A 288358-nucleotide genomic window follows, 5' to 3' on the forward strand; every position below is an offset into this window, starting at 1 on the left:
TGCACAAAATTCTATGTCTCTTTCCTGCCCTATTTTCAGGGGGGTGTCTTATCACTGTGGTTTACAAATGAATCCATGTAGTTGTCATTTCTTGATTCATGTTACCGAACAGGAAGACCCATAAAGTTTTGTCACTCAGCTGCAACAAGATGCAAATTGCCTCCTTTATTTTTCACATTTAAGTGCAGTGGATAAGAGCAGTGAGGTGGTCACCTTTCAGTATGTTCTGCAGAGAGCTCTAATTCTCCAGGCAACCAGTGAAATCTAAAAGTTTATTTGAGATGCCATGTCTTCACACTGATCCAATTTTTGCTGTTTGCTTGATTTAATGGATGGTGCAGTTTCTTGTCTGGATTTTGTGCCTAAAACAAAAATTCAGGCATGTACAAAGGTTTGCCTGTTCCTTAATGTGTTCCCAAGCAAAGCAGCAACTACAGGAAGAAGTTAGCATCTGAGTGCAACCTGCTGGAAGGCAGAATACAAACACACAAGTACTAAAGATGAAATTAATTTCATCATTGCAGTCAGCAGCGGATTTTGTGTGAACGGGTTGTACAGGCAAAGAGTCAATTTGCAGTGGCAGAGATTTTATTCAAAACTTTTTTTCAAACACTTCAACATGAAAAAATAATGGAGAAAATTTCACGTTTCCCAAATTGTTTGGATAAAAATGCATTTATAGAAAATAGAACTGTTTAAAATTCACCAAAATTTAGGTTTAAACCAAAATTCTTACTGTCCTTGATTGCTGTTCTTTCAAAGTAGAATTTTTAATATTTCATTTGAAATATGGGCTTAAAAAAAATAAATACTAAGACCTCAGAGTCATTCTGGACAAAAAAAGAAACCTTAAAAACCCAGAAGATTTTTAAAAAACAGTAAATAAGAATTTGACAATGAACATTCTAGGGAAGAAAAATTGAGAAAGGAAATGAGACTAGAACACACAGCTTGCATAATATCTTAACTGTGCACACCTCCCAGGAAAGGTGCTTGGGAGGCCTCCAGTCTTCAAAATCCTGGGGAGCAGAGGGAAAAATTAACCTCAAGCCTGTAGTTAGGGCTTCAACTCACACATACATACACACTTCTATGTCATACTTTTACCTGTGTTCCTGGTTTCTCATATTACTCTCATGTGTTTATAGTCATATATATGTGTGTATTTACCTTGGTGGTTAGCCTTCATGTAGACTTTTAAATATTTCCTGAACAAAACTTGCTTCCATTGTTCCTATGAGCCAGTTTAATATCAGCACAGTTGGAAGGTGAGGGCAGGGAGAATATTTTTAGTGTACTTCTAGGCTGAAACTTTGAATCTGGCTCAAATGAATAAAATGAACAATTCTAATTTAAACTTTTGGTAATGCCACTCTGGTCCTTAAACATTTAGATCTTGCTGAAAATACTACTCTGAACCAAGGAAGGTGGTTTTCTTTTGTTTGTGGGTTTTGGTCTTTTTTTTTTCATCTTCGGTTATTTTAAATACTACACAGTTTCTGTTGCTTGATTTTGTAGGTAATATTAGGGAGAGAAATCATGCATGCAGGCACTCCAGCAACTGCATTTTGAGAACCTGTGTGAAGGCAGGGTGGCTGAGGCAAACTCTCCATCCAGCCACAGAGAAAGGCTCCCAGCTGGCTGAGAGAGCAGGCTCCTCTCCCTGTGCCTTTCCTCCTCTGCCGGCACCATCCCCAGCCTCGCTGCGCTTCAAAGCAGCAGCCACGTGGCTCCGACGTTGTGTTGCAAAAGGGTGATGGAAATTTTACTGTGCCAAACTCACAGGGCCAAACTTTGGCATCCTTCGTGGAAACTTTGTTTCCATCCTTCATAGAAACAGCTGCAGCCACAGCCCCACACAAGATTGGTGTGAAGTGTTAGTGAGAGAAAAATGCCAGTGGCTTTGCAATCCCAATACTTATTAATAACATGCAGTAACACACAAAAGATTGAACAACAGAAATATTACTAATTTATTATTATATTATTTATATTTCTAATTATAATCTAATAAATAATTAAATTATAGTATATTATATCTATACAAATACTATATATTATATAATATATCTAATACATTCTATATATAATATATTATAGAAATTATAATTAAAATTAAAATTATATTTACAATACATTATTATTATTACTAATAATAATAATAATAATAATAATTTATTGGTGAAAATGGCAAATCCTCTCCTTGAAGCAACCTGGAAGCTTGAGCTGTGACAGGAAGGAAGTATTCTTCATTCTGCACCTATCTTAAGAGAAAAAGCACCCTGCTTTAAATTTCTGTGCCACCTTATTTCTTTTTTTTTTTTTAAGGTGTGAACAGGAAGGAATGCTTACTTATATTTTCTCTTTGCTTTGCATTCTGTATCTTCATGATAGTGCATTAAGGTAACAGTGTAATCTGCAGCAATCCCAGGAGCAGCACTAATGTTACTAGAAATAAAGTGTTCTAAGGATATTATCAAGACAATTTCTGCAGGGGCAATTAATATCCTTTAGCACACCAGCTCATATAACAGGGAAAATCATGTACAGATTGAGAACAAAACTGCTACAATGAGTTTAACACCATCGTGTTAATTGATTATTCAGTTTGAGGGGAAATGGTGCCTGTTGCCAGTCACACCAGGAGAGGAGACCTTAGCAATGGAAAATGCAGAATTTTCCCTATTTGTTATGGGACAAGGACATCTTTATTACCATAGAAGGTCGAGGTGGGTGTGGAAGTGTTCCTCAGGATGTTTCCCAGCAGATAAAGGGGCAACCAGAGGAACATGGCCACAGTTTGTTACCTACTGCAAGGAAGTGTGAATAGAAAACAGAGTACATGTGCCTCATATGAGCCATAATGTGAAGGACTACTGACTTGTTTAGGAGGAGAGAGAAAGTGCATGAAAATTCCCCAGTGTCATGCAGGGCCCTGACAAAATCTGATCCTTGGGAGGCAAGTGGAGGTGATGACACTGCTTGAATATAGATGAAACACACTCCTGCTCCCCAGGACCTGGCTGGAGGAATTATTCCTCTCATTTCTTCTACCATTGTAATACCACAAAACTGAGTGAGTAGGAGGTTTCCCAGATTACCGAGGGTTTAACTCCAAGAAAAACTGGTTGGTTGGCTGGTTGGTTGGGAGTTTTTAATGGCATTTTAAACCAAATCAAACAACTTGGTCCATAGTTAGCATTCACTGATCTTCCTGGATTGAATGGCTGCTTTGGGAAGTAGCTTGGCAGAGCTTTGTCTGTAAGCCCCTTAAAGAACAAGTCTGAGTGGGACCTTTTATACAGTCCATCACCACTCTGAATATATGGACTAAAGTGTGTAAAAACCAGGGTATAAAGCTAACTGTCCACATTTCCACTTTCCTCCACAGAAAAAACATTTGACACTGATCAAGTAAATTGCTGGTTTTCAGTCTTATGCATTTTATTATTTTTAGATGAACACAGCACAAGAGGTACTTGTTTGTTTCTGTTTTGACAAGTACTAATTATCATGGCTAAGGTTAAAAGATTTAGACAACTTCCTTCCTTCTTTTCTGCAGTCAATACTATTTAAGAAAGAAGAAACAGTGACTGAAAAGAAAAATATTTTGATTCATCTTAAAGACACAAATCAATATCAAAGGTCTTGTTTAGATTTGATTTAATGAAACTCTAAGTATTTTAATAATGTTGTTTTTTAAATCAGAAAATCCAGCAATTACAATTGTTCTTCCATAGTGAAAAAAGTATAGGCAAGAAGCAGCTGGGCTTCACAAAAAGAGATACTGTACATAATGTGAAGATCCAACTTTTCTTTCCAAACTCAGTCATTTTATACAAAATCAGAATCAAATTTCACCAGTTCCAGGAAGTATTTCAGAGATCCTTCCATATTCCAACTTATTACCACAAGATGCCTCAAGGCAATCCTTTCCTCTTTACTATATCCTGTAACTGTCTTGAAGCATGCAGAAACAGAATTGCTGTAAAACTGCATTACCCTGTCACGGGCTTGAAATCCTTAGGAAAATTGTGATTGCTTTACACCTTAAATTATTTAAAGTATTTAAAGTTTAAAAGGTCTTTTTTTTTTTACAATATAAAGAAATCCCATACCAAATTACTCATAAAACTGTAACAATGACTATAAAAATGTCAGCATTAACAAACAATTAGTATATACACACAATTATATATACATGATTTATGTCTCATTTAAAGATAAGGAAATTCTGTATGTTACAACACAGGCTACTGGACTTCTACGTGGGTTTCTTAATGTAGTTCAGTGTCTTACAGGGAGTTCTCTAAAACACACATACTCTATAATAGGGCAGCCAATATCTATAACTGAGGGTGGGTTAAAATTAATTGCTTGACACATGAACCACACTGACTGAACAGTGATGCAAATCCTTCCGTGTTCCACTGCGCTGCAGTGAACTACACTCCTGCCAGAATCCATAAAAGATGGACTTAATGCTGAATATGGAACCATGAATCTTGACTCTCTTGACCCTTCCCCAGCATATTTTTTCCTCAGCTCTCTTCCCATCCATATTTTTTCTTCAATTCTCTTCCCTTCCCCAGCAGAAAGCAGAAATTGTATGCAGCCAGAAGCGCTGCACTTAGCGGCTGTGCTGGCTACAGGAACAGCAGCTACCCAGAAAGTTTCTTGGTGCCATTTTACATTAAAGCCGGAGCCACCAAGCCGGGGGACCGCCAAAAGGAACGCTGCAGGAAGGCGGAGAAGCCGGAACGTTGGTGCATGCTGTGAAAAATGTGAATTTTATGACTGGCTTTTCGCAAGTATTAAAATGAATATTGTATGTGTGTGTTAGAAAGCTATGCTGTATTAATTTTCTTAAATACAGTTATAACATAATGTTAAAATAGAAACTATGCTATGTAAGATGTTTGTTTAAGAAAGGACTCGCACCAGATAGGAGCCACAGGACACCTAAATCTTTCAGAGAAAGGGAATTTATTGCTCCCTTATCAGCAGAAAACTAACTTCTTCCCACCTCGCTCAGACTGGTAGATGGCATGAGGATTAAGAAGAAGAAGTTGACAGTGACCAGACAGGATCCTGTGTTTGAATGGAATTTATGCATCATGTATGAGATGTATGAATATGCAACAGGTGATTGTTTTTAAGGGTTAATCCTCTGTTAACGGGGGTCCTTTTTCGGGCTTGTGTTGCCCTGAAAAAGGTACCCGGACGTCCGTATCTCTTTGTTTTTATTGTCTCATAGTGTCCTAATCTCAAATGTTCAAATCTTATTATTCTAATTACATCATTATTTTTTATAACTATTTCATTACTATTAAACTTTTAAAATGTCAAAAACAAGTGACTGGCGTTTTTCACAAATGCTTTGCGTGGAACGCAGGCCGAGCAGAAGGAGCGGAGGGCCCGCCGAGGCCGGGCCGCAGCCGCGGTGCGGTGCCCGCCCACCCGGGCGGAGCGGCCTGAGGCGCCCGGGCCCGGCTCGGCCCGCACGGCTGCCAGGGAACGGCGTGGGGGCCAGCGGCAGCAAAGCTCATCCAGCTCCAGCCCCTCCACCACGGGCACACACAGCTCCCACTACAGCAGCTTGCTCTGTCCAACCTGGCTTCCAACACTTCCAGGGATGGGGCATCCACAGCTTCTCTGGGCAACCTGTTCCAGTGCCTCACCAACTTCACAGTAAAGAATTTAATCTTAATGTCTAACATAACCCTACACTCTTTCAGTTTGAAGCCGTTGCCCCTTGTCCTGTCACCCCAGGCTCTTGGAAAAGGTCCCTCTCCAGCTCTGAACCACCGCCGAGCTCAAACCACCGCGCACTCGGCACACCCAGCCCCTGTGGGGGTCGGTGTCCGATCCGTGCCGGGGCTGCCCAGAGCCCGCCGGACCGAGAGCCCCGAGCGGCCGCCAGCGCTGGGCAGGGCACCGCCGACAGCGCCCACAGCGGAAGCGGCTGCACCGCCGGAGCCGGCGGACGTGACCTCACGGCACGGCCCCTCCCCTGCCCGCCTCGCCGGGTCTGGCGGCTCCCGGTCGGCGGCAGAGGAGGAGGAGGAGGAGGAGGAAGGCGGGCGGGATCCGGGATGCTGCCGGCGCAGCTCGGGCGCGCGCCGCGGCACCTGCTGGTGTGCGAGCGCGGCCACGCGCGCCACCCGCGCTCGCGGCACGCGGCGCACGTGCGGGACCACGCCTACAGCTGCCGCGTGAGTGGCGCGAGCGCCGGGCCCCGGCGGGACCCCCTCAGGGAGACGGGAAGGGAAGGGAAGGGAAGGGAAGGGAAGGGAAGGGAAGGGAAGGGAAGGGAAGGGAAGGGAAGGGAAGGCTCGGAGCTGCCCACGCCGCCCGACCCGGCGTTCTGCCCGTCCGCCGCTCCAGGGGCGCGTTGCCGGTGCCCCGCTCGCGCCAAGCTGGGTGTTCTGTGGGGGCTCATCCGTCCTTGCCAGAGGATGCGCGCCTCGGTTTTGGGGAGGGAAAAAAAAAACCACCAAAAACAACCAACAAAAAAACCCAAAATTAGCCCCTTTGCGTTTGTGGTCTCGCGCAGCATGGGAGAAACAAACTCTTTCCTTTCTCCAGGAGCAGAGGGGTGGTGGTGCCGATTTTAGGAGCTCTCTAAACACAGGCGCAGGGTCCAGTTTAGAAAGGGGACAGCGTTTATTCCATGCAAGGTGCAAGGCGGGGTTTCCACAAGTCAAGCACACCACCTATCAAAGCTTTTCACTATTTATACATTTTAACAAACAAAGGAATTAGTGTTCATTGGCTACAAGTTACATAGTTCTCTTTTTAATTAGTATTCTATCTTCTGTTGGTTAATGAGTCTCCCATGCTGATTAATCCACATGCTCAGTGTTTCTCTGCTTAGGAGTCAGGGAGTTTCTGGGGTCCGGGGCCGTGTTCTCCACCTGTCGAAACTGCCTTTTATCCACTTAGAGCTGATTCAGCAGAGTTGCTGGGTTTATTAAGTTTCTTACTTCTTTTGGGAGTTCTGCCGAATGTCTTTGTGGCCTGTAAATTCTGTCTTCTTTCTGTCCAGTATCAGTGGTACATCCTTCTCCCCAGGCTTTGTTAACCTCACCCTAGGTGTGAGATCACTGAAACATCTCCAGCCCTAAATGTTAACAAAGAGACCTGGACTTCACTTAAAGCTTGATGGCTGTGCTCTTGTTTCATGGATTAAATCTCCCTTCTTGTTGATTAGGCTTGAAAGTGTACAAGGGCCAAACATCAAAGAACATCCTTAAGAACATTTGTAGGTGTTCCACATTTTGCAGCAATCAGGCAGGACCCTGTTTCATAACCCTCTTCTCATACCCTGTAAGTAAGTTTCTGGGCTAATTGTTAACTGTTTCTGACTTCTGAGACGTTTTTAGCAAGTAATCAGAAAAGTTTCTACTGGTGTGGAAGGCAGCTCGTTTGTCAGTCCTCACTTCCCTTGAACAGGTGTGCCAAGGGAGATACACACCTGTTCTCCAAGAGCTTTGGGAAAGAAGTTTTTTTTGGGGATGGAAGGGGGAGCAAGGAGACAGGAAGCTTCATACTTGCCCATCTATTACTTAGCAGATATTACCTTGTTTTCCCTGGTCTGCCAGACTTCAGGGTTCTCTTGGTCTATGGAACATGTACAGGGAAGCTTTTAAGTGAAAGGTAAATTGAAGATTCTACTTTGGTCTTTGCTTTTCCACTAAGATTACAGAAATGTTTAGCCTACATTTTTAGTTACAGCTGCTTCATCAAGTACTCCAGCAAGAGCTGAAGGAGGTGTCCCAGTGCGACATCAAGCTAAATGTATAATGATGTGAAACGAGATCTTCTGTTAACTCCTGCTGTGTAAGATCATGTCTTTACACAATACATCAAATGCTATTGTATAGCAATAAAAAAAAAGAAAGAAAAAAACCCCAAAAACCAAACAAAACTCAAACCACCAAATAATGTATTTAGTGTACCTAGAGACTATGAAAATTGATACATTTTGAAGACAGTAGCCTGATACTACTTTTTCCCCCCCGCATCTCATTTTGACATAATACACTGATACATCTTTGGAAAGTAGAGGTGTTCTTTTGTATTTCTTGTTGTTTTGTTTGGTTGGGGTTTTTTCAGAACAGGTTTTAGGATAGGTTTTATATTACAAATATGTTCCTAATAGGTGTCTTTTTTGATCCCGGAATGTGGCGTGCTACCTGAAGTGCTGAAAAGCACAATTGCAGATATTGGAGAGTACTACCTGGTGAGGAATTTACCCGTTCATGAATTGGTCGCTCATGAATTCATTGATGCTTTCGTGAAGAAAGGTAAGGAGGAAATCAGAGCTGAACAAATGCAGTCATAATGTACTTTGTTATAGCACAGCAAAATTTTTAATAGTCTTATTCTTATTTATTCTGGAAAGTGTTTTAAAGGAAGGAAAGGAAAAGTATTAAGCAAATTCTGAATGATTTGTTTATATGCTTTTTTCTGCTTTGTCACATGTGACAATCTTTGTTTACACTCACTGGATCCAAAACTCCTGTGATTCTTCCTTATAAATTTCTCTCTATTCCACCTCAATTCTGAAAGCCAGCTATCAAGAGGGCTTCCATGTATCATCACACCTGTTTCTTCTACACCTCACTTTTATGCAGAATCTTGTAGAAATCTTCCTTCTCCCTTTTTTGTTCCTTCATACTTCAACACAGAGCTATGCTGAGCTGTGTTCCACAGCAGGCAAGAGAAAAATATGATTCCTTATTTTTTATATTTCACTAAGAGAGCTGTGACATCTCATCCTTACCCAGTAAGAGCAAAGAGGATGCAAAGAAAGATAGAGCCTCTGCCCAGCCTCTTGTCTTTGGGTGAACGAGTAATAAAAATGTCTGGGGAAAAAATTGGGTTTTCCTTTTGATGACTGGGGAGAGTCACAGGTGGAAGGAAAGAAAATGTTTTCATACCAGGGCGTATTATTAGTATTATCCCTATTATAGGTCCTTTAAAATATTGTAAGAACGGGGTTTATAAAAGTAATCACAATGCCATTTTGCTTGAGAAGGTGGAAGAAAGTTAGTCAATGAAAACACGAGTGATTCAGACGGTATTTGTCAAGTTTGGTTGTCTTGAAGTGAGTTGTTTATCTTGTGGTGTCTGACTTTACAGACTGTGTAATCTCATGTTTTTCTGCTTTACTGTTAAAGGTTCATGCTACGCACTTACCTATAAGACAAAAATTGATCAAGATAATACTGCAGCTCTGCTACCAAATGGTATGGAGGATTTGTTTTGGTTTCAGTAATACGTGTCAATTGTGGTCTGGGTTTTTTTCATTTTTTCTGTTTTTTTTTTTTTAATTTGGAATGATGTAAACTGGATAATAATGCTTACTGTACTTGCCAGCTTTGTTAGAAATACGTGTGAATTCTAAAAATACTAATTTTAGCTCTCTTTTTTCATTCATGCTGTTAAATTTTTTATCTCATCTAAAGGAAATTAAAAACCAATAAAAATCAGCTTCGTTTATGTATAGTCAGATTGTCAGTGCTTCAACCATAATTACAATTGCTACATAATTGCTTTGGCATCTTTACAAGGACTGCAATCTTCGTAAAAACATTGCATTCCAACTTCGTGTTTCCTACTGGTCTTTAAGACAGAATTTGTACCAAAATGGAAAGTTATCAGCACTGCTTAGGATCACTTTTAAAATACTAAGTGTTTATTCTCATGAGACCCCACCTTGGGTACTTCATTCAGCTCTGGGTCCCCAGCACAGGAAGGACACAGACCTGCTGGAACAAGTCCAGAGGAGGACACAAAGATGCTCACAGAGCTGGATCACCTCTCCTGTAAGGACAGGCTGAGAGAGCTGGGGTTGTTTAGCTTGGAGACGAGAAGGCTCTGGGGAGAATCACAGTGCCTGCCTGTACCTAAAGGGGGCCTGAAAGCAAACCACAGAGGAAAGTTTTAACAGGTCGTGTAGTAGTAGGATGTGGGGGAATGGATTCAAACTGGAGAAGGGTAGGTTTAGATTGGATATTAGGAAAAAAGTCCTTACTGTGAGGGTGGTGAGGCCCTGGAACAGGTTGCCCATAGAAATTTTGGTGCCCCATCCCTGGAAGTGTTCAAGACCAGGCTGTATGGGGCTTTGAGCAACCTGGTCCTGAGCAACCTGGAAGGTGTGTCTGCCCATGGGATGGAATTGGATCATCTTTACTGTCCCTTCCAACCCAAACTGTTTGATGATTCTGTGATTCCCTGAGGACTATGTAACACGTTAAAAGTCTATTTCAAATGCACCAAGTTTTATGAGAAGACATCATAAAATGTCCCGCATCTCAGGTGAGAAAATGAAGCTATTTTGAGCTTTAATTACATTGTCTTATTTCAGTAACAGTATATAAGATATAATAGAAATGCAAACTGGTCTATCTGCCCTCCAGTCTAAGAAGCTGTAATATGACAGGTGCCCATGAGGGCATGAGTAAATTCAGATTGTTCAGAAGAAGAATTATTTTATATGTCTGTTAGCACAGTCCTGGCAAAACAGATACTTGATAGCGATGGAGTTTGTGTGATACAAGTGTTACAAGCTGTGCACAATTATTGCAGAGGCACTGGTACAGCGCCTGGTGATGTCACTGTCTGAACTCTTCCTCTGCAGTCTTATTTGTTTGTGTTCTGTGCTGTGCTGTTAGTTGTGCAGTGGAACCCAAGGACTGTGTTAGAGAGGGAGCTGCTGTGTGAAGCTCTGTACCAAGCAGCAGCAGCCAGATCTGGTTTATGAGCACAGAAGCAGCGTTGTTCCAGCATGCATCAGCTCATCGCTAGCAGGCGTAGTTTACTCAGAGTGAGTAGTCCCACTGGACTTGGGGGAACTGCTTTTGTTTATTTAGTTGAGCAGTGCATGTTGAGCATGAATGTTTACTAAATCAGGCCCTTGTGCAATGTAGTGCTCAGCTAATGACACAGCAAGTGCTAGAGGATGAGTGGAGGAAAGATGGAGACAATGAACTGAGTAGTAGAGTCAAAAAGCTATGATTATCTCAGGAATAATATTATGCTTTTCTTACTCTAGTTCACAAGACCTCTGATAAAAAAAGAATAATTGAGTTGTAACCTTTTTTATTTAAGGATTAATCCATTTAACTGGAACTAAGGAGTCTGCATTACATTAGTAATACCATTGATCCAAAGGTAACATTGTAAAAGGTGTACAGTTCTCAAAAAACTTCAAAGGGAACCACGTAGAAGATTATTTCTATTAAAAATTGGTTTGTTTATAGGTAAACTGATTCTGTCAGTGGATAAGGATACTTATGAGGAACTTGGACTGCAAGGTCGCCCTTCTCGGTATTCAGGCAAAAAAGTAATGCGATATAGTAAGTATTTATATAAACAGGAGTTATTAAACAAGCACCTTGTTGGGCTGTTGAAACTTCCCTTTCACTATAATTAGTTGTTGTCTAGGTTATGTTTTTCCAGATGCAGATACAAGGACTGTCTGAAGAAAGAAAGTACTTTTTCTCCAAGTAGTAAAGCAGCTTTAAGGACACAGATACATCACCTTTTCAGTACTCTATAAATTTTTTAATTTCAAGGGTTCTCATTGTGTTGTTTCTACTGAGTGATGTAGTACTTAAGAATTTTTGCATACTCTGCACAGTGTCTATACCTGCTGATTAAAGTCAGAAAATTTTAAACTGATTAAGGAGGTGTTTAAAATGTATGCACTGTGAAGAGCCTCACCCAAGGCTGCATGCTTGAAAGACAGAATTGTTCTATGTTTCACACATCTAAAATGGTAATCTCTATGTACCAAGTACTTGAAAATCATAATTTTTTAACAGCTGCAGAGGAGACATCTTGAGTGTGAATTTTATTAATTTGTCTTTTTAGGACATAAAAAAACCCAAACACATACACTGTGCCATCTCAAATGTATTGGAACTTGTGGCAGTTGATAGGTGTAGTTACAAAACACTTTAGAAGGGGAAAGTTGTTATCTCTAGTAAGTATTGTGGCAAAATGGGACATCATTTTACCATTCTGATCATGAAAATGTATCATCATGTTTCCATTTGAAAAATAAATATAACTTATGCATCAACAATTCACCTAGGAAAAAACCAACCTATTGAAAAAGTGTCATTGCTGCATACATGACTTTTGTTGTTAGAAATTCTAGTTGTTTTTTTTTTTTACTGCTAATAGCTTGCTTAATTACCAAGATACTTTTAAGGCACTGTTAAGGGACTTCTGTCAGTGGCATTTCAAGGGGATTCTGTCCCTCTAGTCACGAGGAAGCAGTTCCAGGTTATATCAAAATAAGGACAGCAGGAGATGAATATGTATTTACATAATGGGGAGTCATATTTGCATAACCAAATACTTTGTAAAGATTCTGTAGATGTAAAGAGGAAGCTTCATGTTCTTTGGTTTCTTTGTGCTTTTCTAATTTAATAATCAATTTTAATTAGGTGCCAATAGCTATTGTGTATTTTCTGCAGTTATCACTATTGATTTGACTGATGCTGGCTTTCACCCTGAGAGCAAGAAACATAACAGAGTGCTTTGGGCCTTGAAAGAAAAGAAACCTTTAGAATTTGACTTTCTACTGGCTTGGTATAATACAGGTAAATAAGAACTAAAAGTAAAACTAAAATGCAACTGACATGAAGTCCAAATATTTTTTGTTTACTGTTTTTTTTCTAGTGATTGTCCAAATGCATTTTCAGTGGAGGGAAAAGTTAGATTAAAATGTGTACGGGTGGGATTTTTTGTTTGGTTGGTTTGTTTGTTTGGGGTGGGGAGCGTGTTACTTCCTGTGCACAGAACATCTCAGTTCAGGAGCACAACAGTGATTCATAGGAGATAGATTAGTTGCTTCATTTCCTTTCTCTATGTTGCCCAGGCTTTCTGGCAAAACTTTGCCTGTTGGATGGTGCTGCCTCTTCTTTATAAATTTGTGACATATGTAACCATGATCAATACTCTTTTTTTGGATTGTATTTTTTTAATTAAAACACATAAGTTATGTGTCTAGTTACATACTTAGGATGGGGAACTCTGGTTTCCTCAGTAGTTACAGGACATGTACAGATTCCCTGTTTACATCATGTGCCCAGATACACAGACTGCTGTTTGATCACTTTATTCTCAAGCACTTGTTTGAGATTGGAGCCAAGTAAAAGAAATTGTACTGTTTCAAGTGATCTTCTATTATTTGTTTATCTACTGTTTTCTAATTACACTTATTTTTTCTTCTGGACTTAAGGGTATTTCCTCCTCTGAGGGAAACTTTTTAAGTCCCCAGTTGTTTTTATTACCTCAGAACAGGCTTTATGTAGGGTTATGTAGCATTTGCATAGAACTCATGAAAACTGCAAGTGTCTGTACTGAAAAACATGGTTTTCTTCATCACAGATTTGTAACTTTTGGTGTTGTTTTGCTTTGAGTCTTCACACTAGGGAGAAAGGATATTAGAAAGGTCCCTGAGAATGCTTTCCCATCTCCTCTTTGTAGTGTTCATTTTTCCTGGCTCTTTAAGGCCAAGTGTGAAGAGGAGTTAACTCATGAGAAATGGAAGCTGTTTACAAGCTGCTTTAGGAGTGTCCCATGTTTCACTTTATTCCTTCATGCTTCCCCTCCCCCTTTCTAAGTACTAATCACATGACAAGGATGCTTCCTTGTTTGTCACGCAGAAATTGTTTAAAGGCTTGCAATTCCCGTCCTTGTAATCTTCAGGAAAGAGTCACAGTGAAGGCTGTTGCTACCATAAATGGTGACATAAATCCAACTGAGGTGGCAGATCTTCACGCTCAGCTTGCTTGGATTTATTGACCCTGGACAGAGAGCAAAATGCCTCTAGGGCCACTATTTGTCATATGTTTGCTGCTGACCATGCTAACAGCATTCAGGAAGAATAGCATTTTTTTCCTCAATTTCTTACATCCCCAAAACAGGTCAGGTCAATCATTTCCTGAATATGGAGTTAAATCTGAATGCCTTTCTGTGCAAGAATCTTGTGCTCATAACACACAAAAGACTATTAGTTCCTTAGTACTGACAAAAATAAAACATTTATAGGTTTTTATTAATAGATATGAGACATTGTGTAGATTCTGCTGGAAGGGAAAAAGTGGGCTGTGTTTTGTCGAGAGAATCTTTGTCCTCTGTGAACATTCTGCTTTCAGCCTTCCTGCTGATATCTGGTGTTTCTTGCTATGGCCAGCACTGCAGGATTTTTGGTTTTCATACTCAGTTTTCCCACACTGTGGTTTTGGCACCAAGAAGAACAGGAAAAGCATCTCATGTCTTTAATGACAGAGGCAATACAATTTTTTTTTCCATTGTTGTAATTTCTATCACAATTTTACGTGTTTATTGGATGAAATTCGGTGGTTTCTGAAGAGCTTTGATGATGTGCCTGGTTCCTGTTAACATAGAAAGCTGTCCTGGAGCTAGAGGAATTGTTCTGTTAGGGTCTGACTGTAATCTTTGAGATTTCCTGCATTTAGGGTCATAGCTGAGACTCCCACATGCAGCAGACTTGTAAAATGTATGATTTTCTATATTTCACTAGGAATTCTAGGGCAAAATGATACATTATTTGAACCTGTTAGGCTAACAAATGCCAATAGAATGTAAGGAAGATCATCTCTTCTGGCACTTTTCATACTTAAATACATCTATATAAAAATACTAAATTAAGAAGAATTCAATGACTGCCTGTCTTTGTCACTATGCCCTTTGGAACAACCTCTTTTTGAAGAATGACTGAAAAAATGAGCTTAACTCTCCTTTTTCTACTCCCCCAAATGATTGTCCTTGATGACATAAATATGATTGATAGACTTTAGGCAGTCCATATTTTCTGATAGGAAATTTTAGATATGGTATTCCACAGTGAACTCTACCCTGTTCTTGAATTTCTGCTGTTTATACGTGCCTTTTCTGTGGTATTTGTGTGTTCATCTGCACATCAGACTTTTTATGAGTAAGGCATTATTTCTTGGTCCTAGGCACCCATTGTTGCTTTTTGAAAATAGCACACATTATCTGGGATTTGAAATTTCAGAGAATTTATTCCATGTCAATTACCTTCCTGCTTCAAAAGCAAGTTGGTAATATCTCTGAATTTAAAATATGCCTGCTTAAGTTAATTTTTTAGTCTAGGTACCTACTGTTTTGGGTCTCCTACTAGTGCTTTCCCACAAGTCCATCAAGGTACATTTAATTCTTACAGCCATACTGCATTGAAGAGGTATTGGAGAGAGGAGAGTAGGGGTGAGTTTATTCTTCTAGTAAAGTGACATTGGTGATGTATTTTGATTTCTTTACCCTCTCTTTTTTCTTCTGTCTTCAGTCCTTATACTCCAGATTATTCTGGAATTTCTCTTGGCATCATTGATAAATCTGTTCTTAAACCTCTAATCACATGTTCACTTCTCCATTATTCAGGGGAAATGCTGTTCTGATGACATCCCTGCTTCATTTTATCTGTTCCTTTTCAAGAACACTCTGAGTTCATCTTTTTAACAGGCTCATTTTATTACTTATGCAGTTAATTCTGCTTGAATTTTCTATTGGCAAATCTACACTTTGTAGTTAGATAGCAAATTTACTGAGCTGTGTTAAGTTGCTGAATCTTGCACTAACTTTTATTTCCAAGAAGACAAGGGAGCTGAAGATTTTGAGGTTCTGCCATGGATTAAAAGCACACAAGCAGTTTCACACTGCATTTTTTTGTTTATATACAAATGTTTCATGTATTTACTGCTTCTTTTGTTTAGTAGTTTTGTAACAGCTGTTTGTGGTACTGTGTTGTTAAGGTGCAGAGGGATCAACATTGATGTCATACTTTTCAAAAAACCAAATACAGGCCCTGAAGCCAAAAATAACATTCAGCACCTTAAGGGACTTGCAGTGTCCAGTGCTACAAAGTAATGATCTGCAAGGAAAACCGGAGGAGTCCTGCAGTACAGAGGAGCTCTTTGAATGGCTGGGTGCTGTCTTGAATCAAGTTAGCTTGTAAGTATTGGAATTTGTTTGATCTTTGAAAATGTTTTAAGTAAGGAAAGCCACAATTTATTTTAAGAAATAGTTGAATAAAAATTAAGACAGACACTGTTTTGTAAGTGAGAGTCTTTTGTGCAGTTAAGTGTTTATTTAAGTCTTGAATGACTTTCTTGGTGTTTTAGGGGTACCCATATGTACTGGATTGGGCTGGGATAGAGTTAATTTTCTTTGCAGTAACTGGTGTGGTGCTGTGCTTTGGATTTGTGACTAAGTGTTGGTAACAGGGGATATTTTGGCTATTGATGGGTAGGGCTTGCACAGTCTGAAGGCCTCTTTCTGTCTCTCCTACGGCCTGGCCAGTGAGGAGGCTGGGGGGTGGGCAGGAGCCAGCCAGGACAGCAGAGCCCAGCTGAGCAGAGGGATGTCCCACACCATGGGATGTGGTGACACACTCAGCAGCAAAAGCTGGGACGAGGATGGGTGGGAAATGTTCCGAGTTCCAGTGTTTGTCTTCCCAAGTCAGTTAGAAGCTCTGCCTTCCTGAGGATGGCTGCACATCTGCCTGCCCATGGGAAGTACTAAATTAATTCCTTTGCATGCTTTGCTTTCATGTGGAACTTTTCCTCTGCTTATTAAATTGTCTTTATCTCAATCCATGCATTTTCTCCCATTACCCTTTTGGTTCCAGGGGGGAGTGAGTGAGGGAGCAGCTGTGTGGTGTTTGGGTGCTTACAGGGTTAACCCACAGCACCATGAGATCTTTGGTATTGATTTCTTGGTCATTAGTTACTTGGCATTAATTTAGATGATATACATGGATCCTACTTGTTTGGTACAAGTTCTGATTACTAAGACATCCTATAGCATATTTAAAGCATATTTATTTCAGTTACTTCATTGTTTTGTCTTCCAGAGACAACAAATCCTCCAGCTTCTTATCAACCTATTGCTGCCCTGAGCCCAACACAGTGGTGGAAAAAGCTTTTTTGTGCACAATCACAGGCTTTATAATTCCTGAGAAGATTATTCAGTTACTGGAGCAGCTGTGGTAAGGACTGACAGGAGCACATTACTATAGCACTTGTACTCAAACACTTCTTATTTGAAATCACATTTAAATACTTTTCAGTTGGAAAGAAATAGCAAAATATATAAATGCAGACTTTTGTTTTAATTAGGAAATGAGCTGGAAGCTTGACGTCAGTATAAAATGTAATAGAAAATTTTGAATGCCTTGAATTTGAAAAAACCTGCCCTGTATTGTAGGCATGACTTTGGTTTTTATCTGAATTTCTAAGAAACTGGCTGTATGGTACTCCTGGCTGTATGTGGACTGGATGGTATCTGGCTTTCATTATTCATAATCTATTTCCTCTCTGATCGTAAAAGTATTTTTGTCAAGCATAGCCCTAAACTACTTTACTTCCTCCAATGTCTTTTTTCTTCCCTGATAGCAATTGTTCTCATTAAATTTTCAATTTTCTGAAAGACAGTGCATGCTGTAGGAAAGTCAGAACTGCTACTTTATAACTTAGAACTTTTTCTAATTGCTACAGCTGGCAGATTTGCCATATATAAAACTATGATAGGAATAATAGTTAATCTTATTTTGTTCCCTAATGTATTCTGAATATTTTCTTTCAAGTGTATTTATTATGGACTAAATTTTTTAACTGTTAATAAATTTTCACTGAAGTGTGTCTTTGATTGTTTTACTTTATACTGTAGACTTGAATGTGCTGCCTATTCCATTATGATCACTGATTATCTCGTCTTCTTGCTTGCAGTTGCTATTTTGGTGAACCAAAACTGGCATATTGGCTGACCTTAACTGTGCATGGCTTTGCAGACAGCCCTGTTTCCTGGAGAGAAAGTGAACATGGTTTCCACAAAGGAGGAGAGAACTTGTACAACTTTGTCATTTTTAGAAATCTGGACTACTGGCTTCAGATGGCTGTAGGAGCTCATGATGATTGTCCTCCATAAAGCTGTGTCCACAGAAGAAGTTCTCTAGTTATTCTATGTTACTGACAGAAAATTAATAAAATATTTTTATACAAGTAGTTATGTAACAGATTTAAGTACTGAGAGTCTGTTCATAGTTTTGTTATTTGTAGCCAATTGCAGGAATGGATTTGTGTTTCTTTACTGTCATACAATGCCTTCTGAAAAACTTCACAAAACTTCACAGCTTTTAGGAAAAGTTTAATTTTTTGAGTTATTATCAGGAATTGACTGTAGGTTGTCCTCTTTTCCAGGAGCAAATTTGGAATTTGAAAGTTAGCTTTACAGATTGCTAGCTAAAATATTTTTCAGGAAAGCTCATTTTGGGCTTAAGTGTTTTATTTCTTTACATTAAAAACCTTTATATCCCTGTTAAAGATATTTCTGCCTACATGCTAACAAAAAAACCAAAGGTGTGGATGTGTTCTTGATTTGGTAGGGGTAGGAGAATAAAGGTGAGGAGAAGGTGTGTGGCTCTGGAAGGAGCACCCATTAAACCTGGAAAAAGTGAAGGCTTACTGACCTGTCCCCCTGCTTTTGCAGATCACAGTTGGTTATCAGAAGTGTGTTTCTGACAGCGATGCAAAAGTCTGCTGCTGTCTTTCTTAACTGACCACACACACACACAAAAAATCTCTACTTTAAAAGGAAGGGTGTGGGTCTTGCTTGCAGGGCAACTTATGGAGCTGAGTCCCACCGCGATATTATTGCAGACACGTTTCTGGGAAGGAAGCTGTGGATGTGCCCTCACACAATGCACTAGGTGTGAAACAGGTTTTGTTAACAGTAAATAATGCTGGGAGCATAGGCAGCTATAAAGAATCCATTCTATTCCTGTTGCAATCCATGGAAAGGTGGATGGATGGTGTTTGGGGAAGGTGGGATTTGGGGTTTGTTTCGAGGTGTGGGTACATATCATTACAGTACCAATGCAGTGCTAAAATTGAAGTTGGTCACTTGATGGAGTGAGAGATGAGTACTGGAAACTGGGGAAAAGCTGTAGTGGGAATGTCAGGGTGAGCGGCACAGATAAGTGGACTGTGGGAAGCAGCTAAGCTCTATTTTTATCTGTTTATTTTTTCTCTTCAGTGAGGACAGTCATGCTGGATGATTTACCAGGTGGTATTTGTCTAGCACTCCCCTCCACTAACCGTGACCCCCTTTTGCTCAAGTTCTGCTACATGTCCTACAAACACAACTCCAATGAATCAGCAAACAGTGTTCTAAATCATGACGTCGTCTGGTTTCTAGTAGGCTGCCAGGAGCAGAAGTTACATGTACAGACACAGACTCACACAGTCACAAGCTGAATAGACAATGGTACAAGAGTCTGGGAAAATTCTTCCCTTGGCACACGACTAGGGAATACTTAACATGATTGTGTTTCATTGCTGTGCATCAGTGTGAAGGGCTTGAGTTGTTGACTGAAGTCTGCTTTTGAAAGTGTCTGTTGAGGCATTATGGACTTACATAACAGAAACTAGTAACAAGAAGTATCTTCCTTTTTCCTCTTGACCAGAAGGTTGAGTTTTTGCTTGAGCCTTCCTGGAAGGTATACCTGTAGCAAAAATTCTAATACAAAGTTTAAAATCCTAAATTTTTATGAAAAATTTAAGCTTGTAGTTTCAGAGCTAGTAACTGTAAGCCCTGTGAATGTGATCATCTTTCTACCAGATTCTAGTAAAACCTTTTCCTCAGCAGTGTACATGGACATAAAACCACTGTATATTGCTTGAGGGGAAAAAAAAAACACGCAGAAGTAAGAATCTGTTATGGATGGGTTTGCTTCCCATAGTGGTTCCAGAAGCAGCTGTGGGACTTGACTCTGAAGTGGCAGCAGTAGGACCAGGTGAAGTGATTTTTGTAATGAAAATCAGGTGAAGTGATTTTTCTAAAGGCTGCAAGAGCAGGTTGGGCTCCTTGGTGGAGAAGGAGCTGCAGAAGTGCTGGTGGGTGCACAGCAATTGCCTCAGTGAGACCATTCTGGAAGGCAAGCTGAGAAAAAGGCTTTCAGCTCCCAGTCCTCTTCAGCATGTAAGTATTAAGGTTATTTTTTTTTTTGGTGGATATTTAGGGAAATCTTAGCAGATTGGTCAGCCCCTTCCCCTCCTGTGTACACAGGCAATGGACTGCAAGCATTTCTCAAAGCTCAGTGTTGTGATGGCTGTGCTGCATCCTACAGTCTGTAGTTATCTGCTGATGGTGGCTTCAAATGGCTTTTCCAGCTAGGGAAGGGATTAAAATACAGTCTGTGAATCCTGTAACTTGAGATGCTGGGCTGGTTTCTAGCTTTCTCCTGCTTTCTTTAAACAGATATAAAGTAAAATTGAAAAAACTTCTGCTGTTAATAGGCACTGCAGTTGGTCTAATCTTAGGCTCTATGAGGTGATACTGTGCTAACCAGATCCATGCTTCCTAGCAAGGTCCAGTGTTGCACTCACCTCTAAGGAGAGAGGCTCTCCTGTGCTTGCTGAATTTTGTAGTTGCAGAGAAGAAAAACTGGGGTGGAATTTACTCCTATCTTACCTCCTGAAAAAAAACCCCAAAAATTAACCCAGGGGAATATTTTTTTCCTGGGATGAGGTACAGCAGGTCTGTAAGGAGTACTGTGTCTCTCCAGAAGACTCCCAGGCATGGAGGAGAGCCTTGCTGAGAAAAGGAATAGGCAGGCATTGCTCACATGTTTGGGGATCCCGTTAGGAGAGAAGATCTGAGACTGAGCCAGGTGGGCAGTAGTTCAAGGAGGGATTGGCCAGGGCATGTGAGGTGAAAATAAAAGTTTTTTCTCTTGAGAAAGAAAAATGGTTGCTGGTGATGTTCTTGCCCTTTGTGCCTGCCTGTTAGGGAGAACAGGAAAATGCAAAAGGTTCCTGAGAGCCGCAAAAGTAATGGGGAGCAGCTGTGCACCAGCTGCTTCTGAGATCAAAGGCGACTAAGTGCTTACTAAAAAATTTTGCCTCAGGGGAGTGTTTTATCTAGCATGGGGAAGGAGAGCCAAATATCTGAATGCAGAGACAAGCCTGAGGCAAGCTGGTTGTGTGAGAAGTAGAGGTTTTCTTGTCCTGGAATGTGGACAGACAGTGATAAGCCACTCCTTGAGAGCTAGGGAATTGCTCTGCTTTAACCTCAGCCTCTCTGATAAACTGTGCAGTCCTGCCTCTGTGCTGGTGGATGGAGAGGGAATTTTGTTGAGAGGTTACTGGGGAGTAGCAGAACCCTCTGGAAATGGGCCGCAGAGACCACGTGCTTTTCCAGGCACACTGTCTTTGACTAAGTGTTTATGGGTGTTCATAGATTGGTTGGCGTAGAACAAATGGAGGACAAACTTCCATGTTGACAGAGGAAGATGAAAGCTGAGGTAGTTGGATAGCATCTGTTGCATAGAATCACTCTAAATAGAACATATCTGCCTTTTTGGTTTGCAAATGCTGCCTGAATCAGAAACCTCTCTGGAGAAATAAAGGTGTATATCCCATTAAGGTGTGCATCCCTTTAGGAAGAGTGGGAGACTAATGATGGTGATGGTACTACCATTGATGGTTGTGTGAGAAAAGGAATACTGGCATGAGGGGACTCCGGCAAAAGTTACAGATAAGGATGTGAAAGAGAAATTTTTTTTTCAGATTCCAGAGATGCAGGGGGAAAACAGGGAGACTTGGCACAGGCAGAGTTCAGGGAATGCGGGAGAGACAAGAACCTGTGCTAATCTAAGGCAGCTTGAAAGAGAAGTGACAGAGCCTAATGAAAAAGAAACATCAGCTCTCTTCTGGTTGCATCATGCTCTCATTTACTGGGAGATATCCATTTTGGAGAGGCTAGTCAATAGGTAAAGCTGGATGACTGGAAAAAAAGCCAAGTTCATATCTCATCAGCCTGGGATTTGAATAGCAATTGTGGGAGCAAGGAAGGTTTCACAAAGATGGACCATAATGTTCTTGTTGGAAGCAAATTGTGTGCTTTTATTATTCCTTGGTACAAGCTGCCTCTCTTTGGTTTATAGAGAAGTTATAGAAATGCCAAAAATTCACAACCGTCTTGGGATAGGTCAGATTCTGTAGATGTTGCTGTTAATTGCAATTAGCAGCTGGGCTGCTCACCCAGTGCTGCAGAGACACGGTGGAGTTTTGCTCATGCAGGGAGTGTCCCTGCTACAGCTACTACAAAAAGAAATGGTAAGGCAGACAAGAAATATAAAGGAAAAGGAGAACTTAGAGGAGTGTTTCTCTTCCCCCTCTCATGGGAGGTGCATAGCAAATCTGTGGCTGATCTGGGATTAGAATGAAGCCTTTTTGTAGCTAGTCCAGTACTCTAGCTGCTAGATTATAGTTCCTCTGATGCTGTTAATTAAAGATTAATGCCTGCAATTGACTCTGTCTTAATGTGGCAGCTATGCTGGAACATGTTTGAACTGTTTCTCTTTATCATTTTTATTCACAGTGTGGAGTTTAAAGACCAAAACTGGAGAATAATTGAATTAGCGGGCTATTAAATAACCACCACCTTCTGAATAGTAACAAGAACTTCAGAAATATCTGCCATAAACTAAGGCAACTTCTTACAAAGCAGTGGCCTCTGTTTCACCCTTGGAAGTAGCTTCCAGCACTACTGAACAGAACTTGTTTTAATGCAGCTGAATACAGGAGCAAAAAGGGGGAGCTAAAGTGACTTTGAGCAGTTTTCAGCTTTCCAGAAAGCAAAGAGCAGGGAGCCTTGGCTAGGGCAAGTTTCTTTTAGTTGGCTTTCTTAGCACAATTTAGTTATTAGCATATGGATGTGTTTGACAGGGAAATTGAAGAATATCCTAAGCACTGGAATAGGCTCTTCTGCACCCTCCCCACCCCACTGTAAAATAGAGATAAATATTGTTATTAATATTATTGCTGTTAATGCCTAAGGCAGATGTCCAGGTTCTGTAGATGCTGACAGCCTTTCTGCATCATCTATCAGTAGTGGTACAGAGAATGCACAGGGACTAAGATTTATTGTGTGGTTGCAGTTGGATAATGGCATATTTATTGATTTATCATGCAGACAAATATTTCTAATTTTGTCACTGTTGAAGTTTTTAGCCCTATTCAGTGCAGCCAGAAGGAGTATGCATTTTTAAAGGCTTTATCAAGATAAAGAGAGACTCTACAGGAAGCTAGTGCTATTACATGGCGATTTTCACAAGTTTTTGTAGTTTGGCATGGAATAAAATCCTTAACGAACTGGGCACTACTCTGTCATTTGGACAAGGCTGATTCCTATTTATGAAGAGAGTTTCCTTCTTTGTTATTGATGGGAATGAAGAATTTAAATGGTCTGCTTTTGCAGAGCAGATGCAAAACCCAGTAGTGATACATTGGTCTTTATGCCTGTTTTTTGGTCAGATACAAAATTCATCTTTACCTTTCCCAGTGTCAGAACAAGGTGTTGTAACCCCATAAAATTATTTAAATGTGCTCACATATTTTTGAGCTTTGTGATCATTTGGTATAATTTGCTTTCCTATAATTGACTTAAATGCCATATCAGGTACTTGTGACTGATCTGACAGGAAGGTGGTGGTGTGTTCTGTTCCTGGTGTCACTGACGTCTGTGCTGCTGTTCAGGATGGCATGACTTGCATCTCTTATGTTAAATACTTCAGAATCACAGTCTGAGACTCGTGCAACCTCTGTGCCTGCACTGATCTTAAAGGTCAGTAGGAATAGCTGGCATTTAGCAATTCAGTGTATGAGTTTGCAAGCTCCATGAATTAAGTATTTAAAATTATATAAGCACCTTCAGATTATATCTGTAAAAAGCAGCAGTCTCTACAGAGTTTTGAAAACTTTAAAGAAGCAGACCATTGTGGTGTTTATTTGTGACAATTAACTCCCCAAGGCATTGACAGCCTTCAGGCTGGACACCCAGCCCCACAAAGTGCATTTCCTTTTCTTCTCAGAGCAGAGGTGCAGAAAAGTGGGTGTGCTGAGAAGTATCCACCTACACTGGCTGGGAGACAGCGTGAAGGATTACAGTGCTCTTTTGGCTTCAGCTGCGCTCTGCCCTGGTGGCAGTGCAAATTTGGTGGAGGGGTTTTGGTTGTGTTTTTCGGTTTGGTTTTTGTTTGTTTTTTTTTTTTTTTTCTTTTTTTTTTTTCTTTTGTTTGGAAGGGTGGGGTGTCTGTCATGAGGACAGACAGTTTGAGATGGAAAGTGAATAGGAAGTGCCTGGTGTGCGGTGATGGAGACCTCCAGGTTTTATTTGTAGCCCTGGTAACAAATTGCTGGCTGACCTTCTACAAATAGCTCAGCAGTTCTGAGCTGCTCTGGCACTTTCCCATTCAATGCAACAGCCTCAGAGATGCTCCTTGCTTTGCAAAGCTCTCGGAGAGAGCCACAGGTTACCATTTAGTGTTCAGAGAATTTACCTCAGAACCTGGAACTGGTGCTTGGCACATTCATTTTCCTCTGAAGACTGCTAATCAGAGCCGGGGTGATTCTGGCCAGGGCTTCAGGGCAAAACAAGTCCTATCTTTCCTCTACCTGCCTGGAGGGTGATGTAAGTGAAGGAAGTGGGATGGGATTTACTCTGCTTCAGGCAAGTCTGTAATGTGCTGGAAAAACATGGCTCCATTTAGTCAGCAGCATCGCAGAGAGCAGAGGGATGAAGGGTAACTAAGGGTAACATGGAGCATTTGGGATATTTATAAAAATGTGAAATGGCTTTTCTTATTAAAAGAATGGTTGTGCATCATTAAAGGCATCAAAAGCAAAGTGGGAGCATGCTTTGTGAATCGGGAGGAAGAGCAGTCCTTAGCAGTTGCTAATCTATTTATGTTCCAGTCATGCTCAGAGTGTGGCTTTGAGGTCTGCAGCTCTTGTAATTGCCTGGAATATGTCACTCTGCAGCAAGATTCATTGTTCTGCTCTCCCTGAGAGGAAGGCTGGGATTTTTAGCTGTAGGACTTTGCTTTCAGTTGAGCAGAGAGACATTCCCGTGCATTGTTTTGCTGAAACACTATTAATTATGGCTCCCATTATAAGCATGTCAGTTCTGTGTGATCTAGGCAAAAATTGATGCATTTGGTGGGAAGCAGCCAGACCTTTATTTTGGGGATTATACATGAGGTTTAGGAGCCAAGTTTTGATCCCTGTTGATAGAAGTCCCTTAAACTTTGCAGAATCAGTAGGATGCTTTTTTGGTTCCCTGATTTCTCAAAGGGTCAGAGACTTAATTTTTTTCTTTCCTTTTTCTCTGCTTCTGGCTGCCAGGCTTTCTTTGCCATTCCCCAAGCAACGCTCAAAACATTTAGACATTAAGCTTCTCATTAAATTAGAGTGAAATCAGAGCTCCGTGCCTTGCAACAAAGATTTAGAGGGGCAAGATTCAGCAGGGATTGAACACGTTTTCGGGAAGCGATATAAGATGTGGCTTCAAAAGGGCTTCCAGCCCAGCCTCACCCCTGTTACTTTGCATGGGAACCTCTCTCCTCTCTGCCTTCCCTTGCAGAGAAGTGAGTGGTTTTTTAAATAATGAAGGATTCCTGTAGCTTTCTTTCAAGTCCCCAAGGTATTGTTGGCTGTGGGAACCTCTCATAGAGCTCCTATGGAAGTGGGGTCTTGGAGTGTAGCCATGACACCTCCATGTAAGAAAGCACACGAGCTCAAGGCAAAGCTCTTCACTGTTATTGGCAGACCAGGTGGAAAAGCCAATGTTTTATTCTACAGATTTTTCTTTTGTGAAAGACTTTTCCTCTCTGGGGGCTCAGAGTGGAGTTGCTGCTCAGTTTCAAATAACTCTGAGATTTTTTATTTTTTTTTTAGATTCAGATGCTCTTCCCTCTGCTTCTTCTCTAATGCGTGGCTGGATCAAATGAATTAATGAATTATATGCTGAAGGACCTCTTGAGTGGTGAGCTGTGAAGAAAATTGTTAACATGACTGTCAGAAGGTAGGCTTGCCCCATGCAGGGCTGCTTTGGTGCTTCATAACCTGAAACAGTTCTTTCTTGTTTTACTCCAGTGTATGCACTGCTGAGTTGGCTCAGGAAGTTCAAGTCCTCCTGGATTCACTGACATCTGTTTCTAAAAGCTGAAAACTGCAGCGGTAACATACAATAGATGTTTGACTGAAGCTTTTTCAATAACACAGAAATGGCTTCATGAACCAGACTTTGTGCAAAATGTCATAGATGCTTGTCCCTGTAACTTGTGAGGACATGGTAGAAGCACCATGGCATTTTAAGGTGTGCAGCTCCTGCAGCTACTACTCTAAAAGTGTTGTGGTTGGCCCTTTTTTACCTCCAAATTCAATTTCAGCAAAGAACCCCTAAAAGGATAAAGATGAAAATGGATTTAGAAATTGGTCTTGGAACAGACTAAATATGAATAATTTTGCCTTGAATATTTTTGATAATAATCTAGAAAGATATACAGTATTTTCCAGACAAAAGATGAGGTTCTGATGTGTTTCTCTCCAAACAATCTGTGAGTCTCGTGGTCACAAGAGAACAGAATGTTTAGATAGTTGATTGCAGCGTGCATAAAGAACTCACAGGTTCTTTTACAGTGTCCTGGATTTGGTGAGAACCTGTCTTTTTTTCTTCCTAATAAATGAATAGGTTACAATGCCAAATACCTCTGAGTATGGTAAGTCTATTCCATTCACAATCAAATGAGATGAGATGCTGCCCTGTTCTAAGAGAAAATCTACAAATACAAGAATCTGTGGAAAAAAAAAAAATCAAGAAGCTGATCAGTGTTGTGCAAACTCTTTTGGTTTCTTGACCTTGTAAAACTCTGGCAAGAAAAAAAGCCTCTTGATAATTGCCCATGAAAGGCATTTAAATGTTTTTGTTGATCCACCTGCAAGCATGCAGGCTTATTTATAAGTACTGCTGTGAGTGACATCATCTGGTGACAGCGGGCCCTAGAGCTGAGTCCTCTCATCAGCTCTGAGTTCTTCTGTGTGACCCTGAGTTGGGGCAGGTTTTCCTGGAATCAGTTTTGTCAAAGAATCCTATTTCCATTCAGAAATAGAAATAAGTAGCAGCTTCTTGTGGACTTCAGTTTCTCTTGACTTCACTCATCTTCAGCTTGGTTGTCAATGTTTTTTGACCTCCACAGATTTTTCCCTGTGTCTGTAATTTGAAATTACTCAGTTGGTTTTATTGCAGAGGCTATAAACTTTATTCCTGCTGTGTAAACCCTTCCTGCATGAACTTCCTAGATGTTCTCAATGAGGGATTCACTATGGGTAGCAGCACATTAAGAGCAAAAGAGTGAAACTTCTGAGCACTGTGCCCAATTTCTCATCAATTCTCATGCTGAACATGAAATGCCTGCTAGCAGCATCATGTCAAGTGCAGTACTGATGTGTAAAAACAGACAATCTTTGCCTTCTGGTACTTCCTTAAAAACCAAAAAAAGTCATGGAGAAGAGTAGCAAAGATGCACAAAAGATTTTGCCCTTACTAGAAAAGGGAGACAGCAGAAGAGGGAAGTGCACTGCAGAGTGTTTCACCCAACACAATGCTTTTAAACCTGACTGGCCTTTTTAAGGAGGGATCAGAGATGTCCTTGCCTCATGGTGCTGCAGTTGGACATGGTGCTGCTGTTGAGTTGTGTCCCTGTAGCTGTTCCGAGGGTGTTGCTGCCAGCAGGACAATGCCCTCTTTCCCAGGTTCTGGGGAATTACTGAGGGGATCCATCACTCCTGGTTCTCCTTCTCTTTCAATGGCATCTGGCTTGCCTTGGTGATGGAAAAGGTTAGTACATGGGAAAATCCTGAAACAGGCTGTCAAGAGCAGTAACAGTGTGAGACAGTGAAAACCAGTTTCAAGATACTCTCAAGAGCCTGGGGAAGTTTTCTGGGAAAGGAATTGAAGCTGACCCAAGAGAAGTCTGGACTATTAAGTTAATTATCCTGTCATGAGGTTTTTGAAAGCAAAGATGGAGCTCTATTAGCATGTTGGCTTCATGGCAAGTGAGAGCTGACCGGAGCCTGTTCATCTGAATGTATTTTTGGGACAAATTAGAGTCTAAAAGCCTGTGGGTTTTGTTGAAAAATGGCATTTTGAAAGAAGCAAGTTGGCTGCTAGGATTCAGAATCACAACAGAGCCAAAATAAGCTTCATATTTCTTAACCTCCATGTCACTGTGAGGTCCAAATTATCCCAGGTGATATGCAAATGCACAAGGATGGAGCACTGTGAGCTACCAGATTTTCCTGGGAAGGGGGCAAAGGAAAATAAACCCCAGTTGTCCATTATGTAAATATATGGCAGGTATGAAAAAGACCGAGCTATTCAAACCTGATAACATTTGTGAGGAAAGGCAATAAGAATAGGAAAAAGAGGTAGGGATATGAGTTAACTGAAAACTCAGACTGTGACTTCAACATTTGGCACAAGTCAGCAGAATAAATAAAGCACAGAGATGCTGGGGGGCAGGGAAAGAGACGTGTCCAGAGCAGCATAAACAGCGAGTCCTGAGCCAGGGTACTGTGCATTGTGTTAGCAGGCATCAAGTTGGGTTTGTGGGAAAGCTGGATAACAGCAAAACAGACTAAAGGATTTGAATAAAGGCAACCAAAAGATTGTGCTCCAGTCATTTTTGTACTCTGGTAGGAATCGGATGCAGCTCCAGGGGACTACAAGGATGAATAGTGACATAATGCTAGGAGAGAAATGGGCTTTCTTTCTATTAGAAAAGATGCAGATCAGATGAAATGGTGATTTATGTCATTCTGAGCATGTGGGGAGCTGGCATCAAGGGTTGAGAAACCAGTCTATTACAAAGGCTCAAGGAAAAAGGAACTGGATCCTGAGGGGCTGCTTATTCTCTCCTGGTACGAAATTATCATTAGGAAAGATAAACTTATTAAAATTAGGTAGTATTTGTAATTTAGGGCAGATTGTAGCCAACAGCGCTCAAGGCCTACTTCATGCCAGTGTGAATGGGCAATTAAGAGCCTAAATGTCTCAGTTTCTCTAATGTTATACAGCAGCAGCTGCGGGTAGCTCAAACCAGAAAAGTGCCAGCACCCATGTTCCTTTTCCTGCTGTTGCTGCCTCTTCAGCTGGGAAAGGTTTTACATGTCCTTGTCAAAAGCTGCTCTGAGTGTTGGTGAAGTTCTCCTTCAAGGGTGGTTGAAGGAAGGCAAGGCAGCAGAGAGGGATGAAGGGGGTTAAACAATGGGCACATTCCGTCCTGATCCAAAGGATGAGAGAGAGAGAACACAGTGCCCAGCCTTGCAGGGCTCCTCTTTCATGTGCCTCCTGGCCCTTCCCTCAGTAAACCTGAGGGACACCATTTCTTATCATTCTTTATTTGGTATGATTCAGTCAGGGGAGGTGTAGTTCCTGCTAAAGAAAGAAAACTACTTTATGGATTAACTCTTTCTAGGCAGGAAAACCCCATGCAGATCAAATAACTGTCCAAAATAATTTCATTGCTCCACTTTGTGTTTAAAAAGAAATTAAGTTTTTTCTTTACCACAGAGGACATCAAGGAGGATGCCTGATATCCACCTCTAGAGTGGAATTCCTTGTGAAAATTTCCCCATCCTGTATAATCTTGTACCTGTAAAGTAAAGCTTCGGAAGCTGTGCCAGGATGCCTTGGCCTGCAGTTTTGTGAACAGTTCTTATTTTCACAAGTGTTGAATTCAGAAATTGTACTGCTACAATGGTAGGTGATTGTGGCAGGGGGATGAAACTGAGTTTGAAGTTGTCATGATGCAAAGGTAACTGGGTGACTTGTTAGTGTTTCACTAAAAAAGAACATTAATGTTCTAAAAAAGAAGATTAGAGACAAAAATGTAGCTAAAATTCTTATGATGGGTAAACCCTGTAAAATTATTGAGTAAGTTATCCATGCAGGATATATATTTGACTACTGAATATTATGCATTGGGTGTGTGTAGGTGGCTCATTATGTATCATAAACATATTTTTAAAAAGGGATTTTAAAAATTTAAGCAGGACTTATTTCCTCTTTGTTTTTACTGACAGTTGTGTGTCTAACTCTCATGGTTTCTGTCGGAAATATAAAACTTCACTACTGTTTTAAAGCCTAGGTTCATTAATTTGCTCAAATAAAAAAAAGTAGATATGAGGAGCTGCAGAGGATTCCCTCAAAATCTATAACTGAGATTTTTGAGAAGTTGGAGGTGGTTTTGCTTTGCTGCAGGGCTGTGCAAATGGTTATATGCTTGTCAGTTAAACTGGTTTGGGATTTTTTTTACCCATTCTGGGCAGCCAGCCAGCCCAACTTACAAAACTGCAATTATCATGATTGTTAGGAACAGTTCCACTTCTTCCCTTAGATTTCTTCTGCCTTGCTTCTTTTCTTCTTTGAGGAAGTCTTAAATTTTCCTGTCAGTTCTGAGGAGACCCTGATTTTCTCCTTAGGGGTTCCCACAGAGACGCAGAGGCCCTCCAGCTCCCTGATAAATGTAATCCTGTCAGAGGCAGCAACAAGCCAGAGTGCCACTCCACAGGATCAAATCCCCAACCTCCAAAGCCAGGTCTTGCTGCTGGGAAGCCCACAGTGCTCTGGATTTTTTTAAATTTATCATTCAAAACAGAATTTCTAAATGTATTTTGAATTTGAAGGCTGAGAGGCTTTGGCATTTGCACCATTCCTCATTTACAACTGCTCTGTTTCTGTGGTAGTTGGTCAGTGAAAGCTTCCAAGGTGTTTTGATGCCTCTCCACAGAACATGAATTGTTGGTGTTGTTTGTGATGATGAAGGAAGAAGGTAAATTTGACTCCATATTTCTTAGAAGGCTGGTTTATTATGATATTATATTATATTAAAGGAAATGATGTCTTAAAACCATACGAAAAGAATAGAGAGAAAGGATACATCAGAAAGGTAGAAAAGAATGAATAATAAAAACCCTTGACAGACCAGAGAGTCTGACACAGCTGGACTGGGATTGGTATTTAAATAAAAACAATTCACATGGAACCAACCAAAGATGCACCTGCCACATTCCAAAGCAGCAAAACACAGGCAGAAGAGATCAGGATAATATTGTTGACATTTCTTTCCTGAGGCTTCTCAGGAGAAAAATCCTGGCGAAGGGATTTTTCATCAAACATCACAGCGACAATGAACCGAAGAGGAAGAGCTGGCAGCAGACGCTGGAGGGCACCTGGGGTAGGGCAGCACTTTCTGCACTCTTGCCTCTGGCCCCACACTCTCCAGAAGGAATAAGCCACTTCTGTCAGGCTCCTGGATAGCTCCTTTCCTCCTTTCTGGAGTGCAGGTGTGGATGGCTTTAGCCGCCAGGCAGAGCACACTGCCGGGGCAGTTTCGTGCTGCTGCTGCGGGCCGGGATGAAGCCTGCGAGGTGCTGACAGCGCCTTTGTCTGGCGGGGAAAGCGGGCAGGGCTGAACCTGAGCGGTGCCCCTGCCTCTGGGCTGGGGTGTTCTGGTTCTCCCTCTTCCTCCAGTGCTCTCCATTTGAGGTGGGGCCTGGAGGGAAAATCCCACGCTCGCCTCACGGGTGCCGTGCCCTGCCGGGCCGCTGGGCCCCAGGGATAATGCACCTCTGGCTGTGGGGGCTGCGGCTCTTCTCGGGTCACAGGATGCTCTCCTGCACCAGGATGAGCTCTAGGAAAGTCAGAGATGGGGGACAATGAAGGTGGGTCAGGTTGTTGGGCAGTGCTGGCCAGGTACTGTCCCTCACGGAACTTCCCGTCTTCAAAGCACCTTCCTGGGATACAAAACCCTGCCGAGGATTTCTGAAGCCACATTTATTTTCAGCCAACCAAAGCCCCTCACGAACTTCTGGGCAATTTTTATATCACTTATTTAATTATTTTATATATGTTAGTGAAATGAATGGGCAGGAGATCTTTCTCCTTTTTTAATGCCTTTATTAAGAAGAATCAGCTCAGGTGGGGAGAAATCGACGGGTGACGCCCACGCCGTCGCTGCTCCCAGGCGTGGCACGGAGGAGGAGGATGATGATGCAGCTTTGTCCGCTGGTCTGCAGACAGAGCTGGGGATTCCGTCCTCACGGGAGATTAGCAGATTCCTTGCTTGTTTGTCTAACACCCCGGGGCGTCTCTTTAATCAACATCTTTTCAGGTTAGGGTGAGAAGCAAAAAGGATCCAAGCAGGTACGGGACTACGCTCCCATCCTTAGACGTCACTTAAGTCACTTGTTGGCTCGTGATTCTAGGGGGTTTTCTTGTAAAAACTGTAAAAATTCGGGGCGCAATGCATTTCTCATCTGCATACGGGCTCTGATGTCACTCCTGTTCTGGGTCTGTCCCCATGTCCGTCCCTGGCAAGCAGCTAGCATCAGGGGAACAATGGTTAATCACCGGCCATTAATGGGTAATTGAGGAGCTCCTCTCCCGCAGGGAAACCAAAGAGGTCTGACTGGTCTGACTTGTTTCTAACTCTGAAACTCAAAAAAAAAAAAAAACAACTTTCTATTCATAACAGCTAGCACTACGGAGTGCTGTATTGCTTAGCATCACAGAGCATCCTGAGTTGGAAGGATCACAAAGTCCAGCTCCTGGCCTTGCGTAGCACATCCCAGAGTCACACCATGTGCCTGAGAGCATTGTCCAAGGGCTTCTTGAGCTCTGTCAGGCTTGGTGCTGTGACCACTGCCCTGGGCAGTGCCCAACCACCCTCTGGGGAAAGAATATTTTTCTAAAATCCAACCTAAACCCACAACTGCAGGCTGTTCCCTCCCATCCTGTCCCAGCTCAGTGGCAAACTCTGGATTTAATGGCTGTGTGTCCAGAACTGTCTAGAAGGAGATGTGGCATTAACTCACCATGTGAGCGTTGGGTGGAAGCATCCTGCTGTTAGGAAGTGCAGTGAGGGAGCTGAATGGCATTTTAAATGTAGGCTAACCGCAGATTTCCAGAAATGCCTCACTTATTTTCAGGTTTTCAGGTACCTCATTAATATCATTCTTAGACACCTACTGCTTTTTCTTTTCCTCACTGAAAACTGTTTTCAACCAATTATGTTTAAAATGTTTAATGTCTGTGAAAAATCTGTTTGCTGATCTAACCTGCTAAACCTGTAACAGAATGTAAAAGAATTGAATGAATGTGAAAGGTAGATTTGCCTTCATCTGGCTGTGACCATGGGGGTATCTATTGTAGGGGAACCTGAACTGCAGACCTTGGGGCTGTATTTCTTTCAGGCATTAAATGCAGTAGCCTATTTTCCTGTGCCAGGACCTTTCAGAATGATCAGGGATCTGAATTATTTTTAAGAGTTTGTTCTGAGAGAGGGCTGTGAGAGATTTCCAAATTTCCTGCTTTACATCATTAGGATTAACAATTTGCAAAGAGCTTTTGAAGGCATTGGAACCAATTCTCCTACCCCACAGACTAATATTGATTACTTCACATGTTTATGATTCTAGGGCAAACTAAAGCTGTTCTTATGAGCTGAAAGAAGTATCCAAAATGTCCAAAAGACTATGGAATTGTTGCCTCTGGTTCCTCCACCAGAATGGCTGGTGTGTTTTATTTTTCTTCAAGAAAATTCATGTCAAGACCTGACCTTTTTCTTTCTCTTCCCCTGGATGTGTGGACTTGATTAATCTCCATCCGGAATGCAATTTTCTGCCAACATGTAATTCCTTCAGAAACATTAACAAACAAAAGTGTGACTTCAATTATTCTTAGATATGGCATAATACTGTCTTCAGAAATCCTTCTGTGGGTGTTACAGCCCAGCTCTTGAGATAACAAAGTTAAAATTGCAGAGCCTGATTTTCACATGATTGGCTCTGAGAAGCCTACCAAAAACCAAGCAGCAAAACTTCTAGTGGCCACGGTGGCTTCCCTTTGTTTTCTTATTTTGATCCCCTTGATACAAGGAAGGGGTCATTCAGTTTAAGATTCACACAGTTTTAATTTTGTTAACTGCTATTTAGCATCCAAAATAATGCTTCCAGCATGTCCATTCTGGGTTTATCAAATTTCCAGCTTAAATCCCTACCCATCTTTCTGAGTATAAGGGCAGGAGAGGTAGGTGTGGGTGTGTGTGTACAGTGGTGAGAAACAAAGAAATACGGGGCCATTACATTTTTTGACATTTGAACATGGAAAGAAAATGATACCATTTTGTAATTTTTACTTTCCATCACATAGTGCAAGCATGAATGTTGTAGAAGTGTTTGTTTCAGTTATTCCTGGCATAGCAGGTGGTTTTAGGTTTGTTTTGATTTTTTTAGTAGTATTGTTTGGTTAAAGATCCCAGCCCACCTTGGCAAGCTCAGTGATTTTCAAGAACTTTGTATTTGTAAGGAGAAGCATCTTATTTCACAAAAGTTGCTGCTGTCAGCAGCCAGTTTACTGACTTTGGGGTGGCCTCAGTGAGTGCCCTTTCCTACTGAAACAAATCATACAGTTTTGTCTGGCAGTCAGAATATTTTGCTGGAGAGGGTTATGAGTCTTGGAAAGCAGCATCTAGGAAATACTGGTTTATTAGAACATTATGAGATGACTTCTCACCCTGCAGAGGTGCTGCTCTATAGTGAGTGTTTAGTTGGTTATACCCAGACCATGTGGTACAGACGCGTTACAGTGGCTCTAAAGGCTCACACTGCCCACTCTTGGGTAATCCATGGGGTTCTGCTTCAGCATGACTGCCATGGCTGGGTAACTGTTCACCTTCATTGAGGCAGAATGTGGAACAAAATGCAAAATTTCAAGGAGTTGCTGAGGCCAAAGCAATGTTTCAGGTGTAAAGCATGGATTTATTTTGGTTAAGTATTGCAATCCTTTTATCCTAGAGGAAATAAATTTGTTTTTCTTTGCATTAATAACTTTATGTTTTTTCAAGGCAGGGTAAAAGATGACCCCTGTTTTAGTGAAATGAGTTGAGCTCACTCCTGTGAGTTGAGCTGTACTTATGTGTGCTTTGGGTCATTTGGTATCATCCAGCAGAAGCTGGGTTCTCAAAGACTGAAGCCTGCAGTGATCCAGAGCTTGGTGACCCTGCAGTCCAAGCTGGAGAGGAAGTTTGTGATCCTGACTGGAGACTCAAAATCTGAGTTTAGACACAGGTACTGATAATGTCCTCCAGAGTGTGTGGAACAGGTATACGTCCACCTGATGTTCTTGTCAACTCCAGCTCTCCCAAAACTGAGCATAGTAAGAATGATGACTTCAGGGAGAATAGCTGCCACTCCTCTACTTCTTTCTGTAGTTCCTTTTACTTCCTACACACTGTTTTTTCCTGTGGTTTCCAATTCTGCTTATTTGTTGTATTTTCCCCTGTGCAGGAGGGATGAGGAGGACCAGAATTCTATCACCAACTTCTCATTTTGCATCACACTTCAGTATCTTTGCCCATCAAACTGCTTTTCATCCTGTGAGTACCTCAAGAGATAATTATATTTAGGATTTGTTTGTTAGGAAGCTTGATGCATGGCTTCAGTCATATCCCCCCTGAGTACGAAAAGAAAATGCAGAGGGCTGTGATGTATTTTCTAGAAAAATCTAAGGGGCAGTACAAGGCAGGAACATGGTGTACCATACAGCTGCTCTCCTTCCAGATATTTCTTTCCTCGGAAAGGCAAACCCAGCAGGGTTCCATTGCCAGTAGACCTGAGTTGCATGACTGAAGGCTGCCAACTCTGTTACAGAGCTCGCAACACTGTGTTGACAGCTAGTGGCAGCTCCTTAGGATGGAAAATCATGTGGCAAAGTGAAATCGAGGCCTTTCCTCCCTCCTACTTTCCTCGTACTCTGAGTAGTACATTTGTCATGTCCTAGATGAATTTGAAAGCACCTTAACTTCCAGCAACAAACCCCGGCAGAGCACTGGCTCCATTTACTGAAGTAAGTTTTACCTGTCCACTTGGCCAGAAATGCTTTGTTTGCTGCCTCATTTCCTAACTGCTTAAAGTCCTATTTTATCCACTATTTGGGTAAAGTTCTTATTCTTCTCAAGTACCCCTGACTTTAGGAAATTAATCCCACCTAAACAGATAATTAAATTCACCTGAACATTCTTCCATAATAATAATGGTACAGCTTCTGAATTACAGGGAAGTGTCTCTCAGCAATGTTGTCAATCCAGCAGAGGACTTACTCAGAGGAACAGCTTCAAATCCCAGACTTGTGCAAATTAGGGAGTGTGAACAAGAAAAAAATCAACAGGCAGGTTTAGATCTGCAGATTACCCCAGAATGTTGTAGGTTAGTTTACCCAGAGTTAAGACCTTGCTCTGACGTCATGCATCAGCAGAAGGTGGGATTAAGTGCACATAGGGGCTTTCAAACAGCTCCAAGTACCTTCAGCCCATGGGTCTCTGCTCCTACTTGCTCATCAGGAGAAAAGTTCTCTTATTTACTTCCAAAAATAAATTTGAATATGATAGAACTTCTGTGGGGAAAGCCTTAGTAGTGCAGTCCAGTGGCCAATGCTCGTCAGTTTGCTGTTTTGGGTACTGCCTGGGCTGCTGCCTATTTCAGAAAGAGAACTCAAACTCCTACACTGCATTATCAAGGCTCCTTGTGCTCCTGTTAAATTTCAGCACCAACACAGCCAGCTGCCTCACAGATTGTCTCTATGTTCCATAACTAATTAAGCAAATCGTGTAGTAGTGATTACAGTCAGGATATTGGATAGTCTTGACAGGAGATGCAGGGGTCAGGAATGAGCAAGGCTATAAAACTAGCTGAATTTCATATTCCAGTACCATTATTCCTAATTCTGCTAGCTCTTGACTAGACACTAGCACCCAAACAGGAGATTTGCCTTCATGCCTGAAGAAGGAAAACCAGGAAACTTTTTTTTTTTTTTAACAAAGAAAAGCCTGATGGATGTTCTCTCCACAGTAATTTAGAAAGATGCTGTTTCTAAATTCTTGCATTACATGTGGTTTTAACAATTTGTGCTGCTCCAAACTCCCCCAAATTCACACTAGAATTAACACAAAAGACCCATTTTGAAGTACCACTACATCTGGGAGGCCATGACCCCAAATCTGGAACCGTAGAAGAAATGCTGGTTGCAGAGACTGCACGTACCTGGGAGAACATCTGTAACTATGGTTGGATTCAGCCATCAAAGCCTAAATCTGATGCATTAGGTTAGGTAATCTATGCAGTACTGCAAATTTATGTAAAACAGTACAAGCAGCAGCAATGAATTAGGCTCAACAAAGACTTGTCTCTTCTGTGAAGAAAAGCCTTGAAAACACTCTTTAAAAAATGTCTTTAGTCAGTTTTTATGATCTCTCAGGTTTTCTTGCTTGTTATTAGAGGTCATTAATGTTCCTGTCTTTGTTCTATTATGGCTTTGCAGAGACTGAACTAGACTTGACTGTAACCTTCACACACACCAAAAGATACTGAAAAGAATGGGAAGGATTTTCCTGAAGAAACATTATTCCTGTAGTCCAGTGCATGGACAAAAGGTGTGCACTATTTGTGCATGAGAAGATTACAGTGTCAAGTGAGTTACTGACAGTGCATAGGAAGTAGCTTGAGTGACTTTTTCCAGTCAGACAGGAATTTAAACAGTCAATCAATTATTCACATTTTATCATGCAAACTGTAGGCAGCATAACAGCCTGACTGATAGCAACATAAAAAATATGAGTTAAGTAGAATTATTTTTTCAGGTGAACTGCCTGTGCCTTCAACTGATTTAATTCTAAATGTCTTCACTGTAACAATTCTTTCACGTTTAAAGAAAGCACAAATAATCCCCCCAGCTGATACACATATATATGAGCACTATGGCCTTAGAGGTGCTAGAAAAGCAAACCTTACACAAATGTGAGTTGAACTCAAAAGGTTTGAAATTACAGAACTCGTAGGTAAAGGTATCTTTTATTCTCCTTTTCACTAAAATCAAATTCAACCAAGGAATGCTAACTTAACCTCCGCTATTGTAAGGAAAACAGTCTTTTTTAAGAGATTGCAAAAAAAACATTTACTGAACATTAGTTTGAACTCTAACAAAATAATTAAGAGCAGAATGACTCCCTATGTCTTCTTTCCCCATCTTTCCTCCTGTTAGAGAAAACTTATATAAAATTTACATCAATAAATTAATATTCAAGTTTTAATCTGAAGGAAATGAAGAGCGTTTTAAACAAAATAAAACAAATATTAAAGCCTCTAAGTTACAAGATTTGTTTCAGCAACTTCCAAATTAGAATGGAAGTGTCTTTGAAAAAGACAACTCTGTGAGAGAGCCACATTTAAAATGTGTTAAGAAATATTAGTTTTATTTAACCAGTTTTCACAGCTGAATATTTATTCTATAAAAACTTTACAGATTGTACAGTTTATATATAGTTCAAACTACTAGAACAAAGAAGTAGGTCCCACAGATGCAAAAATACTGTACCAATCCAAGGTAAAGGCAGATTTACACACTGTACAGCTCTCCACTGGGAAGGGGAGGTGGGTCAGTTCCAAGTAAAAAGTTCAAAACTGTACAAAAATAAGGTTTGATTTAATTTTCATTCTTCATAATACATTCAATAAGATTGCAAGCACAGATACCCAAGTAATAATAGATATCTGCAGTCAGGAATCAATAACCACTCCTGAAAGGAATGCAAAATAGGTCTATTTACACAGGGCACTCTTTTACACCATACTGCATATAGTGTATATTTCAAATAATAAAAAAGCATAGACAAAGAACATTAAACATCTAATATAAGGTAGTTTTTTTTTTAAGGATTTTTTTTTACTTAATAGTGTGCCAAAAGAATTTTAACTTATTAAATAATATATTCTAAGTGAACCTAAAATTTATGAACATAAAATGCATTTTTGGTGTAATACATCAATTAAACCAGCAAATAGGAAAAAAGAACCAAAAACAAAACCCAAACTGTATATAAAGTAGTATTTTCACCCAGCAACAGGAGCACTTATGTAGTTATTTAAAAAACCAAAATAAACAAACAAAAACCCCCAAACAAACAAACAAAAAAACCCCAGAGAGGCTTTTTAAAAACCCACTAAAACTAAGTTATAACTTAGGATATTCATACATAAGATATTCAGTGATTCACTAATACTGCAAAACAAGCTTTTTTGTGTTGGTTTTTTTTTTTCTTCCTTCCCCCTTCCACTTCCCTCTGGCTCTCCCTCATTCCCTTTCCCTAAGAGACAGTGGTTTCTTCATGCTGTCTGGGTAAGAATCAGACATACTCCTGCCCCTTCCTCCCCCCTGTATACCTCCCCCCCAAAAATAACAGAGTGTTTCCTTAGCTTTAATCCTGAGCACACTCTCTTTTTGGGGATATGTGTGACTTAAGCCTAACAGGGCTTTTTTACCCCAAAGTTTTAGAATGTTCCATTGCTTGAGGTATTTCAACCTTCTTCTGAGACAATGCCTTTTCTCTAAGCTGACTCACTGGGCAGAGAAAGCAAGGGCTGGCTAATACCCGTTTCAATTCTGTATTCTCATGAAAAAGAAAAGCATTACTCCAGACTTCCCTGCCACACAGAAAATAATGCAACACCATTCACTTTTTAATTAATTCTCTATTTGATACAGTACTAGCCAAAGATAACAAAAACTAGAGCTTTTAAAGAGATGTTTGGTAGTGCACTCTATAGTTTTTTATCTTGTGTGTGTGTGTCTACATACACACTCTCACACATATTACATTTATATCTATATATATATATATAAATATATATATATAAAAGACATATATAGATATATGCACACACATAGACTTGTGTGTGTATACATCTGCATGTAACAATCAGGGAGAAAGGAGTTTTGTTCAAATTTAAGAGATACAGTACTTTTAAACCCCTTGACAATAAAAGGGGAGGGGGGTGTGTGTCCACTCCTGTTCCCAAGCTGAGCAAGGGGTTAGTTTATATAAGGGTTTTTTAAATGGGCATATTTTGCTTGCCCTGATGTCCAAGAAATACAATTCCAGTGTCACGGGCATCTTCTCAGAATTCATCAATTCTGTTCTGCAGATATTTTAACATAGAGTCCATCCCTTGTGCTGAGCCCCAGATTTTCTTCAAAACTTCACACTCCTTTTCATTTGCTTGCTCCAAGTCCACCTTCATGATGTTACGTACTAAAGCTTTGGATTCTTCAAGTACCTGGGCCAAAATTAAAGAAGGGGGAATTGGGTTAGTATTGCCTGAGAACTGAGCACTCCAGGTGCTTCTATGGGCATATAACAGGTTTATGTGGAAAAATGCTGGAGCAGATTATCAACTTAAGCTTATCAATTCATTACTATGACTGTAAGAAATGTTTCTCATAGTCATCTTCCTTGTGGCATCTCACAAAATTTCCATTACCTTATGCCAGCACAATTTCAAAGTGCACCAAAGTGTGAAAATAATGAAAATCATAAAATAACTATGAAAAAATATATATGGTTTTGAAACCACATGAAAGTGCAAGTCCATAGTAGTGAAGGCTAATCGTGACACTTTTATCCCAAACTGCTCTAATAACTGGCCAGATCTTGATTTCTTGAGCACTTAAAATACACTGGAAAAAAAATCTCATTTGTTTTTTCTGTTGAGAAATTGAATAATTTGCTTTTAAAAACCAAAATTTCTCATGCACGGAACAGTTAATTGGTACTGCACTTTCCTTATAAGAAAGTTAAAATTACCACTATTTGATGCTCTCTTGTGCAACTGCCAGTAGCACACACCACCACTACGTGTTATTCATAAAACAAAAGTCCAGCACAACATCAAAGACTGTATTTATTTCCTTGGTAATTTAAATTAGAACTCAACCTAACTCAAGATTTCTGTGTTTCTGTGCAGATATTAGGGCAACTGTTTATACTGTTGATTAGAGTAGGTTGGACTTCAGCAACTATGTTAAGATGAGATTAAATTATAAAAATCCAATGCTGGTTTATGTTCCTTATCAAATGCCACAGTACACTGTAGTTAAGAAGAATCAGATAGAAACTTTAAAACGAAACCTAAAAACCCCCAAACCAGAAAGATACATAAAAATCCATCAAAAAACACTGCTGTACTATAATGCAGTTCTTGTTTCACGAAAAGCCTTTTTTTTTTTTCAGGAAAACAAGATGCAGCCCAGTACTACTTAGATTAATTCTTATTCATCTGATCATAAAAATACAAGAAGATAAAGAAAACTTACAACTGAATTACATGTGACAAGTTCTTTAATTCGAACCATTACTTCCTGTGTGAATGTTCCTGGCCAGAACACTTGGGAGACGAGTCCTTTGGCACAAGCTTCCTGCGCCGTCAACTTCCTTCCACTGAACAACATTTCATTGGCCTGAAGGGATAAAAAGTTACTTCTGGTATGAAATGTAATGAGACAAAACTCATCAAAGGAAAAATGTTGAAAACAAATAAGAAAAATGCCTGCACTGTTTCAAATAGTTTTAGGACAGCTCTTCCAAGTTTTAATTAAAAAAAGAAAAATATTGGCCTACAGCTGGCTGGTCCATATTGTTGACCAGTACTAGATCAGTAGTTATTGAAATGTGGACGTCTGTGATCAATGGTTACATGTGAAAATGGCTTTAGTCATTTCCCAGCTGTGAATGTTTGTTAGCTCTGGCTTTCTTGCAGCATTGCTGACTTGGTTGTCTGCGTATGTGAGAATAGGTTATAATGCCTGGCAAATCTGTGAAACAGCAATGAATACATCAGCTTGCCCTTTATAATGATGTATTTCAATTTCTGACCAAATTAATAGAAAATAAACATTCACATTTTCTTCAAGAGTCCCATACTGAACTGATAAATCCTTTAAGAATTTGATATAGCAGTCTTATTAAAAACCCACAGTACTTAAAAGATCTTGCCCATGGTTTAAGGTACAGAATTGAGTACTACCTTCCATGCAAGAAGATGCTCTCTCTAGTTCTGTAAATGTCTTTGATTTGTAATTATCATACATTTTACTATTTACCAATTTCCCCATTAAAGTTTTGTCCTACAGCCACTTCAATTCTAGTTTTAGTGCAGCTTTTTATACAGTTTGCAGTGGCATTTACATGGAAACAGGCAGTGGAAATTAAGAAGTCAGAGTAATAATCACCCTCAAAAAAAAAAAATCAGTGTTATTGTTTCATAATGACTTGTTTCCACTGAAAAATATGACAAACCCATTACTGGATTCTTGAAATATAAGAAATAAGGCTGTTCTAAAACACAAAACTGACAGGTGTAACACTTCTGAGGGAAAAATACTGAGGTTTTTAATGTTTTCTAATACTGGAACTTTTGGTAATTATTTTAGCAACTTTCAGTTAAGGATTTTAAATAATAATTATTAACTTAATAAATATTTATTTGCTATGCTACCATGTTCCTACTATTGCATTTTACATATCAAGCAATTTGGAAACTCTGCAGTCTCTTATGTGTTCCTTTGTAATGAAATACAAAGACTGGGCTCTACTGGCAGTTTACTTCCTGACTGCCGGTCCATTAGGAATGCAAGAAAAAAACCCAAACAGTTTCCTAACATATTTTATTTCAATTTTACCATCAGCACATCTCTCACAGTTACTATGGAAAGCTGTGATTCACCAGTATTAGTTGATAAAAACCCAAATCTCTTGCACTGTGATCAAGATCTATATCCTATAATTCTACCTTCGGAGAACACAGTATCAAATATTCAAGGTTCATTTACCATTCCTTCTCATTTTCCAGAATGTATGTCAGTAATAATAACCTGAAATACTAGATAAAAATCAGAGATGTATGCATGGTTGTCTAAAAAAGGAATCCTTTTTCCTACACAGTTGGGGAAAAATTAGTGTTCCAAAATAATTTAAAAACCACTTAACATTTCTATGAAAGATCAACATGTGAAGTCAATCTAATAGTTAGGACATGCAAGCATTTAAGCCAGGTGGTCAGGTCTACATATTCTTGACATGTATCTTTGCAAGGATAAAAACAAATGCCAGAAAGTCTTTTTTCCCCCTAAAACTTAGTTGCAACTGCTGAGTTCTCCTGAACATGAAACACCGTAAGTGAGAATGGCGCAGTTATCTTATTTCTGCCAGCAGTAACAGAGTATTAGCATAAAATCTCACAAGAAGTGAGCACTCCAATTGATGTTCTCACTTGACAGGTTTTGAAGGGAAACCTCTTGCTCTGGCACCTTCACTTTTGATCTATACACAACATCTGCTGGAGACCAACTGCTAAACAAGCTTTAATCATAACCGTGCCTTGTACCTGCTGTAAAAATTAACTCACTTGGTGGGTACTTTCCAAGAAATATACTACAGCAGTAGAAATGAGTGTGATAAAAATATTCCACTAAGATTCTCATTAGCAACTTTTATTTTCTACTCTGAGTAAAAAATGTCTTCTTCTACAGTGGAACTTCACTTGGACCTCAAATTTCCTGGAATAAGCCCACGCTTGAAAATAGGAACAAAAGTAACTCCATCCACAACAGACCAGCTCACCCACAGAAGGTGACTGACCCCACATGGAAGATTTTCCAGGAATCTTGCAATGGAACATTTTTACATAGCTGCAGCTAACAACATTGCATTTTAAGACTGACTTACTCCTGCTGAATTGATATATTTGTAGAAAATGTTATGATGCATACAGAGGCCTTAATTCTTTGCTTTGTATATTTTTTCCCCTGAATGTTTTGCATTATTAACATCTGAATGTTATTCATTAATAACATCTTCCTGCTGACTTCTCTTTTACAGAAAAAACCCATGATTCTTTATCAAAGCCTTCAGTATGGATTCTGAACGTATTTCATGAAATGTGCTGAGTAAAGTTCAGCTTTGTCCCACAGAGACATTGCTTTGCTGCAGAGAGTCAAGGATAGTACAAAAACAGTGGATTTTTTCCCCCTTTTGCACTAATAATTTTGGAATTGTTACCACTAGAAGCTTTGAATTAAAATATTTATATTTAAGAATGAGAGCATTCACAAACACAGATGAAAGAGTACACTAGGGAAGAGCTTGTGTTTTTTGTACAACTTCTAAAGAAATAAAAAGTAACAACCACAAGTCTTTAAAGGACGAGGATGTATGGAATGGATGGATGAATGGATGGATGGCCAAATAAAAAGGGAAAGGAACAATCAGTAATTTGAAACATGCTAAGATATTAAAGATACTCTTATTCAGTTTCAGTTACTTTTTCTGTTCTTTTCTAATAACTAAATCCAAATATGACACATTAGCTATTAGATCTTTTAGAAGTGGTGTGTTTTAATATATATTTTTAAAATCAATAAATACCTACAGGGAAAAAAATGGCTTTTATAACAAACAGCAATTTTGGAAAACAGGTGTAGCCACAAGCACTTGTTTCATACTGTCCAAATTGGAATAGGATGTAGGTCTAAGTTTTCAAAGAACATAGCATGAAAAAACACTAAGCAACATGAAAATAACATAGGTAGGAGATTCTTAAATAGCTTTTTGTTAGGAGTGCATGGAACCTGAAATAGTTATTTTACATAGTGGCCTAAGACTGCTCCTGGGTGGTGTCACAGTGCTCTGCTGTGCAGTGACACCGAGTGCCACACTGGTCCTGTGCTGAATGCAACACACCCGTGGCTGGTCCCCACGAGGCAGCAGCAGGGGAGATTTGTCTTGGTACACAGGACATGACCCTTCTGACACCATCAGGGTCAAAGGTGGGATTAAATCCCGTGCCTGCTTTCTGTTTTGTGCATGCAGGTGAAGAGTAAGTTGTAGGAGCATGGAGCAGAAAAGCTATAAAGGGTGGCTTCTCATGAAAGGTTTTCATGAGAGAAAGAAAAAAAATTAAGGAAAAGAAAACACAGGAAGGCAAAAAGTCTTGAAATCACACTGGGTAAATTATCCCAAATGAATCGTGAAGCTGTCAGCCCCTACCCTGCAAGCTACTTACAGAAGCCAGGCCCATTATCCGAGGGAATGTAAGGGATGAACATCCATCTGGACTTTGTCCAAAAGTAGTGTATGGTGTCTGAAACCAGGCCTTCTCGTTGGCCCAGACCACGTCACACAGAGGCAATATAGATGCTCCAAGTCCAATGGCTGGGCCATTTACTGCTACAATGATAGGCTTCTTAAACTGAATAAAAGTATTCACAAAATTCCTGAAGAGAAACAGAAACATGTGCTCACTACACATATAGAGAGTGTAAAATATACCAGCCCTTGAAAACTCCGTAATAATTCATCTTCCCAGTAACATCACTTTCAAACCCAACCTGATAACCTTCCACAATGAGGTGGTTATTTGGTGGATGAGGGGAGAGAGGTGGATACACAGAGCTCAGAGTGAGGATTTCAGCACTCTCTCGTAAGAGTTTCACAGTCACGCTGTTGATGTACGAGCTGGATGAGCAGACAGTGAGGCGGACTGGAAAATGTCAGAATGGCTGGCCCAGAGGGTGGGGACTCATGGCACAGGCCAGTGATTTAAGTGTTGCACCCCACGGGGTCAGTGATGGGCCCAGCACTGTTCAACAGCGTCGCTGATGATTTGGTTGATGGGGAAGAGCTTATCTGAGTGAGTTTGCTCAGGATACAAAACCAGGCTGATACACCAGAGGATTGTGCTGCCATCCAGAGGGACCTCGACAGCCTGGAGAAATGAGCTGACAGGAACTTCCTAAAGCTCAACAAGGGAAGTGCAAAGCATTGTGCCTGGGGAGGAACAACCCCAGGCATCAAGTGTATGCTGGAAGACAAGCTGGAAAGCAGCTTTGCAGAGATTGAGCTAGGGTTCCCAGTGGACATCAGCCAGCAGCGTGCCAGTGCTATCCTGCACTGCTTCAGGAGGAATGTTGTCTGGAGTGTGCAGGAGTTGATCCTGCCCCTCTGCTCAGCCCTAGTGTCATTGTGGACACCTCAGTGGAAGGGAGACTCCAGATGATCGAGCAAAGGGGCATCGAGGTGACCCAGGGGCTCAGTGAGCTGGGCCTATTCAGGCTGGAGAAGAGAAGGCTCAGGGAATGTCATCAAAGTGTAAAAGTACCTGAAAGGGGATGCAAAGAGAACAGACCCAGGCTCTTTTCAGTGGTACCCATTGAGGCAGTGGGCACAAACAAACATGGGAGGTTCCCTCTCAACAGCAGGAAACACTTTCTTACTGTGAGGGTAACCTAACAGGCAGCCAACAAGGTCATGGACTCTCAGTCTCGGGAGATTAAAAACAAACCCAGGAAATGGTCCTGGCCAACCTGTTCTAGGTGACCTTGCTCGAGCAGGTAGAACAAGATGCCCTACAATGTCCCATCCAACCTCAACCATTTTCTGATTCTGTAAAAACCTACCACTGCTCCCAGCCCAAGCCACCACAGTAGCTGGTGAGGTGCAGATTTAACACCCTACTAAAAGTATCAGCTGATACAGCACTTTGGTACATCCATGTGTCCCACAGCTCCCAGATAAAGCTGCAGCCTTTCCACACCTCTGGGCACCACAGCTGTGGCACAGCCCTGCTTGGTCCTCACTGTATTTACGTATGGCACCAGCACAAATGTGTTTTTAAGTGACAATAATAAGGTATAAATGAAGATCGCCAAAGCATCATTGATCTTCCTTGAGGAGCTTTTCTTAACAAATAAATCTGCTTTTTAAAGCTATGAACATAAATGGTAGAGCTCTGTTATCCCATATCACACACCTGTAAACCTCTCCATCTCATCTCCCCTCTTTTGGTTGCTAATAATGCTCTGGGTACTACGCTATTAGGTGACATGGATATTCTCATCCCCACTGAGAACAAAAAATGACAATTCATTCCAGTACCTACAAAATATGGTTGCTTCTCTGCTCTCAAACAGTAATGACTCCAAGAGCTTCTTAGGAAAAAACCAGTCATATGTATGAATATATACATAGGTAATTTAAAGTTTTCTCCCTATCTGTGTTACATATTTTTGTATTTCTACAAAACAGAACAATTTTATTATATTGCATTCAACACTAAACCTTATCACAGTCCTTCTTAACTCATGCTAACAAATTCAAACAGCTAAATGCAAAAAAAACCCCAAATCCAAACCTGGAACCATCTCATCATACAAATATCCCATTCAGAGACATAAGCTAATTTTAATCATGTCTGAATATTCCAGAAAGGACCATGTCTAGAACATACATGAAAAATACCTTCTTTGAAAGGGAGGGTGTGTGTTCATAAGTCATTTAAGTCACCTTTGCCCATTTTATTAACAATGAACATAAGGTGAAGAAACAGGTTTCTGAAAGGGCCCAAATTAAAACAGTGATAGAAGCTCAGTGCTAAGAGCTTCTGGCCACATCTGAAGTCACTGCATAAGCAACTTTTACATGAAATGACTGCAGAATTTCCTTTGATAAAAATAACTAGAATCAACTTTACAAACTAACTGTGCCTCCAATGAAACAGACTTTACCAGTCCATGGCCTTTTTTGAGAAACATGACCATTGATAACAACAACAGAAGAAGGGCTCTGAAAGAATACAGATACTCTAGAAGAATGCAAGAGACCAGGCTCTCAAAACCAGTGCTCAAATGTACTTCTTTGTATTGTCAAAATGTGTGTCCAAGATCCATACTTTTTTTCCATATATTTTCTTCTCCTTGGTAATAGTTCAGATCAATTTGTTTAAATGTTAGGTTAGGTACTTGGCATTGGGATGATCACCAGTATTAATCTACTCCTCTAAAATACCCATCATTCTACTTCTCTGAATGTACTTATATCAATTTACTCATTCAATACATGTCTTGAATTTTTGGTGTATTAAATTTGTTTTCTGGAAACCCTATGGCTATTGAAATATTTTAATACTGGTTTTAACTGGAGGAGTATTACAATACTCCCAGTTTTCACAGTTAAAATTTAAAATGAAAAATGCATGAAATGACAACCCAAATAGAAAAGGACAGGAAGCATGAAGAAGTGCTGCACGCTATAATGTACCAGGTGAATGTCTGAGATCTTTTTGAATAAGAGGCTTTTGAAATAAAGATAGAACAAGCCAGGCCATATGATGAACAATATCCATCAAATGACTGAAGATAGCCATACATACCTAATAGCTTCTGCCATCTTAGTGCTTTCCTTTTTTCTATCATCCGTTAAACGTCGTATAAAATAAATAAAATCAAGACCACAGCAGAAAATGCTACCAACTGCACTGAACAGCACCAGTTTACTGTCATCTGCAGCTGCTGTGTTCAGTGCACTTTGGACTTCCTTCATTACCTGGAAAATAAAAATTTCATAAGAATCATTTTAATCCATCATTGCAAAGTAGCATGTTGTTCTCTTCCCTTCCTCCCCCTAAGACACCCTTCAACATCTTTAATTTTTCCTTAGGATCCACTCAAGCATCTTATTACAAAAGTTAACTTTCTTCATTATCCAAAAAAAGTGTAGTTAATGTATTAGAAACTTTGCATTTCAAAAATGTAATTAGACAAAGATAATTAAATCATTAAGGAAAGATCTATTAGGTGTTATCTGTAACTAAAACACTCATTCAGCATTTCTGTAATTTGGACAGCAGATGGCATATGCAACCAGTACAGAAAAAAAAAGAACCTTAATTGAGGCTAAAGCTTTTTTCAAGGTGCACTTTGTAAATCACTGCACAGCTCATAAAAGACAGTACACATCAACATGGTCAGGTAACAAAGTTTTTAAATGGAAGTGAGTTACACACAGAATCAACTGTACATATAACATCTTGCAAGTAAGAACCTGTATCATGTTTTGTGTACATTTGTGCCTGAATAACAAGCAGAAACAAGGCAAGGACTTCAAATTCCCTTCCCCTCCCCTCCCAAAAATCAGAATTGTTCTGACCTCTGGATTTAATGAATTATTTTCAGATGATTTTGTTGATAGCAAAATGTGTGTGAATCCATCTTGTTTCCTGACAACAATGTCTCTGTACCGGTACGCGCTCTCCGTTTGTCTCACGCTGAAACGTAGCCTTTTATCAAAGGGTTGGTCTCTCCTGTCATCAATAAACCTTCGTTTGCTGGCTGTCACTCCTGTTACAGACGTCTGGATGTTGGTTGTACCATTGGCTGCTAATGCTTCCATAAAGGTGGGTGTACCTGGAAAGAGTTTAAACAAGTACAATTACATTTGAGTAGCTCACCCACCTCAAAATCCCTATTAGCATGAAAACACACAACTCATATTAAGAACACACAGTAAACATGAAACTCAGTCTCCTGGAAGTGATTGAAAGAGACACTGTGCACAGAGCAAAACTGAAATGACGAAAGGATTCAAGAAATTAATTTGGCTGTTTTAGGAACATACAATTAGAAAAAGGCAAACAGACCAATTGTCATGCAATTAGAAGGGAAGAAATGTGTATTTAACATTATTTTTAGAAGGGAAGAAATGCGTATTTAACATTCCTAATACCAATGCACGTCAGGAGGTTACTGGTCTGCTTTCTCCCTTTCCAACATTCTATAGTCATTTAACAGCATCAACATTGCTAAGAGAAAGCAAAAGCCTTTTGTTTCAATCAGAAATCATAAAGAAGACAGAATAAAACAAAGAATGTGATTGACAAGATCATAAAAAGCATAGTAGTTTTTAAAGAAAAACAGAAATTAAGAAATGCAGACTATACTTTGAGAGGAGCACAAAGCCCATGAAATGATGGATATTCTAATGGATTCATATACAACAAGATCTTCCTCATGTTAAACATTTTTTGCTGTTGGAATTGGCAAATAGACAATTAAGTTTTGCTGGTCTTGTTTCCAATCCCTTACACAGAGGGAGTTTGAAGGCATGCAAGTAAACAGGCCATTCCTCGTGTCACAGAAGGAACAGGTTTTTCTGCAGTGCCCATCAGAAACATCACACCAAATAATTACCATTTGTTAAAGAAAATGAGAGAACATACTGGATCTAGAATGATTCTGTATGTTTAGGTCTCCATGCAAAAACCCCCCAAATTTTTCATACTGAAGTAATGGAGTGTGCATAGGACAGGGGGGTTAAAAATACTGGGAAAGTGTGTTAGAGTTCAAGACAGTAAAGTTTTGAAAGACTTTTCCTGAGAATTGAGCTCTGAGACTAAAATCTTCTGGAAAGCCACTGCCCTTCTCTCACTAACAGGTACTTCACAACATAATGCATGTCTTAAGAAGTAGAGTTAGACCACATACACGTAAATTATTAATTAAATGTTATTGTAATTTGTCATCTTTCTGAATAAATCATATTTTAAAATGAAATTATTTCAAATGTTGTTTTTCAAAGTTTTTTTTTTTTTAATTTCAAGTTTTGTTTGTTTACAACAAACTTCAAACACTTGTGGGTCCAATGAAGACATTAAAGAGGCTCACTTAAGTAACTGGAATGTCCAACATCTCGATATTTCCACTGTATTCAAGTGCTGCTTACCTTGATTCATATGAAGTATGAGAGAGATAATAAGAAAAGAGACTAAATTTAATTAAAATTTAGAATATTATACATTTTTCTACTTATATTGCAGAAATTGTCAATGGATATAAATAAAGTTTGTATATCAAATATTTTAAAATAAATATTTTATTATAAATACTTTATGATTAATTAGGCAAGTTGTCTGTTTAAGTATTTATACAATAACAAGATTTTGTTATTATATTTATTTTTTAAGGTCTTTCTTGTTGTATTAGTGATTTAATCCTCTTACTACCTCACTTTTTGTGAAGAAGTTAAAGGCAATTCAGAATTTTTTAGTTGTTTAAAGTGAAGAGTAAGAGATTGGATTCAGTTTGAGATCAGTTTCAGAGACAGAAATGAACAAAATGAAATATTAGTATTTGTATTGACACAAAATTTTCACATTTATTCCCAAATTTTCCATGGCTTATAAAATTCCTTTCGATTTCATTTCAGCAGAATAAATAAAAATTTGGTGTATACTAAATATGAATTTGATGAGGAAGACTTTCAACTTTTTTTGAAACCATATTATGGCAATTACATTCCTTTAAAAGAAATCTCTTGAAAAGGAATTTGCAAGAAGACCAATGTTGCCCCATATTTCATTAGGAACTAAAGATTAAATGGTATCACTGGCTTGCTTTTCCATAGGAAACGTAAATTGAAACAACTGAAATCACTTCTGATTTTTAAACCCCGACCAAAGTTTTTTAAGTCTTTTGTCCTAGCCATAGTGAAAATCACGGAGAATTGGGAGAGCAGGACAGACTAGACTAAGCCAAAACAAGGAGTCAGTAAACTTGTGCAAGACCTCTGAGCCTGTATTTTTCCACTACTCAATTCTTCCAAAGACATACTCAAACACCAGAAAATTACTTTTGAGATGCAAGAGACAATGATTATATACTTTGAGAGACAAAACTTCTGGCAAGAAAGATCAAGATGTAAACACCACAGGGCAATTTTCATGCTTATTGAACTGGCAAGAGACCTCCTGATTTTTTATATAAACCCTGTCTACACTTATCAATAGTTAGGAGTTTCAAACCACAAGCAAGGGACAGCTGCAATTCTGGAAGAGGAAGAAGTCTCCTCTTTCCAATCATGTAAACACACTTCCAGGATACTTGGACTGGAATAAAAAAATCTTGTCAGCTTTAGAAACAGTAATTCTGCACATGGAGACTCAGCCAGCCAGTACAGATCAGAATATAGCACAGAAAAGTTTAAAACACGTTTGTTAATGTTTGTCATTAATGATGGAAGTTTGGGACCCTGTATACCTGACAGCACAGGGGGCTCTTTCTCCTGCCATTTGGTCCTTGGAAGCAAAGGGACAACTCAGAGACATAAGGCAGTGTTTCACTTTGTCAGTACACAGGCAAAAGTTGTTTTGCTGCTCAGTCCTGAACACACGGTACAGCAAATGGGGATGAAAATAAAAGTTCAATTGAGAGTTAACTTTTCTGCCAGAGATTTCCTCACATGAGAACTTTACATAAGGTTACTTATCTTCAGGATAATTACAGCCGTATTTTATTATTTTAAAACAGAGTTTTGTAACAAACCAAAAGCAGTTCTGTATTTTAAGACATGAATGGAGATAGCATAACAAAGACAAAACACCACAGCCATCTCCTTTCAAAGTGAGCTTCCAAAAATAAGTAAGGACTTGGAATAAAAGGCAGTTTACCCTGGATATTGTCAACTAATGAAGAACTGTTTGTTAAAGGTGTAAACAGATAGCTTATAGTTATATAAAAACCTTTCCACCTGCAAATTATTAACAATGTGATGTCAGAGCTGAAGACAGTAGTACTACTGGACAAAGCCAACGCTTCACTATAGAGATGTAAAAGGAAGTTAAAACGACTACTTTGTTCTGCAGCTGTTGACCAAAAGCTGGTAGCAGTCAGCAATTTCATGCAACTGCCCTTGGAGGGGAAAAAAAACCTAAAGCTAAGAGCAACAGATAAGACAGGAACTGGTCTTATCCAAAGGAAGATAGACACAAAATACCAGTTTTGGGAAAGGGGCAGAACAAAGGTGTTTTTGTTAAAAATACAAGTTACGCTCACTTCACAACAATCCAAAATTAAAATCCCAAGCACCTCTCTAAGATATTCATGCCTCACTGCTATAGAGAAGTTCAGTTTAGCTTACATATCAAACCTTGAATACAAATACTCCCCCCTCCCTGCAACAATACTTTCGGGATACGTACAAAGAGATGGTCTAAAACCAGCCAAGCTACTGTTGCACACTTTTTGGGTACATATGTGTTGGTGCTCTTAATTCAAGTTTGACTGACAGAGTATGCTGTCTCTGTAAGTTTAGCAGAGATGCCTAAGGAACAAGCACAAAAACATGAGAGGTGTGAACAATACTGTCTGAGTATTTTCTTTAACTCCAGCTACCAGAAACTTGGCAATTACAAAAATTTGCATGCCCAGAACCATAGGCTGCACCAAACCCCATGTAATTAAATTCCTCTTCTCCGTGGGATTGTTCAATTTACTTCTGAAACCACTACAGATCTGTCTTCCAAAGTATCTCTTGGCAGCAAGTTCTGGAACATACATGTTAAATTTCTTGATTCCTTTCATCAGAGCCCTTCTCCAGATTGACTAGCCCCAGTCTTATTTCCCCTTTCTTCTTCCAGAAGCCAGTCCAAGCCTGCCATTCTTCTCCATGCTTCTTCCTCTTCTACTAACTCTTGGAACAGGGCCAAAAATGGGACACAATATTCAATATGGGTTTTGTTGTTTTTTTTTATTTTAAACAGATGCTTGCAGAAAACTATCCAAAACAAACCCAATGCTCTTTCCCTGAGCAGCAACACATAGCCAGGAACCAGTCACTGTTTTATGTTTTGCTATAGGCACAGTTTGGTATGTAAGCCTGTTTTGTCCCCTCCTCAATGCCTGGCATTCATCTGCACTGAAAGTCAGCTCTCATTTTACTCATGAAATCACTCAGTATTTTCAGAGAAGCCTGATGTGTTCACAAGGAGCTTTTGGACTCCCATGTCTTTCCTGTACCCTCCTGGCACCACTTATGTCCTTTCCTACACTAAGTGATGAAGGGGTTAATGAGAAGCATCCCACTTGAATAAGCAAATGAACAAACACCACCAGCAGGAATGTCTTAAAGTGTTAAGTGCAGAAATAAAACTGCAACTGTAACTGATTACAACTCAACTACCAGACAGGGAACAATATGATCTGGAAAACTGATTGGTAAAAACAACTTGAATTTTCAGTGAAGAAAAGAAATTAAAATCCGGTGCTACAAATAAGTTACATTTTTTCCTTAAGTCTTTTCTGTACTTCTACTTCTTCATTGTACCCTGAATATATAATCCACAAGAGTTCAAAATTAGTTGTCCAGTGCAGGTTGCCTCACATTTACTTTTCTGCCTACAGAGGTGTTTTGTTACACGTTCATATGTATTAGCAATCTCTAACTGTAAACACTGTTAAGCTTTTCCAGTCTTAACTCTGCACTACATCAAATATTTCACAGGAGACAGGAATTCCAGACAGTGATACCACAATGCAAACATAATACAGAAGAGTTTCCAGTATTTTTTTCCACTTCTTCTTCAGTGATTACACAGAGAACATCTTAGAATTGTAGTGTATTAGCACAGACTAGAGAAACTGAAAATGAGGGTTCTAAACCTCCTATGTACGTGCTTATTTTTTGTCTGAGTATGCATATTAATAGCACTTACATTTTTTAATTAAACAAAAGTTCCACTTACTTTGAAACGTCACAATAAATATTTACAAGAAAAAGAACTCTCAATTTATTTCACCTAAAAAACTGATTTGCTCTATGTTTCTGAAAAGTGTTCAAAATGTGCTGATCACTTATGTCAGAAAGATGCTAGTTAATTCCTTCCAGAATATGGTGTTCCATTGACACAGAGCACAAATCAACAGTGCAACCAGCAATAAGTTGTGCATACTCCAGCATCAGAACAAGCATCCCCAAAGATGCCTTGGAGGAGAGGGGGTGGGAAAAGGACAATATTCCTTCAATACCCTCCTGAAAACCCTTATTGTGGGGAGGGAGTGTTTGTGCCCTGTAACACTATCCTTGCTAAATGAAGTTAACCACTTCTGATTCTCTTTCAAGGGAACAGTTAGACACCATCAGATGTTCTTCTGTTGTTTTTGCAAATGTGCCACATTTCAACACAAGGACTACAGGTTTCAAGAACAGATTAACTGGCAAATTATGATAGAACTTGGTGGAACATCAGCAACAGGAAACTACAACTCAGCAGCAAGAAGTCATGCAATGGCTGGCAGGCTTGATAGTCAATGTCTACCTTCAACTCCTAAGCAGTCCTTTTCTTGTGCTGCTTTATTACAACTCTTTTCCATATATTTTGCATAGGTGATCATAAATGTAACTTGGAAACATTGCTCCTATTACACCTACATTTCTTACAGGACACTGCTGTTATGGACAAAATTAATATGGTAAGAGAAGAAGACACATTTGTCCCAGTAATATTTCTCTACTCAACTTCTGAAGTTTTTCTATCTTACATTAGCTTTTAATCTTGGCTGCCATGTCACATTCAGACTAATATTGTCTCCAGCAGCCTTTTCCCCCATTGTGTAGATATTTTTCTCTGTTTCTTAGATTACTCAGAGCATCAAATGCTATTTTAGTATTGTATGGAATAGGGTAGCATTACTGGTTGTATTGGACTTTTGTAGGTTATAGGCTATTAATTATTTTTGCTTTTGAATGTCTTTCCTTTTCAGAACATAAGCATCCATGTGAAGATAAACTCATAATGCCAACCAAAACTGCAACTAATCAGAACATAAAATTCTATTACTGAAAGTGAGCAACCAATACAAGAGAAAATGGCATTTCTTCACCCTTGAGTTAAATAGGTTTACATTAGCCTGACTGATTTATATTGTGTAAGTGGAAATAAATAAAAAACCCCCAAAACATATGTTAAAAGATGGGAATAACAAAACACTAGACCTAAGATTTGCTAAGACCATGCTCACAAAAGCAACAAGGATAACATTAATAATAGATAAATTGGCAACATATCTTTTAAGGAGTATGCTTAAGTTTTACTGTCTTTGAAGAGAAACTGTGCATCTTTATGCATAATGCATTAAGTAAACTTTCCACGCTCACAGTGAAAGAAAATGTATTGTTCCTAACAACTCCAGAATGTTTTCCAAATACATCTCCATTCTTATTATTTCACCAAAAATAGAGAAACAAACACTCCTCAGGTAGCAAAATTTTCTTCTCCTTTATCATGGACCAAAATAAATTAGAACTGTTTTCTATTCCCCTTCCACTGCACTTTTAGCCTGTTTTTGGAGTGATTTGTCTTCCACTGAATCTATAGTCAAGATGCTACTGACAAGTAGAAAACAGTACACGACTGTTCTCACTATTTTAGATGGCTGAAAGGAAAAAATATACATAAAAATTCCTAAGTGCCTTCAGTATTAGTCCAGTCAAGAAACCCCAGCCATATTTCACAGTAGCATGCACTAAAGTATTTGATGTGGGAAGCAAAGAGTTAGTTTCATTTCTTTTTTTCATGAGTAAGTCAAATCAGAAAAGCCTTTCCCAGGTTACAGACTGCTTTTTGAGATATTTTAATACTGGGAACATTTCATAAGGGAAAACTCTTCTATCTTGATATTTTTGGAGCTGCAGGTTATGATACCACAGTATTCATTCAAAATGCTCTAAAATTTGAGAGTTAAGCAAGGACATCTCTCGGGGCTCATCTAGAGAGGGAAGCTATTGCAAAATAGGCTAAGGTTTAAACTTGAAGTATACCCAGCTATTTCACACTAACTCCTGAGGTGAAGATATTCTATATTAAGAGCACTTCACTGCAATTTAATCCAATCCCCTGAGTGATGTGAAAAATGGCTCTCTTTTTGTAGGATATCAGGATATCAATGTAAGGCTTGTCTAAAACAGATAGTGTCAAAAGACTTCCCAGTAGTTTCACCTATAGACACAAACATACATGCCATAGTACACATTATATAATGCTTGTAAGGACATTAAAACATTCTAAAATACCTTAGTTAGATAATGAATTAAATTTAAATAGATGGCTATAATACTATACTGGCAGAACACTTACATTTACGTTCCTTTTGAAAACAAATGTGAATACTAATTGACAGTTTCATTCTTATCACATAGACAAGGCTTTCAATACCAGACTTTGCAAGATCTCCACTCACAACTGCTCCGAAAACCATTTGGCATTTCAATGCAGAAAAGTGGACAGGGAAGGCTCAGGACCTCAACAGGACAAAGACACTGACATGCATGTGTTAAACTTTCCAGGGAACCCTGAGATCAGAGTGCTAGAGTGAGCATCCCTGCTGGAAAAAGGCACCTCTATTTTTATGTATCTACCTCAAAAAGATAATGTCTTTACAGCCACTATCTGATGTCAGCTATTCATAGAAGCTGTCTCGACCTCCTGTGGGATATTCAACAAGAGGTTCATTAAGGGGTGGCAAATGAACCTGAAGCAATCTTCCAGTACACCAAGCTGTGTGCCCTAACACCACCAGCTACACTTTATGCTTGAGATACATAATGCAATACATAATGTATACACAGACAAACTGTTCTGCAGCAGCACCTTCTTATCAGAAATTACTGATCTTGGAAGAAATAACTGGCTGGGGTGGGAAGAGGAAGGGTAAAAGAGGAGTCTCTGACTTTTCTAAGGGGTTCGCAAAACCCTCAAGTGAAAAACTAAACATTGCAGTGTTTAGTCCTGATCTTTGCACTTATACAGGAGAGATGCCAGCTCCTTGACCACTTCTGCTGCCTGAAGGGGTGTGAAGCAAAAATCAAGAGCTGGGCATTGGCACCAGTGGGAGAAAACAGGATGAAAAGAAGATTACAGGTCTTAGGAAAGTATAAACACAGGGACCTCTGAGCAATGGGAGATGAAAAGTATCTTTGGGTATCCCATGCAACAGGTGCTGAATAGTCAGATGCTCTGAAAAATTTAATTCAGAACAGTATCACATTCACCTTTCCCGATCTGCCCTTTTATACTGTTGCAGAGGATACCATCTACTGGCAACAGTACCTAGGATCAGCACATGTATGAGGACCCACCTCAACTGGAGAACTTGTGAAGCATATCCAGTAGTACCCTAATAATAACAATCATCATCATCAAAAGAATACTCTGCCAAAACAATAAAATTTAAAAAAAAAACACTCAGAGAAGTCCTTAAGTCAACAGTAGAAGAGTACCAAGAGTAAGACTCAGATCAGATGATTTGCATGAAGAAAAATATGACATCCTCCCTCAATTAGGCTTTTTTCTGTATCACTGCAGGAAATTGCTAGAAAGCGCAGGAGGCATTTGCCTTCACAGCGTTTTGCCTTGACCACAGCACAAGTGGTGTAGCTGTCCACACCAGGCATTTGCAGAGACAGCAAAGATCTTGAACATGGCGCACAGCACAAGAAGGACACAGATCTGCTCTAGAGGCAAATCTAGAGGTACTGGAACAGGCTGCCCAGAGAAATTGTGGAAGCTCTGCCCCTGGAAGTGTTCAAGGCCAGGCTGGATGGGGCTTTGAACAATGTGGTCTAATGGAATGTGTCCCTGTCCCTGGCAGAGGGGCGGGAACTGGATGATCTCTAAGGTCCCTTCCACCCCAAACCATTCTACGGTGATGGCCACAAGTCTTGGGAAAATGCTCATCATAAGAAAAAGTCTTCATCACATTTTGCAACAAAAGTGGTAAATAAATAAATAAATAACCCTTCCTACCCACCAACTGCCCATGATACATCACAGGGAAATAACCACAGCTGCAAGCAGTGAGTAGAGAAGGCATCTCAGCCAGCAGCTGGAAGGGCTGGAGGCAGTGAGCTGCCCTTACACAGCAGGATGGATCACATGCATGGGTTCTATTTGGGTGCATGCTTTTCATATTGCTGAGGAAAGCAATAGGCGTCTGTGGAAGACCTTAGGCTTTCTACTGCATTGACTGTTGTCATATTCATGAACAAATTATCAAAGGAAAAATCTCACAAAAAACAAACCTGAACTGATAAGTCCATAAACCACCAATTAAGTAGTTAACACAGGCTGCCATACATAGAAAACGATTCAGAGCTGCCAAAGTGGTTTCCCTCAGGCTACAAAGCAAGGAATATAGAAGCCAGGATTATTAGTTACAGGTGGTCCCTATCCCCAAAAGCTATTTTTTCCTGTAAGAATCTGCTTTTATGAAGTACTGGATTTTTTTTTCTTTACAGAAATTACGAGTATCTAGATTAAAATACAAGTACCAACAAAGATACTACTGCTACACAGAATAGACAGCTAAAGAAGCAACAGAACTAGCATGGTGATATTTAAGTGGGACATATTTCAGCAGCACCAACGTATAAATATGAAACTACAGACTCTGAATTATTACAAAGACTAATACTAGGAGGTCAACACTTTGAAGGGGAAGAAGAAAAAAACAAAATCAAGAAATTAGGAAGTTACATCTGAGAAAGAGAAAACAATCAACCAACAGAAAAACATGTGGTTTAAAGCAAATTCCCAAACAAGTTTCATAAAAGACAAACTAGTTAAGGTCTGTCTCAGAGAGCAGGACACAGCACCTACCATCAACCCGACCAAAAACAAAGGAGATTTAGTTAAGTACCACATAATGGCTGCTGCTACACAAAAACCAAGAACAAAGTGTATCGTGTCTGATACTTTAAATCAGTGTCCAGTGAGAGAGAATATTATAGTTTGTGTAGCTGGCAATAGGAAAGTAAGGTTTATTCGACTATTTAGTGATGTGGGCAAGAGCACATCTTTCCATGGGACTCATTCTGATGTGTTCACAGTTCAAGAGCAAATTCATAGATTTTTGAATATATCATCACTGCAAATTCATGGAAGGACTTAGATCCACAACCTGTTAATTTGAAAAATCAGGGAAAAGGAAAAAAATGAATCTCCATTTGAAGTTTGGGCTTGCAGGTTGTTGCAACTCCCACTGCTGCAATTCCAAAGTCCAGTACTAAAGCCTCATGTTCAGCAGGAAGTTCATAAAGCTGTGCTCAGACTTGTATTTACTAAGAGGAGGTTCATGGGTGACAGGGTCTGAACATTTTTAGGTACAGTAGATGCTTACAATGCTAAATATTGCCTTAGGAAAAATCTATTAAGAACACACAGAGGAACCAAAAATATCAAGGGGATTCACTACACAAAAGACAGAAGAATTCTATTGAGTAAAGCAAAGATCATGTACACAAAAATAATGGGACTAGTACATAAGCAGCAACAATTGTGAGCTCAATTTCAACTTGGAAACCATTTAAACATGTCATAGATAAGACAGAATGATAGATGAATTACATGACTGGTTGTTTCCTGAAACCTGCCAAGGACCCACCTGTTCATGTCAGATTCCAACCACTAAACAAACAGAATGGAACTGAAATTTAATTTCTACTAAGATGAATGCTGTGCAATTTTAGATAGCTGTGTTATGTAAAAAGATATTGCATTAAATACTTTTCAGACAAATAACAAGATATCCCAGACATAACGAGAGGGTGTAAAAATGAAACTGAACTTATGTGGTAATTGAATTATTTTCTTCAGGAGTGAGATGTAGCTTCAATTAACGCCACATGGTTACACAGGTCAATAGAAACTGAGGGGAAAAAGAGAATATGCTATACTTACAAGAAAATAGGAAGTAAAGAACACTGGGAAGAATACAGGGAGATGCTAAAACAGATAAAGAACGGGTATTAGAAATGCAAAGTAAAACTCTGAAGTTCTCATAGTTACAGATGCTAAACACAAATTATTTTTCCAGTGATAAAGAAAAAAAGAGAGAGGAGAATGAGACCAAAATAAAAAGTGAAATGTAGTGTAAGCTACAAAGGCAATTAAAATACTAGTGGTGAAACCAGCATGCTATAGGAAATCAGAAAAGTATTTATAATGAGTATGAATATATTGTACATACAACAAATGACAGACTAGAAGGATTGACATAGCAAGACGGCTGACTGACAGTAAAAAAAGAGACAAATGTGATAGTTTATACAGGAAATGTATCATAAGTGAAATACCTCCAAGACTTGCTTGCTTAAAGACTAGCAAATTTGGACCTTTATTAACCTTGGTTAATAAAATTTGTAGTGATGTAGTTTCACATATATGTAGAAGAAACACTTTTAAAAAAAAGCAGCCTTAAACTGCTTTTTATTTCTGTTTATGAACAAGACAGCTCTCAAAGTCAAGTTTCAAAAGTGTCCTTCCATTTAAAACCTACTGGAGAGCCAAAGCAATACTCAGTAGAGCCATACTGGGTATGAAAAAAATGGAATCTTTTTATAAGAGGTCACTCCTTGCTTGGAATATATTTTACCAATATTTTGCATTTCACACTATTACAAATTATCAATCAGAAGTCTCTCTATAATATATACTTACACGTGAATGTCAAGATTTAAAAATAATAACCTCATGACAGCAGCAACCCTTTTTGCTCAGCATTGAAACTGTATACATGGAACTATTCTCAGTTCTTCCAAGTGGGAAATATGTTTAAAACTAAAAATTTTCTATCTAAAATTAATTTTGCTTCCTAAAAATCCTAAAATGGGACACTCAAAAGTGGAAATTTGTAGCAACAAATATTTCAGGGTTATTGTATAAGGATGTTCTGTGGATATTCTTTGTCACTGGCAGTTTGATATACAGAGTTACAAGAAACACTGCATCTCCATTTGATCTCAGAATATGCCTCCACATCACTAATGTGCTGCCCTAAGATTAACAGTTGACTGGAACAAAAGTTATTGCTTATAGTTTTCCATTTAGTTTTTATCTATACACCAACATATTTGTGTTTTGCAATCATAAACTCCTTGTCTTTTCTTAGTTACAATACCTGAAGAGTTTTCCACATCAGCTACCTCACAAAAGGTACCACACTATTAGATATTCTCCCCTGTAGCTCAGTTAAAATGCTCTCAAGCTTAAAGTATTTTTAAGCTGTTCTTTTGAATCATCACAATTAAGAAAAATGTTGCAGTGGGATCATCCTTAATTTTTAAACAAAATTATAAACTTACAGGAATTTCTAGAAGAATTAATGTGGGGTTTGTTTTTCAAAGAGGGATTACTCCCCTCCTGACCCTACGTCTCAGCCCACAAATCAGGTAAGAGACTACCAGCAAGAAGCAGCACAATCATATCCTTGCTCGTATCAGACCAACACTGCAAAAAGAGTAACCAAGTTCACTCCTGCTACAAGGAGGAAGTCTGCTGCATTTATGTCCTTGGGCTTGATTGCTCTTCCTGCAAACTGGCATTCTGTTTAGTTGGAAAATTCAGGAAGATCACTCCTTCCATAAGCCTCAGCATACTCCTGTGACCTGGGCAAGCAGCACATACCAAATAACTCTGAGGTACTTAAGTATCAATTTAGTTTATATAACATCAAAATTAAGATTTGTTTCCTTTCACTGCTCTGTTTCTGCCTCGTATAGCCTGCCACATCAGAAACAAGTCACTCATAGCAGGTATTTCTGCCTGACCCAGACACAAGGGTCAGCTGGGCTCCTTAATACCGTCCCTGCATCCACTGATGCATTTGCTGCACCATTCCAGAGTTTAACCAAACTCCAGTTTAAAATTATCACCTTACTTTTACCTCTGTTTTTCCCTTTCCCAGTCTCAAGTAAGATCAATGGAATCCTAAACCAAATTCACAAAAAACATTATATACAGTTCAACTATCTCCGAGTATTTGGGCAAAAGCATTAGTGTTTTCCTTCTCTCAGTTCATTATTTTGACGGCAGTATCAACTTCTGACTAAGTGTCAAGAAATGAGTAATAAACCGACATGAAGAAAGGAAGACATGCCAGAAGGGCTCAGAGGGTAAACCAGAAAGACAATAAAAACTGACAAAAATAATATTACAGCAGAAAGAAGCCAAACATTTTTCTGGGGTTTTCATTGGGTTAACTTTCATCCTGATCAATTCCCATGTGTAGCCATCTACCAGGAACTCACCTGGAAGAGGTAGGGGAAAAGAGGACAGGATAACAGAGTAAAGTAAAAAGCACCACATCTAAAGATAACATCAACACATTCTTCTCCAGTTTAATAACTAGCAAATAGCATTTTAAAACCCACTTCCTGCTGTGAATCTATCTTCTAATATTTCAGTTCCATGGCTACAAAACACACTGTGATTAGGAACTACTTTTGCAAACACAACACAACTTGTACTTTAGACCACACTCGTGGACTAGTTTATTTTCACTGTAGAAAACTACCTGTGATGTAAACTCCTCAAACTCTCCCAAAACAATAATGAGAAAAACCATTGCAGGCATCTGCAAGAGAAATACAGTCCATTTTATTGCTGCCATCAATTTGTAGTTTATCAATGCTTAGCTAGAGGAAAAAAAGGAATGAGAAAAGTTGTCCCGGGAAAGAACCTGCAAACAGGATGTCCTGCTGAGACACGAGGAACAGCGGGAGGTGGGAGGTAAAGCCACACATCTGCTGAGGCTGCCACAGTCTGCAGGGGATGAAGCATGAGCAGGGACAGTCAGAGAAGTGTGATTATTCATCATCTCCTCTTCACAAACAAACAGGGACTTCCATGCCTGCTAGGTCCAGGCAGCAAGAGTTTTGACTACAATACATGCTAGAGTAGACTACAGGGGAGAGGAAAAAGGACTGAAGTTCAAGCTGAGGCTTCACAAATCTGTCTAGCAAATGCTCCAGTAAGCCCCCAGAAAACCTTGTTAGAGAGCACCGTGACATCTCTGAGAATTATATTAGTGCAATACGTACTCAAAAAGCCGATTTGGGATTATTTAGTTGCCAACTTTGTCAGTCTTCTGAAGGACATAGAAAATAGTGCAAAGGATACAGACTCTAAAGCTGACAGGAAAGGTTTTATTCCTCAACTAATGGCTATTGTACATAGTAGATTTCACTGCAAAACACATCCCTTTCCCATGCCATCACACTGCCCATGCAGATGTGGTACTTAGGGACATGGCTAAATGGTGGACTTGGCCATGCTGGGTTAAGATGAACTTAAGGCCTTTTCCAACCTAAATGATTCTAAGATTACCAGCCCATCAAACAATTTTGTTTCCAGAGAGAGCCTCACACTGTTCCACCTTGGGTGGTTCTCTCACAAATACTTCTCCCCAAGAGAAGTCTTTCGCTGTGCATACTAGCCAGGAAGAAAAGCCTTTCCTTCCCTTTTAGGATAGAAGGTTTAAAGTTCAAAATTTCCCCTTCTTTTTCATCTAGCTTATATATATTCTTTGTAAAATATGAAAACCCAGTATGATGACCATGAAGTAGGAATTAGTCAAATGCAGAAGTGGGCAAATACTGGATTTTGGCTCAGAGGGTAAACCAGAAAGACAACAAACCTAAACAGGTGATTCTTTTGTTTTGAGATTTACTTCTTTTATGTATCAGTTTTCAAACTGTTCTGAAGTAAAAATACTGCTTCAAAACAAGATCAGATGTGTATTTAATAAACTGCAGTAATTTGTAAATAGGATTCTATGGTTGCCTGTTCAAACTTCTCCTGAAATTTCTATTGTTAAAAGGAATGTTACCTGTATCCATTCAGGAATAATATCATTTTAGCATTTACTACTGGAGTTAGTGTAGTAGTTTTCATTCTTTTGGTGTATGAACATGAATCCATAGTCTTCATATTACTTGTAGCAAAAAAAACCCCCAAAAAACAACAAAAAACCAAAAAAAAAAAACAAACCCCAGTAAAATTTTCAAACACTAATACAGCAGTTGAGGAAGATTAAAATTGAAGCAGAAGGAACCCAGCACTATATGCTACATTTAAAACTGATCGTAACTTTAGTCCCGCATATGCTTTGCTAAAAGACAGAAATTATTTAATTGGAAATATATTTTCTTTACGTGGTAAAGGGAAATCAGCGGCTTGAATTCAGGCCTGTGCTGTTTCCAGATCACCCTTTGAAAAGGTGTGTCAGTGATTTTGCTCTGCTTTGTTAACTTAAAAAACTACATGTCAGTGGTCACAAAGTAACTGGAAACAACAACTTATAACAATTATTTTCCTTCAAAAAACACCCCCTCTACTGGTAGGATTCCACTAAAAAGCCAAAGCATTCATCCCACACAGGCTCTCTAGTGAGCTAGCACTAGAGAGTGACTGCACTGTACAGTCACACTACACAACCAAGCAAATAACCAGGACTCATAAGCAAAGAAAGCAAAGTACAGTCCATTTAAAATAATGTATATCCACTGCTGTGTCTTGTAATATCACTTTACTATATGCCCAAGAGGCGCCTTATAATGTCCTGATACAATAAAACACTTAAACAAGTAAACTCAAGTCAAACACCGAAAATAAAAATTCCCCCATTTTGTAGTTCTCACAGACAAAAAACCATTCAACAAGAACCCAAGCACCTCCAGAGACATGCACATTATTTTTAATGAAAAATTTGCCAATAATACTCTTTTCCACTACATCCTTAACAAGCTAGAGTTATCAACACTTCTGATGTCTCCCAAGGGCATCTACAAAACCAGATGGCATTCCGACTCCATCACATTGCCTAAACCACCTTCTGTTCCACCAGATGACCCTCAGAGAAAATGCATCTCCATTTTGCAGTTCCTTGCTTTTATTCCTGCACACTGACACAAGAGTTAGTAGCTGGCACATTCTGTAGCCCTGAGCTACAGGTGTTTCTCAGTGACCCTGATGGATTCCTCTGCATGTGAAAACAGTTTGATTGAATCAACAACGGCATCTGCAGAGCAGTCTGCGGGGAAGGAGGATGGATTAGATGACAAAGGTCTTTTCCAACCCTATTTCCTAGTATTCTGTGATGCATATGTGACCACACTGTGTAACACTTCTGCCTTTCCTTCCCTGATATCTAAAGGCAGTTGCCTTTCAACAGTCTGGAATACAAAGACAAGGTACCTGGATCCATGGTGTCAGGTGCAGATTAGCACACTGTGGACAGTGACAACTGGATTCTCAGTTAACTGCTGCTTTCAGTCATGATGCACAGTTCTGCCTGTGTCCCTGAATCAACCCTGGAGGGAAAGAATCCTCTTCTGTGGAGAGGCCTGAACACTTATCTGGGAAGCCACAACCACAGCTCTAACATATGTATCTGTACCTCTGCCATAAAGCTTAGGGTCTTTCTGAAAATGTTCCTATGGCTTACAGTCTCCACTCTGAAATAAGTTCTGCAATCATTTCAGTGCTGTAAAAATTACTCTTGGTTTACACATTATTTGAAAAATACTTCCAAATCAGAAGACTGGATCTATGACTGGGTACAAGAAATGATAGCCTTCTAACAGTTTCAAAATAATGATGAGAAAGATAGCCTGGGGTAAGAGGAAACTTCCAGATGATCAGATTAAATATGACAATTCCATTTTTCTTCAAGGGTAAGGAACAAGAACAGCCATTCATCAAGGGAAACTGCTAATCTCCTTAGTTTCAGCACAACCAAAATAGTGTCTAAATTAAATATGGGTGATGTTATTGGATAAACTTTGTGCAATACCTTTTGGACTGCCCAAGGGAGTTTATGGCTAACTCTAGGAATCATTCTCTGAGATGACCTTCTGCAATGCTTGGTGTTAAACTAGAATTTGGCAAGGTTACAGATAGGAAAGTAAAGCCAGTCTGATTCCCCTAATATATTGGCATTTAAGTGTGGACCATGATAAAATCACTTTCCCCCTGACACTTGGGGAGCCCATACTATCTAACAAAACAATAGCAAGAGTAGACATATATTAGTTCAAGAGTGCCATGCTTCCCTGGCTTACTGCATTTATCAAGGTGGGATGACAACAGTTAATTTCTGAGGGGCATTTTTCCCGTTTTTTTGACTTGTAGTGGTTCTGCTACTGCCTGCTTTGTCCAGCATTGCCCAGTGTTACTAGCTACTCATGAATGCTGGAAGTTAGCTAATAAACAAAGCATATGGGGGAGGGAAGGGGGAAATTAGTTTTCCGTGAGTCTCGGCCAAAGCAGAGGCAGTTCTCTCTTGAGGCGCCTTCAGGTTCCTCCTTTTTTTTGTGCACTAAATCAAGGAATACTTTGTCAGGGAAACACTCTCATGAGCCACAAGAGTGTTCAGTAGCTGAACTGGAGTTGCAGGAGGGTGTTCTAGGCTGGCGGTGCTTCTGCCAGCACGCAGCTGCTGTCCCAGGCTGGCAGGCAGGAGGTGATGGGCTCCCAGCAGGACAGGCATGGAAAGGACACAGCAAGGGCACACAGACACCTCTGCACAGGGTCATGTTAGAGAGAGATAAAAAATCCTGATGAAACTAATCAAGGAGGAAGGAGGTGGATGGGAAAGGAGCTGAAGCAGAAAGCACTTAGCTGTCTGCCAGCAGAGGCAGCCACAGCTGGCTGCAATTTGGTGAGCAGCCCCTTCCCCACCTGGTCTGCCCAGAGAGCCTCAGCTACCCCAGCTCCAAGCACCCCACAGCAAAGGGAGCTGGTTACAGAACTCTGTCACTCCAAAGCCAAACAAAATCCACCCACAAACCAAACAGAACCAGTATCTTTTTAAGGACAACTATTTTGATGCTGAGGAGATCTGTGTGCTGAAAAGGAGACTGCTTCCTCTGCTGTTAGCATCATGTTGGTAGGAAACATCTGCAGGCATCGTTACATTCATTTCCAAGCCAGACTGTGCTCAGTGTAGGCGATCTTCAGGCAACGTAATGGATAAAAAACAAAGAGGGTTTTGCTGAGTGTGCACACAGCCAAACATTTTTAGAAAGTCTAAAAGGTGGCCAAGTCTGAATGGGTTATAAGTGATAATGATAGCAAAAGCACATCTCTGATACACAGGCCAAAGCTCTGTTAAATTGCAAATTGCAAATCATTGCACAAAGGTTTGTGTGAGGAAGAGATTATCAGCTCCACCGCCTTTGACAGCAAAGATAGTCAGAAAGGAAACTGCAGAGCAACACATGGCATTCTCAGGATATGGGAATTCCTGACATCCCATACATTTCTACTACATAATTCCCTCTGATGCAAGCCCAGTACTCACTGCTATTGGCATTTTCCTTTCCTTTATTCTCTAGTAATTTTAGTTTGGATAAAAGGTAAAGACCCTGAGGTTTTTGCCCCTCCTCTTCTTAGAGGACTAAAATCTCAAGCCATTAAAGTTTCATCACTTTCACAAAGTTTAAATACTGCAAGTAAGATGGCTAAAAACAAATCCAGCCTCAAAAAATGTGACATATAGCAATGACTTCCTCTTACACTTTCAATGAAGAACTAACCATCAGACATTGCATTGGAAGTTTGCCTGTGTGAATATACACACACAAAGTTCTTTATAAACATTTTTTTTGTTTGTTTTAAAAATTTCTTCCTGGAAAACATATTCCTTAATCTCTAATACCAAGAGATATTAATTTGTAGTGAAATGTGTTCCTTCTCATCTGCTTAGCAAAGCTGCATTTATGATTCAAAAGAATCAACTATTGTTAAATTCAGTTTGTGTAAAGGCTTTTTTTTTTGCCAGTGTAATTGATTCTTTTACTATGTGGATTTTAGTATTAAACTTCATTAAAGTAATTTAACATTGCATCATGTAATTTACATTTATAACCTATATTTCAAAAATAGCTCCTTATCTCTTAGCAAATACTCATTTCTTAATTAAACAATGTGACCACTTAAAGATGTATTTTCTTCACAAAATATGACAAAGTACGTATCTATAAGTATTACTATAAAAAAGCAAAAGTGACATATCAACAAATATAAACAATCAGAAGCACACAGACATTTTTCAGTGTGTGTATATATATATATTCATCCCAAGCTTGATACATTTTGGAAATTAGTCATTCAAATTGAGTATTCACATCCCTATTGAAAGTTCCAAATGCTGAAGCTTCATAAATAAATAAAACAATTAAGAGTAGTCCATTAGCACATGCATGAGATTTAGAGCGAAGGAGGCCAATGCAACTTGAAACACTTGCCAGACCATAACCTCAAGAAATGGTAAGAATAGCAACAGTAGGGCATAGCAACAGTGAGGAAATTCCTAACCACTAAGGCATTGATGGATAGAATATTACTTCTATTGTGCTATTAACAACTGCAATGAAATAAATGTAACAGAATCCTGGGTATTTCAGGCAAACCCATCTGGTAAAACAGAGTGTTTGCCTATCGAATTCCTTTGGTCTGTAACAATGTACAATGTTTTGAGAGAAAGATACACAGACAAAGAAAATAAATACCCTCCAAACTTAAAAATATTTGTGTTTTAGCTGTTCATCTGTTTCTCAATTTAAAATGTCTAACAATGGTTGCAAGAGCAAAAAAACAAATATAGACCAACCACAAATACTGACATCCTACAGAAATCTAAATATTTTAAAGATGGAGCCATGACAAAACAAAGAACATCTTTCTGCAGGCCTTCACAATAAAATTGACTGGCAGAAAAAGGGGACTGTGGAACAGCAAGCATCAGATGAAGCAGTGTCTTCTGCTCAGGAAACTTAGTCCAGTTTGAGGGAATAAGCTTTCAAAGCAGGAAATGCTTTACAGAAATCTGCACTCTGTGAAGCCTGTGGTGCTCTTACATAGTGTTCCTTGCTGTCTTACAGATTTTTACTGCTTAAATCCTCTCAAGTAATCTGGAAATCAAAGAGTAATATTCTCTGCAGGTTTCATTTCTATCCCACTATCATTGCCAATGACTTTTCACTTCACAGCAAGTGAAAAACTGTTACACAGTATGGGCCAAAAACATGGACCAAAAAAAACCACCAACAACAGAACAAAAAAAAAAACCCAACCAAACAAAAAAAAAAAAAAAAAACCAAAAAAACCCCCAACAAAACCCAAAAAAACCAAAAAAAACAAAAAAAAACCCCACCAAAAAACTATTAGTATACTATTAGTATCAAAACACAAACCCATGCTATGGAGAATGTATTGAAAAGCCAAAACAGCAGGGCAGAAAAAGTGAAGGTAACATACAAAGAAATAATAAGCATAAATATGAACTTAGTTCCAAGTCTGAGGTATATATTTTTTTGATTGGGTAGCAAAAAGCATAGAATAGTGAGACAGTATTTGCCTCTACTGTAAAAGAACAAACTCACTTTGAAGGAAGAAAGAGACAGAGGTGTTCCAAGATCCCCCTAAAACACATCTGCAACATCACAAGTAAAATTCAACTTTTTATTAAAAATACAAAATAGAGCTTTGAAGAAACATCAGCTCTTTTATGGAAAGAGCAAAATAGGGTAAATTAACTCCATTATTATAAAGCAATTAACTATCAGAAGTATGCAACTATAATTATGAGAAAAATCACACATGCCAGTGACCTTAATGAAAATTGATACTGGAAATGAGCAAAGAATCTCTGTAAGAAAGAACATACCCATATGCTCCAAAACATAAGATAGTACTCTTTCAGCGCCAGATAGCCTATGTCTGTGGCACTTGCTTATTTTAAGCCAAAAACTGAAATCTCAGGAACACTACAATTACTTACCCATTACAGAAGGTTACCAGAAAAAGTTTGCAATATGTAAAATAAACAAGATGGCCTCTACATCCTACTTGGAGCCATTTATTTTATTTATATTATGCACTGAAACAAGGCTCAGAAAAGTAATTTCAGAAGCATAATGGGAAAGCACTGATGAGATGTTCTCAAAAAACAGTGGACAAAATCTTTTTCTCCTTTTTGAAACACTCCTAGTTTTGTAGGTCAAATAATTCAATGATTTGCTATTGAGCCTGAGTTTTTCAATAATCACCTGAGAAAAATTATGACAAGACCAAAAGAAACAGAAGAGGCAGCAAATGCCCTTCATTTTCATTACTGAAATTACAATTCACACAATATTAATTGTCTTCAGAAAATTTAGGGATTTAGATCAGCCTGATGCTTTTGTAGCACTTGTAATCAACCTAAAAAGCTTTCTTAGATACCTGGCATGACCAGGTAGCAGAATAGCTGAGAAGTAGGGATTTTCTATATACTTAACAGACACAGACTTAGGATATCCTATTTTCCTGACCTTTAGTAACATGCCAAAAAAAATCCCAAACAAAAAATCTCAACCAAACAATAAAATACCTCACAAAATTGATCAAATTATATAGCCTTAAATTTACAGTAGAGATATGGAGATTATTCCCATTTAGATTTACTTATGTTATTAACTCAGAGCAGCAGACCCAGGCAATGAAATCTACATTCTCCCCAAGTCCGGCAAAAAACCCCAAACACTTGATTCTATAGTCTGTCCAGCAAATTTTGTGGGCAAAAGCCTATCATACTGACAATAAAAACCAAAGTGTTGATTAAAGAGTAACTCATTTAACTGAGATATAATAACTCACACCCCCTTATTACTTGTTCAGAGTCATTACGTTTGGAAGGAACCTCTGGAGATCACAGAGTCTAACCCCCCTGCCAAAGCAGGGTGACCTGGAGCAGGTGACACAGGAACACATCAGGTGGGTTTGGAATGTCTCTAGAGAGGGAGACTCCACAGCCTCCCAGGGTAGCCTGTTCCAGCAAGTTCCTCATGTTGAGGTGGAACTTCTTGTGTTTGAAACGAGAGGGGCACCATCCTGTTGACACCCACCCACTTTTGAGATATTTATATGCATTACTGAGAACTCTGAATCTTCCTTTCTCCAGACTAAACAGGCACAGCTCCCACAATCTGCCTCACAAGAGATGCTCCAGACCCCAAATCACCCTTGTGGTCCTCAACTGGACCCCCTGCAGCAGCTCCTTGTCTTTCCTGCACTGAGGAGCCCAGAAATGCACACAGCACTCCAGATGTGGCTGCACCAGGACTGAGCAGAGCGGGAGGATCACCTCCCTTTTCCTGCTGGCCCCTCTCTTCCTGGTGCACCCCAGAATGCCATTGGCCCTCCTGGCCACAAGGACACACTGCTGGCTCATTGTCAACTTGTCACCCATTAAGACTCCAAGGTCCTTCTCTACAGAGCTGCTCTCTGGGGGTCAGCCCCCAGCCTGCACTTGGGGTTATTCCTCCCCAGGTACATGACCCCACACTTACCCTTGCTGAACCTCATGAGGTTCCTCTCTGCCCAACTCTCCAGGCTTTTAAGGTCCTGCTGAATGGTGGAACAGCCTTCAGGTGTGTCAGCCACTCCCCCCAGTTTTGTCAGGGAAGTTACTGAGGGTACATTCCATCCCTTCATCCAGGTCATTCACAAACAAGTTGGGTAAGACTGCAGCCAGTACAGCTCCCTGGGGAACACCACTGACCACAGACCTCCTGCTGGTTTCTTACCTATGTTATTACCTCTAGACCACAAAAGCTGCCAATTAGCTTGGATGTGTATTACATCAGTAGCCATCCTGTTCTGGGAATTTACAAGGCAGTCATTCCAGAACTGGGTATCAGTTTCTGGAATTTTATGGGGCAGGTAATATTAGACAAAGCGAATGTGAGACACAATTAAGTTCATTTTCCATGTAATCTCAAATATATTTCTATCGGTATGCGTACACATCACCACAAATTCCACTATCAAATAAATATACAAATATTTCACCTTAGAACATCCATGTTTAAGAATTCTGCTGTGCCACTTCCCTCTCAGGTGCACAAGAAGGAGGCTATCCCACTGCAGCTTTGACACAGCAGTAGTTACGATTTGCCAAAAGAAAAAGCAAATCTGCAATTGCATGCAAACACAAGAGGCCCTAAATTAAGTATTTCTGGTCAACCTGTAAATTAAGACAATTTTCTCATTTGCACAGTGAGGCAGGATACCTTTTCTGTCACTCTACACTCCAAACCCTCCGGTCTAGTACCTCTTAGGAAGAATACTGCTCTTGAGGGCATTTTGCCTCTTTCTTCTAGCAAACTGTTACCTCTTACAGAACTATAAAGATCTTTGTAAACATCCCATGGAACCCATAAACTGCAGACTCTATTTAAATGTTGAGACATGCATTTTTATTTGTCAAACTCTTGCACAAACACTTGAAATTAGGTGGTCTTTACTGGTATCTCCGAAAGAAAATATAAAGGACAAAACCTACCAATATTATTATTAAGCACAGAAAATTTTCCTTTAAATTTAACAATGAAGCATTCCAATCCATTTCAGTGGTGACCCCATGAAGTTGGTTCTTTAAAAGCCTGAGGTCATGTTTACCTTGCAAACAAGAAAGTCCCAACACAGGTTAGATTTGTCAACTTTCTAGGATATGTTTTAAACCAGAGAGAGTCAAAGGTTTTCAGGAAAGTCTAAGGTAATGCTTCACTGCTTATGTCATTAAACAGGTAAAAAAAAATAAACCCGAACAATCTTAAAGTGAAAAGCATGCATGGCACAAGGACAAATGGGTTATTAGAATATGCATGCTGTTTCTTTAAGCCTGAGACAGGAAGCCAGAGCCTGGACAGGAAACATTCTTAGCAGAATTCACTTAACTGAAGCTCTGCCAGTTTATAATTAGTGACCTCACTCATTATGTTTTGTTTTTTCTTTTTAAATCTTAACCAGACATTTGTGTGACCAAAAACATGTACAGCTAGCAAACAAAATGAAACTAGAAGATGACTTTCTTGCATGACGTCAAGCTAGAAGTGATAAGATTAATGTGAAAATTCATTATTTCAATACATATCCTAGTAGTATATAAATCTGTGAGATATTCTGAGAATGTGTATTTCCCTCCACCCTCTGAATAACAGCCTTAATACAAATGAGTTCAGGCCCAGTAACAGGCTACTAGTTCACATACCTAGAGCCCAAATGATCTCTAAATCATTTACCTTCACACAGAAAAAGAGATTAAAATAACCATGGCACCATTTTAAAAGAAAGGATGAGGATCACTGGGAAATATATGGGAAAAGAAAGGATTGACACTGTGGAATGAGAAGGAACAAGCATAGAACTCAGATTATTCAAACGTAATGCAGAATTTTTTGGAAAGTCTGGAGATAAAAATGAAACAGAAAGTGCAACTGATCCAGCAGTGTCAACTACAGAAACTGCAGGTCACTGTGCAATAAAAGAGTCAGTACACTACAAACACCGGGAATTCCATGTGTGGAGGAAAAAAAAAAAAAAGTAGAAGTAAGAAAGAAGTGAGTTTGCTGCATGCTGCAAATATCTGCAAACAACATCACCTGATCAGACTGAGCAAGCAATGCATAGCAAAGACAGCTACAGATCTTGGGCTCCTGATATTTAAAAGGGATGCAATCTTTAAAATCTCATAGGCAAAACATTTAGAATTTTCAACTGATTCAGGAAGAACACACACTTGATTTAAATTTAAACTTGACCAAAATTTGAGGCATGCATAAATTAAAGCAGCCCAAGGTTGCCCTTGACAGTGGGATGGACAAACCTCATGTGGGGCAGTTTGGGGGGCTGACATCAGCCAGAGGTCATGCAGAGGGAGAGGAGAGTGGCTCACAACTTCCTTCTACAGAGGAGGAAGGTAGGGCAGTGAGCACAGCCCAGTCCTGCATGGGGACAGCAAAATGCTGGGCCTTTCTGGTGCCAGTCAAAAAAACGTAACTACAATCTAGGACATTAAGTGAGGGAAAAGAAAAAAGGGGAAAACCAAAAAGAAAAAAGAAATACATTATCTCGCCGTAGTGGAATATATATTGGTGCAATGGAAGCAAATAAGGTATTAAGCTGTGCTGCGAACCATGTGAGTTGTCTTCAGCACCTTTTTAGCTTTACAAAGATAAAATTAGGAAGTCTTCAGACTCCAGAAAGTCTCACAGGTGCTAATGTCACCCATAAGTTTGAGAAACAACAAAACAAGGTTAGGAAATCTCAGAAGGTCATGGCTGCTGGATTAGACAAGCCTGGCCAAAAAGCTGTGTAGTGACAGATCAGGAGGGTCACTGGGACACTGTCTATAGGAATTGGGATGATGACACTGACATAACCCTCCCCAATGGAATTATTATGTTTCCCCCTGTAAATACACTTGGACCACTGCTATTATTTTTTCAATAAAATTTTGGCTCCTACTCTTGGACACCCAATTTTTAAGAGACACAATCTCCAGCCCCCGAAAAACCACAACACAAAGCCACCACCAGCACAACCACCCCACACATCTACAACCAGCCTCTACAGGTTGCTTGAAATCAAGTGAAGATAAGGGGTAATGAGGAAAGAAAAGAGAACATGTTTTTGAGACTGGTGGGAAAACAAGGAATTATTCACAAAGGGTAACAACCACTGGAAGATGAGAGAGGTATATTAATAATTCAAAAGTACATGCAGAAATTCACACACTATCAAACTAAAATTACTTTTCAAGTTAAAGGTCTGCCTTGGGCCCAGTTCTAGTCAGTACTTTTTAATCAAGACTTGGATAATGGAAGACAAACTATACTCATGAAATGAACAGATTACATCAAATGGGAAGGACTGCAAATGTTTAGAAGAGGAGTACCACATTCTAAATTATATTGCTGAATTTGAAAGGCAGCTTGAAAAGATTTTTTTATTTGTACAGAAGAAAAATAAATCATGAAGTCTACACCCATTAACATTGTCAGTATATAAAAGAAGGCAACACCCAATTCAGAGGCACATTGATAAGGAAACTTTACATGTGCAAATGATGATACATTCTGCTAATTACCTGCTGCAACAATCCAGTTTTGAGAAATGTATCTGAAAAGAGATACTTTAGACTGTTCATGGCTGATCAACAAAGTCAAGAGATTTAAAAACAATACATAAGAGGAAAGATTAACAGATTAGGGTCTTTTAAGTCTGTAAGGAGCAAGCATTGAGATCTGACACTGTTCTACAGCATGCGCAAGTCAGACATTAATTGTTTGTTGGAAGAATCACTACTGAATGGCATTGGCTGGACCTGTACTGATTAGAATATACTGAGGGAAGAAGTGGACTTTTCAAATAAAAACAGTATGAAAGGAGAGTAAGAAATGGTTTAATTCCCATTATGGATGTATTTTAGGAACCAATCATGCAACCTCTGTCAGCGAAAACAAATGCTCAATTCTGCCTTAGTACAAGAATGGACTAAGATGATCAGCATCTCCTTGAGTCCAAGCTGTAGCCCATACAAAATCCCTGAGGTTTAAAAATAAATTATGCTTTCCACATGCATAGTTCCAGTTTCAATGCTATCATATTTTGAACGAAGGCCAATATTTATTGCTTCAGTGACATGTTGTTCTACACAGCTCTCAAACTTAAGATGTTTGGTATTTCTAACTGGAGAAAACGTGTTGGAGTAACAGGCTTACTATAAACAGATACCATCTTGCTAGTTTGAAGCTATTGGTAGAAATCAGCACCACTAAAGACAGAGCCAATATGAGCATTAACTCCCTGAGAGATCTAAACCTACTCTAGAGCATACACCACAGAATTCCCATCTGGTAACAACACCTGCTTGAAAATTCCTAACTGACCTCTCCAATTCTCCAAATTTCTAACAAAGACTGGAAGGCTACATGTCCAAATAATAAAATGATTCAAGCATGACTAATAATACTTAACAAGGTCTGAATACAGTTTATGAGCTTGATTTGACTATTTGCTGAGGTAGATGGGAGATTCTCAGAACTAAGTCACTCTTTTCCCTCTGAAATCAGATTTCCAATGCTGAAACTTAACAAGTAAAAACTATTCTGATTTTGGATGGCATGAAAAAAAGAAAAAGCACTTAACAAGAGCTGATGATCATATTTTATTTAACTACCAAACACACATCACTGCAGAAGCACAACCAGATTATTCTTGGAGGTGCACATTAAGGTATGTGGGGCAATGGAGGGTTGTAACCAGTGAAATTCTGACATTACGTTTTAAAAAGAGTTCACAAAGAGGTTAAGTCAAGTACTGGAACAAGTGTCCTTGCAAATATTTTAAATAAGCCCTGAGCAACCTTCACAAGGACATCAAAATGTATGATGAAAAGCAAAACAAAAAAACCCAGAACTTTAGGCACAAGACTGAATCACATAATTTTTTTCAATAACCAAATACAACCCAATATATCCTGTTTATTGGACTAACTACTAGATCTTAGTAATTATTCTTATTATAGAGCTGAGTAAAGAATAGTGACATATAAACCTGTTAAATACTGTCTTTCAAAACTTATTTAGCCTCTATCTCGCTATGACTGCTATCACATTATTCAAAATTAAGTCAAAAGGCAACTTCCTTCATCAGTTCCAAAAGGTTACACAGACTAATGGCTCAGACCACATTTTGCTGGGTCTCAATTACAAACTTATCTGAAGCAAGGGTTTGAGTGAGGTACCTTTATTTTTATCATCCACAGGGACACAGCTGCCAATGCAAAGAATGAAAATGACTAAACAAAATTGTCATTTAAAAGGCCCTGTATTAGCTGAGTTGAGATATAAAGCAATCCTTCCACTGCTGTAAGAGTTCAGAGGTTTCTATATTCATATATTACATATTTCCAGTATTTGAAGAAGCTGCTTAGTGACAGTGATTGCATCTCTAGGGGGATGGCAGATTGGTCTATTGCATCAGGTTATGGGCAACTCAGAGATTGTTAATTAGGGGGCCTCAGAGTCATCTCTCTATCTCTACTCATTGTAATAAGGGCTTTTGCTCCATGAAGAAATCACCTTTGGTAACTCTCCCCACCACTTTACCAGCTATTTTTAGGAGGAAAAAAAGAAAAATGAAACCTTTTAAAATACACCTAGGGCATGCTTCAGTAAGCAGCACTGCCAGATTCAAGGTCCTGCTTTGCCCAGTTGCCTGCTGGTTTCAGCCCATGCTCAGTCCTTTTAAACAGGCTGTCACAAATTAAAGGATATGGACAAGAACAAGCAGCCAAAACCATGGAGTGATAAGCGGGACAGATAGAAGGAAAAAAGACATTGTGCAAGCAAACGTAGGGAAGCACTTCTACTTAATGTTTAACCACAGTACTTAACAGGGGGGAAAGTATGGCTTGGGCTAGGTTGCCTAATAGAAACCTGTGGCTGTATTTCTCCTTCGCTTCAAGAAAGCAGTACAGAATGAAGATTTTGAAGAGGCTGCATACAACAGACTAAATGCAACTGAAGAAGATACTTAAAATTTTCCTTGCTGTTGCAGAACTTTACAGCCTGCACACAATGCACAGGGTGGGAAAAAAAGCAGTGTGTTTGTGAGACCTTGTATCTTAAAATCTATTTGTAATGGATCTCCCTGCAGGTACCTTTCCAGCCTACAGCTCAGCCTGACACATTTAAAATTAAAAAGTCTCTCCAGTGATATGCTAGTCTATAGACAATTGCAACAAAAACAAATCACAAAAAGATCACAACAAAATAAAACAATCACAATCCTTTTTTGTTAAAGGGGAGAAGCAGCAATTTAAAAAATCCTCACTCTTTTCTTGTATTCATCAGAACCCTTATGCCAAATGAGCTTTCACATCCAAGACAAAGTCCAGAGTTTGAGCTGCAGAGGTCTACCAAGGTATCATGTAAGTCCACCTCTACTCTGGTCCTCAGCTGAGATGGAGGCTAAAGGAAGAAATTCCAAATGGCAAAGGCAAGCCCTTTATTAGGATGACCTCAGCCGAAGTTTTAATAACCAGCCCACACAGTTGCTCATTGTCAGCACACTCAGGCATTCAGGGAGGCGTAACAATCTGCACGGGTCTTGGTGGGAAGAGCAGAGGTTGCCAGAAGGAAGTGTTTGGAGGGCACATAACCAAAGCTGGGCTATGTGTACATGACTGAAACATAAGCTGCTTTTCTGCAAGCAAGCTCTTTTAATAGGAATCCAGTTTATTTATTTATTCAGAAGCAGATGGCATCCTCTCAAGATGTTATGCAGAACATGACACACAAAACAAGTATTTTCATGTGAGCATATTTTTTCTAATCAACTCCCTGCTATTCATCATTAAGTGACAAACAAAAATTTAGTCTCCAGAGTCTGATAATACTCTAGGCTAACTGAAGCTAACTCAGGATACAGCAGCAAGTGATGAAATGTAATGACTTGTAATGCACTGGAGCACAGACTAGATGATGTCAGTGTCTTTTGACTTAAAGTGTTCTATAAAAAAAAGCATTCCAACTGCAGGAAAAAAATTATTACAAATTGCAGCCTCTGTGCTGATGAGCACATTTGATAGACAAGCCCCATGACCCATAGTTACTCAGAAGTGCCTAGCACAATTTTTTTGTATTTACACAAAGGAGAACAAAAGGCAAGTAATCTTGTCAGAAAGTGTTAGTAATACTGCCATGCAATCACTGTATTGTAGGATTCTGTGTGACATTGCTGATAGCTTTTGTACAAAGTTTTTATGTAATTCCTGCTGAATCATGACCTTTAATCTCCATTCATTGCAAAGCCTAAGCAACCACCACAAAGACTTGTAGAAACATACCATGTTAAAGAAAATGTTATCCCTTTGTGCAGACAAAACGCAATTTGGAAGGAAGTCAAGTACTATCAAATACTCCCCTCTCCTAACCCTTCCTACTCCACACCTCAACGCTGAGTCCACTGTGTGCCACCTTTGACAGATATACCATGTTTTCCTTTTAATAGGGAAGTCATACATATCTAAGTGTATTGATGTATGGAGGTTAATTTGCCACACAATGGTACAGTGCAGTACACCAAAAGCGAGTCATCCTATCATTATGGCCTCGTACAACACATAATTAAAATATAAGGGACTCCTACAAACTAAAGTAATTTTAGAATTTTCTGCATGAAGAATGTGCACAGTCCTAATATTTTCTCATAATTTAACAATTTACTGGTTTTATTTTTAAATACGATCACATTGAAAGAACAGTAATATCAACTCAAGGAATTTTTAAGTTATGCACTTTACCAAGGTGGTTCAAAGTCAGCAGTCACTGAAATCACATTAAACTTCTAAGGTCCCTTTCTTTTCTTGCCAGCATTTTTCCAGTTTCTTTTCAAGGCCTCCCCTGCACTCCTACCTGGGATCATCAGCTTCCACTCTCTGTGAAAGGAAGTCCTTCCCACTCCTCTCTCCTATGCATTTCATTTCTTCCATTGGCAAGGCAGGGGAAGGGAAGGACTTGAGGATTTGGACTGCACTTGGTCCCATCTCTTCAGGAAAGGGCAGAAGACTCCAAGAATGGATCCTGTGGGACCAACTCAGCCTGTGACCTGACTGTTGGGATGAACTAATACACGGAGTTAAAGATGATAACAAAAAAAAGAAAAGGTTGTGTCTTTTCTCAAACATACTGCATCACAAGGTAACTTGTACCCAAAGTTCTCATGATCAAGAATGATAAAATTTACAAAACTGTAGTAGTATTATGAAGAAATTTTGTCACCCTCTTTCTCTTATATTTATATGGCTAATTTGAGTAAGTAATTCTAGGCTAGTTATTCTTACTAATTACTCTCACTTCACTTTGTTGTGCCTGAACATGGGTAAGAGACTAAAAGCTAGGTTTTATTTACATGTGTGTAATTCTTATTTTTAAGACTCTGGGCCCTTATTATTTGGATGATTTTGCCCAACTCAAGTGCCCTTCTGAAGATTAGCCTGTATAATTACTTTCCCCCTCTGCTATATTCAGAATGCTGAAGAGACTTAGCACATACCTCAATATCATTGGAGGTTGGAAAAGAACACTTAAAATTCAATTTTTCATACTTGTACAGTATTTCTTCTATAGTTTTTCATACTGAAGACTATTTTCAAGCATTGCCAGCTGGTCTGATTTTGTGTTCTTTGTCCCCTTTTGGGAAAGAGACAACAGTTGAGATGATGACTGAGCTCCAACAGCTCCATATGAAGGAGCTACCAAGCTTTAATTTCCCTCCATGGCATGGCTCTCCTGCAATTAATCCCACAAAAATGCAGCCAACTAGCAGCTCAACACTAGTGAAAACCTAGCAAACTAGCTGGTAAGAGCTATTCAAAGTTGTTTGTACTTCTTTACTTTTTCCTAAAAAAACCCCCAACCAACCAACCAACCAACAACCCCCCAACAAACCCCAATTTTTGAATGCTAATGTCATGAGATATTAAGATAAAAAGAAAATTAAGACTGGGGGTTCTGGGCCTCCTGCCCTTAAGTTAGTAGTAAAACCCACTTGCTGGGCCACAGATTTCCTGTGTTTTCCGAGATTAACCTGGTTACTGTACGTGTGAAAGAAGATACAGTGGGAGAAATGAACAGTTACAGCAAATTTAGTAACTTATATATAAATATGTAATGAATAAGAATATAATTCCTCCAGGGAACTGGAATGATGCTGCTGTTCTTTCCAGTACTGTAACTGAAAAAGACAATAATAAAAAGCATTTGCCCCTCATCTACTGTAACTGAGAAATACTGAAACTAAGGTACTAACTTTTTGACTTTAGTCTTTATTTGATTCCTGATGAGAATAAAAACTAGTTGGGATCCCTGTGCTAACTAGGGATATTACAATTTACTGTGATTAAAAATTCAGAAGTGAAGGAGGGCATTACATCCTCCATGAAGGGAAGACTAGAATACAATCCCATTTTCATCTGTTCCTTTAATGGGCTTTACCCTAACTTTAGATATTTTTTCCATCAATGTAGATACTCTATCAACAAAATTTCAATTGCATATTTTTCTTCATAAATCTTCTGCTTCCTACACCACATTTTAAATATAGAAAATGATTTTAAACAAATCAACTAAGTGCCTAAGTATTAAAAACAATCACTGAAACGGTACCACAGAGTCACAGAACACCAGGTTGGAAGGGACCTCAAGGATGTTCTGGTCCAACCTTTCTTGCAAAAGCATGGTCTAGACAAGAAGACCTAGCACCCTGTCCAGCTGACTCTTGAAAGTGTCCAATGCTGGGAAATTGACCACTTCCCTGGGGAGATTATTCCAGTGGCCAATTGTTTGCATGGTGAAAAATTTTCCTCCTCCCCATCTCCCCAGCAGCAACTTGTATCTACTCGCTACTCCTCATCTTTTCCATATGACTCCTTGTTAAAAGAAGTCTCCATCTTCTTTGTAGCCACCCTATAAATACTGGGACATGGTGATAAGGTCTTCTCTGATCCTTCTTTTCCCAAGGTTGAACAAATTCTTTTATCTCTCAGCCTTTCCTCATGCATCAACCTGCCCAGGCCTTTGATCATCTTTGTGGCCCTTCTCTGGACCCTCCCCAGCCTGTCCACACCATTCCAGGTACAGCCTGACAAGCAATGATTAGAGAGGGACAATGACTTCTCCTTGTTGCTGCATCACAGCATCCTGCAGCAGCAGCACACTGCTCATTCACATTGAGATGTTTGTCCACCAGGACCGGTCCCAAGTCCCTTTCCACAGAGCTGCCCCTCAGCTGGGTGGATGCCAGCCTACGACACACTCCTGGATTAAATCTTCCTTACACGGGATACCAGGCCAGACTGTCACACATTAGTTTCTTTAGGAGGAGGCTGTAGGACACCATTTTGGAAATCCTGGAGAGATCCAGGCATGCAGTGTCACCGCTCACCACCCACATCCACCACGCCAGTTACTTTGTCATAAAAGGTGGTCAGGTTTGTCAAGCAACGTTTGCCCTTTGTGAATCTGTGCTGGCTCTTCCAAATGACATGTTTCATCTGTGCTGTGATGGCTCCCAGCAGGACTTTCCCCATCACTTTCCCAGGGACTGAAGTTAGACTGATGGGCCTATAATTTCCTGGATTCTCCTCTAAGCCTTTCTCTTAGATGGGGGTGACATCAGCCTTCTTCCTATTTTCTGGGACATCCCTGATCTCCACAACTTCTTGACTTCTTTAAAATTATGGAGAGTGGCCTTGTGGTGATGTCAGCAGCCTTCTAACACCTCTGGTGGACAGTGACAGGGCCCATCAGTGTGTATGGGTCTAATTCCTGAGAGAGGTCACACACCAACTCTTCCTTCACTGATGGAGGGTCTGTGTTTGCATCCACCTGGATTTTTGCTCCCAAGGCCAGGGACCCAGCAGTGTGAGTAAAGACGGTGATGAAGGAAGTGTTGAGAACCTCTCCACCTTTCTATCACTGCTGGCGACTGTTCACTTCTCCTGTTTAATTTCCTTCTGTTTCTGCTTGTTGTTTTCTTACCTGAAGAGCCCTTTCTGGTAGTTTTTCACATCTCTGGCCACTTTCAATTTGAGCTGAGCTTTTGCTTGTCAAACTGCATCTCTGCACACCCTGGCAATGTTCTTGTAGTTCTCACTGGGTGTGTGTCTGCTTTTCCATCTATGGTGCACTTCTCCTGGCTTTGAGCAGACTCAAAAGCTTGCTCTTAACCAAGGAGGTCTCTCCCTACTTCCCTCACCTTTAAAAGGCATGAATGGTTTTTGAACTTCCAGGAGAGTGTTCTTGAAAGCCTCCCAGCACTTGCTGTCTCCTTTATCCTCCAGGGAAGCTTCCCACAGAATCATGCCCAACCAAGCTCTGAGCCAGCTGAAGTTTTCTAAAATTTAAAACAACTGTGTTAATATTAACCTTCAGTGTGTTCAGCAGGATTCCAAACTGCAATATTGTGACCAGTGCAGCCCAGGCTAGCAGTAGCAGAGATATTACAAAGCAGTACAGCATTTAATTTGTTGATTGGTTCAAAACAGTCATGTCACAGTATTAAACAGATGTAAACGAGGCTGATCAGAAGTAAAACAAACAGTGGGCAGAGCAGTTCTAGGATTTCACAGCAATTTCTAAAAAATCTAAATTAAAAGAAACTTAAATAATATAAGCCTATATTTGCCAATATAAGCCTATAAGCCAATTTGCCTACCTAATATCATCCACTACAAAAACATTTTACTCATAAATGAAGTCACAATATAATTAGAGCAGAATTACAAGAGTACCTGTGAGAGCTGGACACATACCAAGGAATTTACTGATCTATAAACATGGTCTGTATAAGCACACAAAGATCATGTAACAGTTCATATCACCCTGCAACCAACAGAAATCCTCCTGATCTGCTGAGGATTGCCAGGGATGCTGGAGTATCTCAGTTTTCCAAAGGTTTCAACAGCCCTCCCACGGCCCTTCGTAGCCTTGACACAGCACTGCCCAACTCACTTCTCTGCAGAAGAACCTAAAATTGCCTCAGAATACTGAATTTTTCTTTTAAGTCTTCAAAGAGTATGAGGCCTGTCCAAAGAGTATATGTAGTATTTACAGGATAAAGATAGGATAATATTTAAGTATGTTTAACAACCCCCAATATATAAAAGACTGAAATGTTTGAAAATGTGATCAATGAACTTGACTGAGTTGTTGGAAGATCACAGTATAGCTAATGCTGACACTAGTGGTCAGGTGGCCAGCTGACACTGGCTAAGTACTAAAACATGACACAAAATTATAAAAGGAGAGGTATAGAGATGTTAATACCAGGTCAACTACAGACCCATTGACTTTTACATAGGTTTATCCTGAAATAAGCCTATAAGGTTTGTAATTTATAATACACAATAGTATGGTGAAAATGTCTTCACATTACGTTTTAACTGAAAAGACTCTAGAGTTTATTACTGTTTTTTAAAATTGTGTATTACTGACATGCCTAAAACATTTAATAGAGAACGGACTGCTCCTTAACATGTCATGCACCGATCACTACTCTACTAATATACTTTATTTAACTACAAAATGACATTTCAAACTGGACTATGCCAACAAAACAGTAGCAGGGAACCCTTAACTATTACAAGATATAAGAGAGGAACAATGACTCCTTGAAGATGACCACTGTGCCAGAGTAAAACTTAATACTAGAAAAAAGAAAGGACTTCAGAGAAAAATATCTTAACATATTGTAACAAGTCCATTTTCTTCCTCAAAGCTTCATGGAGAGCTGAAAAATAAGGATCAGTGGGCAACACTAGTTGTTTTGGCTTGTATTACTTTTTCAGAACACTTAGTGCTCTTTAGTGCTTAGTGCTACTCAGTGCTTTAATGTTAGCTAGTTACATCTGTATTTAGAAATGCAAAAAGAAATCTGAATGCAAAGCATCAGCACTGTTCCATGAGGTCAATAAACATAACAGGGACCTAAACGCACCAATGTGAAGAATAAAAAAACCCACAGAATTTTTTTATGTGTCTTAAAGGTACTCATACCTGAATAATTTCACGCATTGCTTTCAAAGCTGATTACATATAATACACTTGTTACTTTTTACTTTTTCTTCAGAGCATCTAAAGGGTTGTGATATCTAGCACTCCAGAAAGAAAAAGAAAATCCTTGAAATAAATATTTCCTGTGATTCTTAAGAGCAGAAAATGAATGAAGTTTAGAAAACCCTGCTTTCAGAGTATTTTTTTCAGACGAGATCCTGGCTCCTGACCCATGGTTTGGGCAAGCCTCCACTTCCTAGCATTACTATCTGGTACTATATGATCACTCTCTTACTACAGAGTTATTACATAATACATACTAATATTATACATATTAATGGTAAGATTTTTAATTTGTTTACTTTTTACCATTTTTTAAATGGAAAACTTTCTATTTCCTACAAGGATGTGGAACAAGAAATGTTAAAATTTTTGGGTTTTTCTCCCTCTCACCTATTTAGAAAGGTCTTTTCCACTGCTCCATTGTCTGTGCTCAGAAAGATCATTTGTAAAAACCCCTCCCAAACCTGACTGACTATATAGGACTCAATAAAGCTAATGGAACAAAAAGCACTATCAATGTGAAAAGAAAAAAGAAAACAAAATGGCCCACTAGCTTTCAATAACAGCAAAGATGTAACTTGTGTTTTGTATAAACTGTTAAATATTTAAAACAGGTTTTCAAGCTAATTGCCTACCCATGCACAGAAAGTAAAAATAGATGATTCTTTAAAGAACACAGAATAATCTGTCAACCTTTCTACTCAGAAATTGAAACAGAAAATCACAAACCACATAGTAAATTGTTTGAATTACCCATTACGATCATATTGAGTTTGCCTGCTTGTACTAATGTAAGAAAAAACCCACTATCTTTGAATTCCTTGACAAAAGGGTGTTACCCTGCACTGCCACAAATACATCTTCACACACTTACCAACTCTGAGAGAAGCCCTGGCAGGATATTCTTTCTGTTTGCTGAAAATTTGCTTTTAAATCGGCTCTGTCAATAAAGTGTTATGTCTGGTAAAATAAGCTTTGCATTTACGGTTGCTTTCGACTCATTCCTGTATTTCTCAAAAGTGCCCACTGAATTTGAAATCCACCCAGAGGATGAGGTGAGAATGCAACACAGTAATTCTGTTTACACTGGATGGGATTTTTAGCTGACTATACCAAACAAATGACAATCAGTGCTTTTTACCTAAAACATCTGAACTTTGAAGCATTTTTTTTCTAATATGATTGTTTTATATATTTCTATAAGCAACTTTTGTAAAGAAAGGGTGCTTCACATAAGGACCTCAGCAGGAACCAGACCAGAGCTCTACCTTCTCACTGCTTTTCCAGTGGCTATCCTGATGCCCTACAGGGCAATGATTAGAATCTCTGGACATCTGTACAGTCCTAAACTAATTCTATGAATAATAGTTAAGAGAATAATTCCATAAATAATACTGGATAACAACACAGAAAAACATGTAAAAGATAACTGAATTACAATTTTCAGATGCATCACAAAAACTTCCTTACTTCTGAGGAAAGAGAACTTAGATTCTATGTAAAAGTATACCAGGCCTACAAACACGATATATTCCCATTATTCCCACAAATGACTATTTTTTAAAAACGGCCATTACCTCCTTCTCTTGGAATCAAACACGTTTTAGCAAAGAGCTCTCAGAACTAAATGGAAGCTACAACTAAAGCTATAACTAATCTTTCTCTTTTGAATTTGACACCCTTTAATTTCTCTAGATGTCCCCTTGTCTATTCAGTTCCAGAATAGAAATTTCCAACTACATCAATCATTATTTCATCATGCCTATAATTTGTTTCTTCTCCAAAATTATTTACTCTATTCCCTTTAGATATGGGATTTTAAATCAAATTACTTATTATCCTTTTTGTTCCCGTTGTACCAGCCTAATGGCTTGGCCTAGATTCTCCAGCTGTGTATGCACTGGAAGTACATCGGGACACCTCTCCTAAGGATCTTGTCAGCCACTTACTCTGCTCTCTCTCATTCCAGCCCATCTTTCAAACAACACAGGAATTCAAGCTGAAATCCAAGAGACAGCAGTGCTAAGGCATGGAAGACATTGTGCCAGCCAACGTGTTTTCTACAGATTCATTACACACCAGGTGTGCCTGAAAAGTAATAACAAATGTGTGTGACAAAGAGAGAAACCTTGAGAGCTTCTTTAGTCCAATATTGGGCCAAGTCTTCTTGGAGTTGCCCTTTGCAGCGCCTGGGCATTCCTATCTGCATCCCAAACAAAAAATTCTGTTTAGGAGCTAGCAAGAACAATGATCAGCTCAAGCTATCTTCCTGCTGTTCATCCCTTCATTTAGCCTGCTTCAGGTATGTCCCTCTGACATTTCTGTTTTCTCGCACCTTAAGTAGTAAAGTGTTTCTCTGCAAGTTTTGTACCTTTGCTGCTCACTGCAACATTTTCTTTAAAAAGAGATCACTAAATATAAATAAGCACAGATGCCACTGCCAACCTTGTGACACAACTACAACAAACCACTGAGCCTACTCTGTTTTCCTTTCTTCCAGTCAGTTTCAGAGCAGTCTTTTGAAGCACAACTTCTTACTTTCTTCGGTTGCCTCTTTCAAGGAATATTTTCAAAGAAAATAGATGACAGTCTGTATTTCTTTATCCATGCTTCAATAAGATGTTTAAAGAACTCTTAATACAATAGTACGATGCTTTCCTCCACTTCTTCCACATTAAATTTTAAGACTTCAGTTTTCAGATGCATTTAAATTTAGAATATTATAGCTCAAAGTGCCAATGTTTATGATTTGCCTTTGCTTCTTAAAGGAGTCTAAAACATAATAAACTTTAAAGCATTTTAAATTACACTTACTAAAGGCAAAAGCTTTTTTATGTGTTCTAAGACTGCAAAATTAAGAAAACAGTTACTAAAGAAGAATTAAATGTTTGATAATTTGTGGCCTAATGCATTTCAGTGTGTGTTCTTAAATAAGTTTACAATATAAGTGGTATGTAGAGCAGGTAATGTAGATATTTTTGTTTGAAAAAAATTGCATACAGTACTACAAACATACACCTTCTGCATTTATTCTCTTTTAAATAACAGTACTTCATTGTATTATTATCAGTAACTCACAGCAGCAGCTCTGGATCATGGTTATGCCACCTTGAGTACTGAAATTTCTCTGGTTGGTAGGAAGTAGAGTTATTCCAGGGCAATATAATATATATATATATATATGTGTGTGTGTGTGTGTGTATACATAAAAATAAAAAGTATTTTTATGAACACCTATAACATTCAAGACTGTATCCAGCTGTTATCCCAACAGCTAGCCTTAAAAAAAATTGGTTCTGAATCTTAGTTATTCATCTTCTTAAATCTACTTTCTCTCTTTCACAAGCATTGAAAGCATTTCACAGTTTTGTCTTAGTTGCATGATATTTTATCCCACCTGTAACAGTCGCAATGTCAAGATGTTCTGTTGACTTTATTTTATGTAGGCACTGTGATCTAGGCAAATCTCCTACAAACTACATTACAGTTGTTTTATTTTAGTTATTTTAATGGATTTTTGCACCAAAAATTAAGATTAATCTTCAAGAGAATGCAGATTCATAATGACAGTTTACTTAGCAAACATGTTCCATCCACTTCACAGCTTTAACAGAGATGGGAGATAAAACTTTTTCAAAAATTGAAACAGCGAGAGACAAAAAATATCTGGTTACTCTACCAGGCACAACTGCAAAAGGCACCACGTAAGTGTTTCTGATTGCACTTCACATTTCAAAAGCTGTTCTGAAGTTCTACAATTTTGATAATGTTGGATTAAAAAAAAAGTATCTAGCTCAACACTTTTGTTCTATCATTCAGTCTGATCTTCAAGACACTTTCTCTGTGCAGATGTATGCAAAGTAGGTCGAAAGGGTGTCTTGTAAACTGAGGCTCTGCTTCATTGTGCTTCATCTTTCCTAAGTTTTGGCACAGCAGGTGTGACAAACCTGTCCTCAGAATCTACTTTTGTCTCATGTTGGCACATGTGCTGTAGGAGAATGTAATGGCAGATCATTACTGACCCCACCTGATCTGTCAGTCAAGAGAGATGGAGACTCCAGCTCCTCAGCTCATGTAAACTGCTCTAAGATCAGAGGAACTGCACACCTCCTATGAGCTTTATGCTTACCAGGGGGCTACAGCTGTAATGCAAATGCCAGTGAGAACAACACAAGAGTTTTTCTAGCAACTTAGGCTGAGGTTTTTATGTCCGAACTGAGAATTCACAGGGAAATTTCTTACCCTTCTCTTAAAACAAAAAAGTTCAATTCAGAGTTTCCTTTAAGGGTTTTTCAGGAATGGAATTAAGAAAGGAAAAAATTATGTCTGTCTCCCTCCCCAGGGACACATCCTCTATCTCACTGTCACTTCCAGAAGGCTGATAAAAATAAACCTGCCCTTAAAGGAGCAGTTGGTTAGGCCACATATATATATGATTAATCACATATATAAATATATCTCCCATACCTGGGATTGAGGAAAGGAAAGGGATCATTCTTTTCAAAGTAACTACATTTTACACTAGCTCAGCTGCATTAAAAGTCTACACCAATGTAGCACCCAACTGAGACATCTCCATTTTAAGTACTGAAGAATGGCAGAAGGCAGAAAAGGAAAGAAACCAGTCACTTATGCCTTATGTTTCTCAAAAATGAAAGCAAACTGTGCACTTAGATCCTGATTACTATTATTATGATAATCTGTTGACATAAACCAATACGGTTCTAAAGATAAGAGATTTTCACAGCAAGTTCTCAACCCTGGAGCTCCATGTAAAGTAATAAAGTGTACTATAAACTGCAGAAGCAATAGTGCAGAGGGAATACAAAAAACCAGAACAGTAACAGATCAATTTTCCACATGACATAGACCATGCACTCTACCATACTACCATACCAAAACTTTTGCATTTATACTAAGCCAGAAAATATAGACAAAGAACAAATTGGCAACAATTCAGATTAATTTTAGTTAAAACAGCTGAAGAACTTGACTTTGTAAGACAGAAGGAAAAATTGATGTTAGGTTAAAATGTTGCAATATAGTGCATAAGGGACATAATAATGTGAATTCTTAAGAAATAAAATCAAAAGTCAACTTCCGGAGGAAAAAAACCCAAAAACCCAAAGGTGTCTTTCAGCTTGATTAAATGAAAACTGCTTTACTCTCTAATGATTTACTAAACAGATACACAACCAAAGATAGAAAATTACACACTTGTGCATTTGAAAAAGGAGTTTCACCAGTAATTTTAGAAGTTAAGAGGGCTTTGCAAAGGACTTTAACCCATTTAACAGGCTTTTGTTTGCACTAATAAAATATTTGGTTGCTTTCCAGATCACTCAGCAGAGATCAAGCCACCCATCCAAGTGCAACGTACGAAACATACTGAAAAAGGAAGTTCTTCTCTTAGGGCTTTTTTTTAAATCACAATTTACTACTTAACCAACAAAATCTCCCAACTAAGAACAGGACGGCTCAAATCTGCTTCTGTCCTTTCAGGATGCTAAAAGAAATTAAGAAAACCTGTAATACATCATCCCAAACTTTTGTTGTACTCTAAATTAACAGCAATGAACTTCTTCAACCCTTCTCTTAATTCTGCTTTCTCAGAGGATTTATATGCATGGCTTGTGGTTCATCTCGACAACTCTGTGGTTCACAGCTCTGTCAGCTGCTGTGCTCTTCCCATGGGACTCTGGAGCTTGGCCAGTTATGCTGGTGACACCATCCCTCCATGCAGAGTCCAACACCCAGGCACACACAGGCAGAGGTGAAAAAGTAACCAGGAGAATTTGGGAGGGAAGTGTGAGCAATTCCCTCACCCTACTGAACAGGGAGGGACTGAACTCCTTTCAGCTGGGCTTGGTACTGCATTGAGAACAGATGTTTCTCCTCAGTTCCACTGGTTTCCATAATCCCTTCCACGCTTGCTTGATTCCTTTTGAGACTAAACCTATCAGACACTTAACCAAACAGACACTATTTTCCTTTGGTGTTTGACTGGATTTTTATTTTTCCAAATCTGTGGGTTTTAATCCCATAAGCTGCTTTGGGGAAAAGAGAGAACAGGTAATAAACAAAACTTAAGTTCAGTCTTTTCTTCTTGTTTGTTTGGGTTTTTTTCTGATGCCACTTTTCTGATGCCACTTTTCATTTGCTGACAATATCATTGTTTTGAGACAAAAACACCTCCATTATCCAACTAAAAAATCAGCAGACACCCTCGTTTCCTTGGAGGTATCTTTGTATTGTCAGCCTGCTGCTCTTGCAAGTTGTTCATCTGATCTAATATGTGCAAGGAGGGAGATGCTAATGCCACTGTGCACACTGGTGGTGTCTGCCTGACTAACAAGTGCTGTAATTTGCTGCATTTCTTTTATTTCTTCTCTTCCCGTGTGCCAGCACGAGCCTGCCTTATTCGAATTTTGACAACACATGCAGCTAGATATGCTTTTCTTCCTTATTTTAGACTTTGAGCTTTGCATGCCTTTCTGCCTGAAATTTCCCTTCTTGTGGCATTTATTCTCAATTACATCCACAAGCTAGACATTGCTAGCTGAATAAAAACTATAGCAACTATAGGGTTATCTAGAATAAAAATATCAGATTTTGCCAAGAAATGGTATTCCCCTGACTTATGGTCCTTTCTAAAATTTCAAGACAACTCTCTAGCCCTGTGTGACTGACAGATCAGATTCCCTTTATGGCTTCTCTTCTTGTGCACAGATTCCCTTTATGGCTTCTCTTCTTGTGCACTCTATTAAATAGAATTTCTCTGGTTATTATGAAACCATTTGCAATAAGATTTCAAAGCTACTTTTTAATACCATTCTGATGAAGGAAACTTTCAGAAACTTTTAAGGTATCAGAACCTGTTGTTAGACACAAAGCCACTTTTTGTCTTGCTTAGTTTTGAGTAATATGCCTTACTTGTAGGTGCCACTAACACGTTCTCCACAACATTTCATTTCTTTGCTGTTGTGTTTCTACTTTGTTCATCCATTTCAGGATTGCTTTTATTAACTTTTAGTAACAGCTGATGATCACCACTTATTTCAAAATACCAGAACCACAGCAATGTCCAATTCAGTGATCTGTCCTCACTTTTTCCATACATCACCCTAATTCTTAGCCTTGTATATATATATTACTCCATTGACTCACTTTTCAAGGCCAAGCCTTTAAAATATGAACATTCAACACAATGCTCTTTTTGATAGAAGCTTGATTTCAGTGTGCTGAGACCACCAGCTCCCGGAGTAAACATGACCAGAACCCCTGTATATTTAAACAGATATTTGCCAATTGCCTTTTCTGAGACTGAAAGATTTTGGAACATGAACTGCACCATTGAAGTTTGTCTCAGGAAAACCAGGACTAGGTGCTACAATAACACTAATATTTCCTAGTAATTACTGTCATGGCATTTTCATATGCATACTCGTTTCTGGGATTTTTGGTTTGCACTTCTCTTATAGATTAAACAAACAAACAAACAAAAAAGTAAAATCAAGGCTGGGGAAAACAAGTTACAGACTAAACACGCAGTTTCACCATCCTGAGCAAGGACTTAAAGATTTACCTGAGTCACAGTACTAAGCAGTCATAGCAGCATACTCAAAATCAGGAACACTGTTTTCATATTAAACTTTATTTTATTTTTCCAGTATTACTTTAAAAAATGCAATTCAGTTTTAATTTTAAAAGTTGTCTAAATTTTTTTTGAAGTGTAATCTGTATTTTTCTAAAATCTTTCAAAATTATGCTTTATGGCTAGTGATTTCTGTTTTGACTAATTCAGTTTACCAAGAAAAACATCTCGATAAAAAATTCCTAAACCAGCTCAAGTAAGAAGTTATTTTTCAAAACATGCTTTTGTCTTCCTGACAGCATCCTCCAAGTGGTAGTAGGAACTCTTAAAATTAACAGAAGGTGTATGTGGAGGAGGTGGGAAGTTTGGAAAGAGTGCTCCAAATGCCAGATCTATCATCTGTATTATTAATATGTCAGATCTGGTGCACATGAAGACGCATTTCTGTGCAATGAATACCCCTCATGATATATGATTCCTGAGGTCGTGCTGAAAATGTGATGAGGTGTCCATTTAAGACTGAAGGAATGTCCTGAGTAAGAAGCAAAACAGGATCCTGAACTGCAGCAGCCTCATGCAGGGGAGGGAAGCACCTATTTACTACACTTTTAATGAGTTGCAGTGTGAAGTTAAAAATAAAAACAGCAAGGAAAAGAATGCATCTTCAAGGAGTGAAAAGACAGCAAATGTGTCAGCTCAGGAAGCTCCAAGGCAAGAGAGCTCTAGAAGACAGGGCTGTCTCTCTTTGCTTCTCCCTAAATAAATCGATTCAGGCCATGCATAATGGCTGAGTTAGAGCCTGAGCTCCTTCATGAGTAAGATACGTCAAAGAAGTCCTGAAAAGTCAGGAAGAGAGACTGGTGTCAGACATAAGTGCACAGTGTTTTTCTTTTACAACTTTTTTTTCCAAGTTTTATAATCACAGAAAGTCTGCATGATAGGAAGGTTACCCTCAAAAGTGTTGCAGGTGAACAAAATAAAACCCCAATAAATATGGATATTTAGCATCCATTTTGCAGCAGATATGCACAGCTCAGCTTGGGGATTGGCAGTGGTGTATCAGGGAAATGCACTGATATGCCTCCAGCAGCAGACAGAAGGTGGAACATATTGTGTATGTTTCATCAACCGCTTATTGTGACTATCTCCTTGGCTCTCCTTTTTTGATCTACACCTTTAGGATCTTGTGAACACATAAGTGTGAGAAAACTCTTGTATTGTCATCATCCCTTGAGTCAGTCAACAGCTTTCCTTGTTAGTTGCCCAGACAAATGCCTGGAAGAGGTGAGGGAGGTGGTGGCAGTTGAGGAAATTTTCACACAGTAGTGAAACAGGAATGAATCTTACCTAACATCTTCTGTGTCACTCCCTTTCCTCTGCAGGCCTTTCTGCTTCCATCTGATGCTCTGTAACTGGGCCCTTGCCCTACCACTGTTATCAAAGTGAGAGGCTGGTGGGAACAATTTAATCGGATCTACCCAAAAAGAGCCTTCATGCCCCAGGTATTTTTCCTGGATGTCACAAGGCAAAAAAAAAAAATGAGATGCCAAAGGCAGAACTTAGAATCACTACACTAAGAACTCCACCATACTCCAAAACGCCTATTATCCATCATAAAACCATCCCATGTGAAAACACACTCCTCTACCTCACCTACTCAGGAGAACTCTCATCCTGGCATCTCCTGCATCATCCCCTTAGCCTTGTTTATATCCTCTGAGATTTGCATTCCTCCTTGAGCCCATGCAAAGCAAGAGATATTCCTGGCATCTGTGTGTGCATTACCATGGTTACCTAGTTCATCTGCAGCAAAATGGGTTGGTCCATGACCTGACACTGCAGCTCCAGGAGCACATTCCTCCCTTGTCCACCACTTCTCAAGCTCTCTGGCTGCAGCTGTTCTTTTGGAAAATCTGAATGCAAGCAACAGTGGGGTACCCAACACAAACTCTCCCAAAGTCTCTAGCATGTTTTTTCCCTATCCAGTGTCTCTAAGTGTGTTTCTTGGCAAGTCCAATCCTCGAAAAATTCCAGACAATTTTTCCAGCAAGCCGTCATCAATAGCACACCTGCACATTTGACCTGCTGCATTTTATTTGAGGGCTCAGTCTTTACTTGAAAATTTAGACTGGGAAATTTAGCCTCAAAAGCCTGCTTAGGAGAACACTTGTGACCACACAGCTGCGTCTGTCAGACAAGAACAAAGGTTTGGGGCACAACAATAAGGACCAAGAAATCTTAAACAAGAGTCTCAGCTGGATGGGGGACAAACAGTTCCCTCCTAGAAGAGCAGTTTGGGTTACTTTGGTGTCACAAATTTTACAGTACAAATTGCATTAACTGTGACCTACTTAGATATTAGCAAGCCAACATCACTCCTAAGTAAGCGTTCAATATCAAATGAGGTATAAACAACAAAATATTGATAAAATATAATGAAAACAAATTTCAATCCAGGCAGAAGGCATATGTATTTCCACAACTGGCTCAAATTTTCACAGAAACAAAGCTAATTAACTTTGTTTTTTAAACAACATCACTCTCACTGTTTTTTTCTCCAAGCAACATATATAACAGATATATAAACTGTTATGAAGAATCCTTGCTCACACCATACATCTTTTCCCATAATTAATGTTTCTTATATTCATACCAAATTTGACCTATTTAAATCAACTTAAAGCAATGATGTAATATCTGGAAATGGTGTGTGTACCACACAATGTCAAGGCAAACACAGATGTATCTGATGGTGATTCTGAAAACACAAATACCAATAGCCTCTGCAAGGAAACCAAAAACTGTAAAATTCAAAATGGCTTTGTAGTTATATAGTTACGTAAAATAAAGTGAAGTTCTCCAGACTTGAGTTAGCATGGCTGAAGCAGAGTAGGTAATTTGTCTGCATCTCAATTGTAAAAAAACTTCAAATGAAAAATCACCACCAAAATGATGACTTGTACACCTACCTTTTCCATTTATTGTTAATGCTGATGCAATTGTGGCTTTTACTGGCACTGGCAATTGTGGCACTAATGGATGTATCCGTGGTCGGCTCCCCATCCTAGCACGCTCTGCGCCAGGTCCTAACAAAGCTCCCACAGGTTTTTCTGCTGCTACTTCTGGTGCTACAGAGTCATCTTGATCTTGCTCTATGTGGTCCATTTTGTCTGGGCTTTCATTCTGGAAGCCATCAACTGTTGTCCGGCTCTTAATTGGACTTTTGGGCACTAGGATTTTAATACCTGATTTTGCAAGGTCCATATTTTTACGTCCAGAAAGCGATGGTGAATTGTTTTTCCGGAACTTCTGTGTGGCAGAAAAAAGTTGACTATTTTTTGACTCGTGTTCTTTAGTCATAACTAAAGATTTAGAAGATGTCTTTGAGAAAGAACTATTGGTAGACCTAGAAATTTGTTTTCTGGCATTATTTGGAGAGGTCCTGTTTGTCCTGGTTAATGTGCTTTCTTTCTGCTTTTCATTGTGGCGTCTGTTAAATTCATGTATATATTCCTCACAGTTGACAAGGTGCTGTTCTGGCTCCCAAGTATCATCTTCACTGTCATATCCTTTCCATCGCACCAAATACTCTGTTTTTCCTTTCTTGTTTTTCCTCTTGTCAACAATTCTCTCTACCTGTTAAAAAGCAAAAATAAGCATTAGGCATGGGGAGGTATACAACTCAAAAAAGTGACCTGCATGTAAATAATTTATTAAGTGTAGATAAAATAGTCTTGTAGTTTTGTAATCTGTATTGTAGTTCTAGAGTGCTATAGTCTTTCACTGTTGACTGGATATCCCTCACTTTAAACTTAAGATTATTACTTTCATCTCAAAAACTGGAATACCAAAATTGTTCTTCAGTAACTCGGCTGCATGCACAAGAATCTGAATATAACATCTTAAAATTGACAATCAGCACTGCCTCAGAGAAGCTCTTGCACCAACTTCAACATGGACATGATTTCCCTCACTCAATACAGAAGTCATGTTTAAATATGCTGCATAAATACAGGGTGTTTACCTTACCAAACGTATCAATTTGATATTGTTTGAATAATTTGCTTGCTTAGCATAAAGCATATGTGAGAATCTCTTACTTACAGTGAGCTAACCTTTAGCGACCAGGAACAACACGAAACAGCTTAGGAACTGGGACAAATTCAGATGATTTTTTTTAGAGACTTCTTGTGAAAACAGAGAATTTGTTTTTGCCAGAGCCTTTGATACACATACTTGAACACATTACCATGCCTCACTTATCTGCAAACAGAGATGATATTTATGTCACAAGTATTAAGCATGCACATTCTACAACTGCATGTGGGACCCATGGGCTGGAGGAATTCAGGCACTGGGGTAAAGCAGGCAGGGCAGACAGCAGCAGCTGCAAAGACACAGGCTCATGCCTCAGACTAAAACTTATGCCAATCATGCTAATCCTGTGGAAAAGGAATTCTTTTACTGAAAAAGATATAAGTACAAAGCTAGTCTTAGGGTTTCCCCTTTTTATTTCATTTTGTCTACCCAGGCTGATTCTTCTGGTAAATCCTCCATCCCACTTCATTTCAGTTATGGGACTGATACAGCTTTCTTACTCATCTCTCTCTTCTTTTTGGTAATAAAAAAGGCAGGTGTTTGAGACCGTTATTTATTAATTTAACTCCCAGCCCTTCATGAAAAAAAAAAACATGCATAGAAGCCAAGATCACACCTACCTAGAAGAACTTCTAAAGAAAGAGTGACATTTACGGGAGTGGCATTAACCCAATGGAATGTCTACAGAACAGTTTAGAAGGATGGGAGGAAAATACAAGGACGTATGGTGCACATACAAACAGTGTACATATATGGTATATGATTCATTACCAAATCACATGACTGCTGACAATAGATTTTTCTTAAGAGTGCATCTCAATGTTACACGTGGCATGCTATCATAATGTACTCCCTGGTTTTCAACAGGAGGGTTAAATGATTACTATTATTATAATCTCAGCAGCAATATAGCTGAGATTATATAGCAGCAATACAGCAGCAAGGACATACCCTATGACTGCATGTGATACCCTGCAGGTGTTGTACTGTGTCATCAGGATGTTGCTCAGCTCTGTCTGCATAAGTCTTAAAAAAACTCAACCAAATCAACACCACCAAAATAAGAATCAAATACAAACAAGCTCCACCTTTGCCTTGTTAATCAGTTCAATGCATTCTATAGAGAGACATGCAATATAAATTGTCCAAATTTTACTTAAAATCTTAAAATTCATTAAAACTGTTTTTATTCTGATTATTTAACTTTCTAGTAGTTACTGGGTTTGAAAACCCATGCAGCTAGAAAAATGAAATTTATTTTCCCACAAAACTATTTAAAGACATCTTAAAAGAAAATGAAACTCCAAGAGTTGAAGAAAGTCATGGTAGAGAAACATGCCTTCAATTTTTTCTTAGTAAAGCCTGAGTAAAAAGACCTTCAAATATTAAGTCAGAAATGTTAAATTAAAAACTAAGAACAAAATCATGAATCAAACCTCCTATCTTGTCAAAAAAGCAGTTACTGCTAGTCTCGCTTATCCTCTCTGCCTCTCTTGACCTTCTAAAACAGACTTTAAGAGCACGATTCTCAGAGGAAGATCTCTACTACTACCAAGGTATTTTTATTCTCCAATACAAAATCTTTGTAATGAACAGCATCAATTACTGAGCACAAAGTTCTACCACTGTCTTACCATACTGAAAGGCCACCCTCTAAGGACATGCCCTTTTCAAGTAGGAAGCCATCCCTGTCATCCAAAAAAACAGATACCTTGCAGATATAATAGATGAACTCTAGAACAGGAGACACAAAAATCCATTCTTAACCTGATGATTTATGGAGCAAGCAGAAATGCATAAAGAAAACAGTTATATTTAGCTATATTGTCCAAGCCCGCAACAAAACCTACTTTGACATTGCTCTTTTTGATTAAAAGGGGGTTTTTTTGTAACCCTTCATTTTTTCTTGAATACATCTTTTATTTACAGCACAAAAATCACAACAATTAACCTGTGACACACAATTTATCATGCAGATTCAGAGCTTTAGCAAGGGACTTCTTTTTTTGTATTGACTCAATTTGGTTAGTCTGACTCTCCTAGAAGCACTTGAAAAACTGCTCAGGAATATTCTGCCTCAATACTTTTGCTGATGACAACAGCTACGTAAGTTTTTCTTACCCAGAGCTGGGAGCAAGATACATCCTTTGCCACAATCACACTTTGTGACAACTACCATTTTTACAGTGTCCTGTCCCATACCATGGGGTAGCACTTAGAGATTAAAAGGTTCTGTACAGCAGGATTTGCCATTAATGGTTAGGTTTTAAGTATTGTAGAAGAATTACAACAAAAGACAAAATAACATAAAAAAAGATAAAACAGGTGTGAGTGAAAGTTATCACGCAAACTACCCTGGGGGGCAAAAAAAAAAATATCTCCTAGTTTATTTTAGCATGCTAAGTTATCACTTTCCCCACCTGGGGGGTGCTGATCAATGACGCTCAAAAACTTAGGCAACTGAAGAACTGACAGAAAACCAATGAGCTGTTCAGAGGCATAATCCAACACTGAAATCCACAAAATATAATCCCACCCACCACAACTATATCTGAGATTTCCCATCTGTAAAATGGCAAATTTCCCTTCCTTCCATTAATGTGGTAAAATTGGTTCATGCTTGATCTCCCTCCCTGAGGATTTTAATTGCTTTTATTAGCAAATTATACAGAATTTACACTCAAAAAAAAATCCTGACAAACAAACAAACATAATATATGGTTGCAGGCTGAAGTGCTGTCTATCTATAGCTGCACCAGGTGAAAATGACAACACTGCAACTCCTCCCTGTCCTGTGCTCAGAGACAACAGCTCCTCCCCATCTGTCAGCACAACTTCTTCTGTAATTATTCCCTAATGCAGTTCTGTCAAAGTGACCTGGTTTAGATATTAAGAATACCTGAGTTAATGTAGGCATCCTGAAATAACTGGTTTGGAGAGCAGCCACATATGCAGTATTTTCTGACACATCTAAGAGGACTGCAACTTTCAACAGAGGACAACAAACACCTATAGGCTGGACTGGTCCAGTAACCTCATTGTCAGGAAAAGGACATGTATTCTTAATCCCTGATGAAAGCTCCTTAGTTCAGGTCAATAAAAGCATGAAATTCAAAAGAATATTCTCAATCTAGAGCATTATTATTTGGGCACCTTTGTAAACTCGATATAATGCATGCTCTCAGCCATTGTGTATATATATATATTAAAAAGATCATACTTTGAACATTTGAAGAAATTAAACTAAAGGTACATCTGTCGGGGGTGGGAAGGCAACAAAAAACAGAAAGACCAAAATGAACACATGTGGGCAGTTAAATATTCAATGAGTATCGCCTTGTTTATAATAAATGCATTGTACATTCCCATCATGTTCTTTTCTGTCCTCACACTCATGTCAGGCTAAATTAATTTAAAGTTTACAGAATTGAATCTATTTGACTTCATACCCTACCTGTTGTCTGTAAAATACAGGAGAAGGCCCTGTTCTGTTAGCTGAAGGCTATGTTTATATCACTGTTTTTGCTCAGAGCAGTAGTGCAATTTGGAAGCAAATCCCTCCCTCTGCACTATTCCTGCTTACTGTGGAATGGCTTGATTCACAGACCAGTTTTGGTACACAGGATGCGGATTCTTTATGGAGAAGTATAAACTGGAAATGGAAAAGTACCAATGCATCTGTCACGCTTCAACCCCTAAGGGGGCACACAGATCCAAACAAGTAACACCTCTGAACAGTTTCAATATATGTACTGGTATGGATATTTGATCCTGAGAGGCACCACTAAATCTAGTCCAAAATAAAAGTGCTGCACAGCAGATTGTATAGAGGTGGGGGCCACAGCACCAACTGCTTCACTCTACTGATTTTCTCCACTTGAGCCAAATTACTACTGGAGATATTCCCCAAGTCAAAGACAGAAAGCTGGAGTAAAATGCAAGTCTTACATGACATATGTATGCACTACAAGTGAACAGTCACCCTTCCTTAAATTGGAAACTAATTCATACACAAATGGGACCTAAATGATCCCCCATAAGCAATCAGCAATGTTTACAAGTGGTAGTATCTTCCATTTATTAAAATCTTGCAGAAGTCAACAGTAAACAGTATTTAAATACTTCTTATTGTAAATAAAATAAATGCATTCTACATTAAAGAAACAACTAATAAATAGCAGCATACCACAAAAAAACCCCAAACGCATTATGTGCCATGTTTTGCTTTAAGTAGTTTTGGGAAAACAGTTATTCAAAAAGCTATTTGATCAGGATGTCAAAACACACCTGAAGGTCAGTAAAATGTGCACTAAAATCTTATATGTGCATTAAATGTACACATTTTAATAGAAAAGACATAATTTCCCATAGGATGACTTAAGGCCAAGTCAGACTACTGCTCACTGCAGTTAGCACCAGCAGGGAAATGTGAAAAACATCTTAACGCATACATGTAGAATATCAAAATCTGTATCTGAAAGAATGTAAAAACACCAATATTGTATGGCTTAAGATCAAATAGCATCATTAAGAAATTACAGTAGGATATCATATAAATCCCAGAGTTCCCCTCCACTGCAGCTCCACGTTGCTCCATTGATGGGAGCCCGGGAGCATGCTCGGAGCTGACTGATTTGATTAGCAGAGCAGACTGATTGGATTAACAGCTGATGAATTGCTGTAAACTGAGCTGCTGCATCCTTACAGCCTGACTGACCAGAGTGTCTGTACAGTAGAGGACTGGCTATGGTGAGGGCTGTATTTCATATATATTGTTCTGGAAGCCAGAGCTGCACCAAATAAATGTGGATCAGATGTGGGCAGATTATTGCCTTTCTGTCAAATTAGCTTCAGCAGATGATGCAGCTTTTGTGCTGCTTTTGTGACAGCTCTGCAATGAGGGATGATACCTGATCTGGCCCAAGGCCTGACAATACAGAGTCCACCAACTCAACTGTCTTCAGGCAGTCAGTACCAGCAGGATGAGCTCATACAGGATCATCACTTCACAGCCCACAGCCACTCCCAACCTCCTCTGGAGGCAGCAGTGTGTGCAGTGAGGTTGGAACATATTTATGTCTGTGAGCAGGAGTCCCAGAAGTGACTAACGCACTTCCTGTGGTTCTTCATGCTAGCAGTGCAATGAAGAGAACTGCATAGCTCAACCCTCCTTTCAAAAATTTAACAGCTATGCTAAAACAAATATTAAGATTTCTCTTTTTCCCAAGCTCTATTTCAATCAAAGTCTGTCCATTCCTTTAGGATTCCTGGACACAAGTCATGCAAGAGCTAACTGAAGCTATCTGTAACATTCAATTAATATAGTGGCCTGCGGGTTATAATTCACATTTTAATTCACCCTGTATATAAATTTCTAATCAAGTTGCCTATAAAATTACAATTGTCCCAGTGAAGCTCATTATTTATCATCAGCTTTAAGTTTTACATCCTTTCATGGCCTTAGCAAAGACAATAGACGAAATAGTTTAATTACGGCATTCCCATCAATGCCAGTGATTCCAGGGAATCACAGCTATGGAGCATGCCATGCCTGGCTGCACAGCCACCTCCTGAAAAAGCATTTCAGGAAGTTTTATACCTTGTACCTACATTAAAGAAACTAATCACTGTATGTGCAACTCCTTTATGATGCATTCAAAAGTGCAGATCACAATCAGAAAGCACATCTTTGTGAGAAGCCTTTTCCGTACAGGACATCAGGGAAACAGGTGTGGAGGGAGGACCTGTGACAAAGTCACTTTGCTTTAGAGAATTAACTCCCTGGATAAACAGTTTGCCTGAGACTTACTTCCTCACAAGTCACCACTGAGATGATTGATGCTAAACTGTCAGCGTCACAGATATTTCCAGATATAATTTACAGAGATAGTTACAACAGTTGTGATGCAAGTTACAGCCTACTGCAGAATTCATCAACTGCTTTCCCCTAATTATAGTCACCTAGCTATTGCAAGAATGCTTAGAAAATCTTAATCTCATTTTATCAACTCACTGTTCACAACAGTTCTAACCTTTTATTTACACCAAGGTAAGACAGACATACATTTTCTACTTTGCACAAAGGCAGAATGAAAATCCATGCAAACCTGATAATATCTGTACAAACATAATATAAACAATGAGCTGCAACAATGAATTCTTACCAAACACACAGTTTTCCTTCTTTAGAAATAAGAACAAGTAGCATCAAATAGGCTTATCATCTTAAATGGAAAAGGTCCTAATCAGAAGAAACTATTAAAGACCACTAGCACTGAATTTAGGATACACATATTTGGCAGTCAAAACTATTACATAAGTATTACTATGTTTAATAAGTTACTAAAACTTTTATCATTACTAGAAGATTTCAGCATCACCCACAAATAGAACGCCAAAGGAAATTCTTCCTATCTTCAGTTTATTTGTAAAAACTACATGTTAGGAGGCAAATCCTGGATGTTTTTTTCCAAGAGGTTTGCACTTGCCAAATTCTCTTGGTTCTATCTCTCCACTGCAGTACAAAAAGTGAAGGTCCAAAACTTGGTGCTACCAACGTTTTGCTAAATAAAAAAAAATATAGACAACTGAAATGCATACTTATTATTGGCAACTCTGGCAACATGAAAGGAAAAACTCTCAACCAAAGATGCCCATATTTTCGGTGTGATAATTTGTGAAAATGTAGAAATAATCAAAAGCTACCTCACAGCTTCAGCAGCTTGACAACTATTTACTTAAAGGATAAGACCAACAGAAATATCGTCAGTTTGTCCTTCAGCGAGAATAATAAAGACTTTGTCAATATTAAGCATCAGGACTACAGACTTGCTCTCAAAGCAGGAGAAACTGGACCTTCAACAGTGCTCGAGTACAAATGACTAATAAAGATTCAAAATATTTTATCTAAAAAGAGTGTCTTAAGGAGAGAGTAGGTCACAGCAAAACTGCACTCCAAGTGTTAGAGAACACCTTGTCACAGCCAAGCAAACTGCAGAAATGGGAATTGTAATGAGAAGGAGGAGCAGAAAACAGAAAACCATAGGACAGTTGAAGAGTGAACTTGGTATGCTGCAGTCAATTCGTCAAATTTCATTTAATTCTACAACAGTTTCATCTTCCAACACCAAACAAGGCTTTTCAGCAGCCTACTGCTTCCAGAAGCACCACTGACAAGTCTGCTGCTGCAGAGCTGACCAAACCTCAGTAAGGAGGGACACGGACCTCAGCTCTTAGAAGCTTATTCAGTAGCAGTCTCTTCTTCCTTCTTCCTCTCAGAGGTCCTGGGATGCAGTTCTAAATATAGTAGCAGGAGCTTTCTCTGGAATCCAAGAAGGCACAATACATACTTAGAGCCTCCTACCTGGCTCCTTTCATTCTTGCATCAAAAGCTTATTTCCATAAGAAATAAAGCTCCTGGATAAAAGACCATGACTGAATTTGTTTTCAAATACAAAGATGCTAAAAAATTCTAAATCACACTTCAGAACACTATTTGCTGGCTCCTTCTGTATTCCTTATCTCAATGCCAACATGTCTTAGAGGAATGTGTGTCCCTGGTCACTCAACCTGCAATAGGACTTCTCTCAATACTTGATCTAGAAAAGCTACAGAACTTTCCCCTAATTAATCAAGCTCAGTGCTTGCACAGCAGCCTCTTAATTGTGACATTCTATTTCTTTAAGAGATTTATTACCAGATGAACTATTTTTTCCAGATGGAAAAAGGTACTTCTCTGTTTGGGTCTCAAGTCTCTTCATCTTTGGTCTGAACCTAAACTCATTTCTTATTTAACATCACTGCAGCTTCCATGACTACACTCTCCCATTCGCTTTTGTAACCAGGCTGTGGGGTACAAATAAAGCTGTGGGATTGCTGGTAACTGTGCTTGGCAAAGATTCTTCCACATTTCAAGGTTTTAAAGCTTATTCATAAAAACAGGTTCTACAGTGTTCGTCCACTGTGTACCTTCCTAACAACAACAAAGAAGAACCACAGTACATACAAATATGTCCATGATCTTCACACATAATTACTTGTTTACTAGGTCTGCACATTGCACATGAGTAGTACAAGTTCTGTATTCAAATGGTTTTCTTGTTTCACCATATTCCAAAGCTTTATTCTTCAAACACGTCAATCAGAAATAAAACTACCCTACACTGCATCACTGGTTTTAACACACATATAACACCTGCTAGTGTAATTTGCATGAAGATACATTCCAAATAATTACCATTTTCCTGAAATGCATCTAATGCTTACACACATTTCAACATCAAATCACTAATTACTCAACCTAACACATTACACTGATACTGAAACTCCTGAATCAAAGGGATTGATGATTAAGATTGGTTTTTGTTGTCTATTGAAAATGTGCACTGTCTTAAGCTCTGTTACTTACGGATCCTATGCACCATCAGTTCATATCTGCATACTAAAGTAACAGACACTAGGGATTAACCTGATTACTCTGAAGTTGGTCAAAAAAACACCTCCCATTTCAAAATCCCTCACGCTCTGCCAAGGAGAACAAAGGAAAAACAAAACGTTTTAGGCTTGGAAAATGTCAGCTTCATTAATAGCAGCTTTTGTTGAGGTAATTAAATTCATCTTTCAACAATTCAGATTTATTTTTTTATAAAAGCTGGGTAGCAGCAACTTCTCTACTACATGGTTAACATGAATTTCTGAAGCAATATACGTATAAAAACATTCTCTGTAAGCATCTTCTATTTCCTGTAATCTGGAATGAAGCAGGATAAGGAAAAACACATGTAGTTTCCTAGAACTGGGTAATAAAATATTTTAAAAGGTCATTTTTTACTCAAGCCACTTCTTCTTGAACATTATTTTTCTACAGAAAACATCATCTCAACAGTGGCTGTAGCATGAAGCAGCCATTGAACTCTTGATAAACACTTAAGAATTGTGCCCTTTAAGGTCACAACACACATACTAAAGCAACCTGAACTATTTGTACCACAGATTTTGCCACTGCTCTTTAAAGTCGGTGAATAAGCAGAGCTTCTTCCTAAAAAAGGACCACAACTGAAGTATCCACTTAGGCAGAAATGATACAACTTGCTCAAGTCCCTCCTCAAGAGCAAAGGAACCAAGAGTTATTACCTTCTACAAGCACAAATGTCGTTCTCTCTCTGCATTCCAGTCTTTCCCTCTGCACAGATGTCATATAAAATAATCTGCCAACTTTCTATTATAACTACAAAAATATGGTAAACAAACTATCACCTGCTTTTTGCAGAGGAAGAACATATTGTTCTGTATTTTCCTCCAGCTATGGATACTATATTGGTTTTTGGTGTATCCTTACCTACCTGTTGGACTTCTTTCGTTCTTTGGAAAACAATAAAATCATTTCTCATGTTGTCTCCTTCACTTTCAGTTGCTTTTTATTCCTTTCCCTCTGTCCCTGTGTGAATCTGATATTGCTATTTGCAGTGCTTTTCCTGATCTCACATCACAGTTTGCTCTCCAAAATATGCCTTGAGGATTACTTGCCTCATAATTTTTTATGGTAATGGTGTATTAAACCCTTACTCATTTCTCCAGATTCAACACTGAAGTAATTTGAAAAACACTCTGCAAAATAACACTTATTTTAAAAAAAAATTAAAAATCATCATGTTCACTTTAACCTATGCAGCTGTTTGTAGAACAGCAACTGATCACGAAACCCAGGTTTTATTAAATAGGAAGTATTTCAATTCAGAGCCAAACTTTTTGTCTTAGTTATTTCACTGATAAATCTCAAATTATTTCTATAGTGTAGAGAATAAACAACAGTCTCCCCTCCTTCTTTATGAAATAGACAAATTCACTAATTTGAGATGTGCACGGAGAATCAAAACTTAGGCATGTAATACACTGGTATCTATCTTCCCCTCCATATAATGTATTTTCATATCTAAAGTCAGTTTAAATAGGCACTGTAATAATGAACACTTTTTTACTTAAGAGCTGTTTTTTATATATAACACCCTAGCCATACTTTCTCCATCCAAAAAACCCTGATATCCAAAGTAATATCTCAGAGAACGTGCAAATTTATATATCATTATCTTCACATTGCAATATAAGCACTATTTACAGTTAATTGCACTGAGAGTCATTACAGGCCAGCGTCACCTGTGGGGAGCTACACTTCTGAGACAGCTACTGCCTCACAAAAGCTTTTTCCTACAGAAGCAATGCCACTTGGTTTCTTTGCACAAAGAAGTCCTCAAATTCACAGTACGCTCAGCCAAGGTTGAGCCGGTTGGCCTTCCAAACTTCTAACCTTGGCAATCCCTGCCTCCATAAAACAGAGATAATTCGTTTAAAAAAATATTCTAAATTACAGGAATATGGCATCATAGTTATTTTTTCATGACCCAGTTACAGTAACATTGAAATATAAAAGCATATTTTGCTTTCTTTAAAATTTTCCTGGAAGGACAGGTGAGAGCTCCTTTTCTTTTCTATACATTTGTCTTTATGCTTAGCATTATTAGTGTATCCAAAGAATTTGTGCTGCAAATTCCTTGTCAAGTGTTTGTCTGTTTATACAAATAGTCACATTTTAAAAACATTTGGAATTCAGAAGTGTCATTAAAACAGATACTTTCCCTTTTATCAGGTGCTGTTAATTAATCTAGCCATTTGTTGTCAATGCCCAGTACCATCTGTAAATTCAAAATAGCTAGTGATTAACTTTAATATATTTTAAAGAATAACTTTAAAAAACATGTTTGTATATAAGAGGTCTTTCTTCTGCGATCATTTTGGATAGCATTTTTACTACTTTAGCACCACTCAGCACAGGATTTCATCTTATCCCTATAGTTACTAAAAATTAAACTAAGTTAATACATATTAATACAGGAGAGGAAGGGATGGCATCCACAGGGACTGGACAGGCTGGAGAGCTGGGCCTGTGCAAACCTGCTGAGGTTTAACAAAGCCAAGTGCACGGTCCTGCACATGGGCCAGGGCAGTCCCAGGAACACCCACAGGTTGGGCAGAGAGGTGACTGGGAGCAGCCCTGAGGAGAAGAACTTGGTGGGGGGTGCCGACAAAAAACACAACATGAGCCGGCAGCGTGCGGTCACAGCCCAGAAAGAAAGTGGTGCCCTGGGCTGCATCCAAAGGAGTCTGGCTAAAAGGCTGATGGAGGTGATTCTTCCACTCTACGCTTCTCTCATGAGACACCACCTGGAACACTGTGTACAGTGCTGGGGCCCTCAACATAAGGAGATGGAACTGTTGGAACAAGTTCAGAGGAAGGCCATAAAGTTGATGAGAGGACGGGAGAAGGTCAGAGGTTATCATAGAATATCCTCAGCTGGAAGGGTCATTAGTTCCAATTCCTGGCTGTGCACAGCACCAACCCCAAGGCTCACACCATATGCCCGAGATCACTGTCAGTACACTTGAACTCTGCCAGGCTTGGGGCTGTGACTACTTCCCTGGGGAGCCTGCTCCAGTGCCCAACCAACTGCTGGGTAATGAAAATTTTTGTAATATCCAACCTAAACCTCCTCTGACAGAACTCCAGGCCATTCCAACACTAGGCAACACAGGGAAGATATCAGCGTCTGGCCCCTCTCTTCTCCTTGTAGGGAAGCTGTAGATTGCTGTGAGATCACCCCTCAGTTTCCTCTTCTCCAGGATGAACAGACCAAGTGGCTTCAGCCACTCTTCATATGGCTTTCCCTCTAGATCCTTTAAAAATCTTGATTGAGGAGAGTTCAGCCTGGAGAAGAGAAGGCTGCATGGAGATCTCACAGCAGCCTTCCAGTATCTGAAAAGGCTCCACAGGGAGGCCAGAGAGGGGCTCTTCATCAGGAACTGTAGACAGGAAAAGGAGTAATGGGTACAAACTGAAAGAAGAGAAATTTCGGTTAGATGTACAGAAAAGATTTTTTACTGTGAGGGTAGTGAGGCAATGAAACAGATTGCCCAGAGAAGCTGCAGATCCCCTGTCCCTGGTTCATGACTAGGCTGCACAGAGCTTTGAGCAGCCTGGTCTAGTGAAAGGAAGGAAGGAACCCCCACAGCCACAGGGTTAGAACTACATGATCTTTAAGGTTCCTCCAAAAGGAAATGATTCTATGATTTTACATATATCGCTGACCAATTTAAATTTTCATTTTAAAGCTATGTTGAGTGAGATTAATCATGCCATCAATGGGAAATAGATTTTTTTAGCTCAAATAAAACAGTTAACTGTTAGGTAAAGTTAAATACCCTTTAATAGCTCTTTCAACTTTTTTCTTTTAAAAAGTGCTTTTCTCGTAATTTTTTTCTTTCTTTTAAGACATGGTATTAATGTATCAACATAATTTCTGGAGGAATTTTATATTTATTTACAGCTTTTTCCCCTGAATAGACAAGGTCTTTAAAAACCCCACCTTCCTAATTTTCATAATTATAACCCATGAAAACAAACATCTTTGTTTCATATTCTGTTGAATCCGGAACAACTTGGCTCTGTTACAGCGAGGAATATAGCTGAATCCTTTCTTTTCCAAAAAGTAGCAATGTTACAAATTAAACTGGCGAATGAATCTTCCTGAAGTTGAATACATCCAAATTGTTTTGGCTTTTAGCTGGTTTATTGTGTAATCATCCCCTTATGTGATGTAAGTGAGACAGAGCAGAGAAAAAAGGAAGTGGAGATACAGAAGTGATAAGTTATCCTGGAATAATATAATGTGGAATTATGGTGAAACTGATGCAGTTCCATAGCAGCATAGTTTATATGGGTTTGTCATGAACAGCAAGGAAATTTAACCCCAGGTGCCTTAACCAGAAAAAAATCCCAGAGGTGAGGGAACTATCTGATGGAATGCATTATTTTTGGAGATCACTTTAAAGACGGAATACTGAGTTTATATGCATGAAAATAATTACAAATTGTATATAAGTATCATATATAATGAAATGCGTAATCAAGAATTTTCAAAGAGTAATTAATTACATTTTTAAAGTACTGGGAAGGTATGAATTAAAACCTCTCAATTTGTTGCCTGCATGTTTGTCTTTTACTTCTTGTTTTTAAAATGTCTTCAATTACATGAGGATATGAGAGTTTTGAAAAGTCACTCATCTTCAAAAATGTTTCTACCCAAAGTCTTTAATTATTTGTTTTATGATGTGAATCCTTCACAGTAATCAAGTACAATATGGTGTCAAAACAAAGGATTAGGACTTTATTTCTTCTTCTATTTATTTCTTCTGTATTCCTTATGCTGACTAAATGCATGTTTAAATAAACATGCATGTTTAAATAAACCTGGCTTTCTACAACTAAAGCAGAGAATAAGTAAAAATGAAAGCATTCCCATCCAGAAAACAAATAAACAAAAAAATTGCAAGGATCTTACATTAGTTTTTGCCATAAGCACAAGAAGGGTTAAGTAAAAGGGTTTATTTTTGATCAATAGACACAATGTCATTTTTAACTTGCCATCTCACATTTAGAAATAATTATTCAAGGGTCGAAGTGGAATCTTCATTCAGAGTTCTGTTTCACAAAGAAAAACAATGCATGACTGCTTCCAAACTATTAAAGCATTTAAGTCAAGCTTTTAAAAAAAACTTAAATCGAGATAGTCAGATGCTGATTTCTGAATTAAATTATTCTTCTGACAGTTCCATAAGTGTGTGACATCTCACAACAGGCAGGAAAAAGGGAAGTGAAACAGACAACTCTTTAAAGCTACTGATGGATGTGAAATTTCATTTCGGTTTCAACTATACATAAACACTCAGTGTCACTTTGAAGAAGAAATCTGGGGGGAAATGGTTTATTTCTACAGAGGATTCTGTATGCATTGGTATACAGAGATACTCTATAACTTAGAGACATCCTGCTACCAGCACCTAAACTCAACTAAACTCAAAACGGGTTGCTTTTTTTCCTGTACACTACTCCTGTACACAGGATGAGAAATACTGCTAAAGCACATTTATTTTGCCTTTTCTTTTTTTTTTTTTTAGCTCAAAATTTTGAGAGCCCTTTTGCTAAGTAAGGTGTGTATTAGAAGCAGTCTAAGCTTTCTTCTACTGCCAGCCATGAAGTTACTGTTTCAATCTGCCTCCTTAGACCCAAAATCACTGCTGCATAAGTCATGCTGGTTCTCTCTTACACCTTCACAGCTTTCCACATTAAAGTGCTGTGATTCTCTCTATCAAAGAATTTGGAGCTAGTTCTGAAGAATGAAAGTGGTGACATTAAGAATTAAAGTGCAAATCTTCAAGACTTTGCTAAACTGACAACTGAAATTAAGGTTCAGCTGACAGTATTTAAAACTGACATGTCTACGGGATGGAAATGACTACGACGTTTTGTACCGGTGAGACTGGACAGACATGACAAATTTACACTCTAAACTTCCTAGAACAGAGGGTACTCTGAGGGGCTTCTTTTAAAACTTCTGACATTTGCAAGGAATGGCAAGATGACCTAAACTACCCTATGTGTAAAACTGAATCCTCTACCAAAACAAGCTTGACATGTCAAAGCCTCTAAAAGATCTTTACGAGGACCAGTGGCCTTCTGGTTTTGTCCAAACTTATCTTAGTTCCCCCCATCTTCTCCTCAAAGAAACCTAATGTGCTATCTTTTTTGTACTACCTGTCTGCCACAGGGTTCGTCTTGTTTAAACCACTCATCACAAATATGAAAATGTTGAACTCTGGGGATCAGACCTTTTTCCAACTTGGAAAACCCCAAAGCACAGTTAAAGAAATTTTTGAAGTGTGCCTCAATTTCTCAAGAACTGAATGGTGTAAACTCAAATATCATCCACATCACACATGCAGTTGTCTTTCCATCTTTTTTTTTGAGAACAGATGATCTCAAGTAGCAAGAACAATCAGTTTCCAAAGAAGGAAAACCAAAACAAACTGACTCTTCAGTTGAGAGGTGTATGATATGATGAATAGGAAATGTTCCCTATACTTCCAGTAACAACAACAACAAAAAAGCAGGGAATACTTATTGGGGAAAAAAACCAATTAAAAACACAGCCAAGTCGCAGAATTTATTGTCTCATTGCATAGTGGAGCGACTAGACAAATTCAGGATCTACAGACCCATTACAGATTAGTAAACACTAAGTGCAGACCATAACTCAGGAAGCTCTTAAATTACTGCTCCCCAGTGACAAGAAGGGTATGCCAAAGGAAGACTCACTCTGTGCTGTTTTATTCTTCTTTATCCATTCATTACTACCTGGGTGGATTTTTGAGCTAGTCCAGCAGAGCATTTCTTATATCAAAAGCTACTTGGCATTTTTAAGAAGTAGAAAGATAAGGATTAACACTTCACTGACAGTAGGGTAAAGGAGCTTTATGGAAAAGCTAAGGCCACCAGCAGATTAATCAAATGCTTGAACTGGAGCAGTAGCCCTTCTTTTTGGTTTCATTCAGATCAGTGACATTTCAGAGTCTGAATTACAGAGGCAGACTGGAAACTGTAGGCATCATAAAGACAACTAGTTATTAAATTCAACTGGTTCAGGAATTTTTCTAATGAAATATTTTCTTATTAGTGAGGCCATTTTCATTAAATAATTTTTATCATGAGGAATTTAAATTCTTCTGCAAATTTTATTTTCTCTGATCAATAAAATCATAAGACATGTCTTCATTCTTTGTCTGATACAAGTTGTAACATCTCAACATGACACTTAAAGCAACTGAATGCACTCTTGCCTTAATGTAATTCAAAACCAATTTAACTTCCTTTTCCTAGAAAAGTTGACATGATGTCCTTTCTTTGGAACTCCCAAAGCCCCCACTTTTCATATAACCACAAGTCCTTCCTCAGAAAATTATGCATTTCCTCACATTATGAAGGCAATAATCCCCACCTGCCTGTCCAGGAAACACAAGAGAGACAAAACTCTCTGCACATTCTGGGAGAAATAACTTGGCTGAAGCTCTTAGTTCTTTTGGGTAAATAATACACTAAGGTTCCTAAACAACAGCACCTTGAAGATGATACACCACAGAGGCAAAATGCAGGTTGAAGGATCAAAAGCCAGCTCAATGTCAACATTCCCAAAAGATAAGAATTTCTACTGTTAAGAAGTTAATTTCAACTGACTTCCACAGAGAAAAACGCCCCAAACTGACCTCTGTGGTTCCTCCCAAACGCTTCAAAAAAACCAAATCATGTTTGTCAGAAATTCCACGTTGAAAATTCTAAGTATTAGCTAGCTCTTCATAGAAATGCTTTCATAATGCTTTGAAGCTTAATTAGCTTCCTATCAGGCAAATTAGAGGACCTGAAAACACAACATTTAGGAACAGAAAGCCACCACACAGATCCAGATTACCCAACCCCAAAAGTGAGGTGTTCCACCCAGGCTCAGCACTTCACACCCTCCATGGAATTCAATCATACCCTAACACAAGGTGATGTTCAGGCAATCACATACCTGGGATACCAATGCCAAACACCTGTAGCAAGACAAAAGCCTTGTCTTCTAAATTAAAATGCAACTCCCCTCCCCCCAACACTTTCATAAGAATATGTTAAAAGTACCAGGGTAACTGAGACAATGGTATCTAATACAATCTTCCTTTTGGAATGGGTGCTGGTGCTCTTTAGAGCATCCTCCAACACTGGCACAGGGCTTTTTAGCTACACAACAAACTATCCGGGGAAACAGATCCAGGTTTAAAATGTCACAACAGACCAAAAAAAAAAAAAATTAAACTTAACTTTGTTTCCAGTATCATGTTGCATCACTATTGATCAAAATCTCTGCCACACAGAGGGGCAGAAAGGAGCAGCCAGGTGCAGGAAAAGTGGCAACTGTGCTAACTTATGCCAACAAAACATTAATCTTGGCTGTTTCATTTAGGGCTGATAGAATAGAAAGAAGGTCTAAAGATGCTCACAGGTAAGCTGTTGTGTTGCAGGTAAATTATAAACAATAACCAAAACAGGCCGTCATAATTTCACTGGTACTTTTTCCCACCACTTATATAAATTATAAGGATATTACAGCTCCTGAAAAATCACTTTAATTACTTTAATCAGTGGAAAGCTAGTCATTATGAGGAATAACTGGGTTATTTTCCTTTAATTATTTTTTCTGCCAGCTAAGAGGCATCACAAAGTTTATTTGTTTTACTTTGAAACGAAGAACTTTACCAGTAACTAGAAGATGAAACCAAAACAGAGGAAAAGGTCTTTAAAAAGGATAGCTGAGTGCAGCTCAGAGACCTTGTTGTTGAGGTTGATGGCCTTTGCAGGCATCAGATATGGTTCCCACTGAAGGCAGCTCTTCCCTGGAATTGCAATTTCTCCCTTCTCCTTGATGTCACTTCACAGTGCTTATGACTCTTGAGAAACGGCAGCACTCGGTGATCAATTACAACTGTTCTTGTGCAAATGCCTTTGGAACATTTTGTCCCACTGTCCCAAAATGTCTTACAGTCTGGTTTTATCTTCCCTATTCCCTTTTCCTCCCTTCCCACAATCAACTGCCCTCTACTAACTGAGCCCATAGAATATTAAACGCATTTTTAAGTGTTGCAATGTTCCTACCGATTCAGCAAACCAAGTCAAAACCTTAAAGAAGGTCATTTCACCACACCACATCACTATTTCTCTGATTCTCCTGTAAGGGAAGTTTCCTGACAAGTAAACTATTACACAATCCTACTGTTCCCTCCCCGAGGGTGTCCCAGACCCTTCCCTTAGGAGTAGCATTGGAGTTCATCTGATCTCAGAGGGAGGACGTAGGAATTTTTTGTCCCCCCATACTCGCAAACTTCTTAAAAATGATATCAAACTCACCAGCTCTCCGAAGTTCCTCACGCCTTTACAGCAGCTCATACAAGGCAGGAAACCAGTGCTTGGGACGGGTCAAAAGGGAAACTTCAAAAAAATCCCCATTGAGCTCGGATTAAAAGCTGCAATTGAAATGCACCTGGAAGCCACTCAGCTCCATCCTCACTGTTTGGATCCCCAGGCCCAGCCCCCTGTAACTGAGGACATCTTCAATCCAAGTCTCCTGACTCATGAGTCAGCCTACACTTTGATGAGCAGTTAACGCCACATTTGCTTTCTCAATTAAGTTCGAATTGAGTTTGGTGGGGTTATTTTTAGTGTGGTTATCAGAAAAAAAAACCCCACCCCATAACCGAACAACTAGAATTAGAAATAAACTAAACCACACCAAATACAAAGCCAACTTCAAAGGAGAAAATAAAGTAGAATTTAGGTACTACAAATGGGCTAGAACAAAGTTCAGGTAGCTCTTGCTCAACCTGCCTTTTAAATTTACTTTTCCCACTCTACCCTTTTCTTCATCTAGCCACTAATCAAGTTTACTTTAACTCAATTTTGTTCCCACCTTCTTTCCCATTCCTTTTAACTCCCCAGAACACACACACACACACACACACACACACACACACACACACACACACACACACACACACACGATGGGAATGAATCAAATCAATTTAGCGAGAGCTGCTTCTCTGGTTCAGTTCAATAATTTTTTTACTCTTCTTCAACCATATCTGCAGCTTCCAAAGATTCGAGTTCCAGTTTTGTTTCTCTTTCATTACATTTTGGGAACAAATCCTTTATGATTCAGTTTGTTCAGTTCTTCTTTACAGGTATACCCTTCCCTGCTGCACCAGACAGGTGCTTTAATAAGAATGAATAAATTCAGAGGCATGGGAGCAGCAGAATAGATTCACTGGAATTAAAAAAATCCCAAACCAACACAAACAACCAATGTTTTACAACCACAGATGTAATCCTGGTTTCAATCAAGGTTTTATGCTAGTTTGAATCTTACATTTTAACAGCAGCTACATTTCAAGTAAAGGCCTACTTTCGATGATTGGTATGGTATGATCAAAATGATAAATAACATCTTTTAAGCAGAGTTGGCAGGTTTTTTCTGAACAGGACAACACAGTGTGAAATTAAAGGTGTGAAAATATTTAACTGCTTTTTTATTCAGTCAGAAAATGCATCATTATTAGTCCTTAAAGAATTAAGGAAACTCAGGGTTTTATTTTATTTATGTATCTCTTTAAAGGATATAAACTAAAATTTTGCTACAATGAATGAAGCTTACATTTCTGATAGTTTACTTGAGTACCATTTAACTAAATACATAGGTTATTTAACTAAAAATAGGTTATGCACTTAAATACTTGATTTTTTATTAACATTATTTTATTTAAAATAATTTTAAGAACATAATCAGTAGCAGGGAGCTAAACTTGGATTTGAGTCTATGCTTCAAGACTTTGGAAGTAAAATGTCTGAACTCATACCTATTCTTTTATTTAGATATGAATATATAAGACATTGATTTCTGCAATGAAAAATGTTTTCCAAGCTTTTAGTACGTTATTCTATTGACAGCTGAATAATCTGGAATGAAGAAGGTGTACATCTAGAAAAGGTTTGCCACTGCTGCTAAGAATGGATTAGGTACCTAAATTCACCTGCCCACAACTCATTCAGTGATGTAGGTTCAATGGTAGAAAAATACACAGTATTTTATATTTTTCTGCTGTTTCCTGCACCTTCGTAAGTTATAGAAAGTTCAGACTTTAATGAATGTATCATATTTTAAATAAGTTTTTCAATGAAGTTAAATACTTATTTAAAATACACCTAATAATATCATCACATATTCAGATTTTTATATTAATCTGCATAGTCTTGCTTATTTAGCATAATAACCTTACTTTACTCTTCTATCAAGAATAATTCTTTTTACTTCCTCAGATTCAGTTTTCTTACAGCTACATAAGAGTTACTATATCTGTTAAATGTTATTACTTCACTGCTTGAGCCTCTCTCCAGAGAAAGAGAAGTTATAGTAGTAAACATTGCCTAAATTAAACTCAGAACAAATTCTAAATTTAAAGAACAGTTTCAGCCAATTTTTTAGACTAGCAGTGAGGATCTGCTAATGCACAACAGCTGGGGACAGCTATTTAAACCTAGGAAATGAACAGGAAAGTATGTCAAGGAACATCAGGAGCCGCAAGCAGAGTATATAAGAATTTATGCAGATAACCATTTTCAGATCCATGAATCAACACAAGCTTCTTTTACATATTATTATGAACTGTATCCAATACATGTACACTTTTGTAACTTCTTCTGGCCTAAACATTAGGTACAGGTTTCACGCGTGAGAAAACAAACAATTTTTTAAACATATCTTAAAATTCTTTGGGAAAAAAATAAATGCCCAATCTAAACGATGGTTGGTTGGTTTGAGTATGCATTTTCCATATAAGTAAAATTGCAGGACTGCCTTTGTATTCTTTTAGAAAACAGAAATAGACATCCCTCTACTTAGCAAGACATCAGCATTTACTTTATTCTGAATTGTTTCAATTTTAAATACCTAGTTTTATACTTAGTGTTGTGGTTCAATCACACCAATGCAGTTTGAGAGAGATTTTGCTGACTACCAACAACACTAATGCATCAAACTCAGAAGAACCAGATCGTACTGTGACACCAGAGGGTATCTAAAAAAATGCTCAGCTTGGCACCTAACAAACAACTTGAAAACCTGCTGGTAAGCACTTAGTTACATCATTGATCCAAGAAGATTGAAAATACAGTAAAAGAAAGAAAAAAGTAAAGAATACAAGAGGGTCAACAGAAAGGAACAATACTGTAGACTCAGACAAAGAGCATTAAAGACATCTCCAAATCTCTTGCTGCGTTCAGTTCTTAAGGTGGAAGAATAGATGGTATGTTTTTTTAATAACAGCTTAAGGAAATATTGTTAGAGAATAAGGATTCAAGCAGAAGAGAAGAGGGAACAGTGTCTGTGAAAGAAGCCAAGAAAAAAGAAGGTGAGATTAGGATAATACAAAGGGTATGAAGGTTGCACGTAGACAGTACTGTACAGCAGTAGTGTCATCAGAGAGACAAGCAGGTGACTTTTTATCACAGCAAGGAATAACAGATTTACAAGTGATTTGGAGTAGAAGGTGGAAGCAAAATGGCCAAATGAAAAAGCAGGAAAAACACTGTGGATGAAGTGGGCTACAGCCCTGTGAGCGTAGCAGTTGCCTGGCTAATGCTCCACAGCACAGTGGTTTGAGACATGAGCTCCTGGCTACACTCACTACTCATAGAGGATCAAATATGTACTTAAGCTCCAGTGAAGACTATGGTCTACCAAATGGGCTCAGACTACAAGTCACACTCAAATTTCACTGAAGTCTACACAAAACTCATCTCCTCAAGATGTGTGTAAATATAATTTAACCAATTCTGAAAAAAAAAAAATAGGAAAAGGGCCATTTTGAGAAACAGAAAAACACCACTACTTAGGTTTTTTTTTTCCCTCAGGCTAAACAAGAACTATTTCTGCACAGTGAAACTGGACAGCATTGAAATTATCATCTTCTTTAACTATTGCCTTCCAGAAAGGTGGTGTTTTTTCTCAAGAAAAGCTTTTGCATATTTTGAGGTATCTCTACGGTTGTGCAATATATTTGGAACACTGCCTTCCCCCCAGCAGCCACTTAAGGTCTGAATTGCAATTCTCAACATAAAAGAATGGTTTTCATTATTTGTCTTGCAGTGCAGTTCTTACTGTGATTCCAAGTTTAAGGATCTAGTGCGGGTACAAACAGGTAGACGGACAATTACATTTCATCAAAATTTCCCATAATCTGGCACTGACAGAGATTTGGGTACATTCCATCAATCTTCTGTGCCTGATTTATTATGAAGTTTTTTTCAGCAATATTCCTTCACAGCACTGAGTATATTTTGAGAACACGGTATTCTACAGAGGGTTTCTCTGATTCCAAGAATCAGATAATCAAGCTTCCACTTTGGAAGCTTATAAACAAACAAATTCTTAAAGCAATTACTTGAAGAAATGAAGTTTTCTTGGGAAGGAAATGGAGGGGTAAGGTTCAAAAGCCCTATAAATTGTCTGAGCTGCCAGGACAAAACAATTATTTATAACACTGGAAAACTGAGAGCCTTCCAGGCAGTCTTTTGCCACCTCTCCATGTACATCTGCTACCACTGGAACACAGAGAGTATTTCTTTCCGAGGATGTTTAAACTCAAGGGCAGAATTTAAGGAGGTACTAAGTGCTAGCAGTGAGGATGTTATCTAGTACTCTGATTTGCTCTTAGAGAAGGTCACTGACCTGCCTTGGAGAACAACACAATTACAAAGCATTTTGAGGCCAATTTATTCCTTCTGAAAGCAGATGAAGAAAGTGTGAAAGACTTTCTTCAACACTTTGTTTTGTTTTCTATGAAAAAACTTTGTAAAATACGTGACAAGAGGACAAGACAAGGACCATTAACAGCCAGATGCTCAAGCTGAGAATTCATTCTACTGGGAATGAACAGAAGCCCTTTAATGGCAACTTGCAGAAAAGCATTCCCTGCTGGGTGACCTGCTACCTGGTCTTCCTTGCTTCCCTCCTTTTAGGGACAATTTTTTTAATTTTAAAAAAAGGGGGGAAAGGACACTGGCGTAGTGATTGAACAGATGCATGCTGTACTCATTCATAGAACTAATTCTGCTGAGAATGATAATATTTATATTTTAGCTGAATTTCTGGACCTGATTCACATCCAGCCATAAAAACAGATTAGCCAGCACAGTGGGAGCAGCACTGGAATAAAATCCCCAAAAAACAAATGTCGTCTCCTCCCTCCATTCCCACTGGAGTATTGACTTAATACATACAAAAACTATGGCCTAACAGTGAGAAACACTAGTTTTACATCAAGGGAGTAGAGAAATACAGGGAGACTAAAGGCTGACATCACCCAGCCCCCATACAAACCTCCAAAGAATCCGATCATCATCATCCCCTGCCGATTTCCAAAGAGCAAGTCAAAAGATCACCCGGCTACTTTCCAGGACTACCAGCTTGTCCCCCACATAGTCAGCAATCAACATCCCAAGAAGACTGGAGTCCCCAAATAAATCCTGTTCCACATGGCTCCTTGTCCCTCCGCTTTACACCTAAGCATCCCAAGCCAAGCAGGCTGTTGTGCTGGATCTTGTCCCCGGAGATACACCCAGGCAAGCCTCAAACGCAGGATTAGGCTGTGCTGTAAGACTGTATCAGACAGGTGACCTGATGGGGGGCTGCCTTCAGCTTATCATTTCTAAGCATCATCCTGACCTTGCTCATGCTGGGCTGTCCAAACTAGCTCTTTTATGTTGCTTTCTTTCTCACATCAGGGAAGGGTTTAAACACACGTTGGTTTACAACAAAGGACGAAAAAAAATCATGTGTCTGAAACATTAACCAGAATTCCTCCAGAACTGTATTCCTAAAAAATTGTTTGAGGCATTTTTAGAGCAGGCTTGTATCAGGAAATAGCAACTTGCTGGACTGAGTCATACACATCACTTGTGTTTGTTTGAGAAACCCCTGCTGATAGCAGGCGTTGTCAAAGTATCCTCTGTGTCAGCAAGGTAGAACTGAAAGGTACCAAGTCCAAATGGCATGGAGTTCTTTTGATGTATGGCATAAACAGGATATTTCTGAGAAACATTTGTGCTGTGTGTTCTTGGGAATATGAATGGGAAAATTTACACACAGATAGCCATGAGTGGTAGGACTGATAATGCAAAATGTGGTTCTCTGAAAGGGGCAGAGACCCTGAATTGGAAGGTGATGTAAATGAAAAATTCCTCCCACAGTGATGATGTCACTTGTTAGTATTTTGTTGGGGATGTGTGGTGGTGCTCCTTTCAATGTACTGATGTCTAAGCCTTTCCAACAGAAGGGTAAGTGTTTTAAATTAGATTAAAATCTATCAAAGCAGAAAATTCTGGTTGTATTAGAAAGATCAATGTTTGTATGGTCAACTAATTTCCAAAAATGAACAGCTAAAATGAACTGGTAAGAAAGTGAAAAAGGTTAGAAAGTGATGAAAATTTTCTGGTTTTATTTCCATATATGCATCTACATCCAGGTATCCATTACCCATATATTCACATACCAACAAACACATCTCCCAAACAGAAGATTTTAGCAGAGGTGCAGAGGATGAGCACTACTGCAGCTGACAGTGACTACACAGTTCTGAATGTATGTGCAGATTAGCACTATGTACCACAAGAAAAAAACCAGTCTACTGTCTAACGTTACTGTCAGTGCTCTCAGAACTGCCATTACCAGGACAACAAAGAGACCTTTCTCTTTTCATACAGTTGGTTTTCAATTGCTCAGCCCAATTATAAAATCTTGTGCTTTTACAAAGTAGGCACCAGAGGGAGACCTGCACTTTAGTTCAACTATGAAATAATGCTGGCAGGAGTCATTCAAAAGTGGACAATCAAAGCCTCTTGGCCAATATGCTCTAGGTGGCTCTGGGTGAAATTGTGGCTAATGAGAGCACTCAGAGAGGAACCAGCATAGGCAGACTTCTCCTTTTTAATGGCCCAAAAAACTACAGAGTGCTCCATGAAGAAAAGCCAGGTTCCCAAATTTCAGGCTGCAGATGAGTACACATCAACCAGTTCGAGCATAGCTGGGAAGGACTAGCTCTTTGCAACCCACTGCCCCAGCTTATCATCACATCCTGCTGATGGTTACCACTTCTCAAATCTTCTGGCTGAGCTGCATATATAAGAACTCCCTAAACATGTCAGTCAAAATAAGCTAGATCAGCTTAAGTAATTTAAATAACAAATCTTTCCTAACATGGCTCAATTTGACTGAATTGGATTAAGGAGAGCTCCCATGAGCAGGTCAGCCAGCAGACCAGAGAAGGCACTAACCCCACAGAGAGGACAGTGATGAATGCTCTGGGGTGGACTTGCTCTTCCATTGACAAAGCCACTGCTGAAGAAGGAAGTAAATATATATATTGTAGGCAGGTTGCTGCTGTTTTGTAAGCCTGGTAAGAGACACCAAGAGAAGCTATATGGACAGCAAATATATCTCTCTTAGGTACTTTTAAGTTCACGTGGTGAAAGGAAAGGCTTCTAGGAAGCACGTAAGACCCCACAAAATTGATCCCATGAAGTTGAGCACACTAACTGGAATCCATGTAGGCAAAGTAAAATAAAATAATTATTATGAATTACAGGCCTGATAGTATGGAAAAAACTCCCAACTCCTTACCAATACAGGTGGATCACAACATTGATTGTGTGAAATGTAGCAATGCTACTTAGAAGTAGTTCCTCAACTCCACAATTTTTCTCACTATGCAAAGGGAAAAAAAGTCAACCAAATCATCAGATCCTCATATGCTATCCAATTTAAGAAAATTAGTAAAACAATGAGTAAAGAGCAAATCCTGTAAGAGAAGCAAACTTCGACTCTGCTCTCTTGTGACAAAATGACAGTCTTAAGTCAAATTTCTAGGAAGTTTCCTTAACTCAAAAATTGAGAACTTATGCTTTGCATTTTTAAGTAGATACAACTCCAGTTTTTAATTAACAACTTTACTCTACATGCTTACAACCAATACAAAAAGTTGGTATTTCTACTACAAAGTTATTATACCTTCGATGTAATTCTCATGCCACTTTAAAGATATTTCGTTATGAGTGAGTAGGTAGTGAAATAATGGCAAATATTTAGTCTCTCTACAGTGGCAGTCTCGTTTATTATTAGTATCACCTTTTTATATTATCACGTTTTTTATATAATTTATATTATCACGTTTATATTAGTATCACCTCCAAAGTTGTCAGCAGAAACTCAGCAGATTAACAGCTTTTTCACAGCTGTTTAAAGTAATACCCATGGGATTGCCAAAATTTAAACTGAACCTGACTGTGGAAGAAAATCTGGCCTCAAACAAACTATTAAACAAAACAGGAGGGAAAAAAAAAGAAAAAATAATTGGGGGTTATGAGGGAGACTTTTCAGCTGGACAAACTCCCTAAGATGTCTCCTGACTACACATGTTGGTAGAGGGAATACCCAAGTGAGGAGATGGGGAAAGGGCAGGATATCAAAACATATTGTCTCAGAAATATGTGGGAATCTCTAGTCCTTGAGAATAGGGACAAACAGGTGAACTTAAGCATGGCAGGTTTTTGCTCATGGCTTATGCTTCTCCTCTGGGAGCACCAAAAGGGAAGAACCCCTTCCCACTGCATTCATCTGGAAGGGTAGATGAGCTGTGCATCTTTCTAGTTCTGTCAGTTATGACTGCAAATGGTCTTCTTCCCTGACCACAAGACCTATGATTCAGTCTGTGCATAAATTAGATATAAAGAGAATTAAGAGAACACAGGCAACCATTAATCTTGCATTTCCTCAATTCAAAGTGTTTCAATTTGTGCAATTTGTGACGTAAGTAACAGTATTTTTAAAATGCAGTACGAAAATCTATAAAGAAAAAAAAAGATGCTTAGGCATAGCTCAAGTTTTATTTGATTTATGTAGTATATATGAACAAGGGGCTAACCTAAATTTGGTTTGTTGGTATTGTCTTTATCAGGCAAGCAAGAACAATCATCTCATAATTTGGTGCAAGATAAATTTGATGTTTCTTTTTGTTTTGTTTTGTTTTTTTTTGTGGTAACACATATGCATTGCCAATTAACTGTGTATCACAGAGAAGACTCAGTACAATTTCACTTATATTGTATCACTTTTTTTGGTCAGTCAAATGGTCTTTGTAAAGTAGTTCTTTAAAAAGTTATGGTGAACTATTAAAATGTGCCCTAACATAAGGAACGTTTGTGTGTGTGGTTACACCTTCTAGTTCACTTCCATGAATAATATTCAAAGGTTGTCTGATCTATTCTCAGCCTGCCACCAAATCGTCAAGTTGTCACAAAATTTAGCACATCATACCTGCTTTCTATTGTCCCACAAACATGAGCATTGTAGTGGGGAAGTGGTGGAAAGAAGAAGAAAAAAATTAGGCCTGACCCAATTTCACTATTTTGGTAGATACAGTGAGTAAACTCACTAACTGCAAAAGTAAAAAGAAACAAAATCCACAGGGCTTTGCATTCTGTGGAATTCATAGTTGTTCTCCTGTTTGGGTCACGTTTTCTTTTATGTTTTCCATATTGCAAGGAATGATAATTAAAGAGGCAAGATGCTTGTTTTCTTCCCAAAAGTACACACACATGTACATACACAGATTGAGCATAAAATCTGCAACATGTCCCAAAAAATCATATAGAATCTAAATACACAATCTCAAGAGTTACATCACAAAATAACATTCAGAGATTACCACAAAAAACTACCTATATAGATACATAAGCCTGTCAGTGATGTCCATTAGTTTAGTTAAAGTATATTTACCTTGATGTATCATTTTCCATTCTAATGTCTTTGAAAAATGAGGTATCTTAAATCTACAATACATGTAGGTCTTGAAAACAGCATTTCATTATTACAAATATTTCTCAGTAAGATATTGATTATATTACAAACATATCTTGTGAAGAACCTTAACCTGCAGACATAATTTGGGCAACAACTTTACTGCTGGAAAGCACTGAAGTAATTCAGAGACCTTTATCATAGTAGAAAATAAAAATAAAAAAAAAAATCAGCATTTAAAACAGAAAAACCTAGAATTCAGGAAATCAAACTAAAGATTTTCTGATAAAGATTTTAGATGCTCAAGTCAAACATCCAAAAGACTCTAGGCAAGCTCAAAAGTTACATATCAAGCAAAACTGGAATAAAACTTTTTAAACCACAGAAGTGTTTAAGAACAAACTTTTGAAAAACTCAAGTGCCATTTGGAAGGAACTAGATTTTATAAAGAGCCTCCACTTTTGTCCCCCTAGACCATAACAACCTTCATTTCACATTCAACTTCATCTTTTGCCCACAGTTACTCCAGTGCAATAGTGTTTCCGGAGTTCAACAAAACAGAATGTAGCAGGTAGTGACAAGTGACAAAAATCTACATCCAAACCGTTAAAACCAAAGTAGAAATTGCACAAAATAAACAAAAACTGCAAAAAAGGCAAATTCTGACATACTCACCTCTACATTCATCAAAAAGAAAGACCTACTTAGTCTTTTTTACACTGTTTATGAACTAAATTGAAGATTAAGCTCAATAGCTGTGACATGGTTAAAAATAGCTGTATGGCTTTAGCACAGCAACTCATACCGCTCCACAGGAAGAATTATTCTCCTGGTCAAAATATTTGCCTTTTCAATGAGCTGAACTTTCAGGTCATCTGTTAACAATGTAGATTCTTTCCTGTCTAGAAGAACTTTATTGTCTCTCCTTTAACAAATAGCAGGGTATTGTTCCCAGCTGGTTGCTAATTCACACAATTAGCATGTAAAAATCTTTCTAAATGCTATATGGAAGATGTAAGTGCTGCCTGGATGATCACATATTTTGATTTAATAAATCTCATACTTAGTTCCTCTCTATGTGTAAAATAAAATTTAAACCCATCTTTATTATATCCTCTCATTACATCCCCAACGTTCTCCTTCCCCCTTTTTTCAGCCTTCCCAACAAAAACACAGGTGCACATTACAACGGAACACTGTGTGCCCTTGATGCCAAAAACACTTTTCAGATCAGATTTTGTAGATTACCTGTGTAAGTAACAATTACTTAGTCTGCCTTCCTTTATAAGAGATAATTTCACTCCAAAATTCCTGCATCAGATTATCATACTGTGCTAGAACTAAAAGCATCTTTTTGGAAAAATTTACAGGTTTGTTTTTTTTTTCCCCTGACATAAGAACATTCTTAAAAATAAGTTGTTCTGATAGATAACTGAATTAAATTCTAAATTTATTATATTTCTAGAAATAATACACCTGAGTTCAGCTCTGAGTTCCTGCATTTTGTCATCCAAAACCTAGTGTACCTAAAGGACTACTTTATCTGAAATCTTTGCCCCATATAAATACTTACAGGCCATCAGTCACCTTTGGTAAATACTACATAGAGTGAGCTTCTCCAGGCTCCTACTGTATGCCAGGGTTTATTGACATATTTGTTTTTAATATTTGCAATTGTCCTCGACATGTTTTTCTAAATCTTTTTAAGTTCACCTAGGTTTTGGGGCTTTTTTCACTTTCAGTTCAAACAAGATACAATTTTCTAACATCTCACTAAAAGCTACATAGCAAGGTAACAGCACACCTAACTCCACCTGAGATACCCAATATCCATACCAAGAGACTGCAATGTGCATTTTAGCTGGTGTATTGTATCACCAAATTACTCCTTCCCAAAGAACCACTGTCCATTCTGCAGGTATGACCCTGCTGTCAGGACAGCATCTTCAGCTACATTAACGTATGCTCGTGAATGATCTCCATTAACTCGGCACAGACCATCCCTCACACTTATGAATCCATCCATTTTTGCACATATGCATTTTACAAGAGATTACATTCTATTTTCCTCCAGATCATTATCTAAATCCTCCCACCAATGGGCTGTGAAAAACTTCTATAAAATCCAACATGAATGTCCTTAATCTATTACTGCTTTATCATCTGTCAACCAGTTTAAAATGGGTTTGATATGGACCATGTTGACTTAGGAAAGAGATAGATTTCAGAAATCAGAACACCATGCAGTACTGCAGCAGGTGCTTTACAAAAGGTTACTATACCTACATAGGTATCTTTGTCAATGAGAACTTTCAGCCTCAGAGTAAAGAAGTACAGATCAGTTCAAACTGTCACGAACATTTGGGCAAGCAGTGACTTTGCTTTCTTTAATTTTCCGCTAAGCAGTTCTCATTTCAACTTTTTACAGTTCTTTTTGCAATCAACATCAACCTGTCCATTCTAGTACTTATGTTACATCCTGGCCTATCCTATCTAATTTTCACTTCTAAACAATGAAAATTAGCACAAAACAAAATACAAACTACAATATCTTAGATATCGTCAGTTGGTTGGGGTTTTTTGTTTCTTTGTTTTAAATCCTGTCTCCTTTAGACTAAAGAAAAACTTAAATTTGTTTGCTTTTATCAGAATAAAGAAATATTTATCAGTAAGTCACAGTAAATTGAGAACAAAACACCCAGATTTTGGGCAGAAAACAACAGCAGTCTGACTCACAGCATGTATTTTAAAGAAATCATAGTATAATTTTTTTTTTTTTAGTATTTCTGTCTCAACTATAAGTGTTCCGATCTAGTACACACATGTCGTTACTGGCATTTTTTTGCTCTCAATAGATAAGAGAATTTTCATATTGTTCTTAACCCCATGGATAGAAGGTTTATGATTAAAGTCTACATAATCTACTGTGAATGGTCTTTTTGTTGTGACAGCTAATAGCCACTACTGTTAATGGCATTTTCTCTGAATCTTCATACATTTGAATATTCAACTCTGCCTTATTGTACGATGACAGTTTCATATCTATCCCTAATGACTTTTCATTTTAGGAATTAAAAAATACCTGAGTAACTTTTACTTGAAAGTAATATAACTTTGAGACAAAACAGCTTTCTTCATATTTTCAGTAAAATCTGTATGACTTTTTTTTTATTAAATATTTACATTTATTTTATTACATTATTCCCGTTAAGAGTGATTATGTATTATTGGCAAAGCCTGTATTGGTAGAACATTGAAATAAGCAATCATAACTATCAGTGCTGATTATTTTCAAGGAAGTGCTCTTATATATCATTTCACTTTTGTCAGAAGAGTAAAATTGAAGAGAACGTAATTGCTTTTCCTCAGAAAAATATGATGAATGACCTACACACATTAGTAATTCCAAGAAAATGTTAATAATCATCAGCTAATGTAATCACTGTGAAGTAACAGTGCATGGTTTCTTTGCATCTAGACATTTAGAGGAAGACTGCTCTGTCACATAAATCTACGGAAAACGTGCCTTGCTTCTAAAAATAGAAAATGTAGACCTTATAGAACTTTCTGAGGCAACTTTTTATCCTTAAGTGTATACTTTATTTATTTACTTTTATCTTGTGAAAAATCAAAACCAGAATGTTTTATTCCTTGTTTTCTGTTAGTAAAGAACCCAGTGTCTAGGCCAGGTTGGCTGTTAAAACTATGTTGGAACTGAGGAGGAGTGGAAGGGCCAATAATAATGGACAATTTTATAATCCGATTCTGCTCTTACCAAAGTGTGGCACTCAATAAAAATTGGCACGTTGAAAGTTTATTTGACTTAGTTATTTACACGTAAGCAGTCTAAAGTGTTCACTGTTTGTTTTCAATGATTTGTTGGCAAGCAAATAAATTTGAATATATTGGACTGAGTTTCTAGACAATGATCAATAGATTTTTTTTCCAACTGTAATCTTGTTTTCTACTTTTAAATTATTTATTTAATAATGTGTTGGTTTGGGTTTTTTTAACTAAATGATAGACCAATGTCAAGGGCTGGCAATACTATTAAATTGTACTGGTTTAGAAGCTAAGTATAGCTTTAACACTTATTGCTACATGCACCTGTTAAAACAATGAGTCATCTGAATGTACATTCAGGCAATTTTAATTTTTGTGTGCTACACCCCTGGATAACCAATATTTTAAGCTATTTTATGTTTTCAAACTGCACAGAAATGCAGAATTTGTAATAAGTATATTAAATCTTTCAATAAAATTGTCTTTAAAATGCTGAATAAATAGTCTAGTATTTTACAATAACATTTAACAAATAATAAATTTCTTAATTATTACCTATACTGAAATAATTGAGAGAGTATTTTTACTTAAGCAAAATAAGGGCTTACACACACACAAAGAACTGAGAACATTGGATTTGGGGCATTTAAAGCACTCAGCTACTTTCTAAAGTCTCACTCAATTACTACCTCTATATTCCCAAATACTTCCATAACACACCACTGGCCTTGAAGTCTTCAGTATTAAAAGATATTTTTCCTTCCTAACCATTTTTTATTTATATATTGGAAAGACTTAAGAGAGCGACGTAGTCAACTTTCCTTATCAGTTTTCCCACCTTCACGTAAACACACTCAAAACGAAAATAATTTTCTCCTGCTGGTGAAACTGAAACCAAAAGTAATTAAAGCCTAGGTTTTTCTACCCAAAAGATATTGACAGCACTTATAGTCTGAACTTTAATTCCATTGGAGGGGCTAAAAATAATCTTCATGAAAATCAGCATTTTAAATGAAATGCAGCTTAAAGCGAGCTCAACTACAAGGAGACATCCTGTCTCATCCCACTCCCTGCCCACTGCCCACTCAGTGAATAACCAGAACACTTAGAAATAAATTATACTTTTAACTACACTTGTACGTCACCTGCATCTTCAGACTGGGTTTGCACAACAGCCTCAGAGCAAGTTTCAGTATAATCAAGGTGCACAAGGAAAATACAACCTTACACTGCGGCAGAATTTTCATTACTTGCATAGCACACTAAATGCAGTAAGTTTCAATAAGCTTTGCAACTGCTGTGGTGAAAGTAAAATTCAGGGAATTGTACAAGTTTTGCAGCACTGAGAAGTAACTGGAATCCCAAATTCTTGCAAGCACGAGTTTGGCATTTTCACAAGAAATGGAAGGGTAACCAGCCACCAGAACACAGCACAGCATCTTGTGCTGCAGCCCTTTCCCCCGGGAGCGCCGCTCCTCAGCCCATCCCGCACGGGCTGCGTGACCTCAAGGTGGAGTCCGGGACACGGCTCTGAGTCAGCTCCAGCCACGGGCAAGAAGCCGTGCAGTCGCACTGCAAGTCTGTCCAGCGAGTTGATCCGGCTGAAAATTAAGCTTGCAGTTTGACAGATTCTTTTTTTTTTTTTTTTAAACAGAGCCAAGTCATTGCTGCAACCATCCCCCCACATCTAACCCATTTTCTCCTGTCTCTCTTCAAACATGCCATATATTCCTGCTTCTTCCCTTGAAGTGGCACCTCTTGGATTTCAACCTTGGCCAGTCAATAAATTGCCAGAAAACTATTTCTGTAAAAGCAATGGGCAACCTTCAGCTAGGCAAGTTTCCTTAATGATCATTCACCTCACCCAGCGACAGAAATCTGTGCGTGTGCAAAGGGAGGAGGAAGACAGGGGTGGCAGGAAGTGCTTGTGGCACTTAGATTTGTTTAAACTGTAGAGAAGAGAACCCTGGTACTCACAGCTGGGAGTGGACAGTCGCCTAAATGTTAAATATCACACCATTCAAACATTAAGGGAAAAACCAACACAAACACTGTCAGGATACACAGAGTTTTTCCCTGGTCTCAGGGCTTGCTCACTGAGGCTGTTTTTTTTTGTGGCCATCACTCAGAAGCTCAACAGCTCCAATAACCTTCCACACCTGCTTTGTCATCCTGGCAAGTACATGTACGGCCACGCACAGAAACAAGCTGAGAAACTGCTTCAACCAAACAAACATTTCTGAGCCACAGTTTTTTGTTTGGTTGTTTTTAATGATGCCAGATCGATTTTCCAATCCTCTTAAAACATGGCCAAGCTGCTGTTGTGGCTCAAACAGAAGGAACAGCTGAGCAATGCAAGCAAAGACAACTGAAGTCAATCATAAAGTGTAGCCACTCAAACACCTTCTGAGATTTAATACAAAAGGAAGTAAAATATAACAATTATTTAAAAACATAACTTGATCAGTTATTGTCACTCAGATAACAAGCCTAGCTTACACCATATGCCTAAACTCTTTATGCTCCAACAGTACAATCCCTTAGCAACATTCACCTACTAACACAATTTACAGCCCCGAGGGAAAGCCTATAATGAATGAAAAGTTGGGTATTATCCTGCATTAGGATCAGAAGACTGTAGAAAAAGGAAACAAAACCTAAGTGCTTAGGAGGCCACATTTAAGTATATTTAACTTAACTGACTAAATTAACTTAATTAGCTTTTCTGTATTTTTTTACAGAGGAAGGGGTGAAGTCTATGACCTTTTAGAGAAATTTCACTTAAATGGTCTAAAGGGCCTTCTGGCCTGAAGTCCTCACTGACTGCAGAGGATACAAAAAAAAAACACTGCATGAAAGTTGAACACCTCTCTGCAGTTAGCCCCATGAAAACCAAACCAAATACCAACATAAAAGGGGACAGGTCTGTATGAGGCTTTTACTTGCAGCATAGCTTCTCTTTATCAGACCAAATTAGCCTGCTCTACTTTATTCTAAGATGTTCCGACAATATTTACCTGGGGGGGAAAAAGAAAAACAAAAAAGAAAAGGCTTTATTCTGCTTGTGCTTTGGCTCAGGGATTCAAACTTTGTCAAGGAGATGAGCAATCATCTCTGACATACTGAGTCTGAGTGATACGCTCAGCGCTAGACTGTGACAGAGAAAAGAGAGAATTACACTTTTTGAGACAGCACTCAGGTGACCTCCATTGAGAGCCTCCATTTGCACTCAACAACCCCTGCCTACCCATCTTCCTACAAAAGATAAAAGCAATTTTAATGCACGGGCCTTTCTTCCACTATATAACCAATTTCCAGATTCCTCCAGAAAAACAGAAAACAATTATTTTAAAATCAATAGGCAACTAATTCCACACTGAAAGTGCCCTTTTCTGAAAGTTGGACGGAAAAAGAATTTCCTGGTTGTCTGACTGAAAATGAGAGAGGCAGGTAGTGAAAAGACATTAAGTAGGTAGAATTCAAATACTGGACAAAAGGGACAAATTAATAGAAAGGGAGCATTAATTTAGTGACAAGCACAAGATAAAATTCCACTGGTTCTACAGTCAAGCACTATTTTCTTCTCCCCTTCTCATAATTTACTGTCTCTGTATACTTTAAGTCTTTATTTAGCATATGGAGAAATAAAATCCCTTTCTCCAAATTAATCACCTTTAGTCACACATTTTTAGTTCCAGCTTCATCAATATAAACAACCACACATAAAAAATAAAGGGCCAAATAAAGCATTATTTTATTAATAGAAATAATAAACCCATATATAGAGACATATAGGCTAGAATGATGATTCATTAATTCCCATGATTTTTGCTTGACAGTAAGAATGCCATAATAAAGAAATTACTTTGTGTGCATGCAAAGAAGTTTTGTTACATTTCTTAGTTTTGATTAGATATGTATATATATATATGTGTGTGTGTGTATATATATATGCTCAGGTGTGAAGGATTGAATTTTTTAGAATAAACTGGTTTGTAATTACTTAAAAAAGGAACTTAGAGTTGGATAACTCAATTAATACTGAATATATTCAAACAACACACAACAATAAAGAACCTCACATTTTACAGACTAATGCTAGCATTATGTTTAACTAAGATGTTCACTTGTACTGAAAAAATACATCTCACACTCTTTAAGTATAACCTAACTGACAGCTGTCCCACAGTGCTTTATTGTCATAAGTACCTGAAGGTATGAAGAACCGAGCATAACAAGTGATTTTATCTGGATAAACTTAGGAAAATAATATGGGCATAGATATAAATGAAAAACAGTAAAGTTTCACCTGTCACTATGAGTGGCTCAAAACCTAACGGTCATGGGGACAGAAACTATTTCATATCCCAGCGTTCATTCTATTTCCCCACTAAATCTGTGTTTTGTGGCATGCATAGATAACCCCCAAAACACCATCTTATTCAATATACTTGTGCATTACACCAGTTTCATGGAAAAACTGAACTTAAAGTCTGAATTGATCTTTGTAAAGAATTGGTTTTTAAAGATAAGGTGTTTTAATGATTTTCCTCAATAAGCATTTAAAATAAAAATCCAATAAAAGACAAACAACCATGTTATTAAATCTTTACTGTTAAGAAAGTAGAAAAGCATGGTACATGTTGCCTACACCTGTGATGTGTATTCTGCTGATGAAAAAATGAACAAGATCCCATGTTTGTATAGTTTTAAAGTTTTGTGAAGTTGTAACCTTTTATATCCATTTGGTTTCTGTTGCCATGGACATAAGCTGTGAAATCAACACCTGCTTGATCCACCAGCTTCCATGCTTTTAACACTCCTACAACATCACATCTCAAAGAAGCATCCTCAAATACAATGATTTCCATCTTCTCATTCAGAACCTAATATTTTATTCTTGGTAGTTTAAATAAACAAGCACAAACCTCAGGAGAGCTGATGAGTACAATGTGGGAGAGAGGAAAAACAAATCAATTAGGGAGCTGTCCTGCTAGAAGAGAGATGCCTCTAACAGGAGTGAAATAGAATCTCAAACACTGATGGATCTTTTGAAACAGGAAGCTAACCTACTTACTTTTGGCATCTGGAAAAAAAATTCTTTGTTCTTATTGATCATTCCTTGATGACCTGGGTAAAAATACAGCTCATGCCAATGTTAATTCTCTGGAAGCCGATGCCTTCAAAAGTCATATAATGATAAACTTGTCCTAGACTTCCGTAGTATGTTGTCTTATGGAAGTTTTTTCCAGATTAAACCCAAATAGAGATCAAGTGTCCTTTTTTCCTCCCACTCAACACATTCCCTTTTGTACAATCAAATCAAAACCCAAAGCACATAACACTTAGCACATGAACCAGACAAAGAGGAGAAAAAATTTCAAAGCTGGGCTTTAACCTTCTCTACATGAGTATATTACAAAAACCCTGATGTGCACCGACAGTTTAAATTTTCTCTTTGAAACTTCTGACTTTGCTACATCACAAGTGAAAATTGATTGACTGCTCTAAAAGTGCACTCCATTAAATCTTCTGTTCCACTTGGGAATGCTTGGACATCTAGTTAGTTACTCCTTCAGTTGCAAAAGATGGTGGCAAGCTGAGGTCAAAGCATCATTTTCAGGAAACATTAGAAATTTTTTTGCTGGAAATGCTCACTCAACTGACAACTTGCTTTGAATGTATCTATTTAGCATAATTATATTTACAAACTAATTCCACAGAAAAATACACTAAGAATAAAAGCTCAAGATTCTGTCTGATGTAAACATCATCGCTCTTACTTTACGTTTCTTTGTTCTTTGAAAGCACTGCTAATCCAAGATCAAGTTTGGTCCTAACCTAAATAAGTGAGAAAAAATGTGCTAGTCTTGAAAACACCACTGGCCACCTAAGAGTTAAATTATAAAGTAACTACATGGCAAAAAGCCTACAGAGGAGAAAAAATGCTGGTTTTTTCTGGTCTCAAAAAAGTTTTCCATCAGTCTCTCTAACTTTATATATTATATTTCAGTACAATCTACTATGGTTTATACTTACAAAATAGTAGTAACTTCAAATAATGAGATTAATTCCTAGAGTTATTATTACAAGTGCTATTACAATTTGTCTTATTTTGTGGGCACATTCCTCTCTCCAAATTTCCTAGGCTGAGTGTACTTACACACAGTTGCCAGCTAGACCTTTTTTTGGGCTAGTCCTTCAGCACATCAAGTCTGTGCTGAAGACTCCGTAGGTAGAGCATACAACCTCAAGCTGATGACTTGAAGTTTTACACAGAGTTAGAGTTTGTTTTGTTTGATCACATACTAAGAACCTCTTCTTGAAAAATCTGGGTTCAAGTTAACACAGAATTCAGGAACAGCAATGTCTTTGCGGCCTGCAGCCACAAGCCCCTGGCAGATATCTGCAGGTAATGAACGTGGGCTCGGAACATCTGGGCAGCTCAGGTTATGGTGCCAGTATTTTATAAGCAAGGCTGAAATCTGCCTTGTCCCAACAAAGCCAGCCATGAAAGTTCCCAGTGACTATTGCTGTGCCACATTTCCCATTTTTTTGCTCTACATTATGGACCTGTGATAGGAATTGGGGTGCTGAACTGAATGGATCTTTTATGTCAGTACACAGAGCCTTACATTCCCATTATTTCTTACAGACATAATCCTAGGTCTGTTGGTTTTAACTTTGTAAGGGACCTCGACACAAAAGTAAAATGGAATGGTCACACTGTGCTGTCAGGAGCTGTGTTTTATACATACAGAGAACAGGGGAAAATCAGGTGCTGAAATCAAAACACAACAAATCAGCATGATTTAGCAACTAGCCAAACTATACTTCAGTTAACTCTCAAAAGTTAACTTTGAATTGTTTTCCACCCTTCATACATCTAGTTACTGATAACAAAAATGTTATCAATATTCTGATGATGCTTCATTGAAGAACTGCATTTAATGGAAGGAACTTCATAAATTACTGACTTCTGAATACCCACTGAATACAATATCATAGTCTTGAAAACACTTTGAAGTTGGTATATATCCATTTCAACACTCTTAAGAATCTACCTCAATGGTTCCCCTACATATGTGTTTACAACATGTACATATAACATTTTTCTGTGATAAATACATCAAAATATACTTCCCTCAACTCGCTTTAAACTGTGGCATCTCCGAAGCAAAGCCAGATTTTTTCCCTAAACCAAGCAAATTTTCATAAACCAGTATTTTACAGGAAGTGAAGATGCTTAGAGAAGTATTTAAATGTCTCTACAAAATGAAAATCACAAAGTCATTTGAACAAAAAACCAATCCAAACAACGAGAGAAGAGAAGAGAAGAGAAGAGAAGAGAAGAGAAGAGAAGAGAAGAGAAGAGAAGAGAAGAGAAGAGAAGAGAAGAGAAGAGAAGAGAAGAGAAGAGAAGAGAAGAGAAGAGTTCCTTCCCTTTGAATCCAGGATATTAAAAAAATAACAGAGTTTTGATTTTTCATTTGCTACCATGACAATCAGCAAAGAACGAACATTAACACTTAATTTCCTTTAAAGGCGTAACAAACTGTGGGGGCAGAAGAGTTAGAGAAGCACAACTACAAATGTGGTTAGGCCACTTGAATATATACTTTATCTTTCCCCACAAAAGAAATGAAACAAACCCTCAGACTTAACATGGCCAAGAAGAAAGATTTGATCTGAGCTTTACTAATTCATTTTATATACTGTGATAATAAAATGTGAAGCCTCACTGAAGAACCACAACAAAACGGAGTTACATAGTTCCACTATTCAACAGAACTAATTTACAGTTAAAAGATACTTAGAAAATAGTTGTTTTATTTTACAATTAATCCTACCAATGTGGCTTTAAAGTAACTTAAAAATGTAAATCTATGATTAAAATATGCTTTTTAATCCACGTCCATCCTGTGTATTCATACATATGAATAGATGCCTTGAAAAATATCCGCAACAGGTCACCATTAAGGGACACATGTAAATCTTCTGAGGATGTTTATGAAAACAGTAAATATTTTTGTCTTTACAGTGTACTGAGCCAGTAACATACCAGTTTTCTTTTCCTCTAAGTAATATGGAGAGAAGTTCAAAGAAATAATTTCAAAGAGCACAAAATTCTTGTGTGTAAATATTAAAAGCTCATCAGAAATCGGAAAAATAAAAGCTCTTCTTAGAGAGATACAACAACTCTAGAAAATACAACTGATAATATAAAATACTGAACTTTTAAGATATTTTCTGGACTGACAGCATACTGTCAGAGAAACCACATGGTAGGCTGATTATAAATACAAATATTTTATTCTAAGGTTAAAAAAATAATCAACCCTGTATTTATTGACCCATAATATCTATCACGTGGTATCCAGCCATTCAAAGCCTCATAGGCATAGAAGAGAACAGGGAGAGACTTGTGCATCCCTTTTTACCCTGCAAATACAGTTTGTGGAGCTTGTGCTTCCAACAGATACACAAAAATAATACACTGCCCAGTAACAGCAGATTTGAAATTTATTACAGAAGAATAAGAGTGGCATTATAGGGCTGCTTATCTGTTATATCCAACAGATCTGCACATCCAGTTATCACACAGTCTGGTTGAATAAGATGAAAATATGACTGTTAGTACCTTGGTTTTTCCTATTGCTTTGGCATAGATCAGAAATGCTGCAGCAGTCAGAAGAAATGAAGCTGCACCTACTGAGAAGTCTAAAAGGGACACAGCATCACTGATGCTGTTCCAGCTCCGCCAACCTTCCTGAAGAACAAGGGGCTCTGGCATGTCTCATTAAGTTCTTTGTGCCCGATAATTTATCCTCATTCAAGAGGTACTGAACATCAGCATAGTGGAAGCAACCTTCTGTGATAGCACAGTCTTGCAAGTTGGAAGTAATTGTTCTGTAACTCTAAACGTGACTGGCACTACAGTAATAAATCTCTGATTGACCAAAAAACTCAATAAATTAAATCACAGTAAAAGACAGACTGTGAAGGTTAAGAATTATCAGAGCTTCACAGGCTTTATGGATAAGGCATCTCTTTCCCACTTTCCCTCCCTTCCGTCTTTTTTTTCGTCTGTGATGGACATGAGCAATTCAAAATAAATAATACAAGGAAAACAAATTTTTTTTTTACTATACTGATTTTGTACATGTACATACAAAGGAGTTTTGTGCATAAAACCTGCTAAGACATCTCCATATCTGTGAACCATTTGTGTTCCACACAGGACACAGAGGTTCACTCCTTTCCGTGCATGTGTTTGAGCTCACCCTGGGAGCAGCCCCAAGCCTTGCCAGGCCAGTGGCACCACGGAGGGCAGGGCACACTGGAGAAAACCCCAGGGGCAGCTCAGGCATCTCCCCTGCAGCAGCACCAGAAGACAGGGCACTAGCCCTCAATTTTATCCAGAGTTCTGGGGCTAATCAAGCTGGTTAAAAGCAGCTTGGCAAGGGACATGGAAAAGTCAAGTTTCTTACACAAAATATGATGGCTCCATTCCTGCAGTGCTCTTGCATTCGTGCTCCAGTTTAAAGAAGTGAAAGTCACCTATGGAGGATGAACAGCTAATCCTCAACTCTATTTTAAGTCAGATGTATAGCTCCTAAAGAGTGGAAGCAACACAAACACATCTGATGTAAATTCCTGGTCTGTCTTAGTTGGGTAGGGTCAGTCAAGTAAATTTCGTGTCTTTTACCTCTCCTGAAACAAGCAGTAACATTTCCACCAGTTGTCAAAATAAACTCATAAAAACTCAGGCATTACACCCTAATGACTATAAATCCCTCCTTATGAACAAGATCTTTAACCAAGGTCTTGGGAATCAACACATCAGAAAAAAGCAGCAGCAGACAGATCCCAAGACAATCTGGAATTCCTGCAAGACAGGTTGAATGAAAACAACCCATTTCAATGAGGAAAAAAATGGCTATTGCCTGAACAGCCAATTCTAACTTGTTGTTAATAGTAATTTTTCATCAAATAGCTATTAAAAACTACAACTCCAAGCTGCATACTGCAGATAATGGATTTACCCTTTCAGTTAACTTTAGCAAAACCAATGTTTAAACTTTCCAGTAAATGCACACAAAACATGATGAAGATTCGATCGCTGCAGTGTTACTAGGGCCGTGAGAGAATCTTTGGGTTTAAGTCAGTAATTCCTATGCAGTATCGAATTTTCGACAAAATGATAGCATTTCCCCAACAGTTTTCTACACTCTATCATTTAAAAGACTAGCACACTCAATGAAGAACAGCCCACAGGATCACTTCTTTTGACTTGTGGCCACTACTCTATATACAGAGCTTAAATTTTCTTGGAATACGTGTCTTTGGGCTTACTTATTAGGTGATTAAACCCAACACATAGCTTAATGCCAGGCCATAGAACTTCAGCCAGTTGCTCCTGAAATTTGTTTCAGTTTGTAATTTCACTGTATCTGTATAATTTAATGTCAAAGGCTTTAGTTCTAAAAATAAAACCAAAAGTACTGAATCATCATTGGAAGTGAAGTATCACCTTGAGAATATTAGACACCAGTATGAAAAAATGCTTATGTTTTTTGAAAGGCAATGGAAGAATCAAAAAAATATGTATTTTCCATTCTATAAAACATACAAAAATGTATAATTCTGAAGTACAGGACTTTCAATATGTTAATCTGTAATATTCTAATGGAAATTGGTTAAGACACCTTAAAACACTAGGTTCATGACCAATGCCAATGTGAAACACAGAGTGAAGAAAAGGTATCAAGGCATAGGTACACCAGCAAAGTTTACACAAACTCTTTTGCTTACTTATCAGTAAAACCCAGTAAAAATGTTTAGACATGAGTAGCAATCATGGCCCAAGCCTAGCCAGAGTTACATAAATGGATCCAGTGGGCCATGTATATTATGGGTACCAGCTGCACCAGTAGTTCCCTGAGGAAAGGCAGAAACACTCAGTAATTTGACTAGATACAATGTCCAACAGCGAAAACTTCAATGCATTCCACCTCACCTAATACAAAAACAAATTATTAAATTTTATGAGAAAGAGACTCTTCCAAACTCAGCAGAGATTAGCAGTTGTCTACCGACCACGACTTGGTACATCTGACCGGCTGGCTAGCACACACTTCTCCCACAGAGCACTTGTATGGAATAATTTCCACATTTCATCAAACAAACTTGTCATGCCAACCACAACTCAGGATGACTTCAATCCCAGACATCACTTGCAAGAGTTTGCCAAAGGAGGTCAAGGGATTTTACTGAAGAGAGAGCAAACATAGTTTGCTTCTGAAAGAACCTTGGAAATGAGGTCTACTTCTAATTACTCCAGTGAAGATGATGAGAACAAGTAACAGTGTTTAGTGGGAAACAGGTCAGTAAGCCAAAGGAAAGTTGTCACATTGAAGAAGAAAGTAACCCTACCATTTGGCCAAAGGCTGTACAAAGGATTTTTCAAAAACCACACTAACAAATCGCAGCAGCCACATACAAAGAGAGGTGCCATAAGATGTCAACGCCTGTTGAAACAAACTTGGGGAAATAAAAATCCAATGCACCTTTTCTTACATTTTCCTTCACCTGTCTAGTTCACCAGCTTTGCCATGTCAGTCCACCTCACTAAAAAACTTTGTCCCTTGAAGAAACAAACTTGCAAACAGAAAAAGTATGTTATTTGCCTCATCAACAGAGGCTGTCAACATTACTGATTCCTGCATTTTCCATCTAGAAAAAAAAAGTCTCTTCAATGTTTCTACCCCTGCCACAAAAAAAAAAAAAAAGAAAAAAAGGCAAAAAATAGTTGGTAGTCATCAGCACAACCTCTAAAATGCATGGGAACAAATGACATTGAGGATACACAGCCAGCCCCAGTCACACTGCCAATCCATTAGTAGATTTCAAGGTCTTGATCTTTGAATTTGAAATCACTGGCCTACATAGAGATCAGCTTCCTCTCTTCAGGGATGACACTCAGAATAAAAAGAATCCCAACAAATAAGTGAATGCATTAAGATTAAAAAAAAAAAGGAACAAAAAAGAAAAATGAACTTACCTTCATTTTTTATAAGAGGATTTTTCATTTGTATTTTGGAAGAACCATGACACATATCAGCAGAAATAGTTGGCATTCGTACTTAAGCTAACAATTGCAAATAGATTACACAACATTTTTTTGATCAAGACACTAGATCAAGATCCAGAAGGAAAAATGGAAGTATAACAAATGGCAGCAGATTTCAAACACCAGATTCAAACAATACTGTATGGCATGAGCTATAAATAAGACAACCACTAAACAGAAGAAAACCCACCGTCAATAACGCAGGCAGTTCACAAAACACTTTAAATTACTTAAAAAATATCATTTCAGGTCTAGTCACAGCTATGTCCTTCCCAAATTAGTAGGGAAGGATATAGCTCACTATATTTAAATAATTTATTATTTTATGGTTTTTCAGACATGGCTAGAAAATTCATTATAAGACAAAACTTGTCAAAAATTAGCAACAATTTAGAAAAAAAGAGACAGCTTGACCACATGTGAGTCCAAAAGCATCTTAACTTTGCACTTGCACGATTAAAGGATGTGTCCGATTTTTAAATTTAAAAGCATCCCTTCGGGTGTTTTTCAAGAGTGGCATTTGTGCAATGGCCACTACGCGCCACCTGCCCAGAGGACAACTCTGCCCCACAGACTATCGAGCCGACGAGTCAACATTTTGAACACAACTTAAGACAGCCAACAAGAGTCATGCACAATGGTCATTCTTAGCCTCAGTCCAATGCCCAGCCAACAGAATTTTCCTGGTCATTTATTCGTGCCCATCAAAACCAACATCTCATTGTCCACCTTTGATCAAACACAGCAACACAGGAAGAGCAAGAACCGGTCTCAGCACAGGCTACAGGCCCAACTCCACAAACCCAACAGAACTTTTCGCAAAGTCAAAGGAAGTTTTTGGCAATCCCTTGAGACGCAGAGTGTCTCTAAATTTCTCTCCTACTTCCAGGGATGATCCCTTCAAGATTGGCTTAAGCCACATTGTGAGGGTGGGGAAACTTGCCAGAGCAATTAACCATGATTTATCTGTCTTGGGAACACAGGCCTTCGGTCTTCTTCCTAGTCTACCGTTCAGCACCTCTGCCGACAGCCAACTTGCTTAAAATACAAGCCCACCCAGGGCACCTTCCACGGACTTCTGCAGGGTCTGTTCACCGATGGCATCACAGATGTAACTCAATTACTGAGAGATACATGTGCACCAGCTGTACAGTAAGACATCTTCTGTCAAGTGTCCTGAAGGCTATCTGCCTCCTTTTAACCTTAAGAGTTCCAGCCTCTGGATATATTTTTTAAATAGATCACTGTCTGGATGCATATTAACTATCAGATAAGAGCATTTTTGGTTTTGGGAAGCCACTTCTCTACCCAAAAGGCAAGAACAGGTCCAAAACAACAATGGCTTTTCACTCCCGGGGATAACTTCTTGCAAAAATAAAAACAAGGAAGTTCAATCCAAGAGAACCATGATGCTTTTCAGTTAAGGGCAAGGATGTGAAATTGCCAGACATGAGATAGGAAACTCAAAGTTCGGCTGTCACCTCGTTCCCTTCTTCACCCCCAGACCTCCCTCTCCCGTCAGCACACGCTTTGACCACCTCCCGAGTGACGAGTGAAGGATGGCGTGTCAAAGCCTTAACTTTCAATCTTTTTCGCTTCTCTCGCAACCTCAACCCTATCGTTGGAGCACGAAGAGCCGAGGAGTTTAAATTTTAGTATTTTGCACCGCCGCAGCTTGCCGCACGGCCAAGGCACACGATGGTGGCACAGGACTTTGGTATGGACACAAATCCAAGAGGAAAGCCCCTCTGCCCTCCTCCTCGTCCTCATCCCCCGCCCCCCCCGGCCCGGACAGAGGCAATAACTCGGCTTTGCCCACATTTTTGCACAGCGCCGGGCTCGCACTTCGACGTGCTCGCTGCCGGGGCTGTCAGCGCTGCTCGCCCCATCCAGCACCCCCTTTCTCCTCCCGGAGTCAAAGTGTTGTGTGAACGTGGGGAAAGGACTGGGGGGGAGCGCAGGCCACGGTAACACTTTGCCGTCTCCTCCGTTCAGTCACATTTCCGTCCTCCTCCAGCAAAACTGGGGAGGGAAGGGGGGGCGGGGGGCCAGGCTGGGCACACACGCAGGCGCCGGGCCCAGCGGGAAGGGGCAGCAGCCGCGGCAAGTGTGGGTGACAAGCCCGGCGGCGCTCCCGGGGAGCAACAAAAACGCTCTCGGGTGCGGTGCGGCGGGGTGGGGTGGCCGGCGGGGCCGGGGGCAGGGCCGGCGGGGCTCGGGGGCTCTTACCTCGTAGAGTTCCTCGGAAGCCATGCTGTGGGAGCCTCACAAGGTGGAGTTGGGTGCTGGTTCGGAAATACTTTTGTTTCAGTTGGTGTCCGTTTGGCCTCCTCCTCCTCTTCTCCCTCCTCGTCTTCTTCTTCTTCTTCTTCTTTTTCTTCTTCTTCTCCTCCTCCTCCTCTTCCCCTCCTCCTTCTCCTCTTCCCGTCCTCCTCCTCCTCCTCTTCTTCTTCCTCCTCCTCCCTGCGCGTCTCTCTCCAGCGCAACTAGCAGCTCCGCTCGTTAAATGCCAGTGAGGTGCTCCTGTTCCTGCCCCTGCTGCTGCTGCTGCTGGCGCTGGCGGCGGCGGCGGCGGCGGGGGGGGTGCGCGCACGGCAGCTGCGCAACTCGCTCGCTCTCCCGGCTCGCCCTCGCACAGCCCGGCGCGCGCGCCGAGCGCGCTCCCGCGGGAGCACGCAGCCGCGCGCACCCGCGCACACAGAACTCACACGCGTGCTCGCCCCCCCCCCCCCCCGCACCCCTCCGGCCGCCGGCGGCTACACTCGCTCGCTCCCTCCCCAGGAACACTAATCGAGCGCAGAGAGGCAGCGCCGCACGCGAACCACCGCTCTCCGCCCCGCCGGCTCCACCAGCCGCCCCCCCCGCCGCCGCCCGGCACCATCCTCCTCCTCCTCCTGCTCCTTCTCCTCCTTCTCCTCCTCCCCCCACCCCATCCCGGCTTTGATCTCCCATTGTCTGCTCAGCTGAGCCCGGCGGCGCGCGGGGGGCGGCGGGGGCGCGCGCGCCCGGGGCCGCGCCCGGGAAACCCGCGGGTGATGGGAGCGGGAGCGGCGGGGAGCGGGCTGTGGGACGGGCCCGCGGGACGGACGCGGAGTTCGGAGCGGGGCGGCGTGGGAGCGCCCGGGACCCCGCGCACGTGCGGGGCTCTCGGCGCGCCCCCGAGCCCCCGCGCGTCCCCGCCCGCGGCCGCCCCTCCGCGACCCTCCGAGCTGCGCGCCCCCGCGGGCTCCACCATCGCCCGCTCCGTCGCCCTACGGCGGTGCCATGTATAACGCGTCCGCACGCGCTTCTTGCCCGTCCGAACTTCCTTGGTTGGATGCCTTTGCCGTAAAAGAAACTAAACAGCCCTCGACGGTGGCTGCCAGCACCGGATATGTGCCTTCCATCTCCCGGCTGACCGCGGCTGCCAAGCCGGGAAGGCCCCGCCAAGGCCTCCGTGGGATGATGGGCCGACAGAAAGCAGCTGAACTGCTGACCTGCTCATGAGTGCATGGCTAGTTACACCCCGCAACCTGTTCGTGTCACCTCGTGCGTCGTCTAGGGGTGCCTCACATGAGGGGCTGTGTAGCTAGCCGTGAAGCTGATGAATGGAAGGCTTCGTTGTGCAAAGGAAGATGTAACGAGTTACTTCTTCGAGAGAGAATTCTTCAAGGCATAGTTCTGATTTCAAAAGGGCTGAAGAGTGGGGCAAAACCTGTGTTAGGACAGGAATGCCAAACCGTGTACTGTGTCATACCGCAGTGTTTGCTCCAGTGAGTGTTTCCTATTCCATGCCACACCAGGGAGCTGTTCGTTGCCACAGAACAGCACAGGTTGGCGCAGAGTTCGTCACATTTGTGTAATCAACCAACCCATTGAGTCAACTTGTTTTTGACTGACTTTTTTTTTTTTTTCCAAAGTCTTTTAAAGGTCTTTGTAAAAAAATGTTCTCAAACGTTCTACTTTGATGGACAAGTTTTGGACCATTGTCCAGCAGATAGTCATTCAGAAAACGTTGGTCCATTTATGGGCTTTGGATGATTTATGTAGAAAGAACTGGAGATTCCTTTCTCAGACTTGATTAATCTGCCCATTCTTTATGACAAATATGTCAATGTCTCCAAGGTCAACATCCTTCATCTGGACAACTGAAATTCTGTACTGGACTTCAACATGGACATCATTTGTGCAGATAAAACATTTAAGAACTTTCATACTTCTCATACTTTCATGGTCTTCTAACTAGTCTACAAAGAGGTTTTTAATCCACTCCTAGATATCTTTAAAGGCTAGGCTTAATCTAAGGTGGTGAAAGAGGGGGTCGTTCAGTGACACGACACGAGCAGGATCGTTGGTGGAAAGATGGGCCTACATACAAAATTAAGATGGTTAAGATGTAGTAAACTCTGTGGTGCCTTCTGGAGATGAGCATTAAATCACCATTCCTAAGAGGTGGGCCAAATCCTTTTTGAGCTGTACACAGAGTAAAGTCACTGTTGTAGCCTCCCTTTGAAGGACAGTCTTTGAAGGTAATCAGTATTCACATGATAGCAAAGGGATGGTGGCAGTGGTTGCTGAAGAAGTTACTTCACTTTGCAAAGGCATAAAAATAGAGCATCTTAATCTGTACTAAGGGTCTCATCATTGCAGTAAACCAGCTCTTAAGCATTTTGATTTTCTGGATTATTCAAAAGAAATACTGTTGATCAGTACTTCTACATTTTTTGTATTTCAAGGAAAGAGCCAAAGCTCAGTTAACAGTAGTTTTTAGTGTTCTGACTACGCTCCACAATTCATCTTCAGTGGAAGAATTTCTTCTTTTGCACATATTCATTGCTTGCATTGCCATTAATTCTTTTTTGCCTTCCATTCTAACCTTTTGTCCTTGTTGCTTGGTAAGACTTTTCAGGAGAATCAATCACACTATTCAAAAATACCATGTGATAGTGCTATGGTTCAAGCATCTGAGAGGTACCAGGTTTTTGTGACGGGTTTTTGCAGTTGTATTTTGGTACACAAGGTTCCATATTAGCTTGCTCTCATCTTGCTTTCTCTAGGAAAAAAAATCAAGTTGTCCAAATGTTGCATGATGAATTGTCAAAATCATTGTTTCTTTCTTGTTTCTTAAGGTGTTTCATGTGTTCCTCACCAGAGGCAGGACACATCAAATTTTGACAGTATTTTGTTTGTTGAAGCCAGCCTTACTGCCAACTTCCTAAGTGGCTTTCCTAACATTGCCTATAAATACCTCCAGAAGAGAAGTTGTATGGAATGCAGTAATGGAGCAGTCTGGGAAGACTGGAAAGCCAGGCCAGTTTGAGTTCTGACAGTGGCAGCAAATGTTTTCAGAGGTGGTTGAACAGTCTTGGTTGATCCACCTTGGGAAAGAACTAGACAACGTCAGCCAGGCAGGAAGTTTTGCAATGTGTGTACAGCGCTTCCAGTTTGAAGTGGACAATAGCTTTAGTGGCACTCCTCGTAAAGTCTGTTTAGCTGAATAAAGAATGTTCTGATTTGTGGGTGAAATACAGGTAATGGAATCAAGTTCCTTTGAAAGATCGACTCAGTTTTGACCTCTTTGTGTGTCACTGTAAATGTCTACAAAGATCTTCATAGGTGGTGGAACAGCTGAAGTTGAAATAGTTGTGGTGGTAGGTCACAGCTAGCTGAAACTTTACAGTATTGAAAATATCATGGAGATCTGAACTGGATGGGAATGGGTCTACATCTCTAGGATTTGCTCTAGGCAAGGGATCACAGACATTTCATAAGCAGAGATTTATCCACAAGATCGTAACTCTTGATAATAAAGTGACTGTTAGTAACTTCTGTTTAGTTATATTAAGGTGATTATCTGCCTTTTACTATTTGGGAGTAAGGCTTAGAAGGAAGCATTTAGTCATTGAGATGCAGCCAGTGACTAGCTGAAGGATTTCAAAAGGTGGGATTGATAGGGCTGAATGGGATGGTCTGGTCTGTGCTGTAGTCATTAACACCTCATCCAGTCATCCTATGCTGACTTTTTCACAGTCAAAGGAAAGATAATCAGCATCCTTGGTGGAATTCCCAGCATGCTTCATCTCATCCTAATGCAGATGTCTATGTCTGGTCAGCTGAATCAAAGTCTAAATTTGATTTATTTTGCTGACTTCTTTTTTACTGATCAGAATCATGTCACCCATTCTGCAACTGCTTAGAGAAAGTTGAGATTAATCCTACTCGTGTTTCTATAACCCAGTCTTTCTTGATCTAAGACATCTGGATGGTTTAAATCTCTGTAATGGCCAAGTTATGTTGACAGTTTAGGTCTGAAACACGTAATATCCCTTTACACCTAATATTTTTTCTCTCCGATTTTGATCCTGTGCTCATTTGCCCACAACTTCTGGGGTGTGGCTCATTCTTGTAATCTGTTATTCTCTGTAAATTCTGTCCCTCTGAGTTTCCTCGCCTCTTCCTCATTTCCATCTCAGTCTGTTGTCTTCTAAGTGGTCTGAGATGTTTAAGTTAAAATGGAGAAACAGAAATGATAGAAAAAAGTATTTCTTGCAATGTGTACTTCCAACACTCCAGAGCTGAGAGTTACGTTTCCCATTTTGTAGTGGGTGCAGTTTTAAGAGAGGTCATTTCAGGCACATAAAAGTTTGATAGTTTTTGACACATGGAGGAAAGTGGGAACTTGAAGGATCAACTGTTGAACAAGATTCTTTACATGAAAGTCTGGGAGAGAGGACCTCCTATTTCTCTAAACTACTGAGACATTCCTTCCATTGAGCTGAAAAACGTTGACTCTAGATTAGATTAAGAGAGTAATACAATCCAGTTTAAATTACTGGAGAGAGAAATGGCAATATTTAGAGTAATATATTCTTGGTAATTTTTTGAACTGACGTTATGATATTTAGTTCTTTATTGATAAGGACAGTTTCTCCAAATTTTTGCTCTGAAAGAATGTGACCAATACACTACTGTTTCCTTGTGGAGTTCAATGATAGACTCAATGTAGCCATTTTTTTAAAGAACCAATTATTTTTCTCTACAATATGCCCATTCTCTACTCATGTAGAACTAAGACATGAAATGACAGCATATGTTGTCAGAGTTGTCCGCTGACTTCTGCCATTCAATTAAAGAGGCCTAGATTTAAAAACCTAATTAAAGATAGTATCTTTTATTTTTAAAGTAGCATTTTATTGACATTTCTTACAGGTGTAAATACTAGATGCTTTTGTACCTCTAGCTAGATACCCAATATCTTGAATTGGCTTTCCAAAGTTATATTTAGAATCCATGCTTGGCTATGTTTTAATGGCTTGCTTAGTATCAAGCAGAAGTTTTATAACAGAATTAGGACTAAATTACATGGGACAGAATGCACGTTTTATCTACAGGACCTGCTTTTCTCTTTGTGCATTGACACTTTCACCACCCACCTTTCTAGTTCTGCCACACTTGAAACTGGAATCTTACATGCTGCAACTTCCATCTGTAACAGACATAGATAGCTCTGATTATGGACACTGTAAAGCCAATGCTAACAGAGATGAGATCAATATCTTTACTTCCCTGGTTAGTCTACGTATGTTCTAGTTATTTCTGATTTATTCCTAGAAGAGGACTTGTGCCTTCAATGAAGCAAAAGCACCATGGAAAAGGCAATTCGAACAGCTGATTGGAGAACACACATAGAAAGTGAAGATGTACCAATACTACCTAACTTAAAATGATTGTATGTTTAAAAGCCTCAAACTGGAAATCTAAAATAAAAATAATCTTGTGCAATGGCATTGCTCGCCCTTTCAGCTCACCGTGTTGGTCACCAGCAGAGTTTAGTTGTTTGCATCCACATCAGAGATAAAAATTTGCAGCTACCTACTTGAATTCTTTGGCTGTATTCAAAGTAGTACTGTCTTACCACTGCAATGTAGCTTCCCTTGCCTTGGTGAGCATGAGGTTTATAAAAGGACTAAGAAAACAAAATCCTGGCTTAATAGTTAGGTTGGGATGGGAGCATGGAGTAAAGATGAAGGATAATTTTATCCTTATAGAACACTTTAAATGTCTGATCAGCCATAACAATTTGCTCGTTCTCATAGTCAGTGTAATGATCGTTATGAAGAGTGCATTACCTGAACATTAAATTAGGGAATGTCCTCTTCAGTTTTGAAAGGAGGTGTCATAATCTAAGAAAGCTGTAGGTTGAGGATTGATGCAAAAGTAGGTACTGTATCTGAAAGACAGACATTCTTTGCTTTTTTCTTTGAATTTGTAATTTGTGTTCTCATGACTAAGTACACTTTAGAATGAGTAAGTACATGGAGAATAGGGACATCTGAAATTCTGCGTTTTTACAGAGAATGCAGAGAGTCTTACAGATTTTTTTTGAAGTACATATTCTGCTACAGCTCATGCAGGATATTTTTTCATAGAGAACTTTGGGGTTTTTTTCTGGTTATGGGTATAGTATTTACAGGTTGATTTTTAAGAGTGTAAATATCTCCAGCATTTTTTTTTTCTCAACATGGCCTATCAAGTCTTTTCCAAACCCTATAACCAGTGTTTTCCAATGAAGAGAATGTTAATTTGGGTGGTAAACTGTTAGCTGTTTTCCTGTAGGAAAATAAGGACATTTGTAAACATTGAGAAAGAACAGGGTGTCTCTTCTGATAATTAGAGAAAGACTAAAAGATGTAATTTTTTTTCCATTCAGATGAGAAAAATAAAAAAGCTTCACAATCTTTTCTTCTTAAATAATTGAAAACTTAACAATGTAGAGGAAAGCTATCTTCTAAAGAAATAGGAAAGTTATCTTCTAAAGAAGTATAAATGCCTTTTTATGAATAAACAATACCAAACAAATCTATGTTAAAATAGATCAAATTAAGATTAAGATCTATGGGGTTTTTTTTTTCATTTTGAAGATTCAACACCAATATATTGGAAACAACCATGAGATAGGAAAACAAACACTATAATCAATAAAACTAATGACAGGGGGTACAAAACCCAAACTATTCACATGGAAACTCCCTCACAATAGACAATAGCCAACCGCTCCCTCTGCCACACTGTGCTAACTTGGAAGGGAGCCTTCCCCATCCCTGGAAAATGATGTGAGGTGGTACAGAATAACCTTTGCCTCCTAGCCATGCCCCTTCTGGCTACTGCAAAAATTACCCCTGTCCTGGCCAGAACCAGGACAATTTAGTCTTCCTGTAATCATCATAATGTAGATTTTTTCAGTACACTGCAGCGCAGCCTAGTTCTACCAGTACTTCTTACCAGAAGCTTGACTCATGTAAGAATATTATGCTAATGTTAGGCTTAGTGCTTGAAAAACTTTTCACAAAACTGTGCAAGCTGCCTTTCAGCATAAAGAAGGGAAAGTAAAATGTATACTTGATTCATCATTAGCCTGCAGATTTCACTCTGGATTCAATGTAGCCTGAACAAAAATAATAGTGTATACTGTAAAGGAGGAGGTACAAAAGGTAAGGAATCTTTAGTGGCTCATCTTAGAGATGATTCACAAATAGTTGCTTTTTGGAGAAGCGTGTTCGTGTCAGTAGGTAGCTTGGTAAAATTGTGACAAAGTGGAAGAGGAAGTGGTCTGAATGCCTTCCATTTTGTTTCCTTTCTGTTGTCTGAAGAACTTACTGATTTGACTGATGGTCTGTGGAGGAATGAAAGACCTTTTGCAATAAATGAGGCAATATGAAAGATCAAAACTATGCTACAGCTTCTTGAAACTTATTTAGCACTAACACTGGAAATTAATTTATTTCCTAGGGATAGACTATGACAGTATGACCCTTTAATATAGAAACTTAAGTCAACAGTCTGCTCCTCCTGGGTCAGTTTACAGATGGAGGTTTTGCAGCTGAGAATTGATGGAACTGAAATTGCAGATTAATGCAATTTTAATCTTTTCAGGTAGCCCCCAGTAACAAAGGCTGGCACATGCAGTCAATAGCCTTGTTGTTTAGACTGGCGGCCCTGGAACAAAAGGCCTTGTTCCAGAAGTTTGCCTGTATTAGGATAGGCTGAATTCTACTGGATTTGCTCTGTTATATTTTAGCAGCTGCTCACTGGCGATCATTTGGTATCATAATACAAATTTAGCTATCAATAGACAAGGGTAAATTCACTAGTGAACACTTTACTAGGTTTTGCCATCAAGCCTCTATGTCATCTTGTACTGTGTTCACTGTCCTCACACAAGGACATCGTGCTTTAGAAGGGCATGGATATGTTTCTATCAGTCTTTCGACAGGAATGTAATGGGGAATGAGTTTTCCTCAAGAAAGTCAAACATACAAGGTCAAAATTAGTATCTTTCATTTTGGTATTAATTATTTTGTGTTGCAACACATGCATTATTTTTAAAAGCAACAAAATAAAGTTAATAAAATTATGTCAACTCATGCCTAATCAAACAGAGAAATTAACTAAATGCCTGTGGTGGTTTTGGTTGATGTTACTGTATTTTTGTCATCTTGGTTCGCTGAAGTGATACTAGTTTGAACACAGTCTGTAAGGAACTCCTGCCTTTAAAAGTTCCTTACATCTACCTTTTGTAACCTTACCTAAGATCACTAGGCTGCAATGAGGAAAAGAAGTGAGCAAAGGAGATACCAAGACACTCCAGCGAGTACTTTCTCAAGCAGTCAGTCCATTGTCAGGTTGTATTGTTGGCACATCCCAATGATGAAAACTACAAAAGCTATTCAAAGAGTAACATTTTTTTAAATGTTGTTCGGGGGGAAAAAAGAAAGAAAGAAACGAACAAGCAAACAAAAAAAACCTCCAAAACCCATCCACCAATTGAATATTTTCAGATGAAGTATTTCTTCAAAGAATTTATCAAGGGTCATATATATTGAAAAGTTGCAATCCAAGGGGTTTAAACTCAGCAATGTTAGCAATGTAAAATGTCTTATACTTGAAAGCGTCAAGCAGCATTAACTGTAGGCATTGCTGTATGTATCGGCTGTAATAAAACAGTGTAACAGTCCTCAAAGGTACAATCTTAGATCATCACAGGCATGCATAAGCACTACATATTATAAAGTTCTTTAAAATAAATATGGGATGATGCCATTACTCACAAATAGCATAGGCATGAATTAGTCATGCAGGTCAGCCCAAATGAGTGCAGAAGACAGAATCTTTATATATAACATCATAGTGTTACATTTTTTTTCCATATAATGCATATATCAGAGAGGAACTATTTGAAAGCTATTTGAAAATTTGTAAAAACAGTATTGTCTGAATCTTTTGAACCTGTAAAGGCTGCTCTAATTAACTTGGCTGCAATAGTTCAAGGTTCAGACAAGATGAAGTCTTGAAAGGAGTGTCTGGAAAAGCCCTCAGAACTACTTGAAATTGTTTCTGTATATGGAAGTGATTCTAAAGTGCAATAAAAGATTTTCTACACCTACAGTCTGGAACACTGGGATTTCCCAAGAGAATAGGTTTTTTTGCTAAAATTTATGCAGCATGACAAGGGAAAAAAACCCTGTCAACCATTAAAAATGTATCAGAAATAATTTCTATTTCTTTTAAAACTGTCTAAGTCCAGAGCACAGAGCAGTAACTGTTCATCTTCCTGGCTCTATTCTGAGACTCTGTCATGTGGAACATGTCAAGGAAACTGGAGATGGCATCACAGAAGAAATTTCCCTGCTTCTGCAGGAAACAGGAGAAGCCAAGGGCTCAGGGCTTATTTCAAATTCTATTCTTTTCATTAGTTTTTCTTGAGCCTACTTGAAACATGCCAAAGAAAATCATCAGCAAGTGGCCTATAGTAAGACAAAACAGATTTTTATGCTTTTTATGGACATACTCCATTAGTCAGGTCATACGACAATACTCTTGTTGACTTCAAAGGTCAAAGGTTTACAAAGCAACTTCCAGAGTCAGCAAGTATAATTTTGCTGAAGATAAGTATTCATTCATAGGCAGAGAATATATATGTATTCAAGGGGTAATAAACTCAAAAGTGTTGTGGGGTTTTTGTTTGCAGGGGATTGTAACCTTAGGAGTAGACAATGCAATCAGTATCAGCCTTTTCCAGAGTCCTAACATGTCATTTCCAATGTTACAGGAGTGACTTCACCTCTGGCTCCTCTCTGACTTGTCTGATGCTGAGTTTGTGTTTGTGTGCCATCTTGCTCTTCTTTTATTTTCACCCAGGAGGCAAGCACCATCCTGTATATACCAATGTCTATCATGCTGCAGATCTGACTGGTTTCAGGCACCTGTTTTTCTTTCGATATTGACAAACAGCTCCTTAAAAGAAGACATCTTTATTTAGCAGTTGGAATAAATCATGAGAGAAAAGGAGATTTTAGAAACACCAAAGTGCCTAAGCACGTATTTAGTTCAATTTTGGTTAAGGTCCAGCTGGAACCAATCCACTGGATAAGGATATGCAGAAATAACATAGTCATGCTGATAGTCATCAAATGGCTTCTCACAATTCCTTCACCACCAAGAACAGGCAACGTCTAACAACTGACACAATCAGCTCTGGAAAGGTGTATTGGCTCGGATAACCTGATGTACAGGAGTGAGTTTAAAAATCAGTGGGTATATTAATGACAGTACTGCTCCATTGCAGGAATACTCTCAGCCACAGAAGGTTCACCCAGGTGTTCACATGTCTGTGTCTGTCACCTGGCTGGAAGTGAAAATTCACATAAAGATCTGAAAGTCATGCATCCAGTGCCCTATGTATTGTACAAAAACCTCGTATTAAAGACAGATCCAAATTCAGCATGAAAAATTATTCAAAGACACACCCGCACTTGTCACTGTCACATTCCTATTACATTGTGTAAGAAGAAAACAATATCTGACAAAAATAAAATAAACACAGACACATGAATGAAAGAACTGACTGCAATATTTTTTGCATTTATCTGATATTCTAAGGTCAGATAAACAAAACATATGTTCACTGTTATCATGGAAATGTCACATAAGGAAATAAAATAGTAGTTTTCTTAAAGAAAGCTGAAGAGAAGAACAGCTGTAGGTATGTTCTCAACAGAGATGAAATAACACAGTAGTTATTGAAGAGAAATATAAATATTTTCAAATTCCACTTTCTACCTTTCTGTTTGTTCTGGCCACAGAAGTCCTTACCATCTTCCAGCATGTGTACCTTCTCAGAAACATGAAACAGAATTACATTGCTGCTGATGAAAATGTAGCAGTGAACAAGGTAAGTAGGCTCATTTTCTGTCCAACTGGTTAAGGAGAATTTTTGACCCTGTAAGCTAATTCAGAATCTCAGAGCATGGGGGAATTTATGAAGTTGAAGATTAATAACCACACTCTACGCAATTCTTGACACAATGAAAAATATTTAAAGCAGCGTTTGCATGGCTGTTTGGATCTTTGGGTTTTGAAGAACAGCCCAAGGTAAAATTTTGTTTTGCATTCTAGGATATCAAGAGAAGAATTTTTAGTTTCAGTAGAATATAAACCTTAAAGCAAGACACCTATGCAGATACACAGATTTTCCCCTTCACTATAAATAGTCTTCAACATGTAGACTGATGTCCCGCTGATTCAGGCTTGCTGAAGAAATGCAATTTCTATTTAAATCTCGTTGGGGAATTATAAATATTTTTTGGGGAAGTAATTGGCAAGAATTTAAAGTCCTCACATGGATATTACTTCAGGAAACAATCATATGCCTGAAAAGAGGGAAAACATTTCCCTTCCTTTGTGGAATTTCAAGTTCTGGCTGTTAAGAATCTACTAAGGTAAAAGTTGATGAGAAATTTAAATTTTTGGATTATTGACAAATGGTAGTCAACTGTTAATATAATTTATTTCTAAGTCTTCAACTAACACACAAAATCTGAAAGATCAGATAGTAATTTCTTGGGGTGTTTTGGGCTTTTTTTATCACCTTGTCTTCTGTGATCATAATCTTGAAACAAATCCTGTAATATAAACCCATGTGAACGTTGCTTAAATTTGTTCATATCTCTTCTTTCCTGCATCAAAATCAAGTGAATGTATGTCTACAGTTTTTTTCTTAGGGAAGTAGTAATTAGTGATATTACTAGATCATAGAGATATTACTAGAATCATAGAGTATCCTGAGTTGGAAAGGACCCAGAAGGATCATCAAGTCCAACTCCTGGCCCTGTACAGAAGCACTTCCAAGAGTCGCACCATGTGCCTGCCAGCATTTTCCAAACATTCCTTGAACTCTGTCAGGCTTGGTGCTCTGACCAGTTCCCTGGAGAGCCTGTTCTGGTGCCCAACTACCCTCTGGATGGAGAACCTTTCCCTGATATTGAACCTAAACCTCCCCTGACAACTCCAGGCCATTCCCTTGCGTCCTGTCACTGGTCACCACAGAGAAGAGATCAGTGCCTGCCCCTCCTGTTCCCCTCATGAGGAAGCTGTAACTGCAATGAGGTTTCCCCTCAGTCTCCTCTTCTCCAGGCTGAACAGACCAAGTGACCTCAGTCACTCCTCACACAGCTTCCCCTCAAGGCCCTTCACCATCTTTGTAGACTTCTTTTGGACTCTCTCCAACACCTCCATGTGTTTCTTATATGGTAGAGCCCAAAACTGCCCCCAGTACTGGAGGTGAGGCTGCCCCAGCTCAGAGCAGAGCAGGACAATCCCCTCCCTTGCCTGCTGGCCATGCTGTTCCTGAAGACCCCCAGGACAGGGCTGGCCCTCCTGGCTGCCAGGGCATGATGCCTCGTGTTCAGCTTGCCACTGACTCCAGGTCCCTTTCCATAGGGCTGCTTTCCAGCCTCTCATTCCCCAGGCTGTCTGTATGTCCAGGATTGCCCCATTCCACCTGCAAAATCTGCCACTTTCCCTTGTTGAACTTCATGCAGTTGGGGATTGCTCAGCCCTCACATTTGTCAGGTTCCCTCTGAAGGGCCTCTCTGCCTTCAAGGGAGTCAACAGTCCCTCCCAATTTAGTGTCACTGGCGAGCGTACTTAGTATTCCTTCAAGTCCTGAACTCAAGCAGTTTCTGAAGACATTGGCAAGCACTAGGCCTACAATGGATCCCTAAGAGGGATCTTGGTCTAAAAGACTAAGACTGATCAGCTTTGACTTTCATTCAGAGATGAACATTCTCAGTCAGATTTCATTGTGAATAGAGTTTTCAGGCACTTCTAAGTTTTGAGAATCCCATTGACTCTTTAAGACTCATTTTTTCCCCTGACTTTTGAAAAAGGCTGTTATTCTCCTTTAAATGACATGAAAGTAATTATTTTCAAGATCTTTTAAAGATCTTTTCGATCTGAAGAGAAAAAATACTATCATTTATAATAGTGATTATCATTATTGTTATACATCAAAAAAAGTTAATTTTTTTCAAAATGTGATTTGAGGAATAAAGTTCCATATACTTTTTTCCTATTCTGCTTAGACTGTGCCGTCTTAAACAGTAGATGATATATCTTCTGATGTCAGGAACTTAGTCTATTAAACTCCAGAGCAGTACAGTTGCACTTCAATATTCACTAACAGTATTGTGGAAGCTCACACTGCCACCACTGTAAGTGATTTTGCTCAGAAAGCATATTTTAATTTAGTTTTATATATATAGGCACTGGAGTTAGAGTACATAAGTTTCATTGTTTTTGCAAACCTTACAAAATAATTAATTGTAAAAAAAAAACCAACACCAAAACCTTTCAAATTTAGTCAATACAGATAATTTTTTACTAAGACTCTTCACACTGGCTTTTTTATACTTTTGCTATGTACAGAATGAATCAAGAAATATGTAATAGAGATTTCCATCACTGTCTATACTATCAAGCTCCTATACACTTGTGGCAAATAGCTTTGACATTTCTAGTTTTCAAAGTGTGAATAATGTGAAATTTGCTCTGTAGAGATTTTCTGTTGATATTTTCAGACATAATCTTCAAGTGCAGGTGGGCATGACATACCTGGTGACACATTCAAACTATTTTACCAGATAATGCAATGCTTTCATAGAAAATAATGACACTTGGCAAAAAAACCTGTACAGTTTGTTCTGACACTTTCCCTGAAGCCTTTTCTAACTCATTCTGTGATACCGTAGTATCCACCGAATCTGCTTTCAAGTTGCAGCTGAACAAACCTTGCAAATGCATCAGTCTTGAGTTTTTTACTTCTAATTAAGTGGGCTTTTACTCACTTGGAGCAACCTCTGTAGTGGCGGAACCATTTTCTAAAGCTTACTAATATTCACAGGTTTCAGAGAGCCTGCAGTATTGCTGACAACCCATGAAAATTGGTGTAAATATTTTCCTCCTCATCCCCAAGTGAGCCGACCTTTTGCTCAACCAATTTACAGCTTCCAGAAAATCATTTTGGTTGTGCTTTTGTTGTAAGTTCTGTAATAATGATTTAGAGGGGATTCTTTTGATCAATATGCATTCAGTTGCAGTTATCCTCCAATGTGTCATCTGCTCCAAGAGAAGCATATTAATTTTGTATCACATAAATCTTATATATAACGTATGACAGTTTCAAAACATAGAAAAATGAGTATGTTCCACAATTAAATCACTAGGCCAAGTCTCTGATGAAAAGAGCTGCTAACTCAGTATTGCTAAGTTCTACAATGTGTGTCTTCTGCTATGTGCCAGAGCTAGCAAAAAAGGCTGAAGTGAATTAATCCTATTGCTCTGTCTTAAAAACAAAATAACTAAATCCTAGAGCCTTCCACTGCCATTTCATGCAATTAATTTTTTGTTCTGAAAATTGAAACTACACCTTGTTAGTTATCACTATAAATTACTTTTTCCCTTCTACAATATCATTTGAGAACATGAATACAACTGTCCTTTATTTGGAGAGAAATAGGAATAATTATTGTTGAAATTATTCCATCATGCATATGCTCAACCTCACAAGTGCAAATAGAAGTCCTCCTACTCATTGATCTGCTTGGCTTTGATGATATGAAGAGTTGCAAAGGGAAGGCCTCTTCTCTTCTGGTCCAGTCTAAAGTATAGAGTCCAACTTATTTGAGCAAGTAGCTGGTTCAGTATTCTGCTGTGATCCAGGCTGTGACCGACATGACACCTGGCCATCATCTGTCATCCCCTTGGTGACAAGCCTGATAATTCTCCCAAGTCCACCCTGCAAATGCAGCTCCAGCCTGCTCCAGTCAAACTCATTTTATGCAGGTACACAATCTCCAAGTAGATATGCCCGTAATGTTTCCTTCATGAGTTTGTTGATAATGAATTTAGTTACCAAATCAAAGTCCACTTCCTATAAAGGCAGAGTGATTCTGTTGACTTAGAGCCATCTTTTGCAGACTTCATATATTTTCTTTAATCAACAATTAAAATTTTATTAAAATTTATACAATTCAATCAAATTCTAAGCCCAGCAAAATGAATTCTGTAAATGGAATTTCAAATAATTAATGTAATAGCTATTTTAAAAAGTTGTCTGGTACAGACTATTCTTCTCCCTCAGAGTGAAAAAGCAAGTACTTTTGCATTATTTGCAGTGGTACAGAGACATTATAATTAATATAATACAAAGAGTTCTTTTTGCTTTGCAGGTGCCAATAAGCAACCTCAAGGGAATATTCAAGAATCCTTGGTGTGTTTAGAGTTTTATTGCAGGAAAGCTGTATGATGTAAGTGCTTTTCATTTCAGTCTCTTTCAGCTATGGTGCCTTTTGTTGCTTGCTTATATGTATAAAACACACGTGCCTCTTTCTCCTTTTTTTTTTGTCAGCCTTTCCAAAATATTAATCAGAGATTCAAACGAGCTTGTATTCTACTACACGTGCACAGGAAACTTTAAAAGAACATTATGAAAGTTGCAAAATCAAAAACTCTGGAGCTGCTTTGAGTGAGCTCTATTTTATAGCTGTTATATTTTGGTTCTCCACTAGGCAACTTTAATTTCCTATCTCAGAATCCTTATCTTACAAGTTTCATAAGCTGCTAACTCAGATTTTTTAAATATTTTAGGTTTTTCCTACACAATTAAAGAAACAAATGAAACTCAAGATCAGCTTGTGTGGCACCATGCAGATTGCAGTACTGCCATTTATTAGCAGGGTTAAAATTTTTAGTTACAGAAAGGAAGTTCCTACAATTCAATTAGTAAGTAAAAGCATCAGTAAGTCATTCCCTTCATAAAGTCCGTAAATGGCAGGGAAAGAGGGTGTCATTTCAGGGTTGGTATAAATGAATGTGGGGCCAGAGAGTCCAAAAAAAACTCTAGAGTGGAGATGTTCCCTGCATTCACATCTGTCTCTGCTGCAGCCTCTGCTATTTTAACTTTTGTCAGCATGAGCACTTGAGTGGCAACACAGTAAATCAGATCAGCTTGCTGGTTTCACTGAAAGCTATCTTTGCAAAATAGTGTCCTGTGTCTAATTAGCTCTGTGAGCTGCATCATCTCTTCCTGTGGGTCCACACTCATTAATAGTGAAGCAAGGAAGAGGCAGCCAGAGACAAGAGAAAATGCCTGTTCTTTCTTTTCTGTGGGAGTGTGATCTCAAATCCACTGAAGACCAAATACTGACTTACTCAAACCTTAGTGACTTTCACAAGTGTTTGCTGACAGCAGAAGAATGTGAACAGTCAAGAAACCTGGGCTCAGGTCTAAGTGCTGCCAGGGTGTGATCTACTAGAGGGCTGTGTCAACCACAGGTAGCGGTTGACACAGGAGTGTCCCCATGCATTCAGATCTGTCTTGCTGGTCCTTTTTTCCCCCCCTCTTCAGAATCTGAATATAGTCTCTGTATTCACTTACTGCCAGAGTGATATGACTGCAATTGCAGGTTTGTTCTTGCAGCTCCAGACCCCCAGCTCCCATTGTGTGTTTTTGGCTGTGGCTCACAGCCAGGTTCCTGCTCTGGTCAGAGTGCTTAGCCATTTGCAGGATTAGAAGCCCTGGCTCCCTGCTCCCTATTCTGTATAATTCACTTCAGACACACACACACACACACACACACAAACACACACACACACACACACACACACACACACACACACAAGATCACAGCCACTTCCCAGTCCTTCTACAGTTTTCCATGAGCATTGTTGTCCTTGCCACTTCCAACCTCTCTGTCTTTCATTTCTTCAACTCTTGCTCCAGTTTCTTTATTTAGTCTCAGGATTCCCTTCAACTTCCCATTCTGTTTCAGCCTGCTCATCTGCTAGCTATCTTAGTGCCAAACTCACTTTCCTGAAGCCGATACTCTTTCTTAATTTACCAATAACAGCAACCAGTTGTCTTGTCCCCATAAGTCCATCCAAACTACCCCAGTTCAAGCATTTGCTACATTTTGGCATTTCAGACAGTTTGACTTTCCTGTGTTTTTCAATGTATTTAATTCAGATTCTTTCTCTGGTACTGACTTGTCAGTGCAAGAATATCAAGACCATGGACAGGAGTCTTCCTGTTCCCAGCTCTGATGCCAACTCCTGCAATGCTCCACAGCAGCCTGGAGCAGCAGTGACAAGGATTGTCCAGCTCAGCACCTCAGCACAGAAAGACTCTTAAGGGACTGCAGCTGTCAAATTGTGGTGAGGCACTGCTGGGCATGAGCAAAGAGTGGTTCTCATAAAAGGCTTATCATTGTGGCTGCTCATCAGGGAGATTACAAAAGGCTCATCCCTGACACAGAAGCTATTTTGCTGCCAAATTTTGAGTCACTCACCCACATAAGAAATACATAAGAGAATCTCATATAAATAATTTTAGTATTTTAAGCAGGTCACAACAATTCAAAATAAATGCATTGAAAAGAAGGCATCACTTATCAACTGGTAATCTATTTATTCCTCAGAGGAAAGTTAAGAAAAGAATACATAATATATTATTTTCCAGCGAGGTTTAGAAAAACGCTGCTTGGTAATCATCTAACATTTTTCACTATAATGGTGAGAGGGAGACATTCCATTAGTCACTAATGAATAGTTACTTTACAGTGGAAATATAGTATAAGTTTTTGTCACAACAGTTTTATTTCTATTTTAAGAGAGTTACATGCTAACTTATTTTATTTGCATTTGCACAGCAGAAAATACACAGACTATCAGCTACTGTATTTTATCTGAGAGCTGGTTTCCTAAGAAGCATCCTGGCTTTGTCCAGGTCTTTTCCACTGGAGTCTTGCTACCTCATTGAATCCTAACTCTTTGTCTACATGGAAGAAATTTGCTCTTTATGTTATTTACATAGCTGTGCATGATAAGGCACTCTCTCATAAGGAAATTCCTCATTTTGGAAATGGAGGAATGTTTATATTTGGTAGCTTGATAAATTATAGCGTATGTCATGTATTTTATGACATCTAATGACCTATAAATCTGTTAAATAATTTCAAATTAAATTAACAGAATGCTAAAGATCCCAGAATTCTCTAAAATGTAGTGAAAATCAGCAGCAAGGTAGCTAATCCCATTGTGTTGCCTCTGGGAGAAAGATTGTGGTATGGATGTTTAGGGACAAAGGACTGAAGCAAACAGAAAAGCAAGCTTCCTGACTACTCCCCCTGCTCACTAAAGAATTTATTTCTACACAGTTTAACCCCCTTGTCAAGGTAGGCAATTTAAGAAGTAATTTTTTGTTACAGAGAACCTCAGTAGTTGCTCAACATGTTCAATTAAGTCTTTATTTTAACATTCCTGTTATTTAAAAAAAAAACAACTTGGGAGCCATCTGGACTCAAATTTGGACTTACCCTTTTTCAGAAGGTTTGTTTCAGTTTGAGATTCTGGTGGAAGTTTCTTCTGAGAAAAAATATAAAATCTTTGCATATTTTTCTCCCTATGTGTTAGAATAAAACTAACTAGATGTTACATTCCAGTAATTTTGGACAAAGAACTGATATTGGCAAAGTTATGACTCTTTCTTGAAAAATTCGCTCAGTAATTATTAGGCTTTCTTTGGAAAAGCCTAGAGAGCATTGCTAGCTAAGTATGGTAACACTCTTCTGTTTCACATATTGCTGCTTCATACAACTTCCTCTCTGTCTCAGCTCATTCCTGCTGAAAGTTTTAGGAAATCTGAACACTAAATAAAGCTCCTGCTCCTTGCTGTGTGTGTATTATATATGTCTACACATAGAAACACTGATAGGAGGAAAACAATCACTCCTTTATTGTCAGTGTTTCCCTAGCATTACTTCAATCCCCTACTTTTTGGTCCCTTCAAATCTAAGGTTTTTATTAGCATTATGTATTTTCAGTGAATTTAAGTGTGTGTACAGCTCACATTTGGGAATAATGTAAAGAGCCACTGTTTAGGCTGAACTTTAGTAGGTAAGTTTTGTGGCAATTAGTTTTCCTTCTTTTCAGTAAAGTGTTGCCAATGAGGATGCACACCTGGGAGCTACACATGGGGTGCCACATGAAATCTTTGTGACAGACAGGGGATGGTTAGCTGAGTAAACTGACTGAGTGAACTTTTGTATGTGATAAATTTTCCGTCTGGGCAATTCCTGGAATGTTGGCCAGATGACAATGTCTCCAGTGAAACCTGGATGTCACAACTGCTGTTATTTATACTGTTTGTATGCTGTTATACTGCTGTTATTGACATGCAGCTTTCCAACAGTTTAAAATGTATACCCATTTCATCCAATTTCAAAACAAAACTGTATAAATATGGGGATGAGGAGTCAAGAAGAAGCATACAGACATGCATCTCATTGAGGAAAGGTGAAATGCATCACTCTCAAGGTTCAGATGTATGTGCCAGCACAACATTACTTCAGAACATAAATTCAGGTTCTGCTACTCAGATCTCCAGTCATACTTCAGTTCTGCTTATTGCCAGGAACTTGGATGAGGGTAAAAAAGTACATTAATTTTTAACCTCAGATTAAGTTGCTGGTCCATGTTATAACACAGCCTCACAGTCTTATTAGCACAACAAAACTGGGCAGTGAACTCCTATGAAAAATGCAGAAATGAATAGCTTGGGGTGGAGTAGGATAAAAACTCTTCCAGCTGGTTTTGCCACCATGAGAAAGGTTTGTGTGCTGAACTCTAAGATGCACTTACAGCAAAAACTGCACACAGTAAACTGACAGGCCATGAGGCAAACATCCCTGGTCATTACAGTACGAATAATGACTGTATGGGAGAGACATAGATCCTTTACTTGATTTTTTGAATGGATAATATTTAAGAAAGGGACCTTAGCCCCTCTGGAGTAAATATGAAATAGCTCATAAATACCAGTAGGAGATGTATTGAGACGAGTCAATAGAAATGAACAGAGATTTTCACAGGAGTTCTTGGAGGTTAAGACAACCTGTCCACCTAATGTGTTCACCTATCTTTGTTCAAAATCTGACCATTTTCCAAACAACTGCACTGTCAACATGGAATTTAAAAGACTCTTGATAATAAAATCAGCTATTTCCTGAGGAGAGCTACATCTGAGGGATGCTTGGACTAAATGTCTCAAGATTTTCCAGCAGAAAAAAATTATTCATTGTCTGGACACATCAGTATTCAGTTATTTATATAGACTTCAGAACACATTTAAAGTTGAAAGGTGTTGTACTGTGGGCATTGCATATTGGAAGGGCTTTATTCAAAAGATCTTAAGTTTCTAGCAGTAATTCTGCTTCAGCCACTACTATTGCAATTTTCAAGACAATGTGCTTACATATGTAAATCAAGCATCTTGTTTATGAAAATGAGTCCCTTTGAGCAGAAAGGCAACTGAAGCAAATTGCCTTAAACTTGCACTTTTAATTATTTCCTAGACACATAAATTTTTCAGAATAATCTGGATATGCACATTGGTTAAAAAGCATTTTGAAATATTGGCTCTTAAACCTGAATTATTGTTTTCAGTACAAATGTTCCTGAAAGTGCTCCTTCAGAATGCAAACTACACATATAAAAATTCTTAACAATGGCAAGACTTGAATTCTTACTATCCAAGTGCTCTTTCGGTTTGATGACTTCAGCATGTTACCATAAGTCACCTATTTATTCTGTACTAGCCTGTCTTGCAAAAAGGCTTGTAACTGGACTCCTACTCCTATTATATGGATTGTTTTATTTGTGTAATCTCCTAGACTTCACTCCCTTCTTATCTCTTCTCAGGATCTTTTAACATGCTGCTTTCCCTGTGGAATTTGACCATATTTGAAATATAAAATCATTCTAAAAAGGACCAGCGTTAAAATTTGGTCAAAAGATGTCAGAGAATATTAAAGTTTCTATCCTGTTTGATGTTATATGAGTGTTTTAGAGGAACTGTGTTTTTAGGGAGTCTTGTTCAGTCTCAGGTTTTTATAATAAACTTTAGCTGGATCCTTTGTAGGTTAGATCTGTAGTACACTAACACAGAACACAACAGCTATGTAATCATCAACATCCAGATTTTTAATGCTCATTGGATCCAGCCACATTAGGTACTTATGTAATTTGTGATGCTACATTGCATACGTAGCATAAAACCTGATGTGACATGAGAATGAGATTAGGGAGAACCTTATTAGCTGTTCTCTGATAGTACAGTTTTCACTGACGTGTCTCTTCACACTCTTCCTGGGGAATGATGTAACAGTCTACATTGTGGTGCAGTAATGAGGTGAGAGCTTGGGTCTCTCAGTGTAGTGCCGTTTTATTCCAATATTCCTTTAATACTAAATATTTTTCAGTTAAGAATAAAATTATCTAACTTTGGATGTATTTTGGGTCTTAGCAGTCTTTAGCAAAGTCAGTTTTCAGCCTATCCCATATGCTATCTTATATCTAGAGAATATCCCCAAATATCAGCAGCACTTTTGCAGTGTCACACGCCTTCCTACAATAGACTTCCATTGCAGAAGTAGCTAAATGCTTCTATCTCTGAATATACAGAGAGCAGACTCTGCAAATCTTTGTCCCTTGGATCCAGAACAATTGTGGAAAAGATAGGTCAAGAGCCAATGAGAAAAAAAATACATTAGGGCTTGAGTTGCCCAGCAGACGATGAAGAAGTGTGCATCTGGAAGGGGAACATACATAGGAGTGCACAAATTGGCTAGACCCTGCATATGGCTCTTCAAGTGTGAGCTGTATCCAGCTGAGTGAGATGGATGGCTGTTTTTGCCTGTTTATGTCTCTGACCAGATGAGCACAAAAGCCAGTGCTAATGATCAGCCTTTTGCCCTTGTCTAGCAGTTTTCCCAGAGTAGCATCATAACACATGCAGCTTTCAGACCAGCCACATGATTTGTTTGGGATGATTAGATTTACATTCTCTCCTGAATAGTATGTGACTAAGACCAGCACAAAGGTAGCTACATTCTCTATACCACACGCAGTTTTGGCAAAGCATCTTTTTCTGAACTATATCACATTTCTTTCCTGGTGTTTCCTCAGTCCCACAACTTCTAACCCATGTTTACTCCTTCTCTATTGCTCAAAACTTAAAGGTACTTGAAAAGAGCCTTACATAGAGTGATCTGTGTTTGCAGTAAAACAGGATAATTTTGCACTAATATATAAGCCATTTTAGTAAGCAGAGCTCTGCAAATTTCACAATGATGACACATCTGGGAGGACAAAGCAGAAGTTAAGGCATAAGCCTGGGATAGTTGCCAACACATGCGTAAGTATCAGGTATGTATCATAGACAGTTTCCATATTCACTGAGTCAGCTTCCATACCCTTTGATGTAGGTTCCTACGTCTCTTAGGTAAGTCATCCACACATTCCAGGGCTATGGGCAGCATGCAACTTAACAGGAAACTTCCTTATTCTGATACTAAAAATATTTAAGATTGGAGCATTGATAAAATTCATTGCATGTCACAGGAAGACCTTGGTAACAAGAACACAACAAGCTGAAGTGTACTGGCTGTTCTCAGTGCAGTCATAAATCTAGAGGCACTGAAGAAGTATGTGTTCTTTATGTCACAGTCATGATGTCATCATGAAAAAAAAGGGGAAAAAGAAGAAGAAGAAGAAGAAGAAGAAGAAGAAGAAGAAGAAGAAGAAGAAGAAGAAGAAGAAGAAGAAGAAGAAGAAAAGAATTGAAGTCAAGCTAGGACTGATAGCCTTCAGTCCTGTGTTCAGATTTGCTCTGACACACTTAAAAATCTACTACAGAACTACATGTGTAACCTTTGGGTTATATTCCCTGACTACCTTTTCTTCCTGTCTCCTCCTATTTTGTGACCTCTTCTTTCTCACCTTTTTAATCACAAACATAATTTGTTTGTTTTTTCCTGCCCATTCTCTTCACTTCCTTTGCTGCCAGTAAATATCCTCCTTCCCAACCTATCCCAAATACTTTATTTCCTCTGTCCCTCTTGTTTCCTATCCACACTTTTCCAATACTCTAATCTTTGAAGAATAGTTGTTTAATTAGCACAGTCACTCTTCCTTGGCAAGTTAACCTAATCCTAATTAATAACTTGTGTATCTATGTTTTTTCCTACCTGTGAATTACTTTAAAGGCATAACAGAGTTTCTGGTCAAAGAAAATACTTCTCCTGAAACTGAATGAGGAAATGGCAATAAACACCTTTTGACTGCAATAGCAATTTCCTGATTTTATTTAGCAATGATGTATGAAATTTAAAATGGGGGTAGACATCCTCTGAATTGTCAATATTAGTGACCCAATTATGTAGCTCCTTTGGCGCCTAGTTGACCTAACCAAAAAGCATTTATTTTTCCTTCTTTCCCTTCTGCAGGGAAAAAAAAAGAAGTGGAAATGGAGGATAGAGAAGTGTGCAAAAGTGAAGTGCTAAGTCTGGGGGAGATCCTACCTGTTTCATTAGTCCACAAGGCTCTTGGACAGAGCTTAGGCAGTTCCTAATCTGTACTGTGGGGACTATGTCTAGAAGTTAATTAGGAGGATATTCTTGGTAGTGGTCAATATTCTATTCACTGCAGGGGAAAAGGGTAGAAGCAGGGTGAGAACGTGGCAGTAAGTAGACTTCATTGATTAAACAGAGCTTGTTTCTTATGATCTACTTCTTCTGCAGTCTGCTCGAGGTCACAGAGCTTTAAAAATGACTGCTTTAAAGCTCTAATTTTGCAAGCTCATCTGGTGGGTTGATTCTTGACAACACATGAAGCCCCGTTAACATCAATGGGATTTTGTGCAGGTGTAAGGGTCATCTCTAGAGAATCTGCCCAGTATTCATTGTTGAAACGAATTATTTTTTAGCAACCAAATATGTAATTTTCCTATACATAATAAAATTTTCTTTATCTTTTGGAGAATTCCAATCCATCCACTGGAACATGTTGAATCCTAATACCAGTTATACAAGCTAAACCACTGATATAACAAGCAATTACAGAGATGAACTGAAATACAGTTGTAAAAAAAGCTAATGGGTCATGGGTGTGCCATTTCAGTAGTGCTGGGAGATAAAAGATGTTTGTACTATTTCAACCTTTAATTAAGGGGAATATGACTTTCCTGAGAGCCAGATTCATTGTGAAGATTGAATTCTATTCTCAGACTTTCCACTTTCCACATGGAGACTGTGCTTTTGAAAGTGGATAGGAGCTTCCTCCCCTCCCCCGGCTCAATCATTTTCTGACTTTGCAGAATTGTGACTTATGCAATGTCACAGAGAGCCAGCCAATGTCAGAGCTGCAATAGTTCTTCCATCCTCCTGTCCTGACTATTAGATCACTGTTCTAACAGTGCACTGGATCAAAGGTAGGTGTGTTTTGAGGACCCTCCCTTATCACACCTTTAATTTCATGTTGCAACTAAATTGGCATGGTCCAAGAGCAAGACTCCTTTGAGAAAGCTCTAAACAAGACAAGGAAAAGCTGCTTATTAAAAATGCACTAAATGTTTCACAAGTGTTTCTCTTATAATTTCCCAATATTTTAGACAAAATATCTGTAGCTAAAGATAGTAGGATATTTTTCAGAAAGTTTTTTCTTCAGAAAATATTATTTAAGATTCATGCCTGATGATTATACTCTATTTTCTGCCTCAAACAAATGAACTCAAGATAGTTTATAGGTTGCTCAGTGAAATTTTTTAAACACTGTCTACAATAAGCATTATCTACAATATGATAAGTCTTTAGAGATTTCCCCAATATCCAGATAGCTGTTCTAATTTGACTTTTTAAAATACTACCACATACTACCAAAGTGTTTTCATCCTATTTATCTTTGGCTGAAGGCTGACAGCCATTACAAGTTAACAGTTACTTCATGAGTAAGATAAAATTTGATCCAGCTTAATTTCTTGTTCCTCTAGCCATCTAAAAGTTATTTATTTACTCTGAGCTAGTCAGGTAGATCTTATTTAATCAAATAGAGGTAGAAACTTCAAAAAGGACTCAGCTAATGCCCTTTAGACATTTATTCTACATTTCAGTTAATCACAGTTGGGAAGTGCCAGTCTCTCTCTCTGTGTTGACTATAGAGGGAGCCTTGACAACTCACTTAGATGAGACGTGTCTAGATTCTATATGATTAATATTAGTGAGCTGAATCCCACCCTTAGTGAGATCAGAAAGACAGCAATCTGATGCTTTTTAATGCTTTCTCTTCTAGTCCTTTGATGAAGGTCACATGAGCATATTAGAACCATAGAATCATAGAATGTTAAGGATCAGAAGGGACCTTAAGGATTATTTAGTTCCAACCTCCCTGTCATGGGCAGGGTCACCTTCCAGTAGACCTGGATGCTCAAGGCTTTGAACACTGCCAGGATCGGGGCATCCACAGCCTCCCTGGGATACCTGCTGCAGTATCTCATCACCCTCACAGCAAAGAAATTATTCCTAACTCAACCTAATTTTCCCCTCTTTCTGTTTGTAGCCATTACTCCTTGTCCCATCACAGCAGTTCCTCATGCAGATTCCCTCTCCGACTTTCCGGTAGGTCCTCCACAGATCCTGGAAGGCTGCTGTGAGGTCTCCATGCAGCCTTCTCTTCTCCAGGCTGAACAGCCCCAACATTATCAGCCTGTCTTTGTAGGGGAATTACATCAGTCCTCTTATCAATTTTGTGGCCCTCCTTAGGATTTGCTGCAGCAGTTGCATGTCCTTATGCATTCCAAGTGCGTAACTTTAAAAATAAATACAGCATTAAAATATACATAACCAGAAACCTTGCTGCTTTATCAGATGTGTTTTGTGAGACAAACACAGTTCTTAGCCTATTTGGTTTAGTCCTCAGTATTCTCATCATCTCCAGGTAATTTTGAAGCCCTTAAAAAGAGCTTTTGTAAGGGTATCAAATGAGAGACATGATTCCAGTTTTGCCTTCAAGAGTTGTGTTGGAAGAATATTAACTGTACATGTGAACAATATGTAGAAGAGACCACTTCATATCTCTCTGGATGTTTACTGGAATATCTATTTTTCTCAACCATTCTGTACATCAGAAAACTATCAAACAACTGATCCACTCATCTCCGAAAATGGTGACACAGAGATGCCTAAACTTTGGGTTATGAAAATGTGAAAACTTTGATTTATGAACTCTATTAAGAGACGCATTATTATTCCATATATTTATATGTATATAACATTGTAGAATAAGAATATATAAAAGGTCCACCATGCCAGTAAATTGTGCTTGGCTATCATGTGTTAAGAGTGAAACATTTGCCTTTTATCACTGATGTCTCTGTAAAAGTATAAATGGAAGAAGAGGTAGGATTTGTCTGACCAGAAGTAGAAGGCAACAGTGTCTATCTTTTGAACTTTTTGTCTAGACTTCTTTTATAGTCAGAGAGAGAAAATGACACTCCTAGACATGATTTGCTTAAGCATAAGGTAGATATCTAAAATAGGTTGAATGAATAATTCCCTATAAATTCTCTTTCTTTTTTGACTTGAGTGATCTTAGTATGAGTAGCTCAAGTAGAAAGGCTTATAAGGTAGAATTAGGTGAGATTGATCATAAGCCTTGCTGAAACATCACAATTTCATTATTAAAGGTGAGATTTTTAGAGAAGCTGATCAGCTTTAAGGCAATGGGAGAAACATTAAGTCTTGTTAGTCCCTGACAAGCAAAATCAATCACTCAGCACTGAAGTGGCAGCTCTGTGTAGCAGACAACGAATGTCAGAAGCTTTTGATGAAGTGCTAACATGCAGAAAGGAAAGATTTCTGAATGATAAAACACCTACCAAATTGTTTGCTCTATTCAGCTTCTGAGCAGACATTTGTATTTTATACGACTTTCATATTATCTATAGACTTTTCCATAAGTCTCAAAAGACCTGTTGGTTATGGATAAAGGAGGAGTCTGTCACAGATTGGATTATGATAGTGAGTCATGAAACAGGCAATAGTGTGGGATTGAACAGATTTTGTTTTGTTTAAGCACAGACATGGAAGCATTGGTCAGTAGAAACAGATTCAATGTATTTTATTCTGTGTCATTTTGTTTTAATGTGACAAAGAATTTGCAAAGAAATTTAATTTGGTCTGTTTTGTCCTGTTGAAGAGGAGAAGCAATAGACCAACATGGCGAGCGCCTGGCATCTGGCTGAGGTTAATCCACCACAAGAATTTAATGAAGGATATGGCTTTGTCTTCTTTCCCCATTTGCCTTCTTAACTAACTCAGTTAACTAAAAAACTAAGTCTAAATGTATCTTTAAAAATTGTGGGGCAGTACCACTGTTTTAGAGCTGAAGAACACTTCATATGAATTACCTAAAATTATATCTTATGTATGATATGGACTAAACAGTTCCACTGTTGTAAAATCAGATGCCTGGTGCCACGCTGCTGTCTGATCCTTCTCTACTCCCCCGGGCAGGGGAGGAGACCGCACCGGCCAAGCTGTGGCACAGCAACTGACAGCGTGGGGGCACTTCCCAGATGCGCCAGGGGCGTCCGGGGAGCGCCTCGGCAGGAGGCAACAGTGGGCAGCAGGAAGGCGAAGTGATGCAAAGAAAAGAGGACTCTTCTCGGGGGCACAGTCCAGAAGTTTTATTAGTCTCCAGAAAAGCCTGTCAGGAAGAGACCCCGAGGAAGGCAGTACAACAGTATATAAAGGGGGTGGAACACTCAGGTGGGGATTACACAACAACCAATAAGGGGAAACCTAGGAGGGAACAAACGTATTACAGACACATCGTCGAGCAAATAGGGGTGATAGGAAGGAGGGACTCTTATTCCTGATCCAATCACCCACTGGCAAAGGAAGAACTTTCTGGAAGGAAGGGAGGAGCCAGTGGGTAACGGACAGGAACTCGGGGAGGGATTAACAGGAGGTATCCAGGGAAACAGGGGAGGAGACAATAGATTGATAGGACTCTTGTGCTGGAGGGGCAGACCGGGGGAAGGAGGGGAGTTCCAGACTGAACCATTATTACAGATAGGGGTAATAGATTAAACCAACTTCAAATAAGAAAGAACACACCACAGCACCTGGAACAGGAATATTAGCATTATAGCACTGTACATTTAGAAAAGTCTGTTGGCTCCAACTCACCTCCTTTTTTCTTTCTGATGTTAGTGGGCAAATATTATAAAAAAAAGAAATGAGCATTTAAGTGACCTAATGTTTGAATATGTATTTTGATTTTTTGATAATGCAAATAAAAAAATCTGATGTTGTAATTTCTTCACCAAGACCTCAAGGTTTCTTTGAGACTCATAGAGAAAGACATTGAGCTTTAACTTAGCTCACAAGTGACAAAGATCAAACATATCCTTCTAACTTGTTGTTAATTTCCTATCAGTTAAAAATAAAAAAGAACATACCCTCTCCTACCTGAATTTATCTTGTATTGACTTCAAACTCTATATTTTTATTTACTCATTCAGCCTACAGTTTTATTTATAAAAATATAAGTTTGAACGTATTTTTGCTGTTTACAGATACCTGACTGGAGGGTGTACAGAAGAGGAATCTATGCTCTTGGAGGGACACTGTAAAATGGCAAGATACTATGAAAATGATCAGACACTGGAGCAGATGTCCAGAGGGGACGAGGTGGTCCATCCTCCCACCTTGGAGAGATGCAAGACCCATCCAGACACAGTCCTGGGAATCTTGCTCCACCTGTGTCTGCTTTGAGCATAGGGCTGGGCTAGAGATTATTGCTGGTGTGTTCCAGACTATGTGAGGTGCTGATTCAGTAACACATATCTGAGCTTGATTTAGTGGGTTAAAAATTCATGTGGTACACATTAATCATTACTATTTCCACTGTGGGGGCACCAGGGACTCCTATACTTGGCACATTCACTAGAGCAGGAGGGCTGACCATTTGCAGGGCTAGCCTTTCAAACCTATGAAGCAGTAAAGGAAAACTCAAGAAAACTCCTGTAGGTAATCAGCTGCAGACAAAAGCTGACATAAGAATGAACAAGATACCTTGAAAAGTGGAAATATGCTTGGAAGGCATTCTTTGTAAAAATCCCAACAAAACCCACTTAATTCTTTATGTGATAGCAAAAAAGAAGGATCTAGAGGAGAGAGTCAAAAAGTGAAGCCTAGAAAAATGGTCTTTGCAGCAATAGTGTGAGTGTTGTTTCTGTTAAGAGCAGAAGAAAAAGGTTGTACGGTTTGAAGGCAAAGATTATAAAAATTTGGTAACAACAATTTTTAACTTTTTAACTCCAGAAACAAGATGCAAAATGGAAACTTAATCTGATTTTTGGACATAAAAACTTGTTTGCATCACCTGCCTGACAAGTCTGGTGATCCCATCATTCACAGCAGTTGTAAATGAGGGGAGTTCCAAGGCCTAACTAGGGAAGAGAGGAGTGTGTGACATGCTTGAGTCATACTGCATGTGAAGTGATAGCTATCAGAAGAGGCTGAAGTTGAGAGACAAGCCAAGGTATTTTGGATGAAGCAGAGGTACAGATTTGTGTCTCTCCGTGGAAATGGCAATTGTGTTAGTGGATGAGATTACTGAGACACAGGCAGGCACAAAGGAGGGAAAGGAGCCAAAATCAGAATTCCATACAATCATGTGTGAACAAGCATGGTCCTTGAAGGTACAGACTAACAGAGTGATTGGCAAGAGAAACGTGAAAGGACAAAGCTCCTAAAGTCACTGAAGCTAGGAAAAGAAAAAAATTCAAAACAGGAGTTTGGCTATTGTGTAAAGGCAAGTGGCAAGTGAGGATGGTGAGGAGAGTGGACTGATTCTGAGCCTTAAGCAAATGTGGATCAATATAGTAATACTTACTGCAGGTTCAATTGAATAAAAAGGTGAACAGAAAGGTTCTGAAACCTCAGATGAACTGAAAAGAAGGTGGAGTGATGGCATGACACACCTGACAGAAATTACAGTGTGATCTTTGAGAGTGAAAATAGGGGGGAAAGACTGGATTTTTTTTTTATGGAAGAAAATAAAACATAACGTTTATTGTGAAAGAAAGGATGAAGAAAGAAAAGTGATGAGAAAAGCGGGGAGATACTATAAATGGATAAGAATGCATCCTGATCTGCAAGGAATCACTAACAGGGTCAGAAGAGGTCATCAGATGAGAAATCTGGTTATGAAGGGGATACAACTGAAACAGAAGAAGAACAGCCAAAATGAGGTAAGAGCATCCCATTGTTTGTAAATTTTCTCTTGGATTAAACCAGTGACTTCTATCTCAGACAAACAAGGAAAAACATCTGAAGAAAGGCTTATGAAGCAAGCTACAGGAAAAAGACATCTAGAATATGCAAGTCTGTTGAACTGGACAAGTAGAGTTGTTCCAGTTGAAAACAGCATAACTGAAAGGGAGGAAATACATTTTTACTACAGGAAATTGAGCTCTTCCCAGATCTTTACACTGAAGATACCATACAGCATGAACAGAGGAAGCAGAGAGAGTCTAGCCAAGGAACTGGCATGCTGTGGCTCTTCACGTCTTCTGTGACATTTCCAGAAAGATTTCATATTTTCTTCAGGTCTTTATGGAAAATAGTGCCTATTATGGGACTCAGTGTAGCTCCTTGATGAATTACAAATTATCCCCAACAATTGGGTGGCAGCTCACGATTTACTCTTACCACAGGTTGTAAGGAATCTTAAAAATCATCCATGTTTTTAATCTTACTTATTGTTAGATTCTTTGATTTTTTTGTTTTGAACACAAGTTGCTTCAATGAGAATGCTATGCATGACTCAGTTAAATTCCCTGCAGAAATCTCAACACAGGATATTATCACTGTACCGTTGTCAGCAAAGTCTGTAATCCCTAAGAAAAGTTACTTTTTTAAACAAAATGTATATTCTACAAGTCACGTTCACTTGTATTAATAAATGTAGTGACTTCTAAAAATTGTTAGTACAGACTCTTCTGGCAGTCTTGTTTCCACTGACTTGCCTCTTGACCACAGGGTTTTGAAGTACTTTCTGAAGACTGATAGGTCAAACACTTGATCTCCTTTGGAGTGTGGGTGTGAAACTGCAGATACCTGTATGTGATACTCCCTCTGGCTTTGTTGGAATGTGAAGAGGCTGGGTTTCTAATATAGGGGGTGTTTTCTGCATTTTTGTTAATCTACTGTTGTCTCCTACATTAGGAACAGAAAAAGACAGCAGGTGGAAACATTATGTGGAATGTACCCGCTATTCTGCTGGGAAAATAGGCACTACCTAGCCACTCTGAAGACAAAAACAATAGTTTGTTTTATATTTATATTAAAATAATAATCAGATCCAATTTTTTTTTTTTTAGGACAGCAGGTAGACTGTGTCTTAATTAGAGGTGGAGCTACAAGGCAGGCAGATAATGTTCTCCTATTAGCACTCTATTCCATTTTTATATACATAAGCAGCCAATCATGTTTGCAACACTCCTTCAACTATAAGTGCTGATTGTGAACCAAGAGCAAGTCAAGGAAGGATGTCTAACACATTAATTGACAACCATGAACATTTTTTTTATAGCTAGAGAAACCACAGAGGCAGATTTTGCTCATTCAAAATCCTATTTTAAGATTTGCCTTTTCCATGAAAACCTCAGGAATGGAGTCAATATGTTTTTTAAAAACCCACAGCTGTTAATTGAGTTATCAAGTTCTCTAAATGCTTGAACAGAGTAACCACATGACACTGTTGTTATAATTCTTGAACCACATCCTCTTTGTTCCACATTTCCTTGATGTAGCCAGAATTGAACATATACAAGTACGGCAGACTGTTTGCAGATGCCATGAGACTGGCATAAGGTCTGGTCATGACAGAATTTAGACAAGGGTAGTTTCATTGGCTGCTATTTATGTTACCTTCTTATCACAGTACTACATGCTGTGTCATCAGCCAGATTTTAAATTCTTCCTGCAAAATTAGAAATCACTAAAGGTTCACAAAATGGCCATCAAGTGCTCCTTGTTGCCCTTTATATATGCTCAGTGTTGTCAAGTCCATAAACTTCCCATCACTGAGACATATGTGCAGGACTTTTTCTTTTTTCTTGTGTTTATTCCTCCATCTTCTCAGTGACAAGGTTATGGCATATGCTTTGGCGTCATTCTTAAGCTGTACTCTAAATATTTCTGTTTTCCTTTCTGGATAACTTTGGAAAGATGGGTCTGTCAAACTTTCTGATGACAGTAATACCTAGCACTCTATTCAGTAATTTGATTTTTTAAGAGCCTTAGATGTTTGTTTTTACCTGTTTTGGTTTTCTAGCTTTTATGCCTTGTGGTATAATAAATTTTCAGCTGGAAGCTGTTAGGTAGCTCCTTAGGCTCTAGGTTCTTGATAACCAAAACTTGTTTAAGTTTATAAATATAGATGATAACATTTCAAACCATCCTTTTGGATGTTCTCTTATCTTGAACGGATATGTTACCTCAATGCTTAATAAGAGTAAAGTAAGTAAATAGAATATTATTAATTGTTAGGGAAACACCAGAGAATACAACAGAAGATATTGTATGACTCCATGATTCACTTGTTTCCAGGACACTGTGTAAAGACCTACTGACCCCTTTGGCTGAAACCCCTCTCCCCAAAATGTGGAGAGTAAAATTGGAAAAGGTTTAGAGACTGGCTAAAAGAACTTGAGAATAGCTTTTACAGAAACAGCAAGTAGGTAGATTAGTGCTCTTCAACCTGGAAAAGATGTTTGAGGAGCAAATGTCAGAGTCTGATAAAATCCTGAGCAGTATGGACTAGATAGGAAATTATTAATTACATTATTTCTTCATCTATAAGAACTAGAAGGCAACAAAGGCAGGTGTCAAATTCAGTCTAAGGAAGAAGTGATTCTTCAGTAAGCATGTTGTTAATCTGCAGAGATGTGAAAGAGTGAGAATTACTGTTTGCATTGAAACAGCCTCAGCTGCAAATTGGGAATACAGAAATATCACATAGGTTGGGAGTGACCCCTTCTAGTCCAGCACCCTGTAGAAAGAGAAAGTTGTCCAGAGCTGCATCCAGATGGGTCTCACATGTTTCCAAGGAGGAGATTTCACAGCTGCTCTGGGACCTGCTTCACTGTCTGACCACCTTCATAGTAACCTATACTGAGTGAGAATTTCCCAGGTTTCATGCTCTGTTTTCCACTGTGCACCTCCAAGAAGAAAGTCCCTGTCTGATCTTGAAGGTGAGGTCATCTCTAGTTCTTAATCAGTTGGCTCCTTGTAGTGCTATATGAGGTTATTCCATTTTGGTGCAGAACTTTGCTTTTATTGAACTTCATGAGTTTCCTCCTAGCCCATTTTTCTAGCCTGTATAAAATTACACAGACATACTATTCACTATGGCCAGTTTTCTATCATCTACAAAATTGCTGAGAGTACACTCTAGACCATCATCCAGCTTGTTAATAAAGGTGTTGAATGTTCTCGCTACTGCTATTTGCCTCTGAGGGATAATCACTAGTAACTGACAGTCTGTTCAGATTTCTTACTTCTGATCATTCTGCTTCAAGCCCTGTGGTCCAGCTGAATTTTTACCCACCTTATCCAGTCCATATTTTACTCATTGTCTAAATGTTGCTATGGGAACACCATGTCGAAGATCTGCTAAAGTCAAAGTCTAGGACATTTCCTGCTGTACCACTATGCACACAGCCTGCCATCTCACTGTAACAAATGAGTTGGTCAGACATGAATTACCCTTGGTAAATTTATCCTGGCTGGTCCAGTCACCACATTCTCCTGCTTGTGGCTGGAAATAGTTCTCAAGAGGATTTGCTCCTTTATCTTCCCAGGGACTAAGGTGAGGCTGACCAGTCTGTACTTTCCTGCGCTTCCTGCCCTCCTTAAAGATGAGTATGATGTTTGGCTTTTCTCCATACCCTTCCATGCAGCTTATCTGGTCCCATGGACTTATATGTGTCCAGTTAGCTCAAGATCTCCCTAATTGTACCTCTCTCTACACTCCCACTCTCTCAGTTATTAGGCAGTGGGAACTGTGCTGTCAGAGGGCAGCTCTAACCAATGAAAACTAGAGCAAAAGAACTATCTCAGTCTGTTTCATATCCTTTTTCACTAAATATCCTCCCTCATTAAGCACAGTCCTTCATTTTCTTTGGCCTTGGTTTTCTGCCAGCATGGTTGTGGAAGTACTTATTCCTTGCCTTTCATATCCCTTGCTACTTTGAACTCCAGTTGAGCTTTGGTTTTCCTAATTCTTTTCAACTTTCTACTCATTGGAGTCTTTCATTTGAGGAAGTTCTGCTAAAAGATGAATGGTTGATGTGGGTCTGTTTGCCTTCTAAGGTAGTCTCCTTTGGGATTCTACTGAGCAAATCCCTGACTAACCCAAACCTTGCTCTTCTGAAGTCCAGGATTGTGAGCCTTCTATTTATCTAGCTGTTCTTAGGATTTTTAGCTTTGAGATCTAAGAGTCAGCAGCTAAGTCAGCTCATCTTTATATGAGTAACTTGCTCATGAGTATGAGGTCCAGGAGAACACCTTCTCTAAGCAGCTCCATTATAACCTGTGTCAAAAAAATTGTATTGATATGTTCCAGAAACATCCTGGGTTGCTTGTCCAGCCTTATTGTTCTTCCATCAGGCATTAGGGTGGCTGAGTGCCTAGATGTGCAATTCATGAGGTTTCTGGATACCTAAAGAAAGCCTATTTTATTTCCTCTTCTTGATCAGGCAGTCTCTGGCATGTTTACCACAGCATCACCTGTGTTGGTCTGTCTTCTGGTTCCTAGTCATAAGGTCTCAGCTGGTTCTTCACCTAGTCTAAGGCAAAGCTCCATGCACTTTAGCCACTTCTTTGCATAGAGTATAACCCCTCCTCCTTGCTGTCTCAGCCTGTCTTTCCTGAAAAGCCTGTATCCATTTACTGCAGCATTCCCAACCTGTGAGCTATGCCACCATGTCTGTAATCCCAATGAGGTCACAGGTCTACAACTGCATGAACTGCTAACACTTCTTGTTTGCTCCCAGGCTCTGTGCATTTTTGTACAGGCACAGAGATGGGCCCCTAGTCATGCTGCTATCCCAGAGGGAGTGTGATAGCCTCCCCACTCATGCTGTCTCCCAGATGCTTCTTCAAATTGCTGGGTGCTGGGAGAGTATTTGGAAAAGTGTCATCATATGCTTGTTCCATTTTTGTACTCTTCCCCAGCCATCTGCTTTTGATCGCCGACCTTGGTGTGTACCTAAGAACTGCCACCAGTAGGAGGGATTACGTCTGGTAAATTTGGAAGTCAAGAGCAGGACATGAACCCAAGTCTCCACAAGAAAGCCACAAAATGTGCTGCAGAAAAGCTATCTTTGAGCCTCAGGCCTCCACCCGCTCTTGGCAACCATCTGAAAGTGGATCCTGGGTTACACAGACCCAGTAGTACCATGCACATGGTCTTGGGTTGGTGCCCAGAGCAGATAGGAAAACTGAATTACTTATTTTGTTCCTTTGCCTTTGAGATAATACTTGATTTGTAACTGCTAAAATTATTGCTAGGTGTTTTTCATAATTGTTTCATAACTCAATCTTTTTGATGCTCCTATCTTTGCTTGCATGCTAATTGAGCTGTCCTATAGAGAAACTGTGTTGCCAGCAATATCCAAGTCTCCTAATGCATTGTGGTTGAGCTAGGCAATGTATGTGCTGCAGCAAATCCTGTCTTTTTTCATAAGGAATGAATGACAAACCCAACAGAAAATGTGAAACATTAGTTTCCTATTAACAGAGTCTATGTTAAAGCTATTAACATGTGCTCACCTTGATTCTATCTTAGGCTGAACCTATAAAGATTTTATTTCTACATACAGAGGGGTTTTTTTTAAATCACCATGCTCAATTTCGTGACTGCTTTTAGGCTAAAAAATTTGGTTAACATATGACTTTCTGAATCAAGCCTTGCTTGAGCATCCTTTTGCTTTGTTTCTTTCATGTCAGGATGATATTTTTGGAGCTTTGTTATATACGTAATACACGTTAAATGCTGCAAAGGCACAGGTAATTATTTTGGTATTATTTTGATTGTGATGTTGTTTCCTTATTGTTTTACAAGCAAAATAAGACTGATGGGGCAAACCAAGAGTAAGTGTCAGAACCTCTCCAAACAAGTTTTGATTAAGAAATTACATTATGAGTGTGCTAACAATATATAATAAAGCACAGACTTGTAAATGTTTACTAGGGCTAGTAAAAAGTAACAGACAATATCAAATGTATTTTTAAATACATTTGCAGTTTAAAATTTATGGACTCTGGTTGTCAAAGTAATGACTTTTGGAGATGGTCCAAATGTCTGCATTATTAATAAAAGATAGCCTCAGCTCTGTCTCACTAGATCTTTATCTTTCCTTCATTATTTTGAGCATGCAAACTGGACTTCAAATCCATCCAGTTCATCACTTTTTGATCCTCCCAAAACTTCTGCTCAGCAATTCAAAACAAAGGGTCTTTTTTTCCCTACATTTCACACTGTTGAACTTATCCTAAGCACTCTTCAGAAAGGGTGGTGGAAGCACCTCATCTGATAATGAAGAAGCTGCCCTCAGCACCTCTTGTACAGCGTGCCTGGGCAGGTCTTTCTCACAGTTGTACCTCATAAACAATGAGTGGAATGAAGAAGAGTGCAGAAATGGGTACAGAGTACCAGAGCTGTGCTTGCCCTGCTTACATCATGATCTATAAGCCCTGAAACCTGTAAAGAGTGGTTACTTTTCAGCTCCAACTCTTCCACTCTACATGTCCACACTACTTGCTTATGTAGAAACAGCATTAGTAGTCCCCCTTTCACAGGCACCTTTCTCATCTCCCATCTCTTTTAACTGGCAGCTCCATCAAATCTTCTGCACTCTGTGCACAGAATACATACACTGAATTTAAACAGATATTCTCTCATCTTCACTTGATGTGACATTCACTTAAAACTCAATCTCTGTACTTAGAATAATTTAAAGATGGTTAAAAAACATCTGAGTCTTACATGAATAGGATACATTTGGGGAAGGGAGAAAAAAGCCACAGCACTAAAAGATAGAATAATATGAAACCAAAATAGTTTTAATTAATAGAGACAATTCAAGGTGCATTGTGAAAATTCAGATGCCACTTGTTTTTTGGAAGATATATAAATCAACACAAATGACCTAAATAAAAAGGTCATAGAGCCAGCAGGTAATCTGTGCACAAAGTAGATGAGGAATACCTTGACTTAATAATTTTGCATCTCAATAGCAGACTGAGCCTCCTCTGGTGTGTCTTCCTGTGTTGCAGACTGTAACTGCAGCAGGAACAATGTCTGAGAGGAGGAATTTCAGTTTCAGTTCTTTTCCCACTGTTTCCAGACTCCTGACAAATATAAATTGCATACATTTCATGTGACAGGGAGAATATTGTGTAAAGTATCACGACATGATTATTTACCTACTATTTCTTTAACTTTTAATATTTTAATCTCTGAGAATCATTGGTATTCCTCAGAGTCTAGGAAATGGATTTTTAATTAGATACCCAGAAAATTATTGCAGGTGATGGATGTGAAGGCAATTTTAGTATTCTGTGTGACTCCTGGCCAATGATTTTTTACAGATTTTTTTCTGTATTTTAAGCTAGGGATTAAACTCAGGTACAGTCAGTCCTCTGGAAAGTCACTCTGTCTAATCTGGCTCTGATCACAGGAGAGGAGACAAGGAAGAGTGAGGTGAGTGGGGACAGTAATTTCTATGGGAGCTTGTTTGGGAAGTTCTATTTCTTCTTTCTGGAAGACCAGCAGGACTGAAACTGTTGTTTCGCCTGATTCTTACATGAAACAACTACTAGGTATTTCTACTCAACTAGCATTGGGAAATTTCTTCCACAACAGAGAGAGATGGACAACTCTAGAGTTAAATTAAGTTTTCCTTCATTCCTGAAGTTTTCATTAATTTGAATTTAATATTTCCTATTACTTGAATGACACTGAAAAGAAACATGGTGATAGGGAGAATTGTATTTGGATCTCAAAAATTGTTTCTTCCCACCTTGCCTGGGGAGGCAGAGCCTTGGAATCTTCAGACAATTTTGCTGCTCAGGTAGTAGAAGAAGCTGGTATGGAGGCAAGAGATGTTCCTTTGGTTGCAATGACATTTTACTTCCATCCATTCCCAAAAGATACATACTATATATAAGCTTGAACCCTAATTTGTCTCAAAGAACTGGGTTTTACAGGTTGGCAGGTTTGGGGGAATGATGTAGGGGACAGTCAAGCTTAGATTCAACAATGTGAATGTAAATTGAGTTACATTTGGGTTAGAGAACTGAATCAAAAGTTAAATGTAATGAAAATATGAAAAAAATTAATTGATATCAAAGCTAAATGAAGAGGTTCCTCTTAATCGTGTTCAGATAAGTCTGCACAAGTGTTGCTTACATCCTGAGTTAGCCAGCTACAGAGGTTGCATGTTGAGTAGCTGTGGTTACTGCAGTCCTGTGCAGTAAAATGCTGTTGCTGGATATGGCAAAGTGGGCTTAGCATCAGGCTTAAAATGCTACACATCATCTGCAGCGTAAAGGATAGGCATAGGAGGCATGTGCATCTGGAAAATCCTGTGTGGTATACCATTAGTTGAACAACCTTAAGGAGGTTGAAAGCAGCAACATGCAGGAGTTCAAACAGATGAGAACTTCAATAACACAAGTCAGAGAAAAACAAGACAGATTAAATTTATATTTACAAAAATAAACCCAAGGACTATTGCCTCTCTTAGGTCATGTAACATCCACAGTGCTGTTTTGAAGAAAAAATATCTAATGTTAAAATGGAAATTATGTGGAAGATGATCTAAATATGGCAAATAAATATTACAAATTAGCCATGTAAGGAGTAAAGAAGAGCAAAGGAATCAGAAACCTTTCTTCATGTGGTTATATGAGAGGACGCTTTAGTGAAGGGACAGTCAATTAGTAAAAATGTTGCAAAATGCACTCCTGCAAGAAAGCTACAGGTGAGAAGAAACAATGATATGAATTTAAAGTGTTTGTATTACTGTGTTTTAAGTGCCAGGGTGCACACTACCATTATTTTATAAATATTAAGTACTCTGTGCTTCAGTGAAAGAGATACATTATATTGCTTTATGCTATGCAATGTATAAACGAAGTAATGATATACGAATCTACCATTTTCACTGTTGTGAAACAATTATCACCCTTGTTTACGTTGTGGTATCTTATTGCTGAAGCCAAACTCTGAAAAGGATCGAAGCAAACCATTGGAATTCAGGTTATAGTTATTGAGATGCTACTAAAATGGGATATTAATGGATTTCTTCTAAAATGTTGTGAGGTTCTACTCTTGTTGCCAGTTGCCCTCAAAGCTCTTCATTCTAGGCTTTTCATTGTCAGAAAGGTGAAGACAAACAGAATCCTTAACTGTTGCTTAATATTTTAGTGATTATATAGGGACTTATTTTTCTTTTTTAATCCTCTCACCTGGAAAGGCAAGGACCTTGTTATGATTACCATCTGTCAGACTGTACAGAGAGGACAAAGAAATAAACATTTTCATGACTGGGCCATTTTGTATATATATAGAGGAAGACTGATCCTACTGATTTCAGTGGTATTATTTCTGTACTGCACCAGCAAAAGCGAGATGACATTTTATGACAGCACATCTCTATACCACTAAAAATGACCTAAACCTCCTTCCTGTATAAAGTCTGTATGTTACAGTCTTAAAAGAATGCCTGTCTTTACAGTTGACATTAGAGTGTCTTTTCAGTCTGAGTTGTCTATTCCTCCACAAGCTAGCTGGAAATATTTCTTTTCCAGAGAAGCATATGGTCTGGTTTTGAGATTGATAAACCTCATGGGGTAGCTCCTTTCTGGTTAAAAGGTTTTTAGAATATTAATCCTGAGAATCTGCATGTAAGGGAGACATATGGGAACTATAAACTGAACTCTCATTCACTTTTTGAAGTTTCTGTGTTCTGTTGGCTTGAGGGAGCCACGTTTTCAGAAAGCAGGTGGTGTTGGGCATTTGAAAATTGGAATTGTTTTAAGGCATCACAAAAATGATAATAAAGTTTACTGATCATTGAAATGATCCAAACAAACTGTTGCTAGGTATGCTTAAAAATATTTCTGAACCTCAGATACATTTCAACTAACATGTTGTCCTTATTTTTAAAGGCTGAGCACAATACTGCACATTTTACTCCAGTACTACTGAATTACAAACAAATAGTTTTCAAACAGTAGCTTATTATGTCAGTTCATCTCTTTTTAGAGGTAAGCAGGACAGAAGAGATGATAAATAATTTTGTAAAACTTGACTTACTTATTATATCTTTCTATGTTAGGATTATGAATGTTTGTTCTAAGAGATTCTAGCTTATTCTACCAACACAAAGTTACAATTTTCCTCTGAATTTTGTGTCACATCCTGCATTTAAAATACCTCACAAAATACCTTATACTGTCACAAAACTATGGTAAAATTTCTGTTCCCTGTACTCTGGCAAGAGAAAATTGGGGGGGAAAACACTGTGGTTTTGGATTTTTTAGCTTGCAGTTTCGTACATGTTGCCCACTTTGATCTGAAGTGCCCTTCACATCTAACAGTGCTACAGTGAGCACAGTTGCATTTAGGGCTTACTGCAGTTCAAATGAAATCAATCCTAAAACTCAGAAAATTCTCTAAGCATAGGATAAAACTTTTAGACAGGCATGATTTGAATTTGAGACATCTAAATTAAAAGAGTATAAAATAACTGGCATTGGCTTAAGTAACTTGAGTGTTTAAAAATACAATAAAAATCATGTCCTTTTAAAGGACGATGTAGTGTTGACTAAACACATATACAGACGTGCCTATACCTTTGAATTTACTTAAGAAATTCAGGCACAGTCTTATGACTGTGAAATTAAAATATATTTGCAATACTGGCAAAGACAAACAGACCCCAGGTATGACTGACTATTGTGCTGCTTACCTTGATTTCTGTCTCAAACATTTATCCATTTAGTCTTAATTCAAAGCTTTATCTCAAGGCTCTTGCTTAATTTTTTCCCAATAACCCTAAATGCAAAAATGTACACCTCCTATTGCAAGGCTGCATCTTCTGCCCTGTGCCACCTGAGGGGTACAAGGACATAATCTCCTCCTTTCTGCAAAAGCCACTACATTAGCAGAGTCCTATCTTCCTATTAAAGGCCAATATCCACCTGAAAAAGAATCTTGGGATTTTCAATAGTAAGAACAAGAACAACAATAACAGCAATATTAATAACAGCAATAATACATAATTAGGAACACTTTCTTAATTGGCATCACTTGCAGATCAATGCTATGGGTATTAAACCAATCCATAGAGTGAGTGCTGCCATAATATAAACATTGCCACTGAAAAATGCAGAAGCATCATTTGTTGTTACTTTTAAGTTCTTGTTACTCTTAAGTTCTGTACTCTTAAGTGAACTCTGGTTCACTTTGCTGAACTCTGCTCACTTTGTAAGAGCTGACAAGATCTCACACCTAACAGGTGTGGCCACAGGCAAATGAATGAAACACAAATATAAACCTGGGAGATTTCTCTTTGCAACAGTAATGCTTTAAGCAGAAGCACTAAGCTGCACTTATCCCATTTGAATTTTCCTTTTCCAGTCTCTCCTGATAAGGATCACTCATATGAGCTAAGTATTGCCCTCAGTAACCATCCTTGCATTATTAATAACCAACTCAATTTTGCCTGCTAGAGCAAGAGTCCTCCTTTAATATGAAAAGTTAGGCTCAAGTAACAGTCCTTCATGAATGCATATATTATCAGTCTTTTCCACTAATTGGTCTCAAAGTATGTCATAAATCTCACCACCAAATCAACAGGATTTGGAGGCTGGTCTTCTACTCAAACACTAAAATTTAGGTAAAGGCCTGGGCAGAAAAGCAGGAGAAGAGCTGAGACAACAGAATTTTGTATTATCCATGGTGCACATCCCAAACGGCAAGAACAAGGAGAGACAAAGCTGTCTAATTCTCCTAGGAGAATTAAAACTACAGAGAATCATAGGATTGTTAAGGTTGAAACAGATCTGTAACATCACTGAGTGACACCATTAACCCAGCACCACTGTATTCACCTGCATATAAAAGAATATCAGGAGCTGAAATCAGTGATGGAGGCCAGTAACACTGGACATAATCCTTCAGCTCTTAACCCATTTTGTGTAAACAATCTATCTGCAGAGCTAAACTCTGAAGGATATGTGTTCGCCGTAAATTTTTCTGCTAATTTTTAGCTTATCAAAAGTTAGACACATGTGGTATAGAAACGGGTATTTCTGATTATAAGAGGATCATTTTGGTAGCCAGCACTGTAGTAAATTTACTTTTTCTTCATTTAATATACCTAGAAAAATAGTCACTATCTCTAAAGAGAAACTCTATATAGTCAATGATAGAAAGAACAGGTTGCAGAAAGTCTGCACTTACTTCAGACTAGCTTGTTTATATGAGCTCTGAATCATTCTCAGCTTTGTTTTCTTTGTGGAAGTTCCTGCACAACAATTGTCTTTTTTATGATATCAAAGTTGATCTCATTTCTGATGAACAGTGTAGCTGGAGACACGTGTCTGCCAAACTACGGTCACTCACTTGTGTTAGAGAAATTTCCTTGTCATGAAATTCAGTTTCCTCACTGCACAAAGCTAATTTTTCCTATGTCATGGAGAGTTGTTTTATTGACACACCCTTGGGACAGGGTTTTCTCTCAACAGCACAAACATTCTGTCAGTGGCTTTGGCAGATGTGTGTATATTTTCTAGAAGTAGCACACTTATTGGCTACCACTTACTCATCGACAAGAGAAAAGTCTTCCAGGGCTTTAACACAAGAACAAGCAATATTTAACACCTACATCAAGAACTGCTTCCTGCTCCTTGGACACCACTGGAACTTTGGATATCCTCTGGCATGCCCAGAGTGAGGTTGCAGTTAGATCTCCTCCTACACAGCTGAATCAGGCTACTGTCTTGTGAGATGTGCACCTCCAGATCCTTCAGGGACAAGATTCCAATCTCTTTGCAGAGAGCTGGAGCCTACAGGGCAGATCCAGGTGCTCTGTTCCTTAGGTGTGTTGACCCTGCTGGACAGTCTAACATGATATAACACACTTGCAGTGAAATATGCGAGGCTGAAAGCCTTGGGTCAGGCTGATCCTTCACCTCCCAGCCTCGAGGAGGACTATCTGCCTGCCCAGGCACTTTGTGAGCCCAGCCTGCCATGGCAGGGGAGGCAAGGCAGTGCCTGCAGGGTGCATGAGAGGGGACCGTGGGGCATAGCCCTGGGGGGTGGCCAAGGACCACTTCCCTCCCAAAGCCTCTGGCAGCTGTGACCGCAGGTGCTTGGGCTGCACAAGCAGAAACATGTGAGGGTGCAGCCTGGAGAGCTTCATTTTCAGCTGACTAACCTCTTTCCTTGGCAAGAAACAGCGTTTTCTTGTATTTTTTTTTTTTTTTAAAGAGTGAGAGTGCATGAGAGTGTAAACTATTCTCCTCCTCAGCATCTATTCTGAAGCCTGTAGAAGGCTCTAAAACCCGTCTGCATGTGTAACAGCCTGTTAGGATGAGAGCATTTTGTTTTGGGGTAGAAACAAAGATCTTGAGGCTTTTGATCAGGCATTTAAGCAATGGGGTATCACCTTTTCTGGAGGAAATGCATACCAAGAATGCCCAGTGTGCTTCTTCCTCCCTGCTCCTCCCAGCTCATCTTTGGTCTCTGGGAAACACTTGAATCAGCAGTGCCAGCAACTCCCCGGCTCTTTGCCTATCTGGGATGATCAGAGACAGCTTTTGTTTAAAATTTCGGGATTTAAGACACTTTTCTTCTGCAAATGAGAGGTATTTTGTAATTTGTATCCTAAAAAATCCTCAATCCTCCAAGTCTATTCTCTTACTGTGAGAAGGATTTTCCTGGTTTTCCACTCTCTCTCTTAACCAAGTGCATAGCACAAATTTAACACTGCTTCTCAGAGAGTTAAATTGGATTTGTCCAGATGGACACTGTTACAGGCCTCCTTTATAGGTGGGATTAATTTTATTAAAATATAATCCTCCCATGCTCACATTATCCCCTTCAGACATTCTCTTTTAATCTTTTGCAAAGTAGCATTAAAACAGTTTCTGGGATTCATTAGGAATTATATTAAAATACAGACACACCTTTTAGACTACAAATGCTGAGAAAAAACAAACTGAAATTTCCTTTACTTTGAGATTCTCTCTGAGCTAATTAATGGGAATGGGCAAGATGCATTTGCCCCAGTTCCAGCAAAATGACAATTAAAGGAGCACAAAGGAGTCCTATGACCACTCAGCTGCTTTCCTTGTGGGACAGGGATACAGTTTATTTTCTTCTTCTCAGTCCTGGAAATGAACTTGTGTTGCTCCACTGCCTTGATTTGAAGGAAGGTCTACAGATGCTTCTGTGATTTTCCATTTCACCCCCATGCAGCACAAGGCCGATGCACCACTTAAATCCTCATCAGAATGGGGCTTAGGTAATACCTTTGGCAGAAGGGCAAGTTCCACCCACATTCCTCTGTGCTCATCTGGGCTGGAGAATCAGAATTGGAAAGCTGCATGTGTGTGGTTTTTTTACCACTTGGAACTAAATACTTACTGTGCACCTATTTCAGATTTGCTTCTGGCTCTGCTCTTTCTGCACAGCCAGAAACTACACCAGTGAAATCTCTTTATGTTATAAATTTGGAATTCCAAGATAGTTTTGAAAGAACAAAAAGGAGAAATCCTTGCCATTCATTAGTCCTTTACTGAGAGTAAGCTGAGAGACTTCTCAATTATGTTATTCACCCCAAAAGAGATTCTGAAGTTTCCCAAACCCCATCAGTCTGTTATGAAACATACAAATTTTGCAAAAAGGTAAGTAAATCTCTTTTGATTGGCTTCCAAATTTTTGAAAGCACTACAATATATGTACTATTAATAGTAGCATATTAAACTCCACCTGTAAGTGACAAATACAGGAGAATTAAATGTATAAAGTAAAAGGCAAAGGCCTGCTAAAAATTCAAAATAGAGAAGAATGTAAGTGCAAAGAAAAAAGCAGTGTGTTTGGAATTATTTCTTCTTTTAACTAAAATCTAAACCCTTGGCAATAATATTATATATTTCAACATGTATTAAGCCCTGAAGAAAATAAGATACTTCATCTGGTTTTGCAAAAGTCATAGTGCCTAATGTTGTAGTACCTCTGATACTGATATACCTCACATGATCTGCAGAAAACATAACATTTTTAGTACAAAAAGCCAGATATCCACAGGTATCTAGGAGATCTGAGGAAAAATCTGAAGAAAGAGACACTGGAAAGAGCAAATGTTAAGTAGGAGAGGGTGCAGCAACCATGTCTGAACACAGAGATAGAAGAGTTCATGGCATGGGTCCCTTGTTCTCTTTTTTATCTTCTGCTACTGATAAAAGCAGATTTTCAAAATGCTTGTAATGTATCATTATCAATGCAATTAAATCACAGTAAGTTCTCACTTAATAATATTACTTTATACATTGTAGTGGTTGCTTAAAAGATCAGTTCTAAAACTGGAAAGCTCTTTAGTTACTTTCTTCAATCTGTCATTTTGATGGGAGTGAATTCATAAAGGTCTCTGAAATTATCCTATCTACCACTATTTGCTTACGTAAGGGTTCAGCTATCCCATATGAGCTTGACTCAGGCCTTAACATGCTATAAGCACTGTGTTAGCAGTTCTAGTCTTGGACAGGTCCATGCTAATGTTGGAAATTAAAATCTGCTCCATGTTCCTCCTGTAATAGATATCACATCTGTAAAACAAGACTAGGAATCTCTATGACAATCTTGTTGATTGAAACATGAACCTACTCCTTGTGTCAAGTATCAGCTATGGATCTGAAGAAATCTGTCCAGCCCCCTTCTCATCATTTTTCACCGAGGAGATCATCCAGACCGAAACTACTGCTGCACTGGATCAGCCCATCCCGCTCTCCCTTGCATCCTGTAACACACTTGCAGACAAGGACCACAGCAATCTGGTAGGTGCCTTACACGACATTATCTTGGCAGGATGGAGCTGAAATTCCCAAGTTTGCCCAGCTCCTGGCATCTTTAGCCAAGAGTATCTTGGGTTGCCACAGCTACGCTGTTACCAGAATCTCAGCTAACTAATTTAAAATCAGTCGAAGAGATTCTCGGCTCCTTTGCTTCACCACTTCACATCCTAGAAATAATTGCATATCTGTAATACAGCATAAAAGATATTTTAGCTGCCTTCAGAATGTTCTCTCTGCTGGTTGGGTTATATTTACACTGTTACCCTGAATTCCCTGTGCACTGTTATCATTAAAGCACATTGTCACCATGTGGCTCTGCCTGGACATCTTTCTATGGCCCTGGAGATGTAGTCACAACTGCACACCACTGGTTTGGCTACTGAGGGGCAAGTATTTCCAAGTCAGATAGTATGGCAAAGTTCTTGTAGGTAGACTTTGCCAAATCTTCCATCAGTTTGAAAAGTTATGGCTTTTATTTGTCTACTCACATCTTTCTTTTTAATGCTACTACCCCTATGCAAGCAGAAACAGAATGGGACAGGGCAGACCAATTGCATTTCAGAATCCTGGCACAAATTTAGCTTGGTATTCCTTTCTATATTCATGTTCTGCCTTGTTTTTGATGGATCAAGATGCTAAACAAATTTCTTATAATGTATGCTAGTCCATATCATCAAAGGCTGCCAAAGAGGCTGCCTTTTTCTCCAGCAGTTGCTACTGCTGAAAAACTGTTTCATCCTGAGATCAAAAAGTCTACCTTACCTTATTGTCTATAGCAAAGATTTACCAGCTGGCTTTGTCACCTGCTTGCACTAGGAAATTACTGTCATTATTTGGAAAATGCATTTCCACTGTGATGTATATGTATTATAGATGCACTTTTTTTTCCAAATTGTGAAATATATGTGTATATATAAGTATATATGTCTATATTAATATCTTTGCTACAAGATATATATCTAAATAACCCAATAACGTACAAGAAAATTCTGCTGTATCTTTCTTTACACTCTCACTGCAAAATCACTATGTCCCACAACAGCCAGCAGTAACAACAACACTCGTTTGCCTTGCACAGTTCCCTACACATAACACTTGAAGGAGAACCAACCCATCAGCTTGGGAGAGAATGAACACAGTGTGGTAAGCTCTAAGCTGTGCACATGCAGACTGTCAAAAGTGATTGACTTTGGACAAGTTCTAAAGTTACTGGAAGGAGAAAGGGAGGAAGAAAGTAAGGATTGATAGATGGTGTAATTGCATACTGTTAGAAAATCTTAGAAAACAAGGCAAAATACAAGGCATGGGGAATGAAATATAAAACATTCAATGAAAGCTGTAGGAGAGAGCTGAGAGAAGCTCCAACAGGCCGCGACATCAAGGTAAGTGATAAGATGTTAAACATTATCATAAATGGAGAACTTGCACTGCAGGTTAATCTGCTGGTGTTTAACTCTCAGCTATTAAGAGGATAAGGGATGAACAGATAAGGCTTTAGAAATAAAAATTGTATTTTCACATCTCTGCTGGTGAGGACAGCAGTGATATTTCTGGGCTGCTGTTATGCTTTTAAAGGTAATCAAGTCATGATATTAAAGGTAGTGATTTCTAGGAATCCTATTCATCAGCATAACTAAAATAATTTGGAAAAGAGGAGCTCCCCAGAAGCAATGCTATTTACATTGCAGTTGAGAAGAAGTTAAGAGAAAAAAGTATAGTGAATAATTAGATTTAAAAACTAAACTTTATAAAGCACTGTTAAACAAAAATGAACTGTAACATAAAATTAGCATTTCAAAGAACATATTTTTCTTTTTTTAATGATTTCCTCAACCAGCTTTCGATATTGTTATTACTGGCTGTCTCTAAGAGATCCACTGCGTTTGCAGGAACAGAATGGTCCAAAACTATCTGGAGGTGAGTCTTTGCATCTGAATCTATGCTTTCTGGTGCAGGATGGTGATGATGCTAGGCCAGGCTTATGCACTTGAAGGGCACTCTGAAGGCATACTGCAAGAACAGGTCATTGACCTTTGTTTCCCCTCTCCTCTCCTCTCCTCTCCTCTCCTCTCCTCTCCTCTCCTCTCCTCTCCTCTCCTCTCCTCTCCTCTCCTCTCCTCTCCTCTCCTCTCCTCTCCTCTCCTCTCCTCTCCTCTCCTCTCCTCTCCTCTCCTCTCCTCTCCTCTCCTCTCCTCTCCTCTCCTCTCCTCTCCTCTCCTCTCCTCTCCTCTCCTCTCCTCTCCTTTTCTCTAGGTCAATGGGAGGCAGCCAAATGCTGTGTTTTTAGCCCCAGTGTGCTGTTGGTGGATGGGTGGACGTTTTGCTCAATACTTCCCAGTCCCTTGATATGATGGTAACGTGGATTCACTGAGTTGACAGAACCAGCCTCCAGGAAAAGAGATGTGTTTCCTGTGGGAGCAGAGATTGACTGGCCAGAAGCAGCAAAAGGGATTGGCTTTTAATATCTCTGAGACAAAAATACATTTTTATCAGAGCTTCCCTATTGAGTTGGAGGACCAGGCAGCAATCCTGATGGGACACATCAGGAAATGCACGACTTTTCAGTGGGCTCAACTAAGAGTGAAGCAAACTGTCTAAGAGTAGGGGAATTATAGAATGTTTTGCTGGAAGCTTAGGTGTAGGATTGGAAGAAAAGTTTTGCAGTGGGACATCTGTTTTACTAGAGGCTGAAATGCAAACAATTTTTAAGAACACGGAGTTGGTTTCACTATGCTTAGTGAAACCTTTCAAGACTTGACTGCAATGAAAGACAGTCCTGATCTGAAAAGATTGAGAGCTTCTGTTTTGAAGAGCCATTTTCTTGTTGATTAAAAATATTTTGGTTCTACTTTGGGGAGGTGGCAACTGAACTACCATAAAGCAGTGTCATTTCATTTCATTAATGAAGAAAGAGGTTCAGGAGAAGACAAAAGTGGTTTGGCTGATTCATCCTGGACATCATAATCTGATTGCAGACAAGAAAAGAAGAAGAGTTTCTGAGGTAAAGGACTAGCCTAAATGAGAATGATTTGGATTCAATTCTTCAACCTTCATTTACTGGTTTCAGCCATTCACTCTCACAGCCTGTGGGTGACTTAAAGTGTTCAATTTCTCTATGTCTTCACTACTGGTGGAACATAACAAAGAGATTCAACATAATTTCTCTAGATCTTTATTCCTAATACAACATAATGAGGCTATTAGGAAAATAACTGCTTCATCCATGTTGTGAAGTAATGAGAGAAACCAATAAAACATGCAATGCAAATTCCAAGGGAAAAGATGACTGAGTAACACCAAACTACATAATCCTCTAAACAGCTTCATTTATGACTGTCCTGATGCTGAATATACACTAGCTCACAAAAGCAAAATTTATTAAAAAAATAATGCAATAGTTTTACCAGAATTTCTAAATTTAGTTACTATTACATTGTACCACAACTTGGAAGCCCTCTGTCAGATAATGTATTGAGTGATTACTTCACTTCCATCAGATAAAGACATACTTGAAGTGTCTCTCAAATTAAGATATTTTGCTTGTATTTCTGTTGAAATATAAAGAACTGGGCTCCTGTCTTGACATTGCTGGATTCTTTCCTGTAACCCTGGAGCTTTCTTTTCTCCAGGCTGAACAACCTCAATTCTCTCAGTCTGTCTTCACAGGAGAGGTGTTCCAGCCCCGTGACCACCTTGGTAGCCCTGCTTTGGACTTGCTTCAACACATCCACTGGTCTTTCCTCTGCTGGGGCTCCGGAGCTGGATGCAGCACTCCAGGTGGGGTGACACCAGAGCAGGGGGGAAGAATCACCTCCCTTGCCCAGTTGGCTACACTACTTTGGATGCAGTCTAGGATAGGATTGGCTTTCTGAGTCTGAGCCATATGGAGCTTCTCATCAACCAACACACCCAAAAATAATCTCCAACAGCCAAAGAGAGTACTTGTAAAATAACAAAATACGGATAATAAGGACAATCAGGTATCACTACTAAAATAATGTCTCTCCAGAGGTAAAACTCTTTGTTTCATTAGCATCAGAGCTGTTCTATACCACTTCTCTTGTTTAAAATTTTTTTTTACCTTTTTTTGCAGTTCATTAGCTTTCTCTTTTCAAGGAGGCCAAATTTAAACAAGGTACTTTTGTCCTTTTAGTTTAAATGCTAGAAACTACTCAGTATCTGTGTACATTATCAAGCTTCACTGCTTAGATCAAGTCAGTTTAAAACCAATTTAATTGAGTGCAAACTACTGCAGGGACACTTTATTTCAGTCAGGTGTATGCCAGTTTCAAGTGGTTTAAAATAAACTGAAGCAACAGGAGATTAAGCTAGCATTTACACAATTGTTGCATTACCTTAATTTAAATTGGAGTCACTTTCTTGGCAGGTTCTCCCTAAAACATTGGTTTTTTTCTCAGGGCAAGCCTGACTATATTAAGTAATAGAAATATGTAATGTAATGAACTGCCACCCTTCAATTGGAGGTTACTGCCTGTTTAGTTGAAATGTGATAATTGGAGTGAAAACCCTACCACAAAGATGGCATAGAGAAGATTAAATGAAAACACATCATTGATAGGGACATGGCTTCTACCTGAGGGCTTCCAGCTAGTCCCACTATATAAGAGTGAGAGAAAGAGCAAGGGAAAGAAGAAGAAATTTTCTGTTTGAAGCTATTGATAGTTCATGGGCAATTACTGATAATAATTCTATACTATTCCATAAACAGAGGAACTAACAAAGCCGACTTTCTTACGCAATTGTGTCCTATGTGCCCTTTAATAATTATGGACAGAAATCCTAGCTGTCTTACTGAGTTCTGACTCTCCTAAGTTCTCCCCCTACATCCCACAGTATCCCTAGCTTTCTCCTATGTGAGAAGAAACACCATGTGCAGTGGCTGAGGTGCAGCTCCATATGTGCAGGTAGGTCAGATATGATGTACACAGCAGCTGCAGGATCAGGAAGACAAGCAGAATTGTAACTGCTGGGATCACACTGCACCATTTCCCTGAAGGGGCAGTGAGGACAGGATAGGAGTGCCCATTTGGCCCTCTTGCTGCTTATTTGAAAATTTTCCGGAAATTCTGGTAATTTGAAAGCTACAAGTGTTCTTAGTCTCCTTCTAATTTAGTTTAAAGCTGCTGATTGACTAAAAAGAAAGCATGAAATGAAAGACCTCTCAGCCATAGGCAAAGGGATACTTTGCACAAGTTTCACATATATGTTTAGGTGTTCCAGTGATTTTCATACATATGTGGTTATCATGATGTTTTGCAGGTGGGCACATTAAGAAATGGACACATTACTTTTCTTGCTAAATAGAGCTTAGCTAAGACAGGCCTGTGAGGATAAAATGTAGTTTCACTTCCAGTTTTGTATCCTAACCACTGGATAAGGTTGGTCTTTGGCATTCACTTCCACGGTGAGATCAATGAGCTCATTTGCACCAGGGAGATGGAAAGACTGGTCATAGTAGCTTGCTTGTATTTTTTATTTTAGAAAGCAACTTAACATGACAAACGGGATTCCAATTTCCAGTTGTCTTAGCTGCAGCAACAATGGAAGCACTGACCCAAGGATAAAATGTCAACAAAATTCCCAGTTACAGAACAAGGTCTTTCTGGGAGACCAAACTTTACATCAATATTTGAATTTATCAGAAGTTGAGAACCCATTATCAAATATATCAAAACATTACCATTCTTGGTTTAGAAATACTCGAAATGGAACAATTTTGCAGTTTTCTAAGCATTTTTAATTAAAAATAATGGAAATATGTATTCAAAGTTGTCAAGTTTTGTAAACTCAAATGAATTAATATGTTTCTAAAGTGGTTTGGAACTAAATTTAAAACTGTCTTCATGAGAAAATTATTTGTTTACCAGTACTGATAAGTGATGTTTGCAAAGGCAAAATTTTTGACAAAATTTTCTATTATTCCATTAAAGGATCTAATGAGCACTTGATGTAATGGAAATCACACAGGGGATTTCCTACTGCTGGCATTAGCTCCACCAGAATTGTCAGCGAGCAATACCCAAGATCTTTGCTGCTTTCAATGACATTGATTAGGGAGGAGGTTTTGCAGACCTGGCAGTCATCTGCAAACCCTCACCGGGATGAAGGATTATACTTTGAGATGGTTTTGATCATTTCTGGCAGAACGGCAGCTACTTCTTTGACTCATGACCTTTCACCATTCCTATTCAAGAGCACTTCAGCAAAACTTCTGGGAAAGAATGTGCAATGCCCTGAGCTACAATGCCAGCAATACACTGACAGCGCCCAGGTCTGCGCCTCAAGGCTGGCTTCCTCCCAGCTGTTCTACTGTTTGTAGGAAATTAGAAGCCTGCTGAATGAAAGGCAGATGGTGTGATGGACAACCTCTGATCCCTATCGGCAAGTTACACAATGTAGGCTGGTAGATCTTTTCAGTACATGATAAAATGAATTGTGCTTTCGCTGTCACCAAATTAATTCTTGGTCTTAGTGCCTGCAGACCTTTGGAACTGAAGATGGTTTGCTAGTCCTGTCTAAAAAACTGGGAAGTAGTCATGCTGTCAGACTGATTTTTGCATGAAAAAAATTGTTAGCCGAAGGAAAAAAGGCTCCCATAAGTATGGTGGAAAATATGCAGGCACTTATTTTCATATTCTAATATTAGGTTAAAGATATGTATACAAAAATAGCAAAGGAAAATGGAAAGTAACTTTGAAAATAAAGCCAAAGTAAATTTCCTGAAAGTAAGAACACAGGAGTTTATTAATCAGTAAACTAAATAAAAATAAATAGTTTCTTAAATTAAAGAAATCCAGAACCACTGTCCATGAAATTAGTAGAATTGTAGGCTAAGACACTAGTTATTCTTAATAGTGTAATTGAAATCTATTCCTATATACACGTAGTTTGTCTTCTCTTTACACTACTAGTCTTGGTGAAGTCAGGAACCCTTAGCATCAAATCCATTGACTTATATTCATTGTCTGGAAAAGTACAGTTGCATCTTTAATCTGTATTTTAGTATAGTCTCTAGATGAGTCCAAGACTTTGCTTTTGTTGGAAAAAAAAGGTCTTTCCTTTATATTTCCTCTGTGAGAATTTCTAGAAGCTCCACTTTTGCAGTTTGAGAATAAATAAAGTGCTGGATGATTAGACCCCATACTTGACAATACATTTGAGTAAACTCAAGTGTTTTTAATAGTGGGTTGGGAGGCAACAAATATCTTCTCTTCCACCAAAACTGCCTAATGGAATGCCTCTTGCCTCATGTTCAATTACCAGTGTCAGAGTTTCATGCAACCTCGATGTTTGGCCCACCACAAATGGTGTGCATTTGTACAGATACATGCTTGTCATGGGCCAAGGTTGCAGCTACCAGGCTTGGCTGGTGCTGTACAGGGAGTACACGGAGACAGATCACGTTTCTTGTCAGCAGGGAGACCTGTGTCATTTTTCAGGGCTGCAAGGGATGTGATGGCAATTGTTTACCTCGTTGTCAGACAGAGTGCAGCAGGTGAGAACCAGGACACATGTGGGAAGAATCTCTTTCTAATTTTTTGTCAAAGTCCAGTGCTGGGAGTCCCTGGTTTCTGAATGGGGTGTGTCTTCAGCTGGTGTTTCTCTTGTTGCCAGGAGGGTCAGAAAAGATAAATAAAACGTAAGAGCATTCCAAGCCCCCATTGAGGCTGTGGTTGCTAGGTGGCTTTGATTCACAAACTGGGTATCTACCTTGTTTCTGTGGCTCCCAGAAGGGACAATGAAGATGAATAACATGGCAAAGCATTTTATAGCTTTCATTCAGGCTTTAATGTTTTTCTGGTACAAGATTCCTCAACATCTGAGGAAAAGGAGGAAAGTGCATAGTGTATCAAACTGTGTATTAAAGAAGACATGAGGGTAAGATTTCTTATAAATGTTGGGTTTTTACCATGTGCAGAGACATGTTTGGATGTCATTAGCCTTCAAGGCTTGGTCCCAAAATGCTGTTATTTAGATTAATGATTTGAGCATCTATCATCACTTCCTTTCTTGGACTAAAGAAGAAGGGAATTAGCTTAGAAAGGAGTGCTTTAGAGGTGAAGAACATTCAGCTCTGCTGCAGCCAGCTGAGGAGGGGATCAGGGGAGGCAGACTGGGGTATAAGGAAGAAATCCTGCTGAGAGGTGCCAGTGGGAGCAACATGTTCTTTTTTCTCATTCCTGGTATGAGACATCCAAGGTCACTGGAAAGTGTAGAGCTGGCTGTGAAGCTTCCAGGTATTTCAAGACCTTCAAAGTAATCAGTAGAGAACAGCTCATGGCTGAGAATCAGACTATTGCCTGTTCTAAGGAGAGAAGTATTTCTTCTTTCTTCATTTGTGTATATTTTCAAGTATACTTACACACATGTGCACATTGTGGTGTTACACCTGGATTGCTTCATCACAGCTTTATTCTTTATTTGTCTTATACTTGTAAAAAATTGTCTCCTTTACTTGCCAGCTTTAAATGAAGACTTGGTGACTGAGGGAGGGGGACTACGTATTCTGCTTTAATTATCAGAGAAAGAGTTTTTGGGGATAATATCAGAGGATGTGACTTTCCTTCAGCCACAGCAATAGCCACATCCCCCACTTCTGCTTGCTACCTTACACTGCACACTCACTTGTGTTAATACCACTTTTGATGGAGTAACATGATGCCACTTGGCAAAAACAAGCCAACAAAAGCATTGGAGAAGCAAGAATGCTGTTTTAAATTGGAATAAACTTAAAGTCTACCTTGCAAATCACCTTGTAGCTGCAGAAGCAGTTTTAGTGGCACAGCTGAGAAGCCAAGAAGGACTGCTCAGGATGGCTCCAATGGCCAAAAGAAACATATTGCTGTGCTGAAGTAGAATACACTCAAATTGTTTGACTTTGGCATCTTAGTTTACAAGCATTTATATGTCAATGATGGACCTAAAAGGAGACAAATGAACAGCCAGGAAGGAGGATTCCCTATTTCAGCAGTGGTCGTCACCATACCAGTTCAAGATGTATGTGCAACTCACCCTTCAGTGCTAAAGAGTTGGTGAAAGCAATTTTTCTACCGGGACAGGGATTATCTTTTTAATGCATTTGTAAAATACCTGACACAGGAAGGGTGGGGTCTTCCTCTGATAGAAATGGCATGAAGAATAGAGCACTTCAGGAAATCTCACGCTCAACCAGAGGAGCTTAATCTCATTAAAGGGACATGAGGATGATACATTGCGTAAGCTGATTAACATTTACGCAGAGAACACTACTACTTGTATGAGGTTTTGAAAAAGGATGCCTATTTATAGTGTAAGGAAACTGAAAAAAAAATAGCTTCTATTAAAAAACCTCAACAAACCAAACCCAAGCCCAAACCCAAACCAGACAATAAAAGGTGTAAGAAAAACCATGTTTATACTATTGCAGAAGAATTCTACAGTAATGCAAAACAGACCTCCCTTTTTGCCTTCACATACTGAATTTTTCTTTCTGGGTATTTATCATAGATTGAGTAGTTTAATAGAATAGAAAACAAAAATATAAACAGTCAAATTACTTCAGACATACTTAATTGAAACTTAATTTAATGCTTCTGAAAGGCACTGGATTAGCAACATCAGAAATTGAATTATTCATCCACAGAACAAGAACTTTCTGTGCAGTACTGATGACATCTTTTCATCTAATCCTATGAACAGAACTCCACACAGAAAGCAGAAAATCTTTAGAAGAGAAGTAAAGGTTTTTATTTCTCTGGTATAACAGCAGCTGGCACTTTTTATTTGGGGCTGGTATTAGTTGCTTACTAGGATCTAAACTGAAATGTCAAGCTTATTTTTTATTTGGTTCTAGAACACCCTTAGATCAGCTCAAGTTTCTAAGGGCTCCTGTCACTGAGTTATGGTGAGTTTCAGCTGGTGACCTACAGTATAAAGGACCTAGTTCCCATTACTGACTCCCACAGCAGCTTGCAAACTAGTGTTTGCCAAATTAGTGTTTGTTTCTGATAACAAAAATTATCCACAGTTGGGCTATCCCTGCAATTTTATAGATGAGATCACACGTAATCGTACAGAAATGTGTAATCGTATAATCAACCTGGCTTAGTTTTTAACAGTACCTTCAAAGACTTTTTAATAGGCAGCACTTCTTCTTAAGGTTAGTTGTGCACTTCAAAAAGGGGGAGTTAGGGCATGGTCAGACAAGATCCAGCAAATATCACTTTTGCTTTTGCAGTTTGAGAAATTAATGCCCCCATCTCTCTGTTCAGGTTCTCTCCCTAGAGCTGTCACCCCTACACCAGGATTTGTAGGAAATTGCTTGAGACAAGAAAATTTGTTTCCTTTTGCTGACTTAGTAATGTGTGTAATACCCTTCCGGAGACCTGGAGCAGCTTCAGCTGAACCTGCCATTGTGGAAACAGAGAAAGGTGAGGCTTACGTGCCTCAGCTTGGCCACTGTGCATAGTGGGGCATCTGGACAAAACCAAATCAATTATGACAAAGCAAAAGCCAGGGACACTCTTGCCAGCATGAGTGCAGGTCATGTCTCTATTGGCTTTTGTATAACCACTCTTTTTGCCATGAAGATCTATGCCGAATTAATTGTTTTTTCTACACAATTGTCTGGTATAAAATAGCTTGTATTTCCCATCCTTTGGCTATTTCCACTAAGTGGAGGAGGTCCCTGTTGCTGTCACCTGCATCCTTTGTAACTCTGATTGGTAAATAAAATTAATCTCTGACAGTGTCCTACTTTGACTAAACCAAATGGCCACAGTTTGTGCTTCAAGGCTCTCACGAAAACATCCAAGCAAGAAGGATCCTAATTTATGGACAGGGATTATTTACATATAAATGACCGGGCTTTTGTTCATAACAAATTTCAAGCATACCACAAGATTTAGGCAAAGTAAAATAGTCTGTTAGGAGTGAGAACTGTCACACAGCTTATTGAAGCACACAAACATTTAAATAGGTAATTAAATTGTTTACCTTAATCAGGAAAAGCCTTGTGAGACTTTGAGAACATCCTATTTTGTAGTCAAGATATGAAATGTTTTTTAATGGGAGTGAAGTTTATGAGGGGAAAAATATTTCCACTGTGAAAGGAAATTGTGAGAGGAATTTCATTTTAGAGCAATACATTAACAACAAGTTCTCTAAGCATCCCTTTCTGTAGTGTTTTACCATGGCTGAAGGTAGTTCTGAAAAAAATACCTGGAAAATTAATAGGAATATATGATCAATTCACTGAAATATGTAAGTGAAACCTGAAACATGCTTAATGCTCATGCTTCGAGCTTGCCTGCTTTCAAATGTTCCATAGGGTCAAATTAACTACTGTGGTTTGTTGTCAATGCCTGGCAGCAAGCATATTGCTCACTGGATCCAAATATGACATTTCAAATTGTTATTTAATCTATACAGAAATGAGTGATTGTCACATCTTGATATATTTAGTATGGGGAGATTGATAAAAGTTCACTTGGCTGCTTTCAGAAAAAATATAATGTTATTGAATCAAGAGAGGCTCATGCAGGGTGTGCTATTGCTACTGTAAATTAGAATTACAACCCATATGGTGACAGGTCCATGGTGGAATGGTCTCTCTAATCTCACATTGTCTTTACTAAGCTGCCTTCCAGGAGAGGTATGCATATTATGAAATATTTCTGTTTCTTGCACTTAATGTATGAGTAAAGTGTGTGCTAGTACTCTCTGAGAGGCTCTAGAATCCATAAAGATGTAAAATATATGTTGGATTATATTTTTATTAGACTGCCCAAGATATGTTGAATAACAATTTATAAAACAGTAATTTTTTTTAACTGTTGATATTTTAATATTTTTTAAATTCAAAATTTAAGAAAAAGAAAAAGGAAAATTAATGTCATCACAGTTTTCTCCCCTTCTTTTTGTAAGAATATATACTCTATGATATTGAGCTTTCTGTCGCAGTCTGTACAAGAGCTTCTTGACCTGGAATGATTTAGACTCTGTTCACCAATTTAATTTGAGGAGTTTTTGCAAGGGGTGGGTATATCTTTGCAGATATTAAGTTACTATAAAATTTATAAAAAGATTTTACCAAGTAGAACAGACAGATTGTTGTGACAGAGAACTTTAAATCCCTTCATAGCAGGAAAGGTGCAATGTGAGCTCAAACCTTGGCAGACTAGACAGGACTCACATGCAAGATCGATCCTGAGATTCAAATGCAAAGTAAATTTCATTTGTGTCTGCTGTTCACAGAGCTACCTGTTGGTTGATCAGCCTTTGCTCTCCCTCTCCCCACTAAATGTCTCCCTTTCTGTGGTGCCTCAAATCAAATAGTCCAATAATACATCTGGGCAAATCTAAGGATTCACTGCTATGGAAAGGGGGAGTGCTACTCCTTCCTTGTCCCTCCCCTCCCACACTTGCTCTCCTGCCATCCTGTCATGTTCCCTCCTGTGGGAGGTTCAGCTCACCAATCCTAAAAAAAAAATTTGCTTCTCTGGAGGTTTTTTTCTGGGTTACTGAGTGGAATTAGTCAGTACATGTCTTGTGAGTGCCAGGGCTCTCACAAGGGAGTGGTGAGTGTGTTTTAACAGCAGCAGGACAGCAGTGGTGAGCTGCTAGATTGGCTCAATTTGATTGTTAAATTTTATTTGAAGGCTACTCTGCTTCCTGCAGAGATTATGCACACATGAAGTTTTGAATTTCTACTAACTGATATTGTTTCTTCAGGTAATTTGACTTGGTTTTCCTAGGAGTGCCTGTTTCTACAGGAGACCTTGCAGCTCATAAAAAGCTGGCCATAGATAAAGTGTAGAAAACACAGACTTTATCTAGAAAAGAGAGAATGCTGGAAACTCATGAGGTGAAAAATCATGCCACAACCATTTTACTATCTGCTTTGATGGAGAGGGTGATCTCGTGCATGTAGCTATGCTAGAGAGGCAGCCAATGTCCCAATATCCACATGACTTGCCTGCTGAAAATCCTTGCACCCAAAGATGTCAGAGGGGGAAGGTGGCACAGCTGCCATTTGTTACTCACGGTCATGACTCTGACAGGCAATTAGCCCTGGGCCTGTTCTGAGAGAGTGTTATTATCCTGGAGATGTGTGCATTTAGATTTTTGAAATGATCCTATTGTGGAAAAAAAGCTGGGAATACTACTACTGGAAAGACATTCTTAGAAATTGAAAGAAAAGAAAAGAATGAGGATGGAAGATTTGCCACAATTAAATGTGAAGCAATCACAACTGTAAGGCATAATTAAAAAGCCACAGAGTTCTAGCTAATACTTAAACTGATTACAACAGCTGAAAATGATAATGATTCTTCTACAGGAAAACTAAATATTTCCAGTATTGGTAAAAATATTTCTGTGTGAAACCCTTCAGGCATTGACATTTTAGGCACTCAGGGATTATGCTGTGTATTTAGTTAATGCTTGGCTTTGATGTGTATAAAATAATGATGGCAATCCTTTGCAGTCTTGAGCAAACTGGACTTTAAGGAATGGAGAGTTCATTACTGTTTTTAGCCTTTCTTAATGAGAGGTGTTCCCAGATCCCACATGTGTGCATGTGTATGTGTCCATGCATCTCTTGCTCTCAGTTACGTTGATTGATTTCAACAAAAGACATCAGAAGGGCAATTGCACAGAAATTAAGACCTTTTTATGAAAACAATCATATATAAAAAACACTTGCTAAGTACAAACATAGAAAATTAGTTCAGCTTTTACTACATCCCTATTCAGAAATCATATATCCAAGAGAAACAGGTTTTACCCTTAGGTAATTAGAGGTCATACCTTTTTAGACACGAGAAAGTCCTACCATGATGCACAAAGCTGTAGGAAACAAGGCTTCTGCTTTTCATGTAATCAGTTGCATTATTACTGTAAAGACACAAAACCAGATATTTTGCTTTTCACGCAGCACCTTCTGCAATATTTGCATATTTCTGTGTGTTGGGAGTTAACCCTGGTATGCATCTAAGCCAGAGTCATTGCAGTCCACTGAGAATACTTTGTTTTCAATTTGGTAATGAAAATTCCTGTCATAGCCATTTTCATAGCTGACAACTATGACTAAGTGAAGCTGCATCCAAGTCAGCCACACCACAGAGCAGAGGAACACATGAATGTGTCTGCCCCATAAAAAACATAATTAGTACAGAACAAAGGAACCTTTACAGGCTACAAAGCATGATATAAAAATTGCAGCTGCATCAGCTGCCTTCGGATTCCAGCATTGCAAATTGTCTAAACTGCATTTTGTAATTAAGCCCCATTATCAAGCCACTGTTAAAGAAGATACATTGAAGGTCAGAAGCAAACACAGCACCATGAAGCTCCTGAAAGATGAATTTCCCTGCTAAGGAGCAGTGTGAATTGATCTGCACTGCTACAGCCAAAATTATTACCATATTCAAACGTGCTAATTTAACTGTGTTTTGAGTATTTCTGTGCTATACCATAATTTGTCACATAAACACTCTTGACTGAGTCCTGGTAAATAAATATAATTGGGTGGTACAGCCTATTTCGGATATCAATTCACTATCTTAACATTCCTGGATATACTGTGGTTTAGAAAGGCTGGAACAGAAAACCAGTAAAGACTTCTGGTCTCCAGCAAATCAAGAAATGTCAACATGTTGTGGTGCTCTGGACAAAAGAGATTATTACATTCTTTTTAATCTGTAAGGGTCCTCTTTCCACTGAGGTGATATTTTCCTGCAGGAAGCTTATCAAAATTTCACATTGTGTTGAACCACTGATTTATTTTTTACTTTTAGAAAAGGTAGAATTGGATAAAAGGTCTTTTTATTTGCTGTTCACAACTAGTTTCGGTTTAATGCATTTAAAACTTACAAACTGCAAACTTACCAACACATGTATTTTGATGAAGTCTACTATAAAGAGCATGTACTCAATTTAATATTATTTTAATTAAGTATTTGCATTTCCTCCATAACTTTTCATTTATAGTGCATTTATCGATGAAAGTATTTCACTGTGGATAATCAAAGAAATTTAAAGTATTTTGTTGTAGTGAAACCAACGCAAAACGTATTTAGCAGCACTCAGGACTTACAGAACAGGACAGGATAACAGAGCCAGGTTTATAAATAAAGCAAGTTTCATGTTGTGGAAACATTTCCTAGTACCTAAGGCTTGCCTGAAGGCCCAGGCCCTCCTGACGTCTGACAGAGTGTTCACTACTCATTTTTGCCATAAGAAAAAGTGGCAAGTCCTCTAGTCAAGTGTCTAGTCAAGTTCCCAATTTGCATCAATTTAGCTAATTCTAACGAATCTTTATTGACACAGAAGAAAGAATATCCTAGTGATTATATCCACAGGCTATTTCTTTGATCTTCAGCAGTCACTTAAAGGCAGAATTGTTAAAAAATGTAGTAATCAGTCAGTAGGATTTCCAGGGCCTCTTTGTCATAGACAACAATATAAATTAGACACCTGGTGCTTTCAAAAATCCTGTCTATGTGTTTTTGGCCAAGTTCAAACTGCAGAGCAGTTGCACTCCAGGGTTCAACATCTTTTGTGCACAGATTTTCTTCCCATGAAAACCAAGGTGTAGGGTGGGGGAGGGAGATGTTCCACTCAGAGGTTGCACTTGGATACAGCTGATGTACTGGGAAGCACTCCTGCAGCACTTGATGCAACTTCAAATATCTGCACAGTTTTAAGCTTCCAAACAAAGTGTTAAAGTATGTTAAAAAGCAAGATCCTTATTGCTCTGGGACTTGTTTCCCCATCAGTAAGACAGAGAAAATAATAATTTTGTCACATGGCCATTATAAAGAAAAATACATAAACAACTTTGCAGAGCTCAGAAGCCATACAAACACAACCAAGAAACATGTGACTCTGTCTGTGCAGGGACTGTATTACCAGCAGGGAAAGAGAAGGAACTGTTAGTCCTGCTATTAATACAGTTTTGTGCAGAATGCAAGTCCCATTCACAGGACAGTAATATTCTTCTCTGGGATCTGAGCAATAGATAGAAACTTCCTGTTCTGGTGTCACTAGCAGGCTGCATCTGACATCTTTTCCATCCCCAATGGCTACATAAATTCTCACCAACAACTGCATACAAACATTTGTTCATGGATTTTCATTTCTCCAAAATAACATCCAACTTATTCTCAGTAAGCACTGTGGCTAAATTCCACTTTTCCCCTGAACTGTGGGAGTTATTTATAGTGATAAATGAGAGGATTTTTGAGAATACAGTCTCTATAGAAACTGGTGGTGGAGTAGACCAAAGAGGTTTCTTAGAGGAAATTCCCTGCTCTTCTGTCTTTGTAGATGGTGCCAGAAAGAGCTTGAGCTCCTTGTTGGCTGGGAGGGCAGGATGCATTTGGCATATTTGGTATTATTAACTTCTCTTCCATGAGTCAAAATGTAAACATTTGCAATTGACTGTATTTACTTACATAATTTTTTTTCCCATTGTATTTCAGCTGATTCCATTTGTTCACATTACTTACATTCCAAAAACACAAGGGAAGTTCCAGCACACACACACAAAATTGCACTAAGATGGTGCTAAGGTTGCTGACTCTCATGCCTAAATAACACAAAACCTAAAAGTACAGGAAATCCTGAGTTAAGGCTCTTTTACAAACTTTAGACATAATTTCCTTTTTCATACATAATACTTCCTTCAGTGCTGGTGGAATCAATTTGTGGCTGGCTGTTCTGGCATTGGGACAATGATGTGGCAGCAGAATACAGCAAATCTGTGCAGACCCATTTCATTTCCACTTATATGTGTGGTATTACCATAAGACCAAAGCTTTTAAAAGCAAGTAGGGATTTTGAGTACTTAAAGCTGAGATGTCTGAAGTGCATTCATTTTTGGAGACTGCTGCCAGAAGGAAAACTGTAAATCATTAAAAAAATTGGAAAAACCTACATGGTGTAGGAATCCTGATAAGAGATGCAGTCTCAGGTATTGCCAGTCATGGTCAAATTGCTTGCCATATAGAGATTTTAACAACTTTCCAATGCCTATATAATTCACTTTTCTCAAGGCACCTCATGAAATCCAAGTCTTACAATAAATATCAGTCTTTCCCTGAAGGGAACTCCTGCTGTGAAAGATAATAGTAAATTGCATTAGCATGTTTCCTGTAGCCAAAAGGGTATGCACTACGGGTGCAACCATTAAAAGCCCCTCACCTACTGAGGTGCTATCAGTTTGGGAGGCAGGTTCCATGCTTTGAGACCTTGCCAGTGAATTGAGGTTGCTGCTGGGAAAGGAAGCAATAAATGTTTAGATGCTGATAGCAACATTCCTCACTATTTTAGAACAGGAAGTTAATGAGCAACTTGTAGCTAGAACAGCAAGGAGTGTCCCAGTAGTCTTTCTGGATCTGGTTACCATTTGGAACTTGCCCAGTACAGCAAGGACAGTGCTGCAATGTGTAAGAACCACCATCTTGTGTTTTTTCACTCTCACCTGCTAAATCCCTCCCACCCCTCCAAAACCCAGCCTTCTTTAGCACTACTCTGGCACCAAAAAAACTGATAGCAGAGCTATAAAAGACACCCATTACTTTGGTATTTTGAGATGTTTAAAAACATATTTAACTGTATATTCTAGTCTCAAATAGCACACAGTTTTCAAGGCTTTCCTTAACAATAAAACCTCATTTATAGAATGGCAAAACCAAATATGATTAGCTAGGTAACAATAAAAATTATATACACACTTTGCATTCTGTTCACACAGAGTAACAACTTCCTTGATGAGTGGTCCATAATGAAGTTATTTTTATTTCATATTTCACCTGATAATGATGCAGCACTGCAGCTGAAGGGGTGGAACAAGTCGTATACCCCAGGCAGTCAGTGGCATGTACTCACTCTGGTTCCTTCATATCCTACTTATGAAAAGCACAGGTGCAAGGTGAGTCAGTTCAACTGGCTGACCCACTGGAAAACTAACTCTGAAAAAAAGGGAATAGCTTCTCAGTGTGTCAGAACACTGCATCAGGTCCCCCTGAGACCGCATGGCTTAGATCTGGTAACAATGGGTGAGGGAGACAAGGGCAAAGCAGGGCCATGTTTTCCACCAGCTGCCATCAGTAGAATTCCCCACCTATAGCATGAAAGCTCACCCTCAGACTAACTGGAGAGGATTGTGCAGTTTGGTGTAGGAACGGCTGGCATCCTTCTCTCTGTGCACAAGAGAAAGCAGTGGACCACAAGGCAAACAGAACAGAGTGCCACCATGCCCTTACCTGTCACGCTGAAAGCAGACTGTGACAGACTGTGTCAGACTGCTGAGAAGAGCTGGTCTCAGGCTGGCAGGCCTTAATTAAGTCAGCAGCAGGAAACAGCTACAACAAGGCCTAAACACCTGAGGGATTTAAAAATAGGCATTGTCACTTCACATTGTCTCAAGAAGCATATTTAAAATTAGGATGGAATTTAGAAAAGCAGTGTCAGGAGCCATCCTGTCCCATCCTGTTCAGGAGCTGGGCAGAAGTGCTGAAATTCCTGTCATGTGTATTTTCATTCATCATAGATCTTTTCAGCAGTTTGGCTTATATGTGAAGAAGAAACCTGTACTGATGTCCACCTTTGACAAAAAATAAGGAAGGCATTTCACCTATGTCATCACAGGTTGCCTACTTGTCCTAGACAGTCATTAGAGGCTACACCGAGAAATACCTCATGTCATTCTTTTTCCTTACTTTGCACATCTACATTTGATGAAATGCATTGGGCTCCACAAGACACTTACTTCTTCCTTTTGACAGTAAAGGGAACTTAGGATGATTAGCTCAGGTGCAGGTGTCAGTTTCTGACAGCAGAAGTTAAGTGAGATCCATCCCATCTGAGGAGCTGTCACTTTCTGTCCAGCTGTAGATGATGACATAATATGGTACTATGATCCAAATATTCAGGAGTAAATGTAGTGTGACTCAGAATTACTTGGTTATGCTACTTTTGTCACCCTACTTCCTTAGAGGCTTTCCCTACTCAGTTAACCTCATATCAATCTCAATGTGTCAAGACAAAGCTACAGGAAATTCCTCTCTGCCTTAACTCAGCACTGTAAAGGAAGAGATGAACTATATTTTCTGGATTTCTGTAACAACATTTTGGTAATAAAGGACCTTAGCAATTAATTTCAATAATCTTTCTCAACTTGCTTTGTTCAATTTAGTTCTTGAAGTTTGAAGAAGCTGAATGGCTACTGTTTTCCTTGGCATCTTGGTAAATCTCATCGTCAGGGAAACATAACCCTAATATTTGTATGGAATGGCCTCTCATATAGTTGAAATCTGCACATTTCTGTAACAGCTTTCTTTACACCAGTAAACAATCTTCCCCTTTCTTGGTACTTAGATACTCCAAAGATTTTATGCCATTACTGTACCATTCTTGGTACTTGGTGATTTAGGTGTATCTGTGTGGATCTCTTTGCAAGACCGGCCAACATGCCACAAAAGTACTACTTTGAAAAATCCACCCTAAAAAAAATTGACATAAAAGAAATCTGTTTTTAATTTTCAGTCATAGATGCTTTGACCTATGCAGAACTTATCAGTAACTCACGGAGCAATTACAATTAGTTTGGGTTTAGAATCCTTTCTTCATACCAGCTATTGGTAAAGGAAAACAGCTCAGGTGCTGCTTCAGATTTGCCCTGTCCTGAGCCTTCAACATTCTTCCTCAGTTTTTAAGTGTATACAAGATGCACTCTAACTGTCTTAAATTTTTTTTAAAGCAGTATGGAAAAATATAGAAGTCAAACCCAACTGATAAGTCAATGGAAACAAAAAAAGAGCTCAAATACACAAGAGATTTGCTTCATTTTGACAAGCAGAAGCTGTGCATCAGCTGAGCATTCAATATCCAGACTCTTAGACCATAATAAATGCAATGGAAAAAGCAGTGGAATGGGGCTCTGAGTCCGAGGTCTTAACAACTGATAGTATATTTGGTATTTGTCTTGAAATGTCTGCCTCTGGTTTAAATTTGGTATCTAGATAACATGTAAGTGAAGTTAATTGACTTTAGAGTTACAGAAAAATACTTGAATATATTGCAAAATAATTCCAAAGCTCAGAAACTGGAAGAAAATTCTCCACTTTCCCCATAACTATCTTTCAATCTCACAAATTTTGCATCACTTTCTTGATTTTGGGAGACCCAGTCTGAGATCTCTGAATGGCTGGATTAATCCATGTGACAGTAACTGAGGCTATTTTATAATAAATAAAAGAATGTCCTTTTTAATGAAAACAACCCTTTCAAAGTAGCTTAATTTCACCCTCTTACAACAGTTCTGGTATGAAACTTGACGCTGCAATGACAGCAAACCCATGAGTTTTTCTCTGATGACTATAAAAAGAACTGTTTCTCCAGATTTTAATGGACATTATAATATAGACAGGACTGAATGCACACATGTCTAGTGAGGTTGTCCAACATTTCCCATTATGAGACTCTGTTTCCAGTTATTTGTAACTTTGCCAAAGTTTAATTATTTGCACTGAAATTTTCCACACTGAGCATCTGCACAAGGTTGAATTTGGCAAACAACTCAGTCATTTATGAGATAAAGACTAAGGGAAGATATAGGGGGTTTTTTGCAATTTTTTTTTTGTAAAAAACACAACAGCATTTTGGTGAAATTTTTGAGGCTACTACCACTTGTAGAATGGCTTAAAATTGGATGAAATTTGCTTTTGTGTCAAAGATGTACTTCTCTACATCTCTTAATAGAATTTGTTAAGTTTGGCTAAGCCCTAATCCTTTGGGGAAAAAGAGAAAAGAAAAAAAGGCCGTTCACACATGCTCAGTATGAAAGTCTCAGGTGTCAGCAGTTGCATTTCTCAAAGATTCTGTAATTATATAACATGTTCCAGACTGAGGCTGAGCAGGATTTTCCTTGCAACTACAGCTCTATGTCATACTGGGCTGCAGTCCAAATCGGAGCGCAGAAGCTCTATTTCTTCCACCTACTCCAAACAGGAAGTGAGAAGGAGGAAGCTGCACTATTTAAAAGCAGAGCTTGCAAAAAGCTGATCTGCCTGGAGATGAGGAGCAGACAGGAACCAGGACACCAGAACACTGAGACAGAGTGAAAGAGGAGGGAGCTGAGACATTTATGGTGATAGAGACAGTAAACTGCTCTTGGAAATGAAGATGAGATTCAGAGCCAGCAAGAATGAAAAAAGTTAAGAAGAGAAAAAAGTTGCTAAAACATTGGCAGCTCTGAGAATGACTGAAGGATCTGCTGAGTGAAGGATTGGTGCTGGGCAATCTACAGAGAAATTTATGATTGAGAAGGAAAGCAGTCAGGAGAGACAGAATGGATTAAAAGTTAGAAGGGAAAGAATGGAAGGAACCAAATGTGTGGAGAAATGGAAATGGAGATGGAATGACTGAGGTTAATGAGAAAATAAGACTGAGGCAGTGACTGGTAAAGGCAGAACTGGTTATGCTTTGAAGGAATAAATTCAGGCATCTGTGTCTTGTGGATGAGTATTCAATCTGAACATTGTAGTGGAGCCCAAGAACCTTGACTTCAACAATTCAGTCACTGTTCAAAATTTGTCCATTAATTTTTTTTTTTTTTTGGCACCCAGATAGGACAGAAAATATTCCAAGTTATTCTGTTTAAATGTCAGGAGATTATGCAAGGCATCTACATATTCCTAACCCATTGATAAAATCTGCATATTTAGGCATGACAGCTGGAAAAAGTGAAAAGTGGGAAATTTTTTTTCCTAGCATGAAACAAAAAAAAAAAAAGAAAAAAAAAATTTACCTGAAAATGGAAAAGCAACAACATTTTTAAGACACCAAAGCAAGGATTTACAATTTAGGAAATGGACCAACTAAAGCTGTACAGTTATGGAGACTCTATGTTTGCTCTTTTCTGTTTAGGTGAACACAATTGCACAATCACTTATCTGTTTAATTTATTTTACCATGGTATGATACACCTTGTTCTTCAAAATCCCTGTGTAGTTCTTTGCAAGCCATCTCCACCAAAAGCTTTTCACAGGTGGTGCCTCTTTTTTCTGGATGCCTCACTCACCTGGCTTACAATGATCTGGCTTACAGAAATGTCATGCACTTGAGGAGTCAACTTGATAAATTACAACTTAAATAAATAAACTGCTATGTTATGGCTCAAGATCACACACCTTGAAGACAACACCCTAAAAACTACAGAACAGTTTTAACCTCACCTCTTCAGAAATCAGGAGTAACAATATCACTTTAAGTCCTAGAAATGCACCATAATATTATACATATTCATATTTGTGAAGCACTCAGACAGTACAGTGATGAGAACTACTGGAAATATCAGGAGGCAATTAATCATTCTTTTGTTATATGAGACTTTAATACTATGAAATAAACAAGGCAAAGAATCTCATACTGAACAAGGACAAGAAATAAAAAAACCCCAAACAGATATTTTCTTTAAAATACCTGCCACCCCTGAGTGCTGACTGTTGCTTGGATCTTGAAGACAAAAGCCCTATATGAGTATGTGACTAAAGGGAGATGAGTAAAGTTTGCATACAACCTGACTTCTGGCATTTCCTACATTTTGATTACTTGACTTTGAAGTTTTAATATAATTCTGAAAGTCTGTAATTCAATAAGTCTTATACAAACATACGTATCCTTAGGAATCCTCCATAATATAATCATCAGTATCACCCAAACCCCAAGATGGCATTTTAGTTTTGTTTTGCAAAACTGTTTGAAAACAAGCATACTTTTTTTCTAAAATGCTGTATGCAGTTAAAATGCTTCAAAACCTTTCTTTATCCTCCTTTCTGTTTTCACCTTTCTCCTTCATTTTTTACAAATGCCTTCTTCAAAAACTGCAGGACTAGCTCTGGCTCAAACAGCTGCAGAAACAGCTTGGCTTCAGACATTTACCACAGCAGATTTGCTTAATCAAACAACCATCAGAGCAGCTTTGTTCCAAGCAGTTGCCAAAAGCCTGTCATGCTACAACTTCAAAAAGCTGCTCCAGCAGCTTTGCTGCTCACCAGAGATGCTCATCATGCATGGAGGTGACATCATATATTTCTAAGTAGGAAATACAGTGATATTAATGTTCAGTATATTGGTACCGTTTTATCCATCTAATTAAGGTATTTTTAGTAATGAATGCATTACTTTAGAGTCCGTGGCCACTTTATCTGGTTTATATCTTTCACAATAGAGGTGTTACTTTGTCCTAGATACTTTCTGTGGCTGGCCTCTGTCCAAACATGAGTTATTTGAGAGTTTGAAGAAAACTCTTCCAGCAACTTTAAACACAAATCCATCAGAATCAAAGACTAGACAGCTGCTGTATGGTCATTACATTCCAGTCATTACCAACAACTGCCAAATTTTTGGGGTTTCAGTAGATGTTTTTGTTTCACCTGTATTAAAGCCTTAAGTGAAAGTGGCTCTATGATTTCCTGAGGCAAACTTGCTCCAGAGGGTCAGTACCCCTACCTTCAGCAAGCTTACCTTGTCTCCATGGACTCGTAGAACAATGAACATTTCTCTCTGAAACCCTTTTCAGAGAGAAATTCTCTAGAAATTTTCTCTCCTTTAGAGACACAACAACAGTTCTTTGACTCTAGGTTCACCGAATATGTTGTTTTTTTGCTTTGCAGTTATTGTCACTGCTGTTCTCACTTGTCTTGAAAAGCAATGCCCATGCCCAGAGCTGGACACTGTAGTCCATCTGAGACCTTGACAGATGTGAAAAGAGTGGAGGGATCACCCTCTGTGATTTGTAGACTGTAATCTTCTTAAAAGGACTCTGCACTTAGTTAGAGGCAGAGAGGATAAGTACTGTATCCTAAATGTCACAGGTGCCTAAATCTCACTTGGGTATACTCAGTAAGTATGCAGGATTATATTGTCAGTTAATATGATGAATTTTGAACATAGAGGGAGTTCTGGTAAGTAGAAATATTTGTAACTTTAAAAAAATGTACACAACAATTTCTCTTAGTGGCAAAACCATCTGAGAAATGAAGCACTGATCTGTTCTTGTGAACATACTTGTTTTGGAGATTTAGAAATAACAGCTAAACCACAGTAGCTAAATCTTCAGGTTTAATTAAAAAAGATTTGTGTTAACTTTGCTAAAATACTCATTATTTCTCAATTTTCTGTCATGCTTTTTGCAAATACATTAGATGCCTTAGCTTTCATGACAGGTATCTTGTTTGAGCATATCTGTCACGCTGGGCATTTTCTGTCATGCTGCTTTCCTCTAGACAGGATTCATTGGGTATTCTTAGCTGTTTGTACTCATGCTTTGAGGAGAGGATAGAATAGGAAACAGTATTAATGTTCAGCTATTATATCCATTGGAAGATGCAATTTTCTGTTTGTAAGACTGGTAAACTATCCCTTGAAAGCTGTGAAGCTTGTTCTAATGGCCATTCAACTAGAGCAAGTCACCAAATCTCATTTGGTAGTAACACTTTTTGAGTGCAAAATACCATCCCGAAATGGATAACACTTCTGCTCACTTCAAACTTTCCTTATGCTTGCTCTGTCCTTTCATTATTCCTCCCTCCCTTCATTATTTAAAATAGAGTCTTGGCAGAAAATTCTCTTCAAGCCTCTATTTTTTACTTAATGTATGGATGACCACATTTCTATGTTTTGTGTTCCACTTGGGAACTTTAATCACTTTGGAATGAGATATGATAGAACCACAGAATCATCAAAGTTAGAAGAGACTCTCAAGGTCATCCAGTCTAGCTCAGCACCCAGCACTGCCACTGTGACCCCTAAACAAACTAACCCAGCTCCACATCCAGATATTTCTAAAACACCTCCGGTGTGGTCACTCCACCACCTCCTGAGCAATAGAGGTTGACGACCCTGACAGTGAAAAGTTGTTTTCTAACACCTAATCTGAATGTTCCCCATCTCAGCTTAAGGCAGTTTCCTCTGGTCCTCTCACTGCAGGCACGGCAGAAGAGGCTGGTCCCCACTGCATTAGAACCTCCATCCAGGCAGTTGTAGAGCACGATGAGATCCCCTTTGAGCCTCCTCTTCTCCAGGCTAAACATCCCCAGCTCCCTCAGCAGCTCCTCATAGGACACTTTTTCCAGACCCTTCATGATCCTTGTTGCTCCTCTCTGGACAATGTAAGGTATTGGTACAGTATTATTATAGTTAAGTGCTGCATGTTAGAACTGAAATGCAAGTCTATCCCCCACTTGTTGCTGAGTATTTGTAGCATTACAAAATTGTAGCATGAGATATTTGCTGGTCTCTAATTACTGTGCTCTTTTACGAGTAGTAAAAGAATAAATAGTAAGATTTAAGTAAGATCTTACAGTGCATCATGTTCTTGGTGGAAAATATTAAAACTATATCTTATTATTATAATTTACGTACTACTGTAGTGATCAGGATCCTGTTGTGCAAGAATTGTGCAAACACACAGTATAAGGCCAACCTTATTCTGAAAAATAACAGCATAGCTGGTTACAGTCTTTTTCCTTCTTTCTATCATTATTTCCATTTTAACAGAGGAGGAAGTCACAGCATGGAAGCAAGTTACTTGCAGATCAAAGAAATGTGCAAGAGACAGATTTTGAATCCTGAACCACTGAGTCAAGTCCAGTTTTTTGACTGCAATTCACGTGCACAATATACAGCAACAGCAAAACAAGATTTAAAAATCTCAGACCTTCCATTTTAATAATTTTAATAATTCTATAACTCCCCTATCAAATATCACCCCTAAACTAACATGAAGGGTAAAGAGCAAAGACAGAGTAAGAGTATAATAGAATATATCCCAATTACACTAAAGTCCTACCAGTCCACCCTGGCCTGGAAAAGTCTTATCTCATAACAATAAACCAAGTTATAAACCAAGCTTTAGACCAATGGATAAATTAATCTTTCTATGGTATTACATCTGCAGGAATCACCATGACTGTGTGTGTCTGGTAAACTTCATACCAGCTGTGCTGATTAATTTGAACAGAAATAAATCAAATGGAGTTTAACTGAGAAATAATTACGAAAATTGGATTGCATGGCAACAGACTGGGATCTGAAACTTGATAAAGCATATTGAAGTACAGCTACTACGGAACAGTCAGTGGCTAGGGGTCTGCCCAATCTGCAGCTCATGGTTCATGGCCTCTAGCCCATGTTGTTAGCCAAAGTCAGTGTTTTGATCTTCTGCAGTGTTTTTCCACACCAATTGATTCTCAGAAGATGTATTCCTTGCCAAAACAGCACATCTGTGGAGTTCAGCCAGTTATGAAAGGACTGTGTCAAGTTGACATCTGAGAATACTGAAAAATGGTGGTTATCTTCTGGGTAAAGTGCCTTCTTTTGACAAGCTGTCTTTTTCCTGTCTTTTGGTTCCTGAGAATTTGAAAATTACTGTTAGGTAGGAAAACTACACTCAGGTAATGATGTTTTCAGGTTTGTTCCTGAGAAAAACTCAAGTCAGATGTCTTTTCCCACAGCGTGCTTCTTCCCTTTAAGGAGATAGTGTTTGATTTCAAAATCCCAGCAATGTGTCTCTCCCAAAGGAACAGGTAATCTAAAGATTTATCCCTTTCTCTGAGTCCACTCACGTTGACTCCAGCCCTCTGAGCCAGTCGCCACCTGTTGTGGTTGGAAAGGACCAACAGCAGGGTCTCTGACTGGCATGCTAATTGCACAGCAGAGCCTCACTTGCTTAGAGCAGCTCAGGATGTCTGTAAGCTGGATGCAGGTCCCAAAGGGTCATCAGCTGAGGACTACAGGGGACCTGTAAACAGTAGACAGAAGGGGGAAGATGATGGGAATTTGTCTGCCTTACAAGCAAATACCTCTCACAGCAAAATTACTCAGAAGTGGATTTTCAGGCACTAAGGGATAGAAGCAAGAAAATTAACATAAGTGAATGGCCCAAAGGTTCTGTTCCCTCTCAGTTTTATTTTTCCTGTTTAACACTGCCTACTTTGAATGCATATGATGCTATTATGTCCTCTATGGTTTTTTTAAGGAGTGTAGGTACTATGAGCTAATCCCTGAGGAACAGTCAGCCTCACATGGCACGTTTTAGAATCTGACTTTCCAGTGTCATATACTAGCCCTGCATTAGATGCCTACAATACCCAAGGACCCAGAGCATTCTGAGCAGAAAGCCAACAAGGTCAACAAAAAAAAAATAAGTGTATGGAGACCAATGTCTCTGAAGGATTTAAATACTTAATCCCAGCCTACAGCAAGAAACTTCCTTCTCTTGGTATTTACTATCTGCTTTGAATCATGGTTGGGCTCACAGTTTTCAAAGAGGAGCCTAGCCAGGATCTCAGTTTTATCCAGTAGCTCAGTGGTTAGTTTGAGGACAGATAAAGAGCCATAATTCCTCTTGTTGAAGCTGCTTTAGTTCACTGAGAATAATTAAATATTCATTAGGCAAAAGAGAGAGCAATACTTTATTGCCTAACATTTGAGGCACTCAGCTACAAGAAAGAGGCCTATGTCGATGAAATTTTAAGTATCCCATATTAAGTAATCATGAGGGCAGGGACTGGGATTCAGTCCTCTCTTTACTTAGGTGGGAGAGCTAACCACTGAGCAGTATTATTACACTAGGTTTTATATTCCTTTGGTTTCTTCCTTGCACTTTCTCTGTTTAGCAAATATTTTGCTACACTATGCACATTGGAAAGGTACCGTATGAATGGATGTTGAATGCCCTTGCTCCGGAAAGAAGATTACACCTAAAGTTAAAAGGATCTTGGAAAATTTGAAACACCTGTTAAAAAGACAGACGCATGAATGAAAGAGATAGTGTCTTCCTTGTCTCAGTTCAAATCTTGAGCTGATAAGTAAAAAGACAGGAAGAGTAATGGCAGATACCTGGCCATGTTTCCTTTTTTGGTGCATCCAATATGTCTGTACTCCGAGTGTTTTCTAGATTGGATTTTGAATGCAAGCTAAGGGATGGAGTATCTTAGTCGAGAAATACAATACTCAGATGTCAACCGTCCCAGTTTCATTCTTTTAGACACTTAGCAAATATAATCTATTAAAACCCATGGATTTAGAGATTTTATATGCCTCCAGGCAAAGAAGCATCCAAGTGAGGACTTTGAGGGCCTATATTTGGGAGTCAAACACCTAAATATTCCTGGGGATCCACTATATACACAATATTTGATCATAAATGTTTAGTAGATATACTTTTGCTTGCTTCACTTCAGTATATTTTCTTTGTTTGGCTCTAATATAATGTATCTTTTAAAGCTATCTGGTTTTGTCAGATCATTTCTGGGAGCCAAAGGCTGAATGGCTGTTTTTAATTCAGTGACTAGGTAAAAAAATAGCTTGAGGAAAATGATAGGTTGTTCTGCTGAGTACTTGGAGTGTTGACTTAGCAATATGATTGCACTTATTATTTTGACAATCTTTGCTCAGCTTCAGTAGCATGTGTATATCACCTTCTGTAATGGTCTCCCGGCCTAAAAATTTTGAGTTGCTGTGATAATGTATTTCATAAAGGAAGAGACATTTTCAGCTTGAACAGGGTGATTGTACAAGCTTGGAAGCACTGTAGAAAATCAGTGTACTTCTAATTTCATCAGAACTATTTTCGCTGGGCTTTAAAAAAAATTGATGTTTTATTTTAATGATGAGCTAGCACACATCTAGCAAGTCCATACCCAAACTCTGTTTTGATTAGAAATAGATTTGGACAGTGCATTGGACTATCATTCAACTGCCCTTGTGTTTGCACCAATCAGCTCAGCTCTTGTGCAAAGAACCCATCATCTAAGTGAAAACAGGGCATCAGGAAAATTCACGGATACAAAATAAGCTGATATAACCAGTTTTATGTGAATATAAGGATCTGCCTACATGGTTAAGTGGAACCAAAATAACAAAATGGCTCACATATTATACTCACAGTTATAGTAGCGCAGATCTTCATGAGTGCTATAATTTTAGAACAACTGTTCTCAATTTTGAAATAACTTAGATTTTAAAAGTGCGTTTTTTAGAAAAAGGGCAATATTTTTCTGAATAAAAGCACTCACAGACAAAGTCCAGCATTTAAACAAGGCCAAATTAGTTTATCATATATTTGGCATTAGCTGTTTATGCGAATTTAAACAGACACATTGAGTACAGTAATCAAAAAAGGCTGCTCCTGAAAGCCCTCCAGCAGTCCTCTGTCTTTGGACTGACAGTGTCTATAGTGTAAGGTCTAAAGTGGTCTTCTAACTGGAGTGTTTGAAAAGTCAAATGGACCAAAAAAAAAGTTCAGATAACACTAAAATATCACTGATAGTAAAGTGGGAAGATGCAAGCAGGTCTTCAATAGCAGAACACAATTTGTTGATGGATAATCCAAAACCCCAAAATATTTGAGCTATTTTTCATTTTGTGATGAAATAGAAACTTAAAAAATATCTGTATTTTAAAACCACTTTATTTCTGCTTCCTGTGTACTTAGAGATTTCAAATAAATCTTTCTTAGTTTTGAAAAATTTCTTGGGTGGCTGAGATGAAATGGGTGTGGACTTTGGCCATTAATTATAGAGTTCAATTTTTCACCAGAGCATCTTTTCATACAAATATTTGAGCTGAATAAGCATGTGAAGCAAAAGGAATTTGAAGCTGACTAAAATTATTTCCTCTTTCAATTAAGTGCATTTCTCTTGCCTGGTTGGTCATAGTACAAAAGGAGCCACCATTTTTTAGGGCAATTGAGATCAGACTTTCTCCTTTAAATATGCAAAAAAATAATTGTCCCAAATATTCTCCTGTAAAATGTTTATTTTGTGGGGGGAAGGAAATCGTCATCCTATATATGCCACAGAGCAGCAACAGAGAGATGTGACCTGGGTTCACTAACCTCAGCAAACACTGCCTTGCCTGAGCTTGCACCTGCAGCCATATCAAGTTACTCTCAGGAAAATGCCTTCTTAACTTTAAGAATGTGCATATTTTCCACTGTCTGCTGCAGAACTTGAGTATATGTTAATGAGCTTCTTTGCACAGGGATGATTTCCTGAAATCGGACCAAAGTCTGTTATCAGGAGTTACAAGTTCCACAAGTTCCAGCTCTGCACAATCCTGAAAGTGTTGCAAGAGGCACTTATGTCAATCCTCAGGCTGCTCCTTCTTTAATTAATCAAACAGACCCTATGGTTCAGAAAAGTGAGACTCTACAGTTGGAGGAACTACCTTCCAGGGAACAGGGGAAGAGGCTGAATGCTTCAGATAATTCAAGGTATGACAGCAACTGTTGTAAAAATGGTGTGTGTGGTTAACCCCATACTATTTGTCAAATTCCAGCATAGTCAAGTACAAGAATTACAGCATAGTCAAGGCTCAACCAGTAATTTGCAACCTGTCCTTGGTCTTAGATGCACTTGTGTCATCTTCTATAATAAGTGGGGACAAACCTACCTAGAGCACTTAATGCTTTTGTTAATTGAGAACCAAGTGCTTTTGTAGAAAACTGCATCAGGAATATCTCCAAGGAAACAATGGGCTTGGTTCCTATTTGCATAGTATATCTTAGAGCTGCGTCTGTTCGGTGACTGATAATGGTTACCACAGCTATCAGCTGTAGAGAGGGACTGGGACATCCTTCCTGCTCCATTTAGCAGTTCAAGAGAATTATGATGCTCCTGGGCTGTGCTGCCAGCCATAGGGAGAACAATGGACATGGGTTCACTACTTCATAAGGAACTTTATTCACACACCTGCTGAAAGTCCTGCTTGATGAAAAGTCAGAGCGATCATATGATATTTAGCGTAATGAATAAATTAAGACTCTGCGATTATCTGCAGGCCCTACATGGAGACATGGAAAGGGAGAAGCCCTAGGTACTCTTCTGCCTTTCCTATGAAATGGTGGAAAAACTCTACAGAGGCACCTGCTTGGGCTGTGCAAGCCAAGGTGCAACTTGCTGATGCGTGAGGGAGCTGTGTTACCAAGTTAGGACATCACCTGACAAAGTATTTTATCACAGAGAAAATCCCTACATAGACCCTGGTATATAAGAGAGCATGTAGAAATATTGCTGAAAATTACATGGTTGCTTCCATGTCAAGCATATACTTCTTGAACTGCGCTTACTTTCACATAGGAATATTTATCTTGGTGCATTTTAAAACTATACATAGACAAGCTTTAAACACAACATCAACATACAGTAATAAGCTACATTTGTTTTGGGGGGTTTTGGAAGCTGTTGGTGTTTGCTAGCTTAAAATTTTCCCTTCTTTTAGTAGATGTTGAGGTAATTCTTTATACTGCCATGCCAATTTCCATTTTGAGGCACTGAAAGTTGTGGTTCCTAGTAATGTTTTGAAACTTTCAATTAGATTTTCAGATATACCTAGGCCTAGGGGTAAACTCAGGAGGAGGCATGCTTTAAAGACCTTCTCACCCCAGGACTGAAATACTTTGTGATAATCCAGGTTTTTAAAAACTGATATAAACCCCAAAAAATAGACTTGAATGTATCTAATATAGCTAAACAGCATTAGTGCTGCCAGCTGAGAGACTCAAGTATAAAAGCGACATGAGACTGCAGGCCCCAAGCCAGTGGAAGCTGAAAAGCTTTGCAGATGTGGTGTGGTCATTCTCTGTTGACGCTGGGGGTCACGCTGTTATCACAGCACTGCTCCCACAGCTGTCATTGGAGTGATGCTGGCAAAGCCTTCGCTGGGAGGCATCTGCCTTGCTCTTCTAACTGGAGTTTAAATGCTATGATGACAGCTGCACAGAAAGTGAAGAAAAAGGGAAAACAATAGAAATCCCAAAGAAATATTGAAGATGTAAATGGAAGCAACTATGCTAACTACTGTAGAGATTCAGACCAGAATTTCAGAGGCGTTAGGAAATGCAGCTACAGAGATGCCATTTTTTATTTCAGTAACAGTTCTGTAAACCTGGGATTAGGTTAAGTGACTCTGTATTTATGCCAATGCAATCACAATCTGCCTTGGATCCCTAAAGCAAATTCAATTCACCTTCCTGGTCTATTTAGGCTGCTGTTGCTCTTCACAACAGCATGCCATGATCACACAACATACACATGACATTTTATGTCAATGCTACAGAAGAAGGTGACCACTTTTTTATCAATGTCAAGAGAAGAGAGGTTGCTTTCAGCATACTTTGATGTCAGTGCACCATTTTTCATTGAAAGTATAGCAACGATGCATCGATTTTTATCTCTAAGAAACATCCACTGTTCTGGCAGTTAAAAAAGAAACTGTTACAACATACAAAAAAATTGTATTTTTGTTGAGAACATCAGGTCTATTTTTTCCCATTGTTCCATATGTTAAGCCTTACTTTCATGTAACTTAGTCCCAGCAGACAAGATGTTGTAACTGGTATGTATGTGTTCTAAAGACTTGGAACATAACAAATACTTTAAGAGCCCATACATAAGCTAGATCAACTCACAGAAATACTAACCATTCTTCTAGACTGCCAAAATGATGAACAAACTGAGGCATTGCTCAAATATGACAACTGACAACACGTCACATGCCAAATTGAACAACCACTCTCCACACACACTTTTCAGGTGCAAGAGATGAAGTTGCAGCCAAAAACTCAGCTCTCTGCTGCAAGTGAATCAAGGTCTAATGCAATAAAAGCTCACCTCCCTCACTGCCCTTACAGCTCAGCTATTAAAGAATCTGTACACAAGGGCATCCTTCCCTCTGTGCTTGCTGCAGACTGGATGATGCTGGAAAAGTGGACTTTTGAGGGACACACAACTTGAATTTGCATGACTTAGAACAGATGGAGGATAAGAACAGCCTGCTGTGCATGCGACATTACCTTACCTAACAGTATGTGGCAACATGCCAAATGTGTGGGTGTCCTGGCCCTCAATTATAGGAGGGGAATGATTGCTACCTTTACAGGCGTAGTACCTTGCTGTATTTTCATGTAAGGAAGGCATTTGGTTTACTTCCTTTTTTGAGACTTGGGCTTGGAAATATACATGATGATACACATGCCATGATAAAAAACAGTTGCAGTCCTTCACTTTTTTTCTAGGATGCCGTAGTGGCTGTGGCTGAATACTTGCACAAAACAAACAATTCCATCACAAAGTGGATGTATGTGAAAGTATGCACAGGGGAGAAAATGAGAGTTTGCACAGACTTCCCTGTGTTAAAAAAAAGAATATAGAGTTTCCTGCAACAAAGTAATAATTAATAAACAAAATAGTGAAATAAAATAATAGAACTGTAATAAATCATACTTTCAGTACCAAATTAGCAGTAGTCTGTCCTTATCGTTATCCCATTTTGGAGGCAAACATCTGTTAATTTTTTTTCCTATTTTTGAGCATCCACATCTTCCTACTGAGGTTTGGCTTGGATTATTTCCAGAAACTCCTTTACAGTTTCTGTTCCTGAAACACAGTGTTTTTTGTTGTGGTGCTGTTCCTCTGTTTCTTTAGAGTACAGAGGGCCATGCTGGTGTTTTCTAGCCCAATTTCCTCACATCCAGGAGTTAATTCTGAAGAGTGTTGTTAACCAAACTCAGGCAAAACAAGAACAGGATCCTGTTCCCTAGACATGAAAGTTCTTGCTGTTCTCTGGCTGCTCTTGACAGAGAGCCCTAATTGTGTCAAAAAATGTAACAATGAAGATGCTGCTATTTTCTCAGAATGATGCTTTGGTGCCTTAAATGTGTATTATTATTTGTGAAGAGCTTCTCACAATAACTCCATGTTCACCTATGTTCTTCCACAGACAGAGCCCCTGGGCTTTAGGTCAAGCCTTCATGAACAAGCTCATGCTCATCTTCAGTTTGTTTATCACCAGGGAGCAGCAACAACAACAGTATCAAGCAAGAAGAAAAGCAGAAGTTCTCAGCAAATGTGAGAAGTCTTGACAGTATTAACTGAGAAATGGAACACTGAGTAAGAAACACTATATATACTGTAGCAATGACTAATCATTAGAGGATGATTCAAGACCCCTGAACACCATATCAGAGGTGTTATTGAACTGCTAGATGCAAGGTCAGTCTTCCACAGAAAAGAAGAAACAAAGGAGTTAACTTGAGAGAAAAATTCTTGTGAGCAATGAGACCTTTTCTTTTTGAAAGGAAAATTCCGTGCTTTCCCTTCTGGTTGGCCTGCCGTAGCGGATATGCTTTTGGAGTACAGCATGTACAGTGCAGAAGCAACTATTGCCATTCATGGTTGGCTTCCAAATCAGCAGTGCTTAAAAATATGAAGTGCAAACTTGGCTCTCTCTACTATCTTGGGTTTTGTTATTGTTTTTTGTCATTGTTGCTCTGAAAGAGTATTTGCTCACTTTAAAAAAACCCCCCGAAATATCTAATTTTAACTAAGTGGATGTATTTCTCCTTTGTTCAATCATAATTATCTTCCTTTCCTTCTGATGTCAGCACAGACAGTAGGCAGTTTCCTGTAAAGAAACAGCACGGTAGCTGACTGTGTCTTCTCCTCAACATATTAAATATAATCTCAGACCACCCTTGGAGAAATACCAGAAGAAACAGCTCCACTAGCACAAATACAGTAACTATTCTGCCCAGACTCTGTGTGAAACCTGCTCTAGAAAGCATAATTAAACTGAGTGTCGAGCAAGGATCAGCCTGAGAACTTCACATTTATCATGAGCAGTCATCAATCTTAATTAGCAAAATATTTCATTATCCACACTTTCTTCCTGAAACAGAGTAGTTTGTTGGAATTAAAAGACATGGCTGTAGATGTTGTTTATATTATTTCAGTATCTACATGTGCTGGTGGCAGAATGAGACACTCAAGAGGAACAGCAGTAAAAACTTTCAGTGTGAATGAAGATGATCATTACTCAGAGCCAAGCAGCAGGTCAGTATGCCCTTGGACATGGATAATGTTAACAATGTGGAAATATTCCTGAATGGTCAGCACAGCTGTGAAAGTGTGAGGAAATCACTCTCAGAAAACACAGGGACAGGATGACAGCAGGGAAGCTCAAGGGAAGACCTCTTCACATTCAAATCCAGCCTCTCTCTGTAGCTGTACTCTCCTGTGCCGACAGATCCACACATAATGTGGCTTCAGTTTAGGTGAGTCATACATACTGAAGGAGAGGAGGACAGACCAAGGTTTTTCAACCTCTATGCCTGAGTATAGTTACAAATGTGTGTCCATACAGCAACATTTTGGATTGTTTTAGTTATTGAGTATTCATAAAAAAGTATAGAATAATTGAAGCAATCTATCAGAAGGAAATGTGTGTGTCAAGCTCACTTAATGACCACATAAAAGCCCATACGGTCTCCTTTTAGCAACAAAGACGGAAAGCCCACAGTCCCATTTATTTATTCAGATCTAACTTCATTTGACTTCTGGGTACCTGACCAATGAATAGCCTCAATAGTGACTGAGGAATCACTCACTCTTGCAGGCATGACCTCTTGCTAATAAAAATGATCACATCATGGAAACAAAACCTGTCCTTGTTTCTTACTCTATGTAATTAAGAAGGGTGGACAACCAGTGTTCTCTGCTTTGTCAAAAGCCTTTAGAAGGAAAGAGAAAACATATAGTACACATCACTACAGATCACTGGCCAAAATCTAGCTCGTACCAGCCTGGCCTTCACTTGGATGAGACCAGTGGAGGCTTGCCAATGAAAGCCCTCTTGCCATCTTAGGCTTGGGAAAATGTATTGCAATAGGAAACATGTTAACAATGTTAAATACAGTTTTGTTCATACTGCAGGAAAGAACAATAATGCTTAAAACTGTCTGCTTGTCAGAATTACCCTGTGAACTGGCTGAAAAGATACATGAATAAAAGTACTGTTCCCCTTTCTGTTCCTGCTTGAAACTTGACTATAGCATGGCTGAAAACACATATGTTCTTTCTCACAGTGGGGAAAATGCCTCATGTCTAAAATGTTCAGACAACAGTCTCTTGTCTGTTCTGTACTTATTAGTTGCTTGACTCTAATAAGGTTGTTATTAAAACAACCCAGTTAAATGTCTTTCATGTTGTATTGACTTCATGTCAAATAATGTTTATATAAATAATCTTTGAGGCATGGGAAACTTGCAGGATGTTTTCACAAAGTCCTTGTAGTGTTTGTCTCAGGAATTGTGAAGACACATGATGACTACAATAAATTCTAAATAAAATGCAAATTCATGAAAAAGAGAGCTTGGGGTTCTTCAGAAATGTTTTGTATTTTCATTGTAACAGGATTTGCACACATTTCATCCATTCCTCTCTTTAATCAGAAATCCTGTGCTCCTGGATACCAGGGTTTCTTCAGTTTTCATTATTAACAATTCTACTCACCAGAGATTTTCCTATTTTCTTCAGAATTTCTCATTTTTCTTACTTTCCAAAGTTCTCACTGAAAGCCTTCAACAAATCAAATACTTGTCAGCAACTTCTTTTATCTTCATTTTAAAAACCTGTCACCTCTGTTTCTGTAGAAAGATATTTTAAACTAGTCTAGAAGAGTGATTTATAAGCTTAGAGACTGCTTTATTTGACCTCCTTCACCTTGAAAGGACATGTAAAAGGAAACAGAGATTCATCTTCTGCCATTTCATGAGCTCCCAAGATCCTTTTCATTGAGAACAGGACATGATCATTTATCCTGAGTAAATTATTGCAGGTTGCACATGCTCTACTACCTCTATAATATATTGTGTTTTAACTTATGTTTTTCTCAAAATATATTAATGTTAGATGCAGTATTTGGTAAAAACCTTTTTTTTTCTTCTTTGGTGACTTTCCAAAGCATCAATACTTGCTTCTGCTTTCATGATATTTTACTTTGTTACTCACATGGCCAAATAAGCTAAAAGAAAGGTACCTAATTTTTTCTTTCAACCTGACAATCTAGATGGAAATTATGCAATTGTGGAAAGGCAGTTCAGGAGTTTTGAAAAAATATATCTGTAATATCTTGTGGCATCAGTAGCAACAACAGTCAGATGTAATGAGTCATGTTGTGTTAGTTTCAATGGAATATGTGAGACTTCAGCCATAGGTGTTAATGTGCTCTCCCTGATGTAAGGTGTTAAACCATTTAACATGGTCTGTGGTTTTAAGTACAGAAAGTTTAGCCTGCTCAGTCACATGGCAGCTGCATAGAAATTCATGCCAGATCTGGAAAGTATATTGATTAGTGTGTACAAAAACAAAACACAAAGCATTTGGAAATTGAAATCAAGTGGTTAAACAAGACCAACTTAATCAAAATCTGTCCTAGATTTCCTAGACACAGTTATTAATTTAGAATCCATTATGTTATCCAGAAGTCCTTCTTAGCACAGCAAGAAAGGTTTAATTTTCTTATTCATCTCTGGGATCACAACTGTAGGAGTAAAGATTGATTTGCTGCTTTTGCTAATAAATATAGACAGGAAAAGCAGAAAGGATAGGAGAGTGGAAAGCAAGGCCAGTGCTGCTGTTGCTGAGCTTTTAAGGCTACAAAATAACTACATAGTCTTAGAAAACATTTTGGAGTAGTCAGTCACTCATGATAACTGCTGGCCAGGAGAACAATTCCCACTAGTATGGGATATCCCTTGCCTGGCCAAGTCAGGTCTCCTTCCTTCACCTCATCATCCTGCATTGGTAGAGGAGCACAGGCCAACTCAAAGGATGGTTGAAAGCTGAGTGGCAAATTGTGAGATTAAAAAATATAACTAGGGGGAAGAAAGAGATTCCAAGAACATGGAAAGTCAGGCAGGACATCCATCTTTTTTTTTGTTTAGCCAGGTTGTTGGGAAGAGCCAACAGTCTTCTTTGATGGCCTGGGTCTGGTGGAAATTGCCCAGTGGGGGAAAAATTATCCAGGAAGTTCTTCAGAAATGTCTTCCACCACAATGGTTCCTGCTATTTTGCTTTTAGAAGGTTCAACAGGTGATGTGAGATCAAACAGCCATTCCTCCTGTTCTTCATCCACCTATTTGGGTCCACTAAATTGTCACTTCACTCTTTTCTGACCTGCCACATCATCATATCACCCTGGATCCATAGAGGAAGATCTCTCTGAATGAATGATTGTTTTTCCAATTTTTTAACCCCTCTGCCACTTTTAACTCCTGGAGTTAATGGCAGCACTTTGTGAAATCCTACTGATTTCTCAGAGATGATTTCACAATTACAGTAGGCATGCAGTCTCCAATTATCACACTGGTAGGGAGAAGTCAACAAGAAACAAATTGTGTTTCATTTCAACCATGGATGCTTACTGGAATGTGAGGTTCCACAAGAGAAATTAAATCCCCTAATAAGGCAGAGGGGAAACAAAGGATTGTGCTCTAGCTGTCATGGCTCAATCTGTTTACATTTCAATAACAGACTTCAAAATTTTCACCAACCACTGTAAAGTCCAAAACAATCCAGGCAGCCTTTTAGGCTGGTGAGTTCTTCTCCATGGTAAATATGTCCAGTGTTGCATAACACATTCTCTCAGAGATGGCAGTTAGCCACCTGGAAGTCAGTCTTATGAAAGGTTTTCTTCCTTTTAATTATAAAAATACCCACACAAATTCATCGCTTGCCTATCATGGTGTTTCCACAATCCAGTTCAAACTGATTTATGAATGAGAAAATTAAAACATTCTTACTATAATCAATATACCTATAGTGATTGTACAGTATGAAGAGCTGCATTTTTGCAGTTTAGGTACCAGAATCATTAATTTGATCTGATTTACACTGATGACATTTAGGGCTGTCACTCCTGTGATATAGAAACTTGTCATTGCCAGCTATTTAATTTTGTAAAGACATTATCCCAAATTTATTAGTAATAGGGCTTAAATGGTAATTCAGTCTTAAATTATGGGGGCAGTGAACACCCTTGAAACAGGCTCACATTTATGTCTTGGATCTTGCAATTGGGCAAACTAAGAACATTCACAGGGAGAGCTGTAGCTATTCAGCTGAGCTTTGCAGCTGCTTCCTTCGACTACAACCGGCACACAGAAATATTCAAGTTTCTGTAACATAAAAAATTGACAAGGACTGGATCTAGAAACAAGGCTGGGTTTTCCTTTTGCTTTAATGCATGGGTTTACATAGCCACAGATCAGGGCTTGCTGTTGCCTGCAAGAATTTTGCTATTGACTTCAGTAGCTGTATGGCTGGTCTTCTCTACACCAGGGGGTGATTGACTAGTTATTTAATTAACTAGTTTAAGCAGCATTAACAATAATCTCAGCAGTACCCAATGGATTTTCTGCTTTAAATATACTGTGCACTTCTCTATTTATAGTAAACACCAGCAGTGGGATTCATCTGTCCAAATATAGATTCTGCATGGTAGGTGTCTGTCTCTGAGTTAACTGTCTAGGCTCCCTTTATAGTCAAGGGAACAGGCCTTCTGAGGGCAGAGCTCCTCTCATCCCATTTCCGATGTCTAAAATAGATTAAATGAATCACCTCCATTTAGGAGATAGAGTAGGAAGGCTTATTTCTGTTCATTCACTCTGGAGGGAGTCTTGACAACTGGCAATGGTATAGATGCCTACCCTGTGGAGGCTACAACACAGGAGGATCTTTCTGTCCTGAAGTGGTACCAAGAAGACTGTGACCATCCAGCAGCCTCTATGTTCCCTCAAATGGATAATTTGTCACCTTGCTGCCTTTCCATAACTTCAGCCTCTATCTCCTACATGATTCATTGGGAAACAGGGTATGTTCAAGAATGCTATTTCAGACCCACCCTTCTTGCTGGCTTTCACTTTTCTTCCCATAGTTTCAACTCCATGGACTCATTTTACTGACAAGGAGGTAATGAGCTATTGAAATTAAACAGTGCTGCTGTGTAGCTGGTCGGAGAGATCATTGTTGAGCCATGTAACATGCTCTTATCCTTTGTCCCAGAGGACTGAGCCAACGTTTTCTGAGGCAATCCCATTTACTGCTGATGCCAATGCCAGGAAATGAACAATCTGTGTTAGCTTTTGACTTTTAAAAACAATGGGCTGGATGCAATGCCCTCTGAAGTTACCAGGAGTCTTGTTCTTCCTTTGTTTTCAAAGGGCATGGGGTCAGGCTCAACACTAGGAGTTTATTTTGCTTTGTTTTTACACTTAATGAGAAATAAAAGTTAAAAGCAGGTGTGGTTGTGATTATGAGTAGTTGGTCTGTACAGCGAAAGGAGAATGTGATTTTCAAACAAACAACAATCAACTTTCCTATTTAAAATGTTTTTTTACTAATTGGATATGGAATTTTTTATCACACATTCCCTAGTTTAAGTTTTATATAGATTATTGATCTCTGCATTATAAAATTTAGATGCAAACAGTTTTGTTATGAAGTTCTTTCATGCTTTTAAAGAGGAATTTCCAAAATATTGTATTGTTGATCATTCATTTGTATAGCAGTACTTTACAATGTTTCATGTAAATACTGATAAAGCTTCTAATGCTTGTGTTACCCTTTCCTCAATTTTCCTTCTCCCCACGTGAAAGCTCCCTCTGAAGACCATGCATAACCCACAGTATATTTATGAATGGGGTAAAATGCACAGGCTTCTGCTCTCACTCAGAGTCTGAAGAAACTGCTGCTACCGAAATCCAATCACCAATATTTGTAAAATATTAGTTGCCCTCAGAAGATGTTGATGTAGTACAGCAATGCTACTTTCTTTAGTTTAGAGGAAAGAAATTAAATTGTAAAAGAACATAATTGACTTATTCATGATTGTATGGACCCAAGAACTGTCTTCTCTGAGGTTATGGCCCATTCCCTGAGGCAGAAAACTTTATATCCTCTATACTATGCACACCTATATCAATTTGTGGTTATGTTCATTGATGACACTCTCCACCTGTGATATGGCTGACTTGTAGGAAGGACTGGTTTGCAAGGACTCTAATCCACAGTGACAAGAACCTCTTCAGCCATTTAGATGGTCATGGCAGCACTGAGGCTGAGCACAGAGCTGCAGCTGTGCACTTTTTGTGCAGATGGCAGCTGGCACAACTGCCTGCTAGGGCTTGGACTGTGCCTGCCACACGACTCACGTATTTGATCACCAAATATAATGTCCTAAGGTTACAGGAAGTGGATTGGTCAAACTGGCAGTAAGCCCTCCTTCAAAAGGCTTTCTTATGTATGAAAACATGTATAACATCTTAATAATCTAACATCATTCTTAGTATCTTTCAACACCTTTATTGTAACCTGGAGGGGTATGGAGTAAACTCTCATCAAGTTTGCAGATGACACAAAACAGGGGGAACCAGTTGATGCACTTCAGGGCAGGGCTGCCAAACAGACTGACTTAGCTAGGCTGGAGGAGCAGGTGAACCATAACTTTGTGAAATTTAGCAAGGGAAAAAGGGAAGTCCTGAACCTGAGAAAGAATAACCCTGGCAATTATATAGGCTGGGAAGGACCTGGAAATCATGGGGCCAGTCAGGATTAGCCAGTAATCTGTCTGGCTGTAGGGAAAGCCAACAGCATCCCGGGCTGTTTCAGCAGAAGCACAGCCAGGAAAGTGATAATCTCCCTTTACTCAGTATTTGTTAAACAACATCTAAAATACTGTGTATAGATTTGGAGTCCCCAATGCAAGAAATCCACTATCATGTAGGAGCATAGTCAATAAAGAGCTACCAAGATGTTCTAGGCTTTGGAGCACTTGTCTGGTAGCGAGAGAGTAGAGGAAATTATGATGGTTCAGCCTGGAGAAGAAACAGCTTTTGATGCATCTAACTAGCACCCTCCTAGTTAGATGCATCAAAGCCACAAGGAGGTGGCTCCAGGATCTTCACTGAGTGCATGGTGAGAGGATGACAGACAATGGGCATAAACTGAGACAAGATATGTTCAGGGTGAATATAAGGAAAAACATTTCCATGTGTCAGACAGAAAAACTGCTTAGCAGAGAGACAGAGCAGTCCCCATCCTTGGAGCTTTTTTCAAGACCTAACTGGATAAACTCCAAAGTAACCTTGGTCTTAATTACAGGTAGCCTCCCTGAGAAGGAGGTAGGACAAGAGACATGAGGCTACTTCCAACTTGACTTATCCTACAGTCTTAGGGAACAGAGTTATCAGCAAAAGATTTTGTCAGTGAAACACAAAATAATATTTCCTAGTCGTGAACCTCAGAAAGGAGAGTGAGTGCATACTAATCTTACATCAGGCACATTACACGTCCTGCACAAAGCAGTTACTTCCTTTGTGTAACAATCTTTGCATTGGTCCTATCTTTAATTCCTTTATCACCACGAGTCACACTAACACAAGAAGTGAGACAGGAGTATGGCCTGCCATACTGCTTATAATGGTTTTGGATGCACTGCAGAGCGCACAAAATTACCATATTTATGGAGAGACATTCTGTCCTTTGCCTCACTACAAAAACATGTGCTTTGTTTATGCAAAATTCTCACACGTAGGAAGTTATTGAGGTTGCTGTATTTCTATCTAGTATTTCACAGTCAGGAGTGTGTGAGCATGCACAGTGTGACACACCACACTGAATCTGACACACTGAGAGGTATCTGAGATACAATTGAGTTATTGTGCAAGCACATACCATCTGTGCAATAAAAGGGAAGGCCTGCATATGGCTATTTATCCATGTTATATTAACCAGGCCAGAAGCCTGGAAATCTTAGCCAAATTGCCATATTTATCTTTTTCCATTTAGACAATAAAATAGAAAAATTAACACAAAGACAAAGAGGACGGAGCAATGCAGATGTAGGATATCCCCAGAACAAATGTGCAAGGTCATCTCTTTCCGAGATAGGCCTTACAATTTTAAAACACACCACTTCTGTTTCCCATGCTGATGAAGTGTAACCACTGTCTTATCCAAGGATAAAAGTAAGTCACAGAACCATAGCTTTCTTTTTCTGTTCATTTTAGTCCTGGAGTGTAACAACAGTGGGGATGAATTGAACCTATGTTGGTGGGATGCACCAATTTGAAAGTCTCAGTACTGTTTCCTGTCCTGGCTTTCCTGCATCAGCTTCTGCTGCCTGCTGCCAAGTGTCTTCTTCTTTTTGAGGCAGCTGTTGTTCTTCAGGGCTGGTGGGAAGCATCACTGTAGAGAAGATTGATTTCCAGGTCCTAGAGCCGACCCAGCATCCCATGCTTAAAAGGCTTTCTTGGGCTTTCAGCACAGCATTCTCCCACAGGGTCAATACTCTGTTGGTTCAAAAAGTGAAAAGAGCAGTGATAAAGCTGATGAGTGGTTTGCAGCTTGTTTTCTTTCTTCAGGTCTTGCTTACACTCCTGGAAGCCATTAGGACAGTTGTGAACCAGAAGCCTCATCCCACCAAAAGAACCAATGAAATAAAATAGGAGCAAAATGTGAAAGCAAGGAAGTTCTCACTGAATTCTCTAGAATGCTTTGGGCTTGTCTATGCATGGGGTTTTGTGCTGATCTAACAAAAATGAATTTGGGTTGCATCAATTTAATCAAACCACTGCAAAAGATGTGTAATGAAATCCTTTGTTTTGGTTAACACCTATGCAACTCAAACTTCTGAGCAACAGCTACATAAAGAGCTCAAAGACATAAAAAACTACTCAAACTCCAGTGCACTAATCTCAGTTTCAATTAAAGCCTAAGAAAGTATGAACTTCATGACCTATATTTCTCTGCAAAGCAAAGAGAAATAGAGAGTAGTGGATGTTCTCAAATTAAAGAAACTATTGCCTGCTAGGAAAAGGCTAAACCAAATCAAGTAACTTTCAGGTCTTCTTTCTTCATAAAGTAGCACTAAATAGCAAAATCTTTATATATATATGTGTACATATTGCAAGCCACCTTTAAGAACAGAAGGAAAGAATCTCCTTGACGATATTGTATGAGGCCCTTGAGGATTTTGCAGCACTTCATTTTATTAATCTGGAATAATTTATTGATACCTAGTCATCCCTTTCAGAAATTTCCAGAGAAATTAACCCACTATTACTCACATTGTACATCCCTAGGGAGCAGTTTGGTTCGTGCTTTTGTGTATAGTGACTCCTGCCATGCTCAACAGTGCCAGACTCGTGTAGACCATCAAAGCTTTCTGCATAATCAGCAAAAAGGGATTGTTTTCTGATTTTGCCAGTTGGCAGCTGACAGTAGCTCTAATGGTAAACTGGCCACTCCTCCTCGTTTCATTTTCCTCTGAGGGTGCAGAAAGGGAAAGCTCAAAGAACCCATGAGCACTAAATTAGCTGAGGTGGAGGTTATCTGTTGATTTCTGATTGCAGCAAAAACAGACTGAATATGAGCATAGTTAACTCACTAAAAATCAACAGATTATGTCTTCTGTTGATCTGCAATGTAAATGAGGAGAGGGATCAGGAGCCTTTCTCTCTTTCTCTCATAAATACAGACTAACCAGAAACCCTCTTTGTGCTCCCCTGAGAATAAAACCGGGCCTGGAAATTGGAGTATCTGGGATTGGCTCCAGCAAGAATATATACTGCCCTCCTTCACAGTTCTGTAGCTGTTGCTTTGTCTGCACAAGCCCCAGCTGGGCTGGAAGCACGCTGATCATCTCACCTCATTGAAAGCTGATTATTGCTGAGGCTGGGGGCATCCCTCCTTAGCTTGCCACTGCCTTCTGCTGCTGCAGCCCAGACTGTAGGAGGTCAGCAGCCTGAAGAGATAGCTTTGCTCCGCACTCACTAAACACAGAGTTGGTGGTCAGTTAGCTGGGCAGTGGATGAATAATTTCCTCCTATCCCAGTTGTGCTCCCACTGCAAACACTGGCACAACTTACGGCACACAGTGCTTTCTCTGTTAACCCAGCAGTTCACAAGACAACACAAAATTCTTCAAAGCCTTATTCAATAATCTTCATCACCACCAATTCCATTGCTTTCAAATTCACAAAGTATTTTGACTCTTTCCTTGTGTCCACAATGTTTGCTTGGTCACATCTGTGGTATCTTTTTAGTTATGATGGAGTTACTGAGGAATAAGTGTAGTCAGAACTGGCCTCTGTTCGCATTATTTTGTTCTGACACGCATCAGTTAACAAAGTTTGTGCAGTTTCCTGGCCCAGATCTCTTCTTCTGGCCCTGTTTTCATTATTGCTGTGAGACATGATGTATATATAAAAGTACCCTTGTTTCTACAAAACCTTTATATTTTTTCTTTTGCCAAATAAGCATTTCTTCAATGTGTAACACCAATAATGCTTCAGCAGCTTTAGTTACTTGCTCATTAGAAGCATAAGCAGTTTTTTTTCCTCTGGTTAACACATACACTCCCCTTAAAGCCTTTGCACATACGTGCAAGCAGGCACACATGCAGACCTATGTTGTCCTTGCAGTAGAGAGAAATTTTCTCTGTTCAGAGAAATTTTCTGTGTTTACTGAACAGACATCTTTAGGTTCAGTTATTACAATGCTCCATTATTTCTTTTGTTGCAGAATGGTAGGGCTGGCAGAGACTTAGGTAAGCCTCATTAAGCAACTCTTGCAGTGTGCATAATCATTGTGATGCAAGTTATAGGAGTGTTTATTATATTCTTATATGAATCAATTAAATATGTGACTTAAAATGACTCACCATGCTTCTGCAGCATTCACTTCCCATCTGTCTGACCTTTGTTCCCTGCACAACTGTGCTGGGTCTTCTTCCCACAAAATTCTGAACCAGGAATATAACTGACAAGAATTCCCTATGACTTAGATCCTTCACAAAGTGAGAGCGTGCCTCACAAAGAGAGCAAGGTGCGTCACTGTGCTTTCCAAAATGCACTCACAAATCATCTCTCCAAACCATACAGAATATTATCCGTGAAAGTATTAGCATTCATCAAAACAGCTACCAGCAAAAGGTTATGTAGCTTCACAGCTCACTGGCTTTATCTACTCATAGAGAAATATGTCATACAAAGCTCCTCTGCCATTCTGCCCATTGGTGTACGTACCATTGCACACAATAACATGCGCAAACTCTCCTCACTCTTGTCACCTGCGTCTCTGGATGAGCAATGCCATGTTCTTAGTCACAACAAGAGATGGTGGGAGGGGCAGTGCTGCCATTCATTATGAATCCCTTCCCCCAGTGACCATCAAGGAAACCATGACTCATGGCCTACACAAGCAGTGTGGCACACTGTTTTCATAGCAGGAGCATTATTTCATCCCCTTCCTTCACTATCCAGAATGTGAATAGTGGTGATCCACTGCAGACAAAAATAAAGCCAGATTCAGCTGAGCAAGGTCAAATTAAGTTATTTGGGCTATGACTAAGGGCTTGAAGAACAAGCAGAAAGGCGTCGCTGACTGTACTTGTACAATGCAGCAGGACCATGGCAGGAAGCTCTAAAGAGAGTCTGTGTGATGCCAGTGTAATAATTAATTCCCTAAACTGCACTGTAATTCTGAGACAGTTGAGTAAGCATCTTAATATTTCCTATTGAAAGCAGAACAAATTTCCCAAGAACTTCTATGAGAAGCTTTCCCATTTCCAGCACTTTTAGGGTGCAAAAAAATAAATACCACCACAATGTGGCAGAAAAACAAAACAAAGCCCATGGGAACATTTTGTACCTCCATAATAATTATTACTTCATTGATAATTCACAATCCTACATTCAACACCACTTTCCTTATAAATTAGGTTAAAAATTCATAGAGAATAACCTACCACTATTATAAAAACCCCTACTTCTAAATAAAAGGGACTGCAAACTTAAGTAATGACTATGAACACTCCATAATTATCATCATTTTGTGAATGCATGAGCTTAGCATTTTTAATATCACCCCTTCACATTCTGACACTCACACTCTTGATATGCACAGTAGTAATGGTGAGGACATTACAGTCCCACCTCCCACTTTAGGAGAAATAGAAAAGACTCAGATTCTATGCTGCTAAGAGCCAAGTGCCACATTTGAAAACAATATTGGCTAAAAATAAATTTAAAAACCAGAAAAAAACAAAAATACTTTTTCAGTTGTATGAGTTCCTTCATCTGTTTTTTCAGCACAGACCCCATATGCAGTTGTTCTAGCATAAATGAGAGATTAGCCAGGGGATGGACAAGATACCAGTGACAGAGATATCAGGAGTTGTTTATATGAGCACTGCTGCTGGGAATATGCACGTGCAACCAGATATAATTCAGATTGTATTATTTATATATGAACTAGAGTTCTTGAAATGAAGTGGCTACAGAATGCACATTACTCTTCTCTCACTGGTATAACACCAATGGTTATTTCACAGACAGCAATTCCACTTTAAGACAGGCAGCACCTGGGCATTGCTCACAAAACAAAGGCGAAAACAAGTTGACTTGAAGGTCATACGCTTTCATCTGCACAAAATACGCTTTCATCTGCACCAAAATACTCTTTCATCTGCACCTTGCATGAGAAAGTCAGTAGTAATACAATGTATATCCTACAGGCTGAACATTTCCTAGCTCCCTGAGAAAGAACCACTCTGAAAAGATCTATAGCATTTTCACTGCTGGTATGTGTTGTAGCTACCAACCAAGGAAGAAACTGCCTACATGCTGTGTTATCAGAATATGTCTGTATAGCTGTGCTGCTTCCTTATTGCTGCTCCTGCAGATTTCATCATTACTTTCAAGTGTATGATTAAAAATGCATTGGGGCTGCAAATTAATCATTAAGTTTGAACTGCAGTCAGAAAATCCCTCCTAGTTTACAGTCGCCTAACACCTTGTTTGCCAGGTATTTATTTGTTATATCGTTGAAGCTGTCTTTCAATGTCATCTAGGAATGCCTTCAGAAAAAAAAAAAAATATGCAAGGCCACTTGGAACTGTAGTGCCGTGAAGACAATTATGAATGACTGTTTTGGCAGACGTGAATCCAAGACTACTTTTCCCAAAGGAAGCAAACACTGAACCCATGCACTTTGACTGGCGCCCCTCTGTATAAGTCAACAACTTCCTATGATGATTCACTAAGACTTACATCTGATGATTCACTAAGACTCACATCATCATCACTGTTATTTACACTGAGAGCTCTTCAGAGGAAGAATTACATCTTGGTGTACATGTGCACAGCATCTACCATGGCTGCCCCATCAAAACAAAAAATTGTATTAATTCTTAGTTAATATGCCTTTCCTATGGCACATTTCTGTGCTTATATGGGAAAAACAAGGAATGAGAAAATAGGTACATAAATTCCATCAACAGCTCTTGAGAAACATATGAAAATAATTTAAATGTTTCTTCAGCACTGTCGATGTGTTTGCGGGTCCCAGGACGAGGGAAGAGATGAATCTGACTCCATATTTCTTAGAAGGCTGATATATTATATTATATTATATTATATTATATTATATTATATTATATTATATTATATTATATTATATTATATCATATCATATCATATCATATCATATCATATCATATCATATCATATCATATCATGCTATATTAAAGCTATACTAAACTATAGAGAGAAAGGAATACATCAGAAGGCTAGGAAAGGAATGAATAATAAAACCCCGTAACACACCAGAGTCCTGACACAGCTGGACTGGGATTGGTCATTTGGTCATTAAAAACAATTCACATGGAACCAATCAAAGATGCACCTGCTACATTCCAAAGCATCAGATAATTATTGTTTACTTTTCTTTTCTGAGGTTTCTGAGGTTCTCAGGAGAAAAATCCTGGCAAAGGGATTTTTCAGAAAAAATATCATGTGACAAGCATGATATAATTTCCACACATATTCTCACATCAGCAGGTCAGTAGTTGCCTAGTGCTGAAGTAGTCTCCATCTGAACACCTTCATTGGGACCAGACAATATCTGCCACTGATAAGTGCTTTTCATCTTACAACAAAAATACCTCCTTCCTATTCCCAGGAAAAACATTCTCCATATAACTTCTGACTTGGTACATGCCTGTCTGACCAGTTACTGCTTTGAACCAGGCCAAAAAGCCACAGATGTCACCATCCCCATACTGATTGAGCTATTTTTGAGCTGAGCTCACATGGGTCTGAGTCAATGCTTCCAGAACAGCCTACATTAGTTTGATGCTCCAGCTGACAGTACAGAAACTCCAGCAGATACCACTTTTTGTTCCTCACCATGCACAGAATAAAAGCTGAGCATTTTTCCCTGGCCTCTTTTTAAGAAAAGATGTTGGCAATGGTGATGAAAATTTTCCTAGCAACTCAGCAGGAAATAATCTTTCCTCTCAGAGTTCCACAAGGCTCTGAAGGACTCTTCAAAATTTTCTGTAGCCTCAGAGATAAGTGCCCAAGGAGAAAAATTCTGCAGTTCTGCACAACAGAAGGACAAGCTGGGAACAGCAGTAAAGTGAGACAGTCAGAGTGGACATAGTGCATCATTTAGCACTCACGCATGTGCTTTCCTGATCAGCCAGTTCCACAGAGTACAGAGATCAAGTGAACCATTAATTCTTCACAGCAGTTAGAGGTCACCTACATTTTAAAGCACCATTTCAGTGAGAGATGTCTAACAACATAAGAGCAAAATAAATACTGTATTATTAGTGGTTGCAGTCTCCATTAGATTAAGCAATTTAGTAATCTACTGAAGTATACTCCCATTCTTTTGTACTCTACAGAGGAAAGAGTTGCAAACATAAATACGGGGACAGAGAGATATTGTACATAAAATATAACATGCTGGCACTGTACTTAGAGAATAATATCATGCCATAAATACAGCTTAATGTATATTATTACTGGCAACAGGAATTTGAAACTGTGTAAAATGTCCTGATTCCACAAATTTATGACACCTGTGTACCATAAAGTTGACTACACCACACTCTACCATTTTATAGGTTTTCATTTCTTTTTCTATTAGGATTGTCTTACCTTAAAAAGCTTTCCTTCTACAGCAAGTCTCATAAATCCGGTTTCCACCCTACTAGTGAGCTCACAGGAGACATTTCCATGGTACCAAAGGGAACCAGAACGGGCTTATTCATCTTAATGGTGTGTTAACTTGCCCAAGTTTGTCCATTGTAATGTTTATTTTGCTGTTCTTTTTGCTACAGTAAGACAAAGCAGCATGTATGCATAAAGAAAACAGACATAAAATACAATATTTTGCTAGCAGCAAAATAACATGAAATACATGTCAAAATCACGGTTAAGAAAGCCAAAGTCAAGTAGAGGAAGCATGCAATCCTCACAGCAAACCAAGATTCCATTTTCATTTAGTTTAGACATTTACACTTTTTTGTGCTGAGATTCCAAGTGCCTTAAGAGAGGAGGAAGTTTAATGACTCTGTTATTTCTATGAACAAAAATAACCTTTATTCTGCATTTATAACTATTATAGTCATTTCCACTTGACAGTGGATAAGGCTGTATGAGGTGTTCAGTGCTCCACTCTCATCTGTGATCAGGCTCTCACACTGGATCTAATTCACCTCAGACCAACAGCCACCCTTGATTTTTGGATAGTTTCCTCTCGACTTTGAAAGAGAAAATGATAAAGCAAATAGAGTCATAAAATCATGGAATGGTTTGGGTTGATAGGGATCTTAAGCACCCTACACCTAAACTCATGGAGGACCCCACGCTGGAGCAGGTGGATATGTCCCAAAACAAGCTGCACAATAGCCCACATTGGAGCAGGGTCCTGGCATGACCTGCAGCCTGTGAAGAGCGTGTCTATCCTGAAGGACTACAGTATGTGCAGATCCCACACTGCAGCAGGCAACCAAGTGTGAGGAGGAAGCAGAGAGGATCTCTTATGGACTGACTACAGCCTGCCATTCCTCATGCCCCTGCGCTGCCCAGGGAGCACGAGACAGAGGACCTGGGACTGAGAGTGTGAAGTTGAACTTAGGAAGAAGAGGGATGAGGGTATATATTTTAGTTTTTATCTTTGTTCCTCACCCTTTTACTCTAATGTAACTGTCATCAAATTAAACCAATCTCCCCCAAGTCAAGTCTGTTTTGTCTGATGGTAAATGGTAAGTGATCTCCCTGTCTTTATCTTGACCCATTAACTTTTCCATCTTATTTCCTCCCCCTGTCTCATTCAAGAGAGAACAGAACAAGCAGCTGGGTAGGCAATTGGTGCTGGTTCAGGTAAACTCAGCACAATGAATCAGAACTTTGCACAGATAAAGTTTAAAAAAAGACGTGGAAAATGGTGTAAGTACATTAAACACTGTATTAAGTAACAAAGAAATTACCTTTCTGCCCATAATATATGACGAGCTGGTCTCTTCACAACCAAAGAAGAGACCTATTCTGTTACATAGAAATCCATTAATAAAGCATCTTTTGAACATTTCCAATGGTAAATTTCTGCCAGAAATACTTGCTAGGTATTCCTACTGCTGGTAATTAAGTTAATAATAAGGGGGAATTTGGCCTTATTCTAAAAGCCACTACTTCTTGGGGTTATCCATTAAGGTTAGTAAATAACTAAATATTTTACAGTGAAGCTTCTTGTGTTAAATTCAAAAAGTCAAAATACTACACAGCAAAACATTTCTAATTATTCGACAGAGTACCCCTGATAGAACATGCAGCATTGGACTTCTCAGTATCACTTGATTTGATCTTGGTTGAAAAGCCAGCCTGCCAAATGAAGCTGAGGGACATGAATACAAGTGAAGTTTAGGTGTATGGTAGAACACACTTATTATGATTGAAGATGACATGTAATTCATACCAAGATTCAATTTCTGGTACAGTTGTCACAGCCTACATGTTGATTAGGCATAGCCAAAGACTTATCCTAAGTAATAATTCTGACCTCAAGGTAATACCTCAAGGACTATCAAAAAATGACAGATCATTGTTGCAAAAAACAAAGCAAACATTCTTTGATTTTTAAATTTAAACTCAATGTATTTATGCTAGTCTCATGACCTTTGGCTGGCATAAACGTTCACAAGAAACCAGACTGAAAATGTTGACTCCAGTGTGATCCTGGGAGTAGAATTTTAAACTCAGGCACAGTGTTACTGCTCATGTACTTCCGTATTTGCAAACCAGAAGAATGGAAACAATGGTATGGGATTTTTAAAATCTGTTTATATTCAGATATGAAAAATATCCCTGGAAGAATGTTTGCATTCCAGCCTCAGAGTCAAAGACATCTGCAAAAATATTCATCAAATAGAATAATGCGAACAAGCAGTGAAATCACAGCCTATTCACTGTCAGCCACCAAGCAGAGAGAAACACTAAATTTCTTGTCATTGTTGGTGAGTGCCAGCAAAACACATTTGGAGAGCAGGGAAAAATGTCCCATGATGCAATTGATAGTGAACATTAAAACAAAAAAGACCTAGTTAAAGGTTTGAGGATTAATGGCAGCTGTCACAGCCCCAACTTCAGCACCATAGCTTGCAACATGTCGGTATGACATTTATAGTAATGACTGAGAGTAAGTGCAGCATGACCTTTACTCATCAGCTAAGAGTAGAATAATGAACACTGTTAAGGACAGCAGAGTTATAAATCAATTATGCCCAGATCAAGAGTAAGATAGTCATAACATAAAAGGTCATTTTTTTCAAAGGAAGAGTTCTGAATTTCTTTATTTTTGTTTTCCATCCTTAACCTGTATTTTGAAATTGCCATTACATGATAAAGTGTTAAATTTTTATGACAAAAAATTAAAGCAATTCACCCAGAAATAATTTTCTGTTATGCAATGTCCCTTTCTATAAATTGTCTGTGGTTGATTTTATCATCAGTGGATGATAAGGATTACAACAATACTGGAGAAATGTAAGGCCATGTCAAAAATTCTCATCCAGTCTTAAGGGATCTGTTAACATTACTGTTATAATCTCTATTTATATTACTTCTTTCTGTGGATATCTTATAAAAAGCCTGTATACTCCAATGCATCTTCAAACACTGGAAGTTGGTGTCATTGGAAAAATCAAATACTCAACACTCCTGTGGTTTTGGTAGAGGTGCAAGAGTGTAAGACTGGGAGCAAAAAATTATGAATAAGCATTTCCCCTTTATTTAGGAGAATTGTAAGCAGCTATTCTAAATCACTGCTGCTATCACTAAAGTAGAGTTCAGAGGAGCCAAGAGACAAGTGAGCAGTCAAATTATAACAGAGGCCTGCTGTTAATACTATAGTAATTATGGATGTTTCCTTCCAAGCTCACATTTTTATGCAGCCTACAGGCCTTTATTCCTTATCTCCAAAAATTACAATCGAGTTTCCCTTGACAATATGATTGGAGTGCCAAATACAACCTTTTCCCTGCTCATAGTTCCCGATTTATTCTTTCGCTCCCAGCATTACCTCCAGTGCTTGCCTTAGGTTAATAAGTGTGCCATGTAACTCTACTAAAGGATTCTAAAGGAACTAGTAGGAGACAACTGTCACCATGGTATCAAACTGCACCTTCCTTTTCTCGAAGAAAAACATTAATAGAATTGTACAGAATAGGTGGGAGGGGAAGAGTTAGCAGCAGGAGTAAAATACATTGTCTGACATCCTGAACTTAAATGAAGGAAATTTTTTGAGAACCCAAGACTTAAAGAAGCACCTAACACCCATTCCCACTTGTGTTCACTTATTGTCCATGAAGTCTTAAACACATCTACTGGAAAGAAAACAATTGAAGGGTTCATAGAAGCTATTCATCTGTGACCTGTAGTAAGAAACTAAGACACAAATACTCTTAATTCATGCAGTCTTATATATATCCTGTTCTATTCTGAGGCTCCACACTGTCTTTTGATATTTCAACGAGTTTGTCCTATGTGCTAGACCTAAAAATGTGTACTTTTCTTTCAGACAAGAAATTTGGCCAGGGAATCAAGCTCCTGCCTTCAGCCTCTTACTGAACAAAGGACTCTGAACCAGGGAACTTATAAGCCTGATGTGGAAACATTTATAACTTTCTCAGAACAAATACCCAGCCTCTGAGGGAAACACCCAATCAACTTTCTTTATTAACAGGTATTGACTAAAGCAAGCTTCTAACAGCAAATGTTAGAAGATATAAGATACTTAAAACCTGAAATTACATCTAGATTCCATTTTTTTCCAGTCTTCAACACATACAGAATATCATCCTTTGTGATAGTGGTGAATATAATATGAATATACTAGTAGTTTTTAAGGTTTTCTCATGGTGTCTATCACTGTGGCATGTCATGCAGCAGTCCTGTCTAGAAAGTAAGACAGGAACTTCTGCATCAGTTCTGAATTGAGTCCATAAGTGAAGTGAAAAAATTACAAAAGTAGACAAAAGTGGATAATTCTGTAAATATTATCTACTCTGCCTTGTAAAATTTGCAGAACAACTGCAGGTATACTGCAAGTTGTAACAATCCAGTAGTTTTTACTCTACAAATTCATGAACTGAGAGTGCTTTGATGTCTGATATTTGGAACTGACTTTTTTTGTTTGTGACTTCTCAAAAAACATTTTTCATGTGGATTGATAGGAAAAACATGAACTTCATAATTATTTAGGGGTAACAGAGCCTTTCATATGTTAACACGGCTAAGTAGTGAGACAAATGGAGAAAGGAGCACCTTGCAGAATGAGGCAACAAAAAACTTAGCCTTGAAAGTATTTATAATAGAAATTGACTTCACCCTCTTTGAAATTGATGTGGAAGATGCAAATATTCATGGAGAAAACTAATAATTTCTAAAAGGCAAAGAAATTAAAACATTCAAAAATTCTGATTTAATTTTCCATGATACTTAGGACAATTTATCAGAATCTGCAAGAGAAAATTCTGGGGCACATGTGAGTGACCAGAGATGATTTTAGTTCAGTAATGCTGACTTTTCACGTCCTGTGGTTTTCATCCTGTGGTTGGTATAAGGGAATAGGTACCAGCCTATCTCAAACTCTTATATTAGGGTTAGTCAGGTTGAACTTTGAAGATGTTGAAGTAAGCTTAAATGAGTAAGACAGTCTAAATTCCTAGCTTCTTAGCTCCTAAAATTGAAGAAAACAGATCTCATGCTAAGAATGGTTCAGCAGTTCTGCTGGTGAACATCCTCTTCCAATCAGCACTCAGAGAATATCCAAGCTCTAGGAGACAATCCTTGTGCTTAAAATAAAAATGATGCTCTGATGTTCTGATCACAGCGATTCAAAGATGTAGTGTGTGATATCATGATTGTTTTCTAGGTCCTTCCCATCTCATTCATGTATTTTTAAAGAAACTAATTTGGTGAGAGCAAATATAAATACACAAAGCCAAAACCAAGTTAAATGTTCTTAAAATGTAATGTCTCATCTTTGGAATTTAAGCTTTCTAGAATTATTCCTATTGTTAATTTTTAGATCAGATTAATATGAATTACATCAGACTGCTTAATAAAACCATTTATTCATTTTTTATCCCCAGAGTATTTTTTTTCACATCACTACTCTGGAAGTGCTGCTGGTGCTCTAAACATCTTCCTACATCTTATTTCCACAAATGGTTGTTTTTAATCATGTTTGCTTTTTAATAATTACTTAAAATTATTTTCTCTTGCACAAAAAGGACAATTTTGAAAACAGCTCAGTTCTTACTGCTGCCATTGTTGTAGTATTTACCGTTTGATGTGCCTGAATGTCAGTGCAACTTAACAGCTGCCTTCATAAGCCTCTTACTTTAATGGTCCTTTTCATAATGGAAAGATGGTAAAGCTCCCACATTTGCCAAATGGCATTTCAAGTGGAATGTGTGTCATTTCAGGCGAAGTACTGGGTCTTCTTCAAAATTTGGGTTTACTGCAAGGAATTTTAGGATTTTTTTCCTTAGAATTTAGGGCCATTTAGGCCTATATTAAAAGTCCTATTGGAGTTTTCATACAGAGCTATCACAGAATACCAGGATATGACATTAGTCCACAGCCACTGGGAATACAGTCCTGCAAAGGGAAGACAAATTAGCTTCCTGATCAGATCACCCAGAAAACTGCATAGAAGAATGGACCCAGCTGGTGTACAGAAAGTTTTACCAAACAACCTGTTAGAAGATTCTGTAACTGGACCACCCACATGACAGGGTGCTATGAACTAGCATCTGGAGTGCATTGTATTTAAAAATATTCATGAGGAAGGAATGTGTCTCCAATCCAAACAATTACACAGATAAAAAATTGTCAGTATCAGTAAAAAGCATTGGTTCAGTAACTTTTTCTGAGTCTAGATCTCTGGGTTTAATGTCTCCAGTACTCCCATGTTTCTCAGACTTCCTCTCATTGAGAAGAGGTGCATAGCACTTCTGAAGGCTTTCTGATTACACAGAGCTAGAACTGGCTTCCCAGACCTCTGTAAAATCTATGGATTCTGTGCAAGGACATGGAATGAAGAAATATGATTCTAAAAACCAGCTATTTGCTCGTTCTTGCATAAAGGGTCTTTGGGGAAGGAGTTCTTCATGATCAGTTGACAAATGGCTGGTTTATGAGATGACAGATGCCCATTTTCTCTCAAATTCTGACTTTGGCTCCAGATAGTGCAGCTCCAAAAACCCTGTTTTTGTCCTGTGTGGAGTTCTGTCAGTCTCTGTGTAGCTTTTGCAGCTGAAGAACATGTTCTATGAACACCATTCTTAGTAATCAATACTCACTAAGGTCTTTGGATGTGTGTAGAAGCCACTGGTTTATTAGCTTACCCCTGCTCCATCTCAACACTTTATGAATTTTCTTTTCTCTAGATACAACTGTTTTATCTTCAAGACATTTACTGAGAATTCAAGGCAAGTATATCAATTTTCTAAGAAAGCCAAGTACCCCTTATCAATTCAAGTATGTCTGCCAATTATATGACATCATCTACACAAGCTAGGAAGCTTAATTCTCTATCTCAGGACCTCAAACAACAGAAAGTTTGTGGACTGGATCCAGCCTGTCAGAACAGTTTTAGTCAGGTGGTCACCTACTATCCACTTATCTTAGGCCCTTCAGACACAATTTGGGAGAACCCACTACAATGTCCTGAGTTTGTTACTCTCTAACCTCTTCTCTCAAGTTCTTTCAAGACTGAAGCAAATGCATTATCCTTGCCACAAGGCAGCAGTGTAAGTTTTTTTGCATCACATAATTTGCATAACCTGTGACAAAAGCACACATGAATGTCAGGGGAAAGAACAGGGACTACTTTTATGAACAGCCATGCAGCTGGAGACTCACGGGAATCAGGTCCACAGTGATGTCTCCATTCTGGTCATATCACAGACCTGCCTGCAGATGCAGGGCAGAGGAAGCATTGAAGTGTGCAGTCCACATTATAAATGGAATAAAGTCTTTCCCAGCAGAATGAGGAGCACTGGTAATCCAGTGCTGCATACTGTACTTCATCATGTCTAGATAAAGAAAATTATGAAGAAGAGCAGCATCTCTATGGACCTTTCTGTTCTATCAGCCTTTGAAATGAATCTGTTACTCATTTGCCCATCAGATCTTATGAGACTGCAAAAGTTATTATGCACCCTTTTTAGCATTGTTGTCACCTTATCTAGAGCCCAGATTAGTCTGATTTAATAACTTTTCATAGTGCTCCCTCTCCTTTTCACAGAGTTGTACCTAATGCCATTATAAATTGTATGCAAAAAAGAATTGGATTTTTAAAAAATAAGGCTTTAACCCCTATTCTTACCTTTTCTCCAGGTCTCTGTTAAAACACAGATATTCAGTCAATGCAGTTTTAGCCAGGCCATACTGCACTGTTTTTCATCTCCTCTTTCTTTTAAAAGTGGCCATAATCTGTTCACAAGTACTTTTAAAATTATTTTTCTAATACTGTAGATAAATTTTATTTATATAATTATTTGGATTGACAAAACATTCCTTCCTCTGAATGCTTTCTAAATACCTTGAATTTCAGGTGCTTATTCCGGATGCTTCTGGTGCCTCAGTGGTAATGTCATATGTTCCAACAATTTTTACACTTTTATTTGCCTCAGCCTTGGCTCTGTTTTTTTCTATGGATGAAGGAGGATTCAGTGCTGAGATACTTTGCTGTGCTGAGAGCAATACCATCTTGCCTTGCAAGCTGTCTTCTCTCTGCCACATGCCCAGAATCCATGTGTCATCAGCTACAGGGAATATGTGTTTTCAAAGCAATCCTTCTACCTGCAGCACCTCTTTATGACTTGTCAGGTTGCTGTGAGCCATCCTAGCATAAGAAGTATTGGCTCAGTTTCTTTTCCTGTTTAATTCAACCACCAAGCAGAATGCTTTTCTAGATAGTCTGCGGTATTTTCAAGTTGCTGAGCTTCTCTCTTCCAAATCTTTGGTTGTATTGACTTTGTGATCTCTTCACTACTTTGATCATGCTCTTGCCTTGCCAGCAGACTTGGCCTGTTTATGCTTTTCTTGTAATATTATATTCTGTTGCCTTTCCAGCTTATCTTTGTTTATGATTTCCAATAACTTCCTCTGAAGTATTTAGTATCACTTTCTCAAATATTTCCCATACAAGCTGTAGTGAGATCTCTTCATCATCCCAAAGTAATAGCCTGAAATGCACTCTCAGCTTCACCTTGCATAACTCCTTTGCCAAGCAATCTTAGCACTTAGAAAGGATCAGAAAGATGGCAACACCCAATCATCTTCTGGGCTTATTTTCCTCTTTCCCAGAACAGAAGAGAACAGAACAGTTCATGCTCACAACCCCACTGTACTTCTATAGACATTAGCATTGCACCATGACAGTCCATATCTTTGACTAAAAAGAATGTGTTGAATGTGGTTTTTGGTCTCACAGCTTCATGCTGTGAGAGAGCCAAAGTGATACTGTGTGTGACATTGGTAACCTGGCCATTCATTGAGTTTATGTTTTTAATTCAGCCCTAACATTTATACCATCAGCTAACAGATTCTGGAAGCTTGTCTAGACTGTGGTTTTACTCACCCTTCATCTCTGAGCCTTCTGCTGTGTTGATTGGTGTCTGTACCAGAATATCATACACAGTCCAGAGTACCAGCTGTAAACATGCAGTACTAATTTACCTAAGTATCAGTTTCCAGTGGCTCACTGAGGAAATTGTAATACTTCCAACTTCTGTAGCAGTGCTGTTGACATATTTTTCTTGTCCATTTGTCTATCTGAAACTGGAAAATTGTCATTTCATATTGTTATCTCTCCTATGTTCTGTTTTGATAATTTCTGAATTCTCTAAATCCAGTCGTGTATTGGCATGTTATTATAATATAAAACAGTTTTATACAACTGATTGCAAATGCTTCCAGCTTTAACTTTAAGCCAAATATTTTGACCCTCGTAAGTGCTGGATTTTTTTTTGTCTAAATTTCATTTTGAAAAACTGTTCTGTTTCCACTATGAGTCACACCAGACAAAATCAGGAAATGCCCTAATCTCCCAAAAGAAATAAAATGCAGGGTTTTGACCAGATCTACTAAGTCACTAACAGAGACAAAAGTACATCCTGGTGGTTCATAAATTTACATGCAAGCTACACCTTGATGGATAGTGGAGCTGAGACATTGCTGCTGTCTCACTCTGATTCTAATGTTTATGGTCAAGAAGCCAGAGATGTAGCAACTTCCTGCAATGCCAATCTGGTCATAGTAGACTCAGTACTGCCAGATTTACTACACAAAATCCTATAGATTTCCATGGGCTTGCTCTCAAGTGAGTGTCTGAGGAATAATGAAGATACGCAGAAACTTTGAGAAGACCCATGAGGTCTCCCTGACAAGATAATTCTGCTTACTGTAGTTTTCCTTCCTGTTCTAGAAGAGACAAGGGGGATACCACACTCTTGCATGCAATGAAGTGCAAACTGAGCCTTTCAGCAGAAGCACTGCCTTTCTGTATTAGGGAAATAAAGACACATGGCTGTACGTAGACTAAGCATCAGAAGTATGACAGAGCATGTGTTGGAGTCTGGATGCTCTAATTTTCCACAATGGAGATTTTGCTGGGTTGGAATGATCCATTCTAGCCTACTGCAGTCATATTCCCTTCCCACTTCCATTGGGAAATCAATGGTTGGGAAGGATGGTGTCTAGATCAATAGGTTATATACATTCTAAAATAAGGCCAGGATGCAGCCAACACATGTACTTGGACTTGAGATTTATGACTCAGACTTAAAAAAAACAAAAGTGTCTGAAGCATTTTTGTCATTCTGAAAATGTGGTAAGACTCCTGTTTCTATTGAACTCTCCCTCGAGGGCAGTGGGAAGACCAAGCTGTTTGTGCAAGATACCATCAACCATGTGAGGCCCTTTGGGGAATGAAGTATCGAGCAGACTGAAGAATCAACCTGACAGCAAGGAGTGTCTGAAGAGTTGTCACTTTCTTCAATATCAGAGAGTAGGGAGTTATATATGAACCAGCAGAAGTTTGTATTCAGTCTAAGGATTTGATTCTCCTCTCACTTCAGTGAAAGTGTAGAGAAACTGCTAAGAAGCCAATGGTGTATAAAAAGTATAAAGATGAAAAGCAGAGCAGGAGGTATTCTATAGTTTGTGGGCTCTGATTATCAAATCCACAGTACTACAGGACGACAATTTCATTCAATTCAACAAATCAGCATGAGCAAAACAGCAGAGAACAAGATCTAATAATGAGCAGACAGTGACCCAGGCCAAACTGTGTTTCATTGACAGCAGTGAAAAGCCAAGCAGAATGGCATGGATATCAGAACTTGGCCATAAGTCCCAGGTCTAAGAGACAATGGGTCTGCCTCACATGGCACATGCTATTTGCCGTGTGCAGAAACAGCATATGTGCTGGAGCTGTTCTTGCTGAAAAAGGACACAGTAACTCCAGGTGCTGAGATACAACAGCAGTGTCGGCATCTGACACGTGCAGCAGTAGTAATACGAAGAGGAATTGCAGGCATTTTCTTCCAGGAATGACCAAATTCTTTATAATTAAATCCAGGCAAAATGGCTAAAAAGTCTGGTTTTAAAAACATCAGCCTGAATTTAGCCACTAACATTTTCAAAACTGAAGGTGTTTCATGTCATTCACATTCCAGATTTGAATTCTGCAATTTTTTTCATACTGGGCCAATAAAGCTGGAGGAAAAACACTTTCAACAAACTTGTCAGAATCCAAGGCAATGCACCCTGGCCAGGGCTTTTAGGATTCTACTGCTGACCAATTCTACCTGAGAGAAAATTGGTAGGCAGAAACATTGCCTAGAAAGATATTCACACTCTGTCTGAAAGGAAGTTCTAAGTCCCCAAAACATTGCTGCTGGAAAGTTTGACAATAAGTTGGTTTCCCCTAGAGAATCCTGTATTTTTGAAGTTTGTAATAACAGTTCAGTACTATGCACAGCTTATCTTCAAGGTAGACCTGAAATAAATTTATTGGTAAAGCATTGACCCAGCAATCCAAATCATTCAGCACTAATTACTCAGATTGGAAAATTATACTACTTAGGAACTTATTTCTGGTTATGTATCACATTTTAAAACCAGGCAATCCCAGACAGATGTAACAACTGGCACTCCAAAATGCAGATGTAGTCTACTCTTCCCATGAGGGAGACCTTACACACAAGCAGATGACTAGCATTATGACAGCAGGGCTTGCTGTAAGCAAGATAATATTATGCAGATTTTTCATAATGGCATACCGGCCAGGTGTAAATCGTGGTCTTGAGAGCAACATCAGCTTGGCTTCTTCACTTAGCTGGTGTGTCTCCCATCACGAGCGTTTCCACTTAGGAAGAGTGAGATCAAGCTGTAACCTTCTTTTGTTTATAAGACATACTTGGGACAACCACACCGGTGAACAAACTAGAAGTGTGATGCAAGACCATTTCATCAGGTCCTTTCTTACTGAGAATAGGCTGGAAAGCAAGAAGCAGTGCAGGTGGAGAAAGCACAGGACTTGGTCTGCACCATCCTCAAAGAGGAAACTCCATAACTGGTGTTTCTGAAGAGAAAGTCCTGGGCTATGTGTTGAGCTGCATCTGTAACTTGAACCAAGCTGTCTCATTATTTATTAATTTTACACTTCTGCTTCAGTATATGCTGGGAAGCCGTCTTCCATCCCATATTTTACAACAGTCACCTGAAGTCCCCTTGGTTCCGTTTTCTTCAGTGATAAACACCAGTTTGTCTAATCCACAGTAGTGATATTATATAGTAGAGCTACACAAGGAAAAAAATAGCTTCCATCCTTTTTTCAGGCATCCCTCTTGTGATGTCTGTATGAACCACAGAATGAAAACAGGCTCTGAATTCAGGCTATTCTCTTCAAGTACCACATGTAGGTGAAATTATAACAACTTAGTTGATTTACCACAAGAGCTAAGGGACTGGAAAAGAATAACACTATTTTGTGTCCCTGCTGTCTGAAAATGTATGTAATAAAGAATCTGAGAACACTGGAAGATGTTTTCCTTTATTCTGAAGTATTCAGATAATATGATCACAATAGTAACTTCCATTGTGAGGATGACACATTTGTGCAAAGTGAATTTTGAAAAAGAAATCTTGCCTGATACTTTTCACAAAATCAACTTACTCTGGTTTTACAACTATTTACAGTGACACTTTTATAAATGAAAGGCATCCTCTGAGATGTTGTTCCACCATAAATAATTGTCCAGAACTTTTCCTGCCTTCCCTGACCTTGGCAAAGAATAAAATGACGGGGAGAATTCCTCCATGACAGTTTTATATCTTAGGATTCATAAGGCAGATTTTTGTAGTTAAATCACCTGAAAAGCAATGGATCACATAGACTGCAATTTCAAACTATTTGTCAAAAGTCAGAACAGGGGCTTTTGTTTATTTCTGCATTGGCCAACAATGAAAACAAACTTGATCTGGGGCAGGAAAGGATAAGAAGATCCCAATTTTCTCTCTCTGTCTCTCTCTCTCTTTTCCCCCCCCCCCTCTAATTGGGTAACTGTCATTTCAACAAAATGGATGACCCTTGCACCTAATGATTACTGCTGTTTCAAGGGAAGGAAATGCTCTTGACCACAGTGAGAGGACTGTCAGCTGGCTCCTAGATGGATCTAGATTCAAGCTTTCCTCTCCTTTTTTTTTTTTTTTTTTCCTGAGTAATAAGATACATTTTCCTTACAATAAGTCTTTATGAAGTAATCATTGACCAAAAACAAATTCTGATTTTGGCTGATTTACCCAACAGGTCTAACTTCTATAAGAGGAAAAATGAATATTCCTACTGGGCTATGACAGCAAATGAATAAATTCAGAAAAGATTCATCATCCTTCTAAGTGCAACTTACTGATCTCACATTTATATTTCCAGATTCCAAAAGTTAAGTAGCAGGAACATTCCAGCATGAAGAGACTTACAACTCAGTAGCTGTTCCAATCTTAGTTTTCTGGGTATTTGTGAAGTGAATTTTCAACAATGTAATGACATATATATTATAGATACTAAATATATATATTCTTAGGGGGTTTTGTCCCAACTCTGTGGAAAATGAGCCATCACCATGGCTAAGCAAAAAAATAATCAGCTAAAATTTGGGAACTCAGACTTGACCCTCAGCTAAAATATCCATCTTCTACATCTCACATGCTCTGCTAGGCTATTGAAATAGTTATGCATATAATATATTAATGTTTATATAAAACACCAGAAAGAATTGGCATTTTAAAGCATATTTTTGATATATGGAGCACTGAAGACTTAGATGTCAATTTTGCATTGATATAAAATTCTGTTCCATCTTATTGAAATCAACTGGGATTACACAGCTGTACATTCTTACAGAATTTTTGCTGATGATCAAATCGTATCTAATCATCCCGCCTTATCCTAATTATCTTTAATCTGTCCTGTTTGGAGCAGCAGTTAAGAGGCACTACAAGTGGATTCCAAATGCATTAAGTAAGAATTTACACTCATATTTACATGGCTTAAGGCCCAATTAGAGTTTTTGTTCAAGAATTTACACTGCATTCTAGTAATGTTCAGTAATACTCTTCTACCCCACACTTTTTAGAAATTCCAGTAAAGAAAACTGTTTTATTGGACTAGGCTCATTGCAAATGTAGACTTGCACACCAGAAATGAAACCATCATGAGGCAGGAAGGAAATGGGGCTTAGCAGAGAGGCTTGCCCATGGAAGAGAGGGAGTGGGTGTAGCTAGATACAGATATCCATGTTGGCCCTGGCTGGGAGGGCACCCGGGCCCCTCTGGGGGCAGGAGGAGTGTTTGGTTTCCTCCCTCCTCTGCCTGTCAGATCCCCAGGGTTTGTACTGGGTGCTCCCTCTCTGGCATCCTGCGGTTGCCCAACCTGTGCATGTCACTGGCTCCTTCCCTTCCTCCTCTGTCGCCTGTTCACCAGTAGCTGCCTGCCTGGCACCTGGGGAGGAAACACTCAGGCTGCAGGGGGGAAGGGTTTCCAGCAGGTACCAAAACAGAGCCTGCAGACATGGTCAATGGCAGCAAAAAGCAATGTACTTGCTTTTTCTCTCTTCCTGGGGAAAAAGTAATGGGAGAAGTATGAAGCCTGGCTGCTTAGAGAGTTGGCTGGTATGGTGGACGTGCCAGAAATAGGTGTTTGCTGACTATTATAGTCAGCACTCACATTTTCCCTCTGAGGCATTAAATGATCCATTATTAAAGGAAAAATATTTGGGTCACAAGTCCAGTTCACCCAAGACGTTGCAAGGGAGTAATCAACCAGAGCTGCCAGCTCAAGCCAAAGCAAGAAAGGCAGCAAAATAAACCAGCAGGAAGAGAGACAACAATTCAGTAGACTTCTTATGGAGAGAGGTACAGAAAGAAGACTGAAATATGCCTGGAGACAAGGTTGTTATGGATGTTGAAAATAAGATTAATTTCATATCCCACTGCTGTAACTGACAAAAATAAAAGGAAGAAAAAATTATGTAAGTAGTAGTTCACACCCCTAGTAGGAATACTCAGACTTGCTATGAAACAGAGACTTTATGTAGAACAAGTTTAAGGCATATTTTTGTACTGCAAATGGCATGTACTGGGCTGCTCTGCCAGCAATTGTAAGGTGAGATTAGTGACCTCTTTGGCTGTTGCAAAGTTGTGGGGGCAGCTGGAACATGCTGTAATGCCATGCATAAGCTGTCCTCTCAAACTGTAGCCACTTTGCTGGGTGCTGGTGATGTGATACAGGCACAAGGAGAAGTCTCCTTGGAGCCTTGTCTTCTCCAGGCTGAACAACCCCAACTCTTTCAGCCTGTCTTCACAGGAGAGGTGCTCTGGCCCTCTGACTGTCTTCCTGCCCCTCCTCTGGAATTGCTCCAGCACATTCATGTCATTCATGTCCTGGGGACCCTAGAGCTGGATGCAGAACTCTAGGCAGGGTCTCATGAAAGCAGAGTAGAGGGGGAGAGTCACTTCCCTCACCCTGCTGGTCATTCTTCTTTTGATGCAGCAAGGAATGCTGAAGAATAGAAAAATGTAGCAAAAAGAAATAGCTATTGAGAGTAAAAAGAAAATACAAAAGGACACACCATTTCGGAAGATTGATAGACCTGAAAAGCTTTCAGGTCTCCAAGGAAACCTCAGGTCACATTATGCAAAAATAATGCCCAAATAAATTTCTAGTTTAACAAGGCTCTGTAATGAAAGGGGGAGAGTGCTTGGGAGCAGCCACTGTCACTTAATAGTGGAAAGCTAAGAAAAAGAAGATTATAAGGATATGAGTAAAGCATATAGTAAAGAGTGATCTTCCCCTCATGACAATCCTCTGCCTTCTGACTATAAATTATTTAGGAGCTTTCTGTGCCAAATCTGCATTCAGATAGCATGTGCTTTACCCTGTGAATGTGTCTAATCCTTTTTTAATCCAGTTCCACATTTTCAGTGGTTATGTTCTTTGGAGTGAGATGATTTCATCAGTTTACCTTATGATGCTGATATGTAACACAAATCACAAGCAACTAGAAAGCACCAGAAACGGATTTCAGCTAAGATCAAGATTCTGAAACAACAGGATAATGATGTAAGGCTCTTCTGTCATTTGTGGTTGGAGATGATGGAGCCAGCAATTCACCCATTCAAGATGAACGAAAGTCCATAATCAAAGTTAACGTCACGTTTTCCTCAGGAAATTTTTGGTTTTGTTGCAGTTGTTTTGTTTTGATTTTCTTTTTCTGTAAACAATAGCAAATGAGCCTGGTATAGAAAATCACTACATGTATCAGATGATATGAGCAGGAGACATTTTCCAGATAGGAGAACAGTGGTTCTAGACAGTCAGTGGTAGACTTCATTCCCACAGCTCAGTAAGTTCATATTTGCAACAGAAAGCTCCAGCCAGTTCAGTGAAGCACTGCCAAAGGTGGGGTTTCATATGGCAGAAAATAGTTTCAGAATCTTCTGCAAGAAACGAATGATGGAGAAGGCCTCCTGTTAACAGAGAGAACAACATATTTCAAGTTGAGGCTTTGTTTAAAGGAAACCAAGCCCTGATCCTGGTTAATCAAAGAGACTATACCTACAGAATAGACTCTCAAGGACAGATTTTGAAGGGTATCTATTTATTTACATTATAATATTATAAAGATAAATATTGCAATATTTATAGTATTTATTACTGTTTAGTAATACCAATAGGCATATAGTGTGTTGTGCAGAAGAGCTTAAGCACTTAAAGGCCACCAGCTTTAAGCATTTCTGTGAGGAGTCTGGTTTAAAAGGATAGTTACATCACTCTACTGGCAAATAGAAATCTTCCACAGCAAATACCAGTAAGCTGGTTGCTCAGGCATAATAAATATCTGGCTACAATACTAAATGTATTACAAAGAAGAAGTAAAACTTCAGTTGACCACAGGTAACCCAAAAGGAAGCCTTACTTTTATATACATGTTGTAACTGCAGTATATACTGAATGTCTAAGCTTCAAATCATGACTGTTCATGAGTAACATTTTTTAACTTTTGGCTTCTAGTGCAGTACCATTTTTAACCTTGGCTGTTACTTTGGGAAGGGCTTTCTGGATGGTGCCATCTGGCTGTCATCAGCTACTGCTCAGTCATATGCAGTTGTGAGAATATATCTTAGGACAGGGGAATATTCTATTCCATCTAATTTTAAGTTCATGCTTCATAATACTGTACTATTTGATAATTTCTTCCTGTTTTCTCTGGTAGCTTAGTTATTTTGATTAACTGCTTAATTTAAAACTGCACTTGTAATTCTTTACCTGTAAATGATGTCTTTTTGCACATGTTCTATCTTTTCATCTGCCACAGACAATACATTACATTTTATGTGACTGACCACGTTTAGAGTTTTGCTTGTCATGAGTGGTACAGATTCAAAATATTCTGAATAATAGTATACATAAATCCCTTTAATATGCCAACAGTCTGTTTCTAGCATTATCCATGGATGAATATCAGTAGTTCATAAACCCTGAGTAGTTTTTTTCTCCCCTCAGGAGTGAATGTGTATCACAGTAGAAAGACAACCATTTACAAAGATTAAATGGTTTTTCCTGTATATTGTTTTTTGTCTAGAGGAACCCTGTTAATACAAATTTATTAGCACTATAATTTGTGAAAGATTTGTTATCCTGGTCTCCATGCAATGTACAACATCTCATTAATTTCAATGGCATGGCTGTACATGCACTTCACATACGTACTTTCAGACTCATTACACAACATTATGTGTTTGCTTAAACTACAGTTACCTGTAGATTTGGTCTGAACTTAATCACATTTTTCACTAAGGGAGTTTGCAAAAATACATGGGAGAGCTTAGCAGAGGAAATGACTCCATGATTTTTTACAAAATACCTAGGCCTGGACCACTATTTCAGCATACCCACATTTTTCCTCCGTCTTGGACTTAGATCTACAATTGGTAGTTCAGGCTGATCAATAAAATGAGTGCTTTTCCCTACATAAATGTTCTACCAACTGAACCACAATCAATAGTTTAATTTAGTGACAGTGGTGTAAATTCCTTTGTGCACATGACTGAAAACCTCAAACCTTGCAAGGAACTGCCTTAATTCTGATTAATTTGTGTTAGATTAAAACCTAATCAAGCATATCCACATGGGGGTTTTGTAAGAATTTAATTAAGTTTTAAAACATATATCTAGATAAACAGATGCAGCTTTGTGAACAAGTGGGCCTAATACTACAAAATTATACTGAAGTAATTTTTCAAGTCTTTCAGCCTGTTTTCAAAAACTGCAATTTTACCCTTAAATTCACTATAATTCTGGTGAAACAGTTTTTGCTGCATGCTGATCAGCTGTTTGCATCAGACAGAGTTAGAGGAAAAAGCATGAATTAGATTTATAACCATTTAGGATCTATTAGCCATTATGCTTTCAGTTTTCCATAAATTTTAATAATTAATGTCCTGAGAATAGCAGATGGTCCCAATTATTTTCAAAATACTGTAGTAAAAATATGTATTTTTTTGTCTTACAATGTTACACCAAATGTAAGTGCTTCTGGCTCCAGCACTCTTCTTCTTTCTGACTTGCATTCTCTGGTTTATTGCTATGCCTCTCTTTTAGCTGAGAGACAAGTTGAAAGCAATTGTCACTCCAGACAGAACCACAGATATGAAATTTATGTTTAATTTTAAACATGCAGACAAAAGGACTACTGAGTTAATTTGAATCCTTATATACCCCAAAGTTTGGAAATCACACTGATTGAAATTCCAGAGAGAATTGAGAAGGCTTTCTTGAGAAACACTTAACAGCATGTTATTTCTTGCCAGTATATCAGTTTCTCTACTTTTTCTCTCCATGTAAGCATCCTTGTTCCCAAATCAGAATATCACTCACGAACAAATATTTAAAGTTCACACAGTCACCTACAACTGTAGTAGCGATAGTATATATGTACATTTTATAAAACTCCACAGCAGCTGCACTCTGTAAATACAACACACCAAAAATACTTCTCAAAACCATCTGACAAATGTAAGACTTGGAGTAATTCACAGCTACAGGAAAAAAATCAACAGGTACTGCAGGAAAAAAATCAACATTTTCATCACTGTGCTATGATCCTGCAATAGCAGAGTAACAAAAACTTCTAGAATGTCTTGGAATGCAGTGAATGGCCCTCAAAAATGAGGAGAGCAAGAAACTCAAGTTAACTTGGTCCCTGCCAATCTCTCCTAAATTAAATGTTCTTCTTTCACTTTAAATCTGCCTGGCTTATTGCTGAGCACATGAGAACAACAAACAACTTTCTAATCTCTACAGGACACCATGGGAAGCCAAAAGATGGATTTTTTTACTGTCTAGGGACAGAGTAGACAAATAGTGAGACAACTACTCAAATCAGTGATTTTTGGAGATTTAAATATATTGAGTACTCAAGAAATCCTAATTTCCTATTCCCAGAAATTTACTCTTACCATCATATAGTCTTTATAGACTGGTGATTATAGAAGTTCAGTATTTAAGACATCATTGGTTTCTTACCCTTGCTACGGTTGTTAGTAAGATCACTTCATGTTATGCCCTAAAAACATGTTAGGACTTTTTCCTCATTTTTGACCTGACGGTCTTTGATTTGATGACATTGTTATTATTCAGATTTCCTCCTTTCTGACGTACACCTATCTTTTAAAAGTCTTTTGGCCTTCCTTCCTTTGCAATGATTCAATTTTAATCTGTTTTTGAACATCTGAAAACTTGTATGCAATACTGCAAAAAAGGTCTTCTTGGTGCTTCATACAATGCAACTCCTGCATTTCTAGCTCTGCTAGAAATACTTGAGTCAATGTGTCCTAATACTTCATTTCAAAGCTGCTTCAAAATGGTTGCCAACAGCCACCCTCCGATAACCAATACACCAAGATATTTTTCTTCCACTTTATTCCCTATGATGGATGGTATTTTTAAGTAGTTTGTGCTGCTGTGTTATATTACTTTAAGAAAGAAAGAGCTGAGTCACACAGCCCTCATAGAGAGGAAGAGACTGTTCTTAGCTTCAAGCAAATACCTGGAGGTGAAACACTTGTATGAAGGCAGGGTGTAGTGGGCAGAATAAAAGGCAAGAAGAGTCCTCCAGAGCAGGAGGGGGTGGAGAAATTGCTTTCGAAGGAGCAGGGAGCATAGCCAAGACTAGGACTCTATACCTTCTTTTTATGCTCCAAGAGAGGACCACACAAAGGTCTGGCAACCCAGAAAGCTACTCAGTGAACTGAAATCACAACTAGAAAGAAGGATCCCGATGACAAAGTTTCTGTGGGCAGGAGGCAGGTTGTTTATAAATTCATTCTTCTCTGCCAGCTCACCTAGCCACTAGACTTTGAATAAAACATTAAAACACTGTTCTAGTGTACATACAAATTAAACCTGGTCTTTTGAGAATGAAAGTCTCTTATTTTTCGACTTTGGAGAGCTCATTATAAGAAGTATGTTTAGGCAGACCTACTGCAAAGTTCTGGCTAGGCTAAAAGCCCATGCGTGCATGACCTTATGCTGCTCAATCCCTACCACTTATGCCTCTTGTCCTTAACCCAAAAAAATTATTAAGGAGTGTAGGACAAGTCTCAAGACTGTCCTGTGAGGAAGCGTCAACAGATTGCCATCTTTGTCTTGAGAACCTCTCTTTTCATACATTGAAGCCTCTGCTAGTCAGCACCTTATCACCCTAATCAGCTCTTTTGGTGATCCTCGTAATTTCCACTTCAGTAACAATTTGCCTTAGCACTATAATAATTGCTGCTCTAACGTGTATGAAAATTCAGGCTATCACATTGTCCCTGTGTAAAAGGTCAGTTATTTTACCCAAAAAGATTACAGTCTGAGACCATCTTTATTCGATAAAGCCAGGATTATCCCATTTTGCATTTCCCTTGAAGGTTTTACTTATTTTTCTTTGAAATATTTTCTAACACTTTATACAATGTTGCATTCAAATTAAAATACTCAGTTATTCATGTGATTTCTCTTTTCCCATATTTGTAGAATGTAAAAATGAAGGGAGATAGGGAGTATATTGATATGAATACATTTATTCTGTCAATAAGGCCTGAATTTGTACTCAGTTGAGAAGAGCCACCTTCTGTCAATTTTTTGGCTTCTTTTATACATATAATACACTGCAATCAAGGTTTCTAAGGTTGCCAAATCTTCACCTTTGCAAGGGCTCCCCACCTATATGCCAGGTTCATAACAAATATAAAAGATTTCATAAAGAACTTCATTTCAGCAAAGCCTCATTTTTCAACAGAATACAGTGTCAAAAACATTAATCAGACCTAGCCATAGATTTCTTTTCCTATATAGTCTTGTCCATCATCTCTGTGGTCTTTATGACAAGCTTAATTGGCTGAATTTAAGTTGTTTGGGTTCTCATACTGTGACCATAACCTTGCTTTCTAAGCTATTGCTTAATCTTTTTTGTTTTGGGTAAACACAGGTTAATGTCACTGGTACATTATGTAAGATGCTTTTATGGGGTAGTATTTCATTAGAAGACAAATATTTAAGAATGTTACTGTATATGAATTATTTTTATTTCAGTAATATTCACAGTGATTGATGAGTAATTTAAGATGTATTGTCATAATTTTATAAGCATGTTGTTTTCAAAGCATTTTTCAATATGCTCAAGTTCAAAGAGAATTAATGGTGAGTGTAGAAAAGCGGTTAGAGACCTCTTACTTTTTATTTCAATTAATATTTGGTGATGTATTTGTCACACTGTTCAAAATGTTTATCACATTGTGAATAGATCCATGTACAAACATAACTTCACAGATTTTAAGCACAGGAGGGAATACTGTAAGGCACAATATTGCACTACTGATTCCCTGTGCCACAAAAGGCTACAAGACCCATAATTAATTCTTACTTCAAATCCAAGAGCATACTTCTTTTGAAAATTTCCAGTGACACATCTCTTACAATTCTTTCTTAGATATTCAGGTACCAATGTTTCTTATCCCAAGACATTTTCAGCTTATTTCTAGCTGTGACTTTCAACATCAGATCATTTTACATTTCATTTATCATGTTTAAGAGCTGCCTTCTAGTGTATGTTTTTCACAGGCAGCAATCAAATCACCCATGTACCTCTGCATTAGTGAGCTTTTCTCTTTTTCTCACTGTAAGTCATGCTTCTCTTTCTTTAATCATCTGCTTCTCTTCTAAAGTGACTATTTAACATTTTTCTCAAGAGCATATTTTAGATAGAAAGCGTTTTGCTAGAGAGTGTATCAGTGATTTCACCAGTGCCAACTCCATTAGCCAGGGCATCAAACTACAGATATTTTCTCAGTGTAGTATTACTTCCAGCAGGTAACTTTTTCAGTCATTCCGTTCCATACTAGGGTCCCATCTTCCGTAAGGGACCTATATCCCTTCTTAAAAGCCTATATCCCTTAAGATGTCTGTGCTGAAACACATTTTGTTTGCTTGAAGCTGGTTACCAAACAATTCATGTCACTCCCTTGATGTTCTCTTTTTATTATAATTGAGCACTCCCCCACAGCTTCTGAAATGTGCAGTTTTTGTCAGTAACCACTTGATGATGATTTGCCTTTTATAGTAAATATTTTTAAATCCTTTTATAACTTATCATATCAAATCTTACTTGGGTTGCATCTGCAGCTAACGAGCAATAAAATTTCTTACAATAAATCAAGAAGATTGATCAAGACAGCAGCCTGTATGAAAATGTGTTTTAAGTGAATTTGTACTTTCTTTAACAAAATTTGGCAGGCTGTGACCAAATCCTTTAGTGCACTGCTTCTGCTCAGTGATTCCAGGGTGAATTTTAAAATTTGAGATGAATATTATGCTTTAAAAATGTATCCATATTTTCAGAGAAAGTAATCATTGCACTAAAAAAACATTAGGTCGTTTTGAGATTGTGAACATTTCTGCAGATAGCAATAGCTGTACAAATACTCTTACTTTCCCAGTAATAAAAACCAGTGGCTTGAAGGACCAAAATCCAGTGGGTTTGAAGATATTTCAGCAGATAAAATCTCTGTTTGTATGTTTCAGAGGTGCAGAAAGCCTGGAATGGGTGTGGTGGAGCTGAGAGCACCAGCCACAGGAACCAGTAGAACCAGTTCTTCTCTATATAGCCTGGGAAATCCTGCCTTCAAAGACATGAGTTGACTGCTTTTACTAAAATATCCAGCTCACATTCAGGTAAAATTCAGACTATAAATCACTATCTACTGGGGCCTACCTGGATGTAGGCCATTCTCGTAAAATCACACCTACTCCTACCATATGACAACAGAATTTGACTAGCATGCTTTGGATTTTTCTCCAAGTGTGAAGCCAAAGTGAGCCATAGCAAACCTTTTTTTTTTTTCTCTCCTTCTTTTTATACTGTAGAGTTGTTGTTTTAACTGGGAATTATCTCCTGCCAACATATGTCTCATCCCAATCACAATTCCATTCAAAGTGCACTGCTTAAAATGCACTGTCCAGGTCTTCCACTAACTGCTGATGTTGGAAACTCTGGCATTGATCCTGCTATTTAGGTTCTCTCCATTTGTCCTTCAGAGGGAGAGCGATTTCACAATGTGTATGCTTTTTATACACAGTGGAAGACATACTCTTTTTCAAAAATTAATAGCTTAATAAATGAGGCTTATAAACAGTAGAGAGGAGCACCTCATTTTGAAGCTGTAGGATTTAAACATGTAGAATACTAAATAAACCCAAATATGTGTTCTTTTTATTTGACTGGACTATGTAAGCTGCAGTTAGGGTCCTGTATTCATTGCTAATGAAGGAGATATTAAAAAAAATTATGTCCAGCTTTACAATCTGAATTTTAATGACAAGTTTTTTCTCTATGTCAATCTAAATATGTAGATCAATTTGATATTGATAACATAGTCAACATGTGCTTTATTTCATGTTTTATTTGGTTTCCTATCTCTTATCTTTGTATCTCATAAAAATAATTGCTGTGCTTAAAGAAGGTGCTTGAAAGGCAAAGAAAGGGAGCCATTAAACCCAGTGATGATGTATAAAAGGAATAGTCCATAAGTCATTGCATATGATATTCAGGTCAGGATAGACTGACCTGAACAGCTAACCACTTATTAATTATGTATTCATTTCCAGCAGTCTTTGGACTGTTGATGGATTCTCTCTTCACGCCTAAGTTTTTGTGGTTGGGTCTTGTATTCCTCCATGCTGATGGCAGTCATTCAATAATAAGATAAGGGGATCTATCCTACACAAACGTCCTCCATGGGGCTTCTTCAGATTGCTGTGATATTTAAAATGGCATGTTTTGTTTTAAATGACAGAGACAATTTGTCAGGGAAATCCTTAAAGATTGGCTGCTAAGATAATTCACAAAGCAACCAAATTAATCAATCTGATCCTGCTTTGTAAGAGAGCAAAAAATTACTATAAAGGTAAATCTCAGATGTTGGAAAAAATTCCTGTATTATTTAAGAACTCAAAAAAAATTACTGAAAAAAAATATTATCCACCCAAGATTGAAAAAGGAGAAATAGGTCAGGTATAGACTGTAGGTTTGAAAGAGATGAGCTACAAAAGAAATTTAGGACAAGAGGCTATTGCATCAGACAGAGGAAGGAAAGGGCAGTTGATAAGCAGAATCTGCAATAGGGCAGGAGAAATATTAAGGACCAAGAAAAATCTTTTCTCTTTTTTCATCAGTTTGCTTCACACTTAAGTCATCATTTACTTCATGGCTGGGAATGCATAAGTGTGAGCTTACTTTCCTCTAAATTGTCAACAGACAAGAGACTTAAAGGATGAATCTGAGTTCTCCTTTAAGGCACCTGAAAAACAGACCCATTATAGCTTGATTCATATGGAACAACTCACTAAGCTGACACCCACTCATTTCCTTTCAATCACAATGCAGGGGAGTTTCCTGTTTAATCACTTCTCAGATGGTCATAATTTTGGTAGGTTCATCCTTTCATCTTCCTGATCGCCATGAATTCAACATTAGAAAATATCTACCAATTAGGAATTGCTGTATGGTGTGTACAGCAAACAGTGCAGCTGGATCAACAAGAAGGTAGAAATTATGAACATATAGTGACAGAATATGGGGAAACTGCTCACGTAAAAACAAAAAAGAAATCCCATCTTTACTGAATTAATGGAGACGGAGGTAGCATATACACTGTAAGATGTTCACACAGGAAATCTAAAGACAGAAGAAGATTTAGAGTAACGAAACTTAATACAATCAACATCTGCTGATGCTGAAGAAATTAAGATATATTGCCAGTTGGGAATCCTTAAAAAAACCCACAAATCTGTTGAAAATAACCAAGATTAGGTGATAGAGTAACACTTTGCCTTACTAGTGCCTATAATTCAGAACTTTTCTTGTTCCATGTAAGGATATGGACATTTTTTTATAAATTAAAAATTATAAATTTATACATTTACAAAAGAGATAGCAAACCAATGTAAATTTAGAGGCCTATTTAAAATGATTGATGTCAATTACCACAAAATCACAGATGTGTCTAACACAGGTGGCAACATGTAGGATGACAGTTTTAGCCATAATAAGGCACATCCTGTACAAGGCTCCTCAAAGTACAAAATTGTTTTTCCAGACACCTTTCTATTCCATATAGAAAATATTTTCCATTAGTCATTTTTTTAAAGTGTAAAAGAGAATTAATTTTGATTGTTCTCATGTCCTTTTATGTTTGCTGTCTAAGAACATTTAGGTGATACAATGTCTGCAGAAAGTGAATTTTAAAAGCAGTCTCCTCATGCTCTGTTCTTTGCTGTACATAAAACTCTCTGGTATCCTCCATGCCCACCTAGTTATTGTGTTGAAGATTAATATGATGCTTGCAAAGTGCATAGTAATTGATAGAAAGCAGGCAGTTACTGCAGAGCTCAAGGCCTGCCTTCTCTGTGTCCTAAAATCCATACAAATCCCTAGCTGAATTGTATGTTATTAATCTCTCACCTACCAAATGCTTTTCTGCAGCACTAGCCTTTCCTGTTAAGAGTACTAAGGACATTCCTCATTTCCACAATCCAGCAAAAAAGAGAGGCTATTATTCAGACCCTTGTAATCGAGATACCTGAACAAGGAGCATCTGACCCTGTCTTATTACTTCATGACAAAGATGACTTTGACAAAATATCTGAAGATGTCACTGAGGTAAAAAGTGTTAAATAAAGTGAGCATGCACGGTTGGTCACTGAGAACAAGAGAAGCTGAAAATAGAACCTCCTTGTGGAAAGAAGCATCACAGACTTCAGAAACAGCACCAGAAAGGGTACAATTGAGATAAAATGAAACTGGGGGAAGATCAAGGAGAAGGAGCTTGAGAATTATGATCTTTCAGAGGGAATGTATAAAAAGGAGCACTGTGGCTTTAGCTGGTGATTAGGAAGAGCAATGTAACAACAGTAGTGAACTTTAACATGTAGCCTGACATGTAGCCTGACGAACTCTAGGAAAAGGAGCTAGTGAGGGAGGGCAAGAGAGCTTTCTGTCTTTTGTCAGGTTTCTCATTAGCAAATGCTACTGGCAACTAGCTTCAATCAAAATATTTCAAGGGTTTTACATTTCATCCAAGCTTTTTAAAGGACCATTTGCTCACACAAAGAGAGTCTTGGATGAGTTTTATTCACCAGTAATGTTTACAGTCTCTTTCCACCAGAATTTGGCATGAAAGTTGCACAGTATTTCTAGAGTAGACCTAATGGTTCATTGCATGACACTGCCATATTTCTGGATCTGAATCTGGCTGTCTTCTGACCTTGTGCTCAGCTCATCTACTTCATTAAAATGGGATAAAATGAAGCTAGCAAAACCCAACCCAAAATTCTTGCTTGTTTAGGGAGATGAATTGGCTCCGTCTCCATCTGGAGGAATGCCAGAGCCAGAGAAAAAGAGGGAATGAGACATGCAGTAGTGTGTTGGAGAGAAAGGGGCAAGTGGGACTGATACATTTTGTGACAGCTGTACTGTGAAAATTAACCTTTAGAAAAGAGGACAGTTACTGTTCCTATGCACTAAATACCTTTATTTGGTTTTAAGATTTTAAACAGAGATAATTTCATCCTTAAAAAAACCTGGAAGATTCAGCTATGATATATAAAAACAAGTGGTGGTGGTAATTTTCCATGATGTGCTTTAAGAACATGATGGAAAAGAGGACAAAATTCAACACATGAAAACCATCGCTGAAGTCAGAAATTAGTTTACACTATTTTTGTTCTGGAAACTTTTAAACCTAAAAAGGACAAAAGGATGTTTTGTTTTATGAAAAGGTTTGAAAGAATTCCAATATAACTACAAGAGACAACCCCTCCCTGTAAAGACAACGAAAGCAAGATGACATGAAGTACTTTAAAAGATGGGTTATTCAAATTCTGTTCTCAGTTAACTGTCAAAATGTAAAGGGTAAGCCCACCATTTTGTCTTCCTTTAAAAATCTTTCGTTACGTTCATTAGGTTGCCTTTACATTACCAGCAGAGGGAGCAGGTGGAAGAACAAATGAAAATGGAGCTGACTTCAATTAAACTTTGATCTTTGCTCTTTGTTCCAGACAGAGAAAACAAGGACCAGTTTCATCAGCTGCTGCTAGCAGGCCAGAGTATTCACAGCATAAATACACTTGTTTTGCCTGTGTTCTCCCTTCTTCCTCTTACAGTTTCTGTCAGTAAAGTGGTATTAGAAAGCCTGACAGTTCCACCAGTCCTGTCTTATTTTCATCTCTGTGGACTGGTAATATTTAGCAGAAAATTGAAGCAGAATTCTTGTGGATGACATTTTAAATTCAGCTGCCAGTACTTGCAGCCTGTCCTATCACTTGTAGCAATTTCATTGCGTCTTAACCACTTTTCTAGAACTAGGCTCTACTGTAAATCTGGAAACATCCAGACAATTTGTGTAAAATGAGAAGTCTTAAGGAAATTTATGTCTGAATATCGCAGTGCTAGTTTTCATCTATTGGAGAAGTTTTTCAGTTCACCCGCATTACAGTAGGGGATTTTGTAAGCTAAAGTCTTGTTCAAAACAGTGTTTTTAAGCCATTAAATATTTGTCTGAGAAGGTTCATGTTCTCTTACAAACACCTCATTTTCTTCCCACCTCTCATTTCTACCTATTCACAGCTAGCTTCCTCCGCATCATTTCTGAATACAGAATGGACTTTATACCTAATAATGAAATTAAGTAAAATCTCCTACTGTGCATCAAAGATCCTGCTTTTTTTTTTTTTTCTGTTTCCGAAAAGCCAGCATTTAGAAAGAGGGAGACTAACACTCTTTCTTTTTGAGAGATATATCTTCTGGCAACATGAGTTTTTTTCTTTAAAATACAAGTAAATGTATAGGACATGCAAAAGATGCTTTAGAAGGATCAGGCACTGTTCTGCCCTCAATAAGGAGAAGGTGGTCCAGTGGGATCAGGTCAGAGAGAAATTCCTATTAAAATTTTACAGAAGCAGTTTAGCACCATCAAGAAGTATATAGGCTTCTCTCAGTCCAACCTGATTTCTGCTTATTTTTCTTTTTTTTTAACTCAGTCTTGTGGGACTTTTAGCAATAAATAATTATTCCATTGAGACTAAAGGTGAGAACCAAATAGGTCTGAAAATAATGCTGTTTTCATTAGATCAAAGGTGAGTTATTACTATAAAAACGTAACCACTGATCAGTTTCTGAAATTCTGACTAGCATTTTACAAAAATGATTCACCACATGGCACAGAGGAAATGAATGGGTGGCTTTGTAACAACTCCCACAGCTGAGCTATAGGTGTGGTTTATCTATCCTCAACCAGAGGAGATAAACAGGGCTTTGAAGACAAAGAGCAGTATCAAAGCCCTTTCCTCCATTGCTGTACATTAAGAAGCCCACAAAATAATCAAGAAAACTCTCAGTTTTGAGCTGGTAAGCAGTTTTTTAGAGACGGTACCAAGGCATTACAAACTATTAGAAGAAGAATCTTTAAATCTGCCCTCAAAGTAGAAAAAGCTGTGCAGAGCTACAGCAGACATTTGCCTGTCTTCATAATATAAAATATTTCAGGCTATATTTGATAAGATGTTTGATGAGGTCATGAGTGATAGAGCTTATCCTAATCATGTTAGATTTATTTTCTAAAAAGTTCAGACAGCCATTACAGATTAATATTAACATCCCATCTATGCTACAGAGTCCCTATGAGGCCATTTTTCTCATAACAGAAGATTTTGACTGACTGACCTAGCTGTGCATTGAGAATATTACCTAGCCAGTAGTTGACAAGTTTAGTCCAGTTTTTGGCTCATCAATATTTTCTCTTGGAAGTGAAGATCTTCTGAAGAGTGAATTCAAATTGACTGACAACACACTCACCTTAGTCACCTTTGTTGGACCACTCAGAAGTACCTGACCATGGGCTGAAAATCCCAAAAATATCCATGGTCACACATGTGAAATAGTTACAAGTATAAACCCCTTCAACCTTTCTTTACTCTCTTTCAAGGAACTATTCAGGAGTGTCTCTTTTCCCTCAGTCTGTCAGGACAATATTCTTGAGGAATAAGTGGACTCAAGCTCAGAAGATAAAACTCCTTTTGCATGCAAATGGTATCCTCTTATTTGGTACAATCCCAGATCAGTCTAATCTTCACTGTATTGTCTGTTTATAAAATAAATTAGAATAAACTGAAAGGACTGATCATCTCATTAAGTTGGAAGCACTCCCTCTCCAGTGCCATTGAGAGGGGAACAAAGGAACTTCAAACATACCAGCATCCAGTTTCCAAAGGAAATTCACAGTCAAGGTTAAGCTAGCCCTATTACTTATGCACTTAGTGACTTAGATGATGAGTGCTACCTCTTTCATATGGGAAAATAATTTATGTAAAATAATGTATATATAATTTAAAAGAATGCTGGCCACCCTGGTATTTTGTTTATTTTCAACTCTTTCCCTGTCCATATTCCTGATATTTATTTCAATAAAACTAACACGTGGAGATTTTCCTGGTGGGACAATGGGAACCAGAAACGCTCAACAAGCCCTGCAGAGGGCTCTGAGTGGATTGTCAGCAAGAGGCCACAGATGAAGGTGGGATTACTGGTGTCTCCTCTAAATCACTGTTTAAGATCCATGTAATTAGACCATATGTTAATGCCGCATACATTAATACTCAACAATGTTTCTTGATGTGTAGATTACAGAAAGCATGCAAGAGCTCAAAAACTGGTACTTCTGCAGGACTAGTCCTCAAATACCTTGGTCCTTACATTCAGACCCCCCTGCACAGATGCAGGTGGCATCTTTGTAAGAAATGTAATTATCATGCTGTGATATTGCTTATTTTTTGTTACAAAGTATGAGAATATCTCATCCTTCAATGGATCTCTATCCCTTTCTCATTGCAGGGATAAATGATTTTCACTATGACTGGTGCGTGTACAATCTTCCCTTGAGAGCCCACCATGAAAACTAAGGAAAGAGGTAATATGTGATAGTCTTGCAGCTTCTACTTACCAACATGGCACAGCTCACGGGTTCTCCAGTGAAATGGCCTGAAATAGCTCACTTAAATCTAGTTAAATCTAGCTTATTTTTTCAACTACTGCTCAGAAGTCTTGATGAATGGTACGCAGCAAACCTTAAACGCAAACTACCTTTAGGCTATGAAATAGTGTCACTTCTTTTAAATATGTACATCAATGATCTCCCTGAAACTTGATTTTGTAAGTAATCTGAGTATTCTTAAGACTTTTCTGACCTTAAGCATAGCTTGAAACACAATTCAGCAGTAACACTGTCATAACTGGCAGTTGCAGTTGGATGCTTTGCTACTGTAATTTCTTCTGTACTTCAAGTTTAGTTTCTCAGTGGAATACAGTCCATATCTGGTCTATCTCATAGTTTCCCTTAGTAGGTTTCTGAATTTCCCTGTCTGTCTGATAACAGTTGCTGTCAATGTCAAGACCTGCCCCAAGCTATTGACAAATTGTTGGACCCACCATGCACAATCTTCAAACAATAGCTACTGCTTTGCTACTCAGAAAAGAGTGTAGTTTTCCAATTTTGACTTTTTCACCTCATGTTGCATAGCCAATATGCAGGTAATCACACTCAGTATTTTACTCACACTGACTAATAATGTCTTACCATATTTCAATTCTGAAAAGTCTGGAGACAAGAGAGTCAGAGCTATTAAAACCTTGCCTGACTTTCTGTTGTATTTGAAACTCTCCCTTTAGCCCTCTGTTTAGTTCGACTCGCCTGATATTCTGAGATCTCAAATGGTCAGCCCTGTTACTCTGGCATTTCAACAGCAGAAAACACAGACCTTACTGGCAGCAACCTGATGAAAATCCTACCATTTGACAGCCACATTTTATGCTGGGATCTTCCTAAAATACTTCCAGACTGCTTGAAGCTAGAATGTTGCAACCAGATTATGTTACAGCATAAGGAGAATCTGAACTGTGGGTGCAGGCTATGATTCACAACATACAACATAAATTTCCTAATCAGATGAGATCTAAGTGCATCACATTCTGTCTCTGAAAATGCTGACATTTCATATTGATGAGATTTGCATATACTAGTGTCTCTAGAATATTATTTACATGACCACTCTATTGCTGAGCATGTTAAACAACAAAAAGAAGTCAGGGGAACAGATACTTTCAAGGAGGCCTAGCATATGTATTAGTGTCAGGAAATTATTATAATTCAAAGATGAAAATTACTGTCCAGTTGGTCAACATCTCAGTCTCATTTGACACTGGCATTCAGATCATGCACCCTGATCTCTGACCAACAGGCAGGGCATTCTGTTGCATAGTCACATTTTCTCACTCCATATTTTTAATAGATTTTCAAATCACAGATATTGAGCATATCTACCTCTTCAAAGAGCCACTGGAGTCCTATATATACAAGGATGTTGCTATAAAATATAGCTGTCACTTCAATTTAGTGTGTTAACTATTTCATATCCCTATTAATGCTCATTCAAAATCAGACAAGTATCAATTGCAGAGGTGGAAAGTGGAAGAAAGAGGACTCAGTGTTGATATTTAATAGTATGGTGAACTAAAACAAGAAACACACAAACCTTGTATATAAATCCTTTGCTTTCACATTGCTATAGTACTATTTATAGTACAAAAGGAAAATAACTAAAAGTTGTAATTTACCCTCAATGAGCTACAATGGAGCTATAGATGTGCTGAAAATTGCTCACATCTTTAACCTCAGCTGGACTGAGGCCAGCAGTGCCATAAGGAAATAAGATAATGAATAAAGGCTTATCTTTACATTGCTAGACTCGTCTGATCACATCAGGTATTTGTATTGATGCATATGTGTACTTGCAATATTCTAGAGGGAGTGTTCACTACAGAACCAGAAACTAAATGTCTTCATATTTCTGCTGTTCATAACCTTTAATCATGCTACTTATATTTAGGAAGAATTTCTCTGGAGTAGAGTTCAGCTGATAACTTCTTCCACATGAATCATCATAATGTCTTTGCTATTTGCATAGCACTGGAAATTATCAAGATGAATTCAAATGACCCTTTTACTCACCAGGATGTAGTTAGTTCTGTTATTTTTTTCTGCAGGTAATTTGTACTCATTGGTAATTGTTGAAGCTTCCAAAGTAAGCAGAAGTCTGAGGAATAGAGGTATTTCTTGACGTAGGGAGATTTGATTAGTTCTTAACATTATTAAAAAGGACACTATAAAAAATAAAGTGAAAAAAATCCCAGCACCACTTATCAAAGCAACTATCAGTAAAGGCTAAACAATTTTATTAACTAGTTTTTTCTGATGAGGGTTCAAGAATTGTTTTAATGAAACCTGTAATTTGGATTCAAAAGAAAGTTCTTCATAGAGGGACTTTTTTCTTCTTCACATTTGCCAGAACACAATTTATTTATGCACAAACCTGGTTTTTACTATGCAAATATTTTATACCTGAGATTTTCTGGGGACTGGCAACTATGAATACAAATTTTAAATACTTTGGACAAGATGCTTAGACTCTTATTATGTTTAAACAACACCTTGTTCCTGAAGTGACTCCAGTGGAGTGAGATGCAGTATACCTTATCAGGATCTGGCAGTCAGTGCTTTACTTCATTATTAACATCAATATATTTCAGTTCTGCTGCCAGATGCTAAGCAGTTACAGGGTTTTTTTAAAACCGATTACAACAAAATCAAAGCGGAATCCACTGATACGGTTTTGTTTACAAAAGCTGAAGTCTGACATTGTTATTTATGTGGCAACTGGTTCACTTCACAAGCTTCTCTACACATAATCTATCTCACAAGCCCTGAAACAGACCTGAGGATGTACTAACAGGGCTCGCTTTTAATCTGTTATCTGAATATTCCTTTAAGAAAAGGCTATAGATGGCTTATTGTGTGACATTAATTGCTAAGCTGGGACTTGTGTGTACAATTTCTCTAAGTCCACAGTGAATGATTTGTGGCAGGGCAATCTTTATGTGAAGATATGGAGAAGGGGAAAACCAAATATTCTTGACTGTAATTGACTATTAAGATGATTGAAAGTCAGTTGGCTTCTAGCCTGTAGGCGGGCATAGTTTTATTTCATTCTTCCCCTTTCCTAAAGAGAGCAAAAAAGAGAAAATGTGATAATAGTGAAGAGACTACAGCTCTCTGGAAAGCTTAAGAATGCATTATGTGCGGAATGATTTCAGTGAGCTCAGGATGTCAGCTCACATGCAATAGCAGATTAAATGAGAATGCCTGAAGTTCTAACAGCTCCTGGCTGCTCCTTGCTCTTTGCTGGAGGCTGCTGCTTCATCATGGAAGGAGAGCTGCAAAGGCTGTGTAACATGTCCCCCACCCTAATATTTACAGTGGTTTATAGGTGAAGGTTAGGGTAAATTGAAACCAGAGCTTCTGTGCTTGTTAGGCTCAAAGTTTCTTTTGCTGCCTGTTCTCTGTGCCTGTTTCTGCCCTATCTCCCTCAACAGGACCTGCTGAAGAAGGGCTGGTACACACTAATGTGACCTAATTGCTGCCTCCCAGTACCTGAAGAAAGCCTACAAGAAAGATGTGGAGTTTTGCAAGGGCATGTAGTGACTGGACAAGGGAATGGCATTAGTGAATTAGTGACTGAATAGCCTGTTCAGTCCAGATTTGGCTAACTGCTAAAGGACCTGAGAGCTTTGTGAAATTTCCATGGCCTAAGGAAGCAGAAGAAAATAACCTTGTGACAGTGAAGAAACTCCCATCTGATGTTCCTTGTCAAAGGAACATACTCCATACTCTGGAGTAAAGGTGACTTACAATGGTACCAGCACAGCAGATGAGCTCAGCACCATTTTTACATCTATGGTTGCACACACACACACACACACACACACACACACACCACACACACACTCACACACATATTTGCATTATTTCTGTGTAACACTAAAGTCTGTGTTACTGTTTGAATGTGTTTGAAAGGACCTATTAAACTCTCAGCATATAAGAGTTTCCTTTCTCCTGTCATAGAAGATTGTTTTTCACTCCTTTCCCATTTAAATATTTATATTGCACTTTGGAATGGATAAAAACAGCAGGAAGAAGGAAAATACTTCCCCAGAAATTAAGAGTATAAGAAACTGGTAATGGGAACAAGGTTAAGGCAAGTAAGGCAGCAGAGCAAAATCTTCATTAAGAACTTTTAAGTGAAATGCTTTGTATCTCAAAATCACAGTGAATCAAAACCAATGACCATATACTACAAAGGACAAAAAACACACATTTCTAAATTATCTGACAGATGAATATGACTGCAGAGTCAAAAGGCCACTTAGTTCAATAGCTGTGACAGTAGCCAGTGGCAGATATTTCAGAAAGAATAAAAGAAACAGAGCAAAAAAGAATTCTATTTTGGTAGATATTTTCCCCCAGCTGCTATAAACTGGCAATGTTATATTGCAAGGTTCTTCCAGAAGCATCTTGATATGACACCCCTCTATAAAAGCTCTATTATTTACCTATGTATCCTATAGCATAAATGCCATGATTTTGCATTGTATGGAAGTCAGAAATACACATCCTTGAATCACAACGGGAGCATTCCTTCCCAATGAAAGTAGGTTTAAACAAAAGAACTACAAAGAAGCCAGAAACTATAGTGTGTAAATAGCTTTAAGTCATCTTAAGTACTGTAGGACAGTCAGGCAACAGTATCAAGGATTAGGAAATTTTTGCACTGGCAGGCAGATTGAGAATGTGTCATATCAGAAATTATTGGGAATTTACTGAAGTCACATTTTTCAGTGGAAAGCATTTTTTGTAAAGGAATATTTTTTTAAGTAATACAAACTACAACCCTGCCAGGAATCCTACTGTGGCTCAGGGATGGTATCTCTTTTCCCCACCCCATCCCTACCTGGCCATTGCCCTCTTTTTGGGCCTTGCAGGCCTTCTCCCTCACCCAGAGGGAAGGGCCCTTTGAAAGTGCAAAGAGCAGAGAGACCAAGTGAAAAAGCTCACCTTTCTTTCAGGAAATTGGACATCCAAGAGCAGCATTTATTCTCAACAGGGACTATTTTAAAGATCCAAAAACATCACTGACAAAAAGCTTTCCTAACATGCAGCCTAAATTTTCCTTTTTTAGCATGAGTCAGTCACTTCTTGTTATACAATCATCTGCTCTGAAGTCCTGTGAAATTTCTTTCCTTTTGTATCCCCAAAATACATTGATGCTGTCCTTTAATTCCCTTTTATGATACATTTGAAAAAGCATTATCTACATAGAGATGACATTTGCAGTCATGCTATCATTTGATTTCGTTCTGTAAGCACTTAAGGAGTGTAAGAAATCAGAGATAAAGTCAGATGACAGGTCTTCACACTGGTAAGATTCAGGGGAATTCTGGGGAGAGTGTGCTAGATTCTGGGGCAGGTGTCCTTTTGTATTTTTATTTCTATCTCTCCAGCAGCCCACAGATGCCCAAAGGCCTGAGAAACTACTCCATGAGGTCCAGCCCAAGTTTTACAGAGGCAGTAATTTTCTAAGGGTTTCAGTCAATATTTTAGACAATACTAATTACATGATTACATAGGTGAACAGTGCCACGAGAGGGCAAAGTCTGGGGAAAAGGGATTGCTTAATTTAATAGTCACTATGACAGCAGTGTCACACATTCTAGTCCTTGGGTCAGAAGCCTTGGTGGATGTTTTGGAACAACACTACAGGTGCATATGTATGCATACCTGTGCACAAAGATATTTCCAACTTCCTTCTTAACATAATCTTTCTAACTCCCTCATGGCAACAGCTGCCTTTTAACCTTTCCTCCTTCTTTTCAATCATGTGTTATGATGTTGTTCATAGTATACAGTTTGTTAGCTTGATGCAGTGAGGTATGAAAATCTAGATCCAAAAACTTTTAACATTTTTCCCTATCACCATGCAGAGCAAGACTAGTATTTCTTTTCCATAATTTGAGAAGTTTATATATAGACCCTGTATAGCTTTGACTTTTGCTCCTGGTGTACTTTGCTAAGAAATAGTATATAGGGATTTTGTCCATTATCACTCTCTTTTCTTTTGGTGCCAGTGCTTCCCCCCTCTCCTTTTCTTTCTCTGACATACACTGAAGTCCCTTTCATTCACATTTGGTGGCTTATTTTTCTCTGTATCTATTCAGCTCTTCAAGCAACTCCTTTCTTTTGCTAGCTCTGTCTAATATTCTCTCCTTTCTTTTCTCTTTTTACCCCCTAGGCTGGTTAAAGGCTTTTCCTTTTTTTTTTTTTTTTTTTTTTTTTTTTTTTTTTTTTTTTTTTTAAAGCATGAGTCTTCTGGAGAGCAGACAGGCATTCTTAGATAGGCTATCATAGGATGCATTCAATCCAACAGCATGTTATTTCATTAAAATGACTGGTGCTGATGATGGGATGTTTGGACAGTATTTCCACCTTGTCCTTTCTTGCCTGAGTTCATGGCTTAATTATGTGAGTGGAGGGAGAAAAAAGGGGGCTGGGAAGACAAAAAAAACTGTCCCCTGCAAATATTAGGGAGGTTGAAAATGGCAAAGAGAACTAGAAACAACTTACTCTGAAACAGAAGTATTTTGATTTACAGACTGATGTGATTTTAGTATTTTTGTGACTGACAGTGTGTGTGTGACAGAGTGTGTGACCATTACCACAAACAAAGAAAATTGAAATTAGGCTTAAAATGGAAAACTATGTAGAAGGTTCTTGTTATGTCACTCCCTCTGGCAGAAAAAGCAGGAAGACTGTGCTCAGATTTCCCAAGATACTACACATGCGGTGGTTGTCCCAAATGTTGTTAATACAGCTATGAAAATGCTTTCTGAAGAGTAAATACTCTTTTTTTTTTTTTTCCCTGTGAATTGAAACTGTGGCTTCTTTCTTTCTTTTGCATTTTCACACCCCAAAAAATATTTAGTTTGAAAATATTTTCCCGGCTCACCTCTTAAAATAATTTACTCAGTCAGAGTAGTCTGAATTTCAGCACAGCTAAATGTATAGGAGAACTGGACACAGTTACTTATGTAAATCTTCCTGTAAGACTAAATATTTCCTGTATTTGTTACATTTTATTAGATAAAGTAGCAAACACTAAAATTTACGATAAAAACTGAAAAATGTTTCACTTTACCAAAAAAAACCCCATACTGTGGAAAGCAGGCGCCATTTAAAATCCAGAACATTGTGGTTTAAAAGAAGTCATTAAAAGGTCACACTGATTGCATGGTATGAAACATGGTACTGCCATTACCACAATTAATTTCCCTTCAATAACTATTCTCTTCCTGTTTGCTTTCCAAGTTTGCATCTTCCAAACTAAAATTTCTAAACCCAATCTTCCAGATCTGATCACTGTAGCCACAACTCTGTCTTCTAAAAATTGATGCCAGACCTTCTATCTCTGTTTAATCAAGCAGGGGGTAAGGGCTGTTTCAAAATGGAGTTGATTTTGGAAAAGTAGCAAAGAATATTCAGAAAAAAAAAAAAAGCAAGAAAGTGTTTAAATACATGTACTTTGGACCACAAATAGCTGTGAGCACTCCCATAGTGTGCCATACATCTGTTCCAGCTCTATTTTCTCACATCACAGGATTATCTGTTCTGTCTCAGAATTGTGACTCTTGGATCTATAATGCAACACTTGACATCAGTTTTGTTCATGGGATGTTATCTTTCTCATTATAAACTAATGAATCTTTTGAAAATGTAGTGTCCTACTTTCAAATGAAATTGTTCTAGAAAAAAAAATCACATTTCCAAACATGAAACATATACCTTTTGTCTGCTTTTGCAAAAAAATTAAACCTCTCTTATCCTGGAATAATTTTAGACAGTTATCATATCACACTGAATTGTCTGCTTCAAGAGCTCTATTAGGGATAGGCAAACTTATTTGAATAATGCAAGAACTGGTCTAACCCTTAACATTAACCTCAAAATACCACCAGCCTGAAGTTCAAAGAAATTCAGCCGCCCTTCCATGTTTCCCTTACCCACAGATATTTTCACCTACCTCAATACATCTTCATTTTAGAGAAAACTGGGAAGTGATGTAAGCAATCATTTCTTTCTTTCAATTGAACTCAACAACAGAATAATTCCCATATTTTTTACCTCAGTCAATGGAAGAGGTGAAGAGACAATGCTCATGAAGTGTCAAAAACTACAGATAAATTTTAAAAAACCCAACAAACAACAAAATTCAAACTTCACTAGGCTCACCATCAGTGTATGATAGATGAGATGACATTACTTTTTAAAAAATTTCAGAGCAACAAGAACAAAAGAGGAAAAAAAATCAGCCAGCAGACAGAAAATGAAAGATTTATGACTTTTCCTAACTATATTAGAGACTATTATGTGAAAGACCTTATGCAAATATTACTGGAAATTTATGTATAATATTATACTCTGGCAGAATTTTTTTTACTTTCTGTGTATAACAGTCAAACAGAGCTTACATGCCCATCTAGCAGAAATGGAAAATTATAGGAGTTTCTCTGCACGTTTCTTTTTATAACTGGAAATATATTTGCTATTTTTTCAAGTTTTATAAGCACTATATCAAATTTTAGCCGTGAAGACAGTGGGATTTGTTACTGCATTCTCTGAGAGGAGTGGGCCTATTGAAAATTCTGACTGGAAAAGAAAGAGTACTACACAAAAGGCTGCAAACCAGAGAAATTATATTCAGCCATAAAACCGCAAGAGTGACTTTGCATTTTGTCTATGAATATGAGAAAAGCATCAGATGAAAACTTAGAGGAGGTTGCTCCATGGGAGGATTCCTGATAACTGCAAGCAACTGCCATTAAACTAAGGGTCCAATTCCCATCCGATGATCTCAGGCTACTGATACTCACAGGGCATTTGTTATGAGAAAAGACAGCATTATGCATATTATCTCTAAGTTGACTGTGTACATTTGTTTTGCACTCAACACCTTAAGTTTCAGTCCACTGGACTTGGTAGGAGTACTTCTATATACTTTAAGCACACTGAATTTGTTTCACATATGTTGGATGGACAGTAAAGAAAATGTATATGGAAATTCACACAAGCAGTGTAGTTTAGCTGCATACCAGAGGGTAAGTCTTTAATTAAATTTAGTTGCACTAGTTGTTCTCTTGTCTTTGCTTTTCCTCTTCCAAATGACTGTTTCTAGTGAGTAAACACAAATAATTGTAGGCAGGTCTCCTGCTCTAAACTGCTTGGATCAGTTTTCCCTGAATCCTTTACATTCTTCATAATTTTTGATGTTTGAGGTGAGTCAGTGCTGCTCAGAGACATGGGTGTCTCTCAGAACTCACGCTGCGTGAATCAAGTTCAAGATTTAGACAAAAAATAAATAAATTATTATCCAGAAGTGACCAGTGTTGTTTACATGGAAGGTTGTTTTTTATGCTTTTGTTTTGAAGCTTCTTGATTGCAAGGCAAGTGATGCTTCTTTTGCTGAGCTCTTGTATCTAAGGGAACGACCTTGAAGAAAGGCCTCAACCCTTGGCAGTGTGACTGAATCCTGAACTCAAGCACTTTGCAGCGTTTCATAGGCACTGATAAGTGTGCAAGTGTTACTGTTATCTTCAGTCCTCCAGAGGCACATACCTGACTGTGGTGAAATGGAGCTTGGGAGGTGGGCACAGCCAATGAATGCGTCTGGAGATGGAACATGGTGAGTTCCGGTGTGATGGGTGAGAACGGAAGAATTTATTTGCTCAGATTCTGAGTTTGCTCCTACTGCCCACCTGCCAGTGCAACTATTTTGGAGACCCGGGGTTTGATTTTCCTCTGTACTTCAGTGTTAGTACACAAGCCAGAATACTGCAGTTCTTAAGAGTGTTTTACAGCACAATGGCATATTTTAAAGATGACAGCATTGCGAGCTGTTCCAGAGGAGCTATTTCGCTTTTAGGATGACTGCTCTAGAAAGAATTCTCGGGCTTAACAGCGCCAGGAAAAGGGGCAAGAGAAATACAGATGCTGCAATCCGGTTACGGAAATGACAAGCTCCTGTGCTGTAGTACTTAAACACAGTCTCCAGCCGACACCATTTATGAGCTGTTACATACGGCTGCAATCACACGGGCTCAGTGAGGCTTTCCATAGGGGTCACATTTGTTTTCACATTCACTTTGTAAATGAGTTTGTAATGTGGTGCAAATGGTAGCAAATGGACGTTAAATGAGGCTTGTATGTAGACTGAGCCTTTATAAATATATAGGCTATTTTAAAAGCAAATAATAAGAAGGCAACAGCAGCCTCTGCGACAGAAACCAGTGAAAAAGGAGTTGTTTTACATATACAGCATTTTGAAATGTGAATTTCCTGTTTAAACTGTCTTCAATCCAGCCTCAACTTCTCTCTCCATACTAAAGCTGCAACATATTTTATATTGCCATGGATACTTTGGACGGAAGACAGTGTGCACTAGCAATGAAATTTTCCACAGGAAACTATTCCAAGAACCTGTCCCACACTGCAGTGCTCATACAGAGTTTTTGCTCAACCGTATACAATCTTTTTCTAAAGGCTATGACTAGCTGGGACTTCAGCTGCCTGTCTGCGAGTTTGGAACAGACCCAAGGTATTACCACTCTCTGGGATAATTACTGCTAACTGCATTTTGCTATCACTTACCCTTGCTAGCTGTTTACACCCCCCTAAGAAGGGTCTGATAGACTGCAGGACACTCTCTTTAGAGTGCAAAGTAGAAATACAAGTTGACATTTTAAAAAGTCATTGGGAGACTAAAATACAAGCAAATCGTAATGGTGGCCAAACAGAAGTGAGTGCACAGGAATTACACGGAGTTGAAAGTATTAGAGGCTTAAAAGAGGAATAGTAAGAAGAAATTAATATGATAAAAGCACCTTATATGTCAAAAAAAGCCCAAAAGTATACAGTTTTGGAGGGGGATTGTTGATTTTTTTTTTTAAATAGTCAGAAAAAAAGGCTAGGTTAGGCAAATTGCATAATGAACTTTTACTTGCCTAGAAAGGTCAGGATCTGTTACTTCTCTTTATTTGTCCCTCTTCTTTTCTTTTTCCATAGGAATTCAACCTGACATATTTTCTTCTCATCCAGTAGTGAACTCCCCACAGGGCAGCATTCATTTATGGACTGCAAGGTTGAGTCCTTCATAATACTTCTCCCCATTAACAGTATCATAGTGATGTCAAGATTTTTGAATTGATTTTGAATTGGTCAGTGGGGTTCTAGAGGTGGTTAGAAGGGGTCTTCTCTCAGTAGCAGCCTCCATGCCTAGGTGGTAGTCCAAGCTCAGCTAGGGGCTGAACATGCAGTAAATCCCCCCTCTCCACCAGCTGGGGCACAGAACAATCCTTTCCCCAGAACAGCCTTTTCACTCTACCTTTCCCTTCTGGCTTCCAGTGGCTACATGCACGCAAGCTCTGCTCTATGATGATGCTTTCCCAAGAGAATCAGTAGAGCCACAAGGAGAGTGGCCCAGATAGTCTCCTTCCCCACTGTTGGAGCAGACAGGTCAGGTTTTGGGATACTTAGGAGTATCCCAAAACTCAAGAGGCCACAGTAAATCCAGGGCTGTGCAAAGCTCTCAACAACAAGTCACAAAATTAGTCAGAGATACCACGATACTGAAGTGGTCTTATGTATTTAATGACTCTATATCATTGTCATCAGTTTGAATGTCTCCAACTTATAAAACTTAATACTCCAGATTTTTCTTCCTGGATGTGAACAGTCTGCATTTGTGCTTCACCTCAATTACATCTATTTCCTTTGAGGGCAAAACTTCTCTTCTGAAGTTACAGTGTTCTTGCTTAAAGCAGAACATTTTCACCTGTTTCCCATGAAAATTGTTTAAATATATTTTCCATTTGATATTGGTATCCAGTTGATATCCAACTGATACTCTAATTTTCACTGATCTTCCCTTCTAACTGAATGCAGATTTTTTGGGTGTGTAGAGAAATGTTGAGTGTGAAAGGAAATGTTGCAACACAATACAGCTGTTTGAGATATTTGTTTTGCTGTACACAGTTCATCTATCTAAAACAATCTTAACAAGTAAGATTGCAAACACTTTATAGTTTGTACTATATATAGTATGTACTGTATAGTCACTTGTAGAATACTCCTTTCTCAATCTGAAAATATTCTGGCAAAAAAAAACTATAAGAAATAGTTGTCATACACTCTCTTCTCTTTGCATGCTATATTTCTCCCTGCTTCACTTCAAAGAGAAGCAACATCTCCTCCTGGCCTAATCATATGACATGCCCATTAATATAGGAGTAAGAAATCTATTTAAAGCTTTTGTAAATCTTAGCCTCAGTCAGTAGCCTGGACTACTTCCTCACTTATCTTAGGTTTTTAAAGTAATCCATTCCTTTCTCTCCAAAACAGGTGTTTATTAAATATTGTTCATCTTGGATTTTGGATGAAAGCTTTATATACAGTAATGCCTTTTTATTCTTTTTCTTATCAGCACACATTCCATTTCTAAAATGTGATGTTTGCCATCTTCTTATTATTCCTGAGACTCACTCTCTAGTTGTACTTTTAATTGGTCACAAAAAGGCACCACCTTTGCTCTCTATGAATATCATCTTGGTTGAATGCAAAAGCTTCCCAGATCAGATCTATCAGGAAGTACTCGGACCATCTGAGATCACTGCAATAAATTTAGTGGTAAGTTGATACAGCAAGACACTGAAGTATATGTATTATCCTTCAAGATATTTTAAGTTATATGCAGTATATATATATGAAAGAGTAAATTGAGTGTCTAAAATTATGATTCATCACCCTCCAAGTATTTTTCTGGTCCAGGGCTCTTAAGAAATTTGTAGCCTTTCTAAATATCGTGTTCTAGACAGTACTCATCTATCCTGAGCTCTTGTCAGGTGAACCTAGAACTCCATTAAAATTGCCCCAGGAAGTTAACTTCCTCTTTCCTGCATGCTGTAAGAAAACTAAAGAGATTTGCAAAGAAATGAAAGAGGAAATATTTAAGACAGGATTTTAAAAAAAAATTCCTTTAGGTAACATTTGATCAGAAGCACTAACCTCCTTCATCTAGCAACTTGATTTTTAAGAGATACAATGTATTGAGCCAGTAAAAATGTCAGACCCCACTCCCACTCAAGAAAGAGCAAAGCCTCAGTTTCCATGTCTTTATATGTTTTGGGTATTTTTCCTTGTAATGACAAAATATACTACTTTACATTTTGGAAAGTTCTCTTTCATCCAGATTGTTAAAATTTATATAAGTAGTTTTCCTTGGTTCTATCATCCCACCATTATTATTTTGTTATTTTTTAAAATTATATTTTCAAAGTATGGCTCTTCTCTCAGCTTAAGGGTTAAAATATTTATAGAACATTGAATATTCAACAGTACAGATTTTATTTTAATAGAAATTTCATTCTTTAAATGAGCTAGTGAAGATCTGGCTTTCCTCTAGGTTTTGACAATGTATTGTGATTTTACTCTTTTTGGTTTCAAAGCATTTTTTAGTGTATATTAGAGCCATAAAATTTCTGAAGGAAGTCACAATTAACCTTAATTTAATTCCCTGTCAACATATCCTGATTTTTTAATCCATTCCCCTTGTCACCATCCAGGAATGCAAATATTCCTTACCATAGAAAAGAGAAAAAAAGCTCAATTTCTCTAGGCCTCCTGTAGAGAGGGGTTGCTAACCTTTTCTCAAGGCACCAGTGGAAGGTTCTTGACTCAGAACATGGGTGAAGCTGTGATGTATTTGTTGAAGACTGGCATCTTGCCTCACTTCTCTGATATGATTGCACCAGGACTTTCCTCTCAGCCTCAGAAAATCCCTTTTCCTACATCCATTTCCAGGAGTTTTTGTTTTGTCTGTAGTATTTCCTGGGAAGTTTCACCTTTCACTTCAAATTCTCTCCTTTATATTGTTCTTCAGTGTTAGTGAGATCTATTTGTGACTTTTTTTCCTTAAAATTTGTGGTCTTCTTATCCCTGTACTTAAATGTCATCTTTATTTCACCTATAAGTTTGCTATGAAGTATCATGGTGCTGTCACTTGATGTCTACATCAGATTCAGATTGTATTTTTAGACTGTTTTCCAGCCCAATTCAGTTCTTCAGGGACTTAACCTCTTCCTTTTCCTTTTTTTATGATGTGTCCTTGACATAAAATAAGGCATTTGAATGGAAAATACTATATTTCATATTTGCTGTTGTACCACAGTCCATAATATTATTCACTTCCTTCTGCTCCCTTAAAGCAGCCAGAGATGGACCCTGAAACATTTCTGGATTATGTCCTCTCTTCAAAAAGGCTACAGACTACTTCAGAATCTTACCCTTCTGTTTAAAAGAGTGCAGTCTTCAAATTATTAATTTCTTGGCAGGGGTACAGAGGGATTTTTGGGCTCAGTCTACAATGATTGCTGGATTTGTTTCCAGTTGCACAAAAAAGTGAACATCTTGCCTGAAGTATTTAATAGGAACTACCTTCTTTACACCTCCTGTGAACTTTCTCTTCTCACTCTTATATTAGTTTTTCCTCTATGATTTTTCTCTACAGACTCCTTCTGGTTTTACTCTTGATCTAATCTTGATTTATTTTGCAGCTTTGTTGCTCGCTGAAAGATTTTCCACTCCTCTTACCTTTTTAGACCAGTGACCCTTTCCACTAAACCCTTCCATCAGATTTAACCACATAAATCCTTACCTCTTCGGGGGATTTTCAGAGATCTGATTTTCTGATATCTGCCTGCTGTTAACTCCTCAAAGCCTCTCTGGTAACCTGGGGCTTGGTTTTGTCGTTTTCCTTTTTCTAGTCTCTATACTCTTTTTTTCCCTACAGTAACCATCTCTTGTAATTTGGGCATTGTGTGCTCTTCTGTTCTAAGGACTTCCGGAATCCTTTTTGTTTGTTTGTTCGGTTTGGGTTTTGGTTTTTTGTTTGGTTTTTTGTTTTGCTTTGTTTTGTTTTGTTTCGGTTTTTGTGGGGGTTTGTTTGTTTGTTTGTTTGTTTGTTTTGTCATGGGGTGAGAGAGTAGGAGGAGAGATAAGATAGTTTTTCATAGTGGTCCTCTAAATAGAAGAAGACAGGGAGCAATGATATTTCCAAATCACATCATCATCTTCTTGAAGCTCCAGTTTGAGCAGCCATCTGCTCCCGCTTCCCCTGGTGGTCCCCTTACAAATCATTTGTAATGCATTCATGAGGTCAAAATTAATTCAGCTGAAGTCAGTGACATGGTTTAGCTATCCAGGGAATGTAAAAATGCATAATTCAGGCATTTTGTTGTGGGACTGCACAAACGGCGGTTGCAGAAGTGCACACAGAGGCAGTGACAAGCTAAGTTAGAGTTCTGCATAGGACAATTTATATCACATTCCTTTCTTGTTCACAGCTATTTCACACCCCTATAAAGCTCTAATTCCTCTGAAGCAAAGGAGCACTTAAGTGACAAGTCCTCGTGTTAAGGACACACAACAGGGACAAAGAGCAGCTTTTTTGTCTCTGCATATCCCATGCAGGATATGGAGTCTGCACAGCTCAAACCCATTCTGAAGAACTCGGCAGTAATCTGTCTCTCATGCCCTACACCTAGTTTTAGTAACACCTTTTATTAAAAGCAAAGAACTGTTCATTAACAAAGCTTGATGGGCATCTTCTGACTTCAGTTTTTAATTTTAAAAGAGTATCTGAAATCACTTTCACTGTCCCCACTATGACAACTAAGACTGTGCTCCTACTTTTGACAGGATGACATCTCTGGTAGAAATGAGAAGGCCTGATTCATTTTTTCCAGGATAGCATATGGTCCAGTGATTGCACTGCTGGCAGGGGATGTGAGAGATAAAAGTTGGGATTTGCTGCCGCAGCTCATTTACATCAGGACAATACCTATCCAGAGTATATTGCTTAACTGTCTGTGCCATATGATGCTGCTAAATGCTGCCTGCAGCCTGGTGGGTATCGTAGGGACACGCAATAAAAGGCCCTGAGGAATGCAGAAAAGCAATAGATTGAGGAAATCAGAGGTCAGACATCCTTGGTGAAGCTCCTTTCACTTTGTAGAAGACAATAAAAATCCAATATGGCAGTAGAGATTCTTTAGGCATGTACTTAAAAAATTTCAAAAGCTTTTGGCTTTTATGGAATGGAGAATATTATGAAACCTCAGAAAACTAACACTGGAATTTTTTTTCTGTTCATTTTTTCCTTGACTACAAAGGAAAGCTCAACCTTTTGGCTGGCATTCAGAATGCCTAGATTCAATTCCTGCTTCTCCCGGGGCTTCCTATGTAAATTCTGTTGTCTTGCTTTCTTCTAGTTGAAAAAACAGGAATACTTTCTTATACTACTAGATATCAAATTTGCATGTTTGCCTGCTAATTTCTTTCTGTGTTTCTGTTATGGGGTCTTTCTTGAAGAGTTCTGAATTTGAACAAATCTTTTATCCTTTCTAGAAGTATGCTGAGACCTTATGGAATTTTAGATAGTAGTAAGAAGATATATGCTCAGGCCACATTTCAAACTTTACATTGGAACAGAAGCATTGCACAGTATCATAAACACAGGAGATCTCCTGGGCTAGCCCTATTTGGGGGGATCCAGATTTTTTGAATTATCTTAATCATTTTGCATTTTAGAAATGAGGAATTTTTGAGTTTTAAAAATGTATCCACTTCTCAAAGCCATTTTAACTCATTGTGGATGTATCAGAGAAGCCAGTTCAACCATATTTCTGGAACAGTAACTAATCCTGCTACTGCAGAATTTGATTCTAAACCCTCATTTAGGAAAACATTTGGACCTGTGTTTTAGTCCATCTTTTGAGATACAGAATATGATAACAAGCCCTCTCATGTGAGAATGTTCTCTGAAGTTGAAGCAGCGTGTAGTAGCCTGATGTGGAAATGTGCTGAAGAGAGTATAAAATTGACCTTAATACTCATATTATATTGAGTATAATATGCCTTTATCTGATGTCATGTTCTGATATGTACTGATTGTGGTACAGCTGCAAGCTAGGTCTGAACTTGATTCCTCCCTAACTGGCAGGTCTGGTATTTTATCTGGGACCACTTCAAACAGCCCTCCTGGCCCGGCTGTGGGTTGCCAACCCTACATTTACCCCAGTTCCTGTAGTCAGACAGCTGCAAGGGGAGTTGGCTTGGTTTGCTGTTCTGAGAAATATTCATCCTTCACAAAATAGTGAGGGGGAAAAAAAAAAAAGAGAAAGAAAGATAAAGATTTGTCTTCCTTCAGATCGGAAAGCTGAAGCATTTTGCCCTGTGGCCACACAATCACTAGATTGAGAGGAAGGAAGAGTGTGGGAAGCTACAGCTGCGGGTAATGGATGGGGACTGCTCATATTCTCAGCAGCCTGCAGTCACAGCGTATTAGGTGTAATGTGAAACTGCACCCTTGGTTGCTAAGAGAGAGCTCTGCTCGCTTTCTTTGAAATAGCACGGGAGCTGAACTGCTCAACAATACCAATGTACATCACACCCGGGTGCTATTACCGGCGATATCTGCCACTCAGACTTCACTAAGCCGAGCAACTCGGTTAGCAAAATGTTAACTGCTGCTTCTCTCTGCTTTGCCATCATGATCTTTTGTGTGTTTAGTTCATACCACTCTCAATAATCTTTTCTCTACGTTATGGAAAAATACTAAGGTTTCAGCTAACTCCCTGGAGAATACGTCTGAAAGAAATCTACTTAAACTAGCAATGACCACATTACAGCCTTAGGAATTTTCACTAAATCTGAGTGATGAATGGTCTCAAAAATCTTCCATTTGGTATGGTTTCCCTATAACCATTGCAGAAGTCATAGACATATGTCAAAAGACACATCGGAATTAAGATGTGAGAGCACATGATAACTGCAAGTGATACCTTGGTGGTTTCTTAAGTTGTTTTTTTCCCCAGAATTATGAAAATAATGTAATTTTTGAATGAACGGTCTCAGAGCATGAATATTTTTCATACACAAATAATTCCTCAATCATTTTTGTTTTATTTGGTTAATCTATTTAAAAATCAACATTTATGCATTTTCTTTACAGATGCTCATTTGTTCTTGTATGTTCTTCAAATCAAATTGGCAAGTGATTAGTCTTTATTAAAGGATAAGACTTTGCAGATGCAAAAGGGAATTTAAAACTTGCTGCAGTGCACCCATTTTGTGATATTGAGATCATCATGAATACAAAATGCAAAGTTATTTCACCTACTTAACCTGACGTGTAAGCCAGTTTTTGTGAAGTGTCCAAGAGAATAAGCATTTTACCCACCCTGAAAAGTTAATTATAGCTGGTAACATCATTGACCACAGTGCTTCAGATTGCAAGATGGTTTCCATGTTATAACACTACCTTAATGAGTTCACAGCTTTCTGGAAACACTCGCTTCTTGAAATGAAACTTCTTATTCTTAGTTTCTGTCTGATGGCAGTCTGTCTGTCTTTATAGAGAAGAATTATGAGGGAGTGTTCAAATGTGTGGAAAAAGGAAGACATAACAAAACATATTTGTATTAACAAAACATATTTGTATTTGTGTCAGCTTCTCACTTCTGACACTTTCAGAATCTACAGCCTAATCCAAAGACCATAGGAATTAATGAAAATAGCTACAATAACTGCAGTGAGCTTTAGATCAGGTTCACTGTATTTAACTGAGTTATCCTTGCTTGTTTTAAAAACAATGGTGGGGTTTGGATCAGAGATATGTTGGCCTAATAGAGAAAACTATGGCAGGCCTTTTGTTTGTTAAACCTGGATATGTCATTTGCAAAAAACTTGTCAAGACACAGAATATTAATATTTACAGTAGTAAATGTCAAATCAGTCTATTTCTATCAGAAAAAGAAAATGCACAAAAATGGCTTTCCCAAACCAACAGCATTTTAAACTAATGGTCATGTTGGCACACAAATTACATGCTCAACTCAGAAGCATGGAACAGCCAAAAATCCTTACTTATTATGAATTAATATTTCTTTCATTGAAGTTACTGAGTCTTTATCAGTAGGAGAAGGGCAAGACTAATAACTAAAAAAAAAAAAAAAAAAAAGCCTTCTCCTTAGCTCACATTTATACCAGAAGTATAGCATTTATTAGCTGAACAGCTATTAAACTTTTAAATTTTCTGTAAAAGAAAAAGAACCAGACCAGCAAGTTCTTCAAGCTGAAGACCTTCTGGATATATCATTACCCAAATATCCAACATTAAGGAAAAAACCCCAAATCTACGTTCACTTCTCCCACACATGTGTCTAGTCTATTATTAAATCCTCACTGAAATTTGCATAGTTACAACCACAGGCAGTCTCAGGAAATGCTAAATGTCGGTGACAGGAACATCACTTAAGGTGGCCATCCTTAAGACACATCAGAACGCATGAAAGGAAGAATAGGAATTTCTAACAGAAAAGACCAAGCACCACAGAATTTTTTCTGGAGCCTTAAATTAGGGATTTCCTCAGGGCTCTCCTCAACACCTTGAAAATTCAGATATCTAGTATACAGAAGTCTCCTAGGTGCTTCTTTAACGTCAGGAGAGACCAACACCTCCATAACATTTATTCCTGCCTGTCACAGGACGAATACCTAAGCTACTGAAGCATGGTACAAGTTCAGATGACAAGTCCACAGAGAGAGAGAATTTTTAGATGCAAGAGGATTTCTCCTTCTTCCCCTCCTAAAGACTCCCTGTTTCTTGCTTTTTCAATGGTGAGATTATCCTTGACTACAGGAATAATAGCATGTCCCTACTACATAGGATTGATTTCATAGAATCATACATGTAAAGATGGAAATTTATGAAACAGGTAATTACGTAGAGAAGACAGACAAACCCCACAGATGTATTCTAATAGGGACAGGCCTCTCTGTATGTCATTATATATGTCCATTTAAGAGAGCAGGAAGAACTGGTCATGTTGTCAAGCATATGCATCTGGCTACAGGATTAGATAATGTCACAAGCTCTTTTCCCTCTC

General features: G+C 38.7%; 2 protein-coding genes and 5 long non-coding RNA genes across 13 annotated transcripts; 5 read left to right on the forward strand and 2 right to left on the reverse strand.

Moving 5' to 3' along the window:
• Nucleotides 1-6033: 6033 nt before the first annotated feature.
• On the forward strand, nucleotides 6034-18086 carry RPP40 (ribonuclease P/MRP subunit p40). 2 transcript variants are annotated; one of them, XM_064425785.1, is made up of 9 exons: nucleotides 6424-6680; nucleotides 7214-7329; nucleotides 8165-8309; nucleotides 9186-9254; nucleotides 11271-11366; nucleotides 12495-12620; nucleotides 15819-16017; nucleotides 16919-17053; nucleotides 17793-18086. In XM_064425785.1, exons 1-9 carry the CDS (start codon nucleotides 6674-6676, stop codon nucleotides 17989-17991), a joined length of 1092 nt encoding a protein of 363 aa, XP_064281855.1. In that variant the 5' UTR covers nucleotides 6424-6673; the 3' UTR covers nucleotides 17992-18086. The 2 variants fall into 2 exon arrangements, with proteins under 2 accessions (XP_064281863.1, XP_064281855.1); XM_064425793.1 differs by lacking the exons at nucleotides 6424-6680; nucleotides 7214-7329 and adding an exon at nucleotides 6034-6215.
• Nucleotides 18087-19890: 1804 nt separating this feature from the next.
• On the forward strand, nucleotides 19891-26612 carry LOC135303748 (uncharacterized). Its single transcript, XR_010365134.1, has 3 exons — nucleotides 19891-20043; nucleotides 25803-25890; nucleotides 26001-26612. It is a non-coding gene; the product is annotated as an uncharacterized LOC135303748 (long non-coding RNA).
• A 4254-nt stretch (nucleotides 26613-30866) lies between these two features.
• LOC135303758 (uncharacterized) lies at nucleotides 30867-41368 on the forward strand. 2 transcript variants are annotated; one of them, XR_010365148.1, is made up of 3 exons: nucleotides 30867-31144; nucleotides 35256-35344; nucleotides 41030-41368. It is a non-coding gene; the product is annotated as an uncharacterized LOC135303758 (long non-coding RNA). The 2 variants fall into 2 exon arrangements; XR_010365146.1 differs by lacking the exon at nucleotides 30867-31144 and adding an exon at nucleotides 31261-31631.
• Nucleotides 38664-142269, reverse strand: CDYL (chromodomain Y like). Of its 4 annotated transcripts, XM_064425805.1 has the most exons (8): nucleotides 141843-142269; nucleotides 95249-95915; nucleotides 60138-60182; nucleotides 48779-49035; nucleotides 48003-48175; nucleotides 44859-45069; nucleotides 41113-41256; nucleotides 38664-40076 (listed from the first exon to the last, which is right to left on the reverse strand). In XM_064425805.1, exons 1-8 carry the CDS (start codon nucleotides 141864-141866, stop codon nucleotides 39918-39920), a joined length of 1680 nt encoding a protein of 559 aa, XP_064281875.1. In that variant the 5' UTR covers nucleotides 141867-142269; the 3' UTR covers nucleotides 38664-39917. The 4 variants fall into 4 exon arrangements, with proteins under 4 accessions (XP_064281875.1, XP_064281894.1, XP_064281885.1 ...); XM_064425824.1 differs by lacking the exon at nucleotides 60138-60182 and having other exon boundaries at nucleotides 141843-142259; XM_064425815.1 differs by lacking the exons at nucleotides 60138-60182; nucleotides 141843-142269 and adding an exon at nucleotides 114202-114351.
• An 8861-nt stretch (nucleotides 142270-151130) lies between these two features.
• On the forward strand, nucleotides 151131-157663 carry LOC135303766 (uncharacterized). The gene is made up of 4 exons (XR_010365150.1): nucleotides 151131-151401; nucleotides 152735-152823; nucleotides 157160-157237; nucleotides 157578-157663. It is a non-coding gene; the product is annotated as an uncharacterized LOC135303766 (long non-coding RNA).
• Nucleotides 157664-171871: 14208 nt separating this feature from the next.
• LOC135288351 (uncharacterized) lies at nucleotides 171872-189127 on the forward strand. Its single transcript, XR_010351510.1, has 4 exons — nucleotides 171872-172080; nucleotides 179509-179600; nucleotides 187730-187966; nucleotides 189063-189127. It is a non-coding gene; the product is annotated as an uncharacterized LOC135288351 (long non-coding RNA).
• A 40142-nt stretch (nucleotides 189128-229269) lies between these two features.
• LOC135303752 (uncharacterized) lies at nucleotides 229270-234178 on the reverse strand. Of its 2 annotated transcripts, XR_010365140.1 has the most exons (4): nucleotides 233558-234178; nucleotides 232543-232667; nucleotides 231963-232060; nucleotides 229270-231185 (listed from the first exon to the last, which is right to left on the reverse strand). It is a non-coding gene; the product is annotated as an uncharacterized LOC135303752 (long non-coding RNA). The 2 variants fall into 2 exon arrangements; XR_010365135.1 differs by lacking the exon at nucleotides 231963-232060 and having other exon boundaries at nucleotides 233558-234174.
• Between the last annotated feature and the right edge of the window lie 54180 nt (nucleotides 234179-288358).

Source organism: Passer domesticus, chromosome 1 (genome assembly GCF_036417665.1).
Source record: "Passer domesticus isolate bPasDom1 chromosome 1, bPasDom1.hap1, whole genome shotgun sequence".
Taxonomy (NCBI): domain Eukaryota; kingdom Metazoa; phylum Chordata; class Aves; order Passeriformes; family Passeridae; genus Passer; species Passer domesticus.

What these genes read in the sequence shown, in the direction of transcription:
- CDYL (XM_064425805.1), bottom strand. Translation starts at nt 141,866, where the DNA reads ATGGCTTCCGAGGAACTCTACGAG. An exon ending in GGATAATGGGCCTGGCTTCT is followed by an intron (nt 41,257 to 44,858) that starts GTAAGTAGCTTG and finishes TTATCCCTTCAG; the next exon opens with GCCAATGAAATGTTGTTCAG. An exon ending in TTGTCACATGTAATTCAGTT is followed by an intron (nt 40,077 to 41,112) that starts GTAAGTTTTCTT and finishes ATTTTGGCCCAG; the next exon opens with GTACTTGAAGAATCCAAAGC.
- RPP40 (XM_064425785.1), top strand. An exon ending in GTCTTGAATCAAGTTAGCTT is followed by an intron (nt 16,018 to 16,918) that starts GTAAGTATTGGA and finishes TTTGTCTTCCAG; the next exon opens with AGACAACAAATCCTCCAGCT. An exon ending in CAGTTACTGGAGCAGCTGTG is followed by an intron (nt 17,054 to 17,792) that starts GTAAGGACTGAC and finishes TCTTGCTTGCAG; the next exon opens with TTGCTATTTTGGTGAACCAA.